This window comes from Dermacentor andersoni, chromosome 1 (genome assembly GCF_023375885.2).
Source record: "Dermacentor andersoni chromosome 1, qqDerAnde1_hic_scaffold, whole genome shotgun sequence".
Lineage (NCBI taxonomy): Eukaryota > Metazoa > Arthropoda > Arachnida > Ixodida > Ixodidae > Dermacentor > Dermacentor andersoni.
Window position 1 is genome coordinate 74,863,586 of NC_092814.1, and position 250,996 is coordinate 75,114,581.

At 44.9% G+C, this 250,996-nt stretch overlaps 2 protein-coding genes and 3 long non-coding RNA genes across 5 annotated transcripts; 2 read left to right on the forward strand and 3 right to left on the reverse strand.

Moving 5' to 3' along the window:
• Positions 1-19,715: 19,715 nt before the first annotated feature.
• LOC126544540 (uncharacterized) lies at positions 19,716-143,769 on the forward strand. Its single transcript, XR_008608604.2, has 2 exons — positions 19,716-19,919; positions 139,058-143,769. It is a non-coding gene; the product is annotated as an uncharacterized lncRNA (long non-coding RNA).
• LOC126544536 (E3 ubiquitin-protein ligase MARCHF2-like) lies at positions 45,012-46,163 on the forward strand. The gene has a single exon (XM_050191883.3). The coding sequence runs from the start codon at positions 45,104-45,106 to the stop codon at positions 46,007-46,009; it is 906 nt and encodes a 301-aa protein (XP_050047840.2). The 5' UTR covers positions 45,012-45,103; the 3' UTR covers positions 46,010-46,163.
• Positions 103,050-116,633, reverse strand: LOC140215229 (uncharacterized). The gene is made up of 2 exons (XR_011892172.1): positions 115,856-116,633; positions 103,050-104,663 (listed from the first exon to the last, which is right to left on the reverse strand). It is a non-coding gene; the product is annotated as an uncharacterized lncRNA (long non-coding RNA).
• Positions 121,860-138,163, reverse strand: LOC140215569 (uncharacterized). Its single transcript, XR_011892466.1, has 4 exons — positions 137,178-138,163; positions 129,078-129,216; positions 124,069-124,153; positions 121,860-122,113 (listed from the first exon to the last, which is right to left on the reverse strand). It is a non-coding gene; the product is annotated as an uncharacterized lncRNA (long non-coding RNA).
• Positions 143,770-193,791: 50,022 nt separating the features above from the next.
• Positions 193,792-200,060, reverse strand: LOC126544534 (uncharacterized). Its single transcript, XM_050191879.3, has 2 exons — positions 199,906-200,060; positions 193,792-195,043 (listed from the first exon to the last, which is right to left on the reverse strand). The coding sequence occupies exon 2, from the start codon at positions 195,031-195,033 to the stop codon at positions 193,912-193,914; it is 1,122 nt and encodes a 373-aa protein (XP_050047836.2). The 5' UTR covers positions 195,034-195,043; positions 199,906-200,060; the 3' UTR covers positions 193,792-193,911.
• Positions 200,061-250,996: the final 50,936 nt, after the last annotated feature.

Consider the following 250,996-nt stretch of genomic DNA (forward strand, 5'->3'; position numbering starts at 1 on the left):
CTCAGTCTGCGTACGTCCCCGGCATTAGCTTCATGCATGAGAAGCACTGGCGTTCGCCACATGCAAAGGGGCTTGCCCGCAAACGTTTGCAGAAGCAAAGGCTGATTACTTTCCCTTTCACAATGAGACGAGCGTGACGCGGTAACAGCATTTGCAAGCACGCGCTTATTGCCCACGGGCATTCTTAGTTGACATGACGCATACCCCCGGTCCGTCAGTATAGCAACGCATCCAGGTGCGGGCTCATAAAAAAAAAAAAAAAAAAAAAAACACAACTCAGTAATAAAGTAAGGGCAAGCACAGCTACATTTGAGGTTAATGTTATTTTGCGAGCGTAATGACAGTTGTTTTACCAAGTTTCTTTAATAATATTTATTCTGTAGCCCTTAAAAATTTAACAGCTTGGCAAAAAGATTCCAGATAAACTTTGCCAGAGAGCCAATATATTTTTGTGCCCATCTGTGACAGCATTTTTCAAAGTAAAACCTCGGTTTCCACATATCTCTTTTGTGGATATGTGAAATTGTCTGGAGAGAGAGAGAAAAAAACATGCAGATCCTACGCACTGGGGAAATCGATGTATGCGAAGCTTTCTGTGCTCTTTGCTTTGACTGGATAATTAGCGGTGATGTTGACGGCGAATCCTTAATTTCTTCAACGTTTTGTCCAACACGAGAGTGGTGAGTTGATGTTAAACGTTACTACGCCACCTTAGACCTCAGACTTCTGTCAACCAAAGGACCAGGCAGGATTCCGTAAAACCTACTCAACAATAGACCATATTCACACTATCAACCAGGTGATATAGAGAAATGTGCGGAATATAACCAACCCTTATACATAGCTTTCATTTATTACAAGAAAGCGTTCGATTCAGTCGAAACCTCAGCAGTCATGGAGGCATTACGGAATCAGGGTGTAGACGAGCCGTATGTAAATATACTGAAACATCTATAGCGGCTCCACAGCCACCGTTGTCCTCCATAAAGAAAGCAACAAAATACCAATAAAGAAAGGCGTCAGGCGGGAAGATACGAGCTCTCCAATGCTATTCACAGCGTGTTTACAGGAGATATTCAGAGACCTGAATTGGGAAGAATTGGGGATAAAAGTTAATGGAGAATACCTTAGTAACTTGCGATTCGCCGATGATATTGCCTTACTTAGTAACTCAGGGGACCAATTACAATGCATGCTCACTGACCTGGAGAGGCAAAGCAGAAGGGTAGGTCTAAAAATTAATCTGCAGAAAACTGAACTAATGTTTAACAGTCTCGGAAGAGAACAACAGTTTACGATAGGTAGCGAGACACTGGAAGTGGTAAGGGAATACATCTACTTAGGGCAGGTAATGACCACGGATCCGGATCATGAGACTGAAATAATCATAAGAATAAGAATGGGCTGGGGTGCGTTTGGCAGGCATTCTCAGATCATGAACAGCAGGTTGCCATTATCCCTCAAGAGAAAAGTTTATAACAGCTGTGTCTTACCAGTACTCACGTACGGGGCAGAAACCTGGAGGCTTACGAAAAGGGTTCTACTTAAATTGAGGACGATGCAACGAGCTATGGAAAGAAGAATGATGGGTGTAACGTTAAGGGGGGTTGGGGGATAAGAAGAGAGCAGATTGGGGTGAGGGATCCAACGCGGATTTATTACATCTTAGTTGAAATCAAGAAAAAGAAATGGGCATGGGCAGGGCATGTAATGAGGAGGGAGGATAACCGATGGTCATTAAAGGTTACGTACTGGATTCCAAGAGAAGAAAAGCGTAGCAGGGGACGGCAGAAAGTTAGATGGGCGGATGAGATTAAGAAGTTTGCAGGGACAACATGGCCACAATTAGCACATGACCGGGGTAGTTGGAGAAGTATGGGAGAGGCCTTTGCCCTGCAGTGGGCGTAACCAGGATTATTATTATTATTATTATTATTATTATTATTATTATTATTATTATTATTATTATTATTATTATTATTATTATTATTATTATTATTATTATTATTATTATGGCGACGACGACGACGCCACCGTAATGTTACTTTGTGTGCACCACTGGTGTTTGTCTGAGTACTACACAAAACACAAAGGGAGAGGTGCTTGCTTCTGGCGTTGTGCGCCATATTTGATAACCTCTGAGAGGGTTGATTATTGTCATTTCCTCACATGGCACATCGCATCGTGGCAGAAGAATTAAAATTGAATTGGATTATGGGACTGTACGTGCCAAAATCACAACCGGATTATGAGGCAGGCCATAGTGGCGCACTCCGGATTAATTTTGGCACCGTGGTGTTCTTTAACGTGTCCGTAAATCAAAGTGCGCGAGCGTTTTTCATTTCGCCCCCGTCGAAATGCGGCTGTTTTGTTCAAAGCCGTGACCTCGAGCAATGCCACAGCCTCAATGCTATCGCGGCGGGCACAGAAGTGTTGATTTGACGTGCGACTGCTTCCGTTGTGTCGTCTAAACCCTGCAGTGCGCTTTAATTAATGCGGCTCTGCTTCTGTACGCCTTGCGTAAGTTGTCCGGTAGACATATTTGCAAGGTTTTATTTTTCAGAAATAGCAGAAACGCACCGTACCGTACCTTGAACTTAAGTTTATCCAGCGTTTCCCTGCCTTCTCACGTCACATTTTCCCTATCCGCCCCCCCCCCCCCCCCCCCTTTGTAATTGTATGGGAACTGCGAGCGAAGAGTGGCAAGGCTGTTATTCGCTCATTTCGCGACTGCCGTCGGTACTACCCATTCTCTGCTTCCTCTCCCCCTTCCTCTCTTCAATTCTTTCAAGCTCCTCACTGAACTTGCACGTTGGCAGAAAGGTAAGCGTTTGCGAGTGTCAAGGATAACTACAGTTGTCAAGAGGCTAATGTGGCGACGACCCGGAAGCTCCAGAGGGTATCGTGCATGTTCGACGCGGTGCGGTCGAAACGATGTCCTCGCGTCTCTTTTCTGCTCTGCTACGCTCCTTCCACGCTCTGAACCACCCTGTATGTATAGAAAAGTAAGTAAACGAAGGAAATAATGAACAATGTAGAACTGTCTGTGTGGGCGCGTTTACATAATCTGTGAAGGCGTCGTTGTGTATAAGTTATTGATGTGATTTGCAGCTCAGCTCGAAGATTTGCCACAAGCGAGCTTGTAGGGATTATACGTGTCACAAGCACTGTGAGAAGCTCAAAAACTGCTTTTTGAGATTACTTTACGTTTTTTTTTTCTGTTGCAATGGCTTGCAAGATTTTATTACAAGGCCCGTATTCACAAAAACGTCTTAAGCTAGAATTTCTTGTAAGAAAAGAAAAAGCCAATTATAATGCTGGACATGATATTAGGGAAGACAGCAGGCCAATCGCAAGGAGCACTTACGAATGCAAAGCTTTCTGCAATCGGCCCCTATTTTTTTTACTGCACATCCATCCAGCTACACTTGGGCGCCTAGCCAGTTAGACATGTCAGTCTTAGCAGTGGCAACGTCAGTTTCAGAGGTGTCCCAGGTGGCCTGATTCATGGTCTGTCACCACACTTCCCATTAATCTTGGGACAAGACGGAGTGTGCAATCCATATCCTCTCCGCTTTGAGACAGGGCAGCCGCCCGCGAAAGCGCTTTTCACACAAAACTGGGAACCCTTGACATACGTTATATGTGCTCTGTGCCGCATTTGTTAGCACTCCTACACGTGTCTTACCTGTAGTTTCTCAGCTGCCAAACGCTGCTGGAGCCGTAAGAACTGCCGACCGTTCTTGTTTGTTTGTTCGTCTTTTGATACCCCCCCCCCCCCCCCCCCCCCGCCCTTCCATCCCCAAATTAATCTAGAACTTGAATACAGCTTGAGCATGACGTGAAGAAATTGTTTCAGATTTTAAAGTAGGGCAGCATTTGCTTAAGTATAGGTGAAATTAATAAACAACTTATCTCGCATAATACAATACAATAAAATTTTATTCATTCGGATACATACATACTCAATTATGCTGATCCGCTTAAGCACAATGAGCTTGTTTGGCAGAACAGGCAGCTGGTGGAGTTGGAGCATACAGTTCAAGTTTATACACCGAAAATGAAATATGAATATTTCAAGCAAAAAGGAAAAAAAAAACATAGTGCACTGTACGTGGCGCAGTCAAACGGAAATACATACAGAGCATACTGACAGAGTTATATACATTGAGAAAAAGACCACAAATTTGATCATTTCAGGAAAACGTTCAGGTAATGTATATAAAAAACCACAGTTGACGCACACCAGTTTCTAAAATTTTTCAACATTTTCTTTTTACCATGAATACAGCAGAGGTCATCATCAAGTTTGTTAAATACGGCTGGTACATAGAAGCTTCTCGTATTCTTACCGTATAGTGCGTAAAAACACGCGGTTTGACATAGCGCTCTGTCTTGCGCATTGTGACCTTCTTGTTCACTGGGGTCTTGTTGTTGTTGTTATTGTTGTAGTAATAGAGTCTAATTACCGCGAAGCGAAAAAGCTCACGGATGGGCAACACTCCCAGCACGCTTAGTTTATCTTCCATTGGGGATGATTTCAACTAAGTGCCGTAAGTTATAGTGTTAACTATTCTTCTTATTACAGAATTTAACGCTTGAGCCTTATAATCCGAGCAATTACCGTATAGCGTGATTCCATGCGTAAGAAGAGGTTCTATCAATGATTTATGGATTAAACACCTAACATAAAGCGGGGATTTCCCTCCAAGATGGTACATCATGGCCACCATGGCTCTTGTCTTTTTAACAAGCTGACTAACGTGGTGATTCCACGTCAAGTGCTGATCCCAGAAAATACCAAGGTACTTAATAACTAGTTCCACTGGCAGACAAGCGCATTTATAAGGGTAACAATTCGATGAGTGCAAGAATAATGGTTTTGAAAACGAAATCGCTTTATGGGGATTCCTAAAACATCTGCGTTTTGTCTTCTTGAGGTTTATGAAAATTGAATTCTGTGAGAATCAGTCAATGACTTGGTTGATGTCAGCCTGGAAGTTTTCCCTTCCTATGTCACAGTTACTAGCCTGAAGTGCTAGCGCTGTATCATCCGCGTATTGAAATAGTATGAATGTCAACCCCAGTAAACCTAAATCGGAAACATACACGTTAAAAAGTAAAGGACCAAGTGTACTTCCTTGTGGTATACCAAACTTCATTGACCTAAAATTACCGTGTATGCCATCAATTTTAACACACTGGAGCCTACTGGTAAAAATAATTAACCAAAAGCTTACTAAATTGACCTCGAAATCCTAGCACTCTTAATTTTTTTTAATAACAAAGCATGATCGATCGTAGCAAATACCTTGGATAAGTCCAAAAAGTGGGCTAGAACAAGGATATTCGTTTCTATCGTAGCATTAACAAAATCCCAAAATTCTTCAAGCAGCGTAATTGTACTGCCATTTCTTGTAAAAGCCAAATGGTGCCGAATTATTCAAACAGTATTTTTCACAGAATGACGGCATAAGCGATGATACATGTTTTTCCATTATGTGCGCTAAAGCTGACAAAATGGAGATAGACCTATGATTTCCGCACTCAAACTTTTTTTTTCCATTTTTGTACACCGGTTGGACAACAGAGATTTTAAGTCCCTCTGGTATGTCACCAGTTGGAAATATTCCGTTTAAAACTTTTAACAAGACATTTTTCAGCACCTCGAAGTTACAGTGCAGGTCTCCAAGCCAAATACCGTCATATCCAGGTGGTTTATGAAGCTTCATTCCCTGCATTATTGTCCACAATTTAACTTCTGATAATGGTGGTAGGTAAGCCATATGTGCGCAGGCCCGCCGCGGCTTGTACGCACCAATCTTATCTGCTATCGTGCTTCGCAACTTTTCTATTGCATCTGTAAAAGTGTTATTGAATTTATCCCACATTTCATTCGTGGTTTAACCAGGAAAGTTTCTTTTTATCGCGACGTCAATATATGCTTTATTCTTTCCACCAATTAGATGATTCGCCAACTCCCAGGTTTTCGTGCCATTATGCTTATTAACATAAAATTCCCTCATCAAATAGGATCTTTACGACTGCCGCATTTTCGCAGTTACTAAATGTCTTAACTTTCTATATTCCTATCTTAGGTTCGCATTTTTCGGGTCATTTCTACATTTTTGCTAGGCCTTGTCCTTAACATGGGGCAGTTTCATTATTTCAATGAGTTAATTAAATTATGGGGTTTTACGTGCCAAAACTACTTTCTGATTATGAAGCACGTCGTCGTGGAGGACTCCGGAAATTTCGACCACCTGGGGTTCTTTAACGTGCACCTAAATCTAAGCACACGGGTGTTTTCGCACTTCGCCCCCATCGAAATGCGACCGCCGTGGCCGGGATTCGATCCCGCGACATCGTGCTTAGCAGCCCAACACCATATCCCCTAAGCATGAGTGATACAGGCATTCTTTGTATTTCTACGTTTGATTTTTACGGTTCTGGTGGATTTCTCATGTTTTTTTTAATATAATGGCAAATTCCTTGTATAGGCTGATGCGGTCTAATTGTAATATGGAGCTCCAATCAACGTCTTGTATATATTTATCAACTTTCTTGTTATTAATAATAGATTTAGTAATAGTGGGATCGTCGGTTTTTTCGTTTTTGTCGGACATCATTACAATAGATGTAAAGTAGTGATCCGCAAGCTTCTGCTTTATGACACCTGAAATGTTTTGTTGGCTTCATACACGAACAATATATAATATGATCAATGCATGACCTTGTAATACTGGTACCTAAGTGATACTCTCTAGTGTAATTATAGATAACATTTCGAAGTCCAAATTGTGCCAAAAGTCAATATTATGTCAATGTCAATGTCAATAATATTATGTAATATTACATTACATAATAATATTATGTAATGTCAATATTATGATCGCCAACAATGATACGCTTCTTTTCGTTCATATATCTGCGAAGGAAAGGGCATAATTGATCTAAAAACAAATGTACATTTTTACTTGGGGGCCTGTAAATTGCACAAAGGGTATAATCTATGTTTGCTTTGCACAAAGATACAGCGACAACCTCAGCGTGATCAAATGTCACATTCGTCATACTAGACAGCCATACATCCTTCACAAATACCATCACACCACCTCCTTTTCGATTTTCCCGAGATAGTGCGTACTGTGAATAACCAGACAGATTATAATCATCTTGTCTTGATGTTTCTAGGTTAACTTCTATTTGCACTATGACATCATTAGAAACTGGTAAACTATTTATTAACATATACACAGGTCATCCCAATGCCTGTTCAGATTTCGTATGTTAACATGAAGTAAGGACAGTTCTTTGTTTAAGTTTGTTTCAGCTAATACATCGTTAACATGGACTCCCCACTCTGAAAACGAGTTGAAAGACGTACCCATGTTATTTATTGAAGTTCTCTTTCAGTACCAATGTTAATTATCGGTGTGCTTTTCTGATCAGTATTCTGCCATTTCTAAGGCAGACAAACTTGTACTCTCGTTGCCTGGAAAGCTGACGGCACTGCCAGAACAATTCTTTTTGAACCCATGTCAGTTTTTCATTTACGAATATATGCCCACTGCGCAGGGCACTTTTCTTTGTCAGCCATTTATCTGATGATCGGTGATCGGTGCGATCTTGTCTGGCAGCGCTTTCATCCGATGCACTGCTTTGAAATCATGCCGCTCGGGTGCAGGAAGCTGCAGCTGAGTGCTTATATTTCTGCACCTTGTGTACTGTACAGTGGTTTCAACAGAATCTTTAAGTTCGGCAATCAGAGCGCCCTTTTCATTCAACTGTCGAGTGAGTTCCTGCGACGTTGTCTCTACTTCTATAATTTCAGCTTGATGATTATTGACCCTTCATAGAAGCTCGTCATAGTTCCCTGCTAACCTTTCCGTCAATGTTTTCACCTTGTTTTCAAGGTATCCAGTCTTTTGAGGACTTTGACGAGCTTCTGACTCAGACCACCAATCAAAGCACTTAGGGGGGGGGGGGGGGGGGTGCAGTAGCTTCCTGATTTCTGTCTTGGTCACTGTCTACGCCAGACTAACTGTTGCCTTGAACATCTCTGTGTTTTTGACATGCCTTACTTTCCCATGCTAGCCCTCCGCTACTCTGTAGTCTACTGAATGCCCTTTTGGACTCACCCGAGCATTTCCCAACATAGTAAGGTTTGCTAGAAGCACTACGCTTCAACGACACATATTCTTTCTAAAAAGCCTTCGAACAACAATAGTAGGACCTTCTGGCGGACTAGTTGGTTCATAGCTTTAGATGTTTTTTTTTAACTGCGCGAAAAAAAGTGAGGACACACGAAAGAAACACACACCACACACGAGCCCAGACTGACAACTGTTTATTTTTGTTACGCAAGCAACATACATGTATTTCATTCAGGAACCTGTACATGTGTCCGAATTGTCACTCTCACATGTGCCGATAAACATAAAAACGTAAAAGTTATCCGCTGGGTAACCGTGTAGACCAAGATTGCGACAAGCGATCACCAATGTAACCATGAGCCATCCTTACAGTATCATCAAAATAGGGAGAGATAAAATAAGAAAGAAGAGAGAACAGTAAGAAAAGGCAGGAAGACACCGCGATCATGTGAAGGAAACAGATATGGCACTTAACAAATAACGAGTGTAAAGGCGAAGGATGAGGGCTTAAAATCGGTCAAAGTAAGTAAAAAGGCAAAAAAAAAAGAAAACAACATAACAAAACGATGAATATCACACCGATTAACGAATGTGGCAGTGACGTCATGAAATCATGAAGGCTCAAAATATGGTTTACTGAAAACAACCATGCATAGAAGTGGGGTTGACGGCGACAGAATTAACGTGGTGTGGTATGTGTTTCTTTCGTGTGTCCTCGTTTTTTTCGCGCAGGTAAAAGAAATGTCTAGAATAATAGCACTGTTGCGACGCCATGTCTCAACACTCTTTGGGCAGTCTAATGGAGCGTATGTATAAAAATGGCTGCTGCCACAATAAAAATGCTCTTACCTAAGAGCAAACAAGAAAGTCAGTCCTGGAACCCCCAGGTGGTCCAAATTTCCGGAGTCGCCCACTACAGCGTGCCTCATAATCAGATCTTGGTTTTGGCACGCAAAACCTCATAATTTAAAAAAAAAAGACACTCCTGCAAACGGCGCCCCACCAGTCTGCAAGGCGGCATTCCTTGATTCTCGCTTTTATGCAGTTCAGGGTCCCGTGATCTGTGACGTCATGCAGCCTCGTTCCAACATGCAGTGGCGGAGTTATCTTTCGGTGGCTTGTGCTTCACCTTGCTTCTGCGGCACGCGTGGCGGCAGCAGTAGGCCAGGGATAACGCACCGTCACCTAAGAGCAAACACGAAAGTCAGTCCTGCAAACGGCGCTCCACCAGATTGCCTAATATTTCGCCAGAACAAGGACCCGAATCTGGCCATAAAGGCCAGAAATACGGAACGATTTTATTGCAATTTCTTTCCGCGCTGCGTCAGTGGTCCGAGTGGCGCTCCGCTATACTTTACAGTAGGATCGGCCATTAGTGAACGGTGGATGTTGAGAAAGGAATAGATTTGCGCGAAAGGAAGCGTTACATTATGCCGACCCTTTTTTGTTAATATTGTAGCATTTGTAAATCACTAGTGCATGCACTTCATAACATCCGCGTATTTCGCCGGATTACCAAGCCTGCAACATCTGTATCTTTCGTATTGTAATGTTGGAATAAAGCTATTTGATTTGTTTTGATTTGATTTGATTATTTGTGACCAGCATGAACGTTTAGCCACGTCCTCTCTCTCTATTTCTCTCTGTCGACGTTCGAATCAATAGAGATGGCGGGAGGTGTGTGACCACTTGTCATTCCTTACCAGCCATGTAATATATAGCCCGCGCCGACGTTGGTAACTTTGTGCTACGTACGGTACAGTAGCATGCAGCGAAACTGATCCGTTGAAGCAAGCGGCTGTGGAACCCGGAAATGAGTACAGTGGTAAATATGTTCATTTCTTTAACGAGTGTTTTCTTTTAAAGCGAAGCTTTCTAGGCGGACCCTCCCGGGCTTTGCTGCTGCTGCTACTACCGCCGCCGCTGCTGCTGCCACTGCTGCTGCTGCCACTGCTGCTGCTGCCACCGCCGCTGCTGCCACCGCCAGCACTCATCTAACGAATCGACTTGCATGCAGCCTCATCTATAATACCCCTGCAGATGTGCCCGCCGTCGGCTCTGCACAGAATTACGCAATGAAAAAAAAAAGAAAGAAAACAAAAAACAAAGGGTATACCTAAATATTCTAAGTTAAACAAATACACCCTTCAAGCGAATAATTCTTTTATTAAACCTAAGCTTTTCATGCCTTCTTAGAGTTTGGCGCATCTGGTCGCTCGCCATCTCGCCGACTGAGGTGAGCCGGTCCTGGAAAATGAGCGATAGTAAACTGGGCTGATCCCTGAAATAGCGTGATGAAAAGTGGGCCGATCCCGGAGACTGTGTCTTTCGCCGTCGCGCGGGTGACATGAGTCACGTGGTACGGGTTTCCGCGTCTGGCTGATTCGCCGGGCAGGCACGCAATCGCTATGCTGAAAAACCCGTTGCAGAAGATGAAAAGTTTTACAGCATTTAATTGACTGTTTCACGAAAGCCTCACTTCTCATGGGTTTCAAAATGTGAATTCGTCCTGCGTATTTTTTTCTTTGTAATGTATCAGATAATTTTAGCGCAATCAAAAGAGACTCTGGAAAGGTTTGCGGTGCAGTGAAACCACATTTAGAACTTTGCACTACGTCGTGCCTTATGATTTTCATAAATTAGACATGACTATCTCGAAAACGTTATTATGGTAACCATCACTTATGTAACTAAACGTGCATATATAATCTCCATTCATTATTTCTTTTTCCCCTTCACATGGCAAACTTGACGAGTTCATAGAAGCTATTTGAATTGCTATCACTATCTGATATGGATGTGAGAATATTCGAAAATTTTAATGCGACTCGAGTAGTCATTTCTAATCGATTCGCATTTCACTTGATAACTTACTATTCGATGTATATAGTCGAATATTCGGTTTTTGTTCGACTACTACAGGAGATAAGAGAGAAATAGGGAAAGCAAGGAAATGAAAGGCAGGGAGACAGTTAAGCAAACGAGTGTCCGGCTAGCTACCCTACAATGGGTGTAAGGGGGAATAGAAAGAGGAAACAAGGAGAGACTGAGCGTTGTGTGTGCACGCTGTACTATGAGCAGCGAAGCACCATGACATCAAAATCCAGTCCAAGCAGGTTGCTATATGTCGTCCATCGCAGATACGTTGAGCTGCTGTCACCCAAACAGCGCGTATCATGGTCGGCGGCAAAAGAGACAACCTCTGGAGTCAATCTTGGTGCTTCCCCATAGTTGGTGATGAGCATTGACGACAGCTGGGATGACCCAGGGGTCAGTGGTCGTTGGCATTATGTCGCAGTACGTCGCAGTATGTCGTTAGCAGTAAATCGCGGCCTTTTCGACTTCAGTGCGAAAAGAAGGCTGTGGGCGAGCCAATGGGCTAACTAGAGACTTGCAAGCACTGGATTAAGACCCTTCAGTACTCGCATTGCACTTCGCACTGACGAAGTGTGCAGCTTACTCAAAAGTATGCCAAGGGTATTCACGAGAGATCGAAGCATTGCAGCCACTTGCCGGTCTTTTTCGGGCAATTTTTCGGGAGCCGGCGCTGTGCGCTACTACAGCGGCTCTACGGCGGTGCGCTGTATCACTTTAACTGGCTTTGGCTTCGGCTGTAGCTTTGATAGCGTAGGCCAAGCTTCAGTATTTATTCTTTATTCAAACAAATCACGCAGCGTCAACAGGCATTACTGCGGGGGGCATAGAGCAGCGTAAAACAAATGAGCAGAGTTTCGGCTCACGACTTCCGCCGGTAACAAATTCCATACCGATATGGTCATAGGAATGAAAGAAAATTAAAAAAAATCTATCCTGGGGAGATACTCCTGAACCTTACAAACATGGTCTCTGCGGCCAGATATGTAATGTGGAGGACGCAAGTATGACGAGGCCCCAAATCCTGTTTGGTTATTATAAATTGCAGAAAAAAAAATGTAAACGAATATTTTGGCGACTTTAGCTTAAGGTAGCCTATCATAATACTTCTTTTTATAATTTTCTTGCACTATCAAACCGGTTGTACCACCTCAAGTCATACGTAGCGGCGTTGAACTGTGTGTGCGTCCCAGCGCTTTAATTTGCACAGAATAGGACGGATCCCACACAGGTCATGCTCTCTGACACGGCCTTGCTCTCGGAGTTATGCTTTACTCCCTCAGGCCTATAGGGGGTAGAGGAGGAGGTGACGGCGGATGTGGCGCACGCGTCTCGTCGAGAATCCGTGGCCGCCGTTAAAAAGCGGCGCTCTCGTCGCTGTCAGGCTTCAAGGAACGCCACAGGGGCTAAGAATAGTTGTCTAAGTATACAGCCAGAAATATATATGCAAGTGAAGAATCGCTTCGATGATTCTGCTGTAGGATAATCGCGGTTATAGCGCACACGCCCCAGCTTCTGATGAGTGATTGCATAGAGGAAATAAATTTTGCATAATAGTTTCTAGCCGTTAAATGAGCCTGCCCGGCTTGCCTTAGGCACCCTATGAATTTGTTGCCTCGATTTCATCATTGTAATTTATTATTTGACCAAACTCACCATGTTTGGTTTCCACACACACACGCACGCACACACACACACACACACACACACACACACACACACACACACACACACACACACACACACACACACACACACACACACACACACACACACACACACACACACACACACACACACACACACACACACACACACACACACACACACACACACACACACACACACACACACACACACACACACACACACACACACACACACACACACACACACACACACACACACACACACACACACACACACACACACACACACACACACACACACACACACACACACACACACACACACACACACACACACACACACACACACACACACACACACACACACACACACACACACACACACACACACACACACACACACACACACACACACACACACACACACACACACACACACACACACACACACACACACACACACACACACACACACACACACACACACACACACACACACACACACACACACACACACACACACACACACACACACACACACACACACACACACACACACACACACACACACACACACACACACACACACACACACACACACACAAACACACAAACACACACACACACACACACACACACACACACACACACACACACACACACACACACAAAAAAAAGCGATTGCGCTGCTGTAGTATTACACTTAGCTCCTTCATCGATCAGAACACGAGTCAGGAGGCGTATCGCATCTGCTGTCATGCCTTTGTCACTGTCATGATTCACGAGGTATGATCACGTTCCAGTTGTTTCTGCAGTGGCTTCTGAAACAATGGATTGGATTTGGCAAAGCAAAGGCCCCTTGAAAGACTAGACTGTTGGTATTTGGCTGGACACAAGTAGCAAATTAATTTATGCATTTCAATTGTTAACTATCAAGCCGACAAATTTCTGCAAGTCAGACGCTGTATTTTCACAGGGTGATCTCCAGGGTCTTTATTCATAGAACCTCTCTTACGTAAGGACGTTGCTGCTGTTCGGGCGCCTGGCACTCAAGATAGCCATAGACGTGATAGCGAGATTATCGATGTTTGGAGTGGCAAGGGCAGCGGATCATGGAGTGTGTGCGCAGCAACGTAGCACCGGACGGGGACGCGCTCCCTGTATACAAAGAGAGCATGACATCCTGGGGTCGACATACGATGAGGGCCACCGTGTGCCAGCAAGCATCAATCCCTGATTCAAAGCTACACTTCCAAGAAACTGACCCTGGCAGCTCGCGGTGCCCTTGGTTGTTATGCCGTGCGCATCTGGCAGCCTCGAAGAAGCCGGAAGGGAGCTGGCGAAATCTTTCCGTCTATACTGAGAGGGCTTAGCGGCGAATTCCAGGAAGAGCACCGTGCCACTTGCAAGCTTGCGCGCTCTCTAGTTTTAATTCTATAGCAGTATACCAATAAAAAGTGGGCCGTCGGTGCTGTACCCGAATTTTCAACGCGGGCCGATCCTGGAGGCACCGTAAAAATGCGGGTGGAGCGATCCTGATAAAAATGAACGCTCTGTATCCACGCAAGGGTTTTAATCCGATAGTATCCGACAATGACGCGATGTAGGAAGGTACGTACTTGACGGAGCGACTGATCAGGTGGGAGCGATAGAGCGGGGAAGGAGGAACAGCGGGAGTGGTGTGACGTGGAGAGGCACATAACAGGAGTAGCGGCGGTGGTTTTAATTGTGCAGTGCTTTTTAGAGGCGGTCGTAACAAAAAGATAACTGTGGTTCCCGTAGATCTATGAATGTGTGGTTGATAATAAGGTTGGTATGGTGAGTGAGTATAGTGTGTTCTATAGCGAAAGCGCCTGCATCGCATGTTGTATAATGATACTTATAATGGCAACAGACAACAAGCATGCAGTCGTTGTGCTGTTGAGTTTCTGTTGACTATAGGTTATAATGTAGACTAGTAGATGGCAGCAAGTGACAGCCAGCTGTAGATGATATGCCGTAATAACTCACTGATAACACGTAATGATACATCATGAAAATGACGATAGATAATCACAGAGTGGTAGGATCTTAAAACGCTATTGAGTTACGGTCACGCGATGGAAGCATAAGGATCTGCGCATTTTTTGCGCACGGCTGCTCCTCGATGAGGCAAAGCCTTTATTGGCAAGACGTACACGTCACGTGACGGCGCAGCCGGGAAAGAACAACACGGGAAGGTCCCATGACTGTGCGTTACAATTACCATCACGATATCACCGGGGGACAAGAAAAGAACTGATATAATGGCATGACGTGTCGCGAAAAACGATGGCTGTCTTGGTTGATTATCTGACTGGAACTTCTGCTTGTTTAATATGCTTTTCTTTCTTTGCTTTTTTTTTTTGCTTTCGGTCTTTGCCTTAACACGGAAATAAATTTCAGTTGAATTTACCGACGAGAGCGCCACTCCAACTTCTTGCTCGCGGCACCAACACGAGACAGCAGCGACCTCTGGACACGGGCGTGGCAGAGAGACATCGAGGCTTCCTGTAACGTCCAAGACTTGCGTATCTTTACCGCCACCCAGACAATGACCAACTTGCTGACGGCACTTCCGTAAGAGAAATTTTGTGAAGTCAGGTCCACAATTTCCACCTATGCACTAAACGTTAAGGGTCTGGACACTATGTTGTCCCCTGCTAGTTAACCACCAAAATGTAAGATGTGCTTGCCTTCAGCGTGCACGGAAGCAGACCTTTTAATGTGAATAACATTCTTTGAATACTTCAGGCACTTTTATGCCTGCCGATGCTTAGCCTCTTTCACAGCGATGTTCGATTGCTGCGAGCAAACACCACAGGTGCATGTCGGACTGACATAAGTGAAAACGCCTGCTTGCTTGTCTAGGTGACAACGAATGAGAATTTTGCGTCTGAAATAGATGCCTATGCAATCGCGTCATAGTTCATTCGAAGTCAGATATGCTGAACCCAAATTCTACAGTGCCAGTGGGACAAAACTGGCTGCCGTTTGGGGGCCGTGTTTAGCCAATTTTTCTTTGTAGTGTTCGAAGGTGCAGATGCCATGGTCTGACCAGCGAGACAAAACTGGCTGTAGTTGGAATGCAGCGTTTAATGAAGCTCTCTTTGCGGAGTCTGAAAGTCTACACGCTGTGGTCTGTGGTGGCGCTGTGGCGCATGTGTGCCTTAATGCAAATCACATTCTTAACCTACTTCCTAGCAATACGGTTTGCCACAACATTCAGAATCAGAATCGGTTTTATTCTGATTAGAAAGATTACAAGATGTTAATATACAGAAAGCTAATCGCATTAACGTCGACAGTCCACTACAAATAAAAAACTTTAAATGTCTTTCATTCTTCTGCTTAGACAGTCAGGAGCATTGTTTGCATTGACATAGCAAAAAAAAAATTATCTGAATTTAATTTACCAGCAAGGTATTCACTCCAGCGTTGCAGTTCAGCTATCCTATCTGTCACTTGTTCAACTAGGGTGAACTGGGTCAGAGCACAAGGCGACAGCTCTTGTGCGCCCAGTTATTCAATGAGTGGTGAATATGCACCAACCCGCCTGCCTTTCAACACTTTAGTTTCGATTGTAATGTGGAGGTGAGTTTCGCATGTGGTTATTCCCTATTCACTGAAATGGCGCCTCCTGTGTTACTGCGCTCAAATAACATACGGTGCCTTTTTCTCCAAGATGGCTTGGACTTATTAGACTCAAGGAATGTATTGCCGGCGAAGATCTTCAGACCATGCAGTATCTAAAGCAGCTGTCACACAGAGGGTGTATCATAGCGCTGGCAGTGCTGGCGTGAATCAACATCGAAGTAGGCAGGCGTGAATCAACACCGTCAGTAGAGCACTGTTATAGAAGCCACGCATTGTCTTTGCTCGGTTCCTCTATGTGCATTAGCGTACAACATTTCGTGCTCTTTTCTCGTACGCCGGGTAGCAAATCTTTTGGCTAATGTCCCTTTTCTACGATTTTGTCGCGTTCTCTGTCTCTCGCTCCAGGCAGTTACTAGTATGACGTCTATGAAGGCAGGGCAAATGATGCACTTCGAGGGAAGAAAATTCCCCATCGTCGCCATATAAAATTTGGGAGTGATTCATACTGATGATAGCAATGATACGTTCACCAATACGGTCTAATGATAAGTCATCTCACAGTGCACCTTCGTGGTCTTGTGACAGCACTTTTATGCTACTTTGACGGAAAACGAGAGTACAATTGCAAGCAAAAGTACCGCTTACTATGGGTGCCGCGAAAATGAAAAGCATTTTTTCCGCAGCCTGCAGGCACGTAACTTTGTACTGAGTGGCCCTACGCAGATGTTCGTGTTTAAGCAAAGTAATGCATGCCTCAATTCCCCCTGCCCACGCCAGAACAAAATTAAAAACTCTCGCGGAAGCCGTGGTCCCCAAACTTTTTTGCTCGCTCTACATCGTACCAATCCTAGACCGTGGCTTGTGTACTGCCGGCTAAGAACTGAATTCGTTAGCACTGTGGTTACATCTACAGAACTATTTACATTTGCCAGGAGTCTTTGCAGCGGGCGGTGAGGCCGGCGCACGCACTAGGATAAACGTCGGGCACAAAGGGCCGGCTGCGAAAGACGGCGTGGGTGCTCAGCATTCCGCACGCTACACGGACACAATCGCTTCGGCGGAGAACGCACGTATGCAGAAAGCGGCACGGGTTCTCACCCGACGGGGCGCGCTTTGCGTAAGGACATGTACGTAGATGTGGAATGGTGGCGAGTGTAGAGCTCGTGACGAGTCACGCAACCTGTACTTCACGTTTAATGCATGTGGCCCTCGGCCGCCCTCCGCAACACATTTATCCCCAAGTATATCCCTCGTATACGTACTCTCCGCGTTACGTTTTAAGTCCTCCCCTCCGTGTGGTCGTGCGATCATTCGTGCGAAGTTTACAAGTTTAGCACTGACTGTCTCCAGTGGAAATAAAGAGGCGCCTTGTTGGTCTCGTTGCGTATGTGATCCGTATATCAGACTTAAGTGTGAAAACCGTACCTTGCCGTACTGCCACCGTTTAGAGGTCTGTAATAGGCTGAATCTGGAAGTGAGGGGACGGGAATTTTAGATAAAGTTGACGAGGCCACTTGTTCTTCACAAGACTGCTGCTATATCCTGTTTGAGAGGCTGCGTGTTCATTACTGGCAGCAGCAGCTTCTTATCACGGCCGTTACCGAGTTTTACTCTCGACAAGAGTTAACCGTATACACGACAAAGCTTTCTATTAGGTTGTGCTTTTGTTGCAGGCTTTTGCTTTCTGTTGCTATTCCTGCAGCCAAAAAATTTTCCATTTCTCGCTCTCCCTCCGAGAAGAGGCAATGAATACCATTAATTGAAAGAAGGAGAGAAGGAAAGACAGGGATGATAAGAGACAAGGTTGCATCCAGTCGACCATACCCTACGCTTGAAAAGGAGGAGAGGTGACAGAAAGGCAAGAAGGAAGAGTGCCAGTGCGTTGACACCCGCATATAAACGTTTGCTGACATAGCCGCAGACTGTACTGTATTCCAGTTGCATTGAATGAGCGTGTTGTGCGGTAGTGTCTCTGCGCGTATAGGTGAGTTCACAATTCACGATACTTTCTTCGGAGAACATTCTGTCGTCCAAGGGGCTGCAACAGTGCTAACGGAATCTCATTGGCCAGCGAAGGAAGGGCAGTAGTGGCGCAGACGATACTGCACAGTTTCCTCACATCCTCAAGAGCTGCATGCGGCTCTGTTTGTGTAAGGCGACACCCTAAGCCCACGCGACACAATCAAATTATTTCGGTACGGTAAGTTTAGATGCTGCACGGCAACTTTACTCACCTGCTCGTTGCATCACGCTTCGGTAACCAAATTCAGCGGGTTTCGCCAGCTCTCGCTTGCATTCACTCTACTACACCATCACTAGAGATTTCACCATATTTTCAAGTGGATTGACTATGATCACATTGATGATGAACGGCTTAGTATCTACGTGAAAAGAGAATCGACTATTAGCTTGCTCACGTGGATAATCACTTAAGGCTGCAATAGAAGTTTCAGTGGGTGCTTGCACGAGACGGTAATGGTGTAAACCGAATTCTCGCTCGAGCATAGCGCATTGCACTGCAGCCCTGAAACGAATAAAGGCGTGCCGGAAAATGTTTGGTGGCCCAGATAACTGCTCCCTGCATGGTAGCAAACGCGGTAGGTTACACATTACTTTCCTCTGGTACATTCGAAAGTTACAGCGCTTGCGCGTGCCGAGACAGCGCTTCGAAGACTTCCCCAGAACAGCCAGCTGCAGGTTAGTACATTCTACAGGGCTAGTGATGAGCGCTTGCTGTACTGCGACGGTCGCGACTCGGCGGCAAGCGGTCGGAACCGAGGTCGAGCGGTGGGTGTGCTCGGAGCCGCCCGGTCATCGTCGGCGGCTTCGGCGGCGCGCAATTGGTCGCCGGTGGCCGGCGGCGCGCGCCCGCCGACAACGCGCGCATGCGTTGGCCGACGCCGTGCGGGGCCCCCCGTCCTTTCTCTCCGCCGCTTCCGGCAGCCGCCGCGCGCTCCGCGACGGGCCAATGTTATTCCTGCTTGCTCCTCATCCGGATTAGCGGAAGCCCTACCTGGGGGATTGGACCACGGAGAAAGCCAGTTTTCTTTCTTTCTTTTTCTTCTCTCTCTCTTTCCCCGGCATGCTAAAACCTAATCCGCAAAAGGAAAACAAGCGCCAGGGCGCATAACCAAAAGGGGCGCTTGTGTCCGTCTGGCGCGCCCTCCTCTCGCCCGCGCCGCGCGAAGCACGGGGGAAGAGAAAGAGTTTTCGAGAAGCAGCCGGAGGAAGCGCGCTTTTGGGGACTTTTGTTTGTTGTAATAACAAACTTATTTATTTATATGGATCCCTCGCAGGAACACATACACAGGCACACGTATATATATATTTATATATAAATATAAAGATATATAAATATCAGAAGCAAGAAGAAAGCTGTTACGGGTGGTCTTTCCAGCAGAAGACCTCATGAGGAAAAAAATCGGCGACGGCAGAGCTTACCGCGACTTCGAGCCATGCAGCCGCCTATTCGGAAGCCCTTCTCGCCCGAGCAGCGAACGCGGCCAGGACCGCGTCGTCAATCGGCCGCCGGCATTTGGAGCCGTCCTTTCGATGCTGCCGGGCACGCCGGCGCGCGCCAGGGAAGAGCCGCCGGTGGCCGCCTCCTCGCCAGTGCTCGTGGCAGGTCAGTGACGCATTTGTTGCTCGAGGCCCGAGTTTGACGGGGCCGTGCTCGAGCTTGACGGGGCCGTGCTCGAGCGCCCTGTTGCGCTCGGATGCACGCCACGAGGGAAAGTTGCTTACACGTGTGCAGTGGGCCGACAACCGAAAGATAACTGCGGCGCCAAATAAGGGACTGTGCAGAGAAGCATGCGGGTGTGATCGCTCACGAGCACGCGCGTGGGCACGTACTCGCGTGATTCCATTGCCAGTGTTGACAGGTAATGTTGCCCTGAACTGAGACTCAAGACGAGAAAGAAGACGAGAGGGTTGTACACAGCGACTTCGGGAACAGTACCTCTCCCGTCTTTTTTTTTTTCTTGTGTTCTGCTTCAGCTGCATCTTTCTAGTTGACTGCTACCAAACGAGTAGCACAACATTATAGATTTGTGACGTTTTAGCTGGCTTAAACGAAGTGCGCCCGCAAGTGCATCATGGTCAAGTCAATTCCGCCGCGTGACTGAATTCGTTGGAGCTCGCGCGAGAAATTCGATATAATATTAAAAAACAAAGAAAAAAAACAGCGGGAGAAATTCGGAAATGGGCGCGCACTTGGGATGTCGCTCTGCATACGTCTTGCATACCCTGCAGCGCATTCGGATGCTCTTTTGTTGCCTGCGCGTTAACGGTCCTAGCCTTACCGCTAACATTAGATAAGAACGACTATAATTACATGCATATAAAGTTTTCTAATGCCACGGTTGCATCGCAGCGCACCAAACCTAAAGTATTACAGTACCCGTTTCTGAACACTGCACTGTGTGACGTAAATGCATGATTGCTCACCATGGAGTGGGAGTCGGGTGGCGCATGCGTGCCTGAGTGTGCCCACATTAACGAAACCTGTTCGAATGCTTCGTAAGATGAATTATGTCTCAGTGCAGCCAGTCTGTGTATTTCTCCACCGTAAGATTGTCCCATTTTTCGACATGTCTTGGCGAGTCGTGCAGCATTGAACATGATGTCGAGTGACAAATAATTGGTTAAAGAGCCATGCTCGGTTTCCATTTCTGACGTGCAGGAAGAGCGGTGCTCATCATATGCCTCTTCATGATGGTCATGTGCGTTAAGTCATTTGCTTCTCCAAGAAAGTGCACCTTGCCAAAAAGTGGTATATAAGATATTCAAACCTGCAATGTGGAAAAAAAACGGAAAGGAATGATTGTAAACAGGCCGACATTTACGCCGCGCGTAAACAAAATCAGTCTAGCAGTTTTTTTTTTTTTTTTACAATTTTGCTACGAACTACGGGGCAGCTATTGCTTTCCCAATATTTCCATCCCTATAAATAAAAACGTCTATGTTCTTTGTACGCGTATAAGACAGCGATCCGGTGCGGCCACTTGTGAATTTATTCGCTGCAGAAATAACGTTTCATTATACCTCACGCTCAAGGAAGGCGTCTGTATATCTTGATGTAAATCTACTAAGATTGTTTCCATAATTACGAAGCAATACAACTTGGTTGTTTCAGCAAAAGTCACGTATCAGCATGTTTAGATGGTATCGGAAGCACATTTTCTTTTGTTCTTTTCTCTCTCTTTTTTTTTTTTTTTTGTGCGGGCAGGGACATGCACTCACGTTCGCTTGCCATAAATTATTATGCTTTTCTTCACCAGAGGACGATGTACCAGGGCTCATGTTATTGCTTTTGTCTATTGCATTTCCTGCGTTATTCAGGGTATTTCTCATCCATGATAATGTTACATATGACATTGCGATTCAACGCCGTTTCAGATATGTCTAATATGTGGCGGTCAACAGTCCTCACTTTACGTCATTCTTTATCCATCCACGTCGCCTCGTGACACAGCCTATTTTGTAAAGTGACAAATTATGTTTAACTAATACCTAATCGGGAAATTGATGTCATGACAGTTTTTCCTGGCGCTCTTAGCTGGAAACAATTTGACCGATAAGGAGCCCCCGTGTTTCCATGCAGACCTACTAGCTTTTCTTTAGGTATAACAGCGTAACAATAATCATTAATCACATAATTATACGCACAAAATAGCCGCTTTCTGGACTTTTTTATAACATGTCTATACATCCTGGGTTCATTCAGCGTCTGTATTATCTAAAAAAAAAAAAAGGAAAGAAACGTTCCACAGGCACATAAACGGCAAGCTTTCGTGAATGTAACATATTAGAACCAGGATTTCGCGCGTTTTGTTAAATAACAAGCATGGACTCACATTACACATATGGAAAATTTTGAGCTATCGGGTTGCTGATCAGGGGCCGAATCCACAAAGCTTTCTGTCCGTAAGTGTTCTTTGTCACAGGCCGGCCTTCTTCGTTAATCATATGCCCAGCATCAGGATTGCCTGGAATTATCTCTTATGAACAATTCTAACGTAATAGCTCTTTGTATATACGAGTCCGGATATCAAGGAATGAGGTGAAAAAGTGAAGAAAGTGCCGAAGGTGAAATAAATATAAAAGCGATTCTTTTAACCGTGAGGGCTACTCCGCTTGCCGTAGGAGTGCTTAAAAGAAATTATCTCACTTTCTCAGTTCACTCCCACAACAAAACTCCATCGACTTCTGCAGGTGCTACAAGCACGTGTGCCTGGTAGTTCCACATGCAGCATCCAGTTCACTAACACTGACAGAAGCACAAGCACCCCCTTTCGAGTGGTTCGCGGCGTGGAGCAACATGTTGCCACCTTTTCCGACATCGCACCCAGCGCTGTTTACAACCGCTTGTTTTTCGAAGTGAGATTCATCCCAGAACACGGACGATACGGAGCCTGTCCCAAAGTACGTTCTGCAGTTTCCAGTGTAGACTCTTTAGCACCCTGATCTAACCCTCCCTGGGTTTTCCATTATTGATGGGCATATTGAATAATTTATACAGCGATTGACTAATTGAATGATTTGAAATAATGGAAACTTGTGTCGCCGTCTTTTTTTTTCTCCAACAAATGATTTTCGTATGGTCGACAAAAATTTCGTAAGATATACAGAGTAAAGATGGCAAGAACGTAAGCGCGGGCGCTCTTAAGACAATATATTTAAGCACGGGCATATTGAAAAAATTAATTCTCTATTTTTACGTGCCAAAACCCCGGTCTGATTATGAGGCGCGTGTAGTGCCCAACTACAGATTAATTTTGATCGCCTGGGATTCTCTAACGCGCACCTACATCTAAGTGCGCAAGTTCTTTTCCCTTTCGGCCCCATCGAAATGTGGCCGCCACGACCGGCATCGAACCCGCCACCTCGAGCTCAACAGCGCACAGCCATAGCCATTGACGGGTGAGCACGAGGAAATAAAGGTGAACAAGTAGCATCAGAAAACACGGCAGAACAATTAATGACATGTTGCACCGGCAACACAACTAGGCACAAGAAAGAAAGAAAGAAGGAAAGAAAGAAAGGAAATGCCATATTTTACCGAATATTTCTGTAATTTCTGTGTTCAACCATACCACCTGCTTTGTTTATCTTTGTTTAGTTCAAACATCCAAAATCAAGAAAGGGGCTGACAGATGAAATAGCACACTGTAGTATAAAGTTTATAAACAGGGATAAGGTGCTTCAGAAAGGCTGGCCAACCCACCGTGCTTGCTCAGTGGCTATGGTGTTAGGCTGCTGAGCACGAGGTCGCGGGATCGAATCCCTGCCACGGCGGCAGCAGTTCGATGGGGGCGAAATGCGTAAACACCCGTGTACTTAGATTTAGGTGCACGTTAAAGAACCTCAGGTGGTCGAAATTTCCGGAGTCCTCCACTACGGCGTGCCTCATAATCAAAAAGTGGTTTTGGCGCCTAAAACCTCATAATTTATTTTAAAGGCTGGCCAACGTTTCGATAGGAGGACCTATCTTCGTGAATTTAAAGGCGGCCTCGTCATCCTCGGCATGTTAGTTTTAAAGGGTTAGTACAGTGACGTCACGTGCGGTTGTTGTCTGTGGCGGCTGTTTGTAAAGCGAGAGACTTCAAAGAGAATGAGCGCTGTCGCCTGACGGTGTGTGAGCGTGGTTCCCAAGACAAGGAGACAAGACCGGGAGGGTGGGAAGGCGGGGCCCGCTTTCCCACTCTCCCGGTCTTGTCTGACTAGTCTATAGCTAGTCGATTCGTCCATTCGTCCATCCGTCTGTCGGTCGCTTGTGCCCCGAAAACTTCTCCGGCGAAATAAACAAAAGAAGGAGAGAGAGAGAGAGAGAGAGAGAGATGCGCACGATTATCCAACTCCATCTAGACAGCACAAGGCCTGTTTACTCTGATACATGGCGCCACGCCACCGGACCCGAAATTTCATTGACAAGACTGGCGTGATGAAAGCAATGACGTGAAAATCACTGTTGCCTGCTCGGGAGCATACCCATTAGATTATGTGGCAGTCGGGCTAGGTAACATGACTTCATGGATCGGAGTGAAAAGGCCTGGTGTTGAATTAGCTGCGCCAGTAGTGACGTCGTTGCTCTCCCTCGTAGCCGAGCGCGCGGGCAGCAGTTTCTCTACAGCTCCGAAATGGGTAGGCCACGCGTCATACTTACTCATTAGGAACAGGCAGCTTTCAATCAGCAACGCCGCGAGCAGAACCGGAAACGAGCTCCTCTAAGCCGTGATGATGCTGCAGCCCGGGCACAAGAACAGGCTCATGCCGCCGAGCGCAAGCAGCAACTGCTCACCGAGGATCCGACAGCCTACCAAGTCGTCATTTAATGAACCATCGGAATAAACCCAGTGATAAACACCGGGGCCGCACGTTTCAGCTTCGCTGGTTCACCACCTGTACGGAGTGTTTGGGCGGTGATTTTTTTCTTTTAGGAAATCACCTTTGTTAGGTCTTAAAACGAATAACATTGCCTACATTGAGCGGTTTTTCTTATCTAATTGGCTGACAGGAGGCGAGGAGCACCCTCAAGTGGAGAGGGTTTCGATGGGGCCGAGCCAGCGCAGTGAAAATAGATAACCATATGAAGAGGGTGGTGGCGGCGTTTGCGACTGGCCCGCTTCCCTTCACTTATCTTGCCGTGGCTCGTCGAAAATTGCGGTGACGTGCAACCTAACGTTAAAAATTCCACCAGAACGGATCCTCAGCAAAGAAGAATTGGCAGAGGGATCTCGTAAACGTACCAAAAGGTCTTGATAACATCATACTGCCAGGCAAAAAGTTTTATTATATGCAAATAAATCCATGCTCTCCGTCATGTGGGAGTAGCTGGTGCCTGAACAATTGGCGGGCAGCCGTCTTCTGTTCCTTTCGGAACGGGACAGCCTCCGGCTATTCAGAAAAAAATTCGCCTTTGTTCGGCATATTAATGCATCTTTAACGCGTACACATCACTTTGACGCGGTGAGTTTTCGCAGGTTTGTAATGTCGCCCTACAGACAGGCGGAGTGGGCGCAGCACGAGAACTTTTGACTAATAGCGCAGGACTAATGGTAAAAAGGCGTCAAATCATAAATAATAATTTTTTTTTCTTTTGTTTGGTCTAATCATGCATAATGAGTGTGTACACGTCATATTAGATGGGGAGCTAACGTGGTTTTCATGACGGCGTGTGACAGACAGGCGAAGTGGGGTGGCTCGAAAGTGTTTTGACCATTCGTAGAGTGCTGATTGCAGAATTCCAACAGAAAAGCTTGGAGTAGCTTTACGTTATAGCGCCCTATATCAGTAAATCAAAAGTCCTCTACACATTGTTGGTAAATTCACTGTTTATTCCTCACCTGCATGGACATTAGACAGATGTGAAACGTGTCGGCAAATAATTCACGCCACGTTACTTTAGTGTCATAGAACGCCTGAAATACTAGACATTAGCTAGAGAGTTTCAGCGACAACTTTAATGACTTTGCAGCTATACATAGCGAAAGTTTAGGAACTTTAATTTCTCACATTAGCAACGCACTTGAAAAGAATTGACAACACTGCTGCAGACGCTCTGCTTGGGCACGTTAGAAGAGGCTCAAAGCGTCCCGTAGTCGGCAAATGACCTCCACGCTACAGGACAGACTCAAATAACGTCCCCTAAATTCAATTCGGACACTCATTATGTTAGTAATATTTGTGCAACCAAGGCTGGTAGCAGTGCAACCTCGGCATAAAATGATTGGTCTTCACCTACTATGCACCAAACTGGAAATTGTGCAAAAGCCCATAACGGGATTGGCGCGTTAGTTCAAACAAATAAAAAAAAAGTTGGTGTTAAGTTTTAGTCCTTTGAAATTACGGAAACTGCATGGTTTCGTCTTTAGAATTCCGTTGCAGGCTGTGCAGAACAGAACATCGTTGTAACAGCGACGCCTGTCACAGAGGCCTGTATCGTTAACAAATCTTAATGTATTAGTACCCTCGCTCGTCTCTCAACCTCAACAGGCGAGCCACACGCGCGTGTAAGGCAGTTTATGGGCGCACATTGAAATTAACTGTGTTTGTAGAGCATTGCGCACTTTGGCCTTCGAAAACAAATCCCAGTACGTCTGCATGCGCGCCTGCGGTCACAGTGCAATACATTTTGTGCACAATATTAAAGACACCCGAGGCACACTTTCACCCAAACAAATTCGTGGGTGAGGCTGAAAAAGGTGGTTTCTTAAAGCGTTTCATTATCCTTAGTTACGAAGCATTATGAACCCGTATGCACCGGTTCAAACAAACCATTATATTTTGCTCCGGAGCTTAACCTGAACCCGAACCGAATACCCTGCCTGGGATAGAACAAAAATAGACTGACGATCAAGGCGGAGGTGAAGTGCTCCGCATATGCAAGCTGCCGTAAATGTTTCGCGAGATGAGCGCGGTAGCGAAGATTTGGGAGTGATTTGGAAAAAACGACACTGACATATTCATTGACTGGATTCATTGACAGTGAAAACGATGACGATGATGTTGGTGATCGTGCGACAAGCAAGGTAGGCGCCCAGTTGATGACGCAGAAAGTGGATGGACTATTATTTAATAAGCAGTTTAGTGTGCGCACTTCCGCTGTCGCTGAGTTCATGAGAACTTAGCGTATCATGAATTGACAGCACTCCAAACGTCGATGGTACCTGTACTTTCTTTGTGTGCGGGGGGGGGGGGGGGGATACCAGAATATTTAAAGCGAAGCCAAGTGAGTAGCCATCGACAGAGCGTGGACGATGTCTGAGCTACAGTAAAACGAGAGACCTTGGTTGGAGACAGTAGCAGGTCACGCTACCGCCAAATCAAGAGGGTGTTGGGAATACTTGTACATAGATTAGTCATCTCTCGGTTATTAATAATTATGGATTGAATTTAAAATCCTGAAAAGCTGTATTTTGAGCAATAAGGGACATAAGGGCAAACGCGTTCTCTGTCAGCCCTCATGATCTAGGAATTATTTGTTATTGTCGGATACAGCACGGTTCTTTAATACGTTTCTTATCAATAATACGGAACTGGGCAGGTGCTTACGCTCTCTCTAGCTAACCACGCCACAGAATTAACGTAGCAGCACTATTTATTGTCTGTCAGCAAGTCTCCCCCCCTCCCTCCCCCCCCTCGTATGTTCCTAAAATATCCATTTTCCATTTCAGAAAAACAAAAACAAAAACAGATTGCTCACTCCGAGAAAAGGCAAGGCTTACCCTAACGAGCCACGTTTTTAACGTGCTCATTAGCAAAAGCTTCCAGTGGCCGCATGTTGAACTTTATTGTTTACTTGTTTAGAAAGCAAGTAACGCTCAAGCAAGCTGTCATAGAATCAATGCGAGCCGCTATTTCATAAGTGCATAACATGCGCAAGCCTTCTCAAGATAAAAATCTCTCTAACTGCGCCGCCAAACGACTCCGCCCGAACATAGAAGTGGATTCATTACTAACCTCTCTACCCACCAGCTCACCTAACTTGGTAAATTGGCATTAGTAAAAGGACACAACTTCATCTTGTCCACAAAAATCCTTTGCACTATCAAACATGTAATGAATGACATTCGGGAAGAAGTGCGTCCGAAAGCAATAGGGATCCTCTTCAACGTGTCTCTTCCAGCGCACAACTTCTCTCCCAAGAAATGAAGGTCTTACGCGGGTTGCGGAGAGATGATGCCATTGTGACATACTTCGGGTGGACAAGGGCAACTCTTGGATTTTAATGATCCGTTTGGAGTGCAAGAAGATAGAAAATTTGCTAAAAAGCAGAGAGTACACCTAAAGTGCGATCCAACCCCGCAGACCCAAGCCAACATGAACAATACTTTAGCAGGAATATTTAAGAAATGTCCCTCATACACAAACCTGTGCGTCCGCTTGATCTGCCAGAAGAGCGCCTCTCTTAGCTTCTGTGGTCTACTGAACATCCACAAAGCAGGTGACACACTGCGTCCGATCGTAGATTTCATAACTTCACCGGTTTGTCAACTGCCGAATTATCGCCACAAGATATGGGCTTCGTTAACGGGCAAGTCTTACCCGCCGTGGTTGCTTAGTCGCTATGGTGTTGGGCTGCTAAGCATGAGGTCGCGGGATCGAATCACGGCGGCGGCTTTTCTATGGGGCCGAAATGCGATAACACCCGTGTGCTTAGATTTGGGTGCACGTTAAGGAACCGTCAGTGGTCCAAATTTCCGGAGTCCCCCTGTACGGCGTGCCTCATAATCAGATCATGGTCTTGGCATGTAAAACCCCGTAATTTAATTTTTAACGGGCAAATCCTCAACACGTATTCATCGCTGAGGACATAATGTAGAATTGTCATCACAATTAAAAATCACTGATGAAGACATATTACGTTTAATCAACGCGGTCTTTAATTTCATCAGTGTTACCGTTATTCCTGTTTTGCGTGTAACTCGAGGGACATTGAAGAACAATGCAGGCGTAGGTGGTCGCTGCGTCCTAACTATTGGTGAGATTTGCCCTTTTTTTAGAACTTGCTTTTCCAGCCTCTGCTTCTCATTCAAAGGACCCGGGACCGAATTCAGAAATCTTTTCGTACGTAAGTGCTGTTTTTCAATGCCTGATCCCCTCCGCTAATAATATGTCCTGCATCACTATTGGCTGACACGAACGCTTTTAGGGTAAGAACGTTTTGTGAATACGGGCCCTGATGAAAAAAAAATAACAACACGCAAGACATCTATGGTTGCTTAAATTTCGCTGATTGTGGCATCTCTTGTTACGGCAACGCAGAAAACGAAGGACACGACAAACGTAACACTTTTGGTTACACAACGTATTGAGTAACGGGCCCTTAGCACTTTCCCAGTGCAACCGATGTTGTTGGCCCCTTTTTTGGATGATTACTTGTACGTTGTCAAGCAGCCTCAGCCAAACAGTATCCTGTCACACCTGAATTAAATTGAGCCTGCCATAAAGTTTACAGGCGAGTATGGGAAAGACAGCCTTCTTCATTTATTGGGCGACATTGTAGCAACAAGAATAAATTGTGGACTACATTTTTCTATGCATCGGACACCTACGCACAAAGAGCGCTGTATATTCATAATGGTTAAAATCATCCTGGTTACCGCGAGGCATCAGTCGTCACGTCGTTTATCAACAGGTCACGAAGAATTTGTTCAACCAAGGAAACACGATAAAGTGAACAGAAAGAGAGATATATACATAGAGAGGTAGAGAGAGATGCTGTCCTTAATAAAAAAGCTCGATATTTTTACCTGGCTGATGGCCCGGCATGCTACACCAGGTCTTCAGTGAAAAATATGATTTGCACATTGATCCAAAAACACCTGACACGCACGCATGCTGTTCATGAAGTGTAATTAAGGCCGGTAGTTTTCCAAGATTCCGTAAGTGCTTTCGTTGCGCGATATCCGCCAGCAGTGCTTTGACACGGATCAATAATGTCCAGGAGTCTCCGGCTTTAGTCGTAGTACAGATGCAACGCAGCCATTAGATATTGTCTGTCTCATTAGTAGCGCAATCAAATAAACATGCTGTAAGTCACCATGAGCATTGCGAAATTAACACATCTGCGAGTCTATAACAAATGTTTATATAAAGAGTAGCTGGTTGTAATGCACGTTAAGCCTGATGCGATAAAGGCATGCTTGGTATTGCCTACTGAGGCCATCGCGGCATGGATCAATTTTATGAAGAGATCTATTCTGAAGGTTCGCGTCACACCACACAGAACGCTGTGAACGCCATGCTATACAGTTGATACCAAAGGCTCCGCAACTTTCGCCGAACATAATATTTTAATTGTCTCCTTCAAATTGCCATGTGCGCCTGTAGCAATACGATCAGCATGAACGTTGCCTTGTATGCCACAGTGAGTACGCAACCACTGCAACGCAATGCTCTGGCACAGTTCACACAGGCATCTGGTGCCTTCGACAAGATGCTCTTGTGTTCGTTGTGACTACAGCAACTACAGGACCACTCGTGAGTCGGTAAAGATGACCCATAATTGAGTTCTTTGATCTAGAATACAAAAACAAGCTGCCCGCAGTGCAGCTAGTTCAGCGGATGTAGCTTAAGTTCGGTAGCTAAGTGTGGTATTTATGGTCGAGGCACATTCAGGCCACCGCGGGGACTCTGAACAGGTCGGTAGGTGCTTTGCCACTCGCTTACACGTAGGGTCTTCGCAAAGACACCTCCCGCAAAAACCAAAGCCAGGGTTGCAAGGCCGATCCATGAAAAGCTGCTGCAGCTTACTGAGTTTCCGCCTTAAGAGGGAGCTTTAGGTCGGGCCCAACTCCGACGCGGCCTATTCAAATACATGTAAAACGCAAAAACACTTTTCTGAGATAACCCCTGGACTGATTTTAATGAAATTTCTTGCATTTGAGAGAGAAAGTTTATTTCTAGTGACTGTTGGAAGCGTAATTTCGATTTAGAGCCTGAATTTTATGGCAAGGATTTTCAAAATCCGAGTTTAAAAAATAATAGACACACGTAGTTTATAAATTAATAGCTCGGCATAACAAACAGATATCACGGTTCTGTAAACGGCATCCGTGAGATCATTCAAAGCGGACAAATTCGATATATTAATTTATATCTTACGTGAATTTGTTACGTTGTGTACAAGGGTTCTGCAAAAGCTGTATTTCCATAATACTGATTTTTTTCAGATTCATGTGCAACATGTCAATTTTGTCCGCTTTAGATGTACTATCAAAGCAGTTCACAGAATCGGGATATCGTTTTTCATTGCTGAGTAACGGAGTTGTAAACATGATCGTCTTGTTTTATGAAAAATGCCACTTCTGCCAACTTTTAGTAAAAGATTTACTATCTAAATCGAAAATTGGAAACCAACAGTCACTAGATCTTAAGTTTTTCTTTTAAATTCAACAAGGCTCGCCAAATTTGGTGCAGTGGTTGCCGAGAAAAACGAATTCTCCTTTTACATGTATTTAGATAGGAGCACCCGAGCTAAAGCTTTCTCTTAAGGAGTCGGAAGTGGCTCAATACGTTTGGCTGAATTTAATAAACCTAGCTGGTTGACACCTGCCGCGGTGATGTAATGGTTTTGACGTTGCGCTGCTAAGCCCAAGGGCGCGGGATCAAATTCTGGCCGCGGCGGCAGCATTGCGATGGAGGCGAAATGCAAGAAACGCCTGTGAACCTTGCACTGGGTGATCGTTAAAGAACCCCAGGGGATGTCGGCGGATTAATTTTGAATACGTAGAGTTCTTTAACATGCACAGAGCGGACATAATGTAACAATTGCATCCCGTTCCTTTTCGCGCTATATGTCAGTGGTTCGAGCAGTGCTAGCTCTCTCTTCGCTATCACCGGCATCAGCCAGTCAGGATCGTTGGATGATAAGAAAGGGATGGAATCGAGCGAAAGGAATCCTTACATTATATACCGGCCCAACGATTGTACCAGTTACCACCACTTTTCTGTATTGAGGTATGTTTCTAGTCTATTTCGCGTGCCGATCCCGTTGATAGTGCAGCCTAAAAATGAGGGGCCGATATGTGACCCTGTGGGACAGCTGGTCGGCGTGATGTTCGCCGGCGGGATTCGATCACAATACCACCCGCACAGAAGCCCGCTCCCCAAATCATTACGACACGCAGGCATGCCGTGGCCACCGAAGGATGGAATTGAACGCCTGACCTGCTCAGCAGCAGAACGCCATGATGACGACGATGATCATCTTAATCCCCACAAAGCTGAAATGCTCATACTCGATACGCCGACATTGAAAACCCGAAATTCTGATTTAAGCGCGAGGAATTTCAAAACAAGAGATATAGCAGCATTTATCACGCGTTAGACCGAACTTTCAGTTGTCGATAGCTCAGAAAAATAAGCCCTAATTACAATATAATTGAAAAAAAAGATTTGATTTTTTTTAGTACGAATGTACTCTCCATGGCCAGAAATAAATGGTGATCAAGTTCTTCTAATTTTCCTTTATGTGGAATGGTGTTGGCGTTTTGTGGGGTTGCAGGCAGTGGCACCATCCCGCTCAAGGGGATTGGCCGAGAGTGGCGTGGACTTTATAAATGAGTATTACAAGTATGAATTAAAAATATATAACGACATTAATTGTACATAAGTGAGTGGCAAGAATAGTAGAGATATCTTTTGCTCGCACAGTCAGCCTGAATGAACAGTGATACACGTATCTAAAAAGAATAGAGGAGCAAAGAAACAAATGACCAATAAGATTAGCAATGAAATCGGCAAGATTCGCCAAGGAACTTCGCTATAGCGACGCATATATCTCTGTTGGGGGGACACAGAACGAAATCCTTGACAGGCAACAGAACAGGAGAGTCCAGCGCAGCTAGGCCACCCTGTCGCAGTGTGATTTTCAATGTCATTTTCCCTCAGCGAGGAGAAATGATGACGGTTCAGCCACTCGGACACCGCTGTGGGAATTTGCGGCTTTTACATCGAGGCATCGTACACACCCCGTCTTTCGCGGAATTAATATTGCTGAGAAGGATCGTGGCGATAACTCAAAATATTGGGCATATCGGCTGTACGTCGTTTATTACGCGCAGTGTGAAATATTTTCTGGTTACGGGAATTTTCAATGCATTCTGTTTTTTTTCCGTGTCCTGTCTGTGCTCATGGTAAGAGACACGCCAACACTTTTATAGTTTCATAAATCGTTTTATTACTCAGTAGAAAAAAAAGCATGGTGTGCCACGCAATGTTTTTATTAGTGAGCTCCAACGCAGATTAAAGTAGCACGAACAGGTTATTACATTCAGCAACTTTCTTAAAAACTTGACGACACCTGCATTATCTGTCAGGTAAGGATGAAATTGCCGAGGAAGAAAAGATATAAGGGAAATGTTGGCGGTTAACTGCGTGCAACTAGAAGAATGCTTTCGAGAGGCATTCGTGCGTTTAACTCGCATGACCTGTGCTTTTTTCGCCTTGTGGTTGTTATTGTGCGAAAAGAAATCCATTAATATAGTTTATTCGCAACAGTTTGTATTACAGTGCGTAGTGCACGGTTGCAGGTCGTTTAAAAGAATATGTGGACAAAATACGCATTTCACAAGACTAGCGCTTTACAATGTAGCGCATTGCAATAAGCAATTATTGAACAGATTATAAATAATATATTTTATTTTGGCTCTCCATTTCTCGTAGAATGCCCTCGAAATTACCAAGGACACGAGCAAAAAAGGTGGATGGGGTCGGGGGCGGGGGAGCGGGAGGGGGAGGGGGAGGGGGAGGGGGCGGGGGAGCGGGAGGGGGAGGGGGGAGACGCTGCAGTATAGCTTGGCTTCCCTGATGAAAAGCCCTGCGCACGCCTGGGGTGTTAGCTTCATGAACACAATAAACAGAACTAAAAGGTAGACAAAATTGCAGTGACGGGTTTAATATAGATCATTGCCAGCTGCGACCACGGCGTCGCCGCAGCCGTACCGAAGGAAGTATTCATATGGCGTCACGGTGCTCCATTTTGCTGTCCTATAAGCTTATCTAGCTTATCTCCAGAAGCGCAGCTTCTACAGTGCTTCTAGAGATAAGCATATCGAGATAGAGCGCAGCTTTTTATCGTGTTGGCTGTACAACTAAATGGCGGCCTAGACGACGTCAGTGCCTTCATATCATCATCAGCTATGAATTTATCAATAAAATGTAAGTAAAAGGCTAGGCGCCAAAGCTGGATTGAAGCGTAACCTCTTCACTGTGGGAAGTGACGCTCCATCATATCGTGCTGTTTTGGAGGCTATCGAATCCCGCAATCTTGTCTTCTCTTATGGGCTCACAGGGCTGCTTCTCTGATTGGCCCAAAACGCCAAGGTGGAGGATTTCGACAAAGTAGTGGAATGCAACAGTGTCTTGAATAGCACTCCTGACCGGCAGGAAGCCGGTCCGCATTTTGCCTGTGTAGTGGCTGCAAAATTGCTTTTTCATAGATGTGCGTTTATTCGACCTCAGCAAGAGATCGAAAAAGTGCGAGTAAGAGCAGCAATTTCTCGCGGTGCAGCCGGCTGCGGGGCGAGCTACTAGGCCCGAGACAGACGGGAAACCAGCACGAAGTAGTTCAACGTAAAGATTGTGCCACTTAGTAAAATGAAGGATGTTAAAGAGGCACGACGCAAAACGAGTGACTCACCAGTTGAGAAAATGTGATGATTGCATGGAAGGACATACAAAGCGAGAGAAATAATAAAGAAAAAAAAGAACAGGTAAATTAAATAAGTTGCATCTGATTTGTTGAACATACACTAGCGGAGGGGGAGCCAGGAAGAAAAAGAATAAGAAAAGGAAGAAGAAAGGGGGATAACAAGCGATGCGCGCATTCGTGCAATCAAAGTGCCCAGTCGTTTTTAAAGTGCAGGAGTGCTCTGGTGGCTTTCAGCCAGGATGACGGTCGAGTGCATGGCCCCGATATCTCTTTTTCTATGCACGCTCTGTCGTCTAGACAGCTTAAAACGCACTCACACTTAAAGTGACTCACATATTCGCGTGAGAGGAGACATCGCTATGACTTGAGACCATGTCTCTTTTTTCTTCTTCTCTGCATTGCGCACCCCTGCATGGGCTCTGGTCAGGCGGATCTCCTTCGTCTCGGTCCCATGGACGGTTCTCAAATGGTGTCGAACTGAAGTATATTCGGCTAGGCTCGTCTTTGAACGGACACCGAAGGGCAGGTTCGCGTACAATTATAAATGTGTTCTGCAACTGGCGTGGCGCGAAACATTGCGAGTCCTTACTGCTTACTTTACGCTGGCTACATTGCCGTCAAAGCCTCGGCCGCTGGCCGAAGCAATGTAGATTGTCTCAGAATGGCCCCAGCAGCATAAGAATAAATAGTGAACGTCATTTTCCTACGCATAACATATAGGTGAGTGCTTCGGTCTGACCCCAGAGAAAATTGCTCTAGTTTATGCTAAAAAGGCTGTTCTGTGACAAAAGAATGGATCGATTTTCAGAACGCTGGCTCACCCGCCTACTTCACCCAGACTCACTGAGATATGTTCGACGTAGTGAACAAGTCTACATAAATTCATTAACAATGTAACCACCAAACATCTGTATTTATCGCGCGTTGCTTGTCCAGGCTCCACTCACCTGCCTGCCCACCCGCAAATGTTGTGTGCTTAGATATGGCGATGAACATGATGCACCAGGGGCGGAATTCACTAAGTTTTGTTCCTAAGGGCTGTTTGCCCGTGACGGGCTATCTTCGCTAATAATATGCCCGTCATCCCGAATGCACTCTTGTAAAAATTATGGGGTTTTACGTGCCAAAACCACTTTCTGATTATGAGGCACGCCGTAGTGGAGGACTCTAGAAATTTCGATCAGCTGAGTTTTTTAACGTGCACCTAAATCTAAGTACACGGGTGTTTTCCCATTTCGCCCCCACCGAAATGCGGCCGCCGTGGCCAGGCGAATGCACTCTTGCGAACAGTTATAAGTTAAGAACATTTTTGTCAGTAGGGGCCCAGAATATTATGAGCAATAAATTTATTATTATTATTATTATTATTATTATTATTATTATTAAAAGGTTGCATTGAGACAAATTATGCGGTAACGCAGAAAGCAATGACGTCTAGACTGCCTATGTTGACGTGTTGCGTGCGATGTTGGTAAAGCGATGTAAACAAGCTTTCATCGCTGTGATAAACGTTTTACTAGACGCGTATTACTAGACGCGTATTACTAGACGCGTATTACTAGACGCATTTTACAAGACGCCTTTACTAGACACTTTCTTTTATCGATTCGAAACTTACTGCTTTTTCTCAACAGCCGATCGAGGCTCCTACCCCCTGCCATGTCCAGGAATTTTGGACATTGCCCCTTCGGCTATCTTTTGAACTTCGCCGCAGTGCACCGGCCTAACTTAATTAAACAGTATTAAAAAAATGTTATTTCAGAAGGGTGCCCGAATTTAAACAACCTACAGTTAGCAACGTCCAAAGGGTACGCCCTTTTCACGCGCGTACTTAGTCGTAACGTCTTTGCTGCATTACAGCAGAATTTTGGACAGGCTTAAAGGACTGCTATAGCGCAGCAGGGCAGGTATACCAATAAGTGCTGTAAATACGCATGTTATTAGAAGGGCATACTCTCTCGATGTTGCTAACTGAAACTTGTTGAAATTCCGGTGGCCTTCTGAAATATCATTAAAAAAAATATTGCCCACTGAGTTACGTTGATGAATTGCGCTGAAGTTCTACAGATGGTTGCAGGGAAAATGACTAACTTTCCTGGGTATGGCCATATTAGAGAGTGTAAGTTTCACCCAAAGCGCAACAGCACCGACAGCTACAATTAGCGCGTTATTGCACCTTAGAACTCGCATTGTTCAAGACAGCGTCACTTGCAGAAAACATTCGCGACCTGCTTTGAACAGCCACGCGTTTCGCCGTTCTTTCTGATAATTCCTCTCACTTGCCGCCGCCGGCTTTGCTTAATTTCTTTGAACACAATGATGGTTTGTTATCGTCTTGTGCACCGTAGTGTGCACCGCAATCACTGCCTCACGAAGCAATGCTGCTCTGAGCACTCGCGCTTCGGCGATGTCATGAAACAACAACAACAACAACAACAACAACAACAAAAACAGAGCCATTCCACTCTGTGAAGGTGCATGACCAGCGAAGCTGTGTATATGGTGATAAATATGTCGATAATAAATACGTTGATTGAAAATGAAAGACACACAAGAGAATGAATTCCGTTTTTCAGCGATTTTTTGTTGTTTTATCAGTCTGTAAGGGGCCCCCAATGCACGGGAGACGGGCGCTCGTGCATTTCGCCCCCACGGAAACGCGGCCGCTGCGGCCAAGATTTGATCCCGCGACCTCGTGCGGGATCAAACCATAGCCTCAAAGCCACCGCCGGCGTGTTGCTGTACAGTCGAACAACTTTCTATCTACACTCCGAATTTTAAGAAAACTCGCATATAAGTCAACGAAGATACTCTACGCTGTAGTGCCGGAGACGATAAATCGTTCAGAACCTAAGAATACAGGGATAATTATTATTACTTGATTTGAAAGCATATATGCATTTGTCAGGAAAGGGAAAGAGAGGAGCAGGCTGGCAACTGCCACAGGAAGGGGCACAACGCCTGTGGCCGTTGCCAGCCTGATACTGCAAAAGCAGTTCATATTTAGTCTGGTTCGTGAGGTGAAACACGGCATAAGGGGTGCTCAGTTTTACTACATACTTCACCGCTAAGCTGGGGCTCTCAGCTGTGGCTTTCACATTGTCGTTGCCTTCTTGTGCTTCGTGAACATCTATTATCGCCGGCGTTCACTGTGTAAAGCTGTCTCGAACCGTCTCAGTGATCGCATGAAGTTAAAAGGCACTGCTTTCTCTCCACTATGAACTGAAATTGGCTGAAAATTAGTTACCGGGTCAAATTTATAGATTTTTGAAAATGCTTCTCTATGCGTTACCCGCTTTCATTTCGCAGTGGCTGCATCGTTCTGCTGCTGAGCACGTAGTAGGTGGTTTGATTCGCGTCCGTAGCGACCGCATTTCTAAGGGAGCAGAATGTGTAAACGTCCGTGTGCTGAGCACTGGGTGCACGTTAAATAACGCACCAGGGGATCAAGAATAATCGGGAGCCTTCTACTGTGGCTACTCTCAATGCCCGGGTTATGCTTCGGGGCGTTAAACTCACTCACTCACTCACTCACTCACTCACTCACTCACTCACTCACTCACTCACTCACTCACTCACTCACTCACTCACTCACTCACTCACTCACTCACTCACTCACTCACTCACTCACTCAATAAATAAATAAATAAATAAATAAATAAATAAATAAATAAATAAATAAATAAATCCTTGCTGAATCAAGAAGCCGTACAGCCGTCAAAAATTGGCGCAAGTTTTCGACCTCCCATATTTGTGGGTATGCTTATCTTGACATTTATTCATTTATATGTTACAGTGTTTTCCCCTGAAAACCCCTTGAAAAAAATTTAATTCATGCTATCTTTCTTCTCTAGCGGAGTTGTTTTGTCTGCCTGAATTTGGTGGGTTTGAGCAACACACTGACCTACAAGAAATAATGTCACAATGATTGAGTCACTGAAGGAACCAAAAATGGTATGGTATGAAAAACTTTATTCGGGTACAATTTCGCAAAAGAATACTTCGACTGGTTTTGGTAGAAAACAGAAGGCGCAGACAATTAGTGAAAAATGTTTGATGGGCAAAATAAAGTATGAAATGCAGTTACCAACCCACAAATACCCATAAAATCTGAATCTGTGGCGCTCCAAAAATTGCTAGGCCGTTCGGCACGAGAAGACCATACTGAAATTATCAGGCTGTGGACATAACTCAACGAAAGCAGCACAGCAGGCTGGTGTTCTCACTCTGGGTGACCATGAACTGAAAAAAAACGTCACGTATGATGAGCGATGTCTTAGTGAGGCTTCGCTGTGCCTTCCGTCAGACGATGAAATCACACGCATGCACTGCTGCTTTAAGAGCTCCTTAAACTTAACACATTGAAATATGATGTGGTTGATTAACCACCGAAACACATTCTGATGTTTAGTTCCTTCTTTAAAACCAATGTTTTAGGCACCAGACGATGCTTAGCAGAGTGAAGAATAAGAACGGGTCGTCTATGCGTCGCGAAATAGCGCTTGACTGAAGTGCACTGTTAGAGAGCGCACTACGCGTCCGCTCTGATATGACAATAGCGTCGGGACAGCCGTTTTGGAGGTCAGTATTTCAAAGCTTTCTTCTGTGTCCCCCCACTGCCCCCAGCTTCGCAATGTATACGCTTCGCAGCTTGAGTTATCCCCTGTGGTTTGGAAGTTATATCGCTACAAACCTAGGATCGAACATCGCTACTATAATTAGAGAAAATCTGCGGGCGCCTGCTGAACGCGGAGAAGAAATAGGCCCCGCTGTGGGCACAGCCTGCCCGAAGCGCGCGCGCGCGGTTCGGTGCCCAGCCGGCGTCCCTCGCGCAAATATTGGCGGCGGCCAGCGCGGAGGCTATTTTGCCCGGGACAGGCGCGTGCCGCTTGCGCCGCGCGCTGGGCGCATCGGGCCGTCGACTTCCGGCGTTTGCGGCGCGAGCACGGATCCAGGTCGTCTGCTCACTGTCGTGCGCGCCAGAGGGCCGCCCTGTTTGGATGCAAGCGCCGGAAATATCCGCCACCAGACGGATCGAGCGGCTCCCGATCCTCTGCGCCGCGCGCGGTGAATTATTGCTCTGCTGAGGCAGAAAACTCCGCGGATGGATCAACCGCGCCCCTTTCCCCACTCGGAAAGAGCACCCGAGGGAGATAAGGGTGAGAGCGGTGGCTCGCTTCCAAATGGGCTGCCGGGCTGCCGTCGATAGCCTGCTGGCGAAGATCCGGGCCCCCATGACGTGCAAAGGGTTCGCTCCTTGAGCGGTCCCTGGAAGACGGTCGCCCGCCGACATCCCCCCCCCCCCCCCTCTCGCCATTCACGCGCGGCCAACGGTCGCGCGGCCGGAAATGGAAATGGCCCGCGCACTAGACGCCTCGCTGGGTGCGCGCGCGCCTTCGTCGTCGTCGTCGTCGCTGCCGCACCCGAGCCGCGACGTCGGCTTGTTTCCATACAGGCGCGGCCTCAATGAAACGAAGCCGTGAACAGGAGTGCGCTGAGAGCCATGGCCTGCACGTTATTGAGAAACCGGCACTTTGCTAGATGTAGCTCTTGCTTTACATCCAAATAGATTTATTTTCGCGTGACGTGTTACTGGACTTCTTGAAGGAGTCATCTAACGGTTAGCGACGTGGTCGAGTGCAGGACGAGTTTTTTTTTTTTTTAATTCACTTTATCCAGAAACAAGTAAACATATTATGCAGTCAACTAGCATCGCAATGCGGGCTTGTTTGTGTGCCATCTTGGAGTACTAGTGCAGCACAAGACGAGGACACGACAAGAGCACATGAACACACGGAGACGAGGTAACAAGATGAAGAAAATGACACCAGAAGGTTCTTGGCGTCTTATTGCCTGAAATGTAGATGTTGTCCCTGTTTTGAAGATACCAATATTCTAGACAGCAATTGGTGCAAGTTAGCTCGTCTGAGGGTGGAATCAGAGTGGATTGCCAAAGTTGGTGATGCTTGCATTAGTAAGCCTGCCCTTGCCTTATCTAATGAAGAACTGCAACTTCTGCGTTTGAGCTGATATCAAACTATGAGTGTTAACATTTTCATTGGTTATTTATGCTACTGTTCAAGTGTTTACGCTTTTGCACGTGTTCCGTGATGCGCGAGGCAGTATAGTATAAGCTAAAAAAATAAATTATGAGGTTTTACGTGCCAGAACCACATTATGAGGCTCGCCGTAGTGGGGGACTCCGGAAATTTGGACCACCTGGGTTTCTTTAACGTGCACCTGAATCTAAGTCCACGGGTTTTCGCATTTCGCCCCCGTCGAAATGCGGCCGCCGTGGCCAGGATTCGGTCCCGCAGTATAGTGTAAGTACGGCGAGGTTCCAGAAAATAAGATCTTGTTGGAAGTTAACACCGTGTCTGTGTGTCCATGCGCTCCTCTAGTGTCCGCGTCTTGTTCACAATGCACAAGCATTCCGAGATATCATGCAGAGCAGCCACACTTCTATCCGAAATCAGGTAGTTGTTCAGTGTATATACTAATGAGCTTGTGATTTGCTGTCGCGTGCACGATAAGTTGGAAAGTTTGGTGCCTAAATAAATATTGCGCAGAAACATATTATATGACGTCATAAAATGTAAGTATAACAACATAAGAACTATGTTTAGTGCGCAAAATGAAAACAGATTTTTATTCGTTGTATAACTGCTTCAATGGTAAAGCGTATAGCCAGGCAGGATGCGAGTTTCACATCCCTACATTTTCTTTGCTCCGAATCACTAAAGTTTATTCCCTGCCCGACTATTTTATTGATTGCTGGCCATTCCAGTGATTACTCACCCAAATTGTCTTCTCTGGTGTCGCATCACCATATGAGATCAGGTGCACACTTTATTGTTTGTAAGCAAATCCGAACACACGGTATACTGGGCCACTCATTTTCAACCCTACAGTTGACCAAGACGTACTGTCTAAGAAAGGCCCATTCAATAATCCAATTTGACACATGCTGTATACCTGTGGATCGAGGGAACTACAGAACGAACAAGTGACAACGCTAAAGTTAATATTCCCGAAGCTTTTCGATATATTGACTATTCATCATCGCTACGGCTAAATTATACCTACTCCCCTCGCTATGACGCCAATCAGCAATAACTACAAGAAGTGCGTCTCTGTCTGCTTACTATGACTCACGTGATCAGCCCAGCAGCATTAATATTTTCTTTTTGCTCTGTGATCATGGGCCAGTTTATAGATTGAGGAGTAATACTGCACTTGTACTGTTCTGCTCCTCATCCTTTTCCTCCTACATCTTTTATGGCACTAGCTCCAGCACTGGTTCTCATTCTTGGAAGGTACCCTAAATAGCAAAATGAAGTTTGTTTAGTCTGATGAAGAATTTATTTCAAGACTCGGTTTGCATTTAGTTTGAAGGGAAAATGTTGCATACTGGAAAAACGAAGGAGCAATTTTCTCTTCTTGAATTTCGAGCCGCCACAGCAGCACCAATTCGTGTTAGTACGATACCACGGATTTCAAAGCTTGTTTTGGCCGTCTTTGTTCACATCATCATCAGCTAACTCATGTCCACTGCAGGACGAAGGCCCTCTACCAGCGATCTCCAATTACCCCTTTCTTACACCAGTTGAACCTATCCTTATGCGTGCAAACTTCCTAATTTCATCACACCACCTACTCTTCTGTCGTCCTCAACTGTGCTTCCATTCTTTTCGTAGCCATTCTGTAACTCTAATAGACCACCAGTTATCTGTTACACGTATTACATGACCTGCCCAACTTCATTTCTTTCTCGTCATGTCAACTAGAATATCGGCTGCCCTGTTTGCTTTCTAATCCAAACCGCTGTCTTCCTGTCTCGCAAAAGGTTCACAAAAGGTTCGTAAAAGTACCTTTATGGGTTTAGTATTTGGTTCCTTAAAGATCCCAGACAATCCATGCTGATTTAAAAACTGTTGGTGGAGGTGGAGCTCTCAGTCCGGGACACCCTGAGCCGTATCCACCCGGCGCGTTCTCCTGATCAGATCGAACTACGATCTCGGCAGTCGACGTTCGAAAGCTTTCCACTGTTCATTTTGGTATTGATTTAGTTAACTGGCATGTCCATGTGGCGGGATAAAACGTGGTCGGTGCTCTGCAGTTGAGACAAATGTATGAATATCCTGCGGGATACATCGCGTGATATGGAGTATGATGTGGGAATATGTCAGTCTGTAATTGCCTCCACGACACCGCCTCGTCGCGCGCGAATGATGCGTGTGGCGGGGGAATTTCCGTCTTTGAAGCTTGAACTGTAGGAGGATGGCGTGAAGCTGTTTGGGGATCGGTTCTAGCCTCTCCCCTTCACGATCGTCTCGCTTAGAGGCTCCGTGGACGCGCGCTCGAGCCGAGGCATGAGCCAACAGATTTACAACGCGAGTTTTGTTACCGGGGCATTCTTAGGACGGAAAGCGCTACATGAGAGATCCTACTTCTAGCGTAATTTCTGCAAGTCGCTTATAAGTCGATGAGCACGATGACCTGAGGGGGTATTCCGTAAGAGTCCACCTAATGGACTGTCCATTTCGGTCGCTGCTGATTGGATGCAGCTGTACGAGAGAGGAAGAGACGAGCAGCCCTAACCAATCAGCTGCGGCCGAAATGGACAGTCCACTAGGTGGACTCTTACAGAATACCCCCCCCCCCCCCCCCCCCCTGTCTCTGCCGAAGTTTGTGCCAATGGCCAACGAATTGGCCCCTTCTTCCGCGCCAGTCCTTATGTGCGACACCGTCGTCGCGACGATCTCCCTCAGATTTTGGTTCACAACGCCGACGGCGTGAGCGTCCTACTGAAATAGTAAACTGCATGGCTGATCCTAGAGGTGGCGTGATGAAAGGTAGGCCGATATCGGAGGCATTGTAATCAGAGGGCACGTGGATCACGTGGGTCGTGTGGTGGTGATTTCCGCGTCTTGCTGATTTGCCGGGCAAGCATGTAAGATAGACTCCAATGTGTAAGTTGGTCCTGCATAATTTGTTATCATCTAGTGATGATAGCTGCGCATGACTTTACTGCCAGCGAAAACATTCGGCCAGCTGCATGAGCAAATTCGCAACAAGCACGTCCAGGAAATATCGGCAAGTTGCATGGTGACAGATAAACAGGGCAAAAATGACGTAGCATAAGAAAAGAAATGGACACAACAGGCGCTGACTTCAAGTGATGGTTTATTCAGAAGCGCACGTGTCTTATACGCACGTCTTATCCCCGTGATCTAACCTAAGCAAACCGAAAAAACAAGAACAAACAAACAGAAAAACTCGGAAAAGAATAATACTCTAAACCATAGCGTTGTTCAGCGCAGGCGCGAATTTTAGAGTCAACTAACAATGAGCAATACCAGCACTATAACGTGAGAAGAAAGCAACCAGCCTCCCCAAAACATTTACTATATATTGTTTAGGTATGCCATTTAATTTTCTAAGTGCACGGAAGGTTGGATCACGCACGCGCCACCCATCCTCTTCATACGGGAAGCTTCAAGTTTCGTCTTTTTGGCGCTGTTTATCCGTCCCCATGTAATTTTACCAACCAGCCCTACTTGCTACACTTGTCATATCGACAAGTATTGGCGCCATAAAAAAAAAAGAATACTGCCGCTCTTACAATATTTAATTGAATTGTAGGGTCTTACGAACCAAAACCGCGATATGAGAAAAGCCACACCATAGTGTGGGACTCCGGATTAATTTTAACGTGCACCTACACCTAAGTACACGAGCATTGCATTTCGCCCCCAAATAAAATACGGCCGCCACGTCCTAACCAGCCACCTCTATCTTAGCAGCGCAGTGCCGTAGCCACTGCCGCTGTTGCTACATAGAGCACTCATCGCGATGAGATAACACGAGTCTGCCGCCAAAGACACGAATCGAAATGGCTTAGACCCTGTAACATGGGAATGAGTCATGCATGGCAAGTTAAGGTGACGGATGTGCTGCGCCACGCGCCGGTCTTTCCAAAAATTCATTTTTGTTGCGGCGTGTGAACTCGGCCATAAATATGATCATTAGCTTTTTCAGTGCGAAAATTGCAGAAGGAACAGAAAGAGAGGGTACGACACTAGCGCTGACTATCAACTGAACGGTTATATTGACGTAAAGGCTAAAGAAAACAACAATGCCAGAAGATGCGCACTTGTATTGGGCATAAGCGATTTCAGTGGGAGAGAATAAGTTGCGTTAGAGAGGTAAGAGCATAAAAATACAGCAGTGGCGGGGAATAAATATAATGCACTAAGTGGTGTACTATACACTCTTGCAGTCACCATAAATAACGGACATAGACGCCAAACGCCAACGCACAAGTAATTCACCCCAGAGACCGAGCCTTTCCTTCCTTATCGGTAGCTCAGCGCTAACCAGCTCCCGGAATCATGAAGCGATGCTATATTGTGTTTGTACCCAATAAAAATTAAGAAAGAAAGAAGACAGGAAATACAACTAAGGTCTTGTAAAAGCACACTATACATTTGCGACACCGCTGGCACCGCTTCAAGCGTGATACAGGGCCCAACGGCTCAACAGCCTGCATCACTTTCACGTGGCACAGTCACGTGCCTGCGACCTTATACTTAAACCAGACGTGCGACAAAGTTACGGCCATACAAAGTCAAGCCACTTCAACGCTCGACATGACCGAGGGAGGACAAACTGCCGAGACCGATGCACCCCTGCAATCAACGCCCATCATCGGTAGACAGCGCAGTGGCCGGCAGCCGGCACGCTCGTGCTCCGACAGCTTCTGGGCGAGCCCCGTGTTCCGCGTGCAGGTGCGCACTGCGTACTGCGCGCCGGCCCACGACGACGAAGAGGATGCTGTCCCGCTTTCGCCGATCCTGGCGGCCAACGTGACGACAAGCAGCGGACCCATCTGCCGCATCTGCCACGAGGGCGACCACGGGCTACCGCTGCTGTCGATCTGCCTGTGTTCGGGTACCATGGGGCTGGTGCATCTGCTCTGCCTCGAGCACTGGCTTAGCGCCAGCGGTAGCGAGAGCTGCGAGATCTGCCACTACCGCTTCAACGTAGAGCGCCGGCCCCGGGGCTTCTGCGAGTGGGTGCACAGCGCCAGCGTGCGCCGCGGCTTCTTCGGAGACCTGCTGTGCTTCGGCCTGCTCTCGCCACTGGCCTTCCTCTGCGGCGTGCTCTGCCTGCACGGCGCCGCCCAGCAGGTGCTCCAGCGACGGCTCTGGGAGTCCATCGGCCTCGCCTCGCTCGCCTTCATGCTCTTCACCGTGTACAGCGCGTGGACCGTGCTCACTTTCCGCTACCACTACCGCGGCTGGAGGAAGTGGCGCGTGGCCAATCCTTACGTCAAGGTGATCGACACGCCGCGCGATCCGCACTTCGTTCTCGAACCCGAATACAAGCGGCCGCAGGACCGCGGTCGCAACGCCATCGTCCCCGTCGCCCTCGTGCTGCCGCAGACCGGCACGGGCAGCTCGGCCTCGGGTCTCGATTCGTCATTCGAGATCTGCTCTCCCAACACCGTGGCTTCCGGCAGCACTGCGTGGGAGTACTGCACTACACGCCTTTGAGACGGGTGCTGCGTACTTTTAATGTAAATTTTATTACTTTTATTTTCATCACTCAGTTGTGTGCTTTTATTCTTGTCACTGGTGCCTGACCATCACATATACGGAAAAATGTGTGTGTGTGTTCTATGCAATAAATCAATGCGCCTAGAAGTAATCCCGTTTTCGGAGCTACTCATTGATATTGCCGTAAAGCCAGCCGTTCTGCAAGGGAAGCGTTTTCTAACCCTCCCGTTTCATTTTCTTTTCTCCACTTTTGCTGTCGCCCCTCCCCCGTTATTTACTCGTACGGTGCGCAGACGCCGTCGTTATTGCTGGGATCGTGCACTCTGCGCTACGCATATGCATGGTAATTAACATGGAACGTTTCAAGATACGGGCCCTAGGGCCATGTTTTCTAACGGCCTTTGATTTCTTTTCCATTCTTTTCGGCCTTCGTCACTGCCTTGGACGCCTCTCAACGGCCGTCACAGCTGGGAAGGCGCATGCTACGAATGAATAAAAGCATCGTTACAAAATGCTGCCCAACTGATTTCGTACCGCAAAAATATGGGGCGCGATTCACGTATACTGGGGCTGCTTTGCAAATGCTTTACGCTGTTTTAAAGCAGCCCCGTGGCACTTGTTCAGCATTGTTGGTTCAGCATTGTTTTGGTTCAGCAATTACCAAAAAACTGTGCAAATGACTTCCACTAATAAAAAGCAGCCGCTCAATTTCAGTTATAGCTACAATGGGCACTACCTAAACTCTGACTACCTTCAAATATCTTGGAGTTACCTTCACTGAAAACTTAAAATGGCATCTTCATATTGAAACAATTTGCGCTAGGGCACTTAGGAAACTGGGATATTTAAAGCGAACCCTCAAATGCTCAACTAAGGACTGCAAATTAACAGCTTATAAATCCCTTGTCAGACCATTACTAGAGTACGCCTCAGTGGTATGGGCACCATACACTGCACTTGACATTAGCAAGCTTGAAGCCATACTAAAGAAAGCAATAGGGTTCATTATTCGCCGATATGACCGCAACTTTTCTCCCTCATCTCACGCATGCGCATTGTCAATAGAACCCTTGGCTCATCGACGCACACTTGAACCTATGACTTTGCTACACAAGATTGTACACGGCCAAAGTTGCATTGATGCCCCGATTTCTTCAGTCATCCCACTGGGCGTGCCACGCGCCGTTCACACCCACTTAATATTGTTCCTTTCCAGTCTTTTGTAAATTGTTTTAAGTATTCGTTTTTTCCAAGCACTGTTGAAATTTGGAACAACCTAGCTGGTTCCTTGCGGGAAAAACCTAATGAAGAGTTTTTGAAAGAATTGTCTAACCACATTTTGTAATTACGTTTCAAATTCATTGTATGTTGTTTTGATCTAATCTCTGGTGTATCCACTCCTGCTATGTCTCATGTATTGAGACAGCAGTATCTGTAAATAAATAAATAAATAAATAAATAAATAAATAAATAAAACCCGTTCCGAAAACGTCGGCAAAGTATTATTTGACCCACAGAAGATTCACTGTAACTGGATATATCGCCTGTGCTTTCCTGCTGCCTCATTTAATCCACGCAACAATTAGTTTATACCTTTAATTACACGTTAGCCGGTAGAGTCTTCTCGCTTAATATTTCGCGACTACGAGCAGTCAGTTTCATGCAGTCCACCAGCAGTACCCACGTATACAGCGATGGAGGAACTCGCGTTAAGGGCGATCTACTGAGGTCCACTGTACACTAAAAACGCGCCAAGTTATTATGCGGTGTCTTTTCACTCATGGCAAAGTCAACTCCTAAGATTCAAGAAAATTCGTGTATAATTCACTTTTTGTGTGTGTCAAGGTCTCTGTAGGTTGCTCGTTTCCTTCGGGCGCGCATAAACTCTACAGCGGCCCAACTCGCGTAGTTCGACCTGCAATGCTTGCATCAGCATTGCCCTGTACAGTGTGCAGTATTTTGACCGGCGCTTTTTACCAGAATCTTGCCGTGCACTGTCCCGCAGCGGTATACCTAGTACAGGTATACAGGTACAGGTACACCTGGAGCGACAGGTATACGGGCCGGTGGCGACCACTGCTCTTAAAAACAATTTTCCTTCTCCTCCTCGCACGTTTTTATCTGCTGCGAATGAGCACACGTAAATGTTGCTTGCTAATTGCCTAAGCGCACTCGCGTGAGCGTACTTGCTCATTAAATGCGCGCGCTATCTTCTTTAGCGCGCCTACTTCACTGCCCGTTTTCGCGCGTGCGCCGGTATCTGCTCATAGGATCTGAGTGTCCGAGTTAAAAACTTTTAACATTGCTCTTCAAACAGAAAGGACAACCCGGGAGTTATGACAACTGTCATGAGCAGCAAAGGTCGTGAGGTTTCAGAGCTGTCGTCGCCTGCAAACGCGCGTACGACACGGTTGTGCCATCCCCGCGCAGCCAAGACTCAACGCAAGTATACGAACTTATTGCTGCCTTTCGACATCCATATGCGCAGACGTCAAGCCCCTGGAAGCGCAAGTAAGAGTAAGCAGGAACGTGTCAAACTGAAATGCGCGGGAGGCGCAGGAATAAAAAACGCAGAAGATGAAAGGAGAGGGGGGGCGTTCGAGCGCGTTAGAAAGTCCGCGACGAGTCGCGCGTGAGGCAAGTGAAAAAGACGCAAGGGGTGCCATGCGAGCGCGCGGCGACCCGTTTTGTCCAGTTGCCACCGCGAGGAGTGCGGCGCGCACTTCCGCGCAGAAAAGCGGAGACTCGGGTTATTTAGGGACGTACACTTTCTGACAAGGCTTTCAGGCTTCCCAATATTTGCGGCCGGTGCATTGCGCGGATGTCGTGGAAGGCACTCGCCGCGGCGTCACTGGGGCCCCGCGAGTGCGCGTTCCGTGCCCCTTGCACGCGTGGAGCGGACGGCCTTCTGGAGAGCGTCCAGGAGATCGGTATTTCGGGAGCGCGCTTAATGGACTGGGATTAACCCTTTCGGCAACCGGAGTAGCGCGGTTTGTCGCGATGAATTAGCAGAGGAGCCGCTCCTGAGCCGGGGCTCCGACAGCACGAGGCTACGTGTGAGTCAGGCGAGGCTCCGTTTGTCTCGGTGCTTAGAAGGAGCGGTCCCCGTGGAAACGCTCAATGATAGAGAGCCAGAGAGAGAGAGAGAGAAAAAAGTTCTTAAACGTTTGAAGATTCAAGGCACGCGCACGCCATTTTTTTTTTCCTACTGCCACGTGGGACGTTCTGGTTTAGCGTCCACCTTAATCTCTGCGTATTGCGACAGAGAGCATTTAAGCATTCACCAAGACTTATCAAAGCAGTGCAGCTCTATCAGGCTCTTATCAGCATCTGCAAACAATGTCGCCCGCGTTTATAATTTTTCAAGGCGCAAAATGCCATAGCTGATCAGATACTTAATGTCGAATACGTATTTTTACCTGGACACATAGCTGTTGCTTCTTTTAATCAAGATGGCTATGATATGCTAGTTGGTGGGATGTGCTTTGTTGAAAGCAACGCTTAGAAAAACTACGCGCACGAGAACAGAAAACAGACGCCACGCGCGTCTTTCTTTTCTTCTGAGCATGTGTGCGCGTGCGTGCATTTGTTCATTTTCTTTCTTTCTTTCTTTCTTTCTTTCTTTTTCTTGCTTGCTTGCGCTGTGTATACTAGTGTCCCTCGTTAGTCTCGATATGTGCCGTAAAATTCGTTGCTGTTCCCGTGGCATAATTTTTCCACATTGCAGAAACGTATTAAATGGAACAGCAAATAATTTTTCTGCAGACTTCGAGTACTTGTTTCTCGTAACTGCTGCTAGGCACAGATTTTCCAGCAATAGTTTCTGCTTTGAACTTTAGCTCATTTTATTTTTGCCATTCCATTGTGACACGTAAAGTAATAAATTAAAGGTTAATGAGTAGATCTTTGTTAGTAATGGCATTGGAGATCATCGCGCAAATTCTGATGTCCGCTGCTGCTACGATACTTGGTCAACAAGAAATTATCATTTAGACCCGAATCCCCTATTTCTGTAATCTGTGACAACTCTTCGCAGATACAGGCGGAATGTGCACAAGATGTGCACAGCAGTTCTGGGCGAATGGTTGAAGCTTATAGGGGACCGTTTTCACGTGCACTGAACGGCATAAAAAGCAAAAATTGAATGACAATACACATTAAAACACATGGAAAGTAAATAACGTGAGCTAGTAAACGAACCAAAAAATTCACGTGGAATACATTAAAAAAATTCAGACTAACAAAAATGCTGCCTGCTTAATGTAAAACATAAGGAAACGAGACTAACAACGTGCAAAGATATAACAGATCATGCAACATAACAAATAAAACTGCGCCTGTTTTCATGCTATCCCTGCAACCACTTTTATTCGTGGAGCCGGTGGACGTTATGCAACCATATACAACGTCGTGCAAGTATATGGAGCGCTGCACGCAACTATGTAGAACGATATGAAAACATATACGACGCTATATATTTATTGCCATGCAACACGCAGTTAAGCAACTCAGGATGCCAGGTGTTTAGGTGTGAGTGCAAGCCCAGCAAGCACAGTGATCTTGTTCCCTTCCACCACTTTTCTCACGCCCTCTAGACGCACGAGACTGTTCACTGTTTTTCTGCCTCTGTGTATGCATTGCTGAAATAGGCGCTACATTGTGCGGCGTTTTACCGTGTTGCCTATACTATCATACCACGTTCCAACCATGAACGTCGTCTATGTTGACTCCGTGGCGAAACATGTTATTAATACACGTGCCCATTATTCCCAGCAAATGGTTAGATGAAAATGAAGGAGTGAAAAAGGCAGATTCTCCTTAAAACAGAATGGCCAAACTGCGCCCTTGTTCTTACGAGTGCTAAGCAATCGAATGCATGTTGAGAGCATCTGTTTGTTGAGCATGCCTTGCTTTTTGAGTCCACGGCGAAGTTTAGACTATGCTTTCTGAGCGTCTAAGTACACCTTATTCGGCGAAGTTAAGACTCAATCAGGGGCGGAAAAATGCTTTAGGACAGGAAAGTGCGTTACTTGCAACTGGTTGCGTCCTAACTTCGTGCACTAAGATGAACTAACTAGCCGAGCAAGAAGTATTGATAAATTTAAAGTAGAAAGCTGGGCTAGTTGGTGGTTATTTGTATAACGGGACATTGCACGAGCGCGTAAAAAAAGGACACGGACAGGAACATGAAAAAAGACACACCGAACGCTAGTGCATACTATAGCGTTCGATGTGCCTTTTTTCATGTTCCTGTCCGTGTCCTTTTTTACGCGCTAGCACATGCCCCCTTATACGAATATTGATACGTCTGGGTACATATCCAGAAGGTCTGTCCGCCGGTATTTCCAATTCGATTTTTGTTTAATCGCTCTAAATGAATGCCTCGTTCGAACCGCCATCGCTGTTTCCATGCACGTTACGAGGCATATTGAAAGGCGTGTTCATTGCAAAGAGTTCAACGTTACAATAGCAGTACGTACACCTACAAAAGGCTCTGATATAAAATCCCGAATAGAGCAGAACATGTGTCCACAGCATGGCGCCCTTAGAAAAGGCGTTACGCCTGGAAGTTATGTCACTGGAGAATGAATGCTTGCAGTGCAGAAATTTCTGCCGGAGACAGATTCTCGTTTAGTGCGCGTCTCGCCTCTGAGGAGGTCCTGGCCACTGGGAAGGACAGGGAGAGGCGGAAGCACGACTGCTCTTTTTTGCCTGTCCCATTTGCCAGCGTGCTGTTTCCGAAGTGTTCACACAAGTTCCTATGGACCTATTTGTTTCCTGTTTTCGTCACTTCCCGAGTGTTCGCGGCCGCCGCGTCCTTTGGTCCTGCGAAGCTCGTCAGAGACTAATGATTCTTTCAGGGTTCAAGTCCGCCTCTCTCTCCCCTGCCAGTGCGGGCGCAGCTACAGCTTGCGGCATTGATGTATTACCGCTCTCACTGTCTCCTTGCGCGGGCTACAACCCTCCTCCACCCCCTTAACCCCCCCCCCCCCCCCCCCCCCATCCAAGCCCATGCTGGGTTAGGCGCGTTCCCGCAAGTAAAGACCGAATGTAGGGACCGGCTTTTCCCACACCTCGAAGACAGGCGCGTGGGTGGCGGCTCCCCCTCTGCCCTGCGCTGCCGCCGCTTCCAGTCTTTTTTGCCCCGCGGCTTAAAGCGTGCAGATGTTTTGTATTCTGGCCCCCGAGTCAGTCTCACGGCTGCCGCCGCTGTGGACGCCGTGTCCTGCACGCTTCATTCTGGAGCGCTCGGTGGCGGAACGATGCACTGCGATGCAAACACGTCTTGCGCTGCCCAGGAAGTGGGGCGCAGCAACATTGGACGGCCACGTCACCAATGTGCAAGACGCAAGAAGGACGTCGTACCAGAGCAGCGCATGCAACGTCTGAATGTGAACTCAGCTGTCTTAGTTTATGCTTAGGTTGTAAAGTGACAGACCGAAGTTGAGTATGACGTGTTTATTTATTTATTTATTTATTTATTTATTTACACATTTGATGTACCCCACAGGCTCATGTACAGACGGTTTTACTGACTTGCTCCACTCAGTTTATAGACATATGGCATCATTTTCCATCTTAGTGGGTTAATTACACGTTTAGCCAACAAATGAAATACAGCAGCCGGAAGCAAGTTGCTTCTGACTTTCGCAGTTGCATCCACTCCTGTTAATTGTACCTACGCACTCGTAAATCTACTCAGGGGCTCCGGAAGAGGGAAGGGGCTCCCCCCTCCCGTCTTCGTTCCGGAACCCCTGATTCTGCTACTATTACAGCAAAGTGACTCGTTACGTTTACATATATTTGCTATGTGAACTAGTAATAAAATCAGGGACGGTAAGTAAAAAGTACATTTTATATTATCGCTTACGAAAAATACTTACCTTGAGTAACCCACTCGGTTTTCTGGTGCAAAAATTTGCAAGACCGTACCCCCGAAGTGAAGATGGCCAGAAACTGTGTTTTCTTTAAAAGGACTCACTTTTGCAAGCTAACTCACATATCGCTTTCTTTTTTTCTGCTGTTGTTGTAAATGGCATTTGGTGGCCTGCCTATTTTTGTACGGTACAAACATGGCTCCATCATAGGCGTATTCTTCTTCTGTGGAACAGTATTGACAAAATGCACTGTATACGTGTGTCCCAGTTATAACGTTAGCAAAATCGAACACTGTAGGTCTTAAAGTCGTACCTTGCACCGTGTTTATATTTACCTTTTCTTTTCGTTGAGCAGCTTGGCTAACTTTAGCTTGGACACCCTATATATTGTCAACAGAACCTTCCACTGTGCGCGAAACTGTGCTCTCTCTCTCTTCATACCAATGCCCTCTTCCCTCAGTGCAGGGTAGCAAACCGGACGTGCGTCCGGTTAACCTCCCTGCATTTCCTATCTTCTATTTCTCTCTCTCTTTCTCTCTCTCTTGGTTTGGGCCAGTTGGGGCTTGTTGAGGCTCATGTCATTCAGCACTAAACACGACGAAACACAGATGCAGAAAACAATATGCAAGCACATGGGACGCAACGCACTGTCCTGTGTGTTCGGTATTATTTCTTCTACAGCGAAGCTGCATATGGCTCAGATCCGAGGTTTCGTGTCATCTGCGACCAGAAATTAGCATCGTGAGCAATGGCTCCAGCGTCGTCGTTTCCTTCATTAGGCATATTTAGTTGGGCGTCCGCAACCAACCACGTATGCAGCTCGCGAGGTTGTGCGTGCGTAGCGAACCGCGCGCACACGATACGGCAATAGTTGGCCGGACGCAAAAGTTGAGAAAGGCATTGCTGACTTGCACGCGCAGGAACCAGTAGTGTGCTACTCAGCGCCGCCATTTGCCACCTTCTGAAACTGTGTAGCCAATGTCAGCCGTCATGAAGTCTGCTGTGTATGTAGCATGAAGTTTGCTGTGTATGCAGAGCTGATGCGGACGCCCAACTAAAACAGTCAATTGTCGCCCATCGGCGCAACCGCGCGAACGCGCTCGTGCCACTACTCTCACGTTCGTCGCCGTCGTCTTCTTCCACAGCTGGCTCCGACGCGCAAAAAAACTATCATCATCACCAATGGCTCTTTCTAGTGCGGCTGACGTCACGACTCTATAGGTGAACGGCGTAACTGATCTCAGTTTCGTTCCGCCGGTGCAATGGGAAGCCCGCGCGTCGTCAGGACTGAGAACAGCGCGCATATGAAGAGCGATGGAAGGAGCAGCGACGCAAGTGTGATCGCCGACGGTGCGCGTGCGGTAATGCGGCAGTCGACGAGCGGGCCCGCGAGACGGCACGCAAGCGACTAGCGAGAACCGCCGAAGCATACCGTCAGTCAGAGAATGGCACGAAGCGGCTTCGGCGTCAAGTGGTCAACGTGGATGAGTTCAAAGGTGGGAACGGGAAGTTCCAAAGAGACTTCCCTGGTCGTCATTTCGACTTTGCCTGCAACCTCTGTGACAGACTATGATTCGATAACGACCTCAACGCGGAACTTCCCGTGCGAGTGTGTGTGTCGGACTTCTGTCGTCGTAATGGGGAGGCTGCGTTTACGGGGGTGTGAGCCATTGCTTAAGAGGGCATAAGAAATTCATCATCTTACGTGGCGGGCACATTTAACAACATAGGTTATACGCGAATGTGTGTGCGTACCTATATCGTCACGATGACCACAGGTCAGGACAATAAATATTGTCGTACCTGTGTTCAAAATTCCCTGTCACCTCTGTGTCGTGCGCTAAACAACTTCGCTGGCCATCCACCGTCACGAAGTGGAATGGCTCATGAATATATATTTTTTTTGTCTTTATTACAAACCGCGAAAGAAGGTTACAGTGGAGGTCTCTCGGGTAGCACGCACACGTTTTACTTTGCGTTGCGTTTCTTGGAGGATTTCTTGCGCACGAGGACTGATAACCAAGTTCTTCAGCCAGTCGTTCTTTAGCAAAGACACAGGCTTGTGGCCTGAATGTCCAACGAGTCAGAATGCCCAATAGTGGACATTCAGACACGCTGGACTTTCCCGCCTTCACCGTAACCCGGTAACATTGGCCGCCGTTGTCAACGGGCAAAGACTGAATGCTTTACATATACTGCTCCAGAAGGGCACATGTAACCGGCAATAGAGCACCTGAGACCATGTGCGCGTGAGTCCACGCGCATACGGTGCACGGACAAGCATACGCATACGCACGCACGCATGTAACCGCATGCAATGTTGCGCCACGCCGTTCGCAAGTTGTGCCGAAACGCAAACACAGTTCGTGCGGACGCACATTGTTAGACGTCGACGCAACGATGTCACGAGCATCAAGTCCATGTTTGATATGCGTTGAAGGAAGAATGGTGAAGAGAAGTGTATGGCAGTGAGTAGTACGACACATATGTGTATACATCCCAGGGTGAATGAATGAATGATTGGGTTTTAGGTGCCAAAACCACGATTTGATTATGAGGCACGTCATACTGGGGCACTCCGGATTAATTTTGAGCACCAGGAGATCTTCAGCGTGCCCCAGTGCAATGGGCACGGGCGTTTTTGCATTTCACCCCCATCCATATGCGGCCGCCGTGGCCGGGATTAGATCCCGCGACCTCGTCCTTAGCAGCGCAGCACCATAGGCGGTTACATTTGAGACTTTTACACTCCTTGCGTTGTAGTGGCAGATACACATTCTGGGGAATTAATCAAGAATGTACACATACATGCAGGGTGGCGTTTAGTATGCCCAGAAGAGTGGATTGGGACAATGCTAATTAATAAAATCTGGTTAACCAACTTCTTTATTAGGAACTCGATCGGGGCCAGTTGCTTGTATCGCAAATTTGCAGGCATTCAGACTGTATTACACCCCCATTAAAAAGAATGTTGAATATCGCAGCTAGCTATACGAAATATTCATTACCTAATTTCAATGGTGATTACTGGAAATATCGAAACCAAGTGCGCCGGGAGCGCAGGAAAGGCAGCGCCGCCATCAGTATAGGCGGAAACGCCCAAGCGACAAAATTGGAAGTACTGCAAGTCACGGCAAATCTGATACAGCACGTTTTGCCGCCTAAGTATCCACCGCCACGTGCTGTAGCAGTGTTTGTGGCGGCATGTCATCATAAATTAAAACTTCATTACGCACTTCGTCACGGTTCACGGGGCGTTTCCATGTGCCCGTAACCACGGGACTGGCTTTCCTGCGTTCCCGGCATGCTCGGTTTCGTTTATTGCCTGGATGGAACGCTCAAATTCAATATTTCAAATTTGGTGTGATTTTCAATTTTCTTTTTTCCGACATCAGGGTGCATTTAAATGTGACTGCCTTCAAGTTTGCCGTATAAACCACTGCCCACTAGGTTCTAAGTAGTAGTAGTAGTAGTAAAAAAAATAATAATAATAATAATAATAATAATAATAATAATAATAATAATAATAATAATAATAATAATAATAATAATAATAATAATAATAATAGTAATAATAATAAAGTTATTCAGCACCTTTTGTACATATCCATCATTCAGTTCTGCCGAAGCCCCGTAAGCTTATATGGCAACCGAAGTCAGGCTAGGCATACGAACAAATATTGCTTCCACTCAAGCAGCAAAATAAACAGGCTTGGATTAGGCGCGTCAAAAATTACGAAATACCATGCGCCAAAAAATGTAAGGAACCCCATCAGATTGATGCAGAGCATAAGTATGTTCACATATGAATGGGATCAATGTAGATAGGCTGAAAGATTGATGTAACCCGGGACAAAAAGTATACGGGCCAGGGGTTGCACGATAAGGCTGATGGTAATTCTTCTCCGCCTGTGAATGTAACTTGAAATTGAGGACTGCAGTCGAAACTTGGCATTGCGAACTTTCCAGTTCACTCATCAATTTCAGCTTATGTATGTTAATTACGAGGAAATTCAGCTTTTTCGGTGACCCTGTGGTCCGCGCACTTTTGCTCACGGGTTTACTTATCTGAACAATGCTGCACTGTCAATGCTGCACTGTAAGAGGAAGCCAGGACCTCTCAAGCTGTCTATACAGCTTTTTCCCTGGCTGTCCTCGCAACACCAGTTGCGGAAATAAACCTTCAACCTTCAAACCTTCAACCTTCAACATAATACGTCTGCTCACCACATTGACCCAACTAGTGGCTACAACAACAATGCAAGGTGATTTCACGTGTTGCCTTGAAAAGAGAACACAAGTATAATGAAGGCAAAGATAAAACATGCGCAGTAACATTAAGTATTTTATGTATCGCACAGCCAAGCAATTGTACGTTATGCAGGCAACAAAACGAAGGGAAACAAAGCGTGATGACTGTAGTGCATGAATGATTTGCAAGTTTTTGGCGTTGCGCTTGGTAGTGCTTGGTGGTATGTTTGTTAAGATTATGGGGGTATAAAAACAGTTGGTGATAGTTAAAGTATGCTGGAACGTAGTATCTGAGAGATACCACAGTTTTTGGCAGAAAATTGTGGTATACATTTCTTTCGGTCTAAGAGGTCGTTAAGGGACCTATGAAACAATATATTGATCGGACCAAAAATACTGTAATGCGATTGCTTCTGTCAAAAGTAAATCTTAAGGACATCTGAATCAGATGCGAGATATAAATCATAAGCAATGGTTTTCAACAGTGAACGCAATATGGAACTAATTTTATTGTGCCATCGAACAGTGTCGTTTTCATCGATAGCTTTACCAGAATTTACCGTAAGCACTTCCCTTTGAAAGATGTAAAATCTCAAAGAAAAACTAGAAAACCATGGATCACTAAACAACTTTTGAAGATGATTAAAGAAAAACATCGCAAGTACCATTCAATTTTGCGGACAGGTTCTGAGATCGCATTAAGAGAATTTAAAATTTATAGGAATGGGTTGAAGGCTGAGTGAAAAGTATGTATTATCAAAGCATATTCGCGGATGTCAATCGACAGCAGCCGGATGTAACATTGAAAATAATCGATATTTTACTGGGTCGAAAGAACAAAACCAGTGTCCCGAATACAATAATACACAACGGTTCCGTAGTCGGCGATAAATCACTTGCAGATTTTTTTTAATCGAGCACTTTGTTAACGGCAAGGTAATGGCCTACGGCGATCCCACAAGTACACGCCCTACCACCAAAGGTATAATTAACACTGTTCAGCAAATCATTTTTATGCAGCCCACTGATGAATATGCGGCTTACAGTACCTTCAAAAGCTTAAAAAATAGCAAAGCAGTCGATATTGAAAATATACAGGTAAAGCGCATAAAATACTGTTTGTGTCACATTTCTAATTTACTGGCAGATATATTCAACCTAGTGTTGCAATCGGGAAGCTTCCCAGAACGGATGAAATCTGCCAAGGTTTCAGCGATCTTTAAAGGTGGTGACCACAATGGGTACCGAGTAGCTAAAGGCCAATATCCCTGCTGGCTGTTTTCCCTAAAGGTCTCGAAAAAATTACATTCTCTCGCAGGACAAAATTTTTCGACAAGTATGGCGTCTTAACAAATGCACAGTTCAGCTTCAGAAAGCGGAAACCAACAGAGACAGCTGTACTTTCACTAAGGGAATACATCCTACAAATCATAGAAAAGAACATGTTTACGCTTACCATATTTGTGGATTTTAGCAAGGTGTTTGACTGTCTTGATCATTCTATACTACTCGGCGAATTACAGTCTTATGGTATACGTGGATATTCCTTAAATTTATTACGATCATACCTCAGTAAGCATCTACACGGCACATGTATAAATGGCGAAACCTCAACCCTCTTACACAATAAATTTTGAGTATGAGAAGGAAGTGTGCTGGGACCACTTTTGTTTAAACTTTATATTAATGATATCGTAGATGTAGATAAAAGGGCAAAATCCATTATATATTCAGATGACATCACCATTTCAATGAAAGGATCTAATATAAGCCAGTTATCATCACAATATAACGATCTACTAAAGAAACTATCTATATAGTCTAAAGAAAATCAAATTAACATTAATGCAACAAAGCCAAAGGTCATGACATTTCATTCGAAACACAAAGAGGCAATATTGAGCCATAGTATAATTTTTGAGGATCGAGAAGTAGGGATTGTTGACAGTTACAAAATTCTTGGTGTATCCCAAAAGGACTTCTTCTTGCGCAAGTTGGTGCTTAGATTTCCTAGGTATACTTTGTGGCGCAAAATACATTTCTTGAAAAGGGACAGAAGAATGTGGTGCTTCATTGTCTTCCTTTCTTCTGTCCCTTTTCAAGAAATCTATTTTGCGCCACAAAGTATACCTAGGAATTCTTGGTGTATATTTTTCATCTACCTTAACTTGAAATACACATGGAAGCTATCTATGCAAAAAACTATCCTCTGTGACAGGAGTACTATGCCACTGTCGGGACTATGCTCCCAGCATCCGCCAAACTACAGATATAGTACGTCTTTTTCAATTCACATCTAAACGATTGTGCATTGGTCTGGTGTAAGACAAGTAAAGCCAATATAAACAGATACTCGCCGTGGTTGCTCAGTGGCTATGGTGTTGGGCTGCTGAGCACGAGGTCGCGGCATCGAATCCCGGCCACGGCGGCAGCATTTCGATGGGGGCGAAATGCGAAAACACCCGTGTACTTAGATTTAGGTGCACGCTAAAGAAACCCAGGTGGTCAAAATTTCCGGGGTCCTCCGCTACGGCGTGCCTCATAATCAGAAAGTGGTTTTGGGACGTAAAACCCCATAATTTAATTTTTTAATATAAACAGAGTTTTGATATTACACAAAAAAATTATTCGTCACATCGGAAACCTGAAACCTTTGTCTACGACTAGAATTGCATATAACTTTTTTTTAATATTGTCAGAGTATAGCACATTTACACATACCGTTTATTATATGTGATGCAATTTTCTCACACATTAGTAAACAACTTCATTGAATGTCTAGCACATTTAGAATACCGTCAGCCTAATCTAAACACTAGGAATTCTAGCAAATAGATTACTCCACATTTCCGTACGTTCTCCTATAAACACCAGTCGCTAGCCTACAACTTACCGTTTATTCTCAACAGACATGTAGATATTGCAGGTTACAGTAGGAAGCAACTCCGACAATATTTTGTTCAGTTGTGATATTCTCGGTCCGTTGTCTCTTTTGCTTGCATTTCCATTTGCACTTGCATTTGCAAACACGCGTTTCTTGCAGAAACGCATATTTTTCTCTTCTGCACATGCATTTGCTGTCATTATTACAGTGTACAATGACATACTTATTTGTAATACATTCATGACTATTATGTTTTTCATCACACGCACACGCACACACACACACGCACACACACACACACACACACAACAATGTTTTGATCATGTGACAAGTTGATGTTGCCATATAAGGTCTTTGGGGCCCCGTCAAGCTAAGCTTTTAGCCCAAAATGACCATCCAGTTCTGTTTCTTTTACTTTAAAATAAAGATTGATTTGCTTTGATTTGATAAATGGTCAATCCATAACGGAGCCCACTTTATTCTAATGCATGTGTGAAAGTTTTGCGAACAGAAAATGGGTTGTACTATTAATTATATGAAAAGTTAATTAACACTTTTTGTCACTATATTCGTTTGAAACTTGCGCGTCAAAGTATGTCCGCCTCGCCTTACAGCTTCTCTGTAAAAACACCACGTAAGAACTGTTGTGCGTGCGTGTGTGTGTGTGTGTGTGTGTGTGTGTGTGTGTGTGTGTGTGTGTGTGTGTGTGTGTGTGTGTGTGTGTGTGTGTGTGTGTGTGTGTGTGTGTGTGTGTGTGTGTGTGTGTGTGTGTGTGTGTGTGTGTGTGTGTGTGTGTGTGTGTGTGTGTGTGTGTGTGTGTGTGTGTGTGTGCAGAGAGTTGAGGTATGAGGTCTGCACACGCACCGCGCGCCGCCACAGCTGCTCCGTGAGCATGAGCCTTGGGCCGAGTACAGAACGAGGCGCGACGGTGTCACGCAGAGCATGCGAGGAAAGCGCGAAGAGCAGAACGCTCCCGGCAGGGGTGGCTCAGCGGGGGAAAGCCGACCTGCGCCACACCTCAGCCGACACGCCCTGCACAGCGCTGCTTGGTCTTCAGTAAAAGCGCGAAGGCCTAGTACGCCAAGTCGAAGACTGCTTCCGACATACTTTCCCGGAAAAGAATACGTATCGAGCCTGTGTTTCTCAAGGGTACGCCCGAAAACATACTACACCGTCATTTTGAGTACTTTGGAGTATAATCAAAGGTCACATCCGTAGTATCCCCGCTCTCGTTTTTCTATTTTCAAGACGCGTGTCCGTCTCCGTCCACTCGTAACTCAGTCCGCAAGAGCGCCATAGAAGAGAGTGCTGTCTAGCTGACAGTATTTGAAATCGGAGCTTAATTGAACAGAAGGCCCCTGACTGCTCAAGTCGAGAATTTTTAAACAGAGAACACTAGCACTCCATTGCTGCACCTCTATGACGCGTCTACAGTGGCATCTTCGTTAGATAAGTCTCGAAGTCAAAGGAAATAATTAAAACAAACATTGAGGTTTATGTTTTGATATTTCTCAGCGTGGTTGCATTGGGCAGGTACCACTGACGTCACAAGGATATGGGATGCAATTTCTGTGAAAACACTAAATTTCAGTGCAGTTTTGCCATGCAAAGTGCGACACCACGGTAAATTGCAACTATGAATTCTGCACTGTTTGCCCAAGTATTAATTGAAATTTCTTACAGGCACGGTGCGTACACGTTATATTATAGAAGCTTTTCACGTTTTCTTCATTTCTTCTAAATAATATGCCTGTGCCTGTGGGGTTACATAAATGCATGCACTCATCTACTACTCCTACACGAGACTTCTCTTCAGCGGTCAAGGAACAAGGATAGAAGAGCTGCGTTCGCAAGGCAGGCTGTCCGTTTCAGCCAAGAACATCGGGAGCCAATTATTCATCTGATTCACATGACACGCCTAGGCTGCGCTTATCGCCTCGGCCTATTTTTCGAACACTCGCTGCGTGCTAAACAGTGTTTACATTAGCCTTCTACAAGATGAGAAAAAGTGCCCAAGTTGAAAAAAACAAAGAACCGATTGACGCGCGTTCGCGGCGCGCTCGTGCGTCGAGAGCAGCAACACTGAGTGTGGCGCCCCGGGCGACAGGTGAACGGGATATGGAGAAAGCATGACGGGCTTCGGCTGCTCGAAACTTTTTGAATCTGGCAGCTGGGGATTCCTTGTCCCCCGAGGGCTTTGCAGGAATGGCGCTGACAGCCGCTAATTGATCTGCGACGCGGGGCTTACGTTTCAGTCTAGGTTTCGTGCTATACAGCGTTGGGCGCCGCACAATGGATTGTTTACCGTGGAGCTAAAAACGATGGAGAACTTCAACCACTCCCCCCCCCCCCTCCTTCCCGACCACGGAAACCTCCTCCCCCTTAACGCCAAGAAAGATGAAATAACGAATTTGGATATCACCGCACAAAACGTACACGAAACTGTATACATGCAGAAACGCTAGATAGCCTTGCTCGGCCGATCGCAAATGTCACGTCACAAGTATTTTGCGAAGTGAAGCAAGCTTTATGATACATTTAATAACGTTGGCGCTTGTGAGCGTATGTAGGCTGAATTCGAAGCGTTAAGTATGTCATTTGCAACTACAAACTTAGAAGAGCAAAGACAACGAGGAAACCCCGCTTCAGTGCACATTGGTTAGTTTTCAATTAGGAAGGCCACATGCACGCTTATATTGCTATAGCGGAACAAATCTCCCCAATTTGTAGGCAAACCATTGAAAGTGATCATACTTCCTTTTTCTGCAACCTCAACAGGAGTGATTGCCGACTGTACATTTCACGCTTTCCACTCGCAGATGACACGTAAAGAGCGAGCAGTTGAGTATACGTATAGGCTGTTCCCAGAACAGTTTGTAAGGCTACATGTATACACTACGCTAGACACACTGTCGAAAACGTGCATGCCGTATTTTTAGAACGCGAGTGGTTGCTTCCACTCTTGATCGCGTTTCATTTTTGGAGTAACAAAAGCGAAGAGCCAACGCACATCCCCAAAAGTTGCTGTTTGCAGTCGCGAGGATGGCACTATACGTTACCGCTTTAGCAAACAATGGGCAAATCGAACTTTCTTGTGGGGCAAACACACTAAAGTTACGTTTGTCGTCTTCGGGGATAAGTGTACCGGAATGAATTTTCCGGAATAGCGAAGCACAGATTGTAAAGCAGCTTGCAGAAGTAGCTGCCAAGCCTTGTGAAAGTACGAGCTTGTGACCAAGACGGTGACGCTCTAAAGAAAATATGAACAAAATGTCCGCTTTTTTCCTTGATAGTCGATCGAAACGCAGCTACGATATGCTTACATGCTTCGGCCATTTGAAGACAGCTATAAGTCACACTCAGGACACATAAAAATACGCTTGAGCCCCTAAAAAAGTTGGCTACGGATCCCATGCGTGGTAAACAAGTTATTAAACAAAGCTAAAACATAGGTCACACATTGCTCTATAAGACTCGGGTGTAATTGAAGTATCCCGTAAGGCTGTGTGCTCGAACTGGCACGTAAGGGTATTTCACATGGTAATTACACAGAACAAGTGTAATGCATGTCGCTATCACAATCATGTCTTTATTCGCCTCATTCCCCCCCCCCCCCCCCCATTCCTCTTCTATTTCCATCTTCTTCAAATCTCTTCACTCCTTCCAACTTCGTTTTCATCACTTCTTGGATCATACTTAAAACCGTTTACTATGGAGGCCGACTCTACAGCGTCGTAACCAACAGTCTTTGCCTGTCTCTGTTGGCTAGTCGTTTTCATGACCCTTGTCTATTGAATTCAATCCTGATAGTCTTTCTTCACCAGCACTTGCAGTCACCCACCATGACTCCAGGTAACACAGGGTTTTGCCTTTTGTCGAAGTTTCGCTTGACTCTTGCGTGGTACTTTGCTTGACTTTCCTCATTTCTTTTGGCTTCTGTAAGTCGTGCCGTCTTGTCCACTCCCAATGTCGTGTCAGCTGTAAGATATGTTGGATTCCCAATAGCGGAGAACATTCGAGTACATCCTAGGCCCGTTCTGTAGGATCGGTTGTGACGGGATACCGTAGCTCCAAGGCATCATTTCCATCCACCGATTTACATCTCAGCCAAGCCGTTAGCTGCTGGGTGATGTGATGCAATAAACCTCTACACGATTCCGCACTGTACCGCCCATTCCTGCAGACGATGGCTCCTAAATGCTGGCCTATTATCGAATGCCAATATATTCACACATGCTGAAACATTTTTCGGCTCGTGAAAGCAATAACGCTGTTAATTGACATTCACGGCGCAATTGCCTATATATCTTGGTGTCTTCTTTCATTTTTGACCATGTAAATCATTTTCTAAGCTTCAAGTCTGTTCTACAAAATCCATCACGGCCGCCTGAATGAGGGCTGTTATGATACAGATGTAAAACTTGCGGAACGAACGTTGGAAGCACTGCAATTCTTCCGTTCTCAGTGGGTGGCAAAACTTCGGTTCCCTCCCATACTTTGGCGACGTGTATTGCTCTCTGGTGAGCTTCCTCAGGTATGACCACCAGCCTGGATTGAACATCAGCATCCTTCAACGAAGCACCCGAACGGTGATTCACTTCGAAGTCGAACTGCTGAAGTTCGCCTACCTAGTGTGCGAGCTCGCCCTTGGGCTCTGCCATTTTCAAGACAAACATAAGTGCTTCATGCTCATTGAACAGTTTGAAATGCGTACCTTCCAAGTATGAACGAAAATATCGAATGACTTTTAGAACAGCTTGTGTTTCTTTCTCTGTTGTGGTACATTGTACTTCTGCCTTCGTGATTGTGTAACTGCGGTAGCCAAATACACGAAGTTGTTGGTTTCTTGCTCGGCTGCAGTCTCGCTGGCGTAGAACTTATGGAGTTCCGTAATGAAAAGCATCTGTACTGAGTTTGAAAGGAAAGACAAAGTCGTAAAGGCAGAGGACAGGATCAGAGAAGATCACTTGAAACATATGTCTGCAGGTCGCCTCACACCCATTCGTCCAGCAGACGGGTACGCCTTTTTGTATCATCCTAGTCAAGCATCATTTTATCAAGACATTTCAAGGCAGTTATATATGCTCTAAAACAGCCGGCCAATCCCAGAAACACTTGAAGTAAATGGATGGCCTACGGCTTCACTAGTTTTGTAATACGCGCCACAGACTCTGCTTTTTCTGTTTTTGGTGGTTCCGTCCAGTACTCGACCCAGAAAAGCCACTCTGTACTTGCAATATTTGCTCTTAAACTTCACTTTCACAGCCGCCTCTGAGAGAGCTGCGATCACATGTGCCAGGTGTTCTCCACGTAAGCGCTCATTCTTCGAGTAGGCAATGATGTCGTCCAAGAAAACGTTACAAAAACGGCCAATGTAAGGTTCCAGAACAGCGTTCATGATTCCTTTTTTTTATACCACCATGGAGAATCTTTTATAGCCAAATGGCAGGCGAGTGTACTCGTACAAATCAAAAGGGGTAGTGAAGTCAGTATACTGTCTTGTCTCTCCTTGAATTGGTATTTTCCAATACCCTTTGCAGAGATCGATCCTATAAGAACGCATGTAGCCGCCAGTTTCATCGATAATACTATCTATCTTGGGCATAGGAAAAGGAATCAGCTGTGTTTGATTGTTAATTATCCTATAGGATAAGTAACAACCAAGCCAAACACTCTAAGCCAAAAACACTATTAACATAGTCCGCGTAGAGCCGCAGGCTACCATCTTCTTTTGGGGGTTTGGTTATTGGTGAAGAACGCGTAGACACAGACGGCCGGAGGATCTTGGCATCCAGTATCTTTCGTATAGTTCTTCTTTGAGCTAAACCTTCACTTACCTTGTGTATGACTTCTTGCGTATCACACTTGTGTCATTTAACTTGAATGGGACTTCAAACTTGATTGTGGCCAGCGAGTATCCTCCTAAAGAGAACAGTTCTGGATAAATTTGGCTAATGTCGTCCCCGTTGTACGGTATTCACAGTTGTTTTAATCTGGGTTCTGTATTCGCATTATCCACCAGGACAAAGCGACACAGTGCCATTCCAGTAAATATTCAATTTCATCAAGTTCGTGCCCAAGCGGGAGAGAAGGAAATCATATTCCACTTTTTCAATCGCCAAAGCTAGTAAACCTGTAACCTCTGATTGATATTTGAATTCTACATGTGCCCAGTTACAGTGTTTATGTAATTTGCCGTGATAACTCCGTGCAATTATTGGTTTGCCGGAGAATATATATTCTGGTTTTGCTTTTCTTTTCTTCATGATGGACATTAAAGCTCCGCGGTCCACAAGAACTCGCATGCATTGTCCATTCACTTCTTGCTCTATATGCGATAGGCTTGACGGCATCAGCAAGACTGTCACAGAAGTCAACGACGACGCACCTTTGATGTCTGTTGCTTCGATTATTTTGCTTTCGCTTGCCAAGTAATTTACCACATGAGATATTAACGATTCCTGAAATAGCTGGACAAAAATTCGCTCCATCCATCATATTCGGCAGCCTGTTCATAGAAAGCTATCCAACTTTCTGGGCTGTCAGAGACGCCATCGAATATCTCTGGTGGCACAATTTTGAATCGGAAACTCTCGCGAAAGTTCACTGCTGACATCAAGGTTTCAATGAGATTGCTTTGCTGAAATATTTGCTGCTATTGTTCTTTCAAATGACTGCAGAATATCTGACCACCCTTAAGATGGCAATGACTTCGTATTAGAACACGTCTGAAGTCGCGTCAACAGAAGTTCGCGGAGTAAGGGTGCCGAAATATTTACTTTTGCTGAAACTTTTTCGAGAAATTCCATGAACGACATGGAGGCTTCAGCCAAGAAAATGCCTATCAGCTCCTTTGTGGTTATATGTTATGGAATGTTGATGCAGATTTGTCTTGGACCTGGCATGTTTTTAAAAGCCACGCTGCAGTCTTCAGCAAATGTCACTCGCATCATGATGTGCAATATTGGTTGCGCCAAATTAGAAAGTGGTACTGCTCATAGTAATCACACAGAACAATTATAGTGCACGCCGCCATTAGTCAGTCCTTCATTCCTCTCATCCCCCGTCCTTCTCCTGTTTCCATCTTCTCTTTCTTAAGATCGCTTCGTAGCATATATATTGCGCATGCTTAGCTGCATGCAGAACCTTTGCCACTAATGTTGTCATTAGTTATAAAGATACCCGTAATACAGATTCTTTAGTCAACTTCTCAGGAGAGATAAGCATGTAGGCACAAGACAGCTTGATTTTCTGGATAGATATATCAACGCAGTTGCGAAGGACATCCACTTTAAAACTATACGGATAAACGGGCTGCCACTGTTAAAATACAGGTGGACAGAAACTTTGGCTAGAAGCCCCCTCACTGCGAAGTAAACTAACACGCTTTCGTTGAATTCATGCGGTCACTCATCACTAGCTTCAAGCATAAATTGGAGCCACGGTTGCCACCTCAGCGATTTTTTTGACGATATAGGAACAGTATACGAATACGTATAGACCAACACGTAAACACGCGCACATGTTTGTCACCCCCCTCCCTTCTATTTATAGCGTAACAGGAGAACGGTTATATATATATATATATATATATACTAATGCGGATTTCATCTCGCTAAACGCTCATTAGGAGCAGGTGCTATTGCGACACTGGTGCGAACAATTACACACGTGCTTTTAAATTAATTATTTTTATACATACATTTAGCAAGAAGATTATAATGATATTATATATGAGGCGCCAATTTTGTGGCGTTCTCAGAAGCCCCACTTGGTCCGCGAGGCATTTAGTGCTCCTCGGTTAGACTATACGCGGCAGGTATGCACAATACACAGATAAAAACGAAGCGTCAATGAGTTTCATCTGGCAGAAGAAAAGCTGAATGGCGCGGGAACGCCAGTCTGTGTGCGATCGTATTTCAACATGAAACACTGTTTGCACTGCACCACTGCCCCTTTGTAAGAAACAACTTTTCATGGGTGTTTTGACACACCGAAGAGGAAACCTATCGCTAACACTGGGTTCCCGCGGAGGCATTTCAAAAAGCAAACACTCCATGTTTTCTTTTGAAACGGCGCTTCGTTCCATCGAAAACACTCTTCGAGGGTCGCCGCTGCGCCGAACAAACAAACAACCGTGAATGGTGAGCAACCCGTGTAGTCTGTGGAGCCAGAGGTGTCCAATAGTCGCGACTCAACTCCGTCCATCCTGCGAAGAAGAAAAAAAAATGCAAACGCGGAAGGAGACAGAAATCTCTGCGATCGGTTGACGTGGCTTATGTCTTGACTTACCCGTCCTACGGGCACCTCCGTTCGTTTATACGCTCTTTTTTGCGAAAAAAACGGGAGCCCGGATTATACCCTGGCTCCAGTTTTTTCGCAAAAGTTGCTCAATTTGACTGATCAGCCTGATTTTATGGCAAAAACTATACGAAAAAGCAAGTGCGGATGACAAGAGAGTCCTCATAGCAACTGGCGAATTAAAAACGTTCACCTCATCTTGATTTGGCAGCTAACATTTTAGCTTAACATATTTGCCATTGTTAAGTTTCTGAGAGGAGGAAAATAAAGTGTAAAGACGGTCGCATTTAACTTTCTACGCGATGCGCTATGGAGCCGGTCTAAAATGTCACTTTCACTTCATGATTCCATGTGCTCCTTTTATCGCTCTAAGAAACATAATGTTACCTTTGGCACTTTCTTCCAGTAACGAGTGACTCAGCCCTCTGCATGCACGAGTTCTAGACATCACACCGGATGGTGTGCTGCCTTTTTCATTGCACACCCGTCAGTATTAAAAATCGTTTTCTACACCTGAAAGTTGTAAATTGAATTCGCATTACAATGGGCGAAACAATGGATTTTGGAACAATGTGCGGCTTCGCTTACTACCTACACAATGGACGGCGTCTTTCTGCCATAACTTCAGAGCATCCTGGGCAAATCTTGGATTTCGCGGTAAAAAAGCGTTGACTATGTACCGCGGTGAATAATTTATTCACCCCTTTGATTGTTTGCTCAAGGAATAATCCCCGTCGTTAAAGGAGCTAATGCGCAGACTAAACACGGCCGACCTTGTTCTAGTGGCGGGATTTGAAGATCCTTTTCCTCGATAACTGCGTGAGGCATTGTTGAATAACCGCTTCGGTGTCAGCCTTGGTCGATACCTCGATGGGAGAAGCACGCAGGCCTGACGGAGATGCACCGAATGATTATCCCATGTCTAGCTACGCCTTCGACAGCGCAACGAAAAAAAAAATTCTGATATAATTAAGTCGATGTTGGTGAATAAATTTTTATAATTTAATCAGAAAAGTGCAGTGACCGTTTTCTACTTCAGAATCCGAAATATACTACGTAATGCAATGTGTAAAATTTGACCCTAAAGCCTAAGACTGATACTTGTGTCCTGCCAAGTCGACCACGACGTGTTAATCACCTAGATAGCATTATCGACGCAAATAGGTTAATTCGCGTGAAACACGTGCATTGAGTGTGCATTTGGCCTTAGAAACACCAGCCATGGTGTCTTAACGGCTATGCTGTTGCGCTGATAAGCACGAGGTCGTTGGATCAAATCCCGCCCGCGACGGCAGCATTTCTACGGGGGCGAAATGCAAAAAACGCCCGTGTACCGTGCATTATGGGCACGTTAAACATTCCCATGTGGTGAAAATTAATCCGGAATCGCCCATTACGGCGTGCCTCATAATTAAATCGCGGTTTTGGCACATAAAACCGCAGAATTCAATTTAAGATCTTAGAAGCGATGCATCCAAACATGAGCACCGGCGACTGGTAATCGTAAATGCTTTTCAACTTTAGGAGCTATGTACTCAAAATACAGAAACAGTCATCTGTCTATCTGGATTATGCCGTTCATGTTATCTTATTTTTTAGGTCTTTGGGTGGATTACAATATTTAGATCTAAACGCGCAACTGATGCACGCTTTGTTTACGGAGATATTTCTCATCAACGAAGCTATCATTCTCACCCGGTTACGGGGCCACAGCGCGACAACTACTCCTTCTTGGCCTCTGGGACTGTCCATCGCGTTCCTGCGGAGCCAACTACCCGCAGTCCTCCGTTTCTTTTGTTGCTTCGTTTCTCTTCCCTTCTCTTTTGCACGCGCGTCCTTCACCGAGGCGCTAACTATGAGGAGGAGGGGTGGCTGAGGGCCAGTGGCGTTGCAGCGCGCGAGCCCCCAACAGTGCGCTGTCCGCGTCGCTGCCCTGGATGGAGCTCTCTCGTTCGCTCACTTCGGAGCACGAGGTTCAGCAAAATGGGTCGTCTTGGGGTCGCGCACTGAAAGCCTGTCTTGTGTTCTCCGAGTGTGCGCCTCTGGTGGAAAAAAAGAGTAGGCGGAGGAGGGGGGACGACCGACCCGAAATTCCGCACCCTGGCAGCTCCGACTTGAGGCGAGTCAGGGGTATATGAAAAACAAGGGGGTCCCCATGAAGCGCCACATCTGGTTTTTACATTGGGTCTCCGGGAGGAAGCGCGGGAGGGAGGAGATGCAGCCGAAAGCCGGCCCAGATGCCCGCCGCCGTCTTGGGAGCTGTCGACGGCTCGGCGAGGGAAGCGCTGCGCGCGTGCGCGCCACACGGGGAGCTCTGACAATGAGTGACAGTCGTATTAGGACGCGTGAAAGATTACACTATCCGCTGAAAGCCCGCCTCCGTCAGAGGGACTCCTTCGTGCGGGCGCCGCTAAAAGATCGCTTGACCCTGCCGCAATCAGTAATTGCGCTCGCCCCGTTTTGGGTTTCGCGCTCGCGCTATTACGACGGCGCCTGCGTGACGTGTCTCTCGCAGACAATCGCCGCCGACGCCTCCAGTTGCGGCGCGGATGCGTAGCTGCGCGTCGCGCACCGTTTCAACTTTCGCGCCGGCACGGCTCGCTCGGGCGCTGGCGCCGCACAACCCGACCCGTGAAAGGCGGTTCTTGTGCGGACGAGACGAGAAGGGGGGGCGTCCTTAACAGGGAGCTCGATCTGCTTCTTTCTCCTCGCGCCTGCCAAGAAACAGTAGGAAGGAATTTTGTAAGGAAACATTCCGTTTCCGCATACAGCTGCAAGGGAATGCTGTGCACGCTACGCTATCTTGAGATCGACAACGGCGTTGAAAGAATATTTTTTTTTTCTTAATTATTTTGTTCTTTTTTTATTATTAGGAAGGCTTGGTGTGTTTCCCTCCCCGTGAAGGAAGCGAAATCGGTTTCACATAGCAACGTGAAGTGAGAATTCTGCCGTGCGTACAGTGTATACTACATTTCAGATAAGTGAGCGAGATATAGAGGCCTGTATAAGCCTTCATCGTCGCTTTGTCCAAGTAGTTACATCCTAGATCGTACTGTCTATCAACATATCTGTATGACAGCGCTTTACCAACTTTCCACAGAACGAAAATCTTCTTATTCTTCCAACAGCTGTTTCTAATTAATTTGCCGAGTCGCTGCTTTATAAAATCATTTTCTTCTACAACCTATAATTATATACCATGCTGCCTCAGCATTTTGGCTTTCAGATCCTCTTTGATATTCTTGCTCCGCCTTTTATTCGAACATCAAACTTCGAACGAAAGCAGCCTTTCTGCTCATGCGTCAAAAGTGCTCATAAAATTTTCTCGCACTTATACGAAGTAGTCAACCAGCAATATGGCGTAGGAGTAGAGCTGTACGGTTCGTGAACCACAATAATACGCCAGAGCCCAAGGTGAGTTCTTAATTGTAACAACGCGCAAGTCCGAATAATTAGGGCGGAGATAAAGGCCACGCCAAAACACGCGCCCTCGAAACCGAGTTTTAAGCTATATGCTCGAAACAACCCGAACTCGACAGGCGATATTAAAACAGAAAAAGAAGAAAGAAACGGTCCTTTCTGCACTATAAAAGCTGCACGGGGCTAAACAGGTGAAAGGGAAAGATGGTGTTCTAAAAGTTTATAAGCAAAACTCGAAGTCTGAATTGGTGATATTCGATCCGCCTCGGATGTAAGTGTGCAAAGGATACGCAATACTAGACAAATGCACAGGACGGAATGACTGCAACGATGTATTCAGGCCAGACTTTGTGCATTCTTTGTAAATGACTTCAGGCTATTTTGGCAATCGTAGCACTTAGGTAGAGACATTCGATTAATTAAGCGACATTGCAAACACATCTGTATCTTAGGAAGTATGGTTACCTATCGCCATTGAATAAATCAAATTCCACTGTTGCAAGTTCCAGGCAAAAGATAGAATTGGATCGCTCTACCAGTATAAGCACATTGACACGCAAGAAAAGCCTGCGTGAGTCAAGGCTCGCACGTTCTTCTGAGGAGAGCAAGAAGCTCGCGCTCCTCGCTCTCCTCCCTCGCTGCAGGCCGGTGACGAGCAGCGCTCCCTCACGTCGACTGAGCGCATTCAAAATGTGGACTCACTGTCGCGAGCGTGGTGCCTGCCTGGATATACGAGAGCGTCTCGCCGAGCTCGCGCTTCGGTGGTCCGACCACCCTGCGGAACCGCGGCCGTCAGAAGGATGGCGACCGTGGCAAGGCAACCGAGTGACGCGGCCTGATGAATTGGCGCGCAAAAAAGCCTTAGCGCGGGCGCGCGCGACCTGCGAGCAGCCCACGCTGTTTAGAGTTCCAGGACATCGCGGGGACGCGGCGGGCTTCATGCCCCGCGGCGCCTGGCTCTGGGCCTGCCGCGCCTCGGAATAGCCGAAGAGCAGCAGCGCGCCCGGACGGGGCCCGCGGCGCTGCAGCGGATGCCGCTCGATATGCGACTAAACCCGACTCAACTTCATCATCGCGGCCGGCATCGTCCGCGCCGCTTCCTGCCAGCGTTTATTTGCCTGGCTGTCTTTATTCGCGCACTGCGCTCCGCTCCGGCGAGAAAGAAGCGTGGCGACGCCGCGCGCGGCCTCTTGGAGCGCGCGTGTGGCCGGCGGGCACGTCAAGAAACTGCTCTCTCTCCGCTTGAGCGCCCAAGCTAAAACATGCTTCGTGAGAGATATACTGCTTCCATCTGTCATTTCAGGCATGCGGCAAGACCGATCGCCAACGCGTTTTATTATTTCCTCGCGTTTTGCGATAATACGCGCACCGTCATGGACCGCTGTTATTTCTGGCATACGCGAATGGTGATCTCTGCCCAGTAGTACTGTTAGTTGCGCGGTGGTTGCATGAAGCTATCCTCGCTCTCTTGGTGCTGCCATTGTGTTAAGAGGAGCGATATAATAATTACCAGCCTACATCAGTGGCCTCCTTGTTTTAGTGCAATAAGCCACAGACCTATCAAAGACATATAACTTGATATAGTGTAGATAGTGTTTACACATGCGTGTGCGTGACTGCACGTATATCCGCAGCTCTAAAGGCAACCTATAAGCGGCGCAGACTTATAATAAAGTGGAAAGAAAAAGGGCTTACCAAAATTCATGCAAGAGTAATCATTACAAAAGAGTGCATAAATGCATCCTACCTATAGCTAAATTTATTTTGATTCGCAACACTGCCGCGCGGACCACACGGACAAATAGCAGTCGAGATTCCATAAATAATTCATACCTTGGTCGAGAAAGGACACCAAGTGACATTGCAGTGGCTTCCAAGTCATGCACTGCGGCATCAAAGGTAACGAACACGTCAATAACTCTGCTCGATCGGCCATTAAAAGCACAAAGAGGCGTCAAGACCATTATAAAGGGCGGATGCTGCTAGAAAACTTCAAATACTCGCACGGTATCACGTTCTCCGTGTGAAATACCTCAAGTTTTCGAGGCAATCGACTGCGCCACCTGGACTCTTCTCACTGGCTTCGCATTGCAGCGCGAGCTATACTCTGCTTAGTCGGCTATATGGCTAGGAGTGACTTTTACGAGCTCTTGCTTTTCGAATCGGTCGATAACATCTTGTGTGATGAGTGTAGTAGCGAGGAGACTCTTCAATACATTCTGTGTGGCTGTCCTCATTACAATTGAAAGAGACGATCACCCGCAATTACGATAGCGCGCTTTGATAAAAGACCGTTACCAGAGGAAATCATTTTAGAATGCCGGCCTCACAAGCCATCAAAGTTGAGGGTTATTAGGGCACTGTTACAGTCTTTAAGGTCAACAGACCTACACAAACGGTTGTAGCCTGAGTTCTTGTTCATAGTGAACAAGTGCTTCAGTGCTGTAATAGTCTGCGGTGATAGTGACCCGCTGTGATTCTGTGTCTGTGCTCCCTTTCTCTATTTCTCTACTTTCTTTTCTCTTTACCTCCTTCTTCCCACTCCACAAGAGTATAGAGTACAAAACCGGATTTTGCGCTTCTGGTTAACGTTCCTGCGTTTCCCCTTTCTTCTCTCTCTCTTTCTCTCGAGTTGCAACATGTCACTTTTTTTAGAACAGTGCCAGTAAAGGGAGAAAAAGAGTAAAACTTTCCACGTTTACACACGTAAAAGCTATGCCCTAAAGAGTACGCAACAAGTAGCTAGTGCCGTGTGCGTGCAGTTCGCACACTGGAACACTTAATGAGTATTTAAAATAGCTCCGCAGACATTATGTACCTGTGACATGAACTCTTCACCGTGCCGGAAAATTCAACGCGAGACACGCACACGCAGCCCCCCCCCCCCCACCACACACACACACACGCACGCATGCACGCACGCACACACACTGTGTCTGTCTTTCAATATACTCACCGCGGTGGCCCAGTGGCTATACGTTCTATACGGCGCAGCATTAAATCGCCGGTTTAATTCCCGGCCGCGGCAATCACATTCAATGTGGGTAGGAGGACTAAAAGTAGTAGTAGTAAACAAGTTTATTTCGGAAAACCGAAACAAATAAAAAGAAAGGGTGGCGACCAGGCCATGCCTGGTCGCCACATCCTCAGCGCGTTTGATGGCCCAGAGCTGGGCGTCCAGGCTTGTAGTCGTTAGGGTTCTGTCCCAGGCTTCACTCAACGGTGACTGTCCTAGGCGGCCCTGTGAGAGAGGGCCCTTGCTGCATGTCCAGATCATGTGGTCCAGGGTGGCGGTCTGTGTCTTGCAGAGGGTGCATGGAGGTTTGAAGGAGGACTAAAAAAATGGAACGAAACGCAGGAAGGTCAACCAGGCACGCGTCTGGTTTGCTACCCTACGCAGAGGGAAGGGGGTTAAAAAATGAAAAGAAAGAAAGGAGAGGAAATGAGGAAGGTAATGCGCGGTAGAATGCAGTAGCATTCAAGCGCTTTGCTTTAGAGAGAGAGATGAAGAGGAAAGGCAGGGAGGGGGTTAAACAGACATTAGTCGCCGGTTAGCTATCCTACGCTGGGGTTGGGAGATAGGGGTTAGAAAGAGGACTTTAGGTGCATGTTAAAGAATCATAGGCGATTGTTAATCCGGAGGTCTACACTACGGCGTCTCTGAGAGCCCGTGAGTTGATTTAGGGCGTTAAACCACATAATTTGAGTTAAATTAAAGAAAACGAAAGAAAGAATGAGAAGACCCGACAAAGAGCCAAAACACTGCAAAATTTCTTTTTATGTAGACCGCCTTTCTTCATGTTCTACTTGAATAGCATGCCAGAATTCTACGCCACGCATGCCCCCGGTGGCATGAGATGGCCACGCATGTCCGGGGCAATGCGTGGCCCAAGTTGACTTCCCTCGGTGAAGGGGCCAAAGGTCAGAACCAAGGTAATGTTATTTGCCGTCTCTTGTAGATACTCAGATTATCTTTTTTCATTCTCCTTAATTATATAATTAGTTCTAATTAATTAATAAACTCCTCGAATATTATAATTAAATCAGAAGTGTCAATGAGAAAATTGTAGAGCAGCATGAAGAACTCCCGATACAAATTTCTGTTGTTCAATACGTGCTACATAAAAATGTTCTTTCAAGGGTGAAAGAAGTCCGCGAATACACGCAGAGTGCCTCGAGCAGCCAGTCGCGCGGCAGTTTTGCTTGTATTTGCGGACAGCCAGATGATTGTGAAAAGCCGTTTTATGCAGACGAAGGCGTTTCCATAGCCTAAGTGAGTGCATAGCATACTGCATGACCTCTGTGATCTGGCTTTTCAGCGGGAACAAAAGACTCTCGCGGCATGCACCTTTCACAAAAGATTCAAACGCGGACAACTCTATTGTTCGTAGAATATTACGTGAAACGGATTTGGTCATACCCTTTATCTTCAGATAGGTAGGAATGTGGTCGCTTCAATGCATTTCTAGGTCTGCGAACCAGTAGACGGGGGTGGTGAGACATCACGAAACATAAGTTAGGACAAACCAACCAATCCAGAAACGAATACAAAAAAGTCACATATCTAAGTAACACCAAAAATAAAACTTTGTTTTTAACTACGCAAACATTTCGTGGAAGCATGCAGATTGCACAGAAGTTCATTATTCGCCTCACGGAAGGATCTCTTATAAGAATGCTAGAAATAATTTTGTTTTGAATATGGGCTATTTCCTATCCACCTAGGGTGCGTCGTATTTACGTAAATATTAGTTCTAATAGTATGGTACAATATTACATTACTGCATGCGATATACTCATTACTAACGATGCAGCAATGCGAGGGAAAGCGAGTTCAATACCTATACCCCTGCCTAGCTTATCTAAGCACTCTGAGAACGGAAAGGTTCAAATGAGTGCGACCTCTAGCTTTCCTCAGTTGAACTACTTTATTAACTAAGAGAAAACTAGGTCACGTTGATATTATTTGACATCATTGAATACTTCGTAATTGTAATGCGCAATTGTAATGCCGTATACTTAGTGTCAAGTTGGCACAGCGTTAATATTGACTACAGCAGTGGAATACCTGCACCCAGTGCCAATGCCCTATCAACATACACGGCTGTATTTCTTAATTGTCAGCTAAACACAACAGACTACTTTCTGGCGTTACCTTCCGCAAGCAAACCAACTACTCCTGACCTTATTTCATAGATACAGTAAAAAAGAAAAGTTGCAATCTGAAATTATTCCCCGCGAACGTTAGTAACAAATTTTTATAGTAATGTAATGGACTAATGCTGCAAAGAAGATGGTCTACTGCACCAAATAATGTTCCATGAGCATGTCATCATTTTGAGAGAAGAAGAATCTTGAAGAAAAAATGTCGCAACTGCGTAAACAAAAGAAAACTTTTCAGTTGCTTCCTGCATTCATAAGCCCCAACAGCCTTTATGAAGAGCTCAGTTAATCAAATAAAGCTTTTTCGCAGTCAAAAATACAATGGACGCCGACCTAAAACAACAAAATACAATTTTCTGCCCCCATCCGCGGAGCTTTGCTCACAACACCAGAGAACTATCAAACCTGCGCCTATGATAGTTGACAAGAGCGGGTCCGTCAAAAAAAGAAAAAGAGAAAAAAAACACTATGGATGTTGACCTAATGGAAAATATGAAAATACTTCGTGCTCATTTCGAGAACGGGTAGCCAGCCCAACTGATGGTGGGTATAAAGACGGTGCGTTAACAATCGCACACCCTACGAACACGCAGGTTTGTATAGGGTTTGCGATGGTCATAAGATTGTGACTGTGCGCTGCTCCTTTACAGCTGGCGTGTAAAGATAGAAGCTGTAGTTATAAACTCTTTCTCTCTCTCTCTCTCTTGGCTTCAATTTTCACATTCATTGCATGTCACCGTAAGAAACACATTACAAGTGACATAAGATGTAAGCGTAGCAATGTAAGCAAAGCAACGTAAGCGTAGCCGGAATCTAGGCGGCTGATATACTTGTTCGCGATGCATCAAACCTTAGGCTAACAAAGAAGACTTCTACATACTCTCGACGTCTTCTAAAGTAAGCCATCGGCAGTCATTTTCAGTCTTTTGTGGTCACAACTTCATCAGCCCTGTGTGACGAAGAAACTCAGCAAGCCAGAAGCCCACCTGCTGCCTCTGCACGGGGCCAGCATCTACTCCTACATGGCTAAACAAGAACAGACTTGCCACGTCGCCCTTGTGTGTGAACTGTAAGACATACGGAAAAGTTGAACATTATTTCTTGCAGTGTCCTAGACTCGCTACAGATAACTTTTTTTTAAGCGCGTCAGGGTCGGCGGCCTGCATGCTCGATGCGTCAGGGTCGGCGTCAGGCGGCCTGCATGCTAATGTGGACAACTAGTTGTTTTCGCAACGAAATTGGGTATAGCTTAGGCGGGAGGTGTTCAGGCGGGAGGTGTTCCGGCTCCTACTGATGTTGTTAAGGGATGTAGACTTAGATTGTGATTGGTAACGTTTAGCCGACTCATTTCGCGGCGTTGTGTCGAGAGCATGAGCGGGCTGACGAGGCATCGGGCACTGGATGGCTCAGAAGCTATGGTTTGCATTATCTTCCGCACCAGTGTGCTCGTCACCTTGTTCGCCCGTCTGCGCTTTGAATGAGGACGCACTGAAAGACATACCTATACATTTTAGGTTTTTTAACCTCTGCTGGAATGTGGCGCTGAGATGGAGCAACTGGAGAGTAAGTCATCAGTAAGAAAGTGAGAAAAACAGAGACAGTGAATTGGATGCAAAGAATGGAAACGAAAAAGAGCATGGAGATTCACAAGAATATGAAGAAATAAATTAGAAGGGAAAATCTGTAGGATAACACGAAGGGAAGTGCCTTGCTATTTGAGGATCGAGCTGGTTGCCTAAGGACAAACACATAACGGAGCATTTTATTCGCAACTACATGAGGCATGTGTATATACTGTGGGGAAAATCCGGAGAGCACTCAGCACATCCTAATGGAATGCCAAGGAATTCACCCAGTGAGACTCGTAGGTAAGGTGCACCTTCCAGAAGCGCTTGTATTTAAAGTGGACGGAAGCATCAACCAATCAGCAGTCGAGATAAGCAACAGACGTCTAGAGTAATGGTGAAAAAAACAAAAAAACAGGGAAGATATTGATACGACCGGATCCACCTAGGTAGCGGTACAAGGTAGACAGAGAAGTTTTAAGGAAGAGAAAAAAGATTGAAGAGATGAATACAAATATGCTAGAATTAAAAGCAAGTATAGCATACCTGAGCAACTCAAGCAGGCTAGGTGACTACTTGTCACCACCCCATTTCAAAGGGAATGACAATAAGTCATCATCACAAATATCATCATCATCGCACCGTTAATTTGTACGGGAACGCACGCACTTTTCCCTACTCCTTTTATTTCTGAGAATAAGTTGTTGGTGCTCGAGCTCACTCCGTCACCAAGTCTTTCGTAAGTGCAGACGACAAACACGCTCGATGAAACGGAAAGGCAATTTTTCATAAGCTACCGACCACAACACTAGCTGCAACACGAATGGCGGCACACAGTACGCATCAATTGACACCAGGCGCAGGCGGCTACAAATTAGTGTGATAATTCTAGCAATAAATAATTTACTCAGCCTGCTATACAGTTACTGTAATTAACGTTCAAATTGAATTTGCACTGTTGAATTTTTAGCTCAGTTACAAGAAAACTGCGCTTCTTCCGTGTACTTATTAGCAGTGGGCGAATAAGCCAAGACTAATCCAGAGGTTAAAGTTTCATCACGTGGACTTGCCTTCATCGAGGCAACAGCTGTTGCCCTGACGGAGACAAGTCCCCATGACGAAACTTTGACCCCAGGCTGACGCTTCGCTTGTTCGCTCACTGTTAATCAAGTCTAGTCTCCGTCTTTCTGCGACTGCTTTGTTCTCGTATCGTAAGCAATACTGTTTTGCTTTGCTCGATCGCTGACTTCTTGCCAAGTGTGTTTAGGCATTCCTCGCAAAATATACTCTTAAGGTATGCCACTGCTGGATACACAATTACTTTGGCTGAGCATTTTTTAAACTCGCATTGCCAGCAGTTTCTTGAAGTATAAGCAGCACCAGTTCTCGAGATGCCGTGGTTGAAGCACTTTTCATATAGCAGTTTATTCAAAGTCCGTATGTGGAGAACCATACAGGCTGCGAGCGAGAGCCGAACCAGTTCGGGCGTCCAACTATTCATCAAGAGGAAAGAGAGCGAAGGAGAAGGAGAACATTTTTGCTTGTTGTCATTTAGACGATCCCGCTGCCGCACGAAGATGTTCAGCGCTGACAGGTGAAGTTTACAAGAGCTCCAACGGAGAGAGCTACTTTCGGGTAGCCGCGCACGAAAGACATCACACACAGTAGGAGTCCTCGCGCGCGCGCGCGCAGGCGCAGACAGAGGGATAGAAAAAAAAAAAAAAAAAGACGCACACACACGATGGGCTCCCGCACGCCGCAACTAATCAATAAAAAGCGTGCCCGGCACGAATTCGTTCGAGATTGGACGCCGATTCTATTTTCGTAGCGTGAGCGAGCAGTGCACCGCGCGGGTCTCTCTGAATCCCTGCATGGAGGAGTGGGGAGGAAGAGCCGGTGACGACAAGAGTTTGAACCACGGGTGACAGCTCCGGGGTCAAGGCCCGTGCACGAGCGTCCGTTGCCGGTGCTAAAAGGAGGCTAACTTCCTTCTCGCGGGCACTTTATCCAGGAGCCCTCCCCCGGGCCGCGCCATTAGGTCACGCCGCTCGCTCTATCGCGCCGCGGGAAAACTACCGTGGCCGACGACGCGCGAAAACCTGCGTCCATTTCGCGCCGCTCAAGGCGAAGTCACCCGCTCCTCGCCGGCGAGTGAAGCCAACCGCCTGCTGGCAGCGCGGATGGGGCCGCGACGCCGTTGGCTCTCGTGATGTGCGCGTGCATGCAGCTCTCCTTTACTGCGTGTACGTGTGACTTGCGTGCTCCACAGCTATAGCAGCACGCGTGTTCCTTGTAGACAGTCTGAAGTTTTTGGTGAATTACGACGAATGCATGATCGAAGTCAAATTCAGAGAAGGGAACGCAGTTTTCGCGTTTTTATTATCAGTGCGAGCCGTGCCTAATCCGGACTTCACTGTGTGCCCGTTCGTTACGTGGCTATAAGGGTGGTCTAGCGGCTCGCGATAGCTTTGTCTTACGCAATTTTCTTCCGTTTGTATCTTCTGACATCAGTACAATGCCAAAACACTAAGTATATGCGCAGTGGAGAACGCTCACTTTAGATTTGTTGTAGTTTATTAGCTGCGGCAAAATCGAAAGGTCGGCTGATAAACAGACCGATATTCCAAATAATAGCTAAAAACAAAACACAAACCAACGAAAAAGTAGCTGGAATTCAACAGAACTCATTCACTGCATTGCGTCACTCCACAGGTAGTGTGGTCGGTCTTGTAATCATGATTTCACAGATAGCTTATTTCTTTGCGAAGGTAACGGGTGCGTACAAATGTCTTTCGTTTGCTTTATATCTGTTGCCTAATTAGATGCAAGACCATCACCCTACCCCTTAAGCATGTCCCGAGGTCTGATGTAAGAAGTCCTTGCAGAAGCTGCGGCCAGACCGCATCCTGTTCCTCAGTATATGTATACGTGCCACATATGTCGTCCGACAATGGCTCTATACACAATTTTAATTGCTGAGTAGAGTGCCAACACTCATTTCACATTCGTAATATTTGTACAACTCACATAATTTAATGGCACTGCACGCTTTTATTAAAATGTACGGTGATGGATACCCATACGAAATAGGTGTTTGTAGAGTGACACGCATTAAACTGAAAAACAAAAGTTGAGGACGCTTAAGCTTCTCCTTTAACAGTGTAACAGGATAGGATTCAGAGGACCCTGACTGCTTCTCACGCTTTCCGGCAAGTGCAGCTTATGTAACCCTAATGTTTACCGGGAAACGCTGGCGGCGAACCCTATGCATGAAGACGAGCTTTCTGGTAAAAACGCGGTCTCTTGCGTGGGCCGATCCCAAAGACAGCGTACAGCCACGCAAAAAAAAAAAAAGAAACAGAAGAAAAAACAACAACATAATTTTCAGGTTTCTGTTATTCTTTCGCACTTTTGATATTTCAGTCTGGAAATATTTAACATAAAAGGCATGCGCTGTTGGTGTTGTATGAAATTTCTTTGTGGGCTGTCATTCTCAAAATTCCGAGCAATAACTTTGTCAAGAAAGTAAGACAAGGTATGAACAACTTTTGTGATAGAATGGTGCTGCAATGTAACCCGCATATACCGCATATCATACAGCATGGCGTGGGATATACCTATACCGAAATATATACGCCTGAATTTGCGCCCATGGGGACGCCGGACGCCGACACCGGATTTTCTGCGACGCGGGGCCCTTACCGCTGTCGCGTTAATACGCTAAGACAATTTTTCTTACTGGGTCCCGAGCCAGCAAGGTGTCTTTTACTGGGGTTCTGTGGTAATACTCTTCTCGTTTACCATGCTGTTCCTTTGTTGATACCGATATACATGGTTCGTCATTTCTTAGAGGAGCATCCCAACAGCATTAAAGCTCTCGTGATAGCGTAAATTTCTTATTAATCTCTTCAGACAACTCTTCAATAACAGGTGCGCGAGTAACGTGTCATATTGGAGACTTTCCTCCTGTAAGATAGAAAGAAAATACTGAAGTTATATCGGCGTGAATAGTAGTAAGGTGTTTCTCGTGAGGGTGCATGACCGTCTGCATTAGAATCTCCAAATCGAAAGTCGAAGGAGTGAACGGGAGGAGGCGAAAATCCATCCTTACACGAGACCAGAATGTGTAGACTCGTAAAGAAGTAAAAATAAAAAAAATATAAACAAAAGAAAGTGATTTTATGGATGGGAAACGACAACACGCAGGTTTTTTTTTCTTGTAAAGCTGCTTAAAATGGCCCTCCAATACTTGTCGCCAGTGCAGTCGTGCCTTTGCTTTTTCTTTATTGTCCTTGTTATGTGAGTTGGATTTCTTACGACTCACATGAACCCGGTGTGCGCAATACTCGACCCCTCACGTGCAAATCTGATGCGTCTTATGTTCCGCTTCGCCGATGCGCGTGCGGACATTCCGCGGCTCGACACAAGCTATCAATGGAGGCTTTCATCATCTCCACTGGTGCCAACGTGTTCGGCTCTGCCCCTGCCGGGTACATTTGTCGTCAAATAATTGCGAAAAACTGAAGCGGAGCTAGAAAAATGAAAGGAAAACATTTAAAGAGCAAACGCGCTCCTCTAACTCTGTGCCGAATAGTTCCAAACGCCTTGCGAAGCACTGGCAATGAGCCAAGACCATTGTGGCGACACTCAGTCGCGGCGAATGCCTGCGCTGCGTTCGGTCGAATCGCTAGCCGGTAGTCGCAGAAGCTCGTGGTCGATGCTTCACCTACTGCTCCGCTTGCGGCGCGTAAGGAGCGAACTTGAAACAACTGGGCGACGCGCAACTCGTGCCCTGCAGCTGGTCGCGACCCGCCACGCCGAAGTTGCAAATTGGCGTCTCCGAGGAGTTCACGTGACGACGGGAGTTAGGTCCCGGGTCGCGCGAGCGGTCCGACCACCGCTTGGCTGGTAGAAGGCGGCGGGGAGTCTGGTGCTGGGTAAATAGAAGCCGCCGCGGACTCGGGCGCCGGGTGACTCTGCTGACACTCGTGGGCGCGCGAAAGAGAAGGGGGCGCGCCGCTGCTCCCTCTCGTGGTCGGTCGTGTCCCTTTGTTGGCAGGCTCTCGGCACGCACGCCCGAACCGTCCCCTTAGATCAACATCCCGCGGTCTCCCCTCGTCTCCCCCAGCAGCCGAGTGGCAACCACTTGAGGATCGGTAGGATGGAACATCGCCTTGCCCGTCAACCTTTTATTATTCTTTGCCCACCCTCCACGCTTCCTTCTTGGAAAAATAACTGCAGGGCATTGTGGTATTACTTCCATTTCCCTGGCGCGCTGGGGGCTCTCTTTCTCCGGTTAGCAGATCAGACCTCATCCCCCCCCCCCCCTCCTGCCACTCGGGCTCTCGAGAGCTGGGCGTCACGCAAACACCTTCTCCGCGGCCTTCTGGCCGCCGCTGCCACTACTGCTCTTTTTTCCTTCCCCCGAACTTCTCGCTGTCGAGTTTAATCGGAGACAGAAAAGTGCCAAGGCGCAAAAAGAGAGAAAGGAAAAAGCTCCCGGTAACTACCAGTACCAAGCTCGAGCAGAGTGAAAACGAAAAGAATCAGAAAAGAGCAAAAAAAAAAAAAAAGAGCGGAGGAAACACGCGCACACGTACAAACGAAAAATAGAAAAATAAAAAGGCTATAAAAGAAACTAGTAATCGTTAAACTAGCCCGTCAGCTCAAAACTGAAAACAGTCCGGTGAACAAAAATCCCGCTCGAGGACGCCGTGGGTTGGCGAGGGCGAGCCTGATTCAATCCACGCAGCTCGACAGCGTCCACCTGCTTACGAGAGTAGAATAGGGCTCGGTGGTGGTGTGAACTCGAGACCGCCTGTTGTGAACGATGCGAGGCTGGTCGCCACCCCCCAAAACCCCGCGCGGACACAGGCGGATTTGTAACCCCATCCGTCTGAGCTTTCCTTTCTTTAGTATATATATATATAGACATATTTTTTTCCTAGACCAGCTTATCCGCGCAGCCGGCCGGCGCCGTCGGTTTTTTGCCGGCGTGCTCCAGAATCGAAAGTGGCCGACCGCCCTGACAATCTCCGAAATACAAACGCAGATTAGTTCTGGTCGCTTTGCCTGGCATGAGAATGCCACAATCGACACGTGTATATTGTGATAGCCGGTTTTCTTCTCCTCGTGTCAATTTTCATTATTTTTTACATCCGTCTTGAGTACCGTGCACGCCGTAGCTATTGTTGAAGTCCGCTTTTCTTTTTTTCGAAAAGGAATGTGTGCTGGTGTTTCTTTTTTTTTTTCTTTTGTAACCGCTAGGCGCTAGGCTAGGCCCCGTCTTTGTTGGGCACCTTTTCGTCTTGCTCCTGGGTTTGAACTCCTGAATCAGATCGAGAACTACATTACGAACGCGTTCAGCCAGTGTATTATCCACACACAAAAAATATTCATAATAATTTTAATAATAATAATAATAAAATCTCACTGACACTACTTACTTTTTGTATTTCTGGTGGTTCTGATATCACTGCATACCAAGCTTTCTACTTCCGTTCATCACGTCATGCTTTCGAGAGATCAACATCAGAAGGCACACTTTTGGGAAGGACGAAATTGGCAACCAACTCCTTATTCATAGTTATTCAAGCATAAATAAGTAAGCGTGAAAATAAAGGCAACCTCCATGAGATTATCTGCCGAAGGTATCGATATGCCACATATATTATGTTCTGATTGATTGATTGATTGATTGATTGATTGATTGATTAATTGATTGATAAATGCAGCCTCCATAAGATTATCTGCCGTAGGTATCGATATGCCACATATATTATATTCTGATTGATTGATTGATTGATTGATTGATTGATTGATTGATTGATTGATTGATTGATTGATTGATTGATTGATTGATTGATAAATGCAACCTCCATAAGATATCTGCCCAAGGTATCGATATGCCACATATATTATGTTCTGATTGATTGATTGATTGATTGATTGATTGATTGATTGATTGATTGATTGATTGATTGATTGATTGATTGATTGATTGATTGATTGGGTTTAAGGCCCCAGAAAACACAGGGGCTATGAGAGATGCGGCAGTGCAGGGCTCCGGAATAAATTTGACCACATGTGGTTCTTTAACGCGCACCCAAAGCACGGTATATGTGTGTTTTTTCAAGTAGCTCACACCAAAATGCGGCCGCCGAGGTCGGGAATCGATGTCGCGACCACGTGCTGAGCAGCAGAACGCCAAGGCCACTGCGCCGTCGCGGCGGCTAACATATAACTCAAAGTGCAGTGAATGACGCTTGTACGCTTTGTGCTAGCTTTACCACACATACACAAATACCCCTCCCCCCCCCCAAAAAAAAAATAAATAAAAAACGTGGACGACGACTGCAGTCGTAGTTCAATTGGTAGGGCATGCGTATCGCGGAAGCATAGGTTCGGCTCCCACCGGCGGCAAATTGTCTTTTCTTTCACTTTAATTTTTCTTTTCATTAACACCTCTATATATCAATTAAAACGCCATTAATTTGCCCTATGCCTTCTTTGGATTTATTGTCTGTTGACTTCATGCGGTTATTAATAACAAAAAGAATATGTATATCCAACGCACATGTTGCAGTCTATACGAAGTGAAGCTTTCGTGAAGCGGTTAAATAAAAGCTGTAAAACTAAATGCGATGTACGATTGTATGTACTGCCATCCTGTGAAAGATGTAATCGCATGCAACGTGTATGTTTATTCACCGAAAAAGTGACAGCTTTAATGTCACACAATGTTCCCATTCTTATATTTTACTGCACCATTCGCAAGCTATGCTGAAATGCAAATAGCCGAAGTTCATGGGGATGCACACTTGAGGCGCCGACGCAATGATGTCATCGGGACGAAGGCGATGTTTAGTGTTTGACGAGGAAAGAATGGAGAGGAGAGGTGCATACGGAGAAAAGTACGATGCGAAAGACTCGTAAAGTTGACTGTCGTTTGCCCATTTCATAGCAGCGTCCATGGCCAACTGAAACTGACGAACACGCGCGTGATCTAGCACGCGCAAACGCGGCACGTGGCATCGCAGGAACACCGCGGCTTGATAAAGAAAATAATGGTTTCTCGCAGCTTTGGCCCCATTTGTCGTCTGCCTTCCACCAATGGCGGCGTGTCATGTACGACTGTTTTCTTGTCTGTAAACTGCTGGTTTGCGGAGACGTAGAAGAGATACCAGGCCCTAGGCAAAAGGAGATGTTCGAGGACTTGCTGGAAGGCCGAAGGGCTATCACTAAACAGTTAGCGGAAATAAAACTTGGTCTCCGACAACATGAAACTGATTAATAACCTTATAATATGATTAAGATAAAGGGTACATTAGCTTCATGGCCCGCTAGTCAAGACGAGCAGGTTCAGACCGCTCTGAAGACATTATATCATGTCATAAAAGTTCAAGCTTTGAAACTCACTGATCTAGAAGACAGAAATAGAAGGTCAAACCTAATTATGCACGGATTGCCTGAAATTCCTAAAGAAAGAGAATCTGATCTGAAGAAAAAAGTAGATTCTGGTATTTTTATAGATACACTGAGCGTGAGCTGTGTGTCAATAGGATATATACATTCATAGACTCGGTAGCCAGCGCGGTAAACGACCTGTAATTGTTTGTCTTCAAGATTTCAACGAACAAAAAAAAATATTCAAAGACACGAGCAAACTGAAATGATCTTCTATATTTATTCAGAATGATTATTCGCAAGCAACGTTAAACAAACCAAAGCTACTCTGGGAAAGTGCTAAAGGTAAAGAAAGCTGAGGGCAAAAAAGTAACTTTGCTCCATGATAAGCTCAAAGTCGACAGTGAAATATTTGTGTGCATCGAGGCTAGCGGTAAACGTACGAAAAGAGAAAAACAAGAAAAGAAAGGTACGGGGCGCAAACAGGAAATGAAGGTAATGAATCGCAAGCATGACAGGGGTCCTTGGTATCAAATAAGCAATTGCGCATGATCAACATAAACGCACTTAGTATATGCAATAAAACTGATTCGTTAGAAATCGCTTCAGTTCAACACGATCCACATATCGCAATCATTACCGAGACGTGGCTGCGTCATCAAATAGATGAACACATTTTTTCTGCCGAGTACAAAATGTACCGTAAAGATGGTGTTTCAAGAGGAAGGGGTGTTGCTGCACTCATTAAAGCAACGTTGAATCTACCTTAATGGGTGATATTCTTGATATTGAGGGCTCATGTGTCAAGATTTCATGCAGGGGTGATCAGATTATCTTGTACGCGTTATATAGACCCCCTGATATAGCTACGGATTACTCGAGAGAACTAGAAAGTCATATGGCGCAATACTTGAAATCCAAAATCTTAAGCAGTGGTGATTTTAACCTACCCGGTGTTATTGGGACGGACCACATGCCCTTGAAAGTTACAACTGTCACGTTAACATTGTTTATAATATCATACTTGCACACAACCTAGTCCAAGTTATTCGTGAGCTAACACGAGAGCCATATGACTGGCTCTCGTGTTATGGCATGACATATGATATGACATGTAAATCGGTTTGTAGCGTTAATGTTTCTTCCGAGAAATTTTTTCTAATTTTACTCTTTCTATAGAGCAGGGACTGTCTGACCATCATTTTGTTAGTGTTTCCTTGACGCTTAGCTCTCTCAGTAAGCAAGGAAAGTCGTCCTGCTTAGTTAAGGATTATTCACATGCTGATGACGCAAGCAATTTTAGGGCACATGGGCAGTTACCTGATTATAGTTATATAACACGATAATTATGTAACATCGTGATTATATAACACAGGGGCCCCAGGACTTCTACGAGAGTTATAGAGCCCTACACACAAAATAAAAATTAATTGATTTCAATGGCAATGACATCGGTGTTCTTTGATACCATTTTCGAGATATGTGCCTTCGTGGTTTAGATTCTTTTGTGCCGAATAAACGGCAAAAAAATTCATAAGCAGACGACCCGAAGCACGCGTAACCTCATTAAACTGACGCGCAAGCTTGAGCGATAAAGAAAAAAAATAGACATGCGCAGCCACCTTCACTAAGTGCACTGCGCGAGCAAAAGGGCGCACGCTCTACGAGGATTAAAAGATAATTATTTTCAAACCATGTTGCAAAACTTCATCGAAATTTAACCAACAAAGTTCTGGACCTTCATAAGTGAGCAAAAGAAACCTGTCATACAGCTTGACTTTCATGGTCACATGATCTAAGAGAAATTGCACAACATTTTAACATATATTTTTATAGTGTGTTCTCACGAGCTATCATGTGCCCATGCACGGCCTCTGCTTGAACATCTGATGTATCATTTATTTCCCATCCAGGTGTACTATCGCTTATGCTAAGTTTGGATGTCAGAAATTCTTCTCGTTGTGATAAAATTCCTGACGCTTCTCTCTAGCGATATGCAGAAATTGTCGCGAAGTTTCTTCTTATATTATTCCGTGCGTCACTTGCAATTAACCAAATTAGCTGACGACTGGAAAGACAGCCCGAATCGTTCCTGTATTTAAAAAAAGGAGACCGTCGTGTTGTACAAAATTGTCGTCCTATTTCTATAATATCGTCTCGTGGTAAATAATTGAGCATTTTATCCCTAAACAATTTAACCAGTTTCTCGAGAAACACACCACCCTAACATCTCACCAGCATGGGTTTAGAAGATAATGACCAACGGTAAGCCAGCTAATTACGGTAATTTACTCATTAGCCTCTTCTCTTGACACTAACGGAGAAGCAGACATGATTCTTTTAGATTTAAGCAAAGCATTCGACCGTGTACCTCATGATTCACTCATAACAAAATTAAGAAATGCAGTGCTTCCACCTGTTCTTATACATTGGATAACTGATTACTTGAGCAATTGCAAACAACGTGTAGTGATCGAAGGGCAACAGCCGGACTGTCTTCCAGTGACATCCGGAGTGCCGCAAGGTAGTGTACTCGGACCGTTACTTTTCCTTTTATACATTGATGATGTTTTAAATGCAGTTGACTCATTCATCAACATTAGACTATTTGCTGACAATTGCGTCTTGCTGACGATTGCGTCTTGCTGACGATTGGGCTGACGATTGTGATTGTGTCTCGCTGATGATATTGCCTTGCTTAGTAACTCAGGGCCAATTGCAATGCATGCTCACTGACCTGGACAGGCAAAGCAGAAGGGTGGGTCTAAAAATTAATCTGAAGAAAACTAAAGTAATGTTTAACAGTCTCGGAAGAGAACAGCAATTTACAATAGGTAGCGAGGCACTGGAAATGGTTAGGGAATACATCTACTTAGGGCAGGTAGGGACCGCGGACCCGGATCATGAGACTGAAATAATCAGAAGAATAAGAATGGGCTGGGGTGCGTTTGGCAGACATTCTCAGATAATGAACAGCACGTTGCCATTATCCCTCAAGAGAAAAATGTATAACAGCTGTCGTACCAGCACTCACCTACGGGGTAGAAATCTGGAGGCTTACGAAAATGGTTCTGCTTAAATTGAGGACGACGCAACGAACTATAGAAAGAAGAATGGTGGGTGTTACGTTGAGGAATAAGAAGAGAGCAGATTGGGTGAGGGAACAAACGGGAGTTAATGACATCTTAGTTGAAATCAACAAAAAGAAATGGGCATGGGCAGGGCATGTAATGAGGAGCGAAGATAACCGATAGTCCTTAAAGGTTACGGACTAAATTCCAACAGAAGGGAAGCGTAGCAGGGGGCAGCAGAAAGTTAGGTGGACGGATGAGATTAAGAAGTTTGCAGAGACAACATGGCCACAATTAGCACATGACCGGGGTAGTTGGAGAAGTATGGGAGAGGCCTTTGCCCTGCAGTGGGCGTAGCCAGGATGATGATGATGATGATGATGATTGTTTCTTGTATAGATCTAACTACCCATAACAATCAATATGAACTTAGCAACAACTTACACAACCACATTCTTTCACTGCGCAATCGCATGTAGGCAGCCAATGTAAGGAACGGTAAGCTACATACGGTAAAACAAACCATACCACTTATTATGCCTATTTTTTGTTCAAGATTTATTTCATAGCAAATAAAAAGATTTATTATGAAAAGAATTTCCCTTTGTTGCTGTTCCTAGTTTTCTGGCTTTCTGGTATTCATGTCTGGTTTTCCTGCATGGTCCTACAAACCCCCAGAAAAGCTTCGGCACTACTTGCCGCAGTAACACGAGAGCAGAAGCTCCGCACGTGCTAGCGCGTGTGCGTAGCTTTGGCTGTGCTATCACAGAATGTTGTCGTAAAGTTCATAATCTTTCATGGGACATTCATACTGACAACGTATGCGCATCAGCCTTTCGTAAACTCTCTCTGCTCAGACACAAATTAAGAAACGGCCCGGCTAGTGTAAAACTTCTCTGCTACACATCCTTTATTCTGCCTACACTTGAGTATGCATGCATAGTCTCGGATCCATATACCAAATTTAACATTAAAAGGCTTTAACGAATACAGAGAAAAGCAGTTCGATTATTTTTTTTCTAAGTTTTGACAGTGATTCTCCCTCAGAACGCATGGTAACAAATGGTATGCGATTGCTAGCCTTACGAGGAAAAATATTTCGCCCTGACTTTAACCCCATATTTTGCACGTACGGAAATATTCAAGTATTCCTTTCTTTTACAAGCTATTAACGACTGGAACTCGATGCCGTAGTCAATTGAACCTACTATTGATTGACATGTGCTACTTTTTAATGCGATAGCAATATGTCCCATGAGGCAGTAAAGCCGGCACCAAAAATCACTGTGATGTCATCAGCGTCTTGTATGACGTCAGTAGTAATACAGAAGATTGTAAAAGGTATTACAACGTTAATTAGCAGTAATTATGCATAATTAATGTGAATAAAAGTCAAACAAAGTGAATTAGAAAAAATAAAGTGTATTAAAGCAAGAACAAGCTAGAGTAAGGTCACTTAAGGTTGACCAAAGCGAATTAAGGTGAATTAAGATTGACACAAATTAAAGCAAGGTGGCTTAAGGTAGATTAATGCTGGTACAAATTAAGGCAGGGTGGATTAAGGCGGGTTACGGCAGAGTTGTGAAGAAGACGTGGCAATGTATGACGTCACGTATCGTGGAAGTAACCAATTAACTAGAGAAGTCACTATGCTTTCGCATTCAAATCACGTAAGTGACTGTCAATTTTTTTTATCTGTTCAAACGCTTTTGCATCCACCTCGCTTGGGCCTGTGCAAGTTCCGCATTATTGTATAAATAAAGAAATAAAACAACTGCTATCGCGCTCAACTATCACGGTTTTCAGCATGCTTCCAGTGAACGATTGCATCCTCAATGCACATCGAAAAATTATTATTAAAAATGTTCCAAGGCGTTTTCCGCGCTACCATTTCATTATTAGACACTCTGGTCGGTAAGCTTGCCAGTGCACTAAAAAAAGTCACAGTTTCGCCCGAAGGCGAAGCATAGATTTCGATGTCAATTTAGTAGACAGCCATAAAAAGTTAGAATAGTAATTTTATCGGCAGCATAAACTTGTAAAGACTAGCTTAGCAACTAAATTAACAAGCACGCTGTTAGCGCGAAGAGGCAATCATCCACACACCACACGCGATCATCGCGGACACTCGCTGTCAAAACGCTGGCAAGGTAAATATACCTGGCAGCGAAGCTTCTATAGAAGCCCATATACTCAAAACATGGCCGTTCTTGGGCGGTTCATGGGGCTTAGCGCCATCTGTGTGACGAAGGAACACTTTCGTCGAAAGAAAAACAATGTGACGCCATATCCGTTAAAAACAGAAATGAGCTCGTTTTGTTCTCAAAGACGTAAAAATTGATTTGGTGGCCTCCCATTGGAGCTGCATATTCAAATGTCCCACCGTTCCACTTGATGGGCGTTTCGAGCTTTCAGCGCGGAAAGCGATACCGCGAAAGGTAAGCCGTACGGGTGTCGAAATCGCACCCCTGCACAGAATATGCTTTCTTTCGAGGCCGACGAAAGTTTTGGGTGCAGAGTGCGGGTCCCATCATCGGGCGCCAAGTCGGTCATCCAGCGCAGTCGCACCAAAACAGCTAAAGTAAACAATTATCTGGTAGTCGTAACTCACTACTTTAGACTGAACAGGTTAAGAGACGAGGAAACTGCCGGCGCCATCAAAATCAGAAAAACGTTGACAAGCAAACAGCACAACGTGTGAGGGAAAGGGGCCGGGGCGTATTGTAAGGTGAACTTTACGAGAGAGCCTTTCCGCACACTTCAAGAGCTGTATTGCATTGCAATTGAATAGCGGCGTTATGGTGGGTTATCTTATGGTGGGTGCTGCAAAAAAACATTTTTTAATAAAGATAGAGTAAAATATAGTCGACTTTTCTCACCATGCGTATATGAAATTGATTAAGAATGTTATTTTATTACCCGATCGACGGCTGAGGCGACTCTTAACGTTGCGTTTAGTCTCCTGCACCACGACAAACATGTATTGTCAAAAAAATCAAGATAAATAAATTTTTGTTGACTGAAGCAAGCTGTCTCTTGCTTTAATAAAGAAATATGACGTGGCTGAACGCGGTTAAGCCAAGTTTGTCGAGCGATAGCTCGGTTTCGCTTGCTTTGGGAAAGGATACAGACGCTTCTCGGCGCGGCAGCAGCAGCGAGCGAATTCAACTTAATGACGCGTCTTGCTTCAACGCGAACTAAGTGTCGAAAGCACAGTACATACGAAGTTACCAGCACTCGGCGCACTTTGTCCACATCGCAGATTGCGTTCAAGATATGGACGCCCACGCGGCGTACGCAGAAGTCCCGGTTTGACATTGGCTTAGCTCGAAGGTCATATTTACAGAACCAGGCGTTTTTGGGTTTGTACCTGAAGTAGTAGACCTATCGCTATAAAAACGCCTTTTTCTTTCCCAATGTTTGTTCCCTCTTGTCATAGTCGCGCTTCAATCGCTGCTCCCATAAGCACCCTTGCTGATGTCGGTGACAATTTTTTCTGAACCGTTTTTCTTCCGAAGATTCGCGGCCTATTTGGATCTGCGTTGACGCCGTTGTGAGGATGCGCAGCACCTGCAGCGAGCGAATTGGCCTTCGTGCTGTCTATCGCTTCAATACAAACTGAGCGGCGAGACACAGCCCACTCAAAGCTACGAGCCGTTGGCCCACCTAGACTCTGCCCCAAAAGCAGATCGTGTTCAAGATAAAGCCCGCGTGACTGCTGTTGCTGCTGCAATACAACGCCCCTCTCTCCCTACCACCCCTCCCCCTGTTCCTTGCGCGCGACGGAAGACAGCGCGCTTGCTCCCCGCTTTCTTCCCTTGCGCACGTGAGACTGAACCGCGATCGTCGGATCACCCTCGCACACTTACACTCGCACATAATAATAATAATAATAATAATATATGGGGTTTTACGTGCCAAAACCACTTTCTGATTATGAGGCACGCCGTAGTGGGGGACTCCGGATATTTTGACCACCTGGGGTTCTTTAACGTGCACCTAAATCTAAGTACACGGGTGTTTTCGCATTTCGCCCCCATCGAAATGCGGCCGCCGTGGCCGGGATTCGATCCCGCGACCTCGTGCTCAGCAGCCTAACACCATAGCCACTGAGCAACCACGGCGGGTTACACTCGCACATAAAGCATACGGCGCGCGGCGACGCTGGGATCGCCCTTGGACTTTATACAGAACACCACGGCGACGCCGACGGCGAAAATGCGCCTGAAGTGTTCATGTAATTTCTATCGCAATAAAAAACGCGCACCATGAGTATTGGTTGTCAGTCCTTTAAGTAATGCAACTTCCTGTCACGCATGTAGTAATGATGTAAATGTGGTCGCAATTTCACCTTCCAGGTTAATAAAATACGCCAAACCATCGAAGTTGCTTTATCGCAGTAGCCTACATACGTGAGGTGTTCTTTAGTTTAAATGGCACGGATATATTATGATGAAGTTGGACCTGACCACTAATGCGTAATACTGACAAGTCGGCAGTGCAAAGTGGTTGTGAAGCTGGCAGCTGATCAGGCAGGGTAGCATAGTCACTCGAGAGCAGAGAGAAAACTGTTTATTGGGCTTACTTGAGTCCTCTAAACAACAACGAAAAAAAAAATTGGCAGCGAATTCATCCTTAAGAGCTGATTTGCAACGTTAATGCGATAAGCAATCTCTCTTATTATGGTTGAGTAATTGATGATGATATGTTTTATATCTTACGATGACTATTATGAAGACCGGCACATACCTATAAAAATATCGTCGCGCATATTCAGCGACCCAAGCTGGCGTCAAAGAGGTTCATTGAAGAGCGGCACATAACCGGTGAACCAAGTTGTCGGGAAAGGAAAACGGTTAGATCCGGGCACAGATATAAATACAGGACAGTCCGTTAAATATTCTAAGAATGCTAATCGCTAAAAGTACACTTCGGTGGCAACAATAGCGAGCAGCACGTTCATCAATTGTCGAGTCGGATGACACAGTTCACATTAGCTCATCTGAATAACAGGGGCGCCATCTCTCCCATCGCAGATTTTAGATCATCTCATAGTTATTGCAATAACTCCAGAATCGCTCACGTTCATTGAAACAGTCTCATAAAATGCGTCCATCATATATACTAGATGCGTCTATCACAATCGCAACGTAACAATGGACTACCGTGAGCGCGTCTAGCACGAAAACAGAAATGCAATAACACTAATAACGTGGCAAAAGAACGAATGAATGAACAAAAAAGCGGAAGAGCGAATGAATGTAGGAACTGAGCATGTGGGGCAAATAAAAGAAAACGAAAGATGGCAACAACGCGTGAAACGGCGTCTAGTTCACGACGTGCTAAACATCCGGCCGTACGCTGTGCCGATGCAAGGCTGCGTCGCTCCGTCGTATAGGCGACCTTATACACCAATGCGTCAAGCAGCCTTGTACGGTCCTGAATGGCGCCGCAGTTGCTTCCTGCTTATACTCGGTGTCCATAGCTAGATAGTCTCCAGGGGCGTGTGGTCACGACATCGCAAATTATAGCGCGGGGCGTCGGTTGCCTGCCGTTAATTTATGCGTACCCTGGTGAGCTGTCGGACCTTCGCTGCCACTGAATATATTAAGGTAAATGAGGGTTCACTGATATCATTTCTTTAGATCACGCTTGGTAGCATTACGACTAGTATGGTTGTTTCTCGGTAGTGATATGCGAGCTCAGCTGGTGTCACCTGCTTTGTTTCCCGCAGTGCTGCACTGTGTTGTACGCGAACGCGAATTGTGCGTCCCAGGTCCTGCGTCTGACGTTGAAGTACATGGCAAGCATGTTGGTGAGGGTCTTGTTTAAATATTTCATGAAGCCATTCGTCTGGAGGAGGTAGGTGGTTGCTCTGTGATGACCCCTGTGGTTCAATGGTAGAATATGTTGCATTAGCTCAGCTGTGCGCTAACGCTGTTCTCCTATGGGTGATAATGACCTCCGGTGCCCATAGCACAACGCAAAGGAATGTTCCCCACTAAAAATGCGGTGTTGAAACTGAATTTCTAGCGCTAAACACAAAAGTAGACACTGAAGGCATGACACAAACACTAACGCTATAGTGTTTGTCTCACGCCTTCTTTGTCTCTTTCTGTGTTGTGCACAATGAGTTCAGCGACGAAATATCGATTAGCCCGATATAACACGCTGGCCACCTGGGTTGCACTGCCTATCGGCCACGCATTCGCCTCGGTTAAACAAGTGAGGTAATTAGTTCCTACCACTAGCCATTTGTTCGCAGAAATCGATGTCGGAAAGAGGCCAAGAAGATGTGTCCCGATTTCCTAGAGACGTCTTGAGGGGGGTGGGCGCTCAAAGTGATCCAAATATCCAGCAAGCCTTGTTGGTGGCTCTGCCCACGTTGTCAACTTCGGCATGTTTTGTTGTGCAATATCAGCAATGAGGCGCTTCCCCTATGTGCGTGTGTGTGTGCGCGTGCGTGCTAGATGACAAATACAGATACCATCTCACCGTTCGTGGTTTGATTCCGCCTCTGCGGCTCGTAATGTTCGCCTTGCATTCTTCGCGAAACCGAGTTGTCCCGCCGTCGGTTCATCGCTGGATCCTGTAAATTTTTCGTCCTAATCCTGGAAGCACGACCAACATGTGTGGGGCTCTGTTGAGGTAAGGTTATTTTTTATCAGGACGTAATTTTACAGGCAGGACGAAGACACTACGTTGCTCGAGGCGGTGAAAGGGACTTTCTATCGGGGTTATCAACAAATCTTATTTCTGGATGGGCGCATTGTTCGTGCGCCAATGTGCTGGCGCGGATTGGTCCCAGTGAGGCATCGTCGTCTTGATTAGAATGCGCCGGCGGGTCCATATGCATGGGACCCATTGACAAGAAAGTCGGGTCATAGTGATATTGAACGTATCTTTAGCGCCAGGTTATAATGACGTCGACTTCTCTGAGACAAAAACTTTATGCAGCAAGTGAATCGGCCAGAGAGGTCCTTCATGTTTGTGACCTCGCACAGAGTGTGGTCGATGACTACTTAGAGAGGCCAGCTGTATAAAGGCATACGAGTAGAATACCTCTTCTTCTGCAAGCCAGACGATGGCAAGAGTCCTCTTTCGCCGAGTATCTGGCTTCGTACTTCGACAAGAGACCGGCTAAGGTAAGCGATGACTCGATCAATGACGTTCCTCTTAACCGGGACGGCGCCAAGCCTTGTACGTTGCTTGCGTCTGTGTATATTTCACTGTATATCGTTCAGCCATAATCGATGGCTCAGCGGTTCAAAAGTGATAATCGAACTGTTTGGCGGCCGGCGTTTTCTGCGCCACCGATGAGCGCTGGCTGATCGGTGGAGGCCCAAATGCAGTTACAACGGTCACAATTCGTCACAAAGGCTTTCGCCTTCATCGTATACCATAACGCATCAACTCAGCGTCCCAGGCGGTCGCAGTTGGCGCAAAAAGCGCCGACAGCCATGCGCTCCGAGTATCACGTTTGAATCGCTATGCACCCGTGAGCAAAAGTATACGGACCAGGGATTGCGCGATAAAGCCGATTATTTCCTCTGCCTGTGAATACATCTTGAAATTGTGGACTGCAGTCCAAACTAGACAGTGTGAACTTTTCAGTGTACTCGTAAATTTCAGTTTATGCATGTCAATTACAAAGAAATTTAGTTTAGTGTACAAAGTACAAAGCTCATGCTTCGGGAGCATGAGCTATCTCTTCAAGGGGTTGCGCCGCTTCATCTCCCGGAGCATTGCAAGTCGTGCGGTTGTCGCCCTGAATTAAAAAAAAAAACTAGTGTCATTTTAAACACGCAAGCCAATTGACAAGGGAAATCGCCGAAGCTCACAATATAAAGATTAGGGACGAAGCGTGTATCAGTGAATCGTCTATCACTCTTTATGACAAGGAACTATATTACCTATGTCAATTTTGATTATGTGTCAGTTTGTTACAGTTGCCTCGACGCATATCTGTATCTTGCGCATGTCATGGTTATCAAATGGCTCCTATATATATATATATATATATATATATATATATATATATATATATATATATATGTATATATATGTGGTAGACATATCTTCAATAAAAATCAGTTGAGAGTCAGCGCTGTGTCGTCGTTTTATTCCTTCTGTTGTCCTTGTCTTGGTTGCGCGGTTACAACCCTTACCATGAGCTAATAGTAGGTTGGTGGCACGACGGAACCTGCGGCGCATAGGTTCGTTCGTTCATGATAAATTAAACACCGACCACGCTGTCACTATCAGCACGTATTAAATATCCTGACTAACTTGGTTCGCTGACAATAAATAAATGAAATGAAAAGTAATAACGGCTTTTTAGATCGTTGGTTGTTATAGGCTCCCTCCCCTGGTCGTTTTGATGTGCGCCGGTCTCCGTCGCAGGAATTACAAAGTGCTTTGGAAGAAGTTTATAGAGAATGCGTAGTGTCCCACACGGGTACAAACCCTGCGCCGCAATATGATTCCTTCCGCCCGATTCTATGCTAATCTTACCATCCATTATTCACGGCCGGCTGATCCCACTGACAGCGTGGGCGGACCGTCGCTCTGGCCAGTGACGAAGCGCGAAAAACTCGAACAGGAATAGCATACAAAAAAGTAATTGATACACAATCGCGGCCCTCGTCCCACTGAGTGGCACTCAGAGGTTCTTCCTATCAGCGACTCTTTCCTTTTCTTCCATTTTTTGTTAGGGAGCATGATATTAATTAATTAAATTGTGGGGTTTTACATGCCAAAACCACTTTCTGATTATGAGGCATAACGTAGTGGAGGACTTCGGAAATTTTGATCACCTGAGGTTCTTTAACGTGCACCTAAATCTAAGTAGACGGGTGTTTTCGCATTTCGCCTCCATCGAAATGCGGCCGCCGTGGCCGGGATTCGATCCCGCGACGTTGTGCTCAGCAGCCCAACACCATAGTCACCGAGCAACCACGGCGGGTCAGAGCATGATATCAGCCAGTAAGCCTAATGTTACTCGCCGATCTTGGCCTAAAAGTTTAATAAATGCAGCCAGCGCAATTGGCTAATATTTGCCAGGTGCCCGTCGTCTCAGCGAACCATCGTGGTTTTTTGTTAATTATTTTTTTATTGACATGATATGAGGAGATGTTAGCGCGCAAATGCAGCATAGTCTACTTCCTTGGCTCTTGAATAAGTGGTACATATAAAATGTACTTGCCACAAGAAAAAAAACATAACTTACAACATAGTTACAACAATGTTGCGTTGTCCCATACGCCCACCACACTAACAAACGCTCCCTACACCTACAAATGTCATCGCACACGTCGCACAGATTACAGTCATCATAGCTTCACGCGCATCTATGGTAAAACAGAAGCATTTAACTCGTCTGCAATTCCACGTGCCATTCGACTCTGGAACAGCCTCCCCGATAACATAGTTGCGGAAACTGACCGTGAAAAATTCGGGCACTCACTCGACTGGCTTAACTCCCCCCCCTTTTTTTTTATATGAATATTAGGAGAGGTTGGCACCTTTATGGTGGCACCGGCTACTCCTTGTCACTTGGCAAACGAAACAAATTTGCGTAAATAAAGGAGAATAGCGACACAAAATATAACACTCTGTATAACACCGGATCAGTAAAAAATATACAGTCCAACAGTACATGAGTCGCAAAGTTCTGTGCATTAGTTCAGTCCACATACGCTTATATAAAGTCAGATGTTTTGAACAGCCAAAACACACAACACATGTAATGTACTGCAAGTACAGAACAGGATTATACATATTGTGTAAAAGTTGCGATCACCACATAAACCAATTATGAACCACGAACAACGTGTGTGTTACTCATTTAGAGTATTCGGATCATCTGAATCTGATACCTAATATTTTCCTAAAATGTTGGTGTCCTCTAAAAACTTTTTCAGAGCAGGAATCATTATTTTTTGAAGGCCCGCAGTTGGCCATGGGCCAAGTATCTTTCTTAGAGTGAATGGTCTTCTGTCTAATATAAGCAAATTAGCTTGCAGTACCGTTCTTTGTGTATCGTATTTCGTGCACTCGAGAAGAAGATGATGCACATCTTCGTCTGGATGGCCACAAGAACACTGCGGACTAGAGACACGTTTTATCATGTACAAGAAGTGTCTCGTAAATGCAGTACCAAGACGCAGGCGGTGTACCAATGTTTCAAATTTTCTGTTGTCTCTTAGATTTTCCGGCATTGATAAGTTTATACATGGGTCTATAAAGTATAACTCCGAGTTTTCAGTTTGCTGATCAAACCAGGTAGTTTTGCTGAGGCGACAAGAAAACTGTCTCAGAAGCAGACGGACTTCACTACGCAATAGAGGAAGATTGGTTGTCTCCACGTTATTGTGCGCCCGATTCGCAGCTGCGTCCGCTGCAGTATTACCAGGAATATTGCAGTGCCCAGGTATCCACTGGAATGCAATTACGTGGTTCATTACGCTTGCTTTTGTAAGTTCTTTGAGTGTCTCATACAATAGCAGAGTGTTCAAAGAATTTTGCTTATTGCTCTGTAGTAATGTGAGAGCGGCTTGTGAATCGCTAAAGATAACCCATTTTTGCGAATGTTTTTCTGATGTTATGAAACGCAAAGCACACAGAATTGCAAACAGTTGTGCCACGGTGGAAGATGTCTCTCGGGATAACTTGAATGTTTGCTCTAGCGCTAAATGTGGAATGACGAATGCTGAAGTCGAGGAATTTTTATGACACGAACCATCTGTATAAACGTGGATGTACTGGGGATATAAGGAGTAAATTTGGAATGGCTTAACCCCTGTTAACCACAGATATCACACTCACTGTCTTGAGTTATTTTTCCTGCCTTTCTATTGCACTGTAAAACGTTTGTGACAAACTTATAGAGATCCTTTTTGTTGTTCTCATATACAGCTGTATGCAGCTAATATGTTTCTCTAAATTTTAGGCTGTGCACTTGGCTGGTGTTCTTTTTTTCATATTGTTACTAGATTGTATGTACTTACTTGATTCTATGCCCCCCTTACCCAATCCCCACGTAGGGGCCTTGTAAGGTATTTTGCAAATAAATAAATAAATTAATTAATTAATAAATACAAGTCAAAATAAGAAGACGAGATTGGAAAGATGGAATGAAAGCGATAATGTCATCGCGTTGAGAATTACGTCACATAAAATTAGAGCGCATATTCCCGAAAGGGATCTGCCGAGAATACTACGAGCTCTGCTTCTCAGCAAAAAGTTACGTATCTAAATTTAGTGTGCACTTTGGGGTCATCCGGGAATCCTATCAACTTAAAAGGCTCACAAATTGCGGAAATACGTAAAATATTAGCATTTTGTGTAAGCAAAATGCAACAAAGTGAGGACAAGGCCAAAACAAAGGCCAACATGTGGCCGTAGAATTTCACGGTCAGGCTAACGATAACAAGGAACCCCAAATCCTGTCACAATAAGGAAAATCATATAACCCTGACAAACAGCATCATACATAGCGAATAGTCTGGAAGATTAGAAACATTAATTGAATTAAATTATGGGGTTTTACATGCCAAAACCACGATCTGATTATGCGGCACGCCGTAGTCGGGGACTCTGGCATAATTTAGACCAGCTGTGGTTCTCTAACGTGCAAATAAGGCTAAAAGCGCGGGTGTTCTCGTATTACGCCCCCCATGGAAATGCGATCGACGCGGCAGGGTTTCGATCCCGCGATTTCATGCTTATTGCTGTTAATTTCAGGTGACAAACACCAGACGCATCAAGAATTGTTCTAGATCAGAATCAATACATGCGTCAGCTTTTGAAGAGAGAGCGGAAGCCTAGTCAGGATACCCATACACAGTAAGAAAGCTAGCATTCGCTTCAAGATCAATGGCTTGAAAATGAAAAAAGTAATTGGATCCACAAATTAAGCCACCAGTAATGCCCCCCCCCCCCGTAACAAGAACCAACATCATGCATATGCTACAGAAGCCTTTGCTTAATAAAGAAAATTTATCAACGAGCTCAATATACCGCTAATGCTTTGCGCATCGTCAGATACTAAATGTCTGAATAACGAGAATTAAATCGGGGTACGATCCCTTATGCGTCGTTCCACGCGTCGCTTCGCATTTCCTTCGACTGCCGAGGTCCCCCCTCGCAATGCCTCTGATCGCTTCAGCCACGAGTTGGTCCCACGAGCAGCAGCGTCCCAGCGGCCTTCGTTTATCGCGTCACGTGCGGCAATAACTCGGCTCGGCGGCGGCTCAGCGGCTGCACACTGTAAACAGGTTTGACCCTTTTAGGGAGTTTTGGCCTCGTTGCATAACTTCAGCCCTTAAGGGAGGACAATATCCTCCATTCGAACGGAGTTTTTTTTTACACCCTTGTGTTTGGTGGTGTTAAGGGGAATTATGGGAGTTTTTTAATTCTCCTTTGAACACCAACCCCTGAGTGGTTGCAGGAGTCTATATGGAGAATTATGGGAGGTTTTTAATTCTCCTTTGAACACCAACCCCCGAGTGGTTGCAGGAGTCTATATGGGGAACGTTGGGAGTTTTTCATTCCTCTTTTGAACACCAGAACTATGGAAGTTCTTATGAGGAGCTTTGGGAGCTTTTACAAGTTGACATGGGTATTTCATTTTGCTTCTTATGGGAATTTATAGGAGAAGCGATGGGAGTTCTTACGTACATATTTTCGGAAACGTTTGGCTTCTTAAGGGCGTTTTGAAGGATACCTTTGGGAAATTATTTTACCTCCTTGTAGGAGTGCTTAGGTGGAAACCTGGGAGCAACCGTTCCCATATTTTGGGAGCTCTGCTTAAGGGAGCACTTATGGATAGTTTTGAGAGTTCGATTTTTGCTTTTTATGGGAACATATACGAGAATGCTTGGGAGTGAATTTTTACAGCTTTAGGGAGCTGTTTTACTAAGGGAGTTTTAAACAGATGTTTTGGGAGTGCATTTTAGCTCCTTATTAGGGCTTTTACAGGTAGGTCCGGGAGTTTATTATGCACTTTTTGGGAATTTTACGAGGTTGAAGGGAGTTCTTTTTGTGTGTGTGTTTAGTAGATTGTGTCTGACGAGTGCAAAAACCATGACAAAGCAATAAAATGTCTGGAAATTTATTGCAGTTCCAGAATCAAATGTGCCAGCATGATAGTACAATCAATGACTATTAGCATAATGAAAGTGAAATAATTCAATAAATTGGATACAAACAAGCAAACCAGTTTGACAGGAAATTCAAGCATATTGCGAGCTTCAGTACAGTTGAAAATCCACAAGTGCAGCCAAGACTGAAATTCAGCGGCTCAAAACATCATGAGCTATCGGGCAGTCCTTGCATGCATTAGAACAGGCCACATTTGTTTTTGCATGTAAAAAGCATGCTACAAAAAATGATGCAAAGGAGGCCAGACAGCACCAATGACCTAGAACATAATGAAAGTACCTTTGAATACCTATGCTATTTCTAATAGACATCTACGTACAACTTATTCTCTCATGTAACACACAGCTGCAAAGAAAAAGAAGTGGTACCACCCACTCTGAATCAATTTCCTTAGCGTGCAGCACCTGAAATTCAAGCTTGCCAGCTAGAGAACATGACAAGTTCACAGCAAAATGGGCATAATGTGATAACAGTAGACAAACAGGTGATATCTCAGGCTGAAGTTAATTCAACAAGGGGACTAGTCGTCATCAGGGAAAGAAAATCCAAGCAGACAATTCCAGCTCACACTTACTTGCATACACAGATGTCGCTACATAGGTTTGTGTTGTGATGCCCCATGACCTAAGTCAGCATCAAAGAGGTTCATTAAAGAGTGGCACATATGCAGTGGCACACACCCAGCGTACATACACAAGTTTGTGTCAAAAAAGTTCATTGGAGAGCTGCATCTACCCAGTGGCCCCAAGTGCTCGTAGTAGCCCCAGGGGCACATACTGAATTTCCACAAATATAAGGAGTTTTTTTTTTCAAAATTTCTGGCGTCAGAAGACGCCTCGCATTATATAACTGACATAGACACAAACAACAAGATCACTCATAGAAATTGATGCCAGCAACCTGCCAAACTCCCATACTTCTACACACCTTGCTACCCCAACTAAACCCCCATGGTGAGCATTTAAACTTACCTCACCTTCTCTATGCACTCTCATTTTGCTGGATATCCATGGAGTGGAGAAAAGTGAACTATATAAATACTGCCAAGGAAAACGGTTGTTACCCTAACGAAGAAGTCCACTTCTCAAAAAAATTTCTCCACCTGACATAACACTTGTTCGACCTCTGCTGATCACCTTCAGCTGAATATTGCATATCACACAAAGCAGCAATTCAACTATAATTTTTAGTTTTATAATGAAACAAAAATTTCTTAGGATGTGAAAGAAAATATGATACAGGAACCTTTAACAGTATCCATAAGTGTGAAATTTTTACACAGGCAAAGAGGCAAACACTTTGCCACCAGGGCACACATAAGGCGTCATTACATTTTCTCTGCAAAAAGCCTTAACACCCCGACGACAGGTGGTGTTGCATGAAGCCATGCATGCATTTCAAAAAATAGGCATTTTGTATTTTCTTCTTCCGCAAGATCAAGGCAGGCAGGCTGTGATGCTGTGCAAACAGTGGTGGCCTTCAAAAGGGAAGGAATCCACACAAAAAGCCATGGTACTGTTGAGATGGCAGTGCATGATAGGGAGCATTCTGGAAAACCAAACAAAATAGATTATGTACTATTGTATTGCAAACAGACACTGCATGAATATTTAAACATAGCATCACCAATTATTCAACAGTGCTGGGCCATTCAATGCTACCACTCCAAGTGCATCTTGGCCACCTCAGATTTTAGGAAAAATTACAGCCCATTGTACAGTTGCAGGCTGGATGAAGTGGAGAGTATGACGAAAGCCCGTCTGGTCGGGATGATGCATACTAAAAGGAAGAGGTCCAGACACCGACCAAAATGTTTAAAATAGTTTTTTACATTTTCAAATTCAAATAAGCACTTTAAACCATTTTGGTCAGTGTCCAGACCTCTTCCTTTTAAGTCGCAGAATGCACAAACAGACTACTTCGCGAAAATTTCACATGGTGTGAGTATCGTTATCTTGTAGGCTAAGGTTGAAACATCACGGCACTGACAAAGCTACAAACAAGTGTTTCTACGAATGACCACAAGGCCTTCCAGAATGTTTCATTATGTGAGATAGACCATTAATGTTTTTTATCTGCAAAGAGTATCTTCTTATTCTGACTTAAGTATAATAGACCTTCGAGCAATTTCTGAAAAGTATTTTCATCCAGCTCGGGTGGTTTATAGGCGCAAATAACCAATTTAGGAACCCCCATTTTGTAGTGAAGAAAGCTTATATTAAAAAAACCTATAGCTGCAGTGATTAAAAGCTTCTGAAATTTTGAATCAACTCTTTATGTCTGCAGAAGCTCTTTAATTAGGTATTAGGACGCCTTGCAGCACTGACAATGAAAGGAAATCATGACAACATATTACAAAAACTAATAAAATGAATGTGTTCTTGATAATATATGTTGTTGTATTATACACAGATTATACAAAACACCAGCAGTAATGTGCATATCTTCAGAGTGCACACACAGTTCACCAACGTAATAATAAATACAGGTCAACATCATAAAGCAACACATAGGTACTGGCGTTTTTCTTTCACATTGGCCTAAAAACCAATCACATGAGCATTCAGCCATCATATAAGCAGCACCTGCTTGCATGAATTCACGGAACTTTCAGATGTGCAAAATCGTTTAGGAGCTTTTAAGCAATAGGCATGACACTACTATTATGATTAATTTGTTGCCTGTAAGTGGTAAATCAAGTGAACTGCTAGTTGTCCTTCCGGTGAAGGATATTACAGAAAATGTGAGGACAAAAAGATTATAGTAGCTATTTGGAACTCATGAATGTTAAGATAATATGCAATGTTACCATGCTGACAGACAGTCAGATAAAAGATGATACAAAGAAAATATTATATATAGATTACACAGATGCAAGCATTCTGCTTCTTTATTGCTGCAAAACTCTGTAGTTATAGAAGTGCTTCATCCCCTGAAAAATATTTTTAGCAATACATTCACTATGGAGTTCTATTGAGGATGCATCAGATTTGCATGCTACAAGTGGTTTGAGCTGTTCACAGACAGACATCTGGCTTGTAAACGCAAAAGCATGACGAAATACTGCAAGTGCTCCAGAAAAATGCTTGCATGGTAAGGGAAATGACAAAAACAAGAATGTGGATGAAAAGAAGAAACTGTCCCAAAGTCTAATTTTAGCAATGTAAGGTTTTATGAAACATAATTACAGTTCTAAGACAAAACAAAATACCAACATGATATGCAAAGAATGGGTGCTGGACATCAAGCAACCTCACTAAACAATGATTACATACATAAAAACGACACATTCGCAGGAAATTTCACAATACACGACATATAAACTATGTGATTCATGATGCACCCATGTCATACATCATATTGTTCAAGTAACCAACTTCTTTATTCAAGACCCCTGTAGAAGGTTTGTTAATGCAGTTATTGGTTTCTTGGATGGAAAAGACCTAGTATACAAATCTGCACTTCCCTGCCTTATATTTGCAAACTGCATGTGTACAGTCACAGTTTGGCATGTTTTGCAATGTTTTGTGAGATATCCAGATGCTGTTACCACCTACATCTGTGCACAATGCTCCTGCAGCCTGCCATTACCACAAATCCTGGTCTATCCTACATAATACCCCAGTCACACGGGCACTTTCAAAGTCCTTTGAACCAAAGATTCTTTACTTCAAGGGAGAATGTGCACTGTCACACAGGCACAGCAAAGGAGCCCTACTGGAAGGTGGCTTTGAGTCAAAGGAGTGCGCGTTCGTCCTTTGAAACCTCAAGGGAATACTCCCAAGCCTAGAGGGCGTCTGACAGTAGAAAAAATAATCTAAAGATATGGAAGTTCAATTTTTACCTCTTCAGAACAAGCTTATAAGTACTGAATACTGTTACTAAAGTACTAAACACTTTCGGGACACCCGCAATCTCCATCATGAAAGCGCCGGTACAGCAACACCGGTATGGCCTGTCGTCAGCAGCAACCTCGACACAACACGGTTGCCATGTGCGATTTGGTTCTTTGGTTAGTGGCTGCTAGGCATCCCAGTCTCCTTGGCTTTTTTCTGCACATCTTTCCTTGTCACTTACGTGTACACGTTTACGTGTACCTACCGCTACCTAGCCACAACGAACGAAACAAAGCAGCTGAAGCAAAGGCAACAATGAATAATCGACGCCAATGTGCGGTGTACGAAGCGGTACACATGGTGGCCATCATTACAATAAATACATCTGTTTGTGATAAAGTAATGCCTTTACTACGTGTGCATTTTGTTTTGATGTTTCTATGTATTAGGAAAAATAAATGTTGCTGAAAAAAATGTGACAAATTTATTATAAGACGCATTGGGCTATATTTTTTTATTACTTTCAAGGTGATGGTAGCGCTAAGGATACATTGCGGTCTCTGTTAAAAGCTTCAACGGAGACTACCTGGAGACCATGTAGCACCGACATATATCCGTTGAACTAATGTCTTTGAAAGCTCAATGCTCCTTAACTTCAAAGGACCTTTGGCATGCTCGTGTGACGGGTATAACACTTGCTGCTGAAGGCATTAAAGGCACTCAAAGGTGCCTCAAAGACAGGCTGAGCATTCTGCGCAGGTTAGCGTGTCAGCAAGGCCTGAAACACTTGCAGGACATTGTAAAAGATGTCAATACATGGCAAAATACAACAGCACAACATACTCAGAAAAAATGTAAGGCTAAAATTCCACACTGATATATAAGGGCCTTCCCAGACAAACCGATAAATGCAATAGCACACCTTCTATTGAAATCTCGAATATAAAAATTGATTACTTGAAAAAGATGTACGGTACATGCAAAATAAAATGAGTGATGTATGTTATATGTCATGTGTAGTCAAATTTTGCTGCAAATTTGAGCATTTCATGCATGCATATAATCGCACTCATGTACTAAAACAAGTTCATGTGTAGTGCTCATCCTGTGCATTTCATGTGTTTCATCTTATAGTGTAGTAACTATGTTTCCTAATGCCAGTAACCAACTCTCCCAGCTTTCAGCAATAGTATGCAAGATTATTTATTCTTAGAAGTATGATAGCAGGAAGAAACAAGGATAAAGACCTGTCAACAGGACTAGCATCAACTACAAGCTGATTTGGCTCCTGGATGGAAACGAGTATTAGTAATCGTAATCATTATCAATGTTTCAATGAGGGAGTGGGTGAACCCAGAACTTGCACAAATAACTACAGTAGCCCCATGGCTGAACATATGAGCCGTGGGTGTTTCCCTATCTTCCAGCACATGAGGTTAGTTGCAGAGCCCCGAGAGAGCTGAGAGGGAAGTGATTGTGGTTTTCCACATTAGCAAATAAAGATCGACATGTGTCGGAAAATAATCACCATCTCTCATCGAAAACATGTAATTGTTTATAGAGCACTTATCCTCAATTCATTACACAGATTGCGTTAGGTGACTAATTTGTTTTACTACTGTTCTTAGTGCCCCATACAAGATTAACCTTTTCCATGCCAATTTTATTTTCAGAAAACCACTGAAATTTCTAAAATATTTTTATTAGCTATTCTTTGTGAAGAGTTTTTATTACTGCAATATTAGCAGTTCGTTTAAAATTTTCTGCTGCCTTTTACTAGCTGTTTTTCATGTTTTTAGGTTGCAAACAGACAAGGACGCAGAAACTGTCTACATGAAGCATATTTTTTTAAAGAAAGTCAAGCGTGCTTTTGTTATCCTCCATGAAAAATGTTATTGCAGGAAGAAAGGTGGTTAACCGAGGGCCCCTATTTTTATTATTCATATCATAAGAAGCCAACAAACACTGACACCAAGGACAACATAGGGGAAATTACTTGAGCTTAATAAATGAAATAATGAAACGATAAATTAATGGAAATGAAAGTGGATGAAAAAACAACCTGCCACAGGTGGGGAACGATCCCACAACCTTCGCATTTCGCATGCGATGCTCTACCAATTGAGCACCGCGGCGCCGTTTACCGATCCACTTTCTTGGGTATTTATGTTTCCTTGTAGAACCCTGGGAGTGTTAGCCAGCGTTACCACTCACAGACCTTGGCGGCGGACATGGAACATCCTTTCTGCCGCAGGCGTCACGAGAACGTGATCTTTTTTTAGTGAAGGCAACCGGTCAATAAACCCACACATGCTACCTGAAGGCATCAATGTTGCCTGATTCGAGACACTCGTTATGTAATAAATGAGAAGAAAGAGGGTTAACCGAGGGCCCAATTTTTACTAGTAATATCATAAGAAGCCAACAAACACCAAGGACAACATAGGGGAAATTACTTGAGCTTAATAAATGAAATAACGAAATGATAAATTAATCGAAATGAAAGTGGATGAAAAAACAACTTGCCACAGGTGGAGAACGATCCCACAAGTTCACTTTCCTTTTTTTGGGGTGGGGGCAAAAACTGAACACATAACTAATCACTGATCTATCATGCAAGTGGTGTTTGCCTATCTCAATAGTCTATATAAAGACAGAAAACTAGGCTCAGGTGTTTTTATCTCTAAAAGAAAAGACAAGCTTTTATATGGCAACCTATCAACTTGAAGCCCACGGTAGTAGTTCTCTTCTATGGCATCTAGCTGTTGAGCACGAGTCAAATAAAAATTAATGCAAATGTATTAGTGTTCCATGCTTTTAATGCATGGAAAAGGGACACTAAAGGAAATTAATGAGTTAAGTTAGATTAGAGGTTAGCCTTTTGTAATAACAAATTCATCATTTATACCAAGAACAGAGCTTTTATAAGCAAGAAAATTAGAGAACTGGAACATCAAAGGGCACCAACTAATATATTGAACCAAATTCTGTAGTTTTATTTGCCAAAACCACAATATGATTATGAGGCATGAAGTACGAGGGATTCTGGAATAATTTTGACCCCCTTGGTTACTCTACTGTGCATACAGTGCAAAACACACATGCATTTTTGCATTTCACACCTATCAAAATGCAGCTGCCACAGCTACAATTTGATTATCCACCATCAGGCTTGGCAGCGCAACACCAAACAGCCCAACTCAGAGCCCATGCTTGTCAGCAACCTTCTGCAGTGAGTGCATCACTTGGTGCTCATGAGGCAGTACTTCCAGCTGCTTCAGCTGCTTTAAAGTGTGCGCACTGCTGGCTTTTGCTGTTTTACAGCCCTTAAAGCCCAACCACAACAAAAGTTAGGGCTGCATAAAAAAATGATTCAAACAGTGTAAATACAAAACAGCATTCTAGCAATCTTGATACCGAGACTGAAATGAATGCCACAATTACCAGTAACTGGCAGTGAGGCATGACTCAGATTGCAGGGCACCTTAGTGTGGCCTACGAGATAAGGGACCACCTGCAGCTGCCTGCAGTGATAAAAACCTGAAGGCGATGTGGACTCTCGTCATAGCCACTAACCACCAGGTTCATGTGTCGTCTGCTAATACAGTATTAAAAGAATATCAAAAAGAAAATTAGATACCAGCCCCGCAGCTTTGCCAAGATGACTACAGTAGTATTTACTACTAATTTATTACCAATATAGCCAAAGTGAAATTTCATTGCATTTGGAATTTAAGCTTTTGCAGTAGGGGTTTTGAGATGTGATAATCGCAATGCTCCTGTGCTTTGTGACATTACATCACTAGATATTTGACAACGCCGTGGTTCTAAGTGTTTTTACATACATCGATATCTTGATTCTTTTACAACCTAACTCTAATATGACACATGAGAATACGGTAGATAACATTTGAAATGTCTTTAATGGGCACGGAAAAGGACTAACCTTTACACATGAGACACGCATGGTGAAAGCATTGTAAGCAAGGCTCCCACGTGTCTTTAAATAATTTTTCACTTTGGTCGGTGTCAGTTCTGTTTTTTCCCTTGACTCTTCCTAACCGGACAAGACTTCGTCAGACTCAACTTCATTAACCCATTGACAATATGCTGCATATCTTAGGAAAACATTTGATGCTCACCCTAACGCATGTTTCCTGAAGTTACCAACTAAGAGCAAAGAAAGGTTAGCTACTGTATGAACCAGCCTAAATCCATGTTAAGCCCACAATTGCCCAATGTGCCTTGAATAGGCTCTAAAAATGTGTATTAACACAAGGCGCAATAGATTTTGTGCTTACGTTGGCATGTTCATAACAGCTGGCCTCCCTCACTCTCATCATCGGAATCTCAGAATCCCTACTGCGAAAACTTCAGGAGTGGAAAGCAGCAAAGGTAACAGTGCGCAGTTTGAAGCAGCCAGAGGCACTGCCTCATGAGCACAGCAGTTGCACTCACTGAAGAAGGTTAATGACAAATATGGGGCCCCATTCGTGCTGCTGGTTCCGAAGAAGCCATCTAAGCTTTTTTTCCCACGCTTGAGTGTAAAAATACAGCTGCTTTTAACAAAAGGCATGCAACACCGTTCATGAATTGTGCCATTGGAATGGTTTACCAAATAACCTCTTACTTCTGGTAAGCTCTACACAAGCCAAATTGGACGCTGCACTGATGAAAGGGCAAGAGAACATTTGCAGAATATAAAAACAAAGTAAGACCAATGTAGGTGAGCATTGTAACACATGCACTTGTCATCCACAACTTGAAATATATTCTTGGCAGAAGTAGAAACATGAATTCACAACTGATATCAGAAGCTCTTTTAATATCAAAGAATGACTGTAATTATTCTTTTTTTTTTCTATTTCTCACAAGTATGTGTATGAATGTTTTTTGCTTTCGGTTTACACAGGTTGCTACACCTCCATTTGTTTGACCCTGTTCCCTTCTTTGCAATCTTTCCTCCCTCCCCCTCTTTTATGAACTTCCAGAGAGATTATATGAATAGTTCCTGCTTTCTTAGAAAACATGGCACACACGCGGTGGATGTGGAACATCCTTTCTGCTGCAGGCATCACAAGTACGTGATCTTTTTGGGTGAAGGCAACTGGTCAATAAAGCCCCACATGCCAACTGAAGGCATCAATGTTGCCGGAATCGAGACCCTTGTTATGTAATGAATGAGAAGAAAGCAGGTTAACCGAGGGGCCCGATTTTTATTAATCATAAGACGCCAACAAACAAAGGCACCAAGGACAACACAGGGAAAATTAACGGAACTGAAAGTGGATGAAGAAACAACTTCCCGCAGGTGGGGAACGATTCCACATCTACGCATTACGTGTGTGATGCTCTACCGATCGAGCTAACACAGCACCGTCTTCCCATCTATTTTCTGGGGTATTTATGTTACTACTAGAACTAACCCTGGGATTGTTATCCAGTGCCACCACTCACAAACCTTGGCGATATGTAGAGCATCCTTTCTGTCGCAGGCATCACGAGTATGTGATCTTTTTGGGTGAAGGCAACTGGTCAATAAACCCACACGTAGTACCTGAAGGCACCAATGTTGCCAGATTCGAGACCCTCGTTATGTAATGAACGAGAAGGGGGTTAACCAAGGGGCCCGATTTTTTACTGCTGGTGTAGTACACACTTTCCTGCGTTTAGGGTGATGCCAGCTTCTTGCAGGTGTTGAAGTACTTTGTGCAGTCGTGCATCATGTTCTGTCTTCGTGCGGCCACACTATTATGTCGTCTTGCAGACATGCTTGGCCGTCCAGGCCTTCTAGCAGTCTTAGCATTTCCCAGTGGAAAAATTCAGTTGCTGTGGAAATTCTGAAGGACAATCAGAGGAACTTAAAATGGCCAAGTGGCGTCAGGAAAGTGTTGTACCTCTGGGACTCGGGTAACCAGTAACCAATATCCGGCTATAGCATCAAGTTTGCTAAACCAGGCAGCTCCGGTGAGTTTGGCCAGGCAATCATTGATGGTGGGCACTAAGACTCATTCTCACAGAATGTTCTATTTTAACCCTCCAAAGTCACTGCAGATTTGAAGCTCGCCTCCTTTATTTTTAGCCACTACCATAGGTGCATGCCACTCTGTGGTTTCTTCGACCTTTATGATGACACCCAGGCTCTCCGTTCTCTCCAACTCACATTTGGACACTCGGCAACATGGGCAGAGGTACTCGCCCCGAGTACATAATAGCACACCGCTTGGCATCAGGGAGTAGCGATATATTGTAATCGGTCCTGAGAAGGTAGGCCTAGGTCTGTAGCCAGGTAGAGGTAGTGGCATAAAATGTTGGCTGGGTCGCTGACCTTGCCTTTTGACTCCGCTACTTCTAGGAGACTTGGTTGGACATTGAAGGATTTGATTGCGGGGGGACGTCAAAAAGTGCGTCATGCAGCTTGTCTATTACATAAATTTGTTCTTGACACAACCAGCCATTTCAGCACACGGTAGCAGTCTAACCGTTGCTTTTTTTGGTCCTGCCGGGTCCGAGCAGCTGTTCTTTTGCTTGCTTCAGGTTTCCCGTGACTTGTTCGTCGTAGAGGCTTGTTGGCATGGCAGTCACATCTGCACCAGTGTCTACCTTGAAGCCATTGACCATCACATTGATTTTTCATGGCCCAGGATCCTGTTGGTCAGTTAATTGTCCAAGTAAACCTCTTCCAAAACAGCTTGGTATGTGCATTTTGCTCTGCTTTTTGGAAGCGGAAAAGCATATGGCAGCTGTGTTCCTTTTTACTGCAGGCACTGCATGTTTTGCCATTCGCCGTGCACATAGTGTGTGATGGTGAACCATAGGTGTCTTGTTGAGCCATACCACTTGCATGTCAGCGCAGTTTGGTCACGCTGGATTTTACGAGAATTATTTGACTTTCCTTTGCTCTTCGAGAAGCTGTGCATGGTGTCTACAGCTTCAAGTGATTGTAGCTGTGGCCGTAGGTCCTTTTGCTGCTGTTTGATTGTTGCCGCCATGTTGCGAGCAGCGTTGACAGCGGCTTCCAGAGTAAGCTCAGCATTAAGTTGCAGCTTCTCACTTACCTACGTGTCTGTGGGACCGACCACGAGTCTATCACAGATCGGTTCCTCTTTCAGGGCGCTGTACTCAGAGGCTTCAGCGAGCCTGAAGAGTTCGGTGATGAACATATCGGCTGTCTCATGCACGTCTTGCTTCTGGTTGTTGAACTTTGCACACTCGTATATCATGTTCATCCGTGTCAGGAAATTTTTTATGAACAGTTGCATTACTGTGTTGAAGTCGAGTTTCTCAGCATCACAGAGCCTGAGCAAGGCTAGGACGTCTTTGGATTCAAGACCCATGGCATAAATGAGTGTGTTCACCTGCGTCTCGTCGTCGTCTTTGGTCTGGAGATAGCTCTATAGCCCTACCTTCTCGTGAGCCACCGTTTCTACTCCTCGGGCTGCCGAAAATCAAGTTTTTCCGGCAGTTTGACGACGAACGAGTTTAGTGGAGCTGCGTGCTGGGCTGTGGACACTGTAGGTGAAGCCATGGGTAGCAAAGTTTCGTATTCACCGCAGTGCGCTGTGATGTAGACTTCTACTTGCGTGGTGCATTTCTCACAGCGTTGTCGAGTATCCCACCGTTGCCTCCATGTCATGGTCGGGTGACGAGCATACGTGATTGACAAAACGTAAGTGTTAACTGGAACTGTTTACTAGGTTGTGTATGCAAAACAAGCACGGCTACATGCCGGCTCGGCTTACACGGTCTGGTCCGCTCTCCCAGAGGCGTTGTTCCGCATCTTACATGACCGTGTACACAGCGCCATCTCGTTGCGGTAGCTCGCATGACACGGTGCACCAGTGTAACTCAATGGACAGCAACTTCAAAAAAAGTATATTTCGGAAGGCTGCCCAAGTTTAAACAACTCTCAGTTAACGTTAAGGCGATTTGCCCTCTTATTAACATGCACATTTACGCCACTAGACCATAACCTCATTGCTACATTATAGCACAGTTTTGGTCCGAATTAAAACACTGATATAACACAGCGGAAAAGTTACGAATAAGTGCCATAAATACAAAGAATATTAGAAGGGCATACACTATCATTCTTGCTAACTGCTCATTTGTTGAAATTCTGGCAGTCTTCTGAATTATAATTTTTAAACGTGCTGCCCATTGAGTTATGATAATGCATTGCGGTGAAATTTGATAGATGGCCGCAGAGCCAATTCAACATTTCAGTTTCAACCACAGCTAGTTACCCCTATGCTTTTCTTGGCTTCATTGCCTGCTGGCTTTATATGGTCGTGATTTTAAAAAAATGAAGCCCGTTTTCCTTCTCATTCATTCATGCGAAGGTTTGAAACCTCACAGCTTTGATGCCATTAGGTAGCATGCATGGGTTTATTAGCCACATGCCTGCTCTCTTCAGTTCAGGTGTTACGCGACACCATCGTGCAAAAAAAGATGTTCCACATCTGCCCACCATGGCTCTAAATGGCGCTGGCTAACACTCCCAGGGCATAAATACCATAAATACCCAAGTTAGCACAATTGGTAGTGCATCGCGTGTGTACTGCAAAGGTTTTGGGTTCAGTCACCACCACAGACAAGGTCCTTTCGTCTGCTTTCATGACTTTCTTTCAATATTTTCTACATTTCAATTTCAACCACAGCTAATTACACCAATGCTTTTCTTGGCTTAATTGCCTGCGACCTTTATATAATCAGCAAGAATAAGGTTACAAGAAAATTAAAATAAATAAGTGGAGGACAGGGTCATCGGTGTTCAAAGAAGCACCTTCCTTTTTGTATCGTTAACCAACATGTGCGCCCAATAGGTAACTCCTCTACCTGCACATCGAATGACAATGCAAGAGATGCAGCTGGAACCCACAGTCAAATATATGTACAGCATACCAATGCATCTCTCCTCCGAAGGTAGTGAAGAGCACAGGTGCCTGTAGAGTTGCGTGCCACGGTTCCTCTTGCCAACCCATGGAAAGGAGCATAAGTGATGCTGTAGAGCTTGCTCCTTCAAGCAGTGTTCAGGTATCCATTCATAATCCTGCATGTAGTGTCCAATGTATTGTAGATATCAAAACAGCTTCAGTCCTGCAGCAAATAAAGTGATCAGTTCTAACCAAAATGTTGAGATGTAGACACTTTGGCAGGCGGATGTTAAATGTTGAAGTTTCTGGGATGCCAGTGATAATTTCATTAAACATTATATGGGCCACTCATACAGGGATGGAAGCAGTCAAAGAAGTTTTGGAGCAGCTCTGGGAGGTGGCAAATTTGACACACTGGAGCATGAATTGCCCGTTTTCGAGCAGTAAATACATATTTACATGAGTAGCTTGGTAGAGGTCAATGAGTGAAATACAGGTATATGAAGAAAAGGTGTTCCTTATTTTACTTTACAGAGCACTATTTGATTATGGCAGATCAGTTCTGTGGAAGCCTGCAAGGCAAGTAAAATTCATGACAGGAAAAATTTTCACCCACCCTACTTTAGCATGAAGCTACGAAGGAGACCTGTACAGGTTTCTCGGAAACCACCATTAAATTACATACTGGATATGACAACTAACTGTGGCCAAGAAAAAAATTAATGAGTGCTTTCCGTGAACATCACCCACTCTATGTTGATAGGTTTATGTTTGTGCTACTCAAGTTTTTTTTTCCATTGTGAACAAGCAATTAATATGTACTTGTAATGAATGTTTATTTCCTTACTCATCGAATATGGTGCCAATGCAAAGGTTGTGGAATACGCCGAGAAATGACCGATAACAGCGTTACAACGACCTAGTTCATGTGTGGTCTTTTTTTTTCCGACAAAAAAAAACAAACAAACAAGCGAATTTTTCTTTAGAAATTCACGTGACAATGCGCTCCGCAACAGTAATATAAGTGGTCTCAGACAGAAACAGTGTCATCAGTGCACTGCATATATTATGAATGTGCAAACCTGGGGCACAGTCTTGTAAAGGTTCGCAAAGCGAACTGTTACCAAGATCGCGCTACTTCGCATTTGGTAGGGACTGTACTTGCACGCCAAAAACTGCTGACATGTCGAGAAAAAACTGCAGCTGCTCTTTCCCAGTGCCCCTATTTGACAAAGTTTTTGTAAAGATTGATGCAATAGTGCGCAGAAGCATTGTCATGGTAAGGACAGTTTATTTTCACCTTTTATTTATTTCACGGGCTTTCATTCTCGTGCCTTCACAAATCCTAGGCTGTCTTAAATGCTGTTACCGGCCATTTGTAACCATCATACAAAGCTTTTCACTGACATCTCATCGATTAGGTAAATCAAGACACTCATCAGATACAGTGAACACCATTCGAGTAGTGCACTCTGGTAATTTTTCATTCTTGGCAACCTGCAGTTGAGATAGCAGAATATTGCAGAATAAATGTGAAGTGACGTAGTGGTCATTGCATATTTGCGAGTATTTTATATCTGTTTTGACACACTGGTTGGAAAATAGACATGAACGGGCATGTTAATTGCACTTGAGCTATGGTATACAAGTTTCCCTTGTTGTGCAAGGGCGTCTACATTAGACAGACGGGAAGGGGTATCAATGATTCATAATAAGGTTAGTTACAGCGCAACCTAAGACAAGGACAACAGAAGGTACAAAATGACGACACGGCGCTGTTTTGTACCTTCTGTTGTCCTTGTCTTAGGTTGCGCTGTAACAAACCTTAGTATGAATCCCAACCAACTGGCCCAACTTGCCGTTCTGATGCAGTATCAACGATTGCTTGGGCGAGCATAGTTACAACCTTCATAAAAGTTAACGAAGTAGGCCCCTTGCGATGCATTGCAAGACTTGTGGATGCAAACTAGTTTTTTTAAAGAATGTGTCATCATAGGATGCAGTAACATTCAACTGATGCGCGAGATTACTGATCAGGCTAATGCCATTGCCAAATACGTTAGGGTGTGCGTGAGTACACCCTCCTTATCTTTATCAGGCAAGGAACTTTACTTCCTAAGTTGGTCGGCACGTTTTCAGTGAACTGCAGCCGTCTGCTTCTTGTAAGGTTGTTGTTTTAGTTGTTTTTCTCATGTGTGCTATGAGCGGCGCATATAATGTGCAGTAGGGTCGTGGAATAAGACCAGTTAGAAGTTAGTGCTCATCCTGTCACCTGTACTTTTTCTTCCATACTCAAACTGAGTTATGCTAAAGCAAGATAAGGATCCATTCAGTCAGTTTGTGCCTTCGAACCAGTTCACCTCCACAGTGCACAATGATGCTATTATAAAGGGACATTGAAAATATTGTTTATTTTCTTTGAATAAATAAAGTTTAGTATGAAGTTTCACACTGCATTTTGCAAGTTTTAATTACCCTAGTATAAATTTGTATTCTAGAATGTGAAGGATGAAAACAAGCATTTCCAACCTTACACATTTCCAATGACATCTAATCACTACAACTTAGAGGAAAGGCGCTACGATCTCAAACAGTCGCAACTTCTATCCGCGGTTGTTGTATATAAAGGCATTACGCACCGAGAGAATATGGTCAAATCTTAAAGCTAAAACTACGGTAAAGGCTTGTACCAACACGCTTAAACAAGGGAGAACATTTCAAAACACATAGTGCGGAGGTAAAAAAAATAGATCATGGAGTTTTACTTGCCAAAACTACAATCTGATTATGAGGCACCCCATAGTGGGGGGACTCCGAAATAATTTTGACCACCTGAGGTTCTTTAACGTGCACCTAAATCAAAGTACACGGGTGTTTCTGCATTCTGCCCCCATCAAAATGCGGCCGCCGTGGCCGGGAATCGATCCCACGACCTCGTGCTTAGCAGCCCAACACCATAACCCCTAAGCAACCACGGTGGGTACAGTGCACAGCTGTGAAAATTTTTCCTATACCAGAAATAAGTTTTTGGCCAGGGGCTCAAGAACCGGGGGAATCGCGCCCTGTCTGGCGCTGTTCACAGTGCCACCTCAGCCAACTGGCACATTTGCACGCGAGAACGAGAGCACCAAGTCCGGCCATGACTGGTAAACCGATATGACGATACATTACCAAAATATACAGTAACTAAAACAAAAGGACGCGTACAAACGAGATGTGTCCTTTTTATTCAACTGACATATAATCTTCGCGCCTTCTCCCCCTTGTACGATATAGAGGTTACACAGTTCTGCTTATTCTATCGTCTTACATCATGCATGCGCACTGAGCACATCAATACGTTCTGGATATCGCAGAAGCCGTTGTTCACGGCGTGAGACTCACGATAGCGAAGTCAAATGCGATCCTTCTAGAAATAAAGAAATTGTTTGCCTGCGACAAACTTTGCAAACAAGAAATAAAATACGAGCTTACCAAAATGCAGGTTGGTGGCGGCACGCAGTTCGTTGGCGTTCACCGTTGCGCATTACGCTGTGTTGTTAATCACGCCGCCCTCGCTTGTAGGCGTGAGAAGAGCATCAAAGTATTATTCTTTTCTGTCAAATACTGCTGCTTCGTAAGTACAAATAGAAAATTTTGAGTTGTCAAGCCTACCCCAGCATACTGGCACATAACAGCTTCCCGCGCTCAAATCTCGCTGTGGATTCGAATTCGCGCTGCGTGCATTTCGATGAGCTGTTGGGGCGCCACCTAGAAGAGTTTGAATATGGACAAAACAAAACAAAGTTCTAACATATGTCCGTCTAGATTATTTTATATTTATTTATTTAAGATATAAGGCACATGCTGTTTAGAAAATACTCACGGCAAACAATGTTTCAGTTTAGTTTCTTTGGCCCCTGGGCCTTTCCGATTTATGTCCATTGTCAGCTGGCCTGCGGCCTTTAAACGATATTCCTTACATATTGTGGCTCAATGTCGAGGACATTAAACCTGGTTGAATGGGGTTTAAATGGAGGGACAATATTTCGTTTTGTAGAGTATTGCTGCTGGGGATAAATCGAGAAATATAGGCTGCTTCTCGTCGGCAAAAGGAGCCGGACGAGCAAGTCACGAAATGCAAGAAAACGAACGGCTTGCATGATTACTAGTACAGTCTCGCTTGGTTGACCAGTGAGAAACAGCATAATTAACAACCTAACAAATACAATGGACAGCCGCCAAATCGTTGGTCAATTAGACATGTTAATAATGAGTCAGAGTGGTTGTTATTTCGTGTTTGTCCGTTTGTAAACGTGTTGTGCAAAGCTTCGTTTATTCGATGTTGTGCCCCATTTCCACCAGAAAAAGAAAGAAAGAAAAGCGGCGTGTTTCTGTTGACGCGGCACGCGCAAGTGAAACGGATTTACGGGCAAGCCGCGCGTGTCACGTTCACACATATATCGCTCAATAAAGCATTCCGGCGGTATCGACCGACATACCGGCCGCACCACTGGTGGTAACGGCTATAGTGGTACCGGTGGTAATAAGGGGAGCCGAAAGGACCTAGAACCTCAGGGCACTACAAGAATATATTTCATGGTTTCACACCTGCTTACTGCAAAAGTGTACAAAGTACATGCATGGTATAGCACTGTACTCGTAATGCAAAAATAAACGAATTAAAATTAATTTGTAAACTAAGAAACCAAGGTGAACCTTCAATAATTCACGAACAGGTAGGTTCACACTCAACTGACTCATGAAACAGTATGCTAGCTGTGCCAAGAATCTTAATTAGTCGAGCAATTAAGGGTGGTGACTGTCATGTGCAATGCCTTGGGGAAATGCATGCAGAAGTAGGACAATAGCTGTTGCTCTGTCTTTGCTCATGCCTTATCAACTGATTAATCACTTAATATTTATTTATTTATTTTTATTTTCGCATACTGTAGTCCAATTGGGCTATCGCAGGAGTGGGTTTGTACATTGCATATAACAAAATATTTTTCTGCACAAATCAACTTCAATGCCTTAAAAAACACGATAACTTCAATATAAAAGATACAATCAGTATAATAAACGCAGCATGAATCAAGTAAATACAATGATTTTTCTAATTTACCTAGTTTCACCTGGGAGTAAGTTCCATTTTTCAATTGTATGAGGAAAGCTATACTTAAACAGGTTAGTATGCAGCTGAAATGGAGCAAGGTTAAGTTATCAGGAGACAGATAGTTGTTCTTTAATGAGTAGTGTGGGGTGTTATTTGAATTATGCAACAATTTAAGGCATTCATAATCACGCCGCTTGGACAGAGGTAGTAAACCGATTTGTTGTTTATTTAAGTCATTATTCCAAAAAATTGAAGAGTTGGAATTTCCCCTCACAAGGCACTATTGGCAATAAAATCACCAACAGTGCTTGTCGAATGGGTGCCGCAGTGCTACAGTTGACCTGCAAAGACGGGGCCGAACCCCTGCTTAGAAAATGGAAGAGAGGCCGAACTCTCTCGAGCCCTGGCTAACTTTGAGCACTGACTGTGTTGAGTGGTATACTATATATTGTACTACCACACAGTACAATGATGTATATTAATGATTAATACAGTAATATTATGTATATAATAATAATAATAATAATAATAATAATAATAATGATGATGATTCAGATCTGCTACCATATCTGCATCTCCTTCCTTCATGCTACAGAAAATGTCTATGGAATTCTTGCTGTCAAATCAATAAATATATACTTCAGAGCATTGTTGCGTTGTTGTGACATCACTGGAAACATCACTTCACAGCATTAAACCTTTATCGGTCAAACCTGTGCTCAGAAAAACATGTGGCACTCAAAGCACAACAACCCAGCAGCGAGCATGGTGTGTCAAGCGCGTCACATGACTCGTCAAAGGTCGTAACATAATTGCTGGTGCTATATATATATATATATATATATATATATATATATATATATATATATATATATATATATATACATACCTTCCGCAAAGTACAACACTATTTGCATCTCACGTTGACTGATATCTTTCAATTGTTAGTAGGTGAAATGCAATCCACAGAAAAAGGATAAACAATTGTATGCATATCTATCAGTATAATCACGGAGTATCAGGCTGGGCATCAACCAAATTGATTCTTAATATCTGTAACTGTGGCGAGAAAAGCATATGTCGCCTTGAAGAAGACAAGTCCACTTGTTGAAACGTTGGCTCCTGCTTTCATCTTGTTCTCGGTTTGCTCATCGTCTTGAATTTCCATTTCCTGCCTTCCCCATGTTTTCCCTGGGTTTGTATACATGGTATTTTAACACGCAGCCTAAAAGATTGCAGATTCTTCTCCTATATGCATAGTTGGTATATAATTGTGAATCAGCAACACACTAAAAAAACGTTTTCTTCTAGCATAACACTGAAGCATACAAAGTTGAAAATTTACTGTGCCTACCTGGGCGTCATTTCACATATTTAAGAGGTGAATCATTTTCCTTTGTGTACATGTGCATTGGGCTAGCTCCCAGATCAAACTATATGCCATCAATCTGCACAGTTGGCACAGTAGGAATTCACAAGACAAATTTTAGCAGAGTGCACCTTGTTTACACTTTTCTGCATTTCTGTATGCAAGATATAACACTACAATTTCCGCTGAAGATACTGTGCTTGTTGTGCAGGCCATGTTTTGATGCTAATGGATGGCACCTGTATAATCATGTAAGACTTTTGTGAATATATTGGCACAGCAGCACCTTCTGTTATTTTGTATGTATATTTCTGACCAGCAACACAACCAAGCAGAGGTATATTGTGCTGTAGGCAAAACAAGTGGCCACTTAGATTTGGCAGCTCTAGATGGGCACATCGCATCTAGTCGTTCCTCACCCCACTTTAACATTTACATTTCACCAATGGCAAAGGACAATGTTGGATTCCGTAAAATATCCAATTTCAAATGCACTATGGATGACTGACTTTTGAAAGAACAATGAAGTGATGCCTGGAAACCTGTGTACCAACTTTCTTCCCATATTAGTTACTATAATGCCTTACAATGTGTCTTAAAATTCTTCACATGGTGCACCTAAATTTGGTGCTAGAGTGGAGAGGAGTGCAGTAGTTTGACTTTACCTAGGGTAGCAAAATGCCTCACAACACTGCTACATCAAAGTAGCAGTGTTGCAGCGCTCAACGGTGCCCTTAAAGGCATCAGTTGCGCCCATCACATAACAGGGGCAGGGAGAGTACAAACATAAATGAGATTACAAAGAAATAGTTACAACAAATAATAGGACAAAGTACAGAACAAAGGTACGCTAACATTGTTTAGGTATTAAGAAACAGAATGTAAGAAATCATAAGAATTGCAAAACAAAAGTTATGCACACAGCAAAATAAAATGTTGAAAATATGCATGCACACATAAACTACGGTATTAATACAGGTATTTATTAGTAACTCACAAAAACAACTAAACAAGAATGTAATAAAAGAGGCAACTAATTAACAGTGCGTAGCACGTCGTAAAATTTTAATGTCAGATTCTGTGGCAATATCAGAGGGAAAGCAGTTCCCTTCAGTGATGGTGCAGGGTATAAAGGAGCATGCATATTGTAACGTGCGAGATGGTGTACGCTTAAATATGAGGTGGTGATCCCGGCATGAAAATACGACAGGTGGTGACTGAAAGAAATCATTGTGAAGAGAAGTACGATTATAAAGTTTGTCAAGCAGGCAAAGACGCACTGATTTGTGGCGAAGGGATAGTGCTTGTAAATAAGTACGTGCTTTTAATGATGACACGGAAGTGTAAGATGAATAGTCGGAAAATATGAAGGTGAGCAGCCCAGTTTTGAACAAATGCAATCTCGTCAACAATGTTTACCTGCCAGAGTGCTATATTAGCGATGCGTATTCGAGCTTTGTGTGGATTAGTGTAGTGTAAGCAAGTTTATGTATGTTGACAAAAGCATGCTTTAGGTTTAATTTGATGATGCCAAGAGAGTGGTGAGCTGCTGCAAAGATGGAGTAAATGTGGTGGTTTCATGCTAAGTCGTAATGTAAATGAAAACCTGTGCTGGTAGTTGAATGTTAAATTGGGATCTTCGAAATAGTCGATGACTTGTGAATTAATAATGTGTTCCATAAGTTTGCGAATTGTACTGGTTAATAATATTCATTGGTAGTTAAAGGGTGATAAACACTCGCTGGATTTGTAGAATGGGATGATTTTAGCCACTCACCAGTCTTAAGAATGAACCCAGGGGGTATGTTGCGACACTAGCTGGGACACATTCTTGAGCAGCTTGTTATTAAATTTGCTGTGACCTGTTGTAGATGAAGTTTTTAATCTGTTTAGTAAGGTAAAAATGCCCGACCCACTAATAACAATTTCAGACATGTCAGATTGCATGGGGAAGTCAGGGCATGCAGTGATGTCTTCACATTTGGACACTCAACAAAACATATCATTTAGTAACTGCACACACTATAACTCAGGAACTACATCACCACCAGAATTAGGATTATGTCAGGCTGTGAATAGGGGTTTATTACGTGCCATAATCACTGTTATTCATAATAAATCATAGCTGTAAACCTGTTGACGTGTGGATTTTAGTAGCATCTGGCATTCTTTGTCACATAATATGTATCTTTGCCATGTCTTGGCTTTTTTTTTTATTTGCCATTCTATAGAGCGCTTCATTTTATTTATGAGGTGCTGCAGGCGTTTATTGAATGTTTTGTTGCATCTAATGCTGAGAAAAAGGACGAACATTTTGATAAGATTTGCAAAGGTGGCTCTAAACATAACCAGTTCTCTTCAATAGCTCGACTGTGTCTGCAAAGGTGGCTAATTAACGATTATGCCGAGTAATGTTGGCCCTATTGTAGCACCTAATGTGTTTAGTAGTGTTTTCTTTTTTGTTAAAGAGAAGTTAAGCAGACCTACTATAACTGCATGATCAGACAGCCCGTCCAGGTGAGTAATGCCGGAACAGATTAGAGGATCGCTGGTCGAGATGAGGAGGAGGAGGAATAAACATTTATTTTTGAAACAGTATCCCGGGTTAAGCCCCAGTTCTACTCTAGGTGGGAGGTCTCCTCATTCCAGGAATCCTCTGGCCTTCGCTGCCTCCTTGGCCCTGGCGACGAGGTGTCATTGTTGCTCCAGGCCCTCGGAGACGAGCTTGGCCTCTCACGTTTCAATGAGGTCTTCGCTTTCTTGTCTGGCGTTATATTCTTTCGGTGAAGGCGATGCGTCTGTATCTAGATGCCATGGACACTCGAGGATCAGGTGCGCCAAGGTGTATGGTAAGCCGCACATTGGGCAGCGGTATCCTTGTAGCATTGGGCATAGTCTGTGCATGAATATTTCCTTGTAGCATTTGGTATAGTCTGTGCATGAGTATTCCGTGGGTGTAAGTGTTACTCTGTAGTCTTCTGAGTGTGGTACTTTCTTTTTCGGTGAGCTTTGGGTGAGGTGGTGGGTGCAGCCTGCGTTCCAGCCTGTGATATTGAAGGATCGCTGAGTAGGTGATGGGTACGGTCTCTGCCCCTGCTGACGCAGACCGGCATCTTGAGAGTAGGAAGGGTTGGCCCGGCAGGTGTGGCCTCGGGCCACGGCGTGTGCTGATTCGTTCCCCTCCAGCCCGTCATGCCCAGGAACCCAGGTCACGCAGGTGTAGCGGATCGAAGCGCTGTCGTGCTTCAATATCTTTAGTGCTTCTGTCGACACTAGACCCTTAGCATAGTTCCTGACAGCTGCTTCAGAATCGGAAAGAACTACAGCTGCGTCTGCACGTGGTAGTTGCTAGGGCGATCGCCGTCTCTTTTGCAGTCTCAGAGTTTTGCGCACGGACTGTGGCAGACGCTAGCTCTCTGCCCTTAGAATCTGTGACGTTCAGGGCGTAAGCATTTCTTTGCGGGTATTTGACTGTGTCGGTGTATCTGGCATCCGGACCTTGCCTGTGTCTTTGCCGTAGGGCATCCACTTGGGCTTGTCTTCTTTCCTTGTGGTACAATTGGTGCTATGCACAGGGATTTGCAGATGTTTGGAGGAATTCTTTCTTTTCGGTCCGTGGTGGCCTATAAAGGTTTCACTGTAGCTCAGCCGCTGCAGCACTGATCTCCCGGTGGGCATGAGCTTAAGTCATTCTAACTGACTGGCTTTACGAGCTTCGGCTAATTCTTGCCAGGTGTTGTGTATGCCCGTCTTGAGAAGTCTCGTAGTCAAAGCCGTAGATGGTAGGCCCAGGGCAGTTTTGATGGCTTTGCATATTTGAATGTTAATTTTTTTCTACCTCTGATGAGATCTAGAATATTGGCCAGTGTACATGATGAACAGGTTGGGAGAGTAATGAGTTGAGGTAACATATACAGGAATGAAGGAAAATATGCCATTGAGCGTGAGCAGCTGTGACAGATTCTGTTGTCCAGTTAATAATGGAGAAATTAAAATTGCCATAAATGATCACAGTAGAATGCCAAAATAGCATATGCACTTCATTTAGAATGTTTTGAAACTCGCTTGAAAATGCACAATTTACATCCGGAGGGCAGTAGTATGCACTTATGAGAACATTCTGCTTGAGCACTGAAGTGAAATGAAAATGTGCTCTAGGAATGAACGAATGCCAGTTGGAACTGCAAGAATTTATCTTTTTAAAGCTATGAGCATGCCACCTTCTATGCAGTTGCATCATTCACAACAAAAAGTGTTGCATGCAGATGTGAAAAGAAAAATTTTATAGGAGATGGTATCGTTTAGCCACGTCTTGATTAGTACAAGAAGAGATGTCACGCATGAATCAATCAGTGATGAAAGTGACATATATTTTGACATCAAACTTCAACCTCTAGTGCATAAGAATGACAGGTTTGTAGACGTGTTATGGGTGTGTGGTTGCATAAACTGTCAGTTTCCACACTTGCATAAGATGAAGGTTTGGCTTGTCATTCTTAAAGCATGCTGAGACAGACGCACCGCACAGTTTATTTCCGAGTCCCAAACGTATGTGTCGTTGTTGACCAAGAGCTTGTTAAAAACCAAGCAAGCTTAGTGTGAGCTGTCTCATACTGACTACAAATTTTAAAAAATTAATAAGAAAATAAATATATCTGTCATCCTGATTGCTGATTTGCTGTTCCTAAGTGATGGAGTAGTGTGAAAGTGACATATTTTATTTGTACATATTGTACTCAACCCACTGCAACAGTAAAAAAAAGGAAAGAAAGGAAGGAAAATGTAATTTTGTGAAATTATACAGATGGAGCATCCTTCTTTTTTTTTATGCTGAAGTAAACAATCAATATATGCACATGTGAATACGATATATGTGCATGCACTAGAATAACTTTCACCAGTCATATTATGTCAGCAAGACAGCAAGGTGGGCGAATTGGTTAGGATTTATCTTAGTTTTGGTAACAGCTAGCGCAAAGGTACGATGAGTAGAAAACGTTATTAAATACACGAGCAGGGCTGTTAATGGTTTGTGAACACTTTTCTGTAACGCTATGTGTTATATCCGCGTCCACAGCGACCAGGCCGGCATGGATAAGCGTAGTTTATGATTGAGCTCTTCCTTGTCATTTGACGCGCTGATAACCACGACTTATTACAATACGGCAGTTTCTTAACGTTTGCTAATCCGGCTTGGGCAAAGCTCCCGTCGTTGTGTGCCACCTCACGTCCGCCGTACGCGGTGCCGGCCGGGCAATAATAGATTGACTTTTGGATGGTAGTACGCTCGCTGCGTGAGGGCACCCCGCAGGTGAAGGGCATGGGAAAATAGCCCATTCTTACGACGCGGGGTTCGGTATGTGACCTGTGATTAGCCCGAGGGTTCAGATTAACTGCGTAGCTGTTGCGCGGCCCAATGCTTCGCGCTGCCCGATTGTAGACGGTGGACATTGTAACATATTTTAATTTCGCTTGCGTTTCGCTCGCGCAAGAACTTTCCACGACTCGCTGACTTCCCGTCTGTTGCCAATGAATGTTCCCCGGCCAGACGCTCCTAGGTCCAAGCCCGGCCCGGGCCCGAGTCAGCAATTGCTTGGCCGCCCCGAGCATCCTTGGACCGAGTTTGGCATATGCGGCCGACAACGCTTTCTGTCTGGCCAGCGCTAGTAGTAAAATCGTGTTTTGTCAACAATTAAGTTAGCGTGTTGACGGTACGTGAAACGTCGATCGCTTCCGTATCACAGCTCTGTTGGCATTAGCCTTTTTTTCTTATTGTGTTACACAATAGGTGCGATTGCGATCACTTTATTCCGACGGTTATGCTATGTTATGATAGAGCAGGCAGGCCGGATCGAGGTGCCGTACTCGCTAGGGCCTTTCCTTGCCGTGCTGCGCGTACACTATCACCGATAGGTCGTTTATATGGACGGTAGGTAACAATAATAACGATAACCCCGAGAAAGGAATCCATTGACATACTGGCCCTGGAGATAGGTTCATGTTTGCCGAATCGCACCGTATGTATGTATGTATGACTCGGTCGAATTGGCACGTACAGTTGAGAGGCTCTCATGAGATATGCTCGCCGACGACATGCCGATGAAGTGCTGTTTAGTATTTATCTCGCACACAACTATGTAAACGAACTTCCTATTAGCGTGTAGACGAATGATGAGGGCGGCATATAGGTACAGTACCGTACATATTCGCCTGAAGAGGAACATTACAAATGTGCACATGGTATTCACATTTTATTAATTTAATGATGATATATGTGGGCTGTGTGGACCTTTAGGGTGTAGTGTAATATGCAATGTAGGAATGAAGTATTAAGAACACAACAACAAAATTTCTTGTCATATGACCAACTGAGTAAAATCGGCTTTTCAAGTGAACAAACATACCCCACAGGAATGCCACTTGTAGCTTTTTCAACTGAGCTACCACATTTTTAGTCACATATGCAGCTAGGGTATGCAATCCAATTTTAGAACATGGCTTAATTAGCAAAAAGCTTTCATAATCTTGAATACAGTTAATGCATTAGAGGTGCAGCCTTAGTTACTGTACACATTGCATAATCTGCACACTGCAGAGCATTAATTTGCATAATTTGTTTTGTACTTTCTTCTGCATGTGGCTGCAAGCCTTTGTTTTCAAGAGTGCGCCTAGGAAAAAAAGTGTTTGTGTTTGGTTTGGATGATGCACTTCGGTGGCCAAGAGAAGAAACATGCAAATTATAATATTTTTTTATTAAGATAGCTGCATTGGACCAGCAGGACCTACCTTTCATACCATGATTAGGGCAAGACAGATGGCACCTGACAAAATCCAGAAAATGTATCATCCACTCTGAGTAATTGGTGAGCAAGCTTCAATACCATGAGGGGCCAGTGAGCCTTGGCTTTGGTATGACAGGAACAGTCTTGAAAATACCAAAACATATGTGCATAAGGGACAGGAGTTGCCTCTGTCTGAAACCCACTGATGACTCCATTATAAACGTAAGCAGCAGTGCTTGTGCCATGCTCTGCTGCTTAATTTCAGAGAGACTAAGAGATGAACGAAAGGCATAGATAGAAACATTGAGAGGAGCATTATTTATGTTCTTTTGCAACATCATGCTGCAATTACCACAAATTATAAACACTGCAATAGTTGTCTCTAGCTTGCTCATTTTAATAATCGTTCAATTCACAGTCTCAACTCAACAGCATAACACAACATATTAACTTATTGCGCTAAAGTCTGAGAGTGTGTTGGTTACATATACTACATTTGGTTACATTTACGTATACTGGATGAGTGAGGGGCATATGAACACACTTAGTGCTGCTTTCCAACTGAGATTATTCAATCCATTGAGCAACCTGACTTTAAACTTTTGCAGGTGACTGTTCAAGTCAATGCACATACATTTACCCACATCTACTGTTTGTTCTATATTGATTTCTCTTTTACGAGTAATCACTGTGGATTATAAGGGATATTACAATTAAACATTGAAGGCCATAATTATGAAAATAATATGGCCTTTGAAAACAAAAAGCATAGACAGGCCATCAAAATGACAGCAAAAATAAAGAATAAATTAATTGTTTGTTTAAAAAGAAGCCTAATAAGCTTATTAAATCACCCATGACATGCCTCTTAATTGGCTCTTGAAAGTTGAGCTCCAAGACTGGCATGCTGTGTATATCACTGACAGTAAGCACCAGACTAGCAATACCAGAGTAACAGGGGAATCACCCATTGCAATCACCTCTGAAAATTTAGTCAATGGAGTTAGAGAGCTCTTCTAAATCACCTTTCTAGCAGCGGAGTAACACTGTATTATTTTGGAACAATACATTTGTGTTTCTCTGACATGACCCAAATACCTCAAATGGATCCCAGTACATATGGGAGAAGTAACCATGAATGGCCCTCCCAACCTCAATGAGAAGGCCGACCGAGCCGCGCGAGAACTAATCCACCGCGTCTCGGACAGTGACGGCACAACACCCCGCAACCCCCGGGGAAAGGGGAAGGACAGCGGGGAGGCAACGACAACGAAGTAGCGATACGAGACAACAGGCACAGACTGGTCACGTACCACGACATACTGACACACTATACGAAACGAGGAGAAACATGCCCACAACCCCGCAAACAACTCGACAGGTTTCAAGAAACAGATTGGAGGAGGTTGCAAACCAGAATATTCCGAAACCCAGTACATTTAGACAGAGTAAATTCAACACAATACCCAGACGCGAGCTGCAAGCTCTGCAAGCACGAACCCGCATACAATGCACAGATCTCATGGAAGTGCACACAGATCAGATCGATATATCTAGAGAACAAGATAGAACAGGACCTTCTCGAGGAGCGATAGCTAAGCGCTCTGACTAGCTCGGAACTACACGACCAACTATGGGCTATCCAGTGGGCCCGGGCAGCAGTGGAAAGGCTATGCCTCACCGCACATAATGCCCGGGTGGCCTGAGCCTGGGCTGGAAACCTTGCAGATCCTTTTCTCATTAAAGTTATTTCCGTACGTCCCTCCCTGGTTCAAAAAAATTTACCTTCCTAAACGCCATGTGCATCTTTAGAGGCATGCCTTATAGAGATACACTGGCAATTTAATCTCTCCCCCATGGATGCTAAAAAGTCTCAAAAGGCAAAATGCTACTCCCTGATAGATGCTTCATATCAAAGAACATTTGCCCTTTTTACACACAATGCTTTGTTTAAGGTCACATTCAGAGCAAGTGAAAAGCACAATTAGGCCTATAATTCCCTGCCTGTAATGATACTTTGTACAAACTTGCTGTGAAACAGTATTGCATGAAGCTACACTGACTCTCTACAACTGCAGAAGATTACTCTTTTCATTCAGGCAGCAGTGACATTTCTTTCCATTCAAAATAAGTGAGTCAAGATGCCTGTGCTCACATTATTAAAATTACGTATTTCCTGATAATAAATTGCAGTTAAGAATACTGCGTCCTTGACAGTGCTTGCAAAATTGATGCAGCAATGGCTGTCAAACTTGAGCGTAAAAGCATGTGTCGCATCAGAGCAAACTTTTCAGGGTAGAAAGACGGTAAGTGAGCCTGGCACAAGAGGTGCGGGTAGATACATGTTCTTGATGTTGTTGTGTTCTTTGTTATCTGCCATGGCATTGAAAAGGCCAGAGATGTGTCCCTGTACCTAGTGTAAGCAAGCATTAAAAGTGAGTAGTTGTGAAGCTTGTGTATCTTCTGACAAAGCTATGTGGCTTTACTGTCTTGCTTCAGCTGCTAAATGGCACTCAAGGAATTGGTGTGTCTGTATTTGGGTGAAGTTTGATAAAAATGAGGCTGCCTCATTGGTGTCATGTGTGACTTTACCGTGTACCAGCCCCGTTCTGCAGACTCTTGTCATGTATGGTATGAAGCTCAAGTAGAGTTGCAGACATCCATTGTAGATTCCTTATTTTTATAAAGAGGGAAGTACTTAAGGCTGACTGATACTATGCTTCCATCTCTTGTAATAGCAGCGTCTGTACAAAATACATTGGTCCAAAGGAACATCAGTGTATAGCCGTGCCATGGCCTTAAGTCTGTTCTTGCACCCAAGCAATCAGAAGTGACTGCAACATGCAACCTCTTTAATTCAAATGCTCATTAACATTGAATTAGCAATGCTGCCGTGGTGTTCACCTGGGCATGTTCTTGAGCGAACAGAGGGAGAGCAGCTATTTCCCTCATCACGTTCTGAATAATGATCTCAATCTGGTCCCTATGCTTCAGTGAGGGCCAGTAAAACTGAGCCTGATAAATAATATGTGGCTGGAGTACAGACCAAACAGCATTACTGGCTATTTCGGTACAATCTTCTCCACATTTAGATGCAATCCTTCATATCAGGTGGAAGGTTGACATTGGTGTCTTCTTTATTTTGCCTAGCCAATTTGATCTTGTTCCGGATTGGCGAACATCGAGACCAAGGATCCGTACTTCTATTTCTTGTAACAAGGACCAGTGCCGGTAGCCAGGAATATATTGGTGCATGTGTTGGGGGGGGGGGGGGGGGGGGTGAGCATTGTCTGCACATCGTCCTATGCCAGGTAAACAGACATGTTGGGTTCGGGGGCAAGGAGTTACGTTCCCGGTGTAGAGCATGCTGCAAAGCAATGCCGGTCTAGCCTGGTGTGGTTGGAAACGCCTTTCTCAAACTAATTGCCAATAATTGTTAGAAAGCTATATTGTGGCTACTTTTCCTTGCAGCAAGGTGTGTATTGTCCAAAATGAGTGATGCACGAATGATGGATGTCGCTGCACCTATTGCTGCCTGCAAATGTGAGCCACCATTCAGGAGCACAGCAGTACTGGACGGTAGTGCTAGTAAATTTACATAATTAGCAAGGCTTCAATATGCATACCCTGGAGTTAAATGTCAATATTGATTAAAATGGCTGTGACATATGAGTAGGTTTTGTTTTTTGTGGCCATTATCTGGCTTTCGCGCACCCCCTGGATGGGCTGTATTATTCTTGCATCCCTCTGACAACAAACATTTGCTTGTGAGTACTTCTTGCTACCTTTATTACTGATTTCTTTTCTTGATACTCAGATCCCTGTCTTTGCAATGTGGCCTCAGGCTGTTTATGTTCTTAGGAATGCAGACTTGTATGATGTTAACATATCTGAAAAGAAGCAGTATACACACTGAATACTTGAATGATAGAAAGCCACTGCTGTAAAATTAATGGTCAATCTCGGAAAGGGTCACCTGAATTGGCCACAATGAATAATTTACTGAAGCTATAAAAGCTGCTTTTCTGAATAAATTTTCCAAGACAAATACAGCAATATGCATGTCATGTTTGACGAGAATTCACAATTACCTGAAGCATATTTGCTTTGAGAATTAGTCCCAGGTGCCACAAGCACACTTGATGCAGAAGCTTGAAAGCAGTACAGTGACAGCCACACACCTCTACCACGTGGAATAAAAAAAATCCCAGACGGTAGCACACTACTCACACAGTTAAAAAAAAAAAACACATGTTGTCATTTATTGAAATTGCTCTTTATTTTTAAAAGTTCAATTCAGAACAAGTTACTACAGAGTGTACTAATGTTTATGTTGGTTTCCATATTACATACCCCTCTGTGGCAACAAAATGCTGCACATACGCAATCAGTCATGCATGCCCTCCTACAAAGAGTGAAATGGAATCTGAGTGAATCAAGTGACATGTGGCTCATTTGTAGTTGTAGGTAAACTTGATGGCTGATAGCACTAAGGGCAAGTAATAGTAGTATAAAGTTTATTTCTCTTAGTGGTTTGGGCGGTCGGTGCGTCCCTCAGTCCAGGGCTCCACTGATCTCTGTGGTTTGCTGGGCTTGATCGAGAAGAGCTCTCTGGCTCTCTACATCTTCACTAGCAAGCCAAACATCCCAGTGCCTGTTACTTGGCACTTACGCCATAAGGGGCGAATTGGAATTTGGAGGCTGTAGTTTATACGTTCATGTTACGTGGGCAAGAGTTGGCAGCTCCTCGCACCAAGAACACATACTTTCATAGAATGCAGGGTGTACCTTAGTGAGTATTTGTAGGTGTAAATATGTGTTAGTCTGTACACAGCGCGAATCCCTGGCCTGTTCTTTCATAAGGTTGGAGTGCGGGCGGCTGTATTTTTGTCTCTCCTTTTCCTGGTTTTCGAAGTGTCGTGTGGGTCAATGGGAGTTCCTTGAAAGGACTGACTAGTGCTCGGATGCTTATTGCTCGAGCAGTTCGGTCCACCCTCTCATTTTCCTCGAGTCCAGAGTGCGCCGGGCACCAAATTACCACCTGGTGCAATTCTGTGAATTTTGTATGGGACGGTACCCGTCATGCACGAACAGCATGCTGCCTTAGAGTCCATCATGGCCAATGCAGATTGTTTCTTTTGCTTCTGCATCTCGAAAGGCCAGCGCTATGGCTGCTGCCTCCACGGTGCAGGTTAAAGGGTTCCGAATGGAAGTTGTTATCCCTGTGGACCAATTGAAGGCCACTATTTTGAATTTGTCTGTTGCCACTCTACATGCATCTGTGTAGTATACGTCTGGATTTCTTTCACATTTCTTTTGTAAAGCCTTTGATTGCGCTTTTCTTCTGCTTTGGTGGTGTTCCGTGCTCATATTCTTTGGGATTCGTGAAACTAGAATTTCCTCTCTTGTTTGTCTGGGTAGCAAAACTGTTTTTTCTCAGCCATACTGCGCTATCAGGGGATATCCTGCCTTTTGTAACAGAGCCTTTCCTTGTTTTGTAGAATTCAGATGTTCTCTCTGAGGCATGACCACATGCCGTGTCATGCTCTTCATATGTGTTGTGAATACCAAGAGCCTCCAGCTTTTTGGCACATGTGTTTTTGGGAGCCCTAGCTGCCCTGATGATGGAGCTCACTTTAGACATTTCAGCCTTATTTAGTTTCTGAAAGGGGAGGCTATAGGTCACCCTGCTAATAATTAATGCTCGCACAAGTCTGACTGCCTCCGCTTCTTTGAAGCCTCTTTTTTGTTTTGTGACTCTGTGGATCATTTGTGCCACATTCCTTGTTCTTTGTCTTAATGTTTCTAGCATGTGTGATGCCCTGCTGTTGTCTTGGTACAAAAACTCGGAATACATTCAGGTATGTGGACACCAAGGGCAAGAAACAAGGAAGGAAATTGAGATTGGCTGGGTGGTTTCTTTTGATGCAGTGAAACGTAACTAAAGTCCAAGTATGCATTCACACGACATCTGCACATGAACACGTTACTAAAATACATCAAAGCCTGACCAAGCAAACAAATTCGCAGGCCTATTTAAATTTATTCCATTTGTCCTTTTCAGCACTGGTCAAACGTGCAATACATGACTATGAAAACACAGTTAGTGTCTGTATACAAAAAAAAAAAAAGAAATTGTAGGCTGTAACTGCCTGAAACTGTGATTTCTAATGCACAAACCTTTGTGCATAGACAACTTGATACAAGGAAGTGCTGGTACAGATTTCCCAGTGAAAATGCATGCAGTTTGAAGCTTATTTCACAAAACTGACAAAATGAACGTAATTGTGTGCACACACTGCGTGCCTCCATTTAACACAGAAACAGGCTGGCTGTTCGCATTGTTCATGCTGCATAACAGTAATTTGCCGCCTTAAAAATAATGTTGCTGTGACGCAAATCGCTCCCAGTTGAAAAAGACAACAGGAGTTCCTGTCGCAACTACGGAAATTTCTGTTGTACGACAGAAGTTCCTGATGTTTCTGTAGTTGCGACAGACATTTCTGACATTATGACAGAAATTCTGATGTCCCAACAGAATCATCCTGTCGTGAAGACCAAGAGTTCTGAAGTCGCAACAGCAACTTTCTATCGCAACAGCGATTCTGACGTCGCAACAGGAACTCTCTGTCGGGACTGCACATTTTCGGTCGTGGCGTTAGAAATGTGCCACTTTCTGTCGCAGCGACATAATTTCTGACGCCGCGACAGAAGCGCTTTCAGTCGCGACGCTTTAAAATTGTATGTCAATTTCGCATCGGTGGTGTACCCTGTACTTTTCTCTTGCGCGGTATTCAATCGTGCTTCTCTGAAGCCGGCAATGCTGATAGCACAGACACCGGTATTAAAGTCGAAGTGGCCAATTGTTATAATTGTGCCGTGACGACGAAGCACCATAAATGCCTAGCTACCGGCCTCCTCAAAATCGGCCGCTGATGAAAATCATATCATCTGCGGGAATGGCTGCGTATCCGTTTTGTGTTATTTGGTAAGATGTGGCACACAGGCCTGTGGACTTACATGTGCCGTTACACTGACACAGTTAACTTCCCAGAAATATTGCATAAGCTTTTACAAAGCGAAAAAGAAGTTTTGGGTTGTTCCACAAAGTTGCGTGAAAAGCTGTCTCGCTCGGGTCTCATTATTCTGGTACAGCGCTGCCGAGAGATGCCAGTATGCTGTCAGAATGAACAATCATCCACGAATGTTTATGTAGCTATCTTGCATTGAACACAGAATTATATGCGCGCTCAAAAGTGCAGAGCGAGAGACAACTGTCGAAATTAGCAGTAACAACCTAACAGTGTCCCCGGTCACCGTTGTCTATTTCTGTATTTCTTATTTAATATGGATATCCTACAGCAAAATCGATGTTCTAGCACTACACAATGTACCTGTCGATGGTAAGAACACTTTTACTTTTCTAGAGATGCGGCAGTTGACGCGGTGGAATGAAAGCGCCTGTTGACTCTTAAAATGCAAATATAAACATAAACGCAAAGTGTTTGTATAGCTGAAATATGCACCAACGCGCATATTCGTCGTGGCGTAGTGGTAAGATGCTGGGCTCGGGATGCCTCAGTCCGGAGTTCGAATCCCCTGCAGAGAGATTTTTTTTCCTTATTTTTTTTTTCTTTTTTCTACAAACAAATTTACATAGCCTTAAAGAGGTCTCTGTCAATTTTTAATTGAATATTGATCAAGAACTACAGGACGTCACACTACGGACAACAGAACGACAGACTAAAATTTCCTGTTGTGTTTTTCAAGTGGGCTGTCACAACCTATATCGACACTTAAGGCGAAGTGGTTATCAAACACACCTGATGACGAAACTCCAATACTCTTTGACCCGCCGTGGTTGTTATAAGCGTCCTTGGAGTTGTGCTTAGTATTAAGCACGAGGTCACAGGAACAGATCATGGTTCTGACACGTAAAACACGACAATTAAATTGAAAAAGAGAAAGAAAAAAGTTGAAACGTCTCTTTTTTGTGCGGCACTGTCTTCTTGAGTTTTATTGAGAGGACCGGTAAGTCTCAACACCGCGACATAAAAGGTGTGAGCATTATGCGCATAGCGCAATGCTTCCGCGCCGTACTCACCACGGCAGCTTGAAAAGGCCGCGTCAAACATGAGGCAACTGGGCAAGCGGTAATCCGAAACGCGCCGTTTCCAAAAGCAGTCGACACCGTACGCGGTCCGATTTTGTGAGGACTGTGGGTGAGGTTTCACTAGCCGCTGTCATATCGTGGCGCAGGAGGGAATACCCGAGCACGGCCGCGCGAACCACGAAAGTGTATTGTAGTACACAGATCACGTCAAAGCGATGACTACGCGGTGGCCGATCACCGCCGTGCTGCGCAGTGGGGCAGGTAGCTTTCTTGTGAGGTTCCACACTACACGAAACACTCTCCGACGGCCGCCAAAATTACCTCGTAAGCACGCATATAGACACACACGCAGAACTACGATGAGCAAAACAGGTGCCGTCACCGGCGCCGACGACAGTGGCGCTTTGCGAGCTTTGCCTTCAGTTTCACTTTTAGTTGATGGGAAGACGAACAGAAGCGAGGACATTCTGCGGCCTAAGCCGTCGAAGTTTTGCATGGTCTCGCTTCCGAAGACAGCTCGTCAGATGCCGACCGGGGGTTCTGGCAGCGCGACAGGACATTGTGGTCGACGAGACGAACAAAGCGTCTATTATATCGCCCTAAATAAGTTGGCTTGCACTCCGGAAATGTATAAATTTGCAGAAAGAAAAAAAAAAGAAGAAGAACCACTTGGACAATATATCTCTCCTTTCTCGTTTCCTTCTCACAGATGTGTAAAAGAAAAGAAAATAACGCATAAAATAAGAAACAGAACTCCGTTTACGCTAAAGGGAGGCCTGTATCTTCTAAACTCCCTCTTAAAAAGGATGTAGAATTGAGGTTCTGTCTCCTTCTTTCATCCGCATTTTGCGAGGGAGAGAAATGGAGGACGCTGAGCATTTCTACACCACTCTAAGGGAGCACGGTTTTCAGGCACGTAGTCTCAAGGGAGGTCACATCCCTTAAAATGCCTTTTTCGGCTCATTTCCGTTTACAGTGCAGCGCGGAGCCGCTCCGACGGGCGAGGATCGGGTGCGCGGCGCGTGGACGGCTCGCGCCGCGCTCGACTGCATGTGCGCAGGCTGTGTGCGGCCGAGATGCGCGCGGCACCACGAAAATAACCGCCGTCCGGCGCGCACACACGCACCCTCTCACGCGCGCGCGAGAGAGCCGCAGATTTGTGCGCTCCCGCAGACAAAGATGCGCGGGGCTTCGCGAGGCGACGCCGCGCGCGCGCGAGGAAACCTAGGGACAAAAAGACAAATTAATACAAAGAAAGAGGGAACGAAAAGCAGGCAACGAAGATGAAGGGGGGGGTGGCGCAAACGTATTTCAAAAAGAAAAGCGGAGAGGAAAAGCGAGAGCCGCGCGGCCGAAGTGGCACGGCTCAACGGCGTCGCATAAACAAGATGGGCGTAATATAAATTTCTTCTGGCGCCCCTCCCGAAATAGAAGGAGAGCGCGGCGGCGGCGACCCGCCTCCCCTTCCTCCGCGTCATTCACGGGAACACCAGGCTGGCGCTTCGCTAATTTGTCAGCCTCACTCGCGCTGTCCCGCATCACGCCGCCAACGGCGCTCACCTCGTCCGGGCCGCCGGCTTTTTCGGGCGCAACCGCCGTGCCCAGGCGGCTGCAAGGTGCGGCTGAGAGACACCGCCGATCTCCCGCCTTCGGGCGGCGGTGAAACATGACGGACGCGCGTGCCACGCGTGCCGGTACCCGAGCCGCGTGACGGCTCCTTGTTGTCGCGCGGCCGACTTAATTGCCGCCGTTCATGTAAACGCCGTTCGCGCGCTTGCTGCTTGCTGCTTGCTGGTTTGCCCGATGACAGAGCGGCGATGTTTACGACCGCGCTCACGCGCTCGCTCTCTTTCTTGTTCCGTCTGTTTCAGAGCGGGTCCGAGCCCCTTCCTGCTCGCTGCTGCCAGTGTTTCCCGGAGCTCGCGCAGCGGCGTCGACGCCAATGTCGAAGAAGCCAACGGGTCACTTCCTGCGCCTGGATCATCGCCGAAAGCGTCCGAGGAAATGGCTGCAGACTCGTCATTGTTGCAGCACGTTTGCCTTCACCGAATGACAAGCTCCTAATGCCTTATTGACGAACTGCGTCGCAGAACCCAGTTGGCATGGTCGTTCATTGTAGTACATACTACTGTTCGGAAAAAAATGGAAGGCCGCTGCATTTCGGCGCGAGAGCAGATAATATAGCGAGTTATCTATTTGAATAGAAATAGACGTAAAATATCCCCTGTGGTAGATATCGCAATTCTGTCGCATTTCAGGCGGACACATACTTGCAAGACAGATCGCAGAGTAAACAAACACTAAGTGAAGACTATTTCACTGATTAACTTTGTAATTATTCGTTTTAGTGTCACAACTGCGGAATCGATCCAAGCAATAATGAATTCGTATCTACATAGCAGAAATCATGTTTTTAGCACCAGTTAATGTCGAACTATGCTACACACATTTATGCGGTGCACGTTGTTACGTGTGCATAAATTAAAAATTCTCAGAAACTACATGGTTAGCTACCTAGATGCGTTACAAAATTTATACTGAGTTGCTCAAGACGACCTCGAAGAATATGCCGTAGATGTCATCCATCCGCGATGTAGTGCTTTTCTTAGAAGTCTTCCAAGTACAAACAAACAAACAAACAAACAGACAAACAAACGAACAAACTAACTATAACTAACTAACAAGCAAGAAAGCAAGCAAACCAACAAATTAATGAAAAGAAACAAACTGACTCACCAACAAGCAAGCAAACAAAAACAAAAATATACAGAACGGGAAGGCTGCGTGCTCCAAGGGAAATGGGGATAAATACGGCTTGCCTTAATAATGCCGTTTTTGCCAAAAGTGTCACTGATTGATATCTGTATCTGCGCCCGCCCCATTCGTGTAAGTTTCGCTGCTAAGGCATGTATACATAATGGCAAAATACCTTGGCCTGTCTGCGTTTGTTCTCGGCGGAAATATAACACAATAGCTGCGGCGCCAGTCGGCTTGACACTTTGCGCTCTGTGGCTTCTCATGCGTTCAGAATTTATTGCACGTGCAAGCACCCTGCACAACAACCAAATAAAATAAATAAAGGTATACTCGTATCACTTGTTTTCTGCACATGAGCCAAGTCAGTGGAACGAACGCAATGTGGAAGTTCGATTTGCAGCGAAGGGTTTAACCGTGCAGAGTAGTTCGCCTTATATTTGCAGTATTCCACTCTTGGCTTAAGAGAGCGCATGCGAGTATGGCGAGGCTGCCTCGCAGCGTCCGCCTGATAGAAAGTCGAATCGAGACGGCAGTGGGTCTTCGTCGTCTCATGTTCGAGCAGCCGAGTATGCTCGGAGAAGAGAGTGACTGAAAAGTTGAAGGAACTCGCCAAAAATAGCGACCCATGTCAAATGGCACACAGCTGACGGAAGCTGAAGATATGTCTTTGCGTATCCGCGGGGCTGACAGGAGCGCTTGCCTGCGGAGAACGAGAGCGCGCAGAGCTTGCTTGTCGGAGAGTCACGAGAGAATGAAACAAACCACTGCGATGAAGTGAAAGGGCCAGCGACTGCGGCACACTTACTGTGCGACGAGTCCGCTCGAACCACTTGTTCAAAGGAGGCAATAATACTCACGCAACAAACAAAAGGCTGACCACTTGCTACATATACATATTTTTTAATGCATCTTTCCTTTGACCAGGTGATTCGATCGCCCTCTCACAAGTTGCAGAAGATGTGTCGGCTCAGTAAGTCGTTTAGAACACAAAAATAGCCGTTATGATCCCAGCGATCTTCCGCAAAAAAAGGGTAAAGGTAGATATATATTGGCGTTCAATTGGGTCCAAACGACATATCGGCGTCACTTGATCACAGGCATATATGGCGTACAAAGGTCGAAGAGACGCTTACGATCAAAATTCTTTGACTCCGCAGACGTTTTTTTTTTTTTTTTCTTCGCCCACTTGGCTCAAATACTTCTTCTATAGGCTTATTCTAGCACATAAGGTTGTCCATTTCTAGCACATAAGGTAGCTGTTGTTCTATTTCGCTTGACAATTAACTTCTTCCTTAGCTTAACAGGTGGATCATAGGCTGAGCATCAGGGTTACCGCGACATTGCGATAAGGCCATCACTTCATCAATATCATAACTGTTTACCGGACCTCTCCTAATTAAAAAAATCGTTTGCTCCTATCCAGGCTTTTTCGATTTTTTTCTTTACACGTCATGACGCCAAGAGAAGTTCACGTGACGTCACAGATGCATAACCTGTTGATTGGCCCGTACGCGAGGGACAACAGTTAATATCCGCCTAATACCATGCCTTCTCCATGCAGCCACACGCCCACTTTTCCTCGTCGTCTCGCTTGCCTGTGGTGCAAATCAACTGATTTCATCTCTCATAGCGTGTTTTACACTGCGCCCGCGGCGACAACAGCGTCTAGCGAAAAAGCGCGGGATCCTGACAAGCGGAAGTTTATGGCGTTTTATTACAAGAGCGCCGACGAGACGTTCGGTACTGACGTAGTGTCCACGTGTCTTCTAGAAAAATACGTGATGCGCAAGAGAGCGCCCGTATAGGGACAGCAGCGAAGGCAAGAGAGAAACCGTTATCTTGTGTTCTGGCTCCGGGTAGCTTAGGGGCTCTTTAAGAGGCGCCATGCAACTCTATTAGGTACCCCGTGTCTGGATAAGGATAGTGTGTTCCCTAGGCAAGCAGCGAATCCTTCAGCCTCGCTGCACAGTTTTCTGTTATCCTTTTTTTCGCTGCTACTCGACTGCAGGTAAAAAAAGATCGTCGATCGCTAGGAATGATTGTGCCCAATCAGTGCCCTGACTCATCCAGCTTCACTAGTACTGAGATGCCTGAAGATTATTACTTCATAATTCAAATTAAGGAGGAAAACTTACGGCAACATTTCACACAGTCGGCGTATTCGCCAATACATATAGCTTGCTTCTATGCGTTTGTACATAGCCTATGTTCTCATTTAAGCGTCTTAAGACAATATACTGTATTTCGCTAGAATAGCAGCTTGGGCTTGTTGGTTTTCCATCCTGGTGTTAAAAGCGCAAAACGTAGAGGGGACACGAGACGAGAAGACGACACCACAAGCGCTTGTGGCATGGTCTTCTCGCCTCGTGTCCCGTTTAGGTTTTGCGCTATTAACATCAAGAATATACTGTATGTACTGCACTGAATTACGAGCAAAAAAGATCAGTCAACTCAATGCCTATACAACTAGTCTGAAAGCATTTCATAGCAAAAATGTCCCCCAACCATCTAAGCTGCATTGGTTGCACATTTATGAACCGAAGGTTGCCAGCATTGATCAGGAGTTCCACACTACGGCGTGCTCCATAATCAGATCGTGGTTTTGGCACGTGCATAGAACCCCAGAATTTAACCTTCTAAGCAATACCTAGTTGCTGTATATAATATATAGCATTTTAATTTAACACGAATATTTCTTGCTAGCAAGTGGGTTAGTAGAATATAGCAATATATAGTAATGTACGTATAATCGAATTGACAGCACCGTTTTACAAATCCTGCACCAAATTTTCAGTGACACCACAAGCTTGCCATTGCATGCTTGTTCGGCAGCGTACAAAACTTTAGCACTTGATAGGCCTGCGAGTTTCATATACATGAGGAATTAAGATACGCCTAGTTGATTGATTTAGCTTATTACATGACTACATTTTCTTCTTTCTTTGTACTAATTTGTATTCCCAAGAGAGAAATGTTTAAGTTGGGCAAGGACTGACGAAAATTAATCATTTTACCATTTTTTTTTTTCGAAATTAGGAGTTTCGTTAATGTACTTTTACACCTTTTCTCCTGTTGACACTTCCGCTGACCAGAAATCGTGGTTGAATGAAACTTAGTTCGGGTATTTTACGAGCCAAAACCCCTATTTGATTATGAGACACGCCGTAAAGGGGGGCACCGGATTAAACTTGACCACCAGAGGCCGGATCTTTAACGTGCCCCCAATGCATGGGGTATGGGCGTTTTTTGGCCCATGCCCCATGCATTGGGCCAAAATTTTGGCCCTCATCGAAATGTGGCCGCCGCGGCATGGATTTGATCCCGCGACCACGTGCATAGCAGCGCAACACCATAGCCGCTACGCCACTGCAGCGGGTAGAAATCTTGGTGTTCATTAGCTTCTTGTCGACGTAGTTGTCACCCGAAGAACTTGTTGTCCCAGTTGGCACTTGCTGTGAGTCATAACTGCCGCTAAGAAAATGAACAAACCATAGACACGAAACAAAATAAGCACAATCAATCAATCAATCAATCAATCAATCAATCAATCAATCAATCAATAAAGAAAGCAATTAATTAAGTAAGTAATTAATACCATTTCATTGCTTCATTAATTGCTTCACTGATTAATTGATCGATTGATTGCTTAATCAATCAATCAATCAATCAATGCCTCCCAGCTCGTCGTGATTGTCTTCTATAGTGCCTGTCGGTTTCGTGCATCCATTTAGCGGCAGTTAGGTCTCACAGTACTTCTCGTCGCTTATCATTATACTGCAAAGCCACCTAAAGTTACATATGTGTTCCAATAAAGAATGAAATCTTATAGGCTTCCACTTTATGTCAAGGGCTGCTCTTCTTGTGAGTTGCATCGACTACGCAGAAGCCCCGCATGACTTGTTCTCCTTGTGTGTGTGTGTGTGTGTGTGTGTGTGTGTGTGTGTGTGTGTGTGTGTGTGTGTGTGTGTGTGTGCGTGCGCGCGCGTGTGTGTGTGTGTGTGTGTGTGTGTGCGTGCGCGCGTGTGTGCGCGCGTGTGTGCGCGCGTGTGTGCGTGTGCGCGTGCGTGTGTGCGTGCGTGCGTGCGTGCGTGCGTGCGTGCGCGCTCTGTCTTTCAGGCAAGAATGAAGCATTGTTATTCAAAGGTAAGCTTCGCACATCTTTTTGACCAAGCAGCTTTACTCAAAAAGGGAACGCCATCGGCGTCCATCCACCGGAAAATAGCTCACCCCAAGGCCGCACCACCTGACACATGCAGCACTTTATCTGCAATTTTCTCGAGGATGACATGTTGTTCCTCTCTCCAACTCCCTTTCCAGCTTATATGTCTGCGATCGATATATACATATATATATATATATATATATGACCATTTTTGAGCGCTGTGTGGTAATCAACGAGCATGGACTTGGCCCTCCTAAAACCACTGAAACCAATATTTCTACCCGCCAATTTCCGACCTCACTCTTCAGCGTCCTACCACCTGGGCATAATTCATGCTCTTCACTGTGCCGCTGCCGCAGCCCATAGTTATGCAAGCTAAACTCTCAAGGCTCAGCCAGGTTCACCACATTTCGATAAAACTACCAAACACTAAGTCGTGGGCTGCTCAGTAAGTGCATTAAATGTATTCGAGTGCCTTCAGAGGATAAACTTGAAATAGAAATTATTTGTTTCATAATTCCACGTAAAAAAAGGAAGAAATAGAAAATGGCGGTATATTTTGTCGACAAATACTACATGATATATCGTTGCCCACAAATTTCGGATGCGGAAACTTCAACTGCATTACTGTAGCATACGATGGTCCTTTTCATTTGTCGGGTTTTTCTCGTAACTAGAATTAAACGTTAAATATAGACTGGTACACCTTAGACGAATGACATCAACGGTATACTGATCATGGTCTGATTGAGTTACTCAGGCTATATTTTTTAATGCGATGCGTCAGTTGCATGGTTTAGTTTAATTATGCAAAAGTTTCAATATTCATTTTAGGGCTCAAGTCATACTTGAAAAGATGCAGAGCGGGCTCAGAAACAAGCAATGAAGTTAGTGCCATTATGTTACCATTATGTTACCTGTTTTTTTTTTCATGATTTTTTTTGTTTTTCGAGGCTCTGAAGAAAGCCAAGAAAGCCTTCGAAGTGGGAAAAGAAAAAGAAAAAAAGCAACTGCCGCTCTTGCGCGTCTGCATAGCAGTGCTCGAAATCGTGTTTCGAAAGAACGAAGTCTGCATGCATATCGGGAAAAAAGAAGAAAGTAAAAAAAAGCGATTAGCTACAACGTCCAGCGTACATCAGCACCTTCGTTTTGAAGATGAAAATCGGCCGCTCTTCTAAATGATAAAGATAGGCAGGCGCGGAACGCGTATGCGCTTGTCAGCTTTCTTTACGACCGCCCATACCGACTTCGTTCATCGAACACACGTTTTGAGTGCACTTTCCTACAAACACGCAGTCGCGTCAGTTTTCTCATACTTCGCGGGAGTTCTTCAGAGCCCGGAAGAAAGAACCAGGTTACGCTTGCCGTAATATAAACAAGCTGATTGGGTGTTTCTGAGCACGCTCTACAGCTTTTCAAACACGAATGATGCCCCAAAACGATAAAATTCAGCATAACTTAATTAGCTAACTGACCACACTTGAAAGATAGTCTGAGTAACTCATGCAGGACGACTATACGAACACGATACTGTTGCTCCATTCGTCTAAGCTGTACCACTCTATCGTTTAAGCTTTGTACTATTACGTGAAACACCGTGTATACGCACGCTCGTATTACCTACGCTTACAAATATGAAAGTCAACGCATTCCATACCTGCGGACTCGCTAGCACAGACAAACGCATGCAGGCACGAGGCATTTCGCTCGCGTTCGCGCTTGGCGCTGCCGACTGTTGGCACCTTCCTGCATTAACACTTCTTGCCAGCGGACAATGGACAGCGGTATCCAAAACTCTTTATTTGTAAATGCTCTTCTTTATTTATTTGTGAAATCTGAAGTAATCTCGCGTTACAATGGCAGAAGCGGATTTTACACTGGGAAAGTAACTGCGCTGACCGAAATTCCAGCTTATCGTACCGTATTGCCGTCTTTCTCGACGTGTCCTTAGTTTCTGAGTTTTATTTCGAGCATTCTTTCACACCTGAACACCGCAAGCTTTAGTCCATATGCCTACTCCAGCGCAACTACCATTTAAAAGAAACAAGAAAAAAAAAGCACTTACGAACTAAATAAAAACACATGGAGTAAGTACAGCTATGAGAGGCCCCGGCCAGCACGAACGTGTTAGCGAGAGTGTGACGGAAGTCACGTGCTGTTTTTCGCAAAGCAGCACTGAGACTGGTACCTCAAACGTCAACGTTGCCATAACAACCGCGCTCCTGAAGCTCTTGTTGCTGCTCTAGGCCTCTGAAAAGTTATGTAAGTTTTTTTTCGGCCCGTGTCTTTCTCGCAGCACATTATGTTCGCGATACAAGCTGACTTTAGAACGTGTTGTGTAAGCTTGACAGTTGTGTTTTGGGTGTGTGGTTGTGAGTATCAACCGGTAACAGAGACACTCAAGCAATCACAGCGCGAGTCTACGCCGACTTCTTCAACGTGCCACGGAAAAACACAGGAGCGCGGCTGCTGCACTAAAAATGTTACAGAAGTTTCGTACGCATTGTTCTGCCGTGCGTCGGCAGCACACCCTTCCGGCGGCTCGTAGCAATGCAAGTTCAAAGCTCGCGCCTTTCTGCTCCGGCGAGCTGATTGGAAGCGCAAAGAAAGACGACACACCAACCATGGCTGCGTTTCCGGCTTTAAAACGTGACGTCAGGGCCTCTCCTATTTTGTTTCTTCAGAAAAAGAACGAGCATCCTCCACGAGAAAACATGACGAAAGAGGCTGGACTAAACAATGAAAAGCGAACGCGCTAAAATGACCTTTTGCCTTTCTCTTCAGAAGATTGGCATATTAGTGCTTCGACCGTAAATAGAATTGCGGTTTCGGATACAAAAGCTTGTTCTGCGTACACCCATAATTAAAAATATGTGAACCCCAAAAATCGAAAAAAGAAAAAAAGAAGCATTTCCTCGGTGCCATGGCATGTGACCTGAAACTGAAACAGCAGTTTCTTGTTATATGTCGTGAGACTAAGACTTGGCATTGCAGACATCGCAGTGCATTTGTCGCTTTCAGGTTTGCAGTAGGAGATGCCCAGAAATTGTGATTTTTTTGCAGAACCCATGGTTCGCACACACTTGATCACTGGAGTGCGCCTATTTTGTGACGTCAGGCTTGGTGGCTTGCCGTATACAGCGGCCAGCTTGGTCAAATGGTTCAAAGCGACTGCTTGCGTGACTGTACCTCTAATTTGACCGCATAACGGGACCGCTGTTAATGCTTCACTGATCCTAAGCTCTTGAGACTCACGAAGAGCTTTGGTATTGGTATTGGCAGCTTTGGTAAGAGCTTTGGCCACGAAGAGCTCGTGCTGCTAAGCACGAGGTCGTGGGATCAAATCCTGGTCACGACGGCCGCATTTCGGTGGGCGCGAAATGCGAAAACACCCGTGTACTTAGATTTAGGTGCATGTTAGAGAACTGCAGGTGGTCAAAATTAATCCGGAGTCCCCCACTAAGGCGTGCCTCATAATCAGACCGTGGTTTTGGCACGTAAAGCCCCATAATTTAATTTATATAATTCAGACTCACAAAGAGAGTTGCTCTCCCTATCTAATACTAACACTTTACTCGTAATCGGGTTAGGTTGCCAAAGCGTACAGCCTGTTACCTATGCCATGATGCCTGTGCGCCACCCAACCTGTAGCCGGATAAGATACTCAGGTTAAGGGTAATTAGAGAGATAAAGTGTTCATGTGAGACCACGAGTCTCACATGAACACTTGACCTCCACTGGGGAACAATGATATCTTAAAAATGTGCAACACTACTCATGAATGGGCCTTTGGCTTCTTGCGGGCTGCAGCGAACCGATCCAAAAGGCATATTTCACTCAAATATTTGACCGGAGCAGCCTGTGTCAGTCCTACAAACAGATTAATCATGTCTGTTTCTCAAGCAAGAAGCACCAGTAAGTTGCGCAAGTGAGTTGAACGTGTAGCACGGAAAGGGAATAAATATTGGTACATTCCTTTCCGGGTGCTGAAAACAGCTGTAAACCTCAATCAGCTTTGCTTCAAGTTACCGCCACTTAAATTGAACTGGTGAAGAACGGCCTAATTTTGAGATCCAGTTAAAAACGCAAGTGGTGCTGGCCGAATATAAACTGCAGTGGTAGTTAAGTTCTCGTGTTACTGCCGAGGGTTTCTGTGAAGAAATAGAAAAATTAGATATTATACCGTGAACTATTCGTCGTGAGCAAACATGTTTCAGCGGGTTAAAATCAAGATAAATGTTGCAGAAGTCATATATAGTCAGCGTTTAATTGTGACACGCATATTGCACCATGGTGGGCATGGAATCTTAACTAGATTCTTATGTGCTGTGCTTTTGCGTCTGTGCTTTTATTATTCACAAGAGCTACCACTGGAAAGTGTAGATTCGCGCATGAAAAACCCGTAATGGGGCGGTCTGAGCTCCCTCGGGTAGCACTATAGCGTTACCTTCGAGAAATGTATTGTCGTCTAGGAAATAAGCTCCTTGATTACTTTTTCCCGAACGAAGACATCGTAAAATATATATTTGAGAGGCCCGTCATAAGTATACAAGCATTGGGAACAAGAGCGAACAAACGGAAACACTGCAGAAGGCGTCCGGATACCGCCCAAACTGCAGCAGACGACAGGCGTGAGTCCGTGCCCTGACGTCACGCGAGTGGCGCTCGCAGCGCCCCTCTAGGTCGTTCTCGGGGCTAATAGATACGGTGCGGTAATGGCACCGGTATGTAAAAAATAGCGCTAAATAAAACGGTCTACTGATGGTTGTAATGTGCTCAGCGATTGCAACGCGACACTCGGAGCCCCTGGCTGCCGGCACTTCTTGCGCAACAAGTGCGTGCTAGGTGGTCGTCTCTGCGGGGTCAAATGCAGTCACAATGCGTCACAAAGGCTCTCGCTTTGATCGTATACCCCAAAGCATGAGTTCCGTGTCCCCTGCGTCGGCCGGTGGCACAAAAATAATTAGCAGCCATGCTCTCGATGTGTCGTGTTTCAATTGCTGAGCACTGTACATAATAGGTTTCCCAATCCTCTTATGGTGGCAACAGGAAGTACACTGTCTGCACGTACTTCATTAACGCGGTGTATAGGCAACAAAGTAGAGCAAAGTTCGCATGGACAAAGAAAACTGCACGAAAAATTGTAACCTGCTAATGGGGCGGCGGCTATAGCTGCCGCGATGCAACTCTCATCGTGACCAGCACAATTATCTCCATGATAAGTTTAGGTTATGCTACGATTACGCAAGTTAAAGAATACCCATATGCCCGTCACAAGTATGTAAAGAATCTAGTTAAAGTTCATAATACATATTTTTCAGAAATATATTTATAGAGCTGCCTGGGGTAATGCTTAGAAAGACAGAAAGCTTTACTGGTTTGTAGATATTCCCTGTATGGAAAGCACCCAGCCGGTGGTAGCATAGTGGCTTTGCCGTTGCACTGCTAAGCCGAGGGCAATGGATCACATCACGGCCGCGGCGGCCGCATTTCGATGGGGGCAAAATGCAAGAACGATTGTGTACCATGCATTGGGTGCACATTAAAGAATTCCAGTTGGCCAAAATTAATCCGGAGTCCCCCACTGCTGTTTGCCTCATAATCATATCGTGGTTATGGCACGTAAAACCCTAAGATTAAATTTTTAACGGTATGAGAAGGCATGCTTACAAAACACGGCCACTATATAACGGAACGATAGACAGGAATGCTGTCTATCAACTAAAATGTCTTGTCCCACAGTGGCGTAAAAGAAGGAAAACACGTAACCTACTTGCGCATGCTCATGAGAAGACAGCGCCAGACAGTCAATCATAGACACGCGTGGGCAATCTCAACAGATATCGGCTGAGGACTGACACACGTACGAGCTACCACGTTTAGTGATATGTCACGCCTCGATCTCAAGGCGCACTTCAATCGTTCTTATATCGGAAGAGAACTATACTGTCTGCAAATATTGGAGTGCACTTGTAATCGCGACAGGGAATCAAAAGCTGCAAAAAAATGGCTGAAGTAGGGGAATATTAATGGATTCATGAAGGCTGGAAAGATCAGGCATTCATACGGAATTCTGGTGTTTTACATGCCAAAACCACTATTTGATCATGAGGCACGCTGTAGTGAGGGACGCCGGATTAATTTTGGTCACCAAGACTTTTAACGTGCCCCAAGAGCACTGGACAATGGCGTTTATGCATTTCGACCCCATCGAAATGCGACCGCCACGGCCGGAATTTTCTCCCGCGACCCTGTGCTTACCAGCACAACACCACAGACGCTAAGCCACCACGACGGGCATACAGAACATTTGAGTGTGCTCAGGTTTCAGAGTGCCACCCCTTTTAAGTGATATCTTCCTGAGCAAGATAGACTGAGTACTAGCTTCCTACTTCGATGGCGTTACAGACCTTCTGATACGCAGACTACCCGTTTCTTTTTGTCTTTCATTTTTTTTTCAAGGAAGAACAGATTCCCTGTAACAACGGTAAGTATCCCTAAAGTCTTCAAAGAAAGAGAACAAGGTCTGAATTTTACCATGCGATGGCAAAAGAAGATGATATTCAGGTCCTGGATTTGAAGAAAATCACGTTTGCTAGGCCTATTTACCAAGAAGTGCAAACGTTTTCTGAATTTTAGATTAGCAGTTTCCAGCCTTGATAAGAACGGCATTGCCGAGTCGTGACTGAAGTCCTCTGCTGCGCGTTCTTGCTGGCACCGGATGGAAGAGAGCGACAGGAGGCAAGTCGCGAGAGTATGACAGCAGCAGGGTTCCCTGTTGATCGTTTGGGGAGAATCTGGACGAATAATGGAAAGGCTAAGCATACGTCCAGGCATTCTGTAGAGCAGAGGGGCGAGAAAACACGCAAGAAACTTGCCTGTTTTCCGTTTGTGCTCTGTTTATCGCAGAGATTGAAGAGGATTGCAATCAAATACGGCGTTGATATCGCGTTCAGAGTACGCAACAAGTTAGGAAAAGTGTGTGCAGATGATGCAGCAACAATTATGTAAAGAGAACACGTGTGATTAGCGCACAGTGTAAACAGCATAACACAGTTCACAGCCTGGCATAAAGCTATTGTGTACGACTGTCCATGCACATAGGGTACACTGGTCAATGCACGCATAAGCGTCTAAGACAGCATATGAATTCACTGGAAGGCACGCCAACTTCCAATTTGATTAGTTATTGTCGCAATTGCGGCTGCTCCCCAAGGTTGAAAAAGACCAAGGTTCTTTTTTTTCTTCTTAATTACGCAGATCAACTGGTACATGAAATCATCGAGGCGTATTTCACTGAAGACAAGGAAAACACGTGGGGGCACCGAGCTTCTGTAACCTTGCATCCTAGTGACCTTGCCAATTCTGAGTATTGACAGATAATGTGAGAATATAGGCTCATCTTCGTCGTCGGAACTGACAAGTTAGTCCTTTGACCTGCGCACGCATTGTGGTCTCATGCAATGATAGTATGCACTCGCCCTGTATTCTTCAGTCGTGTTTGTCCCTTCGCACCGGTATTCGCGAATCGAAAGCTTAAACTGCGTTGCACCTGTCAACGATTGTCTGTACTCATCTACCCGCTGATTCCAGGGCTCGTATGCTCTAAGTAAAAGCGACGAAAGCTAAAGGGAACTTTACAAACTGCTCCTATGCATGTTACTATGTTTTTTTTTTTTTTTTCCAATCAACTGCTCTTCCTTCCTCTGCACACAGATGCATATCTTACCTAACTTATTGCGAGCAATAAGAGCAGCATTGACTCAGCATCGAATGTAAATAAATAAATAAATAAATAAATAAATAAATAAATAAATAAATAAATAAATAAATAAATAAAACCAACGCTGAAGCGGGCTTCTCCTCATAAAGCCTCTATTTGTGGAGAAGCCAGCCTTCACAACGTTGTTTAGCAAATTTTTTTATGTTTTGAAGTAAAAAGGATCTGTAAAGGTAATAGGATCTGCGAGTCCGTAAAAGAGCGCTGTCTACAACGCGGAGTGTAGGTAAATATGTTTCTTTTCGACAAAACACATGTCAGACGAACATGCAAAACCGGCAATTACGCTTCTAGACACGTCTGTTTTCACCTGACCGAGATGGCGAACAGATGCAGCCACAAGTCTTCGCTCCCTCGCCCGCGAGCTTACACAGAATCTGTGGAACACCAGTGCATTCACTAATGCACGTCTCCACAAATTGGATCCACGTCTGCAACTCCGCCTACCACCAGGGTTGCCACGAGCGGAAGCAACACTTCTGTGCCGCCTGTGGCTCGGCGTGGCATTCACAAACTCCTATTCATTCCGCATTGGAATGGCCGACAGCCCTACTTGTGACACCTGCGGCTGCGAGGAGACGATTGAACACATCCTTTGTGACTGTCCCCGTTACGCAGTGCGAAGAAAAGTGCTCGTGACCGCTCTCGCAAAACTGGACAATCGCCCCTTTACAGAGGAAAAAGCTCTAGGACACTGGTCCAGACGGGCTTCGGCACTCAAGGCCTTAAGGGCTTTGTTGAAGTTTTTAAGGACATGCCAATTGTGTAACCGCCTCTGAACGTTGTAGCGCGTAGTTTCGCGTTACTGTGTCAATTTTCTTTGTTTTTCCATTTTTTTCCTCTTCTTCTTTCTCCTTTTATTCCCTTTACCCCTTTCCCCAGCACAGGGTAGCCAGCCGGGACTTACACTGGCTAACCTCCCTGTCTTTCCTCTCCTTTGTCTCTCTCTCTCTCTCTCTGGCTAGAATCGTAATTAAGGTGTCAGCATGCGGGCTGATGAAATCATTCCTGCCACCCTCGGTTCCCTGCACCGGCCAAGCTTCCGAAACCCGTGTCTCAGATTTGACATTGCTACTAGCGAAAGTACGGCCATCTTGGGTAGAGCTAGTTTGATGTGTGGGGAAAGCCTGCTCACGGAATTTCGCATGGCGATACGCCCACAAGTTTTATCTCAGACATCAAACATTGAAGCTGACTACCTCTTTTACCTGTTCTGGACTTGACTGCTGCATTCCCGGAACGTTGCGTTTTGGCATTTGTCCATACGCAAGCAGCGTGGAGCTGAATCGCCAGTTTGGCGGGCAAGCTCGGCTTGGAAACTGAAGAACGCCTGCTCCGCGCTGTAATATTTTCCTGCTTGCAGAAAATTAAATACACAATAAATAAAATGTTAATTTAGCATAGAATGGTATGTTTGACGTTTATAGTAACGGTGAGGTAACATTCCCAGAATGGTGCTCGCTTCTCTAGAAAACGACGTCAAAGCGAAGAGACCACACCTCTGCACTCCCATACCATTTCCCGGTGGCGTCACGAGCTGTTACGTGTGGCTTGAACTACTTAACTGTTTATTAATTTAATACCTGCAATTTCTACGGGAAAAAGATTGGTTAATCGCTCTTTCGGAGGTATTGATCATAAAACAAAAGTGAGACGTGTGTTTTAAGAAGAAGGGGTAGCTTCGCTGCGCACTCACAAATACAAGTTCATAAACGTGCACAGTCCCTTATTAATTACAGTCTCGCTCGAAGGAAGACGCAGTGGCAGCGATAGCAAACACACGAGGCTTGTGCTGTTGGAGGCCACCCGGAGGCTACCAGGCTTCATAGGTATATCCAAATCGACGGTGAGTGCGTGTGTGGTGAAACTGCATCGTTAGGGCTCCGGCGGCATTGCGCGCGAGCGCTCATACACATGTTCCAAGATGGGCAGACGCGGGAAAATGGCGTGAGCTGTCCCGGTGCCGCCGAGTGGTGGTGGTTGTCGAAGATTACCTGCGAAAAGAACATCGTCCAAGCACTCCGTACAGATGGTTAATCCCGCCGGTTCATTAAACGACGGCTTGGTAGGCTGCCGGATTCTCGCTACGCAGTTGCTGCTTGCGCTCGGCTGCACGAGCGTGTACTTGCTCCCGGGCAGCTCGTTCGCAGTTCAGCTCGCGGCGTTGCTGATCGAAAGCTGCCCGCTCCTCAAGAATACGTATGACGCGTGGCCTACCTATTTCGCAGCCGGAGAGAAACTGCTGCGCGCGCGCTCGGCTGCGACGGAGAGCAACGACGTCACTACTGGCGCAGCCATTCGCGCGCCTCTCTTTCTCTCTCTTTTCCGCTTTTTTATTTGAGCTTGCGCATGCGCATGAGGTTGTGCCGGAGGGGTTTTCGGCGTACAGGCGACAGAGGGATGGTCGGACGGACGAATCGGCTATCCATATACAGCTTCGCTGTAAAAGCACCAGGAAATCCGTCGCCTGTAGACGCCGATTGAGTTACACCGCACGACACTTCCGAGCATTAGCATCTATACTACCTTTATAAATTTCCATGCTGCCGACCATGTTGTCAACAAGGTTACTCAGTGATAAAGCAAATGATACCTAAATATCCTCAGTTCAAGCAAATATCTCATCAAGAGAACAATTGCTTCAATTAATAAAGTAAACCTTTCTAACTTTTCTATGCCTACTTTCCTAAGCATGCGGTAGGCATAAAACGGCAAAGCATCGTCATCTCGTGGATTTGCGGGACGATGATTGCGTGACGTACGTATACAGTCGCGTGCTATATGAGCTGCAACACGGTGTCTGCGGTCGAAGGCGCCCCCAGACTACATCGCGGCGCCGTACGAAAAATTGGTTCCATAAATATGTGAAAAATTGCTGGTTTTAACTGGCCTCCATTATTCTGCACTCCCCCCACCCCCTCTTTTTTCCCTCCGACTATATTTATGATACCGCCACCTTAGCAAAATTTCATTAGTCTACGCTCTGTCCTGTCGTTTTCTTCATTTCTTGAACGTTTTGCACACTGAAAAGGGTTTTAGTTGTCTGAAATAACACAGAAATTATCGACGCCGCAGCTTGGGTAGGAAATACAATATAGGAGGCTTATGGTGCGTCATCCGGCATGTCTTTCTCAGACCCGAAGACAGCTCAGAGACATGATCGCTTTTCAAATCGGTTCTTGTTACCGACTTGTATGTCATGAACGTTTGCTTAAACAGCATGGTTAGATGCTGAAGACCTCTTTATGTACGTGGAAAAAGTATTTATATCCTCATGCTCCGGGTTGTAAGAACAGCCTTTCTTTTCCTAGACGCGGAGGTGAAGATGTTCGATTAGCATGTTGAGGATTTTCATGTCGACTCCCGGCATTCGAAGCCCACCAGTGACACGTGTGCCTTTCGTTATCTGTGATCACAACACAAGGCTTGTACATAACGTTCTTCTCAATTTTCACAAAAGCTGATGTCAAAAATATAGTTAATTCAATTTGATACCGTTGCTCAAGCACTCAACTTTATATCCGGGATTAATATTTTGCGTAATCGCTTCCGAGTTAATTATGAAAAGAATTGAAGGCAATCTGTATTATAATGTACACGAGGTCTCCCGAGAATAAGAGTTTCGTTTTCCGTCTTTCTTTCTTTTTCTTTTTTAAAGGGACACAAGTTATTGCTTTTTTTTTTTTTCGAACGAGTGCAGAACATGTGGATAAATTGTAGTCTAACCTGTCTGGCTTCAGTTACTTTCTGAAGAATAAATATTCAATGGAACTCCTCCCCGCGTTATATAGGAAGTAGTTTTGCTGTTGCCCGAACATAAGTTTGCACCATTCACACTGCGTCATCACTGCATCATCAAAAGGCGTAAAGCGACGCATCATCAGGAACAGCCTGAAACGCAGCATTGCCGTTTGGCTGTTAGTGCATAAATGAGTTGGATGTCGCAACTCTTCACATCGCGATGTGTAGTGAGAGCCTTCCAATAAGGCATGTGGTTCTGGTTCTGGAACTTCAGTCTGGACTAGTTGGTTCTTTGCTCTAATTGATTCGTGAACGTGGCGGAAAAGAGACAAAGACAAGAGTAAAAATCTCGTATAGGGTGTCCCAGCTAACTTTATCCAAGCTTTTCAAAGAAAAAAAAAAGAAAAAATTAAAGAAGGCATGGTGCAAGATACAATTTTAAGGCTTAAGGTATTCGGCCGTTAGACCTCTGACGACCGAGCACTGTAGGTCTTATAATTGTATCTTGCACCGTGTTCCTTAATCTTTTTTTTTCGTTGAAAAGCTTCGCTAACGTTAGCTTGGACGCAGAGAGTAAAACACGGACGTATGTGGCGACTGTGGGTGTGTTTTATGTGTGCCTTTTCTCCTGTCCACGTCTTTGTTCCACGCCATTTACGAATCCCTTAGGGCAAGTGATTCTCTGTTGCCGCCCAAATTCATGCTTCCGTGATACAGTATTTCCTGCGTAGTCCCGCCACCTGTGTTCCACGACCAGCGCCTCCTTCAACTTAGCCCCTCGTCGTCGGCAAACCCGTCGACGCATGTCCTCGTATGTGGTGATGAGTAGCGTTACCCAGAAAGGGTTCATGTGGTGAATTGGGCGTGTTGGTGCAAATTTAAAAAGGCGGCAGCGCAAAAATAACACGGACGAAGACGAGACGACAAGTATGAGCGCTGAGACGAGCGCTGTTATCCTCAAATAAAGCTTCCGATCTCTCGTCTTGTATCAATCCTCTGACTTTTCCACAAGTTTTTCACTGGCCGAAAAATATTCCCTTCCCAAGTCTCAATGGTAAGTGCCATTTCTTTAGGCATAATGTGAACTCCTTTAAAATGATAAGATAGAGGCGTTTACGTTGGGGAGTGGAAAGTGTGTCAGGCACGGCAACTTACGCAAACATATCAGCGAAGCTTTTGAAACGCGTTGTTATGCTACGTTTAAATAGACCACTGGTCGCCTTCCTTATATGCTTTTCATAGTACAGCTCCAGGACAAGGCGTACGCCAGCTGAGTCAGCGGCGTGACAGCTTTCATTTCTATACCTCGCATTGGGCGCCGCTGCTGTGGATATGTTTCTTTACAAGAGTTATTTGGTACTCAGTAGTTTCTTAATGAATGGTGCAATTTCGAACAAGCGTGCTCATAAATATAGAAAGCGTACTTTTGCGAGAAACCGTAGATCAGCTTTGAGGCAATTTTTTTTAAAATAGTTTTATCAACTACGAAACTTCTTGTTAGAGGAACTGTAGTAGCTTTCTTTGTAGCCTTAATTTCTACCGTCGGAATGGGGGGGGGGGGGGGGGGGAGGATGGCACTTTTTTTTTCCATACACTAAATGTTGCTTTTTCATAACTCATATGCTCTTTGCGCTGGTGTTTTAATGAGACTGCCTTGACAGTAACATCACGACGCTCACAAATTTAGAAATTTTGTCTTATAACGTATTTTGCTAACAGCAGGCGGTTGAAGAACAGAGTGCACTTCGGCGCATTGTGCTAGACAGCCAACGGGATGTGGCACTAGCTCACACACGTGGGAAAAATTTAATTAAATTCTGGAATTTTACGTGTCCAAACCGTGATCTGATTAGGAGTTCTGGGGTTCTTTAGCGTGCTCCCAATGCATGGTAGACGTGTGTGTTTGCATTTCGCCCCCATCGAAATTCGAAACGTGAGATAATAGCAGGTGCAGAAACATAACGAAGTGGCCAAGCGAAACAACCGGCAATTCTGTTCCTACGCTGTTTTTTGAAGCTTGCAACTTGCACAAGTTAGTCCAGATTAGCATCATTCTAAAGTATAGAGTTCGGTTTAGAAACAAATAAATAAATAAAAGGTCTTGACTATCAGTCACGCGAAGGCCATAACCAACGCTAAATAACGCAAGCGCGCTGTTCATGCCAAACGCGGGAGAGCGCTACTCCGTCCAGCCTACACTATAATTGTCATCGCCTTCGGGCTGCCTAAGCAGCCATAAACAAGAATGTAATGAGCAATTTACTGATGTTAAATTTTGGTCTCGTTGACTTAGTTCAGAACTGGACAAAGTGGACCGGCGGTAACTCAAGCGATTCGTCACAAAGGTCGCAGAAAGACAGCGCTACGGCTGTAGGAATAAAATGCCTGATGAAAATGTATGTGTACGCACACTTTGTGAAGGGTTGCGTTATGCAGTTCTTTAAACAAGTACTCACAAAAGAATATGCCTCAGGTTTATTTATTTATTTATTTATTTATTTATTTATTTATTTATTTATTTATTTATTTATTATTTTGCTTCATTATCTACCTGCCAACTCCACATAAGCGGTGTGGGGTCTCAGTTCCTCGAACGCGCCAAATAATTTATTATATCGTCTTTTAATGCATCCAGTCTAAAATCCAGTCTACGCGGGATAGGGGTGCGCTCAGTAGGACTCCTTAATAGATGACGAAACTGGAAAGCCTGCATTCACGTGACATCACAAACCGCTCACGGTCCGGTCAGTCTGGTGCAGTGGTCGCAAACAACACGATATCCCTATCCCAGAAAGCTGAATGCGCGCCGCATCGACCATTATTTCCTCCTTCACTCTGCGCTTTGCCGCATTCGAGAACTTATAAGTCTTGTCCTTTTCTGTCGTATCTCTCAGAACGCAGAGCACCCGCCTCACATTCTCTCGCCTATTAACGTGTACAGACTAATGCGCTCAGCTTTTTAGTGAGGCGATCACTAACCAATGTGTGAGGGATACCTCGTGATCACTGCCTTCTATTTCCGTGACGTAGGCAAGAGTCGTCATCGTCCCTCACGAAACCACGAAAGACTAAGCACGCGTTTTCTGATTTATCGATCGCATTAAAAGATAGTATAATTCGTAACTGTTCGCACCGTTTGAGGAAGGAAGTTCTCATACAGGGATTATAAAGTCGACAGCTATATATCTAATAACGTAAAAGAAAATAAGCAAGATAAAAATAATACAACAAGTTAAGCAAGCTCGTTTCCATTCACAGTGAAAGTAGAGAAAGCAAAAAAGAAACAAGGAAAAGACAGCGATCGTCCTATCTTCTAACTTCTCCTCGTGCTGATACTTTCATGATAAAGCGAGAGAAATGTTTTGTACCAGTGTGTTTTACTTGCGATTGGGCTGTTTCTAATTTCACTCGGTGCATGTGTGCAGTACTGTTGGAGAATTTCAAGGAAAACTACACTAACCGCGTTGCGCACACGACGAATATTTCTTTTTTTTCTCTTTTCCCTCCTCCTTTAAGAAGGTGGTATGGCAACGCGTACAGGTTCGCTTGTTCTCTCAGCACCCGTGCTACTTATCATTTAACTTCATTTTTATACCTCAAAGGCTCCAAGTGCAGGGCCAATACATTAGAGGTAGAGTTACGGTCAAGCAAACGCGACTTCAAGCACTTCAGACACTTAAAACACCCAATGTACGCCTGTGTGAGTGAACCTATATATGAACAACACTAAATTACTTCCATAACCGAAAATCGTCGCTACACTCACTCTGGAAATGCAAGGCGTACATGGTTTGGGATATTATCGGCCTTAGTGAGATTAGAAGAACAGGTGAGGCTTACACATTGCTAAATAACGGTCATGTCCTCTGCTATAGAGGTCTCCTTGATAAAAAGCAATACGGGGTAGGATTCCTAATCCATAACGACATAGCGGGCAACATTGACGAATTCTACAGCATTAATGAGACGGTAGCACTAGTCGTAATCAAACTTAATAAGAGGTATAGATTAAATGTAGTACAAGCCTACGCTCCAACCTCCAGTCACGACAATGAGGAAGTAGATCAGCTTTATGAAGATGTTGAATTAGCGATGAGAGAAGTGCAAACTCGGTATACAGTAGTAATGGATGACTTCAATGCAAAAGTGGGGAAAAAGCAGGCGGACGAACAGGCAATTGGCAACTACGGCGTCGATTCTAGAAGCGATAGAGGAGAGATGGTGGTAGAATTCGCAGAAAGGAATAAGCTTCGAATAATGAACACTTTTTTCAGGAAACGTAGCAACAGAAAGTGGACCTGGACAAGCCCTAATGGTGAAACAAGGAATGAAATTGATTTCATACTTTGTGCCAATCCCAGCATAGTGCAGGATGTAGAAGTGATAGGTAGGCTAAAGGTCAGTGATCATAGGTTAGTGAGGGCTAGGATTCACCTCAATTTCAACAGAGAAAGAGTAAAATTGGTCAAGAAAAAACTGGTCAATTTAGAGGCAGTAAGGGTAAAAGCATACAAATTTAGACTGGTACTTCCAAACAAATATGCAGCCTTAGAACAGAGAGATGATGATGATGAGATAGAGGTAATGAATGAAAGCGTAACGAGGCTGGCTTCAGAGGCAGCTATTGAAGTGGGAGGCAAGGCACCAAGGCAACCAGTAGGCAACCTCTCCCAAGTAACAAGGGACCTTATAAAGAAACGACAAAGAATGCAAATGTCCAACTCAAGAGATAAGATAGAATTCTCGGAACTGTCAGAACTGATCAACAAAAGGAAAATAAGTGATATTCGAAATTATAACGTGAGAAAGACTGAAGAAGCCGTAAAAAATAAACGCAGCCTGAAATCAGTGAGAAGGAAACTTGGAATAGGACAAACCAAGATGCATGCACCGAAAGATAAGCAGGGTAGTACCATCAGCAATCTCGAAGGTATGATAACAGCAGCGGAAGAATTATATACTGACCTGTACAGTACCCAGAGGACTCAGGAGTACTCTATTCGAAACAATAATGAACAGTATACCTCCTATAACTAAAGATGAGGTCAGAAGGGCCTTGCAAGGCATGAAACGGGGAAAAGCGGCAGGAGAGGATGGAATAATAGTCGATTTAATCAAAGATGGAGGAGACATAATGCTAGGAAAACTGGCGGCTCTGTATACAAAGTGTCTATCGACTTCAATGATCCCAGAAAACTGGAAGAATGCAAAGATTATAGTAATCCACAAAAAAGGGAGACGTTAAAGAATTGTAAAGTTATGGGCCCGTTAGCTTACTCCCAATATTATATAAAATATTTACCAAAACAATGTCCAATAGAATAAGGGTAACACTACACTTTAGTCAACCAAGGGAACAGGCTGGCTTCAGAAAGGGATACTCTGCAATGGATCACATCCATGTCATTAATCAGGTTATCGGGAAATCCGCAGAGTAGAATACGCCTCTCTATATGGCTTTAATAGATTGCGAAAAAGCATTTGATTCAGTAGAGATAGCAGCAGTCATAGAGGCATTGCGTAATCAAGGAGTACAGACCCCTTACGTAAATACCCTGGAAAATATCTACAGAGATTCCAGAGCCACCTTAATTCTGCACAAGAAAAGTAGGAAGATACCGATAAAGAAAGGGGTCAGACAAGGAGACACAATCTCTCCAATGCTATTCACTGCGTGCTTGGAAGAAGTATTCAAGCTATTAAAGTGGGAAGGTTTAGGAGTAAGGATCGACGGCGAATACCACAGCAACGTTCGGTTTGCCGATGACATTGTTCTGTTCAGCAACACTGCAGACGAGTTACAACAGATGATTGAGGACCTTAAGAGGGAGAGTGTGAGATTTGGGTTGAAGATTAATATGCAGAATACAAAGATAATTATAAATAACCGGGCAAGGGAACAAGAATTCAAGGTCACAAATCAGCCTCTAGAGTCTGTGAAGGAGTACGTTTACCTAGGTCAATTAATCACACGGAACCCTGACCATGAGAAGGAAATTCACAGAAGAATAAAAATGGGTTGGATCGCATACGGCAGACATCGTGAGCTCCTGACTGGAAGCTTACCGTAATCATTGAAAAGGAAAGTATACACTCAGTGTATTTTACCGGTGCTGACATATGGGGCAGAAACTTGGAAACTGACAAAGAAGCTTGAGAACAAGTTAAGGACCACGCAAAGAGCGATGGAACGAAGAAATCTAGGCCTAATTTTAAGACACAAAAAGAGAGCGGTTTGGATCAGAGAGCAAACGGGTATGGACTATATTCTAATAGACATTAAGAGAAAAAAATGGCGCTGGGCAGGTCATGTAATGCGCAGATTAGATAACCGTTGGACCATTAGGGCGACAGAATGTGTCCCAAGAGAAGGGAAGCGCAGTAGAGGACGGCAGAAAACTGGTGCGACGAAATTAGGAAATCGGCGGGTGCTAGTTGGAATCGGTTGGCGGAGGACAGGGGTAATTAGAGAACGCAGGGAGAAGCCTTCGTCCTGCAGTGGACATAAAATAGGCTGCTGCTGCTGCTGCTGCTGCTGCTGATGATGATGATGACAACGACGACGACGACAAAGAAAAAAAAAAGAAACAAAATTACAAACCAAGTACTATGTCTGTGAGGGAGAAAATGAAGTTAGTAAAAAGTTTGTACCAGATCTAATTGTGATAAGCGTTCTATAGATAACACTTGATCGATAACAGTTGATCGATAACATGTATACCACCTGTCTCCCCCCCCCCCCCCCCGCCCATATTTTAGCTGAACAAATTTTAAAAATAGCTGTAAAAGATATTGCTGCTTCGCGTTTTCAGGTGTATCTATGGAATACGCGGGCAGCAAATTGCAATGTCCACGTAGGTAATTAGAGAGTTTCACAAATTAACTTTTTAATTGTTCATTTCAGGGCAGGTGTTTCAATTGCAAAATTGAAGCGGAACAGTGATGCAGGCATGTTTGTTAAGCAGAAGTCATATGACTAGCGCCACTTTGCAGACAGCCAGCCTTAAAGTGTGCTACGAAATATATGGGCATTCCATCTAGCTGTTTCCCAAGCACAAGCCAAGCAGTTCAATTTTAACTGTCGCGCCAATGGATTTGCTAACAGTTTCGGAGGCTGGTATGTCAAGAAGAGCACTACTATTCGAATTTTTTCTAAACGGACATGACTTCACTAATGCCCAGTTTCAATTTCGCAGTTGGAACATGTGCCCTAAAGCTAATAAATGAAAAGTTAAGTAGCGAGCTTTTTAATTAGCAACCTGGACATTGCGATTTGTCGCGCAATTAACGTCCGCCTCTTCAAGCCATCCACCTCAAAAGGTCCAATTGCGCTGTGTACTCAGTGCATTTTTTTCATTTGTTCGAACTTAAAAAAAAAAAAAGGAAAACACAGTATAATGTTTCTTACATAAATGTGGATGGGGAGAGGTCGACAACTTGGAGCGATTTATTTAAGTGACGCTAGTGCACTTTCTTTTAAGCACCCTCCCCTGTGGATGACAAGCAGACAAGCAACGTTCCCTCACCGCGAAATAGTCACTTTTTCACCCCGAGTTGCAATGCTTTTCGACAGGAACTACGATCGCACTAACCATTAGTTCAACTGGTTCCTCAATTTAGGAGAATCACCGCGTTAGGCCTTCCAGGAAGGACTGCGTTCACACGGCTGAAATTGCGTTTTATTTTGCAAGTGTTCTGGCATAAAATAAGTAATGTTTTAAATTAAAATTAAATGATGGGATTTTACGTGCCAAAACCACGATATGATTATCAGGCACGCCGTAGTGGAGGATTCCGGAAATTTCGACTACCTTGGGTTCTTTAACGTGCACCTAAATCTAAGTACACGGGCGTTTCCGCATTTCGCCCCCATCGAAATGCGGCTGCCGGGGCCGGGATTCGATCCCGCGACCTCGTGCTTGTTGAGTTGTTGTTGAGTGGTTGTAGGCTACTGGTGGGATTAGCCTTGCAGTTGCTGCCGGCAATTGCTCCACCGCAGCGACACTTAAAATACATAAATCTCATAAATCAGACACGGACCTCACAACTACACATAGTCACTCCTAATGTCACCATGTGGAGGCCAAATCTGTGTCCTGCAGGTAACTTAAAAGAAGGCGAGAAACCTCCTTCCTACACAACTGGTTCCCCCGCGGGAAAACAATGTCCTGAAGAGAACTGTGAGGAATTCCTGTCTTCTTGAGGGACCCGAATAACTCGCTCCTTTCCGCGTTATACTGAGTACAGCACATAAGGTAATGTTCTATGTCACCGCACACACCACACGTTGAACATAATGGAGACAACGCCAGGCCAGTCTTATACATCCACGCAACCTCGATTATTCGTTGACAATTCCTCACGTTCGCGCTAAGCGGAGTTCTCCTTTGGCGGCAACGCGTTCGCTCGTACTGGAACATCTTGAGACTGAATATGCACGTCATCTTCAAATTTTTACTGATGGCTCTGTGGATAAGGTCAGAGGATCTAGTGCAGCTGCTTTTCACATTCCCTCTTTGAAATATGATTGGTCCATTCGCTTCACTGCAGACGTGTCCTCCACAACGGCCGAAAGCGTCGCCATTGAGGCAGCTCTAAAGAAGCTATGGTTTTTTACGCCTCAACCTGTTGTCATTCTTACAGATTCGAAATCCGCCCTTCAAAGGTTAGAGCACGGGTTCCCTACTGATGCCTTATGTCTTAGCTCCCTACGCTCGGTGCACCATCTCCATATCAAAGGCTTCTCCATACGTTTCCAATGGGTGCCCTCGCACATAGGTATCATAGGCAACGAGATGGCGGACAGCCTCGCCCATAGAGCGCTGTCTGGGAATCCGTTGAGAAAAGTGCCTCAAGAGGACAAGAGACTCTTCAGAGAAGTGGTGTTGTGCCACTTCAGTTCTTTGTGGAGCTCACCTCACAAGCCATGTGTGACCAAGGGTCTCAAAAGAAACCAAGCCACTTTACTGCTCCGCGACCTCGTGCTTAGCAGCCCAACAACATAGCCACTAAGCAACCACGGCGGGTTAAGTAATGTTTTGGCGCTCCATTAACAATTTGCAAAAGCACTTTGCGGCCACAACCAAACAAGCATGCAGATCCAACGCATGCAGATGCCTCGCCGCCTGTAGCATTTAGCTCCTATGTATGATGTTGATGAAGATGTTGATGAGACGTGTATGCAGAGAGAAGTACCGCACGTATTTAAATACATTTAAGGCTTTTATACCCTTTATGTCACAATCGCGCATACTAATCGGAGATTGGCGAAGACTGTGCACATACCCAGTGATACATGCCCACTGGCCCAAGAATGGGAAAACGAAATATAAAAAATATAAGGAAACAAGTAACAGAACTCTTTCAATATCATTTGCTATTACGTACGTTAAGAGGCCTCAGATCTTTATGGAGACCTATGAGCCGATATTATATATACATTTTTATGTCGTGATTTATTGATTATGCAGAACACAGGTGCGCTCAGTGGCACAAATTTTTCGGTCAGAATAGAGGCCTGTGTAAGTTGTTTAGTGGGCGTTAACCATGCACCAAACCCTGAGGGACCAGGTCATCTCTGCAGGAGATGACCTGGTCCCTCAGGGTTTGTGTCATTCCTGCAGGAGAAACCGTCTATAATAGTATGATTCGCTTTTTCTTAAATCGCATATCTCGTCGTTTGCCAGGGTGAGTGAACACAAGAACAATGCCTTCCATTTGCCTCACAGTCACTGCTAGATTGCACTCTTTCATTAATATTACTGTATTTTATCATCCGATACCTACGTTATACCTTGCCTCCATTTTTCTAATCGCAGCGAGAATGCACTGCAGATTTCCTAGCCGTGTTTATGTTTAGTATCACTTAGTCAATCTTTTATTATCTTCATCGCCAAAGTTAGAAATTCTGCGCCCGATTGCATTATAATGCTCTTCTTTGCATATCAATGATGCTGAGTGAGTGTTTCATCTGGATGAAATTGTAAATGTTGGTGACTATTGGGTCGCGGGCTTCTCCACAAGCAACAAATTGTTGAATAATCAAAGAACGACCTCATGAGGCGATATGAAAAACATTCGATCAATAAAGCATATTTTGCAAACGTGCTTAAACCATCCGTATTGAAAAATAATTTTAGAAAAATAGCAACAAAAGGCACTTCTGCAGTTTCTGCAGTTTTAACTCAAGTCATCAATCAAGTCAGTCGAATAACACAAAATGAATAAAAAATGTTCAAGGTCATGGTAAGCCTTAATAGGCAGATACGATAGCCGTTTCAATAAAGAAGGACATTAACCCATTTAGAGCAGATATATGCAAAGACTCCATGTCCTAAGTAGCTGTTCTACCCTCTTCAACCATGCTGTCTGGTGGTTCCTCATCGTTTGTTTGTTGGGGTTTGAAATGTGTGCTAACCACCCGCAGTTACGAAAACCACACTTTAAAAATGTTCAAACAGTTGAACAACTGACATATGGTTGAAAAACGTTTTCTTTTTTCTTTTTTGAGAACGTGAAACAGACTAGCCTAGCTTTCTTCCGTGATATTCACCACTGCTGTCCGTCACATTCAATTAGTAAAGATGCTGTAAATAATCTGAAAGTGTCGCTAAGGTTACGTTTACATAGTTCAACCACCACAATTGTGATTGGAGGCGTGAGAATTCTAAAGGTCGCGCTCTTTTCCGAGACCCAAGGAACGATCGCAGCGGAGCTACGATCATGCCAGATTGGCACGAGCTGCTCGCCATCTCGTGGTGTTTGTCGGAAGCGCTTGTCGTGCTCTCTCATTCAGAAGAATGCCAGAGGGCGCGGAGAGGGGCGTTCGCTACTTTCGCTTTCACTGCCTTCCTTTGTAGGCCCTTGATGAAATGCAGGAATCATAAATGCAGTGATACTGTACTTCAAGGCGCCGTCTACGGAGGGGGGGAGGGGGGGAGGCACCGGGGACCGAGCCCCCTCCGGAGTTTAACGGGGGGGGGGGCTGAAAGTTCACCCCCCCCACTAGATAACGTGTCATTGCCAGAGTTTTGTCCCCCACATCATTCGAGGTTTCTTATGACTTGCCTCGGCCTTTTCACTTAAAATTTTATTGCGGCTAATAGCTTACTGCATCGTTGTTGGCGCGGTCGTGCACGGATTTTAGTGCATACTTCGTTTTATTTCTGCAACTCCTGACAATAGGAGAACAAGCGCATTAGAAGTACCAGCGGCGGCTGCCTCATCCTTATTTTCTCACATCAACATTGTTTTAAATTTCCACTGTAAACACCATGCACATATACAACATATTTAAATATATACACAGGACACAGTTTATTATATTTTTTGAAGAGAAGAAGGTAGCCAATTAACAAATATTTCTAAAGCTTATGCCTAGAGAATGAATATGTTGCTGTATTTTCACCTCGCTTCAAGACGCTTTGCGTGCTTTTTTGACCCTGAAAAAAATCTGTAGACTTTAGTGAACCTTTCGGCAGAGTCTTTTAACAATGGCGTGTGAAATGCACGTGAATGATATGTGTCTCAGTATCGCTTCTAGTTTCAGTAAGCGAAACTAGCGACTCATTAAGGGAAACACGCCTAATATAATTTACAACATTTATTAGGGATGGAAACATCGTCACTTGCACGCAGAGGTCATAAATATATACAGGGTGTCCCAGTTAAGTATCATGCACTTAATTTAAAAAGAGAACAATTGCGTTACTCGAAGAAAACCTAGTGCATATTGTTTCCGGCACAGTATAGCAGCTGTGAATAATTTTTTCATTACTGTGATTTATTTAGGTAATTGTAATTAATTTTCCCACTCAAGACGTAATATCCCAATTATCAAAGTGTCAGTGAGGCATTTGTAGGCACAGCCAAGGGACATCCAATTGCGGTATTTTCGGCGACGTACTAAATACCTACAAATTTTTTTCCGACGATAAATAAACCCCGCGAAATATGAAAAATACCATGTGACGGCGCTCCGATCCGTGTCATAAAGCAGCGCCCTCTAACAAGCTCCCTCTGATTTAGCCAGAACGAAATAAAGGAAATAAAGAAAAACATAGCGATTGAGCTAGTTCCTTATCTGCCGCGCCCAGGCTCAAGTAACAAGTCGCGTTTGGTGTTAGTTTGAAATAAGCTGTGATAGCTGCTGTCTTAGCGTAGATAAAGCGCACGGATGATTCTTTCTTTTTTTTTTTTCACAGAACCTATCACCACAAAAGCGAATTGACAAGGTCAGCGCAAATGTGTAAAGGTGTGTTTTGTTTCGTCCCAGTCGCCATGTCTTTCTGTAATAAGCAGAAGGTAAAAATGATCCGTTCCTTGGGAGCTGCAAATGATAAGAGGAAGGCCGCAAATGTATATCGGTCATAGAAGTGTGGCGGTAGACCACACCCGTCGACTATCATCAGAAATGATGAAGACTCCAAAGGCAGCTTCAAGAAACAGCGATGTAGGACTCCATCTTTGAGTGCTAGCCTACTTACGAATGTTCAAGCATTTATAGCCTCGAAACCTCATGCCAGCGTGCGGGACGTGGCCGCCCAGGTACCAATTTCCAAGTCACCAATTTTGAGGATACTAAATGAGGCGGCCTTTCACCCGTACCAATTTAACCAGCACCAACGCTAAAAAGATAGGGACCTGTAGAATCATCTAGATTTCTCGAATCGGGTCTTCACAATTAGAGTCACCGGACTTTTTGAGTAACGTTATGTGCCCAGATGAAGCCAATTTTTACAGAAACGCATCGGGTAAATTTGCATAATACACACTATTGGGGTGACTCCAATCCACACTGGGTAAAGCGCAATCGGAACCAGTACCTGTGGTCGTTGAATGTGGAGTGCGGAATTTACGCCGGTGCTATAATCGGTCCCATCTTCTTCGATCACACAATCACTGGACAGCGTTACGTGGACGAAATCCTCAAGGAGTGGTGGATGAGTTTCTCAGCGAAGTCCCGCTGTCACATCTTCCACTTTGTGGTATCAGCAAGGTGGGGCACAAGCACACAGCAGCAGCCGAGCACGAAACTGGCTGGACGCGACTATTCATTCGCAATAGATTGGAAGGCACGGGCCTATAGATTGGCCGGCTAGGTCACGTGACCTCTCTCCACTCGATTTCTTTGGGGTTATGTGAAAGATAGCGCTTACATGATCGAGAGAGACGTCAGATTAGCTCAAGACAAGGATAAGGGCTGTCTGCCGTAGAATTCGAGCGTCGATCATCAAGAAAGCCACTGAAGATGTGATAAAGCGGAGTCGATACTGCGTACCTGCAGAAGGACACCTATTCGACCACGTCCTCTAGGCAGCAGCTGGTGTTCAACGGCGCTTAGGAATTCACAGATAATAAGGGCACACTGAAATCTGATGTATTTTGTGTGCGTGTGTGTGTGTGTGTGTGTGTACGCGTCCCGATTTAGAAGTGGTTATTTACTTTCTTGAACGCATCGGTGTTGCTTTTTCTCAACACGTGGGTCGCTTCCCGGTCTGTCTATTTCGCTTTTATTTTATGACATGAACCTGTTTTTGCAGCACGTATACACTCTCATGAGAACTAAAACCGTCGCTTTAATTAGGCTTTGGTCCGAAGCAAGTTTCTGGCGCGAAATATAGCTGCGCGCGCGCTCTGTCGGTGCGGTGCCAGCAAAACCGGGATCTTGAAACATTCTATGCCTATTATATTGCTTTTCGCGTTTCGTGCGTGGTCAGAGCGGCGCTTCGGCCACGTTATGAAGGGGCTTTTGTTATCAATGTGATCAGTTGCCCTGGAGAGACGGATAATAAGTGTGACGTAGAGAGGAAGGAATAGCTGCAAAGCAGTGAAACCTGCCTTTGGTGCTCCTTTCGTATACGATTATCAAGTTGATGCGCTGTCTCTTCGGGTTTGCGACAGGCAGTGGAGTTGCCTTCAATCAGCTTATTTGAGGGCGCTGCTTTATGATGCGGGTGGGAGCGCAGTCACGTGGTATTTTTCATGTTTCGTGAGGTTTGCTTGCCAGTCGGAAAAAATTGCACGCAATTAGTATGTGACTGAAAACACAGCAGTTAGATGTCATTTGAGGGCGTCCGGGGGTGCCTACAAATGTCTCATTGAGACTTTGATAATTAGGACAGTACTTCTCGAATTAGATAATCAATTTCAACTCGAATTACATTTCAGGAACGAAATAATTACTGGCGGCTACTCCACTGTACTGGAAACAATGTGTACCAGGTTTTCTTCGAGTAACGCAACTGCTCTTCCTTTAAGTCTTGGTGCATATAGTCGGGGCACCCTGTATAATTCACTCAGTAACTGAAATGAGGCCAAGGCGGATTCACTTGAACTCAGAATCAACTGCAGTCATGCGCAGGAGCGCTTATAATCGGACTCACGGAAAAAGAGAGAGAGATGCTGCAGTTTCGCAGGAAGAGCGAAGCAGTATTAATGATAGCGAAGTATGCGACAATTACGCGAAGGTAGATTACACCACCGAGAGACGCCAGATTCTTAGTGGTGGGAGAGGACTCAGGCTGTGAAATTGAACTGTCTTCTACTATGATGTCTTGTAAATTGTCATAAAGGCCGTCACTTCAGTGAACAATTCTTCGAGGTCACATGAAGTTTCTTCAAGCACAATATATATATCCCAGTACCCTTCCCTCCCCCCCCTCCCCCCCCCCCCGGAGAAATTAAAACTTTCCGCCTATGCTGTGCTTCGGGAACGTTTGGAATTAAACACTCATTCATAGCATCTTTCTTCTTCTTTTTCTTCTTGTTTTATTTAGATGCGTCACACATGTATGTTGGGCTGATAACGTGGTCCCCTTGTACGAGACAGAGAGGGAGAGGCCGGGAGGTTAATCACATAGCTTAGTTTCCCTGCTGCAAGCAGCAGTGAACTACTGTGGTAAGCTACCCTGCGCAGTGGGCTGAGACGTGCGATTCCAAGCATTCACATCCCAACAAGATGTGCCACCAGGACATCAACGAAACGCGAGTGCTCAGTTCAACATTACCTAACGAGGACACGATCGAAAACCTGCACCGATTAAAAAAGTTAACAAAACAAGAATTAATAAAGGGAAAATGAGACATCCACCTAAACGTAGCAAATCGCTACAATGGAAACACATGCGGGTTCCTCGAAAGAGAAAGCCTCGCAGTTGAAGAAAAATTCGTCCTGGTCCAGCAGTCGAACCCGGGACAAGGACGAATTTTTCTTCAACTGCGAAGCTTTTTCTTTCGAGGGACCCGTATGGGTTTCCTCTGTAGCGATTACGTTTAGGTGGATGTCTCATTTTCCCTTTATTAATTACTTCTCTCCACCTTGCGGGCTTCCACAGCACTATTACGACAAACAACAATTATTAATTAATTAATTAATTCATTCATTCATTAATTACGTTACAATCATCTCACGATGACTGTGGACGGTAATCCGATCAACATTCGAGCAATGTAGCGGAACACCATTTTTCTGAAGTCACGTTTATTTAACACCTGTAGTGGCCATTGTAAGACTTCCGTTGCTTCGGCTATATGCGACAGGCTCCTGTATCGTCTCCCTTTGCTATGGCACTCGATCTCTTGCCAACGTCGGCCATAGGCGTGGCGGCATGATGACAACTGTATGACACCCACGCAGCGACGACGATGGAATGACGAAAATGAATGTAGTCGATAGTCGAATGGAGGCCTCTCCCAGCGACCTACAATTACCCCTGTCTTGCGCTAGTTGATTCCAACTTGCGCCTGCAAATTTGCTAATTTTATCACCCCACCTAGTTTGCTGCCCTCCTCGACTGCGGTTCCCTTCCCTTGGCATCAATTTTGTAACTCTAATGTCCAATATATATATTTCTTTAATTCTATGGGCTGTCAAGAGGGCCTACGATGCGGCGGTCGGGCATGGCCTGACTGTCCCAACGTGGGAGCGGCCCGCAGCGCGCTGAGTCGCGTACCTCAGGACCTTCATTAAAGTTTTGCATCCATCCATCCATTTAATTCGCACAAAACACCATTTGAGAGAGAGAGAGAGAGAGAGAGAGAGAGAGAGAGAGAGAGATGATGATGACGATGTATAGAAACGCAAGGAGGTTAACCAGAGGTAGTTCCGGTTGGTTACCCTGCACGGGGGGAAGGGTTAAGGGGATTAAAAAAGAGAAAGAGAGTGGAAGGAGATAGAGAGAAAGAGAGACGAGCACTTGAAATCCCTGAATGACACTATGTTATTCATGTAAATGCCAAATTCACTAAGTAATTGTTGCCCGGTATGAAAGAAAACTATGGAAGACAGTACGTCTGGTGCACAGCCGGAAAAGCTTTTCAACGCTTAACTAGCAGCTCAACAATATTGTTGAGCGTCATCGTGCACGCCATACAAGATATCTAACCGCAAAAAATTACTTTGAAAAGGTCAATGTGCGTTCTTGAGACGCACCGCTATGCAGATGAAAAAAAAAAGAAGAGTTAGCTAAACAAACAAAACAATTTTAGCAGTGGCGAGAATGTGACCACAACGTGTGCTAAGATAAGAACGACGAAGCCTGCAGGTCTTGTCACGAAAAACGTCTGCTGGTGCGCACTGGTGGTATTTTTTGTGAAGACCACTGTTTCTTTTTTTTTTTTTATTGCGATAAAGACTTGCCCTTAAGGCATAATTCTTGCTGCGTATATGTGTATTATATGTGTGCTGTGAGGCCTGTGTTGTGTATGAATTGAAGCAGTGTTTTGTGGAATCTGTTGTCATGTATCCAGCGGTCATAGCTGGTTGTCACACTGTAGCGGTGGCCGGCTTGCATTAGGAGACGCGAGCGTTCCGATTTTAAACCAGTACATGTCCATATCAGGTGGTATGCATCTGCTTCCATCCACTGTTGAGCAGGTACGTGAATAAAGGTAACTTTGGAGGCACAGACTAGCATTTTGATTTGTCTTGGTTTTGCAAAAGCTTTTGTTAGGTCAACAATATTGTTGACCTGCCAGTTAAAAGGTTAAACTTCGTATTCGGACACGTCAGCTTCATTAACATGATAAAGAAAAATCGTGTTGGTATTAAAAGAAGCATATTTAAGGTAACCAGTCAGCAACGCTTGCAATGTACTCATTAAATGCGCCTAATATTTATATATATATATAAATATATATATATATTGTAACCAACAGTTACAACAGCCGTTCCTAGGAAAACTAATTTATTCTGGGCGAACCTGTGCCCGTCAACAAAACCCGATTGAATACTCAACAGCAACAACAAAACGTTCCTCGAGGTACGCTTCTTCGAACGTCGTTCTCCTCTTTGTCGCCTCCTGTCGCGTGCCAATCGTCCGATTCTCGCGCACGAGCCGCCGGCCTGTCAGCACCGGCCGAGCGTTGCCTTGCGGTGCTTTGCTGGCCGCTCGCGGTGTGGCGGCTACGCAGTTGGGATATGTCGGTCGTCTTTTTCTTCTCGCAATGCTGGCGGCAATATATATATATATATATATATATATATATATATATATATATATATATATATATATATATATATATATATATATATATATATATATATACATATATGGGAACATGTTTGGGATGGGAAGATGTTTGACCATGGTCGAAGCGTACCGCTCGGACAGTGCAAGCAAGACCTCAGGTAGACTGGCTTGCTCTTTCGAGCTGCACGCATGCACGCTGCGCGCCGTTGTCTGGGATAGGGTTACCGGCCCACATCTCGGCTGCAGGGACGGGAGAGGGTGGTGCTGGCGCCTCCGTGGTCGTAAAGTGAGAAAGAAGTCTGGGCTGGCGTCTGCGGCTCACGTTCCCGGTTGCGTCGCACATCCAGACACCTGCAAACTCGAGCAGCGCACACAACGCAAGCATTTATATTATAGGCTGGCATAAAGACCCGTGGTTATTTACAGACAGGAGCGCACCGCACAGTGCGGGAGAAACAGACACACAACGAATAGTCCAGCTTTCTGCGCACCTTATTTGTCAGTAGACTGAACGAAAGTAGGCTTTAGTTAAATAATAGCACAAGAATATGTCAGGTATCTGTCGCTACAAACCCTGAAAGCATATTAAACTCAAGCTCCCGGGGTTTCACTGATCTTCCTTTAAAGGGCACAGCGAAATTCCAGACAAGGTGGACTGAAGTACAGTTCCTCTATGTTGACTGAGAAGTTCGTGCGTTTTTGCCTTATTGCTGTGCACTTTGAGCTCAACACCTGTTCTCTAGCATAATAAAAGTGGCGGCATTGTTTATAACAATGGCTGAGAGCTCTGAAGATGCTACTTCAGTTACACCTTCGAAAGAATCCAAGAAATGACTATTCAATATTTATCCTTAAATTCGTGATGTACCAAAAAGTCTGAACTGCCTGCTCCGGCGCTATTCGAAATGGCCCAGTCACACGTGTTCTCAAGATATCGAGATTACTGCACTACCAGTTACTCTTCATATTAAATGAATTAATCGACGCGTAAGTTAGATTTCCGGTCATCCATAACTCGGGCATACGCAAATTTCTCGTGAAAAACAAATCAGCGACAATAACCACTCCCTTTTACCCACTTTGTGTGTGCGTGTGTGTGTGCGTGTGCGTGTGCGCGCGCGCGCGCTCGTGTGTGTGTGTGTGATTAATCTTGGTTTTGCAGTTGAAGCAACGAAAAAAAAAAGTACGTTCGCAAACAGAACTTGCAGCTATGTTAAAAAAAATGCCGCGCAACGGCAGCTTGACTGGCCTCTCCATCAACTGCAGGCAGCAACAACAAACGTACAGATATAAGAAAATATGACAATGCACGTAGAAGCTGTAGTAGAAGGTTATTGAAGCTCAAGAAACTCAAAATGACTGTGAAAAAAAAAAACAGTACATTCACATCATCATCTTGGAATAGATGTTTGGATAGGTAACGTAGACTTTCATATATTAGCGTGTGTATGTGTGTTAAATGTAGTCGGCAGGCAGTCGACTAACGTTTTAAACCAATAGCTTGCACTTAGGTGTGGAACCAACCACTGGTGCGTATGTTGGCTGACAGCAGAAGGCCACCCTGGCGTCAATTAGGAAGATTTCGTATAAGTGTACCGTTATTTATTAGTTCCCGTGAGAAGTATCCAAGCAGTTTGATAATCGTGCAAAGCGTATGCACCGTCAAATCCTCAACCTAAGAAACAAATCACCTATGCGCGCAAGAAAGGCCTAGTCTGATTTTCAGGCATCATGATGCCTGAAAATCAGACTAGGCTATTTCTCGTTTTTTTTTTTTTTTACTCAAGTTAACTGTGTCCTCACCAAAAAAAGTGTTGCAATATAGCGGAAATCCTAAGCACAGCGTTATATAACAGACGTTTTGCGGTGTTGAATATAATGTTTAATTGCTATCTTGGTGGACCAAAACTTTCACACAGTTTAGTTCGTAGATTCTCTGTATAACAACCCCACAGCATGAGTTCATGAAATGCGAGTACAAGTTCAAGCGTTTTAGCACACGAAGAAAGTTAAGTAACGCTTTCATTTTAGCTAGGAGATCATGGGAGTTGAAATGGCCTAATATTGAGCACGAAACAGAACAATCTTTGTTTTAGAACAGTTAAACTGTAATTATTTTTGTTAAAACATCGTTGCTAATTTCACAAGTGTGTCAATGTTTACTCCTGTGAAACATGAACTTGTATCGTCTGTGTAAATTAAGTGCTGAGGTGAAGCATCAATACTTTCAATATAATTTATATGTGTTGAATGTCAGCGGCTATGTTATGCCTGCTTAAGGTAGCCCATACAGTTATGGTGTTATGACGGAATATTTCTCGAAGAATCTCGACAATCTAATGAACATTTTATTTTTTACACAGAAGCTGCCAGTGCGACTAGAAGTGCTCGAAAGCGTTATACGTATGTTTTCCCAGTATCACCAGAGAACCATGTGACAGAGACTTTAAATTTGAAAAGAATCGGGGCATGTAAGGGGTGAATTATGAGCACAGTTTAAAGTGCATGTGTTAATTAGCGAACTTGGAAAAATTGCAAGCTCTCGAAATCAACACCTTTCTCGGAAACTGAATTGCCATTCTCTACGGCAACACAAGTATTCTGTATTTTTCTTCTAGTCTTTTAGAAAACAACGGAAAAACAGATATGGACTTGTACTTAACCAGATTATTTTTGTCCTCACCTTTATGCATAATTGCTACTTTTGTAATCTTCATATTCTAAAGAAAGATTGCCAAAAGTTAGAGTTCATGAACGTCTTATAGGCCCATACTAAGGGAATTAGTAATAAAAGTAATGGGTTCTATTTTTAGACCACTTAGATCCTAAGTTATAATTCTGTATTTTAATTCATTCCTTACTTCTATGTCGTCAGTTGTATGGATGTACAAGGAATCCACAAGGATACAAGTTAAATAATTGATGACTCCGTGATCATGAGCACTGACGATCAATACGGTGAAGAAATTATTAAACTTATTTGTTAGATTTGCGCCTTTGGATACTTCCTCTCCTACTTTAATTTCCTCAGTTACAAAGCATACGACGCAGTTCAGTTCTCACACCATTTTATTAAATATCACCTGTACTATCAGACATAGAGAAGTACCATTTACGTTTAGCTTGCCTTTATAGTGGACTAAGAAAATTTCCGCATTTCTTTATGAACAAATTTTCAAATGCTGTTAACGTATCTAAATCCCATCTAATAATAAACATATTACACGATGTCTTTTTCTTTCATCGTTTTGTGTAGCTTCGAGGAAATCCATGATTTGCGAGTCTGTATAGGTCTTCCTATGTATGTTTTATTTAAGCATGAAATGCTTTTAGCTCCCGTTGTCGGCGGCGTTCAAGTGACCATGAGCCAAAAGCCAGAGGCGTTATCCGGACAATTTGCGAGGAAAAAAAAACGAGATCATCAGGCTAACTGGTCAAAACAGAAGAAAATGTGGTATCTGGCCCCTAACCTGTTCTACAGGACCGTATTACATACGCTAGCTACTGCCAAAACAAGTTATAAGATGATATTGCTTCCGAGTTCTTCCTAATGTTTGTTCACAATATCGCTCAAGTATAACTTCTAATACGCTGAAGTTTTATTTGTAATTTCCAATAGCGACGTTCAAAAGGCGGATACAGGGCATACACTTCATTGTCATCTTTTGGCGCTGAGACAGGGTTGCCTGTGCTCTTTTGAACGCCAGCAGTCCGATAGTTCCGCGGAGCAGGTTTTGCGTCGCCTCGAGAGATGGCGCCACGCTGCGTGGCCTCCTTCAGGCGCTTTTCCTTTAGCTGGGCAGTACGCTCCACCTTCTGGCGTCTTTCGCTGCCTGTCGTGCCGCCTTCAGCCGGTTTTCTTCTAGCTGGGCAGCGTCCATATGGACCAGTGCACAGTATGGCGTGGTGCAGTCTGGTGTGATATGGTGTGCCGTTGCGAACATGCACTACACCCATTTTAATATTGTAGCTAGTATCATCTCCAAACAATCTGCTTTGCGGGTTGCCATATCATGCTTCATCTACTCTCGATTACGGGAGAGCCAGCAATTTTTTTTACGGAACATCAGTAAAAGGTTTCAATAAACGATCATACGTATCGGAGGAGTAAACAAATTGACATGACAAAAGAGTTTAATTACTTCGTCAATTTTGGACGAGAATGTGCACGAATTTGTCTTGATAATATACTTCTAGAGCGATTTTGTGCTATTGCTTAATTTCCTTTACAACAGCCAAGTTTATTATCACGTTGTAGTGACGATGAAGAAACAGACAGTGGCACAAGTGTGATTCCCGAACAATAATTCTTTGTTGGGCAAACTTGTGCCCAGGAAAGCCGCCGTGGTTGCTCAGTGGCTATGGTGTTGCGCTGCTGAGCACAAGGTCGCGGGATCGAATCCCGGCCACGGCGGCCGCATTTCGATGGGGGCGAAATGCGAAAACACCCGTGTACTTAGATTTAGGTGCACGTTAAAGAACCCCAGGTGGTCCAAATATCTGGAGTCCCCCACTACGGCATGCCTCATAATCAGAAAGTGGTTTTGGCACGCAAAACCCCATAATTTTTGTGCCCAGGAAAGCAAGTAACAGTCAATCACAACGATAGCGGCGAGCACTGTCGTCGATAGTCGACATCCGATCTACGGGTCAAGCACGTCGGCTCTTTATACGTATGTGTGTCACCGTATATTCCAGCGTGATCGCTGATGCTCGCGCGCGGTCTACAATGTACACCACTATTTGCGTCGCGTATGCAACAAGACTACAGGCAACATTCTTTCGCTGTAGAATCGGTCACAACATTCGAGAAGGTTCCGATATATGGAAGCGCCTCTTGCGCAGAGCGATAAGTTTGTAACAGTTGTTGGTCGGATATAAACGCTCACCGGAGGAACGTGGACAATGTACACGTGTCAATATAGCATGATTATCACTTGCAGAAAGAATAAAAACACGGGAGTGTGCAAAGCTAGGAAAACTAGCTGCGAGTAAATGAACCAAATTTGCAGCACTAGCGGTGGTTCGAGTAGGCGTTATAGTCACGTTAGAACGACAATAGGAAGAAATAAGCGCATCCACGTAAGCTCAGTTGTTTAAAGAGCATTTCAATGTTTAAACCTCCTCCATGTATGAATGTGTAAGTGATAATTAACATAAAAAATGTGTATATATTGAAACTAATTACAGATTATGTCGTTGCACATCTTCAACAAAGGTTACCCGTAACCTAAACGGTTATTGGAAAATTATTAACATAGCTAATTAATTATCAGCCTAGTTCTGTGCACGAACACCGCAAAACAATCTTATTTTCGATAATGGGATACCTAAAGCACTTCGCATAGATTTCGCATCATTATTGTAAAAAAAATCCTGTTGAGGATTTGCATTTATCTACGTCACTTTAATTATCCCATCGCGCTCGGCATAACCACCGGCTCTTACGGTGCCACAATATTGAATTTTTGAATTACATTAGAAAATTCACAGGCATAGCATGGTGTCAGTCTGCGCAAGACAGGTTGTCGGAGATCGATTGGAGATGCCTTCGTTCTGAAGTGGACTCAAAATTTCTATATTATGATAATGATGATTCTAAATTAATTCATCAAGCTAACGTCTCTCCCTAGCCTTGTCGAAATCAACTTAAGGGTATGAAAAGATACAAAACATCTCACAGGTCTATTTTTCTCAGTTCTTGCTGTGTCGTGTAAATATTTATTTATTTATTTATTTATTTATTTATTTATTTATTTATTTATCCTGACATTGTAAATGTGGACCTTTACACAACGACCTACTGCTGTAAAGGTGGAAGATGAACAAGGCGAAATGAATTCATATACAGCAACGAGGAGTGGCTCCACAGGTGTGGAAGGTTGGCAAGAACATTCTATCTCCAAACAAAAGATTGTCGTACAAGCGCTACTACTATCCACACATTTCTTGTACTAGCAGACCTTTAAAGCTAATGCAGAACGCCGTATCTATAAGAGGAGTTGCAAGCACTGCCTTTGTTCTTGAAGTGTACGTTGTTGTCTGAAACTATATGTAAAACCGCTTCCACGAAAGTTTGCTCAATACTGATCAAATTGGTTGATAGTATTTTCACTGTCCTTGACTCAGTGCACAGATAAGAACGCTATTGTTCGGTCTGTCGGCAGTTGCCGCGCAAAAGCATCCTGGAGCACCGACCTTAGAAGTTGTCAGCACACAAGAACCAAGCCGCTGCTGCTTCGTTACGGCCATTAGACCATGAGAGAGAGAGAGAGAAGAAATAAAGGCAAGGAGGTTAACTAGACTTTGTTGAGTTTGTTAGGTAGTGCGCGTGGGGAGGGAGGTGAGGTAGTGAAGAAGAGAGAAAAGAGGAGTTCAGGTCAATCACGCTGGTTATTGTGTAAGGATACTTGCTTGAGCAGTTACGTGCACAGTTACAGCCTTCCCTCATTCTTAACGCACTGTTCATCTCGTCCTGACCTTTCGGTTTATAGGATCACGCTTCAATTTGCCTACTTTTCTGGTTAAGTTCCAGGCGTAGAGTCCGCGGACCTCTTGAAAGTCATTGCAGTGGCACTAATGAGAGCCACTTCACTTGTCTCAGCGGTTCCCGTCTGGAAAACACAGTTCGTTGTAGCTATAGCATGCCGCTGATTTAGAGAAAAAGAACAAGATTTGGTCCGCTTCTCTAAAACGAGAAAGCTCCGGGAACGCATGAAATATTTACTCTTCGGGTGTCAAAACTAACTCTGATACCTTTCCCGTTAAATGGAGCATTTAGCTCACTCCACATCAGTTCTAGCATTGGAAGAAATTACCAGTTCTGGTTCTTGGAGCTACTAAAACCATTCTGCTCGAATAATTGTAAAAAGCACTCACCTCAAATCCAGAACTGCATGACGGCTGGCCATTCTCGATAACCAAATGACATGTAGGCCTAAAACCTTACCTTCCCAAATTGTTGTGCGAATGAACAATCGTGCTTATATCGAGCACCGTACCACAGCATTCAGTCGCGCATAGCCGGGTACTATGCGTTGATCTAGACGCGGAGATTTGACTTGATGTAACTGTAGAAGTGAACGCCTACTCAATATAGAGGATTGGCCAAGAATCGCATGGTAATCAGTAAAGGCCGCCTCAAGAAGGGCTCGCTAACCAATCGTCTCACATATCCTGCTTGCAAATTGATGGCGCAGTGGACAACACAAGTATTTTACTGCCTGTGAGCTACACGCCGGTTCAGATTTCGGATAAGCCTCTCCAAGAGTTTCCAGCATTTCTTCACGTGGCGTTGAAACCGGCGAAGGCGCGACCTCTTCATCGATAGCTGAATTTTTGGGACCGCTAAGTACTACGGGTGAAAAAGCTGCCAGTCTACTCTCTACGGGTAAAAGCGGGATGATGTCATATGGTCACTGCTCTTTGAGCCTCCTACAAAATGACTTGTTGAGCCGCGGCGCTCGGTACTGTGGCTCACCGCGGTGCTGCGCCTTCTTGCACTGTCCAAGCGCATTCGTTGTTCCTTCTTTTTTGCTATGTACTCGAAACTCAATACCGCGTTTTATCTTGAACCACACTGGATATTTTCATGATGTACATTATCACGTATTATGAGGCGTCATTAAGTTCTCGAAGTTAGCCATCTATCCATCAAGACTTTAAAGAAATATTGTAATGGCTTTAATTAACATGTTACTTTTTTCATGACAGCCAAACCCTTGCAAGGGGCGCAAAGTAGCAATTTAATGAAAAAGCACTGCGGGAGTTCAATAAATTTCGCGAACGTAGTATATAAAGCGAGCAGAAGTTATGAAACGACTAACTAAACAGAGAAGTTATGCGGACACAAGGCAAAGCAAAAGCAAATAAATTATTTCAGGATGCTTACGAAAGATGACGCAGGATATTTTCGAGCAATCGAGAATTCGCCCCATTTCCTACGATGCATAAGCTGCAGAAATCAAATAGTAAGAATGCATAGTCCCGCCAAAAAAAAAATGAGGGGCTTCTAGAGAGGTCTAAAAAATAAAACCATTAAAAATTTACCCTTCGCCCGCTTACGACACGTTTCTGGATGACGTTTGCGATGTGCATGCGAGGGCTGCCTCGTAAGCTAAATCGGAAGCCATGGAAATCTACACAAAAGTGTACCACAGATAACACGATGCCACAGCCTTGCTTACTCAGTTGTAGGAGTTCACGCTGGCTGCTGAAAAATTTGATGAAATTTGTTGAGTTTGGAAGAAGCAAGCGAAGAACCACTTCCGACAGCAACTGCCACAGATGCGGCACAAGATCACTGCTGCGACCCCGCATTTCATCTCAAACGCATTGATCGACCGTGTGCCAGAACAATATTGGCGACGCTCAATATAGTCCTGTGGTGTTGCTCGCACAGAAACTAGAGAGGAAATGTGAGATGAGCGCTTGGAAGCAACGATAACCAAACACAGCGTCGATCTCGCTTTTCATGGCTCTGCCGGCGCCATAGACTCTGGCGCTAGTCCAAAGGGCGAACGAGAAAGTTTACACCAGGCACACGTGCCATGACGGTTTGCTCTCCCAGTCGAGCTTGCACTTCCAGCGTTGTGTTGCCGCCTATGCTATACAGAACAGTGTACGCAGCACTCACCGGAGAAAAGCGCGCGGTAATGAGTCGGGGAGCAGAGAAAGCATGCAGCGTATGGGAGGGAAGGGGCGGGCTTCCGCGCCACAGCGTACGACCCAGCCAACCAACGTCCAAGTTTAAAGCAGCTTCTGCCAGGTTCTGTCGCATAACATTACACAATTCGAGCAGCGACCTTCCAAATGCATCGCACTTGGCCTTTACGCGTACATATTTTGAGGTTCAGTGCCAACCTGCGGCAAAAGGCCTATTTCCCTCCGATTCGACTTCATTTTCCTTTTTAAACATGTGCAGCTGATCGCAACTTCGATCCTCACCTATAATACTTTTTTTAATCGCCTGGGTTGCGACGCGGTATAATGTCGGAACGAAATTACAGGTAAGCATGCAGGCCGATTTCATGAAGATACTGCAAAGGGACTTATGAAATCTATTGTCCTTGAGCCATCATTCGTAGTATTCAGGCCGGTCACTTAACTTCCCACTTCTAACCCTCGTAATGAAAAATGCGCTTTCACTTGAAGCCCATGCTTGACTTCGTCAAAATAACGTCTGACGTGAACGCGCCGAAGGAAACGCAATGGGCGTCTTGGGTACATCCGTGCCAGGCGTCATTTAAATCTAGTAAAGCATAAGAATTATTCTTGCTCACTTGGAATGGTACCTCAAGTGATTAAATATCTATCCGGACGGCACGACGGGCTTTCGTCGAGGTCGCTCATCCATCGACAACGCTATTGACCTGTTTACCTGGGTCTTAGCACAACAACAACAAAAAAAGCCTCAGGCGCCTTTTAATGCACTTTTTCTCGATGTCAAAGGAGCATACGACCACGTCGCCTATGAGGCCATACTGAACTCACTTGAGGCTGTGGGAGCTGGTGGTCAGATATATCAATGGATTCGGGACTAATTTGACTGAGAGGTGCTTTTTTTTACAAACCGAAGACGGCCCAACTTCGGAACATCACATCTACAGTGGTGTGCCGCAGGGTGGGGTGTTGAGCGCCATATTGTTCAACTTGATCCTGGTAGGACTTATTGAGTACTCACCGCGGGCAGTTCATGTCTCAATATATGCAGACGACAATTGCATCTGGGCCTCTGCGGTGACTCGTCTTCAGGTGCGGGTCAGGCTTCAGCGGGCGGCAACCATGACGGCATCTTAACTGCGAGAACAATGTCTCAATGTGCCTACCGACAAGTGTGCATTGGTTGGCTTTACGCGCAAACAAATGTCATCATATCCCGTTTCAATCAACGCTCAACCTGTATTCTATGTTAAGACGCATCGCTCTCTGGGTGTCATCATCGACCGCAACCTCTCGTGGAGTCCTCACTGCGTCTTTCTGAAGAAGTTATCTTCCATTGCGCAGGTGTTCAACTTTCTCTGCGGGAAAACCTAGGGTACACTAGACCATTCTACACTGCAGCTGTAGCGGGTACTGATCCTGGGACTCCTGCGTTACAGTCTACCATTTTTGTCAAATGCATGCTAGGCAAAGTCAAGCGTGGGCTTCAAGTTAACGTGCATTTCTGAATACGTAGGTAAATACACTTTCGCAAATTGTCTTTGTCCCATGCCACGTCCAAAGTAGATGGCGGGCATCCGCTGCAGACGCAGGAGTGGAGCACTTAAGACGTGAGGCATTGTCTATACAGTTCACCCCAGGTATAAGTGATGGCTGGTGTATAAGGCTTGCCCCGGCCTGAAGTCTCCGAAGAGAGGCTTCCTCTCCCCGATAAAGGCTGTGGGAAAGGGAGCAGAGACACGGGGTGATGAGGGCACGCATGTCCCGCCGGTGGATAAATTGTGGGGCAATCAGAAGAGAGCGGTGTTCAGGGGCCAAGTAACGAGGAGTTACAGGCGGCAAGAAAGATTGAGCATTGCGGTCCACAAGGTCACTGTTGTGGTCATGGCCATCAGCCTGCAACCAATGGACAGTGATGTTTACGCGTTAATACTTGTAACTTCTGTAAATCTACTCACAAGTACATCGTGTTTTTGTCAGTTGTTTGAGCTGCCTAATTGCGTTGAGGCGTTCAACATATTAGATGAGGGCACAGTTGACGTTAGGCAAGTTGTTCATCGCATCGTGTATAGCTTGCAACTAATAAAATAACAAATCTGAAAAGTCCCTTGCATACTTGAAGGAAAAAACCAGTCAAAAACACAAAGGACAAGAGGAGAGGTTCACACCACAACGACTAGTCGTTGTGGTGTGAACCACAACGACTGTCCTTCTCTTGGGTTAACCACCTTATCCGTGCAGATCACAGCGTCTCTTAGGTACGGTCGTTTAAACTCTTGGATTCGGTAGAAACCGTCGGCGCATCTTTGTCGTCTTGTTTGTGGTTATCGTCGTGTGATATCACAGTGGAATATTGTCCAATGTCTTAGTTATGTTAAACTCTTCACTGCGACTGACTCTGTGAACGACTCACTCTATTATTTTTCTTTTCTCTCCTTATCTATTCTTCCCCTTTCACCCTCCCTAAGTGTAGGGTAGCCGACCGGGTGCGTCCTTGGTTAACCTCCCTACCTTTCCCTGTTCGTTTCTCTCTCGCTCTCTCTATCGCTCTCTCATAGAAATAGGAACGGATAGACTGTATCTTGTCTAGTAAGCTTTTCTGCTTGCTGTCGCTGATCAGCAAACTCAGAAGCGCTCTTGTGGCGTTGGCATAGTAAGTGATAGACGAGGGAGAGCCATAATTGCTCTCATTGCACTTCTAATGATCACCTCGAACTTGTCTCACTGTTCAGCAGTCAATAGCAGGAACTCGGTGGTACGAACACACACCGGCATATCCATTTAAATAGACACAGTCCTTAAATATCTACTGTGGTAGATAGCGCTATTATATCTCATCAGCTGGATTACTTGGAGAGACGGAGACTACTTTAAAGACTAAATGTAAAGTTACGTCAGCTAATTATTAAAACACGCAGACTAATAAGGGCCGAGTCAATGATTGCGCTAAGCAATTCCACTGAAATGTGCCCCTTTGCATGACTTAGCAACCCCAGTCATACAACCGAACGAATGTTTACATAAGCAATTCTCAAGATTGAGCTTCAGTTGACTGCAAATGTACACTGTTGATAGACTAATATTTGGGATGAAAACATTTGGTCTGCAAGGAGAAAGCAAATTTGTAGGTATAAAATGATTTCGAATACAATGCGAAATAATGAAGAGGATACAACCTCATGCGTGATGCGCATTTCTTATTCTGTGTCGCTGACCTCGCAGGCGTGATCTTGGGCTAGGGAACGAGGTAAGATGCAGAGGCACGCTGTTCATCGTTTAATCTACCCGCGTGTACGTTTAAGCTATAAAGTAAATAAAGAGTGAAGTTCATGTGTCTATGCTACCTTTAATGTGAACCGTGAAATCATGTTATAGTGCGCAGTAAGGTCATGTAGTAAATTGCTGTTTTCTTTGCTAAATGGGAGGAGGCGGCTAGGAGTACTGCTCTACTCGGTTGGCCTTCGGGCACTTTTAAGCCTTAATTTAAGAACACAAGAACGCATGCTTTGTTTAATTCAACCATTTTGTGAGCTCAGAAAGTGAGGCTACAGCGCAACTGTTTCCACCGCAAATGTAATGTTGTTGTGCTCTGAAGTATTTGTGCCTTGGAATATGAAGTGCAGGCCGTGCAACCAACCTGAGACTGTGACACTGTTTCATTCTTTGTCGTGACGCATTTGATTTTTGAAAATTTTTACAGCGAACTGTCAAACGAGGACTGCGGATCTCGTCTTATGCACGGTTATCAGCGGCCACCAAGGCCGGTAGGCGCGGGCAGTAGCTAACCCCAGTGAGGTTGAGAGAGAGGCACGTCGCGACGATGCCCTCTCCCCTCACGCAACACCTGGCGCGCTATTTCGGCATCAGGTGTTCCATTTCGCCCGCTCCGCTCCGTCTAGGCGCGCTCGTGACGTATCGCAGCCAGTGCGAATTTAGGTACCGTTTCGCTTCTACTGACGCCGGCTTTTTCGCCCAATGAGCCAATTGACGCTTTCGCACCAAAAAGTGCTAGACCCGAGGGGTTTTTGTTTCGAACCCACGTAAATTCGTTAATTTTTTCTTGCTTCGTTTCCGAGTCTTCGTGCGTGATGTTACAAGGAGCGGTGATGTTACATGCAGGGATATCTCGATACTTAGCACATGACTGCGTAACGCAGTTAAAGTTCAATAGCTCACTCTGTATTTCATCACTCTGGAGCACATGTACCATTTTGGTTATAGAAGTGGAGACTTAAGTCGATCTAGCAGAAATCCCGTGCTTAAAACCAGTTTTGTGAGATGCGTCCAGAAAATTTGTCACGATATGCATAGACTGCAATTGAAATTCCGATTAACTATATATGAACTGCTTGGCTTCCAAGCCCCTGTGGCGTGATGGGCAACACACATGCCGATGAATCAGTTATATCTGCTCATGAAGAGGACGTGCAGGAAGCGATCCCACTGTGAAGAACACATGCAGGAGCGAAACTTCGAGTGCTTGCGAATGATGACACGCATTCCTTGTAGAACACGCTCTGTTTCCGGCATCACGCGTCTAAGTGGATTGAACCCCTTTTTTCGACTTCGTTCTCCATCTGGACTGGCCTGAACTCAGACAACATTACTCAATACTTTGTCGACTGTGGCTTGGTGTCGTGTTCACAAAATTCTTTGCTTTCCGGCCGCATGGGAAGAGAAGATAGTGCTGCTTGTGACCACTGCGGCAGCGAGAAAACCATTGAACATGTTATTTGCCACTATCCTGGCTACTGCGCCCACAAGCAGTCACCAGCGACCAAGTTCGCCCGTACTGACGGCCGGCCACTTCCGGAGGAGACAATCCTAGAATGCCGGCCTATACAGTAGTCACAGCAGAAATTGGTCAAGGCACTATTGAAGCTTTTACAATCGAATGGTTTATTAGAGAGGCTATGATTCTCCCAGACGTTCTCAACCTAATCGTTTTTTTTTTACAGCGGAGCTGACTTAGGCTAGTTGTCAGCGTTTCGTGTTGTGAGTAGGCAAAAACGATGGCGGCGTCTAAAGATCTGGAATAGCTTAAGCATACGGCAAAATCGCATCAGTGTATGTGTCCCAGCTGCATTTGAGGTCAGATGTGTCAAAACCGGTGGTGGATGATGGTTTGATACGTCGCAATCTAAGCAAACAACGAGAGCACGGCCGTTGCGCCCTATGCCTTGCCGACGGCGGGCGAGGGCCTTGCCGTGGAATGTGCCGACGGGTGCGCCGTACAGACTGGAGACGGAATCGTTGTCGCCACCATGTGTGTTCATCCCGGAACGTCAAAGGGGGACCTTGAAGACTTTACGATCTACGCATTTCAGTTGATCCTCTCGGTGGACCCCAATCCCATCGTCATTGTGGGTGCCTTTAACGTCGATGTGTCTCGTCCCGACGGAAAGTGGTTCTTGGCGTTTCTCTCGGAAAGGTACGGCCTTCAATGTTACACCAAGATCAATGTCTCCGCGACGCGCCATCGGTCGTTAATACACCTAACATTCGCTAAGAAGAGCTCCAGTGTCGTCACAGAGCCCATGACCGTCTATCATAGCGACCATAAAGGCATAATTGGTCGTCGCAAGAAGAACGTAAATACAAATAAACATAACAACGTGCATATTTGTGTTCCATTGTTTATTGTTTTATTTTCTTTATAGTTTTATACAGCTCCGCTGGTCCTTCACCTTGACAGAATGGAATGGCTATAAATATTTTTCGCACTTTTCTTCTTTCCCTTACTTCTTTGTCCTTACTCTTCCCCCAGTGTAGGGCAGCAAATCAGAAGCTTCTCTGAAGCGATTCACCTCCCTGCCTTGCCTATCTCATTTTTATCTCTCTCTCACTCATCTGCCATTGATTTTCCACAACAACGATAAGCGTTAACTGTAACGTAACTGCACTTCGCCACTGATTTCGAAGTCATATTTCGCAAGTATCGTAGTTTAGTTCTGATTTTAAGGCTTGGATAAGTTTACTGTTGTACTGCAGCTTTTAGGAACTGGGAGGGGGGGGGGGGGGGACCACGGCTTGAATACATGGTTCGGCCGTGGATCCCCAGTAAACTGCAAGTAAAAACCCAGATAGATATAACAATTCACGAAACACATTTTTCTTGTATGAGAAAAGAAGACGAAAAAGAAGAAAACGCAGTGGAAGTGGAAGTGGAAGTCACAGCGCTACCAAAATATCAGCGAATTGTCCAAGTTTTTTGGTGTAATCCTTCTTGCACGGGTTGTTCAACAGGGCGATCCTAAAGCAATAATTGCCCGTTTTACTGCGATAACTCTCACAATAGTATGCTCAGCCTCAACTCTGATCCGGCATGATTGGGGCTTTGTATCACGGTTGAAGACGCTTGTACACTTCATGTGAGTGAAAGCGACTGTTTGTCGTGAGACCGTTTTAGTAGGCTTGAACTAAATACTAAATAATAATAATAATAATAATAATAATAATAATAATAATAATAATAATAATTCAATTTATGTATTTTTTTCGTCATGTGTTTCATATTCATAGGAATGGTCCTACAAGACAACTGGGGCTTAGACTGGCCTGTTTGTGTTGTTTTGCATTTTTTGGTGGCAATAAATGTTGCTGTTGTTGTCATTGTGTGCCGATAATTCTGAATGATTTGCCAAATGAGGCATTCTCCATCGCATCAAAAAAGGCATTGAAAAACATTTGTTCATATTTTACAAATGTTGAAGCAACCATGCATGTTTAAGTGCTGGTCACCATTTCTAAAACATGTACATCTTACCGTCTTGGTGTCGATTGTTGATTCTTGCTATATGTTTTGCTTCTTGTTCGTGTTAAGCTTCCTACCGGTTAATCCCCCTGCATTATCTTGTTATATGTCTATGGGGAAAGTAAATATTGCACGCTCGTCCGCTGATTTTGCCGGGCCAAGTCCCCAAACCACTGGTGGCTTTGACAGACCCGTTTCTTGCACTCTGTATTCCTTTGTGCAATAAAAATTATTGGTATCATCATCATCATCATCATCATTATTATTATTATTATTATTATTATTATTATTATTATTATTATTATTATTATTACACAGATCTTAAGCACTGGGTAATTAATGTTACACGAGGCGTTTTGCAGGTAGCTCGCTTTCTAACATCGTGTTTACAGATGACGCAACGTGTCGGTGACGCGAGCGTGTGCGTGACGGCAACGGCACGGCTACGGGCACGACCACGACGATGGCTTGACGGCAGCGATGATGGCATATAACGACTCATTTATTGCACTCCGGCGAACAAACGGCCCGACCTGTCCCGGTAGGACCTGGGCCGCTCCCGAAGGCGGAGTATTGTCACATGGCGTCTCAAAGCGCTGACTGCCACATGGAAGCATGCGGGAAACTGGCACGCTCCAACCTCCATAAACAACTTCTTGCCAGGCGACGTGACGCACGCCAGAGGCAGTGGTGAGGCTGACAATTATATCGACGCGTTCCCCTTCTGCGTCTGTGGCCTAATGCAAAGTTGGGCGAGCGCACATGATGTCGCTTTTATGAATAAATTGTCGCTACGCGACGACGTGTCGCGCGCGTAAATCATCTCAAAGCACTATAGTTGGCACGAGGAGAGAGGTACGGTCCAAGTCCTCGTACTTGGATTAGCTGATTTCCATTCGCGGGCTATTTACAACCTCAAGCACTGTCTTAAAGAACCCTTTGAGCATACGTAGCAACACGCGCTTAGAGGTGCGGGGCGTCCTATACTGAAACTGTGGCGGTGTCCTGCCTCTGCTTTGCGCGCCTCTAAGCTGCTCCTAGCTTTCCTGGAAGATACAGCTGGGCTTCAGTAAGACTTTGTAGACTACCTTGAATTTATAGGCTGATGCATTTTGCGTGTGTATTCGAGTGTGTGTTCTTTTATATCACTCACTCATTTCATCCAGCATAATATATGGCACCTGGCGTAGCAAGCGCCAAGCCTGACGATACAGGCTACCCTCTCAAGTTATCACTAAACATTCTCTATATATCTGCTTTGCTTAGAAGCGCATAGTGGGCGTTCAACCACAAACCGAAGCAAAAGTGAACCTCATATACGTTGACCATAGAGGCGCCACTGTGTCATGTGTAGAGACCGTAATTTTAGGAAAAATGCAAATTTTTTACTTGCGTTATTTTTGCGCCTATTTAACATATAAGAGCGAATTAAGGGTTTACAAACATTTTATGGGCACTGTTATTGTGCCTATAAATGCCTATTTCGATTTTGGTGCCATATTAGATATTCAGAGCCTAAAAATGCCCTTTTCAGTGTTTTTTACTAGCCTTGTTTTGCTTATAATGTTATAATGTTTAACATATAATGCTATAATGTTGTTCCGCGAAAAAGTTATCCTTGCTTACAATGTCATTATCGCAGTCCGTTACTTTGTACACTGTACTTCTTTACTGCACTGTATACACGTTCTTCGTGTTGTAGCTGGACTTGGATGAGGCCCCTCTGAACAAAGTCTTTTGCAGCTATATCATGCATTGTTTGTGGGTTATCTACGACACAGCATGTCTGTGATTTCCAATATATGTTCAACTTGTCTTCGATCGTTGGAAAGTCCTCGGGCCCAAGCTCTGCGAACATGTCTAGGCCGGCCACGGTGTACATCGACTTCCGTCACAATAGAGGAATCACGGACCTAACCTACTGAAGGCTACATGTCCTGTAAGCCACTTCGAGTTCCCCTCCAATTGCTGACTCGACACACACACACACACACACACACACACACACACACACACACACACACACACACACACACACACACACACACACACACACACACACACACACACACACACACACACACACACACACACACACACACACACACACACACACACACACACACACACACACACACACACACACACACACACCATCCCTTCTTTCCAATTCAAGAAAACCGACCAAGCTGCACCTACTCAAGATGTCTCACTTGTCACAGGCATATAATTTCCTGAGACTTCCCACTTACCGTCATCTCTGAAGTGCCACCGTGGACACTGCATAGACCAAACGCGCGTCTTCACATGCCTGGGATTTCGAAGAAGTCGCGTATCCCTTCCATTGGCCTTAAACAACTCACCTTGGCCCATCTGGTTGTGCTGTACGACGTCTCTGTGCACATATACACAGACGGATCCGTTACTTCATGCGCCTCGACCGCGGTCTTTCTGATGCCTCAGCTGGACACATCCCGCCAATACAAATTGGACCACAAATCGCCTTCAACAGATGCAGAGCTTGTCGCAATACGGGAAGCTGTCCGTTTTGTCTTCTACCTGACAGCGCGTACATGGACTATCCTTTCTTACGCAAAATCAGCGCTGCAAGACATCGATTCTCTCTCGAGAAGAGGCCAGTATTACATGCTAGCATTAGACTTCCCACAAATGCTTGATCTTGCGCAGAGGATCGGTCACTCAGTTACCTTTCAATAGGTACCTGGTCACTGTGGCTTGGTCCGCAACGAGCTAGCTGATGCGGAAGCAAGAGCCACTTTTCCTACAACCGTCGACGTAAAGATTCCATGCTCGCGAAGTGATGTAAACTCTTTGTTGACTGCGCTCATGCGACATTGCACAGCACATTACTGGGCTCAACCGGACCATCGGTACAAACGCCTGCGGGAAATAGTTTGTAGCAGGACTTTTCGCCTCCCGGCTAATGTCAAGCGATGCCAAGCTAAGCGTCCTTCATCTGATTCGCGTGGGCGTCGCCTTCACTCGACGCTACGCACATCTTATCGGCCGTGCGGGCAGCCCGAACTGTGAACGCTGCCAACTGTCTGAGACTCTCCAACATCTGTTTTGCGACTGCCCTCTCTACGCATCCCAGTGGAAGCAGGCATTGACAAGCCAACATTGTCCAAAAGTACTATTTTGTGCCCAATGTGTGACCCTACAGTAGCATCAACAGATACAAGGGCTGCACAGGACTACTTGAAGATCACCGGACTAGACGCGAAGCTTTAAGGAAACTACTGTGTCAGTGTATACATGCCTTTGTTCTTCCTCCGCATCATCATATTTCATCACTCGTTTTTGTCCTCTTTCCTTTTTCCCCTGTGCAGAGTAGCAGGCGAGATCATGCTAGCTCAGGCCGACCTGTCTGCCTTTCTAATAAATTATTTCTTCTCCTACTGCACTGTATTTTTACTTCCTGTTTCTTCTTTTCCTTGGAAAGTCATATATTAGGTATCACAACCATATAGACAGTAATCCACTCGTGCCTGGGCCACACGTTGGCCTAAATAAATAAATAAATAAATAAATAAATAAATAGATAGATAAATAAATAAGCATTAACCCGTTTGGGAACTTGGCTGAAGGCAGCTGAATATTACCAAAAACAATTTGCCGGTGCAAAGGCTGCTATCAACAGTTTTGCAGCAGACGAGAGCATCGCTGAGAAGGGCTCAAACTGCGCTACACGGACAATACACTAGAAAGCGGTTTAGCGTATACTTGTGCACTGACTTCACAGCCGTCGTCATGGAAAAACTTGAATGTTTGGGCGCCTCTCTTACCCGGAAGTGGGGCTCATTTTAGATTTTCAGGATACGTTCGGGGGCCACCATCCCCCATGTACCTGTTGCATCAGTGACAGAGATAGTTCAAGGCTTCAGTCTGTCTCGGGCTAAAATCTCGGGTTTTCGGTAGAGAAAGAACTGTCGAAGGTTCTGACCGGCGAACATTTTGAAGTTATAGAGGGCGTTACATTGTCGAACGCTCTGAAGCACGAATATGCACCCCTAACTTCGGTGGACGTTGAGTCTATGCTTTTCTGTCTGCAAACCAATACTCAGTGAACAAAGGTGCAACAAGAAACCCGAAAATGTTGAAATCTTGAGATGCTGCTTGTTTGTCACTGCTCTCACAACTTTTCACATGGTGTATTGTCGCAAACTTTTAGAATAAATCTTCTAACCTACGCAACTTGCATGTTTATCTATTGTATCATTTTAACCGAGAAAATAAAGTGAATTTCACAAAACAAAGGTTTAGAGGCCTGTGTACCTTAGCAATCAACATTTATTCTCAGATGCACAGCGGTAGTTCTTATTCATTGAGCCTATACATGGCTGAAAGGACAGTATTTGGCGCTTGCATATGCCTTAAATGACAGGTTTAGTGCATCTTATAGGCGGCTAAAACAGCATTTTCCAGTGCCCAAACATCCAGTATCTAGTCAAGTGTCAAAGTGACCATACACTTTGTCTTAAAGTTCACGCGCTATTCAAAGTGGGCTGTGCCCGACGTAGTCCGCCTCCTCTGCTTCCCGCCACTTTAACACAATAAGAAGCTCCCACGAGTGAAACAAAAGAGAAAAAAAAAACGTCTAGGGCAATTTGACTTGAGAATCAAAATAAGAGAATCCTCAAGTGCACGCACGATTACGCTTCACATGGCATTTATAACTAATTATGGTACATATCAAGCATTAAGTTGACTATGAATCGAATGCATGTCATCGGTGACGTCAGTTTCCTGACCAGTTACGGTGGGAAGTCCGTGAGAAATATAGCCCCCTTATCCCCATGCCTCCCCTTTCAAAAAAAGAAAAGAAAAAAAGAAAGCGCGTTTGTATTGAGAAAAAAAAAATTATACGAGAAGAGAGATTCCAGCTCCATAGCTTCTTATCGAGCCTACGTAACGACTGAATTGGTCGACACCTAATTTGACACATTATATAAAATGAGGCACCGCTTCGATAAAACAACCACACGACGCAAATAAATTTAGCTAAAAGACTATTCGGTCTAAATATATGTCATAGTGTACCATATAGGTACCATGCCACCGGTACCACAATGATGCCATACCGCTGTTTCATATCAATTAAGTTTTACTCTTTTCTTTTACCATAGCTTGTATATGTGTTCTTTCCTTGCCGATTTAGCTAGTTATGAAGTTTCGATGCAATATCATTTCTAAAGCCTGCGGTGCCTCACAGTATATTGGGGCTGCAGCCCACGAATTCTAAGATCGACGCATTGGTGTTCGGGTTCAGACTATAGGTCAGTGACATTTATTCTGGATGAACACATACCTTCGGGGACATCATAAATAAAAGGTGGCAGAATTGAAAACGATTACTATAGACGCACGCATGCTATATGTCACGGCGTAGGAGTTCTTTTTTCACCAAGTTGGACCTTCAATAGCGGCGGAAAGGCATCGAAGGCCGCCTGAGCATCAGCTGAGGCGAGCGAGCGTTTGTAACTCACGAGCGTATCGTACCTACTCAGTGGCGACCACAAGGCACCGCCAGGCTGTCCTTGCGTTTGAGCGAAGCCCTCCGCCGCCAGCCAGCTTTTGCCGAAACACAGCGGCAAAGAGAATGCGGGCAAATGGCCGCACAGCGTATCGCCACCGCAGGCGGTTGCGCTGAGCCGCGGTACGTGTAGCTGCGGCGCGTCCGTTTCCGTTCGATTCGTCGCTGCCTTCGAGGGCCGCCTCATGATGCTCTCGATGGTAAAGGAGCTATTGAACCGTTCGCCAGCTTTCGCCGTATCTGCGGGCGTCGGCGATGAGATGCGGCCGGGCTGCGCGGGCAGCTCGGGCGTTCGCGGTGCACTAGACGGCAGCGGCAGCCTGACGGGAGTGGACAGGTCGAGCTCGTGGTAGGGTCGCCCCGTCGCCGCTGCTGCTGCTGCGAAGAGTCGCTCATGCTTAGCAAAGGCGACTGTGGCCGGGCGATCCATATCCATTGCGGGCTGCTTCTTCCTGCGCTTTCTGCGCCTGAAATTGCCGTTCTCGAACATGGACTCACAGTTGGCGCCCAACGTCCAGTAGTGGCCCTTACCAGGCTTGCCTTTCTCGCGCGGCAACTTGACGAAGCAGTCATTGAGGGACAGGTTATGCCTGATTGAGTTCTGCCAGCCCTGCTTGTTGTGGTGATAGAAAGGGAACCTATCCATGATAAACTTGTAGATGCCGTTGAGCGTTATCTTCTGCTCGGGAGTGCTGCGGATGGCCATCGTGATGAGGGCGATGTACGAGTACGGAGGCTTCATCGCCCCTTCGGCGACGGCCATGCTCGTGATGTCTGAGAGAGCCCCGACGTCTGGTCGGTAGTAGGGGCTGATGGGATAGGTAAGAGAGCCTGCTCGTTGCTCTGAAGACGAGAGACATCGCGGGTAACTATCGGACACTGGGACCAGGCACCCAGGTGGATAGAAAAATTCTGAACTGCAGGCACCTGGATGGTTCAGCGCCTGAGTGTCAGCTGACGACTTCATAGATGTGTGCCTGCAATGGGAACGAAAAGCTTTTCACAATGCAGACCAGCGCAAGATTAAGAAAAGAGGAGGGGGCGGGCGAAGACAAAGGGGCTCAAGTCCCAGGTCCCATTTTTTACAGAAGAGGCAAATGTGATTACCAAAATATAAAAGAGCGCCGAAGGGTTATAATAGCTTACCAGAAAGGAAAGGGGGCGAGGGGACTTTCTTAATTTGTCGATCGAAATTATGTGAGTTCTAACATTGCACCTCTCTCTCTCTCTCTCTCTCTCTCTCTTTATGGGCTCAACGATACAACCTAGGATAAATGTAACTATATCTCATGAGTAGCAATTTTATTGTTTGATACAAACCGCACAACTCCAAACTAGCGAGGGCCAGACCGGGCTTTTCTAATAAGAAATGTTGCATCTTTTGCTTGCGGAAAAGCAGTTTGCGTAATAAAAAATTATCTGCAGTGTCGGCAGTCTTAAAAAAAGTTATCTGCTCACAAACGTAGGTACTTCCAAAGAAAGGCGCTAGTTTCAAGACATTCATTGGCTATGTTTCTGTATTTGTCGTTAAACTGAACGAGGGGCTGCTCCTGCTGCATACCTTTTAGCTCTAGCGAAAGTGCATTGTCGATCAGTACTAGTTGCACTGCACAATCACAGTCCTAAACAAGCGGTCACTCAGCTTCTTATATTGCAATGACTTGAAACACTCTTGGAAATCTTTCGAAAAGGTTCTGAACATTTTCTGAAGATTCGGCGTTGTGTTTTCTTCTCCGCGTGTATGAAGGTTTATCTTTGAATTGAAAACCATATCCGATGTGACCAATTACTCAAAATACGCCATTCCTTTTCCCTTCCTAAGTATGAGTTCTGTTCGAAACTTTATAGCTTTAACCATGGGCAAGAAGTTGCCATTTGCACCGAATACCAATAATGTAAGTCTCGATGGCAGCATGCCAATTAATCAAAGCGTCTAGCTTTGGTCACTTTATTACGTGCTTTAAAATATGGCAGTAAATACCACCATGTAATTTGTATCTGCCTAGTACAAAACTTCGAACGACGTTGTTAGTGACAATGTTACTAGATCCAAATAACCTTTGTTGACACCCACTCCCAACGCGTTGTCGTGTGAGAAACTATTTCGTTCATTCAATCGAGACGTATTGGGAACTCACTGGTTCGATTCAGTTCTGGACACTGCACAATTAATGCGATCTTGACGTCTTAGCTTGACAAACACGTTCGGTTGACACGCGCATTTATCTGTGCCCAGCAAACGACCCCATGCTCCACATTTTTTTCTATTTTTCTTTTTGTTTGGGCGTGCTTTACGCTTCAAACGGTTGATATCGTGCATTGGGTTGGACGCCAAAATTGTCGTTTATCTCATCACGTGACCACGCGCTAATTGCAGCCCCACAACACCATAGAAATGTGAACTCAGCCGCGGGCTGTGTGTTGTGCAACCTTGGTTTAATAGAAGATATGCTAGACTGAGTTTCAGACATACATCTATATTACATAGTCGTAAGCCTGTCATTCTGCAAAGCCATTCTATTAAGTAAAATTTTTGTGAGACGGCTAAGCTTTTGAGATACCTGTCGTCAAAGGTGCATTCCATCTTCATTTATCAAACCGGCGCTTTGCACGTTTTGGTGGAGGCATGATGTGGGGGAGGGGGGGGGGAGTACGATGAACGCTCGCCGCCGTGTTCTAATGTGTCAAAGAGGATAGGGGGTCATTAAGAGGCCGGCTAAGAGAAAACAGCAAGAATAAGTGTATGGCAGGCCCACAGGTTGCTCAAGTTGAGTCGAGGCATCGTGGCGAATTTTCTAAAGCACAAACAGGAGGTTCGATTTGCGACAGCGGGTGTGTCGGGCCCCGTACGTCTTAGAACAGCCTTACAAATAAATGTATGGTGATGACCTTCAAATGTGTAATATAAATGCATTACCTCATCTTAATAAAGGAAAACTGTTAATTGCAGAACGTTTGTCAGTGTGTCCGTGAAGCTCAGTGAAACTCGTTTGGCAAGACGCGGCCACCAATAAATGCAACCAAGACTCAAGGGGGGACTTGGCTACACGCCGATGGCTATTGTTAAAAGTTTTGTTCAAAGTAGAAAGTAAAACGAAGCCGCACTGTATAATATCCGTCACGCGGCTGTCACAAATCTTGAACCATGCAAACAAGTATTACACGGCGTTGAACCATAAAAAATCGTCCGACTATACAGGCTGATAAGCACGTATTTCTCACAACCTGTGGTGACGTCTCACAAGATTGCAAGCAAGACAGAGCTGAGCGATTTGATCACCTTTCGCGAGGGAAACACGTAAAGGGATGAAAAGCGAAGGCGAGAGAGGAAAAATATCGAGACTCGTTTTTTTTTACTCTTCTTTTTGTTTTTCAATATATAGGCCACAATGCCTTGACAAAAAGTGCATATATATTCGAATAGATGCCCAATTATAGATTCTGTAAACAATAATCACAAAATACCTAAGGCTGGTTCGTCCCATTAATGTCATGTTAGCTGACAAACTAAATACAAGAACTGGCTCCCAAATTAAATAACTACTGCGAAACAAAACTTTTGTAAGATTTGCTATTACCAGCACGTTGCTTCAAGGAAACGTCAAACTTTACATGTTTTCCGCATGCAGTAAGCCGCTCCCCATTAGTCCAGCTGCACAAATTCTTTCATCAATGTTCATCAGTACACCGTGGGTGAAAACAATTACGTCGTTATTGCTGTAGATGGTATTCAAAGGCACAAGCAAAAAAAAATGTCATACAAGAAATACAAAGCCATTGGCATAGTAAATAAAGCTTATAAATAGTTCGTGTAAGTTCTTTAATGAAGTTATATATTAAATTAAATGAAATAAGCGATGTCATGAGCGTTCACTGCAAAGTATTTAGCTACATAGTTAGAAGTTAAATTAAATTATGGGGTTTTACGTGCCAAAACCACGGACTGATTATGGGGCACGCCGTAAGAAGGGGAAGGGGCTCCGGATTTATTTTGATCCCCTGGCTTTCTTTAACGTGCACCTGAATCTAAGTACACGGGCGTTTTCACATTTCGCCCCATCGAAACGCGGCCGCCGCGCCCGGGATTTGATCTCGCGACCTCGTGCATAGCAGCGCAGCGCCAAAGCCACTAAGCAACCACTGTGGGTTAGCGTCATATTAATTTCATTTCCACATGATGGTCTACTGTCTTCAGCACATGTGTTTGGCGATGCACGAACGTTGTCAGGAGCAGCTGTACTGGCACCTTTTCTGCTTCTTCTTCTTCTTCCTCTTCCTCTTTCTTTTTCTTTTTTGCTGCACACCGTATATAATAATCTTACTATTGGCTCTTCATTAAGTGAAGCGTTAACAGAACAATGTGGCCATTCGTGTAGCCTGAAGTTGATTTTAGCGAGCTTATCGCTGTTCCACTTTCTTTACCAATTAGCGACTATATTACTACAAGCACACTGACATAACTCCTAGAGCGATCGAATTGTATTAACGCTGCAATAAGCAAAATAGTCTGGGAATCGTAAACATTTTCTTTCGTGGAGGTTTGTTTTCTTTTCGTCGGTGCATACGAAAGTGCTTACAAAGGAAGCTGCCAATGGTGGCTATCATCTACCGCGTTCTACCGCGACAGATAAAAGCTCTGAAAAAGGAAGGAGTGTTTCACGGCTCTTCTAACACATCGCTATCGCTGCGCTCCATGCAGGGAATACAAACAGGGACGTCGAAACCGTTTGGCGGCTGGGGAGAAGGAAAGTGGAGATGGTGAGCAACGGTTACACGCTCGCAAATGTGTTTACAATTGAGCAGTGTTTGTGTGCGCAAGCGTTCTGATCACGGGTAGAGGGCTGGAGACTCGCCCGCTTGTGTGGTTCTCGTCGGGACGTTTCATTAAATACATAAAGTGGCATATGTTAGTCTCAATGAAAAATGATCTCACTTCAGTATGCAATAACCGAGGAAATATATTTACTGGCGTGTCGAATACGGTCACATTTGCATGTCTCAATTAACACGCGCTAAGTTAGTAAGGTCACGTAAATCTATATGCGTTGAGAAAATGAACACCCACAGGTAATGATATTTATCAAACTACTGAACGCGCAGCGAAGTAAAACGCAGTGGTTGGCGCAAATTGATTGTGATGGTCATGTAGTCTGTCTCAAAGGTGATTTTCTACATGACCTAAAGCTCGTTTGAGCGGAGATTAATATAGTCCGCAGAAAATAATAATAAGACAAGATGTCAATTCAAGCAAACAAGATGAGAGAAGCATTTCCTCTTGGCTCCACAGAGCTAGATAAACCTTCGTTTCCTATTTTTGGACATAAAAGCACGTGTCGTACACTAACACCTTTTTCGCAAGAACAAGTTTTTCGTTCAGTCGCCTTGCAAAAAGGATATTGGAACTTAAAAACTTGGATCAAGGTGCCTAAATAAACATATATATATATATATATATATATATATATATATATATATATATATATATTATGTTTCAAGTAGCTTGCATTATTAACCCTGAGGGCGCTATTGGCATAAACGAGCGTGACCGGAGAAGGAAGCCAGAGCTATTAGCAAGCAGTGACTTCATTTCCACGTCGTACCAAAATTACCGCACAATGTCACAATTCGCAGTCCGCTGACAAGTCGCACATGCTTCTTGAAGTACAAAAAGACAAAAATTGTTTACGCGTCTCACCATCATTATCACGATGATCAGATAGTTAACACTCTCGTGTCTACAACACATGCGTTTCGGTACGCCGTACAAGAAGAGAATCGCTCAAACAGACGTAAGTAAACTACGCGCTCGGCCGGTGACGTTCCGTCGGCCGGCACTCACCCCAGACGCGAGCAGACGACGCGGACGAACAGAGACGAGCTCGGCGGCCGAGTGCGCGCTGGCTGCGAGAGCGCGAGCGAACAGTCCGATCAGCGCCGTGGCGGAACCGTTTCTGATTAAAAACCACCCGGCCTCTTCTTAACAGCGCAGTTTATATATCTGTACGTCGACAGAGGGACTACATACACAAACAGTCACGCCCTCGCCCCGGCCCCTCTCTCCCCGCGCGATAGAGAAATATAAATGTTTTCGCTTCTGCTTCCTTTATGCTGGGCGCCTAGGAAAAATAAAGGTCTCCCCCTTCTGAACACATCCCTCTCGACGAATATTTATGTTTAGATACATTTTATGAGCCTCCTCGTTCCGGTCGCCCGGTCGGCGTGAATCAGCAGGCACCGTGCGCGGCGGTTGTCGACGGCGCCGAGAGATGTCGCCGCGGCCGGGGCTGCGCGCGGGGCCCGCGCCGCGAGCTCGCGCGTGATGCTGCCGCGAACTCAGCGTCGCCGGCTTCGCAGTCTAGGTGCACGAGCCCAAGGTGCTATTTGCATGTTCGGTACCGGCGCCCGTCAAACGACCGTTTCTGTTACCCAGGTCTCGAGCTTGGAACTGCGGCACATTCTCGGCCCATGGTAAACCACCATGCACCTGTGCGTTATGCACCACTAAAGCGCTGCTGACGTTCTTGCGGGTCACGAGCCTTAATGAAACTTTGTAATTGTCTCTACAGTATTATATATATATATATATATATATATATATATATATATATATATTTATATATATATATATATATATGTGTGTGTGTGTGTGTGTGTGTGTGTGTGTGTGTGTGTGTGTGTGTGTGTGTGTGTGTGTGTGTGTGTGTGTGTGTGTGCTGTTTAGTGTTTATCACTACATACATAATAATCATCATCTAGCATTTGGAGTAGCATGTCAGACGAAACGCCACCCATAGCCCCAATATCTTAAACGAACAATGAAGAGTGTCATTCAATTCCGTCACGCTGGTAAAGTATGTCTTCCGAACTCCATTTGCATTCATTTGTCGGAAAAAATATTTTTTTTTTATTTCTTTACTAGGCGTAATGACGGCCAAACTTCTACCTGTTGAATATTGCGCTGAAGCCTCAGCGTCGGTACCACGTCGGTACATCAGTATGACGCCACAGATTTTAATGTATTTTCTCGCATTTGGCCCATTTTGGTGCATAAAGAGGTCTCCCACTTTTATAGGTTCTCCCTTTGGTTACTTTAGAATGGAATTTATTCCTTATTTACCAGGTAAACAATAAACTACACTTGAGTAGACGCTGTCAAAATCCATAACGTCACGCCAAGCTGGTGCAGCAGCTTAACTGCAGCGCCGCCACCAGCCTTTCCTTCTTGCGTCTTTTTTTTCTTTTTTTTTTACCGGGCCTCCTCTCACGGCAACAGTCGCTGTTTCGTTACTGCGCAGTCGTAATTTACTAGCTCTATATTTCTCTTTAGTGTGCCCTCAACGATGCTGTGCTGATGGGGCTCATTCAAGTACGCCGACGAAAGAACGCATTAATGACAGGGAAAAGCGAAACCAACTCATCAAAATTGGCTATACACAGCAATAAAAATGGTACAAAGATCTCGGAAGAAGTCTGCCATCCTGCACTGAGTTATTTTTGTTGTTTCCCAATACAGTTCAGTTCTCCATTATTTATATGGAAGGACAAGCGCGTGTTAGAAGTTTTATCCAACAATCGATTACGCCACGGCCTTGAGAAATTAAGTTTAAAGCATGTGTGCCAGTTTTTTATGGAGATACTATATAGAGGAGTGTGTTTGAAAATGTATTGTATGTGCGTCATAGCACATACTTTCAGCAAGGCTACCACTTTGCAAGATATCGGCATGAAAGTATTCCGCGTGTTTCACACGTCGCCAATTGGAACAGGCGCCGATTGAAACAAAAGCGCCGATTGAATATGCATTGTCACTTCGCCGCTTATAGCGCTTTGCTTGAAGAGGAAGAGAATGACGAAGAAGAAACTACCTGAATTAACGTCAGTATATTGGTCTAACTTTATCAGTGCCTGTGATCCTATCTTTTGGAGCCTCCATTGTTGGGTTCAGCCACAGAAATGTTTGCTTGGCGATCCAAAATTACCTAATTGAAACCAATCGATTTCCATGTTAGATTGATCGTTCTCCCTCCCAACCATAGCTTTCTTTTGTTTCTTATCTATTATTAATTATTATTGTTATTATTATTACTTTCTTATACCCGGTTTTCATCTGATTATCTATTTTTTCTTTTCTCCAAACACAAAACGTTTACTTTTAAACTCACACCCAAATTGTTAACTCCCTTGTTATCATTATTATTTTTAGGCACTTATTAAACCGCCCGATTCTTGGCCAATCCCCCACTGTGGGTATGTGCCACGGCCACTTAGGACAACAACAACAGCAACAATAAGAGTGATATAGGTACCAGGAGGCTCGGCGATATCTAGGCTGTCGTCACAACTGTGAGGTCGTCACAACTGTGTCGCAAGTGTTCCTGCCCCGGTAATGGTATGCGTTTACCTGTCGCCAACTTTAATCCGATTTTTATTGAAGCCGAGAGGCAAAAGAAATATTGAAAACTTTGGCCCGCTCACTTTGCAAACGATTCGAGTTTTCCTAAATTTACTTTTTGTCCTCTCGCGGTGGGCGTATACCAATTCACAGTTCGCTCGACACTTATGGGGTGCTTGATATTTTCCAAAGCGCGATAGAATGCCCACAGCAATATGAAGTAGAAGAAAAAGGTTATTTTTACACCATTGTTTACCTTTGGGGCCCATCGCAGCTTCTATAAAGCTGTACACGCTCACACCAGCGGCTGATGTTCAGCGCAAGCGAGGTTAATTCACGTCTGCGTCCTATTCGCGGCACACACAGTGACAGCGAGTGTCTCTTAGAGATATGCAAACTGTTTGTCGGGGACAGGATACTCGGGATACGAAAAGAAAGCGCGAGAGATACATGGACCTGCTCCACTCGAGATTGCTGTGTTTGGAACTACGTTTCGAGTGTTGCACGCCGTGCTCGAGTGCATAACCGACGTCTGTCATCCTGTTTTTGTTACTGCGACGCTCGACGGCAGCGACAGGCCGCAGGCGGGGCGCACGAGGCCGACACTCGAAGCAGTGGCAGAAAACTAGAAATTCGGTAGTCTTCGAGTAGGGCCGCGCGTAGGGCGTGTTTGTAAACAGAGGGCATGTTGTCGTACGTCTTGCACTGCGATACTGGGTGCCGACAAACAACGATCACCCGACGGAATTTTACGGGACGCGCTCCGGAAAGACGGCGACGCCCTTTGCACATCTTCTAACCAGTCTCATCGGTACTGATTCCGGTGGAAACAACAGAACGTGGTCGCAGTTTGTTTCTTTCGGCTGGCTGTCCTTCTTTTGCCGAGGGCGAAATGATGCGCAACTATTTCCTCGTGAGAAAGTGTTTCAGAGCGTGGCCTTGTATTTCAGCCGAGATGCATTTTGTTTCTCCTGCCGGCTGACAGGATAGCGGAGGCACGCAGCTCGTAACGTGTCACATCTCAATGCGGACCCATTTCGCGCGCATTTTCTTTGTGCATTTGCTCCCGCGCGCCCCAAAAGGGAACGGCGAGGAAGAAACAAGCAGATGAGGCGCGCAATGTGGACGACTAAAGAGAATGAGGCTCCTCTAAGAAAACAGCCGTTGGAGCCGTGCACGCACAAAAGATACGGAGACACCGAGTTGCTACAGGCAACGAAAATACGGCGCCGACGGGCTGATAGAGATGCGCGCTGAGAGATGCCCCCCCTTCTCCTTCGTGAGAACCTAGACGAAAAACAGCCAGCAAAGAGACACCACCGGAGAGACGTGCGCGTGTGTATATATCTCCGGCCTGGCAGGGCGAAGGCACTGCTCGCGCACGCACGCCTCTTCTTCCCCATTACAATCGCGCGCCCTGTATTTTGAGATTCAACACCGACCGGCGCACCCGCTGAATAAACTTATACGGCCGGAGAGGGAGGGCACAAAGAGAGAAACAAAAACAATTGACAAGCCACGGGCACAGTTTCGCATTGAGCGGTCTCTCTTTTTTTTTCTGCCTTTCTTTTTTTCTCCGGGAAGAGCGTTCGATTAGTCACACTTGTCTCGACGCACGTTCAGAAAAAAAAAACAGAAAGAAAATAAAAAGAAAGCGAGCGAACATAACTGGACGATTTTCGGTCACGAGGATATACGGTGGATGTAACAACGAGTGACACCGTGTGACGTATGCGCTGATGCGTAACGGAGCTCCTTGCGCACGCGCAAATGGCCTTCTAATTCAGGCCTCCGAATTCCGCTCCCCATTCATCGGACACAGAAGCGCGTGATTGCCGATGATTTAAGAGGGGCTGGACACTTATCCCTCGTCACGTTCTTGTGTTCAGGTCAGAGGAACAAAAAGAAGCGTTTGTTTCGAACAAGGCGGAGCGCCAGTTTTGAAGGAGAAAGAAACTATCTGCACTGGAGCAGGATCCCTGGAATTGACACAGGAAGAAAGTGAAAGTGCCAAGCAGAGAGAAACAGTAGTGACAAGCCCGTTAGAAGCCTATCTGAAATAATTATCGACAAAAAAGAACAGAATATAGTCAATTCTTTTTTTTTCAATTTCACATTTTGCGAGGTGATAGCGTACCTGCATGCCTGACTTGTATGCAGCAAAGTGTGAGGAGTATGGGTAACCTGAGTGCAAGTTGATACAGTAATTAAGAGTCCCAGCAAAAAAGAAAACGTATCCCTTGAATGCCTGACTGAATTGACCGCGAAATGCAAACGATAACTCATTCACTTTCACGCTATCTCCACGGATAGACTTAATCAATCACTCTGTCGATTACTCAATTAAGGCGACGTGGGACACACATTATGTGCCTCGGTAATGACACAATTTTTAATGCGTTAGCATTCTTATGGTACTTCACGCACTTTCCGGGGGCTTTGTGCGTATCGAACCGCTTTCCCGCCTAGCACTGGGTAGTCCATGGTCGAATGGTTAGCGCATCGGGCTGCTCTGCTGAGGCAACAGGGTTCAAAACCAACCGTCGGACCAACTTGAGTCACTGAGTGCATGACAATGTTCTTTTGGCAACGCACCTTTTCTCAAGCCGGCATGGGTCACTATAGATGCGGGACTGGGTAGGTACCGTGGGTCAATGAAATTCTTTGACGCTGACTTGGAGGACTGAATATGTGCCACTTGGTCTGCGCTGGTCTTCAATAAACCTCTTTGACGCCAACTTGCTCAGTGCCAGTGTTCAGTGTTCAGTGCCAATATGTGTGGCGCTCTTGAATGAACGTCTTTGACACAAACCGGTGTAACCAGGTATGTGCCACTGGGAACGTGCCGCTCTACAATGACGAAAAGGATTGCGTACATTTCTCCGAAGCTAAACGGAATCTAACCCATGTTACAAGGGTCCCTCAATGACAGCAACCCGAAGCTTTAGCAAGCTGTGCCGCAAATGCACTGGGTATGTGCCGCTTTTAAATGAACGTCTTTCACGCCAGCGCTTTAGCGAGCTGCGCCTTCAATGCACTGGGTATGTATCGGTCTTCAATGAACCTCTCGCCAACTTGAGTCACTGAGTATGTGCCACTCGGTGTGCAGTCAGTGAAGGAACGATTCTCAGCGTTCGCTACCCCAAAATGCGTCCACGCATCTCCTACTACGACTTGAGGGGCACAACACCATCAGAGATCTAGTCGAAAGTCATCTTAACGGCCAATTGCAACGTCTCCAACGAACAATGCAGGCGTGCCTCATTCTATCCCGGCTAGGATACGAAACACCAAGGAAACCACAACACGAAGACCGCACACTTCTTGCGCTTACATTCGCAACAAAATTCAAGTGGCCCCAATTCCCCCGGAATATGCACCCTGACCGTCATAAAGGCCGAATAAAGGCAAGACCACAAGCCCTGGCTCGACTCTTTGGCTATGACACATCGGAAACACCGGTCCTATACACCGACGTGGCCCGGTACCCACAGTGACGTGCCCTATGTCTAGTCGTACTAGATAGTAGAGACATTCTGAGGGCTTCGGCCACGCTCAACACTGTGGACAGTGGCACGGAGAAAGCGGCTGCTATCGCCCTAGCCATCGTACACGCTTCAACCATACCGGCACCGGATGGACCCTCACAGTGATCACTGATTCACAGACCGCCTGCAGGACTTTGGCACAAGGGATGGTAACACCCTACACCAGGCACGACCCAGGATTTTCTTTCGGGGGGGGGGGGGGGGGGGCACCCAAGGTAACTTCTATGCAAATGAGAGGGGGGGGGCGTACTTTACTAGCACAAATGTGAATAACGTCCCCCATTCGGCATAAAAACGCGTAAACCCAAAAAGGGAAATGAAATAAGGTGTATTTTGCAGGTATGCCTGTGCGATACACCTCTCCTTTACTTGGCAAACAAGGAACTACGTCAAATGGACTTGCGCAGGAAAGAAGCGCAGGAAGAACACTGCCAAGAAGAAGTAAAGAAGCCAAAGCATAAAATAAAGATTAGTTTAGTAGAATACAATTTAACAAAAAACAGCTGTTGGCAACCAAGGTACACAAACAGTGCGGAGTTGTGTTACTTCACCAGCCAATCACAGAAGCAAACAAAATCGTCGTCATGCGGCCTTTTCAATATGGCGTCGTACTTGATATCTCCGGAGCGTCTGCTGTTCTTGAAGAGTCTTTTCATCGGCGGAAGCAATGAGGTGTGCAACAGACATGGACAGAGTGTATGGAGTCTGAGCAATTCACTCTTCAAAATTCTGAGGTGCCGTTCATTTCACTGCTGAACCCGTTTTACTCATGAAACTTCACTGGCAACTGAAGTGAAACTTGACAATAAATAGTTGAAGCAAAGCAAGCATGTTATTTCAGTTCAATAAAGAATTAGGCGAGTTCAATAAAGAAATAATAGGCGAGGCAAAAGGCATAAAATTACGCGCTAATAACTTTATTTTTGTGGTTACCACCTTATTTGGGTAACAGGAAAAGTTTGAGGTACAAATTATTTGCAGCCTCGCGGAGGAACAGTGGCTGGCAGTTATGAGGGCGTGGGCGGGGCTTCACTGCAGACTTAATTTGTGTCCGACTATAGTAGCGTTTTTTGAATTAGCTCTGGAAGAATTACAGAGAAATATATATATTTGCGGAAAATCACAGTTCTTTTGGATCTCTCGTTAAGGCTCTACCAAGTTAAGTGCCACAACCAACTCGTACTGTTATTTGGGAAGTTACGTAACGATACGTGGCTCCCAATCCCGTACCACCGCGCAGAGCGCAGGACGCTGCGATTCTAGACGTACTAAGCCCACCGCGGAACGTTAGAAAAACACCTACGTATGCACAGTAGAGAAGTGGCTACGTTATACGGCTCGAATGATAACTGTAGAAGCGTCATTGGAACACGCGGAACTGTTCTCCACTTCCTTCTTCTGTTCTACTTCCTTTTTGAATAAAAAGATGTTGATCCATAAATATTTTCATAAACAACGGTTGAATTCGTTAATTTTCGCTTTTCCTTCCAGTTTGGCTGTTGCCTTGGCTCTCTCCCTTAGTAGATCGCCTCATTTCTCAACTCCTTGCGACTCTTGCTTCTAGTTGGTAATTTTGCACGAAAAGAGCTCTACAATTACGGAAAAACCAGACCAGTTAACGGGTGACAGTCATATTGCCTATGAGTTTAAGGGTTATTGCAGGGTTTGATGATGGACGCTGTCTCGTGTTATTTTATTTTCCCCCTTATCTAACCCATATCGCCGATTTATGGTTCTGAGAATCTGTCAGTGTCGCGGCGAGCCGTTACTCGAGGAAATAATGAAATAATGAAGCAAAAGGAAAAGTTAAACGCAATTGGAATTTTCTCTGGCCGCAACTCGTTCCACTTGCATACAGACCAGCTGACCACGAACCAAATCCCTTTCCTGGACCCTGGATAAGTCTAAACAAAGAACGTCGAACTGCGTTAACCGTCGAAAAGACGGTGACAACTGAATGTATCTCGAGTTAATCGCGTGGGCACCGAATCGATGAGGAAACTGGTCTTCACACCCCAGGAGATGCCGATAACTACCACCATCTAAAAGGAGTGAAAGAGGCAGCAAAATGTTGACCACTGAATATCTGTCAAGTTTCAACATTGATTTGGCGGTGCTGTAGGAATGTGTGCGAGAAGTGGTGGCGTGGGCGGGGAGGGTGCGGGAGGGGGAGCATGCGTCTTAATTTCGGGGGGGGGGGGCACTTGAGTACGTACGTGCCCTACACACACCGCATCCTCACATCATTACACCCCACAGTGTTACACAGGGTGCGTATCGTCTGGACACCTGGACACGCCTCTCTCCACGGTAATGAACGCGCTAATGCAATAGCCCGCTAATCAGGCGCCATTGGAAAAGCCGTCCAACCCAGACGACGCACCGACAGAACCACTGATCTACGCCGAAACTCTACAACATTACAGAGATAGCAGCAGACACTTCCCCCACCGCATAATTCCCTTAACCGAGAACACGCCGTCGCGTGGCGACCGCTTCAAACTAATTCATTTCCCTCTCTCTTTTAACTTCACCTCTTCCACCCCACACAATATCCCTCATATTGTCCCTACGGTGGAGCAAAGCCCACAGTATGTGATTGTACCTGGGAGTGCCCACACCCTCCGGGTTACTCCCCTATTCCTTTACCTTCCCCTCTGGGAGACTGCGCTGACTAGCTTAGACCCGCAAGACCAGCGATGGCTGATCCGGCGGGCACGCGGAGTGGCGCGAGCCAATGGGGACCTGAACTAAGGGCTCTACCCTGCAAGGAAGTCTCCCCGCCTCAATAGAAATAAATGTGCTCTCTCTCTCTTTCTCTCTCTCTCTCAGCTTTCGCACGCGCTTACGTGCCACGCGTCTTGTCACGGAGGCCACGTGCGGACTTATCGGCATCGCCACCAGATGGTGCAGCGTGTCCAGAAAGAAGCGCGAGAGAGGAGCCCGGTGGCCGCATGGCCTGTTTCTAAGCGTTCGCACGCACCGGCGACCTCGCGCAGGCTTCGCGGCGGCGGCGCTAGATGGAGCCGAGAGGTTTTTGGGAAGTGCGAACAAGGAGTCCCGCTGCAGTACCGCGGCTTTCTTGGTTGTGTATACTATGTTTTTCAGTTTCTTTTGACGGCTTGATACTTTTTTTAAATAATGTGGAACATTAAAAAACAGTGCTGTGATATTGTGCTGTATTTGAGCTGCTATCATTGTTGACAAAAGGAGCGAAGGACCCCTCAAGCCATCATTTGAACGGCTTTTTCGTCACACTGTACTTTGACGAAGCAAACGAAGCAATGATCAATCAATCAATATTGCCAGCCCCAAAACGGCCATTAATAGAGTGGGCTAAGAGAAAAAAATCAAATCACATTGATATACAGGGCCAATAAAGCTCAATAAACAGCAATATGCACTAAACGAACAAAGCACTCCAGTAATATAGCATCTTCAGGAAACATGACTATAATAATTTAAATTTATTCATTCAATTCCTTCTTTTTTTAAATTCTGTGCAACTTTTCTAGCAGAAATGGCTTGAAGGTTGCCTCAGAAGTGGTCATGCCACCTTGACAGCAACAGCAGCTTTTCAACGCCTTACAGGTAGAACAATGTAAAAAATACAGATACCTTGAATACACTGCACAAATGTTTCAAACGTAATCGCATTTGCATATTTGTGACAACTGAAATCGCTAGCACAAAGCTAAGAATCCTATGCACTAGCAATAGTAGTAAGCACTAAGAGTAGAAGACGTGGTTAGAGCAAAACAGGTTGAGTTTCAATACAGAACACTCGCATGATCACGGGAATAGAAAATAGACAGAAAATCACTAACTTTATTTCTAAACAACATAGCTTAGTATTCCACGAGGGAAACATTATGTTCCTTTTTATAGTTCACTGGCGAAACGCCACATTCTAGTAAATCGAGTATAGTAAGATATTGGTTTAAAAGGTATGTTATACTTGACAGGATAGTAATTCAGCACCATACTTTGTGCGTTCTATATAATTGTATATAAGCTCTTTTATGTTTGTACGGAGTATGTTTAATGCCATATTTGTGTTTAAACTGAATCTTGCTTCTCGTTACGTAGAATTTCTAAGGATAGTCGGTGCTTGCCAGACTTGTACACGTTACAGGAAAAATGTACCTGATTATAACTACAAATGCTTCTTTAAAAAAGGTAACTCATTACGGTTAATATAAAGTAATTCATTATTTTAACGTTACATTCCTCCAGATCTTTGTTAAGATTGCATAAATACAGTAAATAGAACGAGATGACCTGACTCTTTCCATGCGTCCACTGCAGTCACGCGTCTTCGTTAAGAATTGTTTTTCAAAAGTGTCCTCCATAATCTTGCCTCGGTTTCTCGTGAAGACATCTGGCTGCGACACTGAAAACTCACGCAATGAGCGCGCTGGAGTGAATAGTTGTGTCATAATGCAGGAACACCTTGTTCACAAGAGTGTGCCTATATGGTCCGCATTGTGGCTTTATGGCCCTGCATGAAGCGAAGCGCTTCATTGTTGCTGCAGAGATAGGGGAAGGCGCTTCCGATAGGACAAGTGAAATGCTGAAAAGTAAACCATGAGCCATTCCACTCTGTGAAGGTGGTTGACAAGCGAAGCTGTTTAGCACATGACACGGAGGTGACACATAATTTTGAACAAACGTACGAACTCATTTATTGTCTTGGTGCGTGGTCATCGTGACGAAAGCTACGCACACTCATTTATTGTCTTGATCGGTGGTCACTGTTTCACTCGCAACTGCAATCACATTATTTGATAATGTCAAATCGATGCACGCACGCCGCTGGGTGGTCGGTTGGGCCGTATCGGTGTGGCATCGAAAGGGCTATGTCTGCAATGCGGAACGCGTAAACCGCTCCCTTTTCGGTACCGACACATCCACATCGAAATCACCGACAACGACAACAGGGGTAGTACGGTATGGTATGAATAACTTTATTTAGGTCCTGAGGGATCAGTCTGGGACTGATGCGGGCCGTGTCATCGCACCTAATTCACGCAAAGCGAGTAGCCAAGAACCTTACGGGACTATGAGTCATTGCATTTCTTTTGCTTGCTTACGGGGGTATGAGCCATTGCTCACGGGGGTATGAGCCATTGCTCACGGGGATATGGGCCATTGATGATGACAGTTTTCGACATGCTGTTCTGTATGTCGTATGCGTGATTAGAATGACTTTAAGCACTGATAGCTTCCCTTTGCCGAGTGCTTGTAGCCTCTGCCTTACGGGGCTATGAGTTATTGCATTTTTTTGCTTGCTTGCGGGAGCATGAATCCTTAAGGAGGTATGAGCCATAGGAACATGAAGAACAAAAATGCACGGCACCCTAGCCATATACAGCTACGCTGTAAAATCGCCCATAGTTGATCCTCTGGCATCAACGTTCGAAGTGGCCACGGTGATATATAAAAGCGCCGTTTGAATCTCTCGGCCAACATCTGATGGACATCCTCCCGGTGCCCTTTAGTCGTTAGCCCTTTAAACATAAACAACTAACTGAAACAGACGCCAACAAATGTTCCCGTTCCTTGAAAATGTGGGCACATCTGTGATGTAAGTTAATATAAAGCTGCACATTATTCATCTCTAAAATGCCGTTCATGTGTTACGGACACAAAAAAAAAGTATATATCGAGTCACGCATAACAGGTATTCTTTCTTTCGTTAACAGAATTATTTTAAGGATCACCTTTGTCATGCAGCACAATTCTGCTTCTTGAGATAGAATTTTCTCAGAAGCGGACATTGTATGCTCGAAAAATCGAAATGAAAATTCGACTCATTAACAAATTTTTGCTAATTGACTTTTAACTAGTTACTCCAAGGTACATATTACAGTTTATGAATTGTAGCTGGTGACTTCGATAGTCGTGTCCACTTGAAATGAATTCTGAGGATGACACCAGTTTCAAGATATGCGTTCCCGAAATTTGAGACTAAATGCACTGATGTTCCAGTAACTTTTGAGCTTCAGTAAACAAAAGCCAGTTTTGTTGTAGTAGAACAACAGTGCATCTTTGCTACAATTTTGACAGCGGATATTTAAAAACTGGTGTTCGTTACAAAATTCGTTCCAAGTTGAGGTGCCTTGGGAATTAATTGGCTTCAATTCGTGTATTACAATATGTGCCCTAAAGTAATCAGTTAAATTGTTCTTTAGTTAGCTTTTGGTTATTATTCAGTTATACATTTGGACGTCTAAGTCAAGTACTCCTCCTCGAGTGACCCAGATTAGTGAACAGGTTTGTGCTATGTGCCACAGGCGATTTAAAAAATTTTTGTTAATGTTAAAATAAAACATCCGGGTATCAAACAGATGGAAACATATGCGCTTAACCGCCAAGCACTTCTGTGTGTAACTGAGAAGTCATGGACTGCACTATGCCGCCTATGAAGGCCGCATACACAATAGCGCTTTGAGGATAGGGAGAAAGAGAAATTTGTTATAAGAGAAAAACTCAGAGGTTGGACTTCCAAGAGAAGTGTGCAAATCTGCGAGCCTGCCTTGCACAAGTGAACGAGGCGTAGCTGCAGGAAGCTAACTGCACGAAGTACATTCCCGCTAAATCCTAGTGCTCAAATATGTGTCGCCTGTTATAGTTTCTTCTGTGAAGCATGTAATGGTTGCATGTAATTGATTACTGAACAAAATTAATTAAGCACAGTGAGCGTTACCGAGCATACGAATTAATCATCAAATTACTAAATTACAAAAAGAAAACGTTATTGATTACAAGTAATTCATTAAATGCGTTAGTACAAGTCTGGTGCTTATGATAGCAGCTTTATATTATCGTGTAGCTTTTGAAATAAGGGATTGCGCTTTCATGCAGCTGAATGTCACCAGTGACAGGTACCACACATTTCTATAAGGGAAATAAAGGAGGTTTGTTTCCATCGTTTTTAACCCTATACAGACGAGGGGTATGTCGGGCATGAATGCACACGTGCATAATACATTTGGTGTTTATCAGTTAATGGAAGATAATATCTCAATCGATTTAACAGATCAAATCATATAGAGAAGTCTTGTAGAATCGATGTGGGTGACCATGAAAGATGTCAGTTATTAAAATGCCTAAAGATATTATGATTGTCCCCTGTTCAATAGTAAACTTTTTGAAAATTGAGAGTTTGTTGGCGTCGACAACTCCTTTATGCTTAAACAGGTGCTTTGTTTTACTTGCGCTTAATTGAACTTTGTTTGCTATTGCCATCTGTTTATTTTTTTTCCAACACTACGTTTGCCTTATAGTACAATTTATGCATGTCGATATCAGCAAATCCGCATGCCGACATCGCGTTTAAAATCATACTGGTACGACCTAAATTTTTGCAATGTCGTTTACGTAAAGTAGTAATACAACTGGCCCAAAAATGCAGGACTGCAGGACAACCATACTCAATAACTTGGGTATTATATTGTACACTATTTATTGCTGCATATTGTAATCTAGAAGCGCAGTTTACAAAGACTACTACATCAGGACTCTATACACCTTAGCGAGGAACGCAAGTTGTTACTCAAGATACAAATTGGGGTTAACGTTGTGTGTTAATACTAATTATGTTACTAGACGAAGGCGAGCTTACAATCAATACGGGAAGCATGTTCCATTTCTTGATAACCTTGGGAAATAAACCCCATTGCATAGTATCATCTATTACAGGAAGCCGAATACTATAGCGGTGCCTGCATTTTTCGTCGCTTGGAATCAGAAAAACAGTCTGCACTTCTCGTTTTCACGTCGTTGCAAAGGGCATGGAAAATCAACTTCAGTATACTACGTTTCAGTCGTCCATTTTCACAATGGAACACTAGCAAAATCTTAGAAAGATGTGTCGGAGAACAGGAAGTCTTTGTCGTTTAAAAAATAAACGCTACCAGCTAGGCGCTGTATTTCTCTAATGCATTAAGGTTTATCGTTGTGTACGGATCCGAAGCAAATCCAGCATGCACAATAACAGGTCTGATTAGGTAGAGGTATTCTTTGTTATTTATAACACAAAATATTTTTTTTTGCTCGTGAGATTATTATTTAGTTTAAGCTGGCCACGTATTCTACTGCGAATAACGCATTCGTCTGTGAATAACGTTATGGCAACCGTAATTTTGGAAAACCAGTTATAAAGATAAAAATAAAACAGGGTGCAGGACGCCGACCTATGGTGTATGCAATAAATAATGTCAACATTGTTTTTTTTTTCCGATTCATGAAAACACGCCCTTAGCAAGAATGCAGGTATGAGGAAAAATAATTGCCGATGTTTAAACTTTCAAAGGTTGCGTAACTTCTTACTGTTGATAGTTCACGGGGAAGCCGCGCTGTTTTTCGAACGTTAATTATATTACGTATAGGGTTCAGCGTTCTCGGTTTAATTTTTGTGAATTCAGCTTAGCCTTTTGTGTTTATGCAATAAGAGAATTGCCCAGTTGTTATTTCCTTGTTGTTACATGTTTCGACTGAAAGTTTGCCGGTCTGTTCGGCGTTTAGTTGCATGCACATGTGCGTGGGCGTGCGTGGGTGGTGCGTGGGCGCACGAGCGCCACCCACGCTGCATACAATTGTGTAAGAGAACTGGAGGCTTTCGGTTAAATCTGAATATCTGGAAACACATTCGGCGTGTTCTTTGTGGTTTTCGATTTTAACCCAAAATGCCCAATTTTGCTTATACTAATGTGCCAATGCGGGTGAAGAGGTGCTGACGTACAATGTGTTCTTTGAAACAAGTACTAGTAAGAAAAATGGGTATAAAGTTGCTCATGTTAAAAGAACTGCGACATTCATTGTAGAGAACTAAATCATCAAACATCACACCAAGATGATCCTGCAAATTGGAACCATCCACAGTTTGAAAATTCTAGACAAATTTATGTACATAACCTTGCGAAGAATATTCCTGGCAACACAGCAACCGATGAAGCAGCACGACAAGCACACCTCAAAGATGATGCGGTTCCGCTCCCAATATCAAAGAATGAATTACGCTGCGTTATAAGGACGTCTTTCAAAACGTGTAGAAATGCGTGGTTTGACCAGAATTCTAAGAGCTCGGATTTGCATCATATTGATCTGTTTATTGAATTCAAATGTTCATTGTCATTAGACAGAAATATGGAAACCCTGATTCATCGATTAAGGCTAGGCACTGTCTACACCAAACATTTCTTACAAATAATTGGCCGTGCGGAAACCTCCGAATGTGATTATGGATTTGTAGACGAAGATATACATCACCTCCGTCTAGATTGCCCGACGCCGACTTAAATCAACCCTAATTACATTAGACCGCAGACCTTTCAGTTTAAAGAAACCTTTGGGTCCTTGGCCAACAAAGTCCTTTCAGAAGAGCGCTTTAAAAGCACTAAAGACTTTTCTCGAAGACAGCGGCATTGTTGGCCATTATTAACGCCTTTATTGTTTCTTTCATTTCAATGCCGCCATATATAGGTATGTGTTTGTGGATTATGTTATGTTGACTGTTCTGATGTGACTATATGTGATAATGCATTTACACGAGGTATGTACCACCCGCTGACTAGAGACTATGTTATTAGGCGAAAGTATCATTTCTATCTTTGAGACTTTTTTCTACAGAACTGTGTAGACATTTAACTTGTATATTGTATGTACCATGTGTTAATTACGTCGTAGTGTTACTGTGAAAACGCTGCGTGGCAAGTCCTGGTGCTGGTGTGAAAAGGTTATTTGATACGTAATCTTGAACGCTGTACGTTGTAAGATAGAACCATTCAAGAGCTAAGGAGTAGCCGGCGCCTTAACTTGTGCGTCAACATTTCCTTATATCATATCAATAAAAAAAAAAAAAGAAGCCGTAGTTGGGTGGCGGATTGGGCTAGTTTGTTTACCATGTCAGTGCTTGTCTTCCTATTACTCGTCATCCTGTTTTGCTTCACTCTACACCACTAATCGTAGTGAGGGACTCCAGATTAATTTTGACCGCTTGGAATTTTTTAACCCAATGTTGCTTTAATGTGCACTAAATCTAAGTAAATGAGAGTTTTAACGCGACAACGTTAAGGGCCCCGTATCGCAGAAATTCCGGTGCCGGTGTCGGCGCCGGCGTCGGCGGAGTTGTTCGTAAACGAAAATTTCCATATATATTTAGGTGTATGTATATGCCACGCTTTGCTATACGACATGCGGTATATGCAGGTTATATTGCCACACCATTCTATCACCACAGTTGTTCATACCTTGTCTTACATTATTTACAAAGTTATTACACAAAGTTATTACACAAATTATTATTACAAAGTTAAGTTATCAAAACTTAAGGCCTACAAATTGGACAATAGTGCCATAGCTTGGATTGCCGAATATCTTCGTGCAAGAGAGCAGTCTGTGGTGCTCAACGGTTTTTCTTCAGTATATGTTCCAGTTACCTCAGGTGTTCCTCAGGGATCAGTTTTAGGTCCCCTTTTATTTCTACTCTTTATTAATGATATTGAAAGTGATCTAACGTCTTCATTTAGAATGTTTGCGGATGACTGTGTCATTTATAGAGTCAGAGATAACGCAAATGACATTTCATTATTACAGACTGATTTAGACCTTATGGGAACATGGTGCAATACGAGGGAAATGTCACTAAATGTTCAAAAATGTGTTCACGTCACCTTTTCAAGGAAGCGCGCATTTCAATCATGCACTTATACGTTGAGTAATATGGCATTAAAGAAACTTGACGAATACAAATATTTAGGAATTTTAATGACGTCTGACTTAAGATGGAACAGGCACATTACGCATATTAAAAATAAGGCAATACGTTCATTGGGTTTCCTCCGCCGTAACTTCAGTCAAATACCGAATAAATTAAAAGAGTTTACTTGACTACGGTTGTATTTGTTGGGATCCGTACACGGCTGATCTCACAGAACAGCTTGAAAGAGTGCAGAATAGAGCAGCTAGGTTTGTTCTTAATGGCTATAGTAGAAAATTAAGTATGACAGAAAGTAAAATTAAATTATCGTGGCAAGCATTAAAAGACCGGCGAAAAAACCAGAGGTTGAAATTTTTCCACGCTGTTTATTATTCAAAAACAGGGATTGAGAGAGAAAGATATATTAAGTCGCCCACTTATACGTCGTTGAGACGCGACCATGCGCTGAAAGTCCGCGAGTATCCTTTCAAGGGTGACGTCTTTAGGTATTCTTTTTTTGTTCGGTCTATCAGAGAATGGAATGCTCTTTCGCCTGACATTGTTAATATTGAAAACAATGATGCGTTTTATCGCGCTTTATGTATGTGATTACTTGTTCCTTCCTTTAAAATGTAATCCCCCCTGCTGTAATGCCCGCATGGGCGATGCAGGTATCTAATAAATAAATAAATAAATAAATAAATAAATAAATAAATAAATAAATAAATAAATAAGTAAATAAATAAATTCCTCGGAATATTGAGGCTATAAATGACAAACAAATCACATGAAACAAAACATCGACAGTGCATGCCTTTTATGTTAAATTTTCTCAGACTTAAATTTTAAAATTCGTTACATTCGCTTTTTTCGTACATTGGATCATCATGGTAAGCCGAACGCACTTAGGAGCAAGAGCACCTGTCAGGCCATATGGCCTTTAGCTCTTGTTTCCTCTTTCTGTAATGAAGAAAAAAATAAACTTCAAACTTCAAACTTCAAAAAAAAAAAAAAATGCGAAACAGTAACAGAAACCTGAAAATGGTGCAATTTTTTCGGCGCGGCTGTGCACAACCCCCGGGATCGGCCCCCACAAGAGGGCGCGTTTCTAACAGAAAGCTCGCCTTCTGTTAGAAGGCGAGCTAATTACGGTTACATATGCTGCAGTTGCCGCTAAGCGTGAGAAGCAGTGAGGGATCTTTTAATGCTATCGCGTTTCATTCTTAAAGGTGAAGCCTAAACATCCTCCAACTTTTTTTTGCATTTCGCTCCCATCGTTGTCTTTTTTTATCCAGCAACCCATGGCCCAAGATCATGTGACAGACAGGTCAGGGGGGCAAAATAAGAAAGGTGAACAACGCGTGAAACTGGATCTTTCTCAAAACTGCTTATGGTATTTGCGTTCCTCTTGTAAACCATGTAGGCAGAAAAATAATACACATGGGTCCTGTATTCAGAATAGCTAAGCATGCGCTACTGTCATTGATTCGGTTGAGTCACTGACTCCGGACTGCCGGGTCTGTGTGTTTTAATGCGGAGCATTATTAGGAATTGATTCCCAGGTTTTCTTGTACGTCGGAAGTGTCGTTTAATTTAAACGTACAAAGTTGAGCACACATCTGTTCTGCATAAGAAAGCGAAAAATCACGACTTATAACCTCTACACCTAATGTCGACTTATCGGTATCTTTGAAGCACACAGATCTCTTGATGAAACAGCTCAAACTATTTCACGGCTTCTTTGATTTTCTTAAATTTCTTATATTTCTGCTACCTCACTATTGGGTCGCTGGGTGGGTGCCCATGTGCCACTATGACACAAGAGGTACAGAATACTTCAATATTTTTAGATATGCGTAGACCCCCCACGCCTCTGCCATACACATCTCCTCTCCATTATTCCCTCGACAACCATCACATACGCAACATTGCTTCGTTGACGTCTCACGGTGTGTATCTAGCTGATTTGGTGCTTGCACTTAAGTATATGTTGTGAACGGCGTGCTGCACATACATAAACATTGCATAAAAGTCATGTTGTGACCAGTGCAATGTTTAATTTTATGCAATTGAAATTAATATTGTGATCTGTGGAAGAAGAAGTTTGGTTCGACACAGTCGCACTGCTGTCTCGCTCGCTAGTGTTTTTGTATTTTTTCGACGTTTTGTCAAATAGAATTGTCGAAGACGTCGGACGACTCGCCATGATACCTTCCCTACCGGAAGCCGGGGGGGGGGGGGGGGGGGGGGGGCCTTCGCCTCCCGTCGCTTCGATAGGAGCCTGCAGAGGAGCCAGATCTGTTAGGGGCGACAGCTCCGTCATGACTACGCCTGACGTGACACCGGGCCAGAGGCCACCGACTGACCCTGAGAGCAACCGTGAATGTAAGCGATATAAGGCTACAGAAAGAGACGACGAGTCTACGCTTATTGATCATTGTGACATAGCTGACATCACAGATCTGGACGATGAAGGCTTCAGGCTTGTGCGTCACCGCAAGGAGAGGACCGTCGGAATCCCAGTGATTATTACCCCTGCCACAGAAGGAGCCGACCTGAAAAAAGTAAATCCCATTGTTCTGTCTACAGAAATTGAGAAATTTCTTGGCGCATCGCCAGTTAGGAGCCGATTTACTGCTCAAAGAGCGCTGCTTCTAGATGTACAGACAGAAGAGCATGTGAATTCCCTTCTCAGTTGCAAGTCAATCTCAGGGACTGCAATTTCAGCACGAGTGCCCAATTCGTACCTGCAAAACACGTGCATTATTAGAGGAGTACCGAAGTGGTACACTGACGAGGAACTGTTGGCATACTTAAAGCCACAAGGTGTTTACCATGCAAGGAGAGTCACGTGACACGTTCAAATTTCCGAATTCGATTGGGAGTCCAGGCGAACCAGCTCCGTGGTTCTTACCTTCGCTCCAAATGCAGACCGTCCAGAGAAGATCAACTTGGGCTTCACAAGACACGAGACCATCGACTACGTTGAGACACCACCTCGGTGCTTCAAGTGTCAGCGCTATGGACATGTGGCCAAGTACTGCCGTGGTGAGCAGTGGTGTAAGAGATGTGGAGGACCGCATGATTTCAATACATGCGCGTGCAGCGAGAACTTTCTTTGTGCAAACTGTAGTGGTGGTCATCGAGCTAGTTATAGCAAGTGTCCTACGCGGGCAGCGGCAATAAAGCGAAAGAAAACGTTTATCTTGGGGCCAACAGGAAAGGATGAGAAAAATACGACGACGAAAAAGACGGAGAGTCGCAGAGAGTCAGACGAAATCAAATGCAGCTCAAAGAGTGAAACTGATTTCCCAAGCCTGAAGCCTTCTCCAGGAATCCAGGACACAGTGGTGCCATCGCGCAGCGGACCGGCTAAGGCAGTCAAATCAATGAACAGAGGCTCCGTAGACGAGAAGACTGCTGAACAACCGGAACAGCGACACAGAGTGTTCAGCTGTTAGTAATATTATACGCGAGTGCCTTTGTCCACTGGAAGTTACGTTCGAAGTGCCTATAGAACAAAAGATCAAGTTTCTTGATGTTATAATTACCTTCGGTGATGATCTAATTTGTTGGTGTTACAATCCCAGGACAAATAAACCCTTGTTGTCATATCATTCAGCCCATTCTAAACTGGTAAAAAGAGGAATTGCGGAACTGTGTTTTACTAACGCACTTACTAAATCATGCCATCATTGCACTGACGAAGCATTCACACAACAGGCCATGCGGCTACATGAAGCAGGTTATCCCAATCATGTACTGGCATCAGTTGCAGAGGGAATACTTAGGCAAGTGCATCAACCAGGGAATGCTGAACGAGCGGAAGGAAGTAGTAACCGAGAGAAAAAAAGACCAACAGTGATACGTTATATCCACCGGTTGTCGCACAACCTAAAGAAAATTGCCCGCCGAGGTAACACTGATGTGGTTTTTTCAGCACCCAACAAACTAATCAGCCTGTGCAGGAGAACAAGACCAGAAAAGAAAGTGCCCATAGCTGCCAAGTTAAACACAGGAAGAAGTTTAGAGAACGTAAGACATCAATCATATATCGTATATCCTTATCGTGTGGGAAGTATTACGTCGGACAGTCGGGCAGATGCATTAATGATAGACTGCGCGAACACAAAAATAAAGTCGACAAACTTGTATCAGATGGGTTTCTCTCCCTTCATTGTAAGCAACATAAGTGCTCCCCTCTCTTCGAATCAACAACCATTACCGGTAGAAATAAGTGCGAACTCACTAGACTTATAATATAGAAGCCGAGCATATTGATGCCCTAGGGGATTCATGTATCAGCAAACCATCATTGGCTCTCTCTGAAAAACAACTGAAATTTTTGCGCATGGCTTAACATATAACAAAAATGTTTCGCTCTGATTGTTAAGCTGTTCATGTGGCTGTGACTCATGTTGGCTGAGTGTATAAGTACGACATGGTTTTCGATAATAAACATTGTTGGAAGATAGCGCTGTGTGTGTCCCTATGTGTCTTCTTTTGACCCGTCTTTTAATCGCGCTAACGCACTCCCCTTGAAGATGCATTACCAACAAGCCCACATTGCAACCCTCGGGAACAGCGAAGTTATGTGTCTGCACTGCAGCGACCCCAATCGCGTTGCGATGAAAAAACACCACAGAAGGACTGTCAGCAGGGGCTACATGCTCTCTTCAAGGTCTTGCGATCACACATAGAGAAGATACCGGCGAACTCGATGAAGGACATGCTCGAAGTAGTCCTGGCTCTCGAGTCAGTGATTCTAAGCTCTACCTCTTCTTAAAGCACCTCGCAATATGGATGCGGTCAGGACACAATGTTCACCATCTCGCCCAAAGGTGCCACTTATTATGCAATGGAACTGTGCGGGTCTTGCGTGCCATTTACCTGAACTGTCGCTTTTCTTACGCAACGTGCCTGTGCCAATATTGGCCCTGTCCGAGGCTGGTCTTCCAATTCCAGATCAATTGCTGGTTATGTCGCACATGGAAACCAAAGTATTCCGACATTTCCGAACGTAAGCGCCATGCTAATGTCAGACGTGAAATACCACATTACGTTCTGCCAGTTCAAGACCTTTGCAGCAGTGCTTTGTAAGTCACTGCTGTACAAGTGCGGCTGGGAAACCGAAGCCTCAGCGTGACCTCCGTATATGTGAGTTCTCGCCTGAAGGTCTCGATGGTAGAAATTATAAGAGACCTCTGCAGCCGCTGCCCAGCTCCGAGGATTATATGTGGGGACTTTAACGCGCACCATACTCTCTGGGGCAACAAGGCGATTGATGCACGTGGGAAGCAAATTGTTAGTTCTTTAAACACCGAGGGACTCTGCGTGGCAAATGACAAACAGCCAACGTTTTTTCGACCACCGGCCTCTTACAGTGTCATTGACTTGACGTTACACTCAGCGGACATCCTCGCATCGTCAACGACGAGTAAAGATAGAATGGGCAGCGACCATTTTCCTGTCTTCGTTAACGTTGCTGGATGTAGAACCAACGGCCAAAGATCCTGTCCTGTGACGCATTGGGATACGTACAGGGATGGCCTAAGCGAATCATCTGGAGACCTGTTCGCGGACATGCTACGTAGCAAGAGATTAGCTACCGCTGAGCTGAAGCTACCCGACCGCTTCCCCGCTCCGGATCTAAAGCTCAAAACTCTATGCGCTGCCCGTAGAAGAGCGGAACGGAGGCTGATGAGGACGAAGGGCGACCCACCAATGAAGACTATATATAACGGGATTAACGCAGTGATTCGACGTTACACAAGGAAACTAAGAAGAGATCAATGGGCATCATTTTCTGCAAGCCTATCGGTCTGCAAGCCTATCGGTCTACACGCCAGTTCCAAGGATATGGTGGGTCGTTAATAATCTTGCTGGAAACTTTCGACCAAACAAGCCATTTGACGCCCTATCATTGAAGTTAGGCAAGACGCTCGCTTGTCTTGCGAATACCTTTGCTGAAATATACTCTTCCGGCAGGTCAGCCGGCACAACCAACCCGCCTCCGCCGCTATCGTCGTCTCTAATGGATGCTCCTTTCACACTCAGATAGTTGTAACTAGCTATGAGCAGCCTCCGACGTCCCTGTGCGTTGAGACCTGACCTTATCAGTAATCAGACGCTGACTAACCTACCGGTTGAAAGACGACGTGATTTGCTGGCATTTTTTTAACCAAGTGTGGGCCAGCGGGGATATCCCACATTTATGGAAGGTAGCATGGGTGGTACCGGTTCTGAAGCCTGGAAAGAATCCTGCAGCTCTGGACTCATACAGACCGGTATCGCTGACCTCCTTTGCAGCGAAGCTAATGGAGAAGATGGCGTGCACAAGACTCACTTGGTATGTCGAGCAGGGTCGAAAACTACCATCGTGCATGACTGGGTTTCGGCAGCGTCTAAGTGCTCAAGACAATGTGCTGGACCTGCTAAGCCACATAGAACATTACAGTGCGAATAGCCTGTCGACACTTGCTGTTTTCATGGATGTTTCCAAGGCTTACGACTACGTGTCTCAAAGAGCCATCATCAGCCAGTTACAAGTTATAGGCGTCACGGGTCATCTCTTGCACTTCATACATACGTTCCTCAATGATTGTCGCATCAGAATTCGTCTTGGCGACACTTTGAGCGATGAAATACGTATATTTCGCAGCGTGCCATAGGGGAGTGTTTTATCTCCCTTATTATTTAACATTGCCATGAGTAGCCTCCCAAGAGTACTAAACCATCGAACACCAGTGAAGATATCTATATATGTCGATGATATCTGCATATGGGTCTCCGGCTACCAGCATCGCCGCCTCGCACGAATAGCCCAGGGAGCAGTAAAAATCATTCGGGGCCACTTGGCAACTATTGAATTACCACTATCAGCAGGGAAATCATCATTCGTACTATTTCCTGGAGTGAAAAGAAAATCTACACGCTTGACGCTGAATTTTTACGGATACCAGATTCGACAAGTCATCGACGTCCGATTTCTTGGAGTTACCTTAGACCACAGGCTACTCTGGTGCCGCGGTGTTGACCACGTTGTGGCGTCATCGTCACCCAGGCTACATGTGCTCAAGCGAGTCGCTGGCATACGCTGGGGCAACCACCCGACGTCGATGCTACGGCTACATACAGCGTTGGTTACCAGTCGGATCCTGTATCAGCTACCTCTGATGTCACCCTCAGACAGCCAATACGAGCGCTTAGAAGCCATCCACAAAAAAGGCATCCGACTTTGCCTTGGAGTCCCTCAGCCAGCGTCAAACAAGAAAGTGCTCTACGAAGCTGAGTCACGCCCTCTGCGACTTCAGGCTTACCAGGCTCTCATGATCCAGCTACAACGATTGAGTGAGTCTACGCCCGGTAAAGCCCTGTTATGACGTATAGGTAACAGGCCGCGCTCACATTTTTATGCAGCACTGAACACGCTTCGCGTATTAGGATTGCGCTGCTCGAGACAGAGGAAAAGGATAGAACCACATTGGACATTTGAGGACATCACATGCAACTTAAGTGTACCACGATTGCAGTCAAAGAGCTGCATTCCATCTGCAGAAGCCAAGTCATTAGTCCTGGAAAATTTGAGCACGACTTACCCGAATCACCTACAAGTATACACAGATGGCTCTGTCAAAGCAGACGAAGACCGCTGCGCAGCTGCATTCTACATTCCCTCTCTAAGATATACGTGGTCTGGCCGTTTGGACTGTATAGCCTCGTCGACAGTTGTGGAAGGCGTAGCAATAGCTTCTGCTCTGCGAAAACTAGACTTTGCCTCCGCAGAATGTGGTTGTCTTTACGGACTTAAAGGCCGCGTTACAGCAACTATACCGTGGTCTGCCATCCTTCAAGTTCCCACGCAAATCACTAGCCATCGTGAAAGAACTCAACAACAAAGGCTTCACAGTAAAGTTTCAGTGGATTCCCTCCCACATTGGTATCTCTGGCAACGAAAAAGCCGATGCGCTTGCATACGCAGCGCTCTATCATCCTCCCAAAATCAAGGCTCCAAAGAGGAATCAAGTGCAAAAATCTGACATTCGAAATCACGTTGCGTCGCTTTGGGTTCCACCGCATATGCCTTGCGTAACCAAGAGATTGCACCGAGAGGAAGCCTCACTTCTATATCGAATAAGGACAGGATCTGCTAATACACCGACCTGGTTATTTAAGACGGGGCGAATCAATTCTCCAAACTGTACGGCATTCAACAAGACAGGAGACATTAAGCACTTTGTGTGGTCCTGCCAGAAATTCCAAGATGAAAGGGACGCTCTCCTGAAGAATCTGCAAAACAAGGACCTTCCGCATGCGCGCCTGCAACACCTTCTATTTCCCGAGGGATCAGTTATATCGCGCAAAGAAACTTCACGTCTCCTTATCGAATTCTTAAGAGAGACTGGTTTGATGAACATATGGTGAAACCCTTCAGCGGTATTTTAAGAGACTCTCGGGCGGAGCAAGTGCCGGCCTTGATCGCCAGGCTAAACCCGCCTGTTGCTACAATTCACCACCACCACCACCACACATGTTGTGACCTGTGCGGCACAACAAAATAACGTTTCTTCGCCGGCGTGTAACACCCAAGTTGTCATGTCATCGCCGTCATAACTATCGTCGTCACGATCGCAGACGCTTTTGTTGCTCTGATAACGCATACACTCTCGTCACACACGCACTGTCTTTAAACATGTTTGTTCGTCCGACTGGTAATACTTTGCAGAACCCATGCTGCAGTGCCAGCTACCTGTCACAGTGTGGAGGATCTGTTCAACATTTATAACCCGAACGGCCTTCATCAATCTGGTAGTTTCTTATTAGTTTATTCGTTGACCCAAAGGACAAATAGAGAATGGCTGATCTTATCGTCACACATTCTAAAAGACACAGATAGAATCTCTATGAAAGGGCCCCTAGCCAGGCCACGTTGGAAATCTTGGTCATACACTGTAAGTTGTGAAGTGCTGTACAGACAACGTTTTAACACTATTTTTTTTTTAGAGAAAGAATACTCAGTACTAGCCGAGATAAAGCCGATGAAGTGTTGGGCATCCATGCTGCGATGAGAGAAGCTACCCTTCCCGCAGCTGTGTTCTCTCTTGCTTAGACCACGGGTTGACTGAACTTTTCGCGCGAACAGTCCAGTCCGGCCGTGCCGCGACCAGCAACCGCTAGCGACATTCCTCTCCTGCCGTCTCCCATCGGCCCCCAGGGCCCACCCTCATTTCTGCCGAGACTCCCGCCCTCGCGACCCCCGCGTCTCCTTTATTCTCTCGCCCAACTCTTGCAGAGGCGGTTTCGCGTCCTCTGCGTTTCATGAAAATCCCTGGGCTGTTCACGCTGACTATTTGGGCGCTGCAGGCGCAATGCGCACGACGCCGAAGCCCGACATGCTTGACGTCATCTTGTGGGTGAGCCGAGAGCCTTCTTCGAGAAAAAGCGCGCACGGGTTTTTGTTTGAATCTTCAGCAGTCATCGTGGCGTGCAGCGGTGCGATACGTTTCAGGTACGATCGTCACCGCGTGATCTCTGCAGCGCACTACGTTGCTCTGTTTGAAATGTACAAACCTGGCGCTGGACTCACTGAAGTTGTAACAAAGCGACAGTTCTAGTAATTAATTGCTCGAAACTCGATACTTCCGCCCTCCAGTCTAGTACGAGCCCTAATCAGAACCTGACAAATTAAAATCTCCTAAGAGCGTTCCAATACGTCCACTAAGAAGTCTGAAGCGCTATATACCCCTCCGATTTTGACAGAACAGTTGTTCAGAACCGTCTTAATCTGCGCTACTTCCACCCCGCTTGCGGGTAATAGGGCAACAAATGCCAAAATATATATGAGCAAAATAGTAACAATAGCGCTTCATGTCCCCATCTTTACATACGATTGAACATCTTGAGGGGGCAGCGCAGGACGACAAAAAACAGAAAGCAGGAAAGACATAGGACAGCACTGAACTTGCAATTTTATTAGAAATCATAGACATACTTAAGTATTATCACTTACACCCACGTGCTCTCCCATTGATTTTGGCGGGGAATGTGTAATTTCTTCAGCGTTTAGTCCAATACGAGAGTGGTGAGTTGATGTTAGACGTTACCGTTCTGTGCACCACTGATGTTTGTCTGCGTAGTCCTAAGAACACACAGGCTATGCTTGAGGCGTTGTTGTGTGTCATTTTTCATAAACTCTGAGAGCTGAGCACGATCCTTGCCTCACATGGCACATCGCACCGTGACAGAAGTGTTAAACTTTAATTGAATCATGAGGCTGTAAGTAATTGAATTAATTATAAAATTGTATGCATACATTGCATACATACATTCGCGGTCTGCACCACATTTCGCTGCGTAGGGAAGACGCTTCTGCTCCGCACGACGCTTATTTCGGGCCTGGGTGCCCTAGACGCTGAGTGCACGCTTTAGAGCCATTGTGCTGGCGCGTGTTCACGAGCTCCTTTTGCATACGTGACCAGCACGCTGTTGAGACGCCAGCTCCAAGCGCTCTCTTGAGGCTATGGACAGCTGTAATGTTTACACTATCACAGCCCAGCACCTGCATTTTAGCCACATAGGAAAGCAAGCACAGCACGTGTCATATGCACGAACTACACATCCCGGCTCGCGGTGGCGCCGGCCGGGATGCGCGAAGGCGAGCGCCATTTGGGTGGTGTTGCAAGAAACCCAGCGACACGCGCGCCAAGTTCATCACAGAAGCTCCCGGAACGTCCGGAGAAGAGGCAAAGAAACCTTCGCTTTAAAAGAACGTTCACATCAAACCTCCCTGCCACATTCTTGAGGCTGTGCGATAGTTTGTGTACATATGGAATTACAACTACTCTTTTTGTTCTTTTCGACAGGCTCTTTTTTTAAATTATGTGGTTTTACGTGCCAAAACCACTTTCTGATTACGAGGCATGCCGTAGCGGAGGACTCCGGAAATTTCGACCACCTGGGGTTCTTTAACGCGCACCTAAATCTAAGTACACGGGTGCTTTCGCACTTCGCCCCCACCGAAATGCGGCCGCCGTGGCCGGGATTCGATCCCGCGACCTCGTGCTCAGCAGCCCAACACCATAGCCACTGAGCAACCACGGCGGGTCCGACAGGCTCTGACTTACTCATTCTTGTGGGTAATCCTAATTTTACACGCTTAACAAGCTTCTGCACGGTCATGCGGATAGCGTCCTCCCGAAAACCTGTCGCTCTCAAACGCTCCAGTTTAAAAAAAACTCTCAGACGTCTGGTGAAAACAATATTTCGAAAGGGTGGAAAATAAGGGCGAAAATGCCATGCCATGTTTTTTTACCTCCTTTGAATGTGCCGAGTGAAAATTGCTTACTCTGACCTTGGGCAATACATCCAGCACATATGCTTATCAGTTAGTTTAGGCCTGTTATCAAAAAAAAATTTGCTCGTTTTTAGCTGGCGCACTTCATTCATTTGCGGAACACTTGAACTACGTCATCAATCGTTTGTTCAAAATTAGAATTATTCACAAACACTAGAAAATCAACATACCTTAGCACTTTCATCGTTTGGTCATCTAGGTTATTTTTTGTACTTCTATCAACCCTGCCTAGGAAAATGTTAGTTAGTATCGGGACAACTTTGGAGCCAATGCAGATGCCAGATTTTTGTCGTTATGAATTTCCTTTCCACTCAAAAAAGGTTGAAGCTAAGTAAAAAAGAAATAATCTCGAGAAAACTACTAGCAGATACTCCACTGATGCTAGGAAATTTGAGCTCATTGTTGTTCTCAGTGATACGCTGTTTACACTTACCATTAAATCATCGTGTGGTATGTTATAGAATAGGTCTTGAACATAACGATGCTAAAGCCATGACATTCTTCAGCATTAGATTGAACGAGGAAGCTAACGAGATCACCCGAGTTTTTCGCCATAAAGGGATCGTTGATCACTAATGATTGCAAATCCCTTTGTAAATAGGTCGACACAACGCGCTGCCCCGTATCCCTTTCCGTGACTATTGTCAGGTTTGTGAGTCTTTATATACGATTCCGGATGCAATGACATTCTGGATGTTAATGTTACGTCAAGTGGCATAACCGGCAGCATGCGAAAGGCAGGTCGAAGCAAGTTCTCTCTAATTACTAGAATATCTGGATTGTGCTTCAAACTTAAGATCCCTGCTGCATCTGTCAAATGTATTATAATACGAAAATATACATTTAATATCTTAAAGCATGCATGATTAAATCGAAAGCGTGAGTCGGTTCTGGTTGCAGATGCGCCATCACACTCGCACATCACGTTTTTGTCTTTATCACAACCGCACGGAACTTTATTAACGTTCGACTTATCAAAAATAATTTTAGCTTTAGATACTACGTCTTCGAGAAAAAAATAATTTTGTAAGCGTATCTATGAATAGGCTCTCGATGGAGAACCGGAACGGCTATATCATGTTGATATAGCCGTCGATCGATCATAGCACGATAAATAAATAAATAAATAAATAAATAAATAAATAAATAAATAAATAAATAAATAAATAAATAAATGCTGGAATTGTCATTGTCGTAAAAAAAGCCACCAGGCACCAATCTGGAGTACAAGAGCACAGAACGAGAGGACTCTACAGTTTGTTCATGCGGATAGGTAGACGTTTGTTACTCTGCAACCCATCAATAATTAAAATAAAACTTCATTCCGTGACATTTTCCAGCCCCTGTCCCATGAGGTTCCGTGTACACAGATCAATGAAAGTTTTCGCGCTTTCTAAAGAATATAACTATTTCAATTACATTAGCCCTTCCAGCCAATCAACGTTATACCTACGAACCCGAGAGAATGACGTACTTCGCCGTTTGTTCATCTTTAGAAAATTATATATATATATATATATATATATATATATATATATAGAGAGAGAGAGAGAGAGAGAGAGAGATTTCCCAGAAAAGGCACCCAAATAAAATCAGTTATTTCCGTCACTCGAGAGGGAAGAATATCGGCAGTGCATGCGTGGCTATGGAAAAATACATTGTGTTTTTCGTTCCTGCAAAACCACTTTTGTTTATCTTTGTTCAAGACAAGCACGTTATCGCTGCACCGGTTGTTCAGAGCAGTGGCATCTATTTCAAGATGACCACAGTAGCGACAGCGATGAGTTCTTAAAATCTGGACATCGTCCGTGTGTGAGATAAGAGAGGAACAGTTAAATACAGCCCAAGATTATTTAAAATGCCAATGAGAAACAAGAGAGGTTTCAAAACAGTCTTGCTGGCAGGATACGTCATAATCCTCTCGGTCGTCAGCGTTTCACGTGTCTGAAATTCAAGATGAGTCAAATAATTTAATTAATTTAATTATGGGGTTTTACGTGCCAAAACCACTTTCTGATTATGAGGCACGCCGTAGTGGAGGACTCCGGAAATTTCGACCGCCTGGGGTTCTTTAACGTGCACCTAAATCTAAGTACACGGGTGTTTTCGCATTTCGCCCCCATCGAAATGCGGCCGCCGTGGCCGGGATTCGATCCCGCGACCTCGTGCTCAGCAGCCCAACACCATAGCCACTGAGCAACCACGGCGGGTCAAGATGAGTCAGTGTTAGACAAATAGGTACGAGAGCCAGTAATAATTGGTCTCACCTGAGGAAACTGAAAGATTGATGGGCAACAAAACCGCCGCTTATTAACAGGATATTTTCTCACGAGGAACGCCAATATCTCATAGGCATGATCAGTTAAGTTAGTGGAAATGCATTTCTTGAGTCACTGCTATGCCATTTCAATGCGCGTTGTTGCATTATTTTTGTATTCAAGTCCTTTTGTTATCGGAAGTAAGAGAGCTGAGTAAATAATGAAACGTCAATAACGCTTCTCGAAAATTTCAGTTTTTCGAACAATCGGCTCGAACCTAAGCGCTATTGTTCTCGCATGACAAAACAATGCGTTTAGTAGTGGCCATGCAATATGCACCAAGTAAAATACACATTTATGAGCAAGCCCTTTTCCCGTCGCTGTTGTTTGACCCAAACCGTTTGTGTCACGCACCTAATCAGCCCGACGACATACCTTGCTTTGATGCCCTGCATGCTTGTTTAAACAATCTGTAGATCCCAATACACATTAAAGTAACACGAAGCTGCAAGAAAAACCTACACGGGTTTCTCAGGAAGAAAGCATCGCAATTGAAGGGTATAAACCCGGCACCACCGCCATTCTAGTGCAGTCACTCTGCAAACTGAGCCAACAAATAACCTAGTTAGTACAGATAACTTTCTGAATAAAAATATAGCTCAGCAAAATTTTTCTCTAAGCTTTCTTTTTGAGGAACCCGAATGTGCTTGCTTTGTAGCTTTGCGCCACTTTCGGGTAGATGACAACATTCCCTTTCATGAAACTTCCTCACCCTTGTGGATTTGCGCAGTTCTAATTTGGTTATTAAACAATCCGTTTACCTGGTCACAAGGCTTCTACATAAAAAAAAAAAAAGGCTCAGGAGGCCGGAGTCAATGGCTGCGCAGCTCCACAGCAATGTACCCCTTAACATGACCTAGAACCCAACCTATAATCGAACGAAATCAACGAAACATAAGCGATGCTCAAAATTAGTTTTCACTTCAATGCCACTGTGCATCGTTCAGTAGCGCTTGTGCTCCACACAGTGACAACTCATCCTAAGTGGCGCTGCAGTTTGTCGGGTACATGGTGAGATAGATTTAGCTAGGGGATCAACTGGAGAGTCATTGTAGGCATGTGCTTCTGGGCACTCGCTTTCGCTCGGGTGTGTCTGAGCTAAGGCACTATGAATGATAAAAATTGCTCAAAAAAAAGCTGATTAACATGTAAGAAAAAAAAAACGAAAGAGAAATAAAGCGTGGATTACGTGACGTCACACTTAAGCATGAGGCTGGAAAAAGACTGATAAAAGTAGAGTTTGAACGCTTGCGCACAAATAAAAAACAAAATACTGTTAATATGCATGTACATGAAAGGAAAAGAAATTTCACACGGCACGTAATGCCCTCTTTTTCAGTGTCTGGAGAGGCCATAATACAAGAATATTATCTAACGAGAGTGCAGGACACTCCATTGTTCTATACTTGGCACACAGTTCTCGCGTCTGCTGGTCATAAAGCGGAGAAGTTCATTGCACATTTGAGATGTCCTCGTCTGTTTCACCACAATCACGTGACAATGATTCAGCGAGCCCTATTTTATGTAGGAAGTTGTTGGTGAAGGCCGCACCAATGGCCCATGCAAGTTGACGAAAAAAAAACTTCCAAGGCACTCGAATGTTGGGCTAGAAGATTGAACAACATTTTTGAGAAAAACAGCGCAGCGACAGTACCCAATGAAAGACAAAACAACACAGAGTCTGAGTTATTTTTTGCCTCATTGGTCCAGTTGCTGCACTATTCTTTTTTATTTTTCGGAGAGTTTTTACGTCTATTGCTAAGTTAACAGAAAGTCTGAAATTTAGTTTAGGCTCCCCTGCATAAAATAGACCATTCCTCGGAGAGTTTTTTCAGAATGTGTCTTACGTCTTAGCGGAAGAGAGAAACAACGCACATAGTCGCCATGTTCACGGGCCCGTTTTGCCAATTCGCCTGTTCTGTCGTTTCCGAATAATCCAAGGTGGCTGGGCACCCACTGAAATAAAACATGGCGTATATACACGAGATAGTGCATGCGCTGTGCACATATATCCGATAATTGAAGGAATAATTGCACTGTATGATGATTTGGCGCGGATGTTACTCAGAAGCTCTAGCACCGAAGCCACCCAGTTCTCAGATGCGTCACTCCGGGCAATAAAAGGTTCTAGTATGGCTCGTGTGCATAGTACCTAGCTCTGCTGTATATATTGAATAAATGTGAAGCGAGAGGTCTTAAGTATAGACGCTTTTCACCTGAGGCTGGAATGGCATTTGAGCGTGCTGAGCTGCTCAGAATACAACACGCATATCTATATTATATCCGCTTTCTGCTTACATGCTTCTCCGGTGAATTAAGCTGATCCGGATTCGATTCCGGAAAACGGGTTCGATCTTCGCCGTGGCAGCCGCATTTCGATGAATGCGAAATGCAAAAAAAAAAGAAAAAAAAATGCTTGCGTACTTAGATTGAAGCGCATGTTGCAGAACCCCAGGTTGCCAAAGTTAATCCGGAGCTCTCCACTGCGGCTTCTCTCATAAGCCAGTGTACAGCTTCCAGGCGTTAAACTCATCAATTTAATAATGTTGTATGCATAGATAGAGCGCAATGTGTCGGCAACACGTACGCGAACGTTGAGTCACAAGATTCAGTGTAAACTTGCGCAATTATTGGCTGATAATGTTTTTTAGTGAGCATTGCATCGCAAAACGCCGATCAAATCAAAATGTGCATAAGACAACTAGCTATTCCTCGCTTTATGCTAATTAAAAACGCACTCTTACTTCTCGTGCAGATTGCTCAGCACATTGTTTGATAGTGGTATCGGTTACTTAACAGAGTTTCAAGGTATCACACACACACATCATGTTTTAGGCCTGTACGCCGACTGCAAGATAAATCTCTGCGTAAGACAACGTTATCATCTTCCAGTCGTCCCAGTGCTGAAGTTTGTCGACAACATGTCCTACCGTTGTTTTTTTTTCGTCTCTCGGAAGTATCAAATATCGCTTCTGGTAAAGTCTGTGTAATAACAACAATTAATTCTATTCAACTTTCCTGCTAGCAACACAAGACATGCTTCTAATGACAACTTCGATCTCTCCATCTGTCGCGGTGGGGGACTTGCCGAAGCTTTATCTGCGGTCTGGAAGAGTTTGCCACCCAATTAGCGTTAAGACAACGAGAAATGCTAAATCGACTTGTAGAGTGTCTACCCGAAACAAAGAATCTACTTGAAAGAGTTGGTCAAATGGTTGTACGCGGATGTCTCTCTCTCTCTCTGTATATATTTATGTAAGCTGTAAATTTGCATTTCTTCATGATTTTTCAGTTTTCTTGAGCTTTTTTTTTTCTTTTTTGCGTCTGACTGGTAAATGTAGTTTGTTTGGATCACCATCTATCCTTCTAGCTACTAGTCCAGTTATTGTGTACGCATTTCAGAACATTGATGTAAGTAAGGTTAGTTTATATAACATACCTGGGAGCCCTTAGCTGGAAGAGTTTCTTTTTCGCAAGAATGAGAACGGTGGATACTTAACCTTTCACTGTACTGGTGAAAACGTTCATTAAACTTCAAAGTTTTATTATTACGGGCCCATACCTTATTATGTTGACTTATGTGACGCTTTGGGTTGCCATTCTAATTTGTTTATGTATTTATACACAGCTGTTGTCAGGTGTGCATGCTGCCCGTGCACATACATGTCGTGGAAGGTTGGACTTAATTGGGAAGGCGATCAACAGCTCTCCTAAGGTGCGTGCTCTCAACACGTATACAGGTGCAGTTACGGTGGGCTACCAACGTATTAAACTACTAATCTTGTATCTACCTGCAATAAATCAGTTTCTCTAAAGCACAACTCTGTTTCTTCGTCATCGCATTCTAGTGATGACGATCCCTGTAATAAACCAGGTTTGTCAGTGCATGCGTAAGTAAAAAAAAAATTACTTTCCCAGATCTCGATTACATTTCCTCCGATTTTAATGAACTGGTAAGCGATTACTCGTTATTTCTGCACCGTCTACCGCATTATAAGGACGGCAACGTTTTACTCGGAACTATTTACTCGGATGGAGAATATCGCATCTGGCTGCACAATGATCGCGTTCTTGCGCTGCTGTATCGAGTTCGCAGTGCACGAGTGTTCCCACACCATCGCCTCATTATACAATCTGAGTGGTGCACGGAACTGAGACTATGGCGATGAAGGTATCTAGCTATGAAAAAAATTATGCAGATCCAGCACATACCTTGGTATCTATGTGAAGCGCAGCTTTCGTGAAGCGGTTAATCAGATGCTATATAAACTTGCCCATTTCGTGTGTGCGTCTGTGGAGTAAAGGAAACTGGAGCGCGCGCCCATGTGCTCTCGCGCACCCGCACTACGCAACGTGACACACGCGGCGATCATCTCGAAGAGCTACGCTGGCTCGCTTAACGCATACGCGAGATTGTGGCCTAATGGTTAGAGCAGCGAGTTGCTGTGCTGGGGGGAAACGAGGCTCGATCCCACCGTCGGGCACGTAATGTTCGCTGGTCTTTTTCTGAACTGTGAGCTATGCAGGATGTCACACGTAAGTTCAGCCAAACTTTAAAAAATATGCGAATGCCACGTAGCTGGACAGAAGCAAGGTAATGTTGCTTGCCGCAGCTTGGAGATACTCAGATTATCTTTTTTCAATCCGCCTAATTACGTAATTAGACTTAATTTAAAAAATGTCTTCGCAAATATTGTGATTATATGAAAAATGTCAATGAGAAAACTGTAGAGTTACATGAGAAACTCCCGATACAGCTTTCTGTTCCTCAATATGTGTTACATTAAAGTGTAATATACAGCCTTTGTTAAAGAGTATACTAGGCCACTACGCTCACGGCGAAAGTCGTTGCTTGGCTGTGGGCAGTGGTACTCCTCTAGAAGTGGCCGTGATCCGGTAAAGGCGACAGCACTTCTCACAAGCACATACTGCTGTGATGAAACAGTAGTTTCACTACCCAAACCAGAGTTATTTCGGTCACAAGCACTGTCCGTGGGGTGCCTTCATTTAACATATCATGTACAGTTCCCTATCAAAAGTTCCCAGGCCAAAGCGTGCGCGAACAGTTTAACTAGGTCCCTGTAGCAGGGATTGTATTCGATTAGAACAGCTCCAAGTTTTTGAAGAGGGAAAAAGAACCGGGCTCTCACCATCCGCAGCTTCGAGTGTCAAAACAACTTCAGGAGCCCCGCCATCAATCTGAGAGTCAACGTATTCGCGCACGCTATGGCCTGGGACATTTTGACAAAGACTGTGCATTTGATATACACTGATCTGCTCACGAAACCCAGCTGCTATCACTTCAAATACAATTTGCTCTGTTTAATGCGCAAACATGGAACTTGGACCCATTCTCTAATGCCAAACTGGATTCGGAATAACGTACCAAAGTCTTCTGTTAGCATATTATATTATATTATATTATATTATATTATATTATATTATATTATATTATATTATATTATATTACTATTAGCATATTATGTATAAGCGTATTGCGTCTTGTCCATGATGCAAAAGTGATATCCATACAAGGGATTACTAGGGTAGCGATCAAGTAGAGAAAGAGGAAACGCGAAGGATAAGTCAGCAGCCGCCTGAGATTATACCGTACTCCAAAGAGAGGGCGGGTAAAGAGCGAGAGGTTGTAACACGCTCTTCGATGTTCCTCAGCGGATCATCTGGACAGCCCTCAAAAGGCGCGGCCGCTTGATAATGTTGCCGCGCGTCACCATTGTGCCTGGCCGAAGTTCGGGGACAAAGAGCCGGCCACCGAGGTATAAGCCTTTTCATAAACAGCGCCCAGAGACCTGCTGTCTGGGACCACCAAAAGCGGGCCTCCGGCTGTTTTGATTAGTCGCCAGCGGAGCCGCCGCTCTCTTGTTCGTGTTTTCGCGCGCGTGCGAGCGCACAGGCAGCGCGTGCGCGCCCCGGTTTTCTCCCCTCAGCGCGCAGTTTCAGTGTAGGAGCGTTTCCGCGGACTCGGTTTGTTTATATTCTCGCCAGGGCGCGCGGGGTAGCGATGTAAACACAACAAAGGAACGAAGAGGAGGCCTTGTGCTCCGGCATACGTGCGGGAATGGCTCGCATAAAGACAACATCGTTTAAAACAGGGGAAAGTTTTGTTTGCTAATATTTACACAGAAGGTGCCCCAAGCGCCGCAGTCTGCCTAGCGCGCCTTTAACTTCGGCTTATATTCGCTGAATGGGGAGGCTTGTCTCGGACGCTTCGGTGGCTCTCCGCAGAAACGGTTCACAGCCCAGTGCGAATCGCACCACCGAGAGCTCCGGCGTGTTTATGCTCGTCAGTTATCCGGCCAGCACGGGCGCTGCTGCTGTTGCGCACCCCAGCGCTTCCTGCTCGGCCGAGCACGCCGCTCCGGCTGAGGTGGGCGCGCGCCGATTCAGCGCCTCTTGTTACCCTCGCCCCAGCGAGCACGAGGAGTACTGAAAACCGCACGTCGAGAACCGTAGACTTCGCAGCCGGCCAGTCAGCGGCGGCCACTTGTATACAGCTTCAGTGGTATTTACGCCGCGTTACACGTCGTTAGCATGCAGCCGCGTCGGCACTGTTCCTCTCAGCATTCTAGCTGTGCGGCGAGTTGCCCTGGTGCCTGTACGTTGCGCTTCATGCAAGTACAAGCCTGTATTCCGCAGGACGGTGATCCTGCTGAAATTTGGAAACCAAAGAAAAAATTGGCCGCCCTTCCACTACTGTGAAGAGGGGTGCAAGCGAAATTCGGGATCCGCGGCTCTTCGTTGTCGTAACGCCTCGACCTCATGCTCCCTCACGGCGAGTTGGCACGTCGACGACGACCTCTTTCTCGAATGAGTGCCCGGTGGCGTTCATCAAACGCCGCCTGTTCTTCGGTCGAATGCACGACGCGCGGCCCGCTCCCGCTGCCGTTCATTCAACGCAGCCTGCTCTTCGGCAGAACGAACGAAACGGGGCCTCCCCATTTGACTGCCGGGCCTTAACTGGCGGGAAACGGCGGGCGCGAGGCGAGTGAACACGCGATCACACCCTTTCCCTCCTCCGAGGAAGGAGATGCCTGTGATTGGCTCGCGCCCTGCGCTGCGTCTACGTCTTCATGCATATAAAACCCCGCTTTAAAGGGCACGTATGGTGAACAGACAGTGGCTGAATCGGTTAGCGCGGTGGTCTCGCAACCCGACCAACATTTTTTTTTTCGCGCAGCTTGGGTTTTTTCGTGCGGCAACACCAACACCGACGCCGACACGAGTGAGACACTACAAGCTTCGCTTGAAAAGAGAAGTCGCTGAAGCCTACAACATCAAGATGGCCCCACATGGCTGACTTGTCAGCGTGCCGTCTATATCACTCCGCAAAAGAGATTAACTTAATCAGTCACAATAGAGGGCGTAAGTAGACAGGGAAGAGCATCTCTGCACATGCGAGCAGGATTTATGTATGCTTCGTTTTCTGAAAAATAACACAGCTAATAGTTTGCACTCAGGTGTCGTGTGTTGTTTTTCTCGCTTAAGTCCCATCCCTTCGTTGCTTTGCGCAACAGTGTTAATTATGTCGAACCAACTAGTCCATTGCGGAATTTTCCTTAATTAAATTACACGAAGGAAGGTTACACCACGAGAGACGCCAGATTCTTGCTGGTGCAAGAGGACTCAGACTGTGAAGTTGAACTGTATCCTACTATCATGAGCTCTTGTAAATACTCATATAAGACCGTCACTTCAGTGAACAATTCTTCGAGGTCAGACGAAGCTTCTTCAAGTGCAATTGTTATTAAAGGTAATATATAGTGTGTCCCAACTATCATGCGCCAAGATTTTAAGACATGCAAATGCGACGTAGCTGAATAGAACCAAGGTAATGTTGTTTGCCATCGCTTGGAGATACTCAAATTATTTTTTGCATTCCGCCAAATTACATAATTAGTCTTAGCCAGTTCATCTACTCAAATATTATAATTACATGAAAAGTGTCAGCGAGAAAATTGTAAAGCAACACGAAAAACTCTCGAGACAGCTTTATGCTGCTCATTACCTGCTACATAAAAGTGTTTTTCCGAGCTTGAAAGAAGCCCGCGAATACACGCAAAATTTCGTGCAACTGGCCGCTCAATGTTGCTCTACAATTTTGTCATTGATTCTTTTCATCTAATTACAACATTTGACAAGTTGATTAATTAATTTAGACTAATTATGTAATTAGGCATGTAATTAGGTAAAAAATGATCAGAGTATCTCTAAGCGACGGCAAACAACATTGCCTTAGTTCTGTCCGGCTACGTGGCATTTGCATATCTTTAAATCTTGGTGAATGATAGTTGAGGGACTCTGCATATATATATATATATATATATATATATATATATATTGCGTTTCGAAAGCTGACCGGGCTCCAGCCACCTCCCCCCCCTCCCGCCTGGAAAAATGAAAACTTTCCGCCTATGTTTCCAACTAACGTCATCTGCAGAAAATTAAAGGAAAATAAGCAGCATCTAACTTAAAGCAAGTATGCATACTGCCAGCTGTCATCATCGCAGATATATCCTGTCAATAGAACACCCTTACATAACCTTGCACAACGTATACATGCTCCAACGCGTTCAAGCTTTATAATAACATTACTGCCTCAATGATGACATCATTGCATCGCAATTACAATGCGGCTTTAGAAGCATTTCACTGACTGTTCCTATATCGACGTCAGACTACAGGTGGTCGATCAATGCACACCAGCCCGATATCTAATGCATAGTCTAGACCAGGCACCCGGAGTGTTATTCTGCACACTGTCAAATTCCGCCATGTTGCCATTTCAAGTCATTCAGAGAGGACGTATCCAGCCTCTCGGCCAATGATAGATTCCAAAATGGTGAATCTGACAATATGGCAGAATGTGACAGTGACAAGACAGTGACCCCACCCACGATGCAGTAGAATCTCGTGATGTGATTACGGTTTATCCGAATTTCGAGATCATGATACAAGTTTTGAAAAAGTGCCGGCCGAAACTCAGTAATTACAATGCGTTCTGTTTCCAGATAACTCGATCAATCTACCGGTCTGTGATGGATAATATGATTTTCTTAGCCACCGCCAGACCACTCTGAGTAATATGGAGGAGTACGGCCGCGGAGTATATATAGCTGCCAAGTCGGAGTTCAAAATCTTGGTCCTTCGTGTTCCTGGCGGAGATCTGAACATTTTAAAAACGCGCTCGCTGCTACCAACATGCTGACATCTCACTAGCGATGTCATCGAGCGCGTCAGCAAAAACAGAAATAAAAAAAATACAGTAGAAGGGTTCATTACGCAAAAAAGAGGTGAGGCGTGCAGACAGGACACAAGAGTAGAGAAGTGGACAACACGAACGCCTTCTCTACTCTACACTTCTCTACTCTTGTGTCCTGTCTGCACGCCTCACCTCTTTTTTGCATAATGAATCCTTACCAACTAGCTCAGCTTTCTGTCGTTATAAGCAGTAGAAGGACTTCTCCATTGTCCGCCTCTGAACGCTCTGCGCGCGACGCCGACTTAGTGGAAGCTTCACGGAAGGATCAGTGGCGCACAATGGGCGAGGCCTCCTTCCATCTCTGGAAAAGGCAGCCAGCTCTTGCTACTTATTGGTTGACATCAGCCCTAGTCTTTGCTACACTGAACGGAGTTGGTGAGGCGGAGCACAGGTGAAGAAACGAGCGCGAAGCTTTACCATTCTGGAAGCGTCTACTCGACGATAATGAGGGAAGGTCCAGAAAGTCATCAAGGATTTCTTCAACCGTAAGTATTCAACAAAAAAAGAAAAATAACGTCTAACCGTCTGGTGGTGAATATGGTTTGATTACAGTAGATCATACGAATGTTGGATGATACGAATATCTTACGGCCTCGAGATATTCGTACTAATGTGACTTTTACTGTATTATAGCGGGGCACGCGAGCGCTTGCCGAAATGTATACTGGAAAGGTCGAATAGTGTTCCTGTAAGCTTATATGGGGAACTAGGGCTGGCCAGGAGGCACTACGGCAGTTCGAGTGTTCAACTGAAATATGCTGCGATGCGGCCACCATCCGGTAGAGAGGCCATGAAAATCACAAGATATTTTTAAACGATAATTGGACGCGCGCCTGTACGTATCTACATTTGCTTTAGCCCAATGCGCCCAGCCATGATCTGTGCGGTGGTGCTTCAGGTCAGGAGCTGTACAGATTTGCCTCAAGATAAGCGGTGAATTCGCTGGCACGAAATCGTAGCATGAGCTACTGAAAACTGTCTCCTTCGATCGAAAGACTGTGTTACGGCGCTGCTGATGGCAGGCGAAATTTCAGCACTGGTTGACCCCCCCCCCCCCTCCCATACAGGGAAACTAAAGCCCATCCATACTGATATCATCCGTCGCCGACGTCTACTGCCTTCCAGAGGCGCTGGGATTCAAAGCGGATGGAAGCACTTAGTAGTCAGCGGTTGAGATAAGCAAGATACATTTTAGTATTAATGGGAAATAAGCAGGGAAGGGATTGACAGAACCGGAGTCGTTACGGGCATAAAGATAGAGGTTTTAATTAAGCGAGAAAAGATCAAGGAGACATACAGGCAAAATTCTAGACTGCAATACATGTATATAATACATAATTAGCTCAAGCAGGATAGGTGACTCTTTGTTGCCGCCCCGTTTCAAAGGGAATGCCAGTCGAAATAATTATCATGATCATGAGTCAAATTTGCCATGTTTTGAGCCGACATGCACTTGACATTGCCTCGTACTGGCGTAGTTTCAGGCAGCATGCAGCACGTCTGCTCTCCTCGCTGATGTACCGACGCTCGGACGGGTCAAATCGGTTTTATATTTCACGAATCCTCAACGCGTCCTATACATGCGTAAGCTACTCATGGCTAACTCTATATGCTCCAGTGACGTGTGTTACAACCCTGCATGTCTTCGTCAAGCGCGCGATGACTGCATCAACGGCAAAGAGTTCAACAGAGTGCTCAAGGTTGCACCATCAAAGAAAGCGTATGTGGCTGACAATCCCGTAAGATCTTCCAAACGAGCATGGAAGTTCAGGGACTGGGCTAGTGGCTCAAACTATGCAGATCGGCGACCACGCGCTAATATGCATTTCAAAGCCATGTACTTGCAAGCTATTTGTGACTACTTTCTCTGTTCCTGTGACCACTCAGCGGCCGCAGCTTGTGCGGTAACCTACTTTGGTTCAGAAATGAAATTCTGAAATGCTTCTTCTTCTTTTCCTTTTTTTTTTTCTCTTTAGCTTGTCAGGCCTCGTGCACCCTCCATCGTTTCCCCGCGCCGGGCCACAGCTGTTGCGCGGGCGTCGACGAATAAACACTTATGCACTAGTAAATGTAGTTTCAGCGGCCAATTCTAAGCGTAGAGGCCGGGTCTCCTGTTCTGAAATCTGCGCCAGACTCGCGGCGTCTGTACATCGGTGCGACGACGACTACGACGATGGTGGGAACGGGCCAGATTTCCCCACCAACAAAACAAAAACAAAGAAAGTGGCAGTGAGAAAAGACGGCGCTGTCTGAATTGAGATAGAAACGAACGACAGCCGCGTCGAGTCAAGACTTATCTTTCACCTACGCTCTGAAATGCCAAGTTTCATTTTGGTTACAATCTTAACAAAAACACATGGAAAAATACCTGCTCCTTGGCCAATCCTCCATAATGTGTATGGGCCGTTGTTTGGACACAAGTAAAAGAACAAGCTTTCCCAATTATGCTAAACTATAGTTTAGCATAATTGGGAAAACCACCATATATAGAGACATTTTAGTAACACTTTCAAGACCACCTAAAGCTCCTCACTACTGATGCTTTCTTGTGTAATGAGAATCGAAGTGCGAGGCAGGGCAGCAAGACAAGGGCACATCGACGGGAGACAACACAAGCGCTAACAGCAGTGGCTTTATTGCAGCAAGGCATTATGCATATAGAGCTCCACGCATACCTACTAATTTTATCAAGTATTTCGTACGCATGCGTGGGGCTCTGCACGCTGTATAAACTTCTATTGATGGCAAAAAAAAAAAATGCACAAGAATAACGGGACAATAAAGGCAAGACAGGAAGAGTACTGGTACCAAGAAGCTTAGATTCGCACCCTTTTATTTTACTTGCATATTGCCCTGCTGTAATAAAGCCTCTAGTTGCTCGTCAGCACTTGTGTTGTATCCCTTTCTATACTCCGTTCTCGTCCTGTTGAGTTGTCTCGCACTTCAGAAGCCATGCAACGCCAAGTATATCCCAATATCACGCCTTGCTGCGATAAAGAACGCGTGGGTATTTTCCTTGAATCTCTTCACTATAGCGTTTTCCCTTCCCGACTACACATCTATATTTCAGACAGGATTACCAACGATTGCCTTAGTCTAGGAGAACTTCCCTTGAGTGCTTCATGAGCAATTGTGACTAACTCGTGCACATAAGTGTGCACGTCCCCTACTGCTTCTTCAAATCGACCATTCTGCGGCCACACTGGCTGTTCACTGGTTCATTCTAGCTTACGCCAAATTCACTTGCTTTTGGGCACTGGGAGACCGTGGATTGTATATAACTGAAATTGCTGACATGCTCACACAAGCGTTCCTCGGTGCTCCTGTTATAGCCGTTACGTCTACTTCGGCTTTCACTCTATAGGTGCAGAAAATTCTTCCTTTTTCAAGAGCTAAGCCGACTGTCCTGACTTTCATGATCTGTGTTTCTTCTAGAACAATTACTAATATCCACCGAGATATGAAATGTCACTGCGGCCATGTACCACCGTAATTTTTTTTATTCATTCCATCAGGTTTGGCCTGGCTCTCTCCTCAGTGCCATTTCTGCAAATAAAGCAATGGCAGCATCGACTGGTCGTTTCAGAGCGCTCTGACGCTGCTACAAAGGACGAGGATGTCATAAATCTATTGAACACTACGTTTTATTCTGCCGTTGGTTTTTAACCTAAATAAAACAATGTTTAAGCTACATTTCGCCAGCTAGGCTTTCACTGAGTTCACAGGTCATTCTCCCCTTTGGGACGTTTCGTTGAGCTTCAGCCACAGGAACGGCTGTGTTGTCATCCATAACCAAACTCCGAGGCAAAATAACGACTAAGTAAAACCTCGTTACTACGAACAGCGCATTAGCGAACTTCCTAGATTACCAAACTTTTCTAAATTCCAGCGCCGACTGCCTATATTTTCAATGTAAAAAGTACTTCATTACTAAGAATTTCAGTATACCGAGTTTTTTAAAATAGCGATCGCTACTTAATTTTTCTGGTCCGGTAACAGTGCCTAAGTACTACGAACTTTTATTTATGAATCCGAGGCTTCTTAAATGTTAGTGCATCTGTCAGGCGAATGAAGCAGTAGACCGGGCAGATGCCTTAATTGCGAGCGTGGCGGAAGGTAAAAGAATAGGAGGAGCGTCACGTGACAATTTTGAAACCTAGTCAGAAAAAATATATAAAGGAAACAATCATAGGAAATAGACACGCGTCAAGAGACACGCGAGCAGCAGTTTCTAGCCACCGAGCGCGCGCAAAATACGGGAGAGCATAGAGCGGAGTGCACGGCGAGTGGCGGGGGTCGATTGTGACGCACTGACCTCTACACAGAGCAGTGATGTGACGAGGGCGTCACTAAAGGCTCAAACAAAGTCTTGAAAGGGGGAGAGGTTTCTTGCAGGACGTTTCAGGCGGCGGCAGCAGCCAGCCACTCGGAAGGGCGCCTCTTCTTTCTTTCGCGTTTCTTTTTGCGGGAAGAAATTTACGTTTACTGTATTATTTGGCCCCATGAGGTCATTTATCATGCGAAAATACCGGAGTACAAAGGCGTCAGAAGAGCACCTGAGATTACAATAATGTAGGCGGCGCAGAATCTCCGGGGAACACAAAGGGGCAGTGAGGGGATCGAAAGTGGGACCAGCCCGGGTTCCATCTTTGGTGTCGCCGTTGCCCCTCTGGTGTCCTGGAGGCGCCGCCAAGGTGCTAAATAATGACATTTTGTTTGCCTGCACTGGCACCTCGATTCGCGCGCGGTGCGCAGGAAGGAAGAGGCCTAGCCACTAGGACGTCCAGCAAAAGACAGCTCCCCTTAAAAGGCACGGCAACCATGAGGACCTGTACTTCCTGAGTCAACGCGCAGATAAAGTAAAGCTCCGAATTAAATGAGCTCAAACAAACTGCCGGCGTCGCCCAACCAGACATACTTCGCGGCAGTGAAAAATTACTAAATTACGGGTTTTAACGTCCCGAAATTGCACAATGGGTTATGAAGCCACCGTAGAGGAGGGCTCCGTATTAATTTTGACCCACTGGGGTTCTTTAATCTCTTAAGTGCTCTGGACGCGCTGATCAGCTCATAGAATAAAGAACCACTTTTCGTCAATGCGATCCTGGTTAATTTTGCTTTGGACGAGCTCAACTCGTCAACTGCAATAATCCCGTTTTCAAAGGGATCTGGAAGAACTCAGCACATCCACTTAGTTTTTCTACTACATACACTCTTAAAATAGTTGCACCCTTCTGGGGTGTAAATTTGTCCCACAACAATAATCGTCATGTGCCTTGGTTGTTTCCTTTCTTGAAAACGCTGCGCTCGCTACTTTCCTGTCGAGAATGCAATGTCACGCTGATAGTAGGCATGTCGCTCGTGACTTGGAAGTACCGGGCTCGCAGCGTTAACAAAAGGAAATGCGGGCAAGGCAGATGACGATTATCGTTTGGGGACAAAATACGACCGAAAGGGTGTAAGCTTTTTTTTTAGAGTGTAATCGTTGTCTGTCTTGCGCGCTTTTCCTTTCTTTAACGCTGCGCGCCCGGTACTTCCAGGCCATGAACGACGTGCGCGTTATCAGCGCGACATAGCATTCTCTACAGGAAAGTAGCGAGCGCAGGGCTTTCAAGAAACACAAGCAAGGCAGATGACGATTGTCGTTGTGGGACAAGCCTCAAAGGGTGTAGACGTGTTTAAAAGTGAAGGGCGCAAACTTTTTAAGAGTGTACACTGCTGCAGTGCCAGCGTTTGCGATCCGCGGTTATTTCGCTCTTTTTTGTTCAGTACATAGGTAACAGTACTTTTTCAGCGCCTCGAAGGCCGCGTTGACTAAAATTTTGTGTTCTACAACATAGATGGCAGACATTTCGTCAGCGCTGGAGTGGCGCGTATGTTTATTGTATCTTTGTTTTCTACTACATAGATGGCAGCATTTTGTCAGCGCTCAAGATTTGTGCAATCGCACGCTTATTGAGCCTTGCGCTTTTTTCCTCACTGCTAACTGTACTGTTCGTGTACTGTTTGTGGCAATAATGAGTACACATATATTGCGCAGTGAAGAGGTCAAATGAGGTTTTCACTTCAAACATCGAGCAAATTGATTGAAAAAGCTTTAGAAGGGTTTTAGATGGAGTGAAGTTTGAAAATAAGCCATAAAAATAAAAAAAGCAAAATAAGGTGACTTTTGGTCAAAATAATGAAGCACTTAAGGGGTTAACGTGCACCCAAGGCGCGGCATACGAGCGTTTTCGCATTCTGCCTCATCGGAACGCGGCCGCCTCAACCTGAATAGAAGCTGCGATCTCGCGCTCTGAAGCACAACCACAGAACACCTACACAACGCCATAGCCAAATAAGCCATCGCGGCAGGTACTTCGCGGCATGGAGGAAGGACACAACTTGGTATATAGACTCTAGAGGATCGTATGATAAAACCGAGGCCAGAAGGAGTCGGCCCGGCACGTGATCATGTCACGGTAAGTTTTGTTGTACGTCTTTTTGTACGATAAATGTATACGCTGCAATAAACGACTCAAATACGTTGCACGAGCATATCGGGGGGAAATGTGCACGAAGCGGTTGGCAAAGCACTCGAAAACAAGTGAACGCGTCTATTAAAACCTACTTGCCCCATTAAACCCAATTTAACTAACTATTAAAACCTGCCAGGAACCTAGCCAGCGCACCGGACCGAGATCGCCAAGCGGACTGTCACGTGTTGGGTCGACTTTTTGAGAGAGAACGACCGAATGTGATGGCTTCACTGAGAGTGGGCTATATAGTGGAGGCTGTCAGCGTGACGTAATTCCTAGTTTATGCCCTTCCTCCGTGCTTCGCGGCAGCGTGACGACGCGCGAACGCGAATCGCCCCGACAACCTCGACCATCACGATATGTCAAGTATACAAGCACAGCACTGAGCAAAACAGCGTAAGCGGAGTTTCCGTATTGCTGACGTTAGTTTTTCGTTTTAAATTCGCTATCTTGGACTGCCTGCTTATTCGGGTATTTTTATGGCACTCTCCATGAACTAAAAATTGGCCAGCGACTGTATTACGATTATTTTTAATGCGATTCATATACATAGGATAATTCACGCACTAACCATGCACTTTTTCGACAATCTTAGGTCACTGGGTGGTCCATGAGGAATCGGGTTCGAAACCAACCGTCCGACCAACTTCAGTTACTGCGTATGTGACACGGAGTATGCCGATATATTCAATGAACCCCTTTGACGTCAACTTGGTTCACTGTGTATATGTCGTTCTTCAGTGAACCTCTTTGGCTCGATTCGCGTTCGCGCGTCGCCACGATGCCGCGAAGCACGGAGGAAGGGCATAAACTAGGAATTACGTCACGCTGACAGCCTTCACTATATAGCCCACTCTCAGTGAAGCCATCACATTCGGTACCCATGGGTATGTGCCGCTCTTCAGCGACAAAAAATAATCCTTTAAAACTTATCCGGTACTAGGCGGAATCGAACCTAGGTCATATACATTAAATCGGACGATCTTGTTGGCATTTACCTCATACATGGTGCACCTCATCATACATACGCACCTCATACATGGTGCATATGGCGTACGGTTCTCAATACGGTGTGTCACTACATTGCTTCAACGAACAATTTTCCGCAGCCCCGTGCAGCTAATTATATTGAGAGTTCACGCGTTGATGACTACACATTCCACAATGGGGACTGACGCCCAGAAATTAAAATAGAAAAAAAAATGCAATATTTGCACAAGTAAAACACAAGAAGAAATACAACTGATGTATGAAATCACAAGAATAATTAACAGCATTAATTTAATAACTAAAAGAACACTCAACAAAAAGAAATGCCGCAGCGCGGTACCCCTAGAAACATAACCTGCTCGATCTGTTATACAGGGTGTCCCACATAACTTGAGCCAAGAATTTAAAACTGAAAGGCGCGTCGGAAGCGAATTGAACCGGACGCATACTATTCGCAATAGCCTATAGTAACTCAGGCATTTTTTTTTGTTTTCCCCATAACTCACCAATTAATTGATTTTAATTACCCAACTTTTTAATTATTGGCTGAGTACCCCAAGTATGATACACAGATTTCTAGAGCACCTTCAGAAACCACCAACCGGTTTGTTTCCTTTACGATACGTCTCACGTAGTCCTTTTTTCCAGGTCGCAAAGAAAGCTCGCGAAATTTGAAAAAAGCCAAGTGACGGAGCGCTTACGCAGTGGAATCGTGCTGCTCTCAAGAGTGCGTTCGGTGAACAGATGACGGCGAAAATGCATGTTGCTGAATGCTGCTGGCCGAGTGCTGCCGAGGACATAAAGAACGACCTGCCGCTTCCTCGTCGCCAGTCACGATGCAGCCGACCTTGTTCACCGAACGCACGCTTGATTGAGAGCAGCACGAAACCACTGCGTAAGTGTTCCGTCACGTGACTTTTTTTCATATTTCGCGAGCTTTCTTTGCAACCTGGAAAAAAGGACTACGTGAGACGTATCGTAAAGGAAACAACTCGGTCGGTGGTTTCTGCAGGTGCTCTACAAATCTGCGCATCATACTTCGGGTCCTCAGCCAATAATGAGAAAGTTGGGTGATGAAACTTAATTAGTGAGTTATGGGGAAAAAATCGTCTGAGTTACTATAGGCCAGTGCACAGTGTTGCATTCAGCAACACTGCGGACGAGTTACAACAAATGATTGAGGACCTTAACAGGGAGAGTGTAAGGGTGGGGCTGAAGATTAATTTGCAGAAGACAAAGATAATGATAAATAACCGGGCAAGGGGACAAGAGTTCAACATCGCAAGTCAGCCTATAGAGTCTATGAAGTAGTAAGTTTACCTAGGTCAACTAATCACAGGGAACCCTGACCATGAGAAGGAAATTCACAGAATAAAAATGGGTTGGATCGCATACGGCAGACATCGTGAGCTCCTGACTGGAAGCTTACCGTTATCATTGAAAAGGAAGGTATACAATCAGTGCATTTTACCGGTATAGACATATGGGGCAGGGACTTGGAGACTGACAAAGAAGCTTGAGAACAAGTTAAGGACCGCACAAAGAGCGATGGAACGAAGAATGCTAGGCATAACTTTAAGAGACAGAAAGAGAGCGGTTTGGATCAGAGGGCAAACTAATAGACATCAAGAGAAAAAAATGGCGCTGGGCAGGTCATGCAATGCGCAGATTAGATAACCGTTGGACCATTAGGGTGACAGACTGGGTACCAAGAGAAGGGAAGCGCAGTAGAGGACGGCAGAAGACCAGGTGGTGCGGCGAAATTAGGAGATTTGCTGGTGCCAGTTGGAATCGGTTGGCGCAGGACAGGGGTAATTGGAGATCGCAGGGAGATACCTTCGTCCTGCAGTGGACATAAATAGGCTGATGATAATGAATAGTACGCCTTTCATTTTAAAATTCTTGGCTCAAGTTACGTGGGACACCCTGTATACCCCTGTCACACGGGCACCCGCAAACTCCTTTTAACTCCGTCGTCCTTATCTCGAGGGAGATGCACTTGGTGTCACACTGTCGCCCTTCCGCTAAGGGGTTCTAATGGAGGGTCAAGGCATCAAGGGAGATCGGCGATCTCCCTCGGCGGCTGAAGGGAGTACTCTCGTGCCCAAGCTTGTTGTTGTAAAATTGATTTCTGTTTGCAATAAAATTAATGTTGCGTGTGTTTAGAGTCTTCTTAGTGAATAAATGTTCAAGTTCAATTCAGCAAGTTATGCTTGCTGCTGCACAATTCTCTAGACATAGGCCGCTTGGCGCCATGTTTTTCTCGTCCTTCAGGGCGTTTACACTATGGTTTACACGAACCAGACAGAATCGGGTTGAGCTGGAATACGCCTGTAGAGTTTAAGTAAACGCTAGCCGGTCGGACTGAACAAGCATCGAGTCGGGACGAGTTCGCCCGATCAATTTGCAGCGTACAGGTAAACGCCGCGCCGAGACGTGCCAGCGCCGAGACGTGCGTGGGAACATTGAGACGTCATGGTTTATGCGGCGTCAGCGGGGATAGTATCACGACAGGTCCAAGACAAGGCACTGTGCACTGCAACCTCATCGTAGCGATAAGACCCACGAAATTGAGATGTTGCAGACAGCAGCAGGCCCAGTTTGAACGCGTAGAGTTCTCGGCTCGATCGCTGTGTGCCGTCGTAGTCCAGACTCATCAGAAGCGAGTTACGGGCTCGGTCAGCCCGTTTTCTTACTCGACTCGCTCGCGTCGGGTTCATGTAAACGCGGCCTTTGTCGTGCTTGCAGTCGTCGGTGTGGTCACTCATGACCGACACCAGCGCAGCAGACAAAACCTCAGGTCACCGTGCACGAAATGCTGCGTTTTGGTATAGTTTGCTGCTGTTATGGGTAGCAGCATAGAGTTTCACACAACAATTACTAGAGGGAACTCTGGCGCTAGTGTCTACGGGAGCTTCAATGGGAGCGCTTGTCCCAGCATGGGAATTATGGGAAGTACATGGATTTGCCTAAACTTCGTCCTTCTGCCTTCAAACGGCTTTGTGACTTTGTAAGCTCGTCATTTTCAACAATATACTACATAATAAATAATTAAATAAACATTATTAAAATTGTTCGATGGCAGGATTCAAACACAGGACCTCCAGCACAGAAGCCTGATATTGAAACTATTATGCCACGAACGCATGCATCAACAAGTGATGTGAAATGCTCTTATGGATTTATTACTGGCATGCCAGTGCCTTGAGACGCTTGGCGCGTTTTATTTGGCCACTTAGACAAGCTCAATGGCTGCAATTAGTAGCGATTGTGCGCGCTCGCAGTGTCTTCTACACTTCGAACAGTATAGATTGCTCTGAAATTTATGACAATGAAGGCATATAAAGCGTCATAAACAAAGCAACAAGAATGTCTGAATCCACAAGTACGAAGATAAGACAAATCCATGTACTTCCCATCATTCCCATGGTGGGTCAACGACTGCAGCGCCAGAGTTCCCTCTGAAACTCTATGGGTAGCAGAACGCACGCCGGAATGGAAAACACAGACAAGCACAGGGTGGCTAGCGTCGCTGTCTGCACTGCTATGTTTAGCGAGCGCACTTTGATTTTTAGGAGGTGCATGCTTTTTGCATCACAGATATTGAATATTTTTATGGAAGGAGTGTTAATTATAATAACTATGAGCATAAGAAGTTACATTCTTGTACTTGTACAAAAACCATACGCCACTAAATGTGCAAACACCGCTGAATGACACTGGTATTAATGAACATTGAAGCACAACAAAAACTCCCTCGTGGCTGCAGCCAAATTGTAGAGCTCACAACAATAATAAAATTTAAACAGTAATCGAAAACTCAAGATGA

Coding starts and splice junctions, on each gene's coding strand:
- LOC126544536 (XM_050191883.3), top strand. CDS start 45,104: ATGACCGAGGGAGGACAAACTGCCGAGACCGATGCACCCCTGCAATCA.
- LOC126544534 (XM_050191879.3), bottom strand. CDS start 195,033: ATGAAGTCGTCAGCTGACACTCAGGCGCTGAACCATCCAGGTGCCTGC.